Here is a 256566-nt window from a genome sequence, read left to right on the forward strand (position 1 = left end):
GCACAAAGAAAAACCAAACCTGATCCAGGTCATCACAACGCCACCGCAGAAAAACCGACCCCGATCCAGGTCTCCTACCACACACCGCCATCAAGTCTGCTCCTTGGCGCCGTCGATCAAGGAAAACTCGTCATCAGAGCTAGATCTCCTCTCCTGTTTGAACAACCACCACCACGCACCATCCCAGCCAAACCCGCCGACAAGCCCCGAGCAAACCTCATCTGATGGAACCCCATGAGCAATAGCCATCAATACCTGTCCGGCAGCAGTCTCCATGACAGCGGCGAGGCCAGAGGCCAGCCCGGCGTCCGGACGCCGCCGGACGAGAAGGATCTTGGATCGGAAAAGCCCGGCCTTTAGGGTTCTCGAGGAGAGAGGTTTTCTTGCTATAGTTTTTCTTTGAAAATATCTTCAAATAATCTATTCTTGTTTGCCTGTAAAGTTGCAATTGTGTTGCTGTAGGTGATGACGCCAAACTCTAGTTTTAAGATTGGATAAAGCAAAAATTACAACTTAGTCCCCATATTAACCAAACTCTAAATTATCAAACAAGAAAGCTTGATTTGTATTTAGGAGAGCGTTTTTGTGGATCGTGGTCCACATGCACCAAGGATACTTTCGGCGCGTGAGCAACATGCACAATCTTTTAACTGCGGCTGGTTAGGCAGAGTAATGGGTGGATAGATTAGGCCACTTGGCGACCTTAGAAGTCACATGGGAGGCATGTGATACCCCCCCCCCCCCCCCCCCCAAAAAAAAAAAATAAAACCCTAAAGAGGATCTCAAATCTCTCTCTGTCTCTCATCGTACTCTTTCTCTCCCCGCCCCTGAATTTGATTCAGCCTTATTAGAGGAGGTGATCAAGGTTACAAGTTCCGGCTGCGAGTACAAGTCACATGAGAGGCACCTAATTGATATCCTTTTCCTTCTCATCATCATCTCGCTCATTGTTATCATTGTCCCCCAATTTGATCCAGCCCCTCCAATTTGATTCAGCTCTCAGAATCCACTACTAGTAAAACGGGTAACTCACGCAGATTTTAGCCACACAAGATATTCCACAGCCACGGATATCTGTGTGAAAGACAATTACACACAGATAACCATATAAAATTAGTTGAATTGGACCCACATGAATTTCTGTCATACCAATAGCGACAAAAATCTGTGTGAAATAACAATTCACACAGATTTCAGTGTGAAAGCTAAGATACTTTCTCATCTATTCACACGGTTGTCCGTGAAAAAATCAGTTCACACAGATTTCAGTGTGAATAAAGTACTTCATTACTTAAACATATCCTTCAAAGCCCTTTCAATCTCACTTCTAGTAAAAGGACAACTAAGTCTTGTTGCATGATCACCAGGAACTCTACCCTCTACAGCGTGAAGAACCTCCATATTCAATTCAGAACTCCCAGTTGTAAACAATTGACGGAAGTAATTCACAAAGACACACCCCACATCCACCTGCCCTGACCTCCATCTATTATCCTCCCCTAGTATTCTCACAAGTTTGTTAGCACTCCCCCGCTGCCGTGCAAAGTTATGAAAGAATTTTGTATTACGATCCCCATGCTTTAACCAATTAACCCTTGACCGCTGACACCACATGATCTCCTCCTTCTCTAAAACCTTATCTGACTTTAATTCCATCTCCTTACGTTGCAAAAGGACCCCCGCCGAAGGGTATAGTCGTTGCAGATTGTCTAACTCCTCCCTTAGCTCTTTAACAACTCTTCTGACACTACCAAATTTCTCTCTTTCCCACTTCTTTAAAGCAAAGGCAACCAACTTCAATCTATCACCCATCTCTAGGTGATTACCTCTATTCCAGCTACTAGTTATGACTTGCCCACACTCCTCTTCTTTCGTCCACATCTCCTCAAACAAAAACCTTATATGCCTCCTACTAAAATCATCCCCCCCCCCCCGATTGCCGGGTCCTCATTCTCAATCAATATCGGGCAGTGATCCGAAGACATCGAAACAAGGTGATATGCTAGGAAACCACCCCATTTTTGAATTAATTCCAAGTTCCCCAATCCACGGTCAATCCTCTCCTTCACATTAGCCTCTCCTTCCCGCCGATTATCCCATGTAAATTCATACCTAGTAAAAGAAAAGTCATAGAGGCCGCAATCATCAAGTGCACTACGAAAATTATCACTTAGCCGTTGGGTTCGAACATTATCCCCCGTCTTCTCATGAATCGCGAGGATTTCATTAAAATCTCCACAGCACAACTACGGCCCTCCCCGCTCTCTAGCCAATTGTCTTAGCAGCTCCCACGATAATTGTCTTTGACTAGCCGCCGGTTCACCATAAAACCCAGCCACCCTACATTCATAACCATATATCCTCCCATTTGACTAAAGTATCAATGTAGAAAAAACTAGACGACAAAAAAGAAACAGAAACAGTACTCCTCCACATCAGACACAGACCACCCGAATAACCACCCCCATCCTCATCTCCCGGGACACAAAGGATGCCCTCCATCCCTAATTAGATTTTAATCTTCCCATTTGACAAGCCGTCATCTTCGTCTCATACAGAAAAAGTACATCAAGTTTGTGAACAGAGAGCAAGTCCTTCAAGTCTCTAAATATCCGGGATCCCCTTATCCCACAGACGTTCCAACTTAGAATCCTCATTGCTCGTGATGGGGCAGCCTCGCTGCTCCCATCACTTCCGAATCAAGCATCGCCTTTTTATTAGTTGGTACCTCACTCTCAAACAGATTCACCTCAAACTTTCTGTTTCCACCCTCGTTCTCCTGCTGAATCTCTGACCCCTCCGCTGTTAACAAAAGCTTCCTTCTAGCTGCCACTTTAACAAACTTCCTTCCCAATAGCTTTTTACTACTGCCCGGAGAAGACTTCTTAGCCCCCAACGTGAAAGTCATTGGTTGGAAGGGGAATGACAATCCTCCAGAGCCCTCCCCCACTTTCAATTCAAAACCACTCTTAAAAAGAGAGCTCAATTTTTTGATCTCCTCCTCACGTCCACTAGGAGTCTCATGAATATGTGTCAATTGCTTCAACCCCTGACTGACCATTTTCCCAGATGTGTCCATATCCTGAATTTCAAAATTAGCCTTTAAATTCGAGCTGGTATTCCCATCAACTTCTCTCATGACCTTTTGCTGCGCCATAAACCGCTCCGCTATAATCACACCCCGTGACTTTTGTTTTGGCTAGTGACTTTTGTTTTGGCTCGTCACTTTTCACATGGGATGAAGCCGTATCAGTTAACGGACCTTCGATTTGCAGAGTCTTTGACATTGAAGCTGCACCAACCCATTGTTTTCCTCCACCCTCAGACCTTTAGGATTGTGACCCACTCCCAATATCACTACTCTCACCACCGCTATATGCACCATCCATCCTAGTCCTCCCCACATGGGGATCCAGCCATCTCCCAAACAGATCTTTCTTAGCCTTTAGAGTAGTAGCAAATGGCCTCTCCGAGTCTCGCTTATTTTTAGTCCCTAGTTTTTCATCACATTCCCGTGTAGGGTGACCAATCAACCCACACTCCTGATAGAACTCCGGTAGCCGTTCATACTTAAACTCTACCAACTGATCCCCCACCCCAGGAAAATCCACCACAGTATGTCGGAGAAGTGCCAATGAAACATCCATTCGCACCTTGATACATAAGAATTTCCCTACACAACAACCCTGCTCATCAGTCTTGACTCTCTCATAGGTACCCACCATACCTCCAATAGCTTCCGCCACCTCTGGTGTACAAAACCTCCATGGGACTCCATGAGCTTGAACCCACATCACCGTAGAGGACAAAGCTACGTCCATGACAGACCCAGCCCCACCTAGCGGTGCCATCAAAATCAGAGATCTGTCAAAATCCCAAGGTTCCCGATTCAAGACTCTCTGCATATCCTCCGCACACTTAAAACGAGCCAAAAACCTATCCCCTTCAACATCACTCAAGACAACGCCCTTCGCGCCGCCCAAAGTCTCGAGAGAAAGATCCATAAAACTCCTTCGCCGAAAGGTCTTCTCCGTGAAAACCCTACAGACCACTGCAAACTCATTCTGCAGTGCCGACCTTGCAGCGATACCTCCTATCCGTAAACCCCTCGACTCCCTCTCCAAGAGAACCAGTGCCCCAGCAAAACGACGTGCAAATTCCTCCATTCTTGCTTGCAGACGCTCAGATAAACAAACCAGATCACTCTGCTCGCAAAACTAGACTCAGATCACCCAAAAAACCCTAGAATTTGATCGGTGAGACCAAACCCTAAGAATACCCTAGCAGACTCAAACCTCGTGACAAGTCAGAGGGACAGGTACCTATAATTTATTTTTATTTTTATTTTTACCTCAAATGGTACCTCAAATACATATTGATCAGAAATTTAAGATAAAACTCCAAGTATTTACCAAATCTAGTATCTATGTTAATTTTTCTGTTAAAGTTGCCTATGTGGCGTGTATTTTTTGAATAAAAACTCCAAACGGTACTGAAACTATTGCAAAATGTATTTTTTGGTACCTATAAATTTTAATTTTACCTCATATGATACCTCAAATACATATTGATCACAAATTTAAGATAAAACTCCAAATACATACTTGAGGTACCATTTGGTGTAAAAAAAAAAAATTCGTAGGTACCAAAAAATACATTTCACAATAGTCATTTAGAGTTTTTATCACATGAAATACACGCCACATATGCGACTTTAATGGGAAAGTTTAATGTATGTACTATATTTGGTAACAGCGCAACACTTAAGGTACTATTTGGGGTAAAAAGAAACTCGTAGGTACCAAAAAATACACTTCCCTATAGTTCAGGTATTATTTGGAGTTTTTACTCTATTATTTATTATTAATAGGAAAATAGGTAAAATGGTTCCAAAGCCAAAATCATCCCTTACATCAACAAGATTAAGACGTATCAATCAACTCATGTAACCATAAAGGTCCGACCTCCTTATAATACTAAAATTGTACTATCTTCAAGGCTGAGATGGATAAGTAATGACCATGAGCAACTTGATTTCCTTTCTTCCGAACATGTTTTCAACACACTAATTCAAAACTTTTCATCAACAACCTCACTTCTTCCATAACAACACCAATAGGGTTTTTTTTTTTTTTTTTTTAATCAAGCCCACAGGGCGAAATAGTATATTCAACACAAACCACAATAGGCCCTTACATATCCTTCCGCTGTCATTTAACGGGAATAGACAGACAAGAAGGTAGTGGTAATACCCACAGTGGTACGTAGAAATAGACTCACTCATTATACATTTCAAACCGTAGAGATAGCGGTTTCTTTGGTACTACGCCGGAGGCGCTAGATATCTAGGTTCCTAATAGAAGGAAATTATTGAATTTAGACACAACTAAAAATATAGGATTGGGCCACGAGTCAAAACCCTAGCCCAAATTTAGAAGCTACTGGACTAGGGTAGACCCCAGCCCAGAAACTCAAAGCCCAAATAGGACAGCCACCTAGCAAAGGTCCACCCAAGGCCTAACAGCCTGGTCCTATCCAGCCCAACAGCCTGGTTTGGTCCAGTCCACCTGCGCCAGCATCCCTATCGTACTAACCAGCCAAGCGCATCTCTGCCCCGCAGTGGTACGTAGAAATAGACTCACTCATTATACATTTCAAACCGTAGAGATAGCGGCTTCTTTGGTACTACGCCGGAGGCGCTAGATATCTAGGTTCCTAATAGAAGGAAATTATTGAATTTAGACACAACTAAAAATATAGGATTGGGCCACGAGTCAAAACCCTAGCCCAAATTTAGAAGCTACTGGACTAGGGTAGACCCCAGCCCAGAAACTCAAAGCCCAAATAGGACAGCCACCTAGCAAAGGTCCACCCAAGGCCTAACAGCCTGGTCCTATCCAGCCCAACAGCCTGGTTTGGTCCAGTCCACCTGCGCCAGCATCCCTATCGTACTAACCAGCCAAGCGCATCTCTGCCCCGCATTGATCCGGACCCCACAATCACACCGCCTGCAACCCAAAACTACACTGCACTGGTCATGCCGCCTCAACCACGCCACCCAATCTCAATCCAGACCCTCGCACCTCACACCGTTGCAGTGACGACCTGCACCACCTCGATCCGTGCTGCCATGATCACACTGTCGATGACCCAAACCGCACAGGCCACGCCGCCTCAACCCACGCCACCATAGAGAAACCCAACCCCGATCAAGGACCACGCGCCTCACTCCGCCATTGAGCCAGACCCGTAGCGTCTCCCATCAAGGTTTGATCGTCGGACCAATTAGCAAGACCACCGCCTTTCACCATCCCAACTAGAACCAACTGATAAGCCCCGAGCAACACCTCGTTCAATGGCACCCCATGAGCAATAGTTATCCAATACTCGTCCGGCAGCCGACCTCATGACGACGGCGAGGCCCAAAGGCCAGCCTGTGCTTCCGGGTGCTGCCGGACGAGGATGATTTCGTAGAGCGGAGGACCGGCCTTTAGGGTTTTCTCAAGGAGAGAGATTTAGATACAATAGTCCGTATATTGGAGGGCAAGTCTGGTGACAGCAAACACCAATAGGGTTGTTATTAACATAGAATAGTGTTTAACTGTTATAACCTCAATCCTCAAAATTAAATGCGTAATTTTAAATACACATATATTTTATCAATACACACCCTTTAATTTTTTTTTTGTCAAATTTTTCCCAATTTTTTTCATGTTTACCCTTCCTCTCTCATCCTTCTCCTCCTCTCTCTTCCCACGTCAAATCACTAGAGATGCTACTGATACGCTTTGAGCAAGCGCATAATTTAACCCTGAAATGTCATTAGTAGTATAAGTAAGTAGGGATCGTTCTATTCCGGGGATTGAGGGTACACCTGTCATTGTCAAACAATTAAACAATTAAAATTAAAACAAAGTATAATATTCACAAAGATATTCACAAGTATAAACATTATTTACGAAAATAAGGGGGGATTTTGTTTTTGGTTTTCTTTTTCCGAAAATAAATACTAAGTTAACTAAATAATTAAAATGCAAAAACATAAAAACATCAATGGGATGTGAGAACAAGGATCAAAGTCGAAACTCATGATTAAAATTGATTCAAGTTCATCATTGTTCATCATAGTCATGCAAGAGGAGTTGATCATGTGAAACGTTAAAAGCAAACAATTCCCCATATTTTACTTTCAATGCTAATTAATCTAAGTGAAAGCACATAGACTAATCCTATCAAACATGCATTCAAGCCCTAGAAAGCTAGTCAATCATACATGTTTAACGCAATAAGCACCTAGAAAGGCTATCAACTCAAATGTGCAACTTAGTATGAAAAAGTCCACCTAATTGCAATCTTCTTTGATTAAATTCGGTTTTTGTACAAAACATTTACTACTTATTGATTCAAGAACACAAAACCAAAAAGTTGATCCATGTTCTCAAATTCGTAGCAACATTCACATAAAAACCCTAAATGTTTCGAACCATTCAAGATTATCATACAAAAGATTTCTATCATGCAAATTTAATCAAACACTCACACAAAAGCAACCATAAATCGCAATATATGAATCTGAAAATTAACAATTAATCATAAAATTTCAGAAATCAACACTTGTTCAAACATATGTGTCAACTAGGGCAAAACCAACGAAAATACAAAACAAAGTTACAAGGAGAATCGGATTACACCGTGATGAAGGTGAGATGAATGAAGTGATGATGTGGTCTCTTGAATTTCGAAAGCAATCTTCAAGGTGGAGGATGGATGGTGTTCACGGCTTATCTTCTTCTTCCTTGGCCTTGCTTGCACTTCGTGGTTGCCCTAGAGGATGGGGAAGAGCACGGCTAGGCTAGAGAGTTTTCTGATTTTTTTCTCAAGTGTCTAACGTAAAGAATGGGAACCTTTGACGTTGAGAAGAGGGGAGTATATATAGGAGCATGGCAAACTTGGTCTCCAAGCCGTGCACTCCTCAAAATTCTCACGGCAATTACTTGTTAATGTTTCTGGTGGCTTTCTCCGGGTACCTCACACAGAATGCTATACCGTCTGGGGTACCGATCCAACTCCTCAATCCTGTATCAATAACACACGTTTAGAGGGATAAACCGTACCGGACGGTTTATACCTCTCCGATGCCTGAGTGAGAAGCTAATATAGATGTATAGTAAGTAAATAGTGGATAAAGGAGTTATTACCCGTAAAAGGTAGTTGTGCTAATGCCTTTATACTCGAGCATGTGAAGGAAGTCTCCCCCATCCTCGATGTGGGACACTAGTTGTTCTTCTGATGCCATCAGTCCTCCTGTTGTGTAAATAGTTGGGCTGTGCTGGCCTTGCCCAGGGCCCTGGGTGCCCGGGGTGGCATCCCAGATGAGCCCCGCCATGGTGGGTCGTAAACCCGGCCCATGGCATAGTACATGGGAGTACCGATGGGGCCCAGCCGACAGTGCCAAACTTAGTTGAGACTTCCCTAGTGTGTACAGTTAATTCTCCATAATTTTCCTCCAATGCTTGCTTGCCACATAAGCCCTATGATGTGTTCCAACCAATCACAAAATTCTCTAAAATATCTCCCTAAATATTCTTGCCGAAATTCCTTGATAATATTCTGATTTTCTCTCTTTTATTTCGGCCAAAATACCTTTAGGGAATATAGGAATGAATCTAGTCACCTTTTGGGAGCTTTTTGTGTTCAACACATATTCTCTTTCCTTTAAAATCTCCCTAAGAAATCTCTTTGCCGAATTCTCTAGGGTTCTCTTTGATTCACACGGCAATTCCTTCTCTTCCTTTTGGCTTGGACGGCAAGGAGTCTCCTAGGGTTTATCTTTCCATAAAAATTGCCCCAGAAAATCTCACCGAAATCTTCTTTTAATTTCTGATTTTCTTCACGGCAAACTCCTTGTTTCTCTCTTGATACTTCACGGCAAACTCTTCTAGGGTTTAGGTTTTGCGTCACAAACCCTAATCCCATGGGCCTTGATGGGCTTTTATCCATTTTGCCGAAAGTCCAATGCAATCCATAGAGTTCTTGGGCCTCGTTGCTTCAACTTCAAGCCTTGTCATCTTCCAACGTCAAAACACATTATTTTTCCATTTCTTTTTCATAGTAACGTTGGAAACTTGCTAGGGAAGCCTTCCTCCATTTCGCAAGGTTTCCTGGTTGGACTAGGAAAACTTCTTTTCTTCATTTCTGCTCATTTCTGGGGTCCAATGTCCTTCATTTTTGTTCCCCTAGGCGTTTGCAAGCTCCTCTTTCCATTCGTGTGTTCATTTCCACTTTTTAGCTCGGAGGTCCTGAAAATAGAAACTAGTATGAAACATAGAAACTTACCTAATTTGAAAAATAGAAACTTACTAAAAATGAAAAATAGAAAGTTACTAAAAATGAAAAATAGAAACTTTCCTAAACTAAAAATGGAAACTTGCCAGAAATGAGAAACGAAAACTACAAAAATAGAAACTTTATACAAATAGGAACTTTCCCAATCAAAGAATGGAAACTTTCCAAAACAAGGATTTTTCAAGGAAATGGCGCAGAAAAATGTAGGGAAATGCAGTTAAAACGTCGCATTAAAATGCTCCTATCAGCTACACTTTCTATAAATTCTTAAGGTCCTGTTATACTTAGAAAATTCTGCCATATTGGACCAAGATTACATAAGCACAACAAATGATGAAAAAAAAATGAAAAAATAAAAAATCAATTTCAGCAGCTATAATTGAAACATAGAAGAGAAGATCATGAAGGAATGCATTACTTACAGTAAAAGCAATTCAAGGGAGCAAAGATGGGTGTGTTTTCGGACCAAAAAAAGAGAAAGAAAGATGGGTGTGTGTGACCTCTAAATCGATCCGAAGCATAGTGCGTGGAACATATAATTTGGGAATTGAAAGTGCGGTATTTATGCTTTTTCCTTTGTCTCATGTTGATTTTGGGGTTTGAAGCAATATTAATCTCTAAGTGAGCAAAGAAAAAGAATTGATGCATCTAATCTCCTCATATGGTAGAAGTTGATTCCAACAGTGCTACTTTTAATTTCCAAACCATATCCATGATAATTTGAAATCCTAAATTTATTTTTTGTTCTTTAATCTTCAACTTTTGTTTGAAACAACCAAATTTGTAGTGGTTTTCAATTCTTACTAATTTGGATTTATCTTCTCTTAATCCAATCCATCTCTCTCTCTCTCTTTGCCTTCTCTATCTTCATTGCACGCTTGCTGTAGAATAGATCATACTTGGATGTTGGAGATGATGATAGTTGGAAGGGTGAAATAGGGATTAAATATTTTACAACAAATTAGGGTGTGTATTTTTTTTTTTTTTTTTTTTTGAGGGGGAGGGTATCAATCCATTATAATGAAACGGTAAGCAACATTACACAATGACCCACCCCAGGAGGGCTACGTCAATATTGAATCATTGCCTAGACTAGACTAGCCTAGATGAATGCCACTTTAAGAATAAGCACTAATAAAGTAACCAGACCAATAGGGTTGCAATCCGAAGGCAATGCACCCTACATTATTCTACAAGAAGAAAGTAGAAAACTTAGTTGGGGGAAGACCCCATCTCCACCCTAGCATTTAAAACAGCCTCTTGCTGTCCATCCTTTCCATCGGTATCCATAATCTCCTCAACTGGGAGATCATCATCGACCAGCTCCAAAGCTCACTTCACCTCACCCCCCAAAGGTTTGGGCACCCTCTTCTTTCGTGGTGGTTTTTCAAACCCCGAGCTAGCTTTGATCATCTTCCAAGGCTTCATGTCTTCCAAAAGGGGTTTGTTGCGACTCCCAGCCGGCCTGCATACCTTCCTCTTCTTCGGAGGCGACACCAACAAAGTTCCTTCCTTTTGGGGAAGATTCAAGAGCGGCTCAAAGTCCAGTTCAACTGGAGCCATAGTAGGAGCTAGCTGTTTGGTCCGCTTACTGTAAGTCACCATAGCCATAGAAGCAGTACGCTTCACTCCCGTAATATTGGACTCCAGGAGTTGTGAGCCAATACAGGACGCTCAACCTGACGCACCACAGCCTTAGCATTGAAGCCAGTGAGAGAACCCAGCAGAGAGGATGGCTTAAGCATGAAAGGTACTTGTCCCACACCCGAACTACTCCCCACACCAAAAACCCGACTCAGACCCGCACCATGAGAGAGAGTTCCGTAGAGTCAAAGGGCTAGGTTTAGGGTTAGCCTTACCCTCCATGAAAGCTACCGCCACAGAGACATCTAGAGGCCCAACACAACCCTCCTTTGGGTGTTCTAACAAACCACAAACCCTACAGAAACCCACCACACGTTCATACTTGAACCTGAGAGTTGCCGAAACCCCTTCATCAAAGTCGAAAACCAGTGGAGGGTAGGCTTGCTTGATGGAACCAGCGAGCATATGTGTGATCCGGACCCGAGCTTTTGTCCCACGTCGAATATCCAGCTACATAATTTTCCCCAGCATCGCACCCACCATAGCCACTGCCTTCTCAGTCATTAAGGCCGGCGGAAGTCCAAGAATCTCCACCCAGGTAGGGAACGAAGGAATGGGAACTTGGAGAGCATCCCCCAGCCCATCATAATCTAACATAGCAAACATCACTTTGCCAAAAAACCACGGGCCGCTGGAGATGATCTTGTTTTTCTCTTCCATCACAGTAAAACGCATATCAAAGCAGTTGCCATGCTCCTTGATAGACAAGCGTTGTTTGAGACCCCATATAGTGGACATGGTGGTTCCCATGAAAGCCTTTGGATCAACCCTCTTCATACCCAAAAGATGGCCAACACCATAGTGGTGGGATGATATGGCCGACTTTCCGGCCTCCCCAAATGACACCCGACCCTTATCGGAGATAGCAAGAGCAGCTGCAAGGCGTGCAGAAACGTCGTCGACCTTCGTTGGGCGGCAAGGGTGCTGAGAAAGTGTGGGGAAAAACCTAGGGTTTGCTCCTGTTTTCTCTCAATTCTAATGGGGTGTGTATTGATATTACTCAAATTAAATCTAATAACGAGTAATACAAAATGTTTGGTCACCTAATGAACGTGCCTCGTCATAAACTCTCTTAAAAAAGGCGTTCTCTCTCTGACGAACGCGGCACCCAAAACCCTAATATGGAGGTTTTAGCATGGAATTGTCGTGGATTAAACAACCCGGCGGCGGTTCAGGCATTGAAGGTTCTCATTCAATAGTAGCGTCCTTCCATTATCTTCATCTCTGAGACCAAAGTGGATGATTTCGTACATGAACAGTCTGCGACTGCAGCTAGGGTTTCGAAATTGCGTAGCGGTCTGGAGTGAGGGGCAATCAGGGGGGATTGTTATGTTCTGGGCAGATGATTTGGATGTTGTTCTTCGCTCGAAGTCTGCCCACCACATCGATGTGGAAATTAGGGCTACTGACGGTTCGGGTATAGCCTGGAGATTGACTGGTTTTTATGGACATCCGGTGACGGCTTCTCGTCATCTCACGTGGAATTTGCTTCCCTCTTTGGGTGAGGAGTCTGCCCTACTATGGGTGGTGATCGGTGACATGAATGAATTGTTACATGCATTGGAGAAGGAGGGAGGGGTGGTGTGACGTGAAAACCAGATGTAGCCTTTCCGGGACGTGTTGATTGAATGTGATCTGATTGATCTAGGGTTCACTGGTTCTCCTTTCACCTGGAAGGGGCCAGGGATGAGAAGTAGACTGGACCGTGCAGTGGCCACGACCACCTGGTCTGACATCTTCACGGCGGCGCGTGTGCGTCATCTGGCGCAGATCCATGGCGACCATGTTCCGCTCCTGTTGGGCGCTTTCCAAGTTCCACCGAGGCAGGTGGTGAGGCAGAAGTATCGATTCCGCTTTGAGAGCTGCTGGACGCAGCATCCAGTCTGCCTGGATGTCGTGCAGGAGGGGTGGATGGCTGATGTCCCTGGTTTTCCTATGTTCCAGGTCTGTAAGAAGATTATACAGACCCGGTTCTTTCTGCATGACTGGCAGAGACGGGTCTTTGGAGTTCGCAAGCGGGAAATTGGGATGTTAAGGGATAGGCTGCAATTCCTACTTTCTCAGCCTCTATCTGAGTCATATCAACAAGAGAGTATCCTGTTGAATTCAAAGTTGGATGCTTTGCTCGAAGAGGAAAATGCTTATTGGCGTCAACGCTCTAAGGTGACTTGGTTAGCGGAGGGGGATAGAAATAAGAAGTACTTTCATCGAAAAGCTTCAAACAGGAGAGCGAAGAATCGATTGCAAGGGCTTTTTGACCACAATGGTTTGTGGCAAGAGTCAGTAGAAGGGATGGAGTCTGTTGTGCTTCATTATTTCTCTACAATGTTCAAGGCAGGTGAAATTGATTATGGGCATATGCATTCTGTTATTGATCTTTTGCAACCTAGAGTTACGGCAAATATGAATGCCGACCTTTGTGCTCCTTATACGGCGGTGGAAATCAAGGCTGCATTGTTCCAGATGTACCCTACCAAAGCACCGGGTCCGGACGGTATGCCTCCTCTGTTTTTTCAGAAGTATTGGGATGTTGTTGGGGGAGACATTGATGCGGTGCAGAATTTTCTTCATTCTGGGCAGCTGCTAGGTGAGGTCAATTTCACTCATATCTGCTTGATTCCGAAGGTTAAGAATCCTCAGTCTGTTTCTGATCTTCGTCCCATTGCCTTGTGCAATGTTGTGTATAAAATATGTTCTAAAGCTATCGCTAATAGACTTAAGAAGATTTTATCTCAGATTATCAGTCCCTTTCAGAGTGCTTTCATTCCCGGGAGGCTGATTACAGATAATACTTTGGTGGCAAATGAGGTATCACACTACATTCATAATTGTCATTCTAGTACAGATGGTGTTTTTTCTCTGAAATTGGATATGAGCAAAGCATATGATCGTATGGAGTGGAGTTTTCTTGAATCTGTTTTACTCCGTTTGGGTTTTGATTAATCTTGGGTTGCTTTGATTATGCAATGTGTTACCACAGTAAGATATATGTTCTTGCTGAATGGGCAACCTAGAGGGTATCTCACTCCTACTAGGGGACTTCGTCAAGGGGATTCGCTATCACCTTACCTTTTCTTACTTTGTGCTGAAGTATTTTCTGCTTTACTAGAGCGTCAAGTATTGAATGGGGAGTTGCAAGGTATTAGTGTCTGCGAAGATGCGCCTGTTATTCATCATCTACTATTTGCAGATGATAGCTTGTTATTTGGCAGAGCTAGTATAACTGAGTGTTTTCATATTAAAAAGGTGTTGGAGGATTATGAGTTGGCATCCGGACAACAGATTAACTTTTCTAAAAGCAGCATTGTTTTCAGCAAGAAAGTTCCAGATGCAGACAAACAGGCTATGGCGGGTTTTTTGGGAGTTCCTATTAAAGCTAAACATGAGAAATATTTGGGCCTCCCTACTTATTTGGGGGCGCAACAGAACTGAACCTTTCTCATATATCAAAGAAAGTTTGAGTAAGAAGTTGGCAGGTTGGCAAGGTCAATTACTAAGCGGTTCTGGTAAGGATTTGCTGATAAGGGTTGTGGCTCAGGCTCTTCCCTCTTATGCTATGAGTTGTTTTTTGTTACCAAAGAACTTTTGTGATTCTCTTCATCAGATGTGTCACGCCCTGAATTTTGGATAAATGAATTCAAAATCCGAAACTCAAGAACAAACAATCACAAGAAGACACTTAGAAAATTTTTCATATAAATTAAGCAACTAAACAAACTGAGCTCACAATGTCAATACCGACTCGTTCTTTAGAGTCACATATTATGTTACAGATAGTTTACAAATTAAACTGAATGACAATTCTGTAATACCCTGGAAAATCCAAATTAAATTCCGTGGATTTTTAGAAATGATTTCACGATAGTAGGAGCGAGTACGAAGCTTGGAGAAGTTGTGGAATTAGTTCGAACGGTTTTATTTTCGAAAACGAACGTTTTTAGGGGGTCAACAAAGTTGACTTTTTATACGTTCAAAATTTGGGAAAACTTCCTTCATGAAAGTTGTAGAGCTCGTCGATACGAGTTCGTGGACATGTAGAACGCAATATTCGGAGTTCGTATGATTAAGTTATGAATATTTGAAAATTGGGAATTTTCTATAAATAGGAAAAATATCTGATTTTTCATTGAAGGACGAAACATTTTCATTTTTGCTGAACAGTCCCCCAGCTCTCTCCGTTCTCTCTCTTCTTTCGACCGTCAGACCCAACGGGTCTTAGCCGACCCGACCCGGATTTTCCTTCCTCCTCCGGCGTCCTCCGGCCACGACCCGGACACCATGGTGATCGCCGCTCCAAGCCCGGCCTCCCTCCGGTGTCGCCTTGCCCCGCCGCTGCCCCCAGATGGAGATCGAAGAAGCCAGCCAAGAGGAATCCGACCCGACCGGAATTCCATTTTTCCGGCGTTGCATGGGCCGATCGTTCCCATTTTCGTGATCTCCTCCTCCCCCTGATCATCCCCATATAGGCCTTGCTTGACGATTTGGAGTGTGGAGTGAAAGATCACGAGTTGAAGATTTCGACGTCCCTGATTCAATCTGGAATCTGATCAGACGCACGAGATTAATCCAACTTCAACGCTTGATCTAGGACGATCTAGGCCGAACCAGGCTTAGCTCCAGGTATGAAAGTCGACCACCCTTTCATTTTGAACCAGTTTGTAGTTGGTCACTTTGCCATCTGAGGTGGTTGACCGGCGTTGACCGCCGCGTTGACCGCCCACTGACCACCGCTTGTGGCGGCGCATCAGACCATATTTCGAGTTTTCATTATCTAGGCGATGATCTATGCATCCATACGAGCGTTTTGATATATAACATGGTCATGTTAGAAAAAGTTGATAAATAGTGGATTTACGTTTTGACGTTACTATTTAACGTTTTTACGTTTATCTTCGGTTTACGATCTGTGAAGATCTGACCATCGGTTTTGCTTCAATTTTGGATATGTTGATCGTATGACTGTCCCGGTGACCTTGTGAGGTCACGGGCGAAGATCCGACCGTTGGATCTTCGTATAATTGAGAAATAGTGATTCGGAAGGCGATTCGTGAGAATCTGACCGTCGGATTTTCATATAATTTTGTGGAGATGTTAGTAAAGGCGATTCAGGAAGATCTGACCGTTGGATCTTCGTGATAATTTTGGAGGATGATCCTAAAGGCGATCCGTGAGGATCCGACCGTTGGATCATCATTAAATTCAGATCCGACCGTTGGATCATCGTTTAATTTGAATCTGAGCGTTGGATCGTCGTTTAATTACATATTTGAGTTGTTGGCTAAGTCAAGATCATTATTGGACTAGGTGATTGACGGTTTGAGTTGGTGGACGATTGTGGATCGTATTTTGAGCTGAATTGAAGACGCAGCGGGATTATCGAGGTGAGTAAACCTCACGTGGTTCATATTACGAACCCAATATATTTAATTGCTTTATTTTGCAATCATATGAACTATTGTTGGTGTATTAGACATTCCTGTGTGAATGTCTGTATATATATTATTACGTGAAATAATATGTATTGTTGGAGTTGTGTTGAGTTTATTGTTGAGAAACAATATATTGTGAGAGGTATTGAGTTTATTGTTGAGAAACAATATATTGTGAGAGGTGTTGAGTTTTATTGTTGAGGAACAATAAATTGTTGTGATCTGTGGAGATCACTAGGTCACGAGGTGACCATGGCATCTATTAGTGAATCACGCTCTCGTACCGGGCTGGTGGTTATTAATAGTATTAAATCGTAATCACGTCTGTGGCCGGACGAGTGGTTACGTTCAGTTAGAGCTCTAGTCTGTCTGCCAAATGTGGAGTGACCTTATGAGTGAAATTGAGAGTAACTCATAAGTGTCAATATATATATGGTAACCTTATGAGGGAAATTGAGAGTAACTCATAAGGGTCTATATATATATATGAGTCTGTCTACCAAATGTTGGGAAATCTTATGAGCGAATTTGAGAGTAACTCATAAGTGTCTATATATATATATGAGAGTGAGGGATCTTATGAGCTAAATTGAGAGTAACTCATAAGTGTCTACATATATATATGAGAGTGAGTGATCTTATGAGCTAAATTGAGAGTAACTCATAAGTGTCTATATATATATATGAGAGTGAGAAAGTAACGTGGGTTTGTGGTAGTCTTGAAATCTAATAAATCAACAGTTCTTTCTTGTTTACTCATACTGGCTGTAAAAAGCTTACCGGGTTTTGTGTTGTTGCAACTCCCGGTACACTATTCAAATTGTGTAGCGGGTAATCCTACAGGACAGGAGAACCAGGACGGTGATCGTGCGGTTAGAGCAATTGTTAGAGTTTTACAACAATTGTAAGTTGTGAGGTGTGTTATGCTCATTTGAGCTTTATAATATATTGTGAGAGTGAATTGTAATAATGAACTCGAAGTTTCGAGATTTGGTTTTTTTGTAATTGTAATTATTCAGGTTTCGGATTTGAATTTATCATTCAAAATCCGGGGCGTGACAGTTTGGTATCAGAGCGTAAGGTGCATATTTGGTGATGTGTCAATACCTTCCGAGTGATGGCCCGTCTGCAGCGGATCCCCATCGTGTGCTCTTCGGTATTGGCTAAGTCATTGGGTATGCGTGAGTGTTGGGAGTTGTTTAGGCCGCTAGGTCGTTTTAGGAACGTGAATACCTTCCCTATAGTATTGACTTGGTTAATATGAATTTGTATTTGACTTATACTGTGTTTTAGGTGTTATACATGTATTAGCCAAGCATACTATACTCCTTAGGTGATGGAGATTCGAAGGGGTTGTACTTAGAACCTTACAGTTGTCTTGTAGGTTCGTATTGGAATAAGTTCAAGTGGCCGCGAGTTACAATCCTTGAGGAATAGAAACCTCTTGATTCAACTCTGTTAAGTCAACGAGGATTGTTTTATGGAAATGAGGTTCTTTTGATTGTTGAAGTGTTTGGTTGAAGGCATGGTGTGGACCTATGCTCGTCTGTAATGTGGATACGAGTATTAATCGATAGTAATTTTGCCTTTTTAAGTTGGATATACTAATGTTTTGAATAGATTCTTGACTCATGTGGAGTTGTGAGTAGTGTTGCGGTTAGGGAAGGAATTATTGTGGTTAATTCTTCCATGTGTTTGTAAGTTGTTGAGCAGAGTTTGAGGTGCGAGAACGGAGTTTGATCTTGTGTTTGAGTGATTGAGACGAACGACTATATATTTAAGTTATCTACAAGTACCTATAATCATAAGGGTTATTGAAGTGGGACTAGTAGTAATTTTAGTGATTCTAAAATTGAATCGAGTTCGAGGAACGTGTTTTATATACGTGGTTGATGTTGCGAGCATCATTTTTGATTGATATTTTGCGTTTCACAAAGACAACTGGATTGGAAATTCTCCATTTGGACACCTTGGTCTGTTGACCTGACTATGACTTGTGGACATAGTTTTATTTAAGTGAAGGAAATTGATTTTGTGAACTAGTTTTCTTAAGTTTTGGATCGTAGTATGGAGTTGGACTGAAGTGAATTTGAGGTTGTTTGTGTTTTAAGTTTAAGTAGGCGGGACACTTAAAGTTTTGAAATGGAGTTGATTTTGGTGTAATTAATTGGGAAAGTTAGAATCAGTTCTTGTGAAGGATGTTGGATGAGAGTGTGTGCCTTTGGTGATTGATCTTAGGTGATATAGTTAAACGCAATTTCGGATATTGATTTTAGTGACTTTGTTAGGTATATCCATAGTGGTTCAAGTGAATTACTATGTGATATGGAGTTTGATTCGGTTTCTAAATCGTAAATTCATAGGGTATGAATTGTGGTAAGTTTAATGGAGCAATTAATAGAGGAAATGGTTGAGATTTTATAAGATTTGTATGGGTAACTCTAAGGATGTGGGTTTTTCCTAGCTAACTCAGGATGTGTTTAGCTTTATTAAACCCTAATTCTAACGACGAAATTGTTTGTGTTTGGTTTGACTCAGAGGATACTAGCTAGACCTCGATGCGACTTATTTGATTGTTGGATTCTTTTTGAGTGATTGTTTTTATTGCATCATTATGAAAGATGTGTGCAGTAGAGTTGTTTATGGTTTTGAAAATAGTATTGGGTGACCAAGGTTCGATCCTTGGTGTTGTTGTTGGTTAAACAAAAAGAAAAGAAAACATGCACACCATCTTATTGATTTTATATTACAAAAAAAAAAAAAAAAAAAAAAAAAAACGAGGACTATGCTATACTAAGCCTAGTCAGCAGCTCCGGATGGATTTAGGCTGAGCTCAAGAGAAACGTTTGAGCCACTGTGGTAACCGCCTGAGCCACCAGAATAGTAACCAAAAGCGCTACCTTCCTCGGAAGTAGCCTTCAGGTTACCAAAGACGTCCTCGCCGTGCACGGGGAACAGAGGAAGAGTTTGAACCTCCTGGTGATCTCCTCCTCGTTGTTGCAGGGATGTTTGTCCTCCTGTTGTGCCAAAAGAGTTGTACTGGTATTAGTGTTGAAGTGTGAGGAAGAATACGAAACAAAATTTAAGTAAATAAATCCTTCATTACCAGTAGAATAGGTGGAACCAAAGTTGAGATCAATGGATCTACCATCATCAGTAGAACTAGTGGACCCAAAATTGATGTCAATGGATCCACCAGCTGGCCCAAAATTGATGTCGATGGATCCACCAGCACCAGTAGAACCAGTGGACCCAAAATTGAGATCAATGGATCTACCAGTACCAAGAGAACTAGTTCTCATGGGCACTGGAGCAGCCTGATTACACCTATTCATCTGCTTCTCTCGAGCCCTGACGTTCTGGAACCAAAAGTAAATGTTCTTACCCTCAACATACCCATACTGGTTCAGCTGGAGACAGATCTCGTGAATCTGCTCTGTAGTTGGGCACTTAAATCCCTTGACATAGTAAAGATCCTTGAGGATTCTTATTTGTTCTGGAGTAGGAATCCACCTGGTACGGCTTCGCCAGAAATCCATGTTGGCACTACTTCCAGCTGCTTGGGTGTTTCCTCCCTCCTCTGTTGGTTGCTGTTGTTGTGGTTCCATTTGTTGCGGGGTTTGGAGCTCCATTAGTTGCAGAGTTCGTGGCTCTTGGGTCATGGGGTGAGAGGATGTGGAAATCGAGGAATACATGGTTTAGTGTTTGAGGGAGATTTTGTTAGAAGGATTGGAGTTGTTGAACTGGTGATTGGAGATCTGAGATTCTCAGAGGAAAGATGAGATCGAATCTTCAAATGGAAGAAAAGATCTGAGAAAGAAGGATTGAAGATTTGGAGGAAAATATTGAAGATCTGAAAGTTCAGAGGAAAGATGGGATTGAATCAACTAGATGGGAGAGAAGATCAGAAGAGAAGGATTGAAATTGATGAAGAAAGGATTTGAGAAGAGAAAGGCTGAAGAGTTGAGAGAGAAAGACTTGAGCTCGGAAGAAAAATTTCTTTTCTTTTGGAGTGAACAGTTTTTCTCCAGAATGCACCTATTTATAGAACAAGGTGAGCAGATCTCCACCGTTGGATGAACGATCTCAGAATTTGAATCCACGCGTTGGATTAAAGTCACCCCGAAACCCGGAAAAGCTGTTGGCGCGTGTTGAGCGTGTAAGGGGACAGGCCGAACCTCGAGACGCTGTGGCAGACAGCTTTAGCCGAAAGTGATTTGCTTTCCGTAAATCACGGAAGAGACGTGTCGTGGCACGTGGAGTGTACCGACAGTTTGTTGTTATTCTATCGCTTATGATAGAATAAATAAAAGAAGTTGCATGGATAGTAACGAGAGCAGCTGGTGCTCTAGTGGTTGAAGAGCAAGGCTCATGTACAAGAGGTCAGAGGTTCGAACCTTGCCTCTCGTTTATTTTTATTATGTTCGCTTATGACATAATAAGTAAAACATTTGTACACATTATATTAAGCACAGCTTGTGCTCCAGTGGTTGGTGGGCAAAGCCCTTGTGCAGCAGGTTAAGGTTTCGAACCTTGCCTCCCCCGTTATTTTATTTATGTCGCTTATGACATAATAAATATAACACGTGAGCATATATTAATGAAGGCAGCTCTTGCTTCAGTGGTTGGGAGCAAAACCTTCGTGTTTGAGGTCGGGAGTTCGAACCTTACCTCTTACAAATATTTTTGGATCTCGTATATGCTTGATATACGACGTATATACGGTATGTACGGTATACATACGTATATACGGTCTGTACGGTATGCATACGAATATACAGTTGTACGGTATGCATACGTATATACGATCTGTACGGTATGCATACGTATATACGGTATGTACAATTTCATACCGTAGCCGAGCTGGAAGTTGGTGGGCCGATTGGTAGGCCCAAATAGTAAGCCCAAATAGTAAGCCCAAATAGTAAGCCCGAATGGTAGGCCCGAATAGTAGGCCCAAATGTTAAACCCAAAGTGGTTTGGGCCGGTTCGAAATGTGGATGGTCCGATTTCTTCAGGCCCAATTGGCCAGCCCTAGTGCTTAACCCAAGGATTGAGCAAGCCCAAGTCATCATCATTGGATGACATAATTTATTGGCGTGCTTTTGGGGATGATTTGTTTTGAGTGATGCATCTTAAGTTTTACTATGGAGATTTACCGTGATGCTAATTGAGTAGCGAAACACTTTGTGAGAGTGTTTACTGTGCTTGTATGCCAGTACAGAGTGATGATCTATGTGAAGATCTATGTGACGATCTATGTGAAGATCTATGTGAGGATCTATGAGATGATCCATGTGATGATTTTGTGTAATTGATGTGGATTGATGTTGAACAGTTGTGTTGTGCGTTTACGTTTGTGATGAAAGGATTTAGTGGCTATAGGAATGTATTTTTATACAAGGGTTGAGGCTTTGTAGATTACTACAGCTTTGGGAAAGATGGAGATTCGATGGTTAGGTCAACCTTAATTGAGAGGAATTGACTTACGCTCAAATTTCGGGACGAAATTTCTTTAAGGAGGGTAGACTGTAATACCCTGGAAAATCCAAATTAAATTCCGTGGATTTTTAGAAATGATTTCACGATAGTAGGAGCGAGTACGAAGCTTGGAGAAGTTGTGGAATTAGTTCGAACGGTTTTATTTTCGAAAACGAACGTTTTTAGGGGGTCAACAAAGTTGACTTTTTATACGTTCAAAATTTGGGAAAACTTCCTTCATGAAAGTTGTAGAGCTCGTCGATACGAGTTCGTGGACATGTAGAACGCAATATTCGGAGTTCGTATGATTAAGTTATGAATATTTGAAAATTGGGAATTTTCTATAAATAGGAAAAATATCTGATTTTTCATTGAAGGACGAAACATTTTCATTTTTGCTGAACAGTCCCCCAGCTCTCTCCGTTCTCTCTCTTCTTTCGACCGTCAGACCCAACGGGTCTTAGCCGACCCGACCCGGATTTTCCTTCCTCCTCCGGCGTCCTCCGGCCACGACCCGGACACCATGGTGATCGCCGCTCCAAGCCCGGCCTCCCTCCGGTGTCGCCTTGCCCCGCCGCTGCCCCCAGATGGAGATCGAAGAAGCCAGCCAAGAGGAATCCGACCCGACCGGAATTCCATTTTTCCGGCGTTGCATGGGCCGATCGTTCCCATTTTCGTGATCTCCTCCTCCCCCTGATCATCCCCATATAGGCCTTGCTTGACGATTTGGAGTGTGGAGTGAAAGATCACGAGTTGAAGATTTCGACGTCCCTGATTCAATCTGGAATCTGATCAGACGCACGAGATTAATCCAACTTCAACGCTTGATCTAGGACGATCTAGGCCGAACCAGGCTTAGCTCCAGGTATGAAAGTCGACCACCCTTTCATTTTGAACCAGTTTGTAGTTGGTCACTTTGCCATCTGAGGTGGTTGACCGGCGTTGACCGCCGCGTTGACCGCCCACTGACCACCGCTTGTGGCGGCGCATCAGACCATATTTCGAGTTTTCATTATCTAGGCGATGATCTATGCATCCATACGAGCGTTTTGATATATAACATGGTCATGTTAGAAAAAGTTGATAAATAGTGGATTTACGTTTTGACGTTACTATTTAACGTTTTTACGTTTATCTTCGGTTTACGATCTGTGAAGATCTGACCATCGGTTTTGCTTCAATTTTGGATATGTTGATCGTATGACTGTCCCGGTGACCTTGTGAGGTCACGGGCGAAGATCCGACCGTTGGATCTTCGTATAATTGAGAAATAGTGATTCGGAAGGCGATTCGTGAGAATCTGACCGTCGGATTTTCATATAATTTTGTGGAGATGTTAGTAAAGGCGATTCAGGAAGATCTGACCGTTGGATCTTCGTGATAATTTTGGAGGATGATCCTAAAGGCGATCCGTGAGGATCCGACCGTTGGATCATCATTAAATTCAGATCCGACCGTTGGATCATCGTTTAATTTGAATCTGAGCGTTGGATCGTCGTTTAATTACATATTTGAGTTGTTGGCTAAGTCAAGATCATTATTGGACTAGGTGATTGACGGTTTGAGTTGGTGGACGATTGTGGATCGTATTTTGAGCTGAATTGAAGACGCAGCGGGATTATCGAGGTGAGTAAACCTCACGTGGTTCATATTACGAACCCAATATATTTAATTGCTTTATTTTGCAATCATATGAACTATTGTTGGTGTATTAGACATTCCTGTGTGAATGTCTGTATATATATTATTACGTGAAATAATATGTATTGTTGGAGTTGTGTTGAGTTTATTGTTGAGAAACAATATATTGTGAGAGGTATTGAGTTTATTGTTGAGAAACAATATATTGTGAGAGGTGTTGAGTTTTATTGTTGAGGAACAATAAATTGTTGTGATCTGTGGAGATCACTAGGTCACGAGGTGACCATGGCATCTATTAGTGAATCACGCTCTCGTACCGGGCTGGTGGTTATTAATAGTATTAAATCGTAATCACGTCTGTGGCCGGACGAGTGGTTACGTTCAGTTAGAGCTCTAGTCTGTCTGCCAAATGTGGAGTGACCTTATGAGTGAAATTGAGAGTAACTCATAAGTGTCAATATATATATGGTAACCTTATGAGGGAAATTGAGAGTAACTCATAAGGGTCTATATATATATATGAGTCTGTCTACCAAATGTTGGGAAATCTTATGAGCGAATTTGAGAGTAACTCATAAGTGTCTATATATATATATGAGAGTGAGGGATCTTATGAGCTAAATTGAGAGTAACTCATAAGTGTCTACATATATATATGAGAGTGAGTGATCTTATGAGCTAAATTGAGAGTAACTCATAAGTGTCTATATATATATATGAGAGTGAGAAAGTAACGTGGGTTTGTGGTAGTCTTGAAATCTAATAAATCAACAGTTCTTTCTTGTTTACTCATACTGGCTGTAAAAAGCTTACCGGGTTTTGTGTTGTTGCAACTCCCGGTACACTATTCAAATTGTGTAGCGGGTAATCCTACAGGACAGGAGAACCAGGACGGTGATCGTGCGGTTAGAGCAATTGTTAGAGTTTTACAACAATTGTAAGTTGTGAGGTGTGTTATGCTCATTTGAGCTTTATAATATATTGTGAGAGTGAATTGTAATAATGAACTCGAAGTTTCGAGATTTGGTTTTTTTGTAATTGTAATTATTCAGGTTTCGGATTTGAATTTATCATTCAAAATCCGGGGCGTGACAAATTCAATCAGTAAACACACCCACCGCAACTCACTACACAGCGGAAGACTTAAACTAAGAGTACCCTTCCACGTCCACGCTACCGAACGTACACCTCAGCTTTGATGACGATTAATCGATATTTTAACCTGCACAATAACCCCTACACCATAGAATAGTGCACCGGGAATGTAAACAACAAACCCGGTAAGCTTTTCAGCCCGTATGAGTAAACTCAATTAAAGTGACTCACGTCACGCATGCTTATAATTTCTCAATTCGTGAGATGAATTAAAGCAACACTATTTAATTCCACAAAACACAACCAAACATCAAGTTCATATCATCACAACGACAAATCACACTCACTTCCCTTCAACATAAAGCATTTGTCAAAACGATGACCTTAAAACTCATTTCCCAATCACTACAGATCACAACTCACAACTGTACCATAATAAGAATTAAGCAAAATCAGTAATCCCTACATAGAAACTTAATTCAGGAGATCACATGAAAACAAACAAAAGAAATCATATAAATCCCTGCATAGAGTTTAGTTCAGGAATTTACATTAAAACAAACAATACAAAAAGCGGTAATCCCTGCATATAACTTAGTTCAGGAGATTACATTAAAACAAACAATTCAAAAGACAGTAATCCCTGCATATAACTTAGTTCAGGAGATTACATAAAAACAAACAATTCAAAAGGTAGTAATCCCAGCATATAACTTAGTTCTGGATATTACATTTAAAGAAAACAATAGAATTCATAGAAATCCCAATCTCACGTAAACACAAACGAAAAATCCCAAAAACCTTCTCTGAACTACGACAGACTCGAGCTCAACTGAATCGTAACCTGTCACTTCTGCCGAGGTTCAACCTTACGACCAAACTTCAGACCATTCGGTCCTCAGAATAGAAATCTAGGTTACCACTGTAACCTTCAAACTTCAGACCCATCGGTGAATAGAAATCCAGGTTACCACTGTAACCTTCAAACTTCAGACCCTTCGGTCCTCAGAATAAACCCAGGTTTACCACTGAAACCTTCTGACTCACAATTGTCACATCACAACTCCAAATAACTCTTTCAACAATATAAATCATCAAAAGTCTACATATCACATGCCACACCATCCATATATATATTCCACGTAAATATATATATACGTAGTCATTCACGCAAGAATGACCACTAATACCAACTATAGTTTTACAAATTAACTACTCGAAAATCATTTTATATCAAAACATTGTTTTAACTTAGCCATGAACCGTTGTCGATCAAGTTCATATATTTTAAAACAAATAATTTGTTTCCAAAATGATTTAACAATTAAACAAGTAATTCCGAGTAATAAATAAATCCGTTCGTAAATGAACCACGTGAGATTTACTCACCTCCAAATCCTGCTGCGTCTTCTCTAACAGCCAAGATACGATTCACAATCGTCCGCCAACTCAACCATCAATCACCTAACCAAAACAAGGCCACACTCAATACAACACAAAGCACACAATTCACAAAACACAATTATACGACGATCCAACAGTCGGATCCTCATCCAAGACCATCCAACGTCTTCAGAACACTTCTACGATCAACAAATCAAAACTACAAGTCGATCGGACGGCCAAATCCTCACGGATCGAAGACCAAAACGAATCGAAAACCCTAAAACCCTAACATGCATCAACTTTCTCCACTTTAACCTTATAATATATCAAAACGACCGTATCGATGTGTAGATGGATAAACAGAAAACAAAACCCAAAAATATGGTCTAACGTGCCGCCACAAGCGATGGGTCAGCAAGCGGTCAACGGCGGCGGTCAATGCCGAGTCAACCACCTCCGATGCAAAAGTCATCAACTAAAAACTTGTTCAAAATGAAGAGATGAGCCACCTTCATACCTAGAGCTAAGTGAGATTCGGTCTAGATCGTCCTAGATCAAGCTTGGAAGTTGGATCACTCTCGTGCGTCTGATCAAATCCTAGATCGAATCAGGGACGTCGAAAACTTCAAACCTTGATCTACCACTCTACACTCAAAATCGTGGTACAAGGAGGATATGAGGATGATCAGGAGGAGGAGGACAACCCAAAACCGAGAGGATCGGCCCGTGCAACGCCGGCACGGCGAGATCCGATCGGGTCGGTTACTCCGCCTGGATCGCTTCGATCCAGGCCTGGGGGCAGCGGCTCGGCAAAGCGACGGCAGGAGGCGGCTGGGCGTGGAGCAACGAGCACGGCGAGGGCCGGGTCGTGGCAGGAGGATGCCGGAGGAGAGAGAATTTGTCGGGTCGGGTCGGTCAGGACCCGAGGGTTCTGAAGAGAGAGAACGGAGAGAATGGGGGAGGAAAATAAGAATTTCGGAACTTTTGGGATTTATGAAAAAATCCAGAATTTTCTTATATTTATAGAATTTTCTCCAAATTTCAATCGCTCATAACTTCCTCATAGAAACTCCGATTTCTGCATTCCACATGTCCACGAACTCGTATCGACGCGCTCTACAACTTTCGTGAAGGAAGTTCTCACAGAATCTAAACGTATAAAAAGTCAAACTTCGTAACCCCCTAAAACGTGCACTTCGAATAATTATTCGTCCGAAAATAATTCCACTCCACCCTCGAACCACGAAATCGTACAAACGAACACCTTATTAATCCCAGGAAACATTTAGGAATTAATAACAAATTTCCGAGGTCTTACAAGATGTGTGCCCGGTTTTGGTGGGGGAGTAAAGCAGATGTCTTGGGAACGCTTGTGTAGGCCCAAGGATGAAGAAGGGATGGGGTTTCGCGACTTGTATGCGCATAATTTGGCTCTACTAGCCAAGCAGGGCTGGAGAATTTTGCGTAACCCTAATTCTCTGGTTGGAAGGTTGTTTAAAGCTCGTTATTTTCCTTATAGTGATTTTTTATCTGCTCCGTTAGCTCGTTCTCCTTCAGCTTGCTGGAGGGGAATTTATACTGCCCAGTCAACTCTCAGGCGTGGTGTGAGGTGGCAGGTTGGTGATGGTGCTATGATCAGGATTTGGGAGGATGCATGGCTCCCTAGACCAGCTCTATTTCGTCCTATACGGTATGGCAACTCTGCCTTGATTTTGGTTAGTGAGCTATTGCGTCATGGAAAATGGGATAGAGATTTGATTGCGGCTAATTTTGATGAGGGTGATGCTTCTCTCATTCTTTCTCTTAGCTCTAATCATGTAGCAGATTGATTGGTTTGGCATAAGTGCCTATAAACTGGCAGTCAGCTTGCTGCACCCTAATGTCGCGGCTAGCTCTAGTTCTGTGGAGTCCACTCCTATCTGGAAATCAATTTGGGCAGCTAAGATTCCAGGTAAAATTAAAGTTCACATTTGGAAAGCTTGTGCTTCAATTTTACCTACTGTTTCTCAGCTTCGAGATCGTAGAGTTTACCTCCAGGATGGCTGTTATTTCTGTAATGACGCAGAGGAGTCTGTTGCACATATTAGCAGGGAGTGCGAATTTGTGAAAGACCTGTTCGGTCTATTTCCATCTCTACAGCCAGTTATGGTGGCACCGATGAGCTCTATTATTGATTGGTTGAGCTTCTGTCTGTCTTGCTTGTTGCATGAGGACTTTGAATTCTTGCTTATGCTTATTTGGGGAGTTTGGAAGGAAAGAAATCAGAGAGTTTGGTCTGGGAAGTCTCATTCTCTAGCTCAAGTTCAATTCCAAGTGTTGTCTTTATTTCATAGCTTCAAGGCAGTTAGTGTGAAGAGCAGATACAAATTGGGTAGGCAGATCAAACCTTGGTCACCTCCTTCAGCTGGTTGGCTAAAAGTCAATGTTTATGGTGCTTTTGAAGAGAATCTGCACAGGGGAGGCGAGAATCTGCACAGGGGAGGACTAGGTGTTGTAGTTCGTGATTCCTTGGGTGCTTTTGTTGCTGGTGCTTGTTGCCGATGTGATAATGTAACTTCTCCCTATATGGTGGAGGCTTTGGCTGGTCGCTTGGCTTGCCAGATAGCCTTAGAGTTTCATTTGTCACCTGTTACTATTGAGACTGATTGCTTACAGTTGGTTCAGGCTATTCAAGCAGAGGGTAAGGATACTTCTGTGTTTGGGAGAGTTATTGATGATATCTCTCTGGCTTTGACCTCCTTGGCTGGTTCCTTCTTTTGTCATGTTTATAGGGAATCTAATAAGATTGCTCATAAGCTAGCTCATAGTGCTCTGATTTCGGGGTTGCAAGTTTCTTGGAGTGGGGATGTCCCTCCAGCACTGATGAAATCCTTTGTAACAATTAGGTTTTATCAATAAAGTTTGTCGTCCTTCCTTTAAAAAAAAAAACGTGCCTCGTCAGGAATTGTAAACAAAATATGAGACATTGCTTTTACGATTTTACCCTCTCTATCTCCACAAAATATCCTTTCCATCGTAACAATTCAACACCCGCTGGTTCTCAACGCTCCACACGACGTTCGCTCCAGATTTCGGAAAAATAACACGCTTGCTTGCTCAGTTGCTCTAGCCTCTACTCTCTCAAGTCTCATTTTCGACAAAGGACTAAGGACTAAGAGGTAAGATTTGTATTTAGCTCTCTCTCACTCTCTCTCTCTCTCTCTCTCACATATTTCTGATATCTTTCATCTCTTACACTCTCGATTCTCTCTCCCTCTTTCTATCTCAATCTTTTCATTTCCTCCTCTCCACCTCTGAGTTCGGGTACTTGCGTCTTTGTGTCTCTCTATTAAGTACTGGGTCGACGGATTAATTTCTCTGCAAAAGAAAACAATAGAGGTACCTCTCCACAAAGTCTCCAAAATTTTATGTTTAGCAACTTTTGGTTTTGCTTGAACGCGCCTCACGCGCCTTCTCCAAAACTCCTGCTGTTACCTAACTTCTACTCCGATTGGCCCTCGTCGATCTCTTTCTCTCTGAATTTTCTTGGGCTATCTGACTGTTCTGGTGGCTTCCCCGACCTTTGTCTTCTCCACCCTTCCACCGGGAAGCGGCGGAGACCGGAATACGATGTCGATTCAACGTAAGAGGGTGAAAAATGGAGGTGACATCAGCAGTGATCTGGAGGCTCTCAGAGTCGAGGATCCGGACTCCTCGGTGCAGACTCCTCCGGCTGCCTTACCTCAGATGACTTACGCTAGCACACTCAAGAATCCAGTGGATCGCTACAGGCAAACCATGACGAAGGACTTTGAGTTTACTGATGATGACTGCTCTTACTCTTTGGGTAAGCATGGATTGAATGTTTCCTTCTCTGAAAAGGTTCATAATAAGCTTGATTTTGACTGGCGCTGCGCTGTGATTGTGAAACTCATGGGAAAACCCAATTCCACCAACACTTTTGATTTTATGCTAAGAGGTTTAAGAAGAAAATGGCAAGTCAAGTGTGGCTGGCAACTCATTGATCTTCCTAATGATTTTTTCATTGTCAAATTCAACTTAGAAGAGGATATGAACTATGCTTTATGTGGTGGACCTTGGATTTTGGCTGGACAGACGTTGCTTGTGAGAAAATGGAGACCTGATTTTGATCCTATGAATGAATTTATTGGAAAAATGGCATTATGGGTCAGAATTTTTAGGCTGCCTGTTAAGTACTTTAAGGAGTTTACTGTAGCCAAAATTGGAAAAATTCTTGGGGATGTTGTGAAGGTTGACAAACTTTCTGTTGGACAATCCAGGGGAAAATTTGCTCGTGTCTGTATCGAAATTGATTTAAGCAAGCCCCTTCGTCCATATGTTGAAGTTGAATCTACTGCTTATAATGTTGTGTATGAAGGCATTTCCCTTATTTGCTTTGAGTGTGGCTGCTATGGCCATTCCAAGGATAAATGTCCCACTCTGAAAGCTCCCACAAAGGATGACATTGTCCAACATGGCTCTAACAATGACCCTGCTGTGGCCCATACTTGTGATACTGCTACTGCTGTCCCTTCTGATGTGAGCATGACAACTGTGATGAATGGACCTGGCTCTCCTCCTACATGTGATGTGATTAAGGATGATATGGGCCCTTGGATGCTTATGAGCTACAGAAACAAGAAGAAAAGTAGTGACACTGTTGTTGCTAAAAAGCATGGGAACTCTGGTTCCAGGTTTTCTGTCTTGCAAGCTGAGAGTGGCATGGAGTCTGACCTGCCGGAAAAGACCATACAAGACAACCCCTATGAGACCGTACCTCATGTTGTCAAACTTTGGAAGAATTTTCAAGAGAAAAGGAAAGTTGTCTCTGTGTCTACAAATTCCAATTCTGCCAATGACACTAATGCCACTCTGAAGAATTCTGATCTACATGGTAATCACTCCCCTGCTAAAACTGCTTCTGTATTTTCTGACAACTCTAAAATAAAGAGTAAAAGTCTGTCTAGAATCCCAATGAAAGATGTTTCTAACATTGGAAGCTGCAGTGGATCTAAAGTTGACATTCATTACCAAAGAAAAACCAAAGGAGTTAACCCTATCACCAAACATCAGACTAATGTTTTCAAAAAGCTCTCGTTTGAAAATATGGGGTCTAATGCTTTTGGTGATGGAATTTCTGCCATATTTGGTCATTGCCCACCTGAGGAGTCCACATCAATTGGGGATTTGGTATCCTCCATAAATCATGACTCTGAAAACTTTGTGGAGAAAACCTTTGCTGCTAATAGCATGCTGACAGTTAATAATGACCTGCCTTCCCATGATGGGGAGAGCATGGTTGATGTTTAATTGGGGTGTCTACCCTCTCTTTCTTTGCATCTCAATGTTAAAAGTCTTATTTTGGAATGCCAGAGGTGCTGGAAGTGAGAACTTTAGATCTGCCATTGCAGATTTAGTCAATCTACATTCTGTAGATATTTTAGCTATTTGTGAGCCTCGGGTTCAATTCAGTAGGGCTAAGGATGCTCTCAGGAAAATTGGTTTTTCTGATTATAGAATTGTGGAAGCTAATGGTTTTTCTGGTGGGATTTGGCTCCTGTGGAATAGTTTTAAAGTTCATGTTGATTTTATTGATAAAAGTGCTCAATCAGTTTCTGTCAAGATCTCTATTCCTGGTAAACCTATTTGGATGCTTACTGTGATCTATGCTAGCCCCACTAACTCTGTTAGAGCTGCACTGTGGCCTTATCTGGATAAACTTACTGAGGATGTTAATCTCCCTAGCATGTTTATTGGTGATTTTAATGAGCTGATTTCTGTTGATGACAAAAGCTGTGGTCCTTTCCATGGAAGATTTGGTGGCCTCAGAGATTGGGTTAATAGAAATGCCTTACTTGACATGGGTTTTCAAGGTTCACGTTTCACATGGAGTAATAATAGAATTAAGGAGAGATTGGATAGAGGGTTATGCAACTGCTCTTGGAGGTCTTCCTTTGCTGAGGCTTTTATTCAACATCTTCCTAAGACTAGATCGGATCACTGCCCCATTTTGATGCAACTCCATTCTAACAATTCTGTTAATAAAGATGCTACTGCCTTTAGGTTCCAGGCCATGTGGTTCTCCCATGCTAATTATGATGAGTTTGTCTCTACAACTTGGATGGGCCTAACTGGTGATTTTTCTGCTAAAATAAATGCTCTCTCTAAGGCTCTTGCTCAGTGGAACAAGGATGTTTTTGGTCATTTGTTTCACAGGAAAAGGAAGCTTTTAGCTAGGATTGGTGGTATTCAGAAGGCTAGGGATAGACATGATAACCCCTTCCTTATTAATCTGGAATCTGAGCTTATTCAGGAATATGAGACAATCAGAGAACAAGAAAATTTATTTTGGCGGCAGAAATCCAGGGACAAATGGCTGCAAGGTGGAGATAGAAATACCAGGTTCTTTCATCTAACTACTCTTGTTAGAAGGAGGAAAAATAAAATTGAGGGATTATTTGATAAGGATGGTAACTGGTTTACTGATTCTGCAAGCATGAAGAATATTTCTGTTGATTTTTTTGTGGATCTTTTTTCTCTTAAAAATTATGAGGATATTAGATTTACCATTCCCTGGCTTTTCCCTGCTATTGATCAGCTGACCTTAGACAATATATGCAAGCCTGTTACTCTTGTGGAAGTTAAAAACTCTTTATTTGATATTGGAGGACTTAAGGCTCCTGGCTGTGATGGTTTTTCCCTGCCATATTTTTTCAAAACCATTGGCAAACCTATTCTAGTGAAATCTTCAAAGTTGTTCATGAAGCTTTCATTTCCTGCAAAATTCCTCCAGGCCTTAATCACACCATCATCTCTCTCATTCCAAAAATTGATGGCCCTCAGCATATGGCCAATTTTCAACCTATCAGTTTGTGTACAACTATCTATAAAGTTATCTCCAAGATCATTGTTGCTAGAATCAGGCCTTTGATGCAGCACTTAATCAGTCCCAATCAGGTAAGTTATGTCCCTGGTAGGCACATTTCTGATAATATTATGATTGCTCAAGAATTGCTTTTTAAATTCAAAAAATCCTCAGGAAATTTGGGATTTTTTGCTTGGAAGGTGGATCTCTCTAAAGCCTATGATAGGCTGAGATGGGATTTCATTGAAATGGTTCTTTATGAAGCCCAATTTCCTCAGTCTCTGGTTAAGCTCATTATGGACTGCATAACTTCAACTAGCTTTTAGATTTGCTTCAATGGTGAATTGACTAACTCCTTTAAAGCTCAAAGAGGTATTAGACAAGGGGATCCACTCTCACCTTACATTTTTGTTCCTTGTATGGAAAAGCTTTCACATCTCATCCAATCAAATGTGGATATTGGAAGTTGGAAACCTGTTAAAGCTTCTCAATCTGGCCCTAAAATATCCCATCTTTTCTTTGCTGATGATCTAATGTTGTTTGCTGAGGCTTCCTCCATTCAGACCTGCAAGCTCAAGAGATGTCTTGATTTGTTTTGTTCTCTGTCTGGACAGGCTGTTAATTATGAAAAATCCATGATCTTTTGCTCCCCTAACACTTGCAAGAGGATTGCTGTTGATATCAGTAAAATTTGTGGATCTCCCTTAACCAATGATCTTGGGAAATATTTAGGTATGCCTCTCATTCATTCCAGAGTTAACAAGAATACTTATGCTAGCATCTTTGATAAGATTCAATGCAGACTATCTAGCTGGAAGAGTAAGGTTTTGAGTATGGCAGGTAGATTAACCTTGGTGCAATCTGTTACTTCTGCCATTCCCAATTATGCTATGCAGACTGCTAGGCTACCTGTGAGTTTGTGTGAAAAATTTGACAAATTAAACAGAGATTTCATTTGGGGTGACACTATTGAGAAAAAGATTAAAAGAAGGTCCATTTAGTCAATTGGAATACTGTTTGCCAACCAAAGCTGTTGGGTGGCCTTGGGATTAAGAAAACTGCTGATATGAATCAGGCTATGCTTGCCAAAGCCAGTTGGAGGATCTTTCAAAAGGACAGTGGTCTTTGGGCTTCAATGTATGCTGCTAAATATTTGCACAGCTCCAATATTACTGAGACAAGTTATCAACCTCCTACTGACTGCTCAAGCACTTGGAGAAGCATTTCTCATGGTGCTGAGCTGCTAAGGAAATGCCTAAAATGGCGTATGGGTGATGGTAGCTCCATTAATTTTTGGCTTGATCATTGGCTCCTTCCCTCATCCCTCATCTGTTTGGCTCTTCCTACTGCTGACATTAACATCAATGCAACCATCAATAGCTTTTGGACTGATGAGGCCTGGAACCTGGATCTTCTCTCTTCCATGGTCCCAAGTGATATCGTCAATAAAATTATCAATATCCCTACTGGTTTTGATAATTGTGGTTGTGATTCTTTGATTTGGGGAGCCACATCTAATGGTACCTTCACAGTCAAGTCTGCCTATAATTCTAGTTTTGATTTTTCCAACCCCCAAAATTCTCAATGGGCTGCTGTTTGGAAAAGTAATGTTCCTCCTAAGCTGAAAACCTTCATGTGGGCTGCTCTCCATAAGAAGTTGCTAACTAATTTTCAAAGGGCTAGAAGAGGTTTTACCTCCTCCTCCTTATGCCCTATCTGCAAGGCTGATGATGAAACCCTCATCCACTTGTTCAGGGACTGTCCTAGATCTCTTGCTATTTGGAATGCTTTTCTTAAACCTGGGGCTATCTTTAACTCTTTCTCCCTGGACTGGAATGGTTGGATTGCTGCTCAACTGCACTGTCAGACACTGATTCAGAAGAATATTAAATGGTGCAATCTTTTCATATTTATTTGTTGGTTTATCTAGAAATGGATAAATAAGGTTGTTTTTGATCCAAGGTTTATCATGCCTACTTGTCCTGATAAAGTGATCTGGAACTATGCTGCAGAATGGACTAATGCCAATGTCAAATTGAATGTTGATACTGTCTACAGGTACATCCCTCTTGCTTGGAAGAAGCCTATGGATAATTTTTACAAACTAAACATTGATGGGACTAGATCCTCTTCAACCTGCAAAATTGGTGCTGGGGGTGTCATCAGGGACCATATGGGTAACTGGATCACTGGTTTCCAAGTCAATTTGGGAACTGGAGAAATTCTTGATGCTAAAGCTTGGGGTTTATTCTACGGTCTTAAACTTGCTGTGAGCCTTCACATCTCTCATTTGGAGGTGGAGTCTGATTCTGCCATCTTGGTGCAGCTTATGCAGAAAGCTGAATTCTCCCTTCTTCCACTTGGTTCTCTTCTCAAGGGATGCTCAAATATGATGGATGTTATGGAGAATGTCCACCTGTCCCACATCTTCAGAGAATGCAATATGACTGCTGACTCTTTAGCTAAGGAAAGCATTAATCATGAACTTGGTGTCATCATTTTTGAGAATCTGCCTGTTCTAGAGCTAGGAGGAGCTCCTGCTCTAACATTTAGTTCTTTTTGTTGTTTTGTTTGGGCCTTCTAGGCCCCGCTTGTAACCGAAAAAAAAAAAAGTCTCCAAAATTTTGGGAACTTATTCTAAATGCCTATTTTATCTGTGTACATGAACCATGATACTAGTACTCATGATTTGAGAACTTGTATGTACCTAATCTTACATTCCTGTATATAGATAGTAATATTGAGACACTAGCTAGTAAGATATGCTTGTAATATCTTTGAATTAGGAAATCCTGGCTCTGCCTGTGCTTATTCGGAATCACCTCTCTCAAGGATCGGATCACCTGCACAAGCTCTCCTAGTCTACACCCAAATTCGCCGGCAAGGCATCTATAGTTGGGGTGTGCTCTGCTCCCCTTGATTCTCAAGGCTTGTGCTTCTCTTTCCTCAATAAACCATGGGAAATCGGTGCACGCAGCGCAGAGTGTATCAAGGCTGGTGTGCATTGTGATGTATTGGTTGGCACCTCATTAGTTGACATGTATGCGGCAAAATGCGGGGACGTTTTTGAGTCCCGGAAAGTGTTTGATTATATATGCCTGCTGAGAGAAATGTGGTAAGTTGGAATGCCATGATTGGTGGGTACTGGAGAAATGGGGATGCGGCAACTGCATTGGTTTTGTTTGAGAAGATGTCAGTGCGGACGTATGTGACTTGGGCTGACATGATCACCGGGACTGGAGATACTGTTAGTGCTAGGCGCTTCTTTGATCAGGTTCCAATGGAGTTGAAGAATGTGATTACGTGGACGGTGATGGTTGATGGGTATTGTAGCAATGGGCAGATGGAGATGGCGAGGCAAGTTTTCGAGGCAATGCCTATGCCCCAGCGCAATCACTTCGTTTCCGGGTATTGCAAGCTAGGTGATGTTAAGGAGGCTAAGATCGTTTTCGATAGAATCCCAGTCCGGAACTTGGTGAATTGGAATTCGATGATATCTGGATATGCGCAAAATGGGTTTTGTGAGGAAGCTGTGAAAGCGTTTGAGAACATGCAAGCCGTGTTTTATCTGCATGTGCTCAGTCTGGGCTATTAGATGTTGGCAAGGATATACATAACATGTTGAGTCATAAAAGGATAAAGCTTAATCAGATTGTTCTCAATGCACTTGTAGACATGTATGCAAAATGTGGCGACTTGATCAATGCAAGGTTGATCTTTGATGAGATGACTGAGAGGAACAGTGCTTGTTGGAATGCTATGATTTCAAGCATGGCTATTCATGGACAGTGCAAGGAGGCTCTTGAATTGTATAGCAGAATGGAGGATTCAAATGAAAAGCCTGATGAGATAACCTTTCTTTCTCTTCTGTCAGCTTGTGCGCATGGAGGTTTAGTAGATGAAGGCATGGAACTTTTCTCCAAGATGCAGAAGAAATATGGTTTGGAAGCAGGAATTAAGCATTATGGGTGCTTAGTTGACCTTTTGCGTCGGCTGGAAGGTTAAGAGAGGCTTACGCTTTAGTTAAAAGTATGCCCATGAAACCCAATGACATGGTTTGGGGGGCTATGCTTGGAGCTTGCCGGATTTATATGGATATGGAAATGACAGAACAGGTAGCAAAGGATATTAGCACCCAAAATTCAAGCATTCAGTCAGGCGATAATTCACATTATGTGCTTCTGTCAAATATTTATGCTGCTTCTGATAGATGATGGGAGAAAGCTGAAAGGACGAGAATGGACTTGGTAAACGAAGGCTTTCAAAAGACACCTGCCCACAGTGCATTTATGCCCTGTGGCGTATAGCATGGATGCCTTTTCAGGGTAAATCATGCTGTGTGTTGAGTAGACTTTAGACCAATTACTAATTCCAATCAGTGAGCTGTGGGCACAACTCTACCATAAAACTGTTAAGTGGCATGGTATAGCTAATAGCAGTAAAGCCTTTAAGCACAATGATGGCATAAGAGAAAGGCTTCCATCCTGGTTTACACACCATATAAAAGTACAATTAGATGGGATTTGGTGACGAAAGAGACGGTGTGCGGAGAATGGAATTCCGCAGAATGTCAGATTCAACGGTTGTTTAATAAAAGCAAAAGTGAAACAGGCAATTTGGGATGTATAGGCATTGAGTATAACAGGGATGGCACTACACAGACTTGCATTCTTTTCCTTGTTGTATATTAAAAGTATGAAAACAAAACAACAATATAATTTTCCTATCTCGTCTTACAAAAACTCAGTCAGACTACACGAAAGGAGTCTGCTATCTTCTTCAAATCTTTGTAATGCCTCTTCCATTGAAGACCTACAAAATCAAAGCAAGTTTAGTTACTGTCTCAAGTTATGGGTATCATTTAGTCATTTGTTTCCTAATAAAGCATGTCAAAGTAGATGGTACGCTTACCACTTCCCGTTACATTAAACAAGTACAGGCGATTCCCTGCTGCAGTTGCTGTGATGGCATGAGGTGGCTCCAACTCATACTGGTAATATGTTCTTCCAGAATCTTGAACAACATTTATGCTCATTACCTTCCCTTCCACATTCTCCCCAATAACTTCGGGTCCAAATGCATTGATCACCGTCTCTGGACGGCCAATTTTTTCAATTGTTGCATCTCCAACAAGATCTGTGAATAAGAACCAAAGTTAAGCTATCAATATCTAGAGATTGGGTTACATAGTAAAAACAGGCATGCATCACTTTGTGTCAAAACTCACTATCTGCAAATCTCAGAACAGGAGCAACAATGACCGACAGGCGTCCCTCCTTGACGCTACCAAATCTCAGGTCGATCTCTGTACCACCAAGATCAGCTATTGATACTGGAACCTGTTAAAATAGACGGCTATGTAAAATGAGGGCAGCTTCCAGACTCCAGTTTGAAAAAGATGTGTGACAAGGAAAACTCAGATCTTTTATGTGGTTTAGCACCGCAAATATTATGTACAAATATATGCTTTTGACATGGTGGATAAGATTATCACCTCTTCCCAATCTTGAGGAACAGAGAAGACATAAGGGATGATAGGGCTCCAACCCACACCGTGCCCTCCAGACTTCTCATCTGGTCTGCGGTATGTCCTCCAACCTGTCTAAGCACACACATACCCAATGAAGGAGACCATATACACTATAAAGCAAAAGGCAAATGTAATTTGAAGGGTTCCAATTCTTTCAGTGAGTTTAATACATGAAGGGATTGAAGGATACCAACCTTGTTCATCTGGTTCGGATAGACCGGGAATCCTTCCTGCTAGGAGACCCTGTTTAATCACGGCCAAACCCTCTCCTGGAAAACCCAACACTGCAGAAGAAACCAAAGAAGCTCCAGACAGCACCACTGATCTTCTCTTCAAAATCCCGGAGACTTTCTCAGCTTCTCCAATAACCAAACCGCTTTCTCTTGAACTCGCTTCGGATCTTGCGCTGCAACCTCTATGTTCTAGTGAAGAAGATTGAACAAGCAAATTGTGGGAGGGGATTGCTTTTGGCTGATAAGTCCAGGCAAAGCTGCAACTGGTAAACAAGGCTGCTCTCATTTTCCTCTACCACTTTTGGAAGTAGAATAGAAATGAGACTTGCTGTGGCGGGATTCCAAGAGCAGAAGCTGTTGTGTTAGATGTTTCTAGTAATTTAGAAACAAGAAGAACTGAACAAGTGTTTGTGAAAGAATGTTGTAGAAGTTTGAGGTTCTCAAGCTTCGGCTTCTTTGAGCATTTGTGGTGCACAATTTTGCTTTCAATATTTTCATTGCTTCAAAACTGAACACGTCGCATTTCATATCAGTTGTGGATTGTGATAGCTCCGGGGTCAACTTGACTACTATGAGGAAAGAACAAATCATTTTTCACTGAAGACCATGAAAATCATGTAATCAGCTGACTTATTTGTCGTCAAATTTTTTTGCTTCTTTTCAGTAAATTCTTGATAAGCCAGATAATTTACCCTAGGTCCAAATTCGAAAATCAAATGCAAATGACGTTTAATGAAAGAAAAAAGAATAAAATCGAGTTGTGCCTACGGAGCCCCATTAGACGAGCATGATAACAAAGTAACAAAAAGATAAAACATTGAAAATCTTCAAAAAAATTCAGTATAGTTTAAATATCATTTTCTCAGAGATGTTCTACAATTACATCTGCAATATATCATTTTCTCAGAGATGTTCTACAATTACAACATGGGAAACCCTGGAAATTATATCACTAAGAATGAAAAGAATATCAATAAACAATATACAACAAAAATTTGGACTGTTGAAAACGGAAAAGATGAGCGCAAATATGAACTTTGGAAATGGAGAAAGAAAGTATAAAGGGGGCCCTAATGTTGCATACTCAAGGCAAGGGCATTGGAGGCCTCCAATCAGAAAACTTGACCAAGTCTCTATTAACAATAGATCCGTCGTGCAGCCAGAATGTTTCAGTTGATTGGTGAAACAACCTGACTTTTCTCTGAAGTTCCCAAAGAATTGCATGCATTGCAGAACATGAAGCTGATTCTGAAGCATAGGCCCATAAACATCTTACTTGTCTACCACGGCTTATCATTCCCTCTATGATTTCATCTGTGAGAAAGAAAAGGTCAACAACCAAGACACAAAACAAAATGTTTATATGGTGAAAACTAGAACTTATTCTTTGGAAAGATGGTATAGTATACAGTAACCAAAGTAAGATGTGAATGGGATTCTGCATTTCACCTGATATTGACTCTAGGTACTGCAAAAGCTCAGGACCTATTCGAGTTGACGGCCATTTAATCGATATCTGGGTGTAATCAACAACATTCTGGAAAGGAAGTTCTACTTCATCCGATAATATCACTGGGACGCACTCCTGTAGCAGAACCAGAAAAAAATTATTTCTACAGTATTGGTATAATATATGTATATATATATACACACATGTAAAGAGAGAGAGAGAGAGAGACCACAAAGAAAGACTCGTAAAAACGAAGAGTCCAAGATGACTCCCCACGTGGAGCAAGGCAGAACTTGGCGTTGCGCAGGTGTTCAAAATAATCTATCTTTCCCAATTTATCAGGGCCACTGAACTTCAACTCAGGAGATTCCAACTGTTCAGAACATCAGTACATGAATCAAAGGTATTCCTACTTCATGAATTAACATTAAATGTGTCGAATGAGACAAAACCAAAAAGATATAACATGGTATCAGCGATTTGATAAGAAAAAGGAATCCTACTTCATAAACCAGTACATATAATTATAAATATTAGCAACAGGAAAAGGACCAGGCCGTTAACAAAATGCAAGTGCCGTAATTAAATCACAGCTTAACATCAATGCCTATAATCTGAAGTAAAAACCCAAGCACCAACAGGATAGAATAATGGTTAGAAAAGAAGTTGAAGGTCATATTTCTTTCCCTCTACAGTATCTGATATTCCAACATAACAGTTTAAAAAATCACAAAGTAAATGCTTGTACTTATAAGTTGCATCTATTGAGGTGCATCAATCATGCTCCTCCTTTGAAAATTTTCAATAAGAAGCATCTTTTATTTGTCCACAGAAAACATCCAGTGTAAGTAAAACATCAGAATAATCTTAAGCTTCATGATCAAACTGAACTCCAATTAAAGCTGGAATGTACATGAAAATGATAAATTCCACAGATGAGATAATCTCCTTCAGTACTTGCAAGGAAATAAAGTATACCTTATCTGGAAATTTCTTAGAAAGCTCTATCAACTTAAGGCGGCCAGCCTTTCCTTGTGCACGACCTAAATAGTTAGCAAGATACTTCCGCTTCGATAGTGGCAAAGGGCGGACCAGGGTGGCACCATTTGTAGTCATCCCATCATCAACATTCCCAGGAATGATGATATCTTTCCACGTATTAAAGGCACTTGTATCTTTCTTATCAGTCCGATCACCCTGCACTAACATATGAATTTACTACGTTTATGTCATTACCCCCTATAAACAATTACCTGTGCCAAACTAATTCTTATAGCAGAACAAGTTAAAATTTACATACAAAGGCCACTAACAAAGTAATTGAAATATGAAAAAACAAACTGTCCCAAAAAAATTTAAGCCATAAACAAAGAAGAAGAAGAAGAAGAGAGAATAAAATGGCAGAAGTTCAAGATTTCATTTCTTTTCATTACATCGTTCAGGCACATCCTCTCTTAATATAACCTATAAAATACATAGGGGAAGAGAGGGAAAGACTGCTTGTCTTGATAGTCTAATATGTTAATGTCATACTCAATCAGGAATCTGGACCATGATCATTCAACTCTTGTTCGAATATATGATCTAGAATCACAATCAGGTAACATAACATACAAGACATCTAAGTAGAGAACATTACCTTATCTACAAAAAAGTAAAGTGTGTGTCTATAAGCGTCAACGACCTCTATTATCTCAAGTTATTGTTTTAATTATACCATATTCTGTCAAGTTATTCTCTCAGTGTCTGAGATGGTAAAGTGCCTTGACTTGAAGTTATCTAGAGTAAACTTTTTTCATTTTAAGAACTGTAATACTCACATTATCCTAGTAACTACTATCTACAACTTTACAAAGATAGTATCTATGTAAACCATTGCACTTTCAAATTTGTAAATAACTAAAGCAGAAAATACATGCTGGAATAGGTAAATACCTCGGGGGTAAGAATAATGGAACGATTGATGAATTTTGCCCACGACCTAAATAAATGAGCACCAGCTCCACTGCATAGTAAAGCATGAAAGTGAGCATCAATAACAAAAACTTCTGGCAAAGTTAGGAGAAAGCATAATTCATGAAAAACAAAATTTACCTTGGAAATACAAAAATATGATCACGACCACCAGATCGCCTGAAATACGGCATTTGACTCAACACCTGTAAGTATTGAACTTGTGAGCATAACATAACAACCTATTGCTTTATAAGCAAATCACTGGATGCAAAGGAAGAACAACAAACACCCACCACTTATAGTCCAAACAAAACCGCAATGACTTTACCTTCACATATGTCTGGTTGATCTCTTTATCATTAAGACCACCCATCATTCGAACACATTTTGCATACGCCGGCACAAAAAACAGGTCTGCTTCCTCTTTCTTCCTCGTTCGGAATCTCGATTCTTGCAGTAGCCTGTGTATTTTCACCTAAATTTGAATAATCAAGCAAAATCAACACACATGAACAAAATTTCTCCTAATCATTTCAAGATTTAATTTCTTTTCTCCATTTAACAACTTCCTCAGCAAAAACTCAGACCTGGAAACCAATTATTCCACACAAATCTTGCTATGAAATGTAACAATTTCAAGCAAAGAGCACCAATTAATCCTCAAATGAACTAAACAGTAAAAACAAACAATGATTCCTCCATAGTTGCAAAAGTAACTGATTCAAAAATTACCGCAATTGAACTAGCAGCTAGCAAATGATTACCTGAGTGCCCCACTGGCCTTTCAAGCAAGAGGTGGAGTCAATGGAGCCATCCCTGCCGGACATCAAGGCCTTGAGGCCGTCGATCTCGCGCTCGTCGTAGACGTAAATCTTGAGGTCGACGACGGGGCCGTACCCGCGGTGGGGCCACAAGAGGTCTCTGCCATTGGTGACGTGGACGGAGCTCCGTGAAGCGGTGACGGGATCGGCGGGGGTGAAGGAGCAGGGGAGTGAGGAGCGGTCGAGGAGCTTGGTGAAGAAGACGGTGGTGGCTACCAAGAGGAGGGCTCCGATCTGGTGCTTGCGGGTGCAGAGAGGCTGTTGGTGGTGCTGCGCGCTGTATGGTCGGGCTTTGCTGTTTACGCTTCCCAGCATGACTGCCGGTGAGACGGAATCGGAATGGGATGACGTCGACTAAATATATCACTAGAAAATTCTCCCCCGCGATGCTGCGGATTAAATTTTTTTTTCCCCTCAAATCTTGATCTACATAATATAATACAATTACAGTTTTACATATTACAAAAATTGGTATTTCTTAGGAATTGAGGTAGCGAGGGGGAGAGAAGGGATCTACTTGTGCCAGAGGAAGTATATTCTTGACCTACTGACAGAGACAGGTATGTTGGATTGCAAACCTATTGACACTCCTATTGAGCAAAACCATTGTTTAGCAGATCCAGATCAAGTACCTACTGACAGAGCTCGCTATCAGAGGTTGGTTGGGCGCTTGATTTATTTGGCTCATACTAGACCAGATGTTGCATATACAGTGAGTGTGGTAAGTCAGTTCATGCATAACCCGAGTGAGAGTCACATGGATGCTGTTGTGAGAATTTTAAGGTACTTGAAGTCAGCTCCAGGGAGAGGAGTAATGTTTTCTAAACACAACAACATTCTCGAGGTTTGTGGCTTCACAGATGCTAATTGGGCTGGAAATATCACAGATAGGAAGTCAACATCAGGTTACTTTACCTTTGTGGGAGGTAATTTGGTTACATGGAAGTGTAAGAAACAGAAAGTTGTGGCGCGATCCAGTGCTGAGGCTGAGTATAGAGGTATGGCTCATGGGGTGTGTGAATTACTGTGGCTGAGAAATCTGTTACGGGATTTAGGTTTCAAACTCAAAAGTACTATGCAGTTATATTGTGACAACCGGGCAGCCATTGACATATCACAAAATCCAGTACAGCATGATCGTATTAAGCATGTGAAGGTTGATCGTCACTTTATAAAAGAGAAGCTTGATGCCAAGCTTGTTAGCTTCCCTTTTGTTCCTTCTGAAGAGCAACTCGCAGATATACTTACCAAATGAATTTCCCGGAAGGCATTTTATGACTTACTAATCAAGTTGGGCATTGTTGATGTGTATGCGCCAACTTGAGGGGGAGTGTCGTGAGTCATCAACCTGATGCAGCACTAAGATTAGAATGATTATGTCTACCACTATGAAGTGACAACTAAGTCTACAACTGAGATTAGTGGTGAAATGATTCATTGAGCATTAGTGATTAGTTATAGTGATAGATGAGTTGTAGTGAGCTATATGCTTTACTTTTGTAATCCTATTTAAACTTCAGTGTAAGATGAATAGATATACAGATTTACTCGATATCTAACTCTCTTATCAACAACTTAAAGTAGTCAATTGTTACAATACTAATTTCTGATCTAACCTGTCATAAGAGTAAACATATAGGCACTGCAAATAAAAAATGGGGGAAGATATAATATATGGTGACCACCTTGTCGCTATACTTAAAACTATTATGCTAATGTTCCTATTGCATAAAAACGCAATAATGTTCCTATTGATTTCAGATTCCAAGTTCAAGATAAGCATTCATTTTCTAGTATGAAAATGGAGTAGGGGTTTAAATTGTTCAATATAAATGCAATAGAGCTAGCTTACTTAAATTGATGAACAGCGCGAGGGGAATTAGTATTTTGTAAATATTTAGTCATAATTAATAAGAAGAAGAAGCAAATCCATTTCAATATCTCAATTTGCGAAACATAAATCAAAATAATGAAACTCATGTTAGCACAACTACTGATTCCTTACTCCTTTCGCCAATATTTAACTCCTAACATAAATAATTGAGAAGGACAGTATATACAATAGGTTAAGTTGCAAGTAAAATTAAATACTTACCTTCAGTTTCTTCTCTGACCTTGCTGTATCTAATGTTTCCAACTACAATTGGCTCCCTCTCCTTGATCTCCCTCTCCTTGATTCCAAATGCAAATCTAGAAATTCTAGATTAAAACACTGGACGTATTATATACATATATACAATCAAATAAGATTAATAGGCAGAATAAGAATAAAATAGAAGACACGATCAAATAAGAGGCAGAATTTGAGATTACTATGAAGACGCTGGAAATAGTACACACACAATTGAAACACTATATCTCAACATGTATTTTGTACATTGAAAAGACCATAAACTAAAGGTGCAAAAGCAGTAAAAGGAAGTTAGAAAGTTTCAAATTGAGACAGGGCACATAAAAATAGAGCATGATTTTCAGAAAAGGTCCTCTATCTTCTTTCACCTGTTTTGAAATTGACTTGAAGAGTTTCAAATCTTCAATAATGTGTTCATACTACAAGTTTTACTGAATCAAAATACAAAATGCTTCTAAATTGAATTTAAAGTTGTGGTGGTTACGGTTTAAGAGAGACTAAAATTTGAGTTTTGACATAAAGGTGATTGCTGAGATGATCAATGGTGGAGTTGATCGGAGTGTTGAGTGCACTGGAAGCATCCAGGCTATGATATCTGCCTTTGAATGTGTTCATGATGTAAGCATCTATCTCAGGCTTCTGTGTTCTTGTTGATCGGTTGTTCTTGAAGTTTAACATTGTAACTCATTTTCTTTTTTCCAATTTAAGGGTTGGGGAGTTGCTGTACTTGTTGGAGTGCCAAACAAAGATGATGCGTTCAAAACCCATCCAGTGAACTTCTTGAATGAGAGGACTCTTAAGGGTACTTTCTATGGTCACTACAAGCCCCGCACCGATCTACCTGGTGTTGTCGAGAAGTACATGAAGAAGGTAATCACACTTTTTTTTCGGCCCTCCATTCTAGCATCCTGATAGCTCTTTTTAAAGCTATTGATTTTCCTTATTCTCCTGAAAATATGTCGATTGTAATATAGGGAAATAAGGGTCTCCCGCAGAGGATTAAGATAAACTAAAGGCTTCAACAAAAGTCACAAAAACGTGACTGCAGCTCCTACTAAACTGCAGTCGAAAAACAAACTAAAAACCTAACTAAAACAACCCAGAAAAATACGAAAATTTACAGAGGTATACTAGACACGTAAAGAGTCTAGCACACAAAATTTGGTGAATTTTGGAGTTGATTTGTTATGAAAATAAAATACAGAAAAACAGAGAACAGAAAGAAAAATGAAATTGAAGCAGATTTGAAGTTGGTTGAGATCAAGATAATGAAACTAGCTAGGAAGGAAGTATCCACCCCCAACAATCACACACAACACACTTTGTTCAATTTATCACCAATTAACTTAGTTGAAGATGCTCAGATTGGCTCGGTACGCTTGAACACAACCTATTACTCTTTCTTACTTTGTACGCTAGGCAGGAAGTGCTCTACACCTAGACTATTCCTAAGCAATGCAACCTAAAGGTACGTTTATTAGATTAATCATGCAGAGATCATTAAGTTTGAAAAGAGTTTGAGCAATCACTAGGCATCGCAAATAACTTAGAGCCTTGCTAAACCTAGGGTTTTGTTTACTTGCTAGTGAAAACTACCAATTACTTCTCTAGATAATTTGAGGAATCCAACTATTGATCCAGGCATCAAACCATCAAAGTATTAGAACCCTAGCATGCATACTAAGTAGTCCTCCAAAGCATACAAACATAGAATTCATCAATGAGAAATCGGTAAACAAAACCTCAACTTTATTAATTGAAAACAAACCGAAAATCAAAGCATGTTATGGATCATGTCTAGGGGCTTCAACAGCTCCCTAGCTACTGGAAATTTAGTTACACATAATCGGAATCAAAAACACAAAGGAGTTCATGAAAAAGGAAGACAACAAAAATCAGAAATTGAGAAAAATACGATCAACGATCGATCTTTGAGAAACAGTGATCGATCGTTTCTGGTGTGATTTTGCAGTCTTGCTTCTTCTTCTTCTTCTTTGGTGTGTCTCTGGTTCTTTTTATGTGATCTGGTATGTATGTGGTTGGTCACACTCTAAAATGTGGAAGGAAGCCCTTTTATATAGGAGTTGCAAGTTCAAGGGCACTCTTGCAATTAGACCAAGTTTGTTTACTTGTTCTATTTGAATTTCTCTTCTTAGGCTGAATTCTTTGACTTGTAGATCCTTTACAGCTGATATAAAGCATGCTAACAGCTCATATAAAACGTATACAACTCAGCAAAGGATCCCCAAGAAGCCTCAAAACAATCTGCCAAGAGATAAGGAAGGTGACTCACTTATCTACCTCACTTCGGATTGCCTTTTTAGCCCTTCTTTTAACTCGGTTTCATTTCAGCTTTGAATGTGATTTTCAGCAAGATAACAGCCTTGATGTTGATATTTAAGAGTGTATAAAGATCTTCTAAAAATCCCCTCAACTTGCTGCCCAAAAGCAGCCTTGAAAAGCCTTCAAGATAAGGTCTGTCAGAAATTTCCAGATTTTTCTTATCTTCTGGTCAAATTTATGGGCTTGTACACAGACCTTGTATCTATCTTTCTTAACGTTTCTTAGGCCTATAATGCCCTATGGCATCATTTATTGACGTCCAAACAATAAACTTCCAAAAGACTTTCCAAGAAAGTCTCCAAAAGACAGCTCCAATATGCTTCATAGATAAGACTGAAGGTGGAAAGCTGATCAGGAGGCCTGCTTTGTGCAACGTTTCTGACTTCATCCTTGACTATTATGACCACTTGATTTGGCTTTATTGTTGTGAAATATCTGGTTTTCAAATATAGTCAAGAATTGCTGCCATGGTGCACTCAAAATATCTTCAAAATGGGGTCCAAATACAGAAGAAAATAAGGCAGATTCCAGTTTTCATTTTCTGCTTCTCAGCAACTGTTTTGCACGAATTTTTCCACAAGCTTCCCTTATTGTTTCTGACCACATAAATGGTTTTCCTTCATCTTTTGCATCATTATTATATATCTGAGCCTTAACTTGCCACAATTGAGCTCCTATTTTTCCATGGTTGATCCACAAACCTCCTAAGAAAATAACAAAGTTAGTTTGATATTTTTAACAAAATAACTAAGCAAAAGTGTAAAGGATTAAACTATAAATTCGTCGCATTTTATGCTCCTATCACATCCCACTTCATGAAGGCTCTAATGGGATCTTAGATAAATGTAGAAAACATTAATTTGACATGCAAATTATTTTGGTCTGCAGGAGGAGCTGGAATTGGACAAATTTATCACTCACTCTGTTCCTTTCTCTGAGATCAACAAGGCATTTGAGTACATGCTAGCAAGACAGGGAATCCGGTGCATCATCCGCATGGAGCACTAGAGTAGTTTTATTGTGATTGTTCTTATGTTAACTAAAGGAAGTTTATGTATATCATCTATGTCATATGGAAAAAGAATAGTTTGGTTATGGAATTTCAAGACCTGTGCAAAGATAGGAATTTGTTATGTAGTTGGAGGTTTTCCGTTTTGAATATTATATGGTTGATGAAAAGTATATTGTTCTACATATTATGTTGTTCTGCTCTCTCTACTATTTTGCTACTCATCGCGTTGACAAGGTGTTCTTCATTGATCACAGCACTCCCAACACCCTTAACTTGAAGTCCTTTTCTGTGTGAGCAAATGCACCTGGGTAATCCGCAACATATTGGTTTAAAGTAATATATATGTAGGAAACATTTTTTTTTTTTTTTATGGTTACCATTTTATTTTGGGGTATTGACCATTTACACGATTTGAGCCTAAAAATTGCCCACTTACTCCACGAAGGAGTTTTTAATCCCATTTACCCAATTTAAATGACAATGATAATATTACCCTCATGGCCTCATTTAAATTAACAAATTATTCTCCTGTTACATTCTCTCTCTCGACTCCTCTCTCTCTCTCACACACACACACACCTAAAACAATGACAGAGAGCAAGAATCTCCGGCGCGGCGTCATATTTCCAGAAGCAATGGCAAATGGAGGAGGCGCCGACCGAGTGGGTCTGCGTCGCCGGAGTCCCGGATCGAATGGATTCGATGAAGACCAAAACGCCTCCGTATGCCGAAACAACCCAGGTGTTTTCCAAGGGGTGAGACGTTGGAGGTGGAAAATGAAGACGAGGGTCATGGCCTTGTCGTCATCTTCGAGAAGCTGAAGCAGAGACTCCAGAGCCTTCTTCTTGAACTCGATGCCGCCGATTTGCAGCCAGATATTAGACGCGTTATCCACGTTGCATGAGATCCACCGGAGCAGCAACTGATCTTGACCCGAAGACGCTGCCGTCTCGGATAGTGTGGTCTCCCAGTCCTCCAACCCAGACCTCCAAACCACCACTGGGTGAGTAGACAATCTCGGAGTCAGAGCTCCAAAGCACCGGAGAAAAAACAAGCCGGTCTCATACTCCAGTTGGTGCCCAGAGCATTTTCTGGGTGGCCAATTTTTTATTTTTTATTTTTGGTAAACTGTGAGCTTCGAGAATGGGGAAAGGGAAAAAAAAAAGTGAACATATAAATTGATCAATTGTGCCTGTAGTGCATTCATTTTGGTTTTGGGAGTTTATGCAATTCACTAAAGATAAATAATATGATTATTGGAGGGTAATAATATGATTATTGGGAGGCAATAAAAAGAGTATTGGGGGGCAATAATATGTTTATTGGGGGACAATAATATGATTATTGGGTATTATTAGGAGACAATAAAATCGGACGCCGAAATCTGACCACCGGTCCGATGGCCGGATTCCGGTCACCGGAGTCCGCGTCCAAGGGAGAATTGGATGATGGGACAAAAATAGCAGTGAAAAGAATGGAGGCAGGTGTGATTAGCAACAAAGCCTTGGATGAATTCCAGTCCGAAATTGCAGTTCTTTCAAAGGTCCGACACCGTCATTTGGTATCACTGTTGGGTTATTCTGTTGCAGGAAATGAGAGAATGCTTGTGTATGAATATATGCCTCAAGGGGCTCTGAGCAGGCATCTTTTTCATTGGAAAACCTTTAAACTAGAACCTCTCTCTTGGATGAGGAGGCTAAATATTGCCTTGGACGTCGCTAGGGGGCTGGAGTATCTTCATAATCTTGCACACCAAAGCTTCATACACAGAGACCTCAAGTCATCAAACATCTTACTTGGTGATGATTTTAAAGCAAAAATATCAGATTTTGGATTGGTGAAACTAGCTCCTGATGGTGAAAAATCTGTTGTGACCAGGCTTGCTGGAACGTTTGGTTACTTAGCACCAGAGTATGCTGGTAAGCCTTCTAAGACATTTCGTTTTAGCAACGTAGTACTGATTATTAAAATTTCATGCACATAGTATATGTCCATCTTTCAGAATGAAAATGTAAGGTCACACAGCATCCAGTTAACCTGCATTTTTTAAGGAAAAGAAGAAGAAGAAATACTCTGTAGTAGCTAATGGGGTTTAAAGTTGAACTACCAACTTGCATAAGGATAGCGTGAACTACCAATCAAGTTGTGATTAATTTTTGTTTAGCAGCATACAATTTGATCCAGTATGCAACAGGAATTAATGTGACCTACTAGTGGATTAATATTGGTCCATTTTATCAAGTGCAAAACAATTTGATAAATTGATAATTTCAGGGAGGGTTTTGAAAGGTCTTTAGTTTTGTTTTAACCCCAAGATAAGAAGTTGCCTACTTGATCAGAAAGATGGCAATATGAATATAGTTTTCTATATACACATCTTTGACTTATGTTATGTTCCTTTGGAGGTTGTGTATAGTCCCACTAACTCTCAAGTTTCTCACCTGTGATTCAGTGACAGGAAAAATTACAACCAAAGTAGATGTATTCAGTTTTGGGGTTGTGCTAATGGAGCTATTAACTGGAATGATGGCGCTGGATGATGATAGGCCTGAAGAAAGCCAGTACTTGGCTGCATGGTTCTGGCACATCAAATCAAATAAGGAGAAACTGTTGGCAGCCATTGACCCAACCCTTGATATAAAAGACATGAAAGAAGAAACATTTGAGAGCATCGCCACAATTGCGGAACTAGCTGGGCACTGCACTGCAAGGGAACCCAGCCAAAGACCAGATATGGGTCATGCTGTGAATGTATTGTCGACCCCACTGGTTGAAAAATGGAAACCATTTAATGATGAGGATGATGAATATTCTGGCATAGACTACAGCCTCCCGCTTAACCAGATGGTGAAAGGTTGGCAGGAAGCAGAAGGAAAGGATTCCAGTTACATGGACCTAGAAGACAGCAAGAGCAGTATACCAGCACGGCCAACTGGGTTTGCAGACTCTTTTACTTCGGCTGATGGTCGGTAAATGAGGTACTTTGTTGCTTTCCTTCCCAGAGGTTGATTTCCTACTTTTGGTAGGTGTAGATAGTATGTGTTTTCTTTATGTCTGGGAATTAAATGTCAATATTTTTTCTGGTGTTGGTGTGTTGTGGTTGAGTTGCAGATTTCAGTAGAGATCTCAAGTGTAAGCCATGAAATTTATGCTTTAAGATGTTCTAGTAGTGATGTAGATATAGAGGAATTATGATGAGAATTCCTACTTATTTCTTACTTTGTGCTTTCAAGTCCCATATCTGAATTTCGTCAGATTTTTTTCTTTATTCTGGTCATGATAAAGTAAATCATGGGTCGACTAGTATTCATCCGTGTTTCTGTTTCTACCTAACATGCCCAGAATTAGCAAAATCATCAAGGTCTAGAGAAACACTCTTAGGCTTGAGGAATTTATTCATTGACTATACCAGAAGCTTGAACCATACACCTACTTGAGGCTACTCATACCGAACGTAACATTTTATTTGGACGTGTGTTGGCACTTGCCTGAGGATGACACATGTGATTTCAAGTGATATATGATGGCACATGTTGATCCCAGATTATGAGTTTGAATCAAGATGTAAGGTAGTACCTGGGGAAGCGCACATATAAACCAGGCAATCTAGGACAATATCAACAAGGCACTATAGTCTGATTAGTCTCCTCAAGTCTAGTTTAGGACATGAAATAAATAATACCAAGAGAAACCCAACTGCTATCTCGTTAAGTTTTAAAACAAAATTGATTACACTTGAACCATTTATGGTTGATGAAAAAGGGTATTCTTGGACCAATTAACTCACCTAAATCTACTTGGTTCAGGAGGTATTCTTATGATATAAGTTCAGTCATACAAAAGCAACTTTGGAATATTCAGATTTCAGTAGGTAAGGTTACGTAGAAGCAATGAGGACACCGAGTTGGCTAATTAAGTTTAGAAGGTAAAACCAAGTAATTAAGGTCCACCTAGCTGAGTTGGGTTTCAAGAATCAATTCGATCAATTGAATTGAGGGTCTGTAGTCAGATAATCCGTACATATAGGGGTACCCTAGCTTAAACAAAATTAATCTTTTGAGTTTGGTTTGTGGAATCTGCTTTGTAATAGAGTAATGGACACTCAATAGCTACTTATTTGATTAATGATAATAACACAAACAAATTGAACACCGCACCAACCTAGATGACAAGTGATATCGTAGTCTTCGATTTTGTTTATATCTGAACCTATCCTCTACTGTTGAACCCCATTTATCTACCACATTATTTGGCAAGTAAATATTTTATTTTTCTTCTTTTGTGCGAGTTGAGGATTGTTAACGTTTACTTGAACTATTGAGAAGATGATAAATCTAGTGTAATACCCGAAAAATTCAAATTAATGTCCGATGACATTTTGGAAATGATTTCGTAGGCGTGGGCACGAATACGAAGCTTGAAGGAGTTGTGGAATTAGTTCGAACGATTTTATTTCGAAAACGAACGTTATTTAGGGGGTCTTAAAAAGTGACTTCTTATAGGTACAGAATTTGGGAAAACTTTCTTCATGAAAGTTGTAGAGCTCGTCGATACGATCGCGTACATATGCGGAACGCAAAAATCGGAGTTCGTATGAATTAGTTATGATTATTTGAAAAAGTTTCCAATTTAGTATAAAGCTTCCATTTTTGGAAATTTCCAAAAATAATTTCAGAATTTCCAAAATTGGAAAAACTGAAACTCTCTCTCTCAAACCCGACGAAAATGGTCTCAAATCTTCCACCGGCCATATCTCCCTCCACAGACCTCCGATCGACTTGATTCCAAAATTATTTTCATTCGTCTTGAAGTCAGTTAAAACTTCCTAGAAGACATCAAAGTGAGAAAAGAACCATGGAAGGCGCTAGGAGGCCGAGAAGCTGCACAGCTCGAGCTGGAATTCGCCCGATGCTGCTCTTCCTTCACCGGCCGATATCTCTCTCATCCGACCTCAAATCGAGTTGATTCCAAAAGGGATTTTGTTGGGCTTGAGCTATATTACAACTTTGTAGAAGACATCGAGGGGAAATAACCAACGTGGTAGCCGCTACAAGTCGAAGAACACGGTGCAGTCGAGCTGGAAATCACCTCCTTTCCCCACCGTCGTTCTCCCTCCTCCGCCCACCTTTTGCCGTGATTCTTGAGGGGATTCTGCACTTCTGAGGATGTAGATCATTTTCCCTAAGGTGCATTGCATCGATTTCATCTGTGGAGATCGAATTGGAACGAATTCAAAACTAGGGTTCTTCGGGTTTCAAACCTTATGAGGTAAAATTCTACTTTTTGACTTATAATTTGACTTTGGTGTAGTTATGAAAGTTTTAATTCGAGTTAAGATGAAGAACTTTCGTGTTGGGAGTTTTGTCAAATTTTGATTTTGGATGGGCGGCGGTGCCGCCACTGTGATGGTGGTTTCCGGCGACCTCCGGCCACCCCAAGGATAGTTTCTGCCCATTTTTATGTTCTACATGTTAAGACGATCATTTCGATATATTATACGCAATTTTTGGATATCGTATGATTAAGTTATGAATTTTTACGTTTCGATCGATTTCGAATCGTTCGATTTATGATCTGTGAAGATCTGACCGTCCGATGGACTTGTAGTTTTGATATGTTGATCGTATGACTGTCCCGATGACTTTGTGTGGTCACGGGCGAGGATCCGACCGTTGGATCATCGTATAATTTCGATCCGACCGTTGGATCATCATTAAATTAGAATCCGACCGTTGGATTTCCGTATATGTGTGCTTTTGAGTTGTTGGCTAAGTTAAGATCATTATTGGATTAGGTGATCGATGGATTTATTTGGCGGACGATTTGTGAGATTGTTATTTGAGCTGTTAAGAAGACGCAGCTGGATTAGAGGTGAGTAAATCTCACATGGTTCATATTACGAACCAAAGGTCGTTAATTTCTTTATTTATATTGTGATTGAAGTGAAAATGTGTTGGAATTACATTATATCATGTAATTGTTGTTTTTTGTGAGAAAACATAAGTGAGTTGAAGTGTAACATTTGAGTCAGATAAGACATTTTTTGTAAATGTTTTGATCTACGGATTGGTCACCAGTGGTGACAGAGGCAAGGTCTTCGTAAGCGTGAACCTTGGCCAAGGTGACACATTACGTAAGATTCAGTTAGAGCTCTAGTCTGTCTGCCATAGTATGATATGAATCAGCGAGTTGGACTACTCGGGATTTCATGAATACAGTATGACATGAAAGTAGAGAGTTGGATTACTCTTGATCATGAATACATTTTTGAAAGTTAACGTATGACATGAAAGTAGAGAGTTGAATTACTCTTGATCATGAATACATTTTTGAAAATTCATAGTATGACATGAATCAGCGAGTTGGACTACTCGGGATTTCATGAATACAGTATGACATGAAAGTAGAGAGTTGGATTACTCTTGATCATGAATACATTTTTGAAAGTTAACGTATGACATGAAAGTAGAGAGTTGAATTACTCTTGATCATGAATACAGTTTTGAAAATTCATAGTATGACATGAATCAGCGAGTTGGACTACTCGGGATTCATGAATACAGTATGACATGAAAGTAGAGAGTTGAATTACTCTTGATCATGAATACATTTTTGAAAATTCATAGTATGACATGAATCAGCGAGTTGGACTACTCGGGATTCATGAATACAGTATGACATGAAAGTAGAGAGTTGAATTACTCTTGATCATGAATACACCTTTATTATTTAAAATGTGTCGAGTGGTGAGTGATGAGATTTGTTGGAAAATGGTTTGGAAATGGAGGTGGGATGATTTGTTTTGAGTTGGGTTGAGTGGTAAGGATTGAGGTTGGGGGTGTTTACTTGAGTTAAAGTATTTGTGAGATAATAAAATCAACCTTTCCTTCTTGTTTACTCATACGAGCTTTGCAAAAAGCTTACCGGGTTTTGTGTTGTTGCAATCCCGGTACACTATTCAAACGGTGTAGCGGGTAATCCTACAGGTCAGGAAAATCAGGAAGGTGATCGAGCTGCGTAGAGTAGCTGCATTTGTGTAAATCTGACTTTCTTTTGTGAGGTGTGTTATGCTCATTTGAGCTACATTTATATTTGGAGAGAGTGTGCTGTAATCAATAAACTCCTTGAGGATTTGGTTATGTAATATTGGTGGTGTGAGGTGTGTTTGTTCTGAGAAAAAAATTCAGAACGTTATTGTAATAATTATTATTCATGTTTCGGATTTGAATTTGTTATTCAAAATTCGGGGCGTGACAGTTTGGTATCAGAGCGTAAGGTACATATTTGGTGATAATCAGTACTCCCCGAGTGATGGCCCGTCTGCAGCGGATCCCCATCATATACTCTTCGGTACTGGTATAATCATTGGGTATGTCTTAGTATGGGGTCTAGACAGTGTGTAAGTCCGTAGGACGGTAGAATTGTCTTGTAGGTTCGTTTTAGAATAAGTTTTGCTTCCGTGAGTTGCAATCTTCGAGGAATGGAAACCTCCGGATTTAACTCTGATGAGTCGGTGAGGATTGTTTATGGAAATGAGTTTCTTTTGTACGTAGAAGTGTTTGGTTGAAGGCATGATGTTGACCTATGCAAGTACCTAGGTTGGATACGAGTATAAATTGATAGAGATTTTTCCTTCTTAAGTTGGATATACAGATGTTTTTGGATGGGGTGTACGTATCAAGGATTAGATATCTTGTTTTATAAAGAGACGTCTTAGTGAAGTTTTGGTAATTGACATGTGATACATGTTTAAAGTGACTCTGAGGCAATTATGCTGACCTTGTGTGAGATTGAATTCTTAGTGTAGACTAAGAAGGTTGTGTGGTGATTTTATATACACTACGTGATGAACTTTTAGAAGGAAAAGTTATGAGTAAAAGTATGGGTTTTTCCCTGATGTCTATAGCAGACTTGTGCATATGGCAACCTTTGTGGCAGTGCTTGTAGTGCTTTAGTGGTAGCTGTGTGACAAAGAATTTTTGTGGAACTTGTGAGTAGTATTGCGGTTAGGGAAGAGATTGTTGTGATTTTCGAGCTTAGTGATGTAAATTTGGAAATACTTAGGTTACCTATAAGGAGGGTAGTAGAGTTTATTATCGATGTGAGGTGAAGTATGGTACCTATAGCAATAGCATCTATGGTGTGTGCTGGAGATTCTAAGAAAAGAAAAGTTGTATGCAAAGCTTGGGAAGTGTTTAGCTTTATTAATCCTTGATTTTAGCTAGACCTTTGAGTGACTTGATTTACAGTTGCGTTTTGAGAGTGATTGTTGGGGATATATCTCTATGATAGATTTTGTGTATGGTTTGACATATGGAAAGATTTATACGACCTTGTGATAGGGTTGATTGTGAAGAGACATTGGGTTGATGTATGAGCTTAGGTAATGACGTTATTTTCAACCCTAGGAGTGCTAGTGTTGTATAATTAAATTATAGGGCCGGATATTGTTGTGAGGATAGGATTTTGAATTGTGGTGTAGTCAGGGTGAGATATTGGGTGCTTTACTAGTACCGATTGGTGAATCAAGTTATGTCTTACGTAGGGGTGGATACTAATCTAGAAAGCTTCAAGGAAACTAGAAGTACGAGTGCAGCTGAGCTGGCTAAGGTTTTGAAAGAGCATTGGGTGACCAATGTTCGACCTATGGTGTCGTTGTTGGTTTGTTTTTAAAGAAAAGACTACCACATACATTCAGTCTTATTGATTTAGACATTTAGTTACATTACAAAAAAAAAAAAGAGAGACTACATACATACAGTCTTATTGATTCAGTTATTTTACAAAAAAAAAAAAGAAAAAAAAAAAGGGGGACTACGCTATACTAAGCCAAGTCACCAGCTCCGGATGGGTTGAGGCTGAGCTCAAGAGAAACGTGAGAGCCACCGTTGTAACTTCCCGAGCCACCGGAATAGTAGCCATAGCCGCTACCTCCCTCAGAAGTAGTCTTCAGGCCACCAAGGACGTCTTCACCGTGCATGGGGAACAGAGGAAGAGTTTCAATCTCCTGGTGATCCTCCCCTCGCTGTTCCATGAAAGTTTGTCCTCCTGTTGTGCCAAAGGAGGAAGTACTAGTATTAGTGTTGAAGGGTGAGGAGGAATACCGGTCAACACTGCAGTCGACCCGTGGCCCAAAATTGATGTCAATGGATCCACCAGCTGGCCCAAAATTGATGTCGATGGATACACCAGCACCAGTAGGACTAGTGGACCCAAAGTTAATATCAATGGATCCACCAGTACCAGTAGAACTAGTTCCCACGGGCACTTGAGCAGCCTGATTGCACCTCTTCATCTGCTTCTCTCGAGCCCTGACATTCTGGAACCAAAAATAAATGTTCTTGCCCTCAACATGTCCATACTGGTTCAGCTGGAGACAGATCTCGTGAATGTGCTCTGTAGTTGGGCACTTAACTCCCTTGTCGTAGTAAAGATCCTTGAGGATTCTTATTTGATCTGGAGGAGGAATCCACCTGGTACGGCTTCGCCATAAATCCGTGTTGGCACTACTCCCGGCTGCTTGGTTGTTTCCTCCATCCTCGATTTGTTGTTGGGTTTGTAGCTCCATTAGTTGCAGAGTTCGTGGTTCCATGGTGATGGGTTGAGAGGAAGTGAAAATTGAAGAACGATGATGTTGAGAGTGGTGTTGGAGATCTGAAAGTTCAGAGGAAAGAAGAGATCGAATCTTCAAATGGAAGAAAAGATCTGAGAAAGAAGGATTGAAGATTTGGAGGAAAAGATTGAAGATCTGAGAGTGAAAAACTGGGGATTTGAGAAGAGAAAGGCTGAAGAGTTGAGAGAGAAAGGCTTGAGCTCGGAAGAAAATTTCTTTTCCTTTGGAGTGAACAGTCGCGTCTCCAGAATGCACCTATTTATAGAACAAGGTGAGCAGATCTCCACCGTTGGATGGACGATCTCTGAGATTCATTCTACGCGTTGGATTAAAGTCGCCTGAAAACACGGAAAAGCTGTTGGCGCGTGAAGAGCGTGTGAGGGGACAGAGCGAATCTCGAGACGCTGTGGCAGACAGCTTTCGCCGAAAGTGATCTGCTTTCCGTAAATCACGGAAGAGACGTGTCGTGGCACGTGGAGTGTACCGACAGTTTGTTTTTATTCTATCGCTTATGATAGAATAAATAAAAGAAGTTGCATGGATAGTAACGAGAGCAGCTGGTGCTCTAGTGGTTGAAGAGCAAAGCTCTTGTACAAGAGGTCAGAGGTTCGAACCTTGCCTCTCGTTTATTTTTATTATGTTCGCTTATGACATAATAAGTATAATATTTGTACACATTATATTAAGCACAGCTTGTGCTCCAGTGGTTGGGGACAAAGTTTTCGTGCAGCAGGTTGAGGTTTCGAACCTTGCCTCCCCCGTTATTTTATTTATGTCGCTTATGACATAATAAATATAACACGTGAGCATATATTAATGAAGGCAGCTCTTGCTTCAGTGGTTGGGAGCAAAACCTTCGTGTTCGAAGTCGGGAGTTCGAACCTTGCCTCCTACAAAGTTTTTGGTTTTGTATATGCTTCGGTATGCATACATATATACGGTGTGTACGGTATGCATACGTATATACGGTATACCTACGGTATGTACAATTTCATATCGTAGCCGAGCTGGAAATGGTAAGCCTAATTGTTCGGCCCGATTTGTAGGCCCAAATAGTAAGCCCAATTGTTCTGCCCGATTGGTAGGCCCAAATAGTAAGCCCAATTGTTCGGCCGATTGGTAGGCCCAAATAGTAAGCCCAATTGTTCGACCCGAATGGTAGGCCCAAATGTTAAACCCAAATTGGTTCGGGCCGGTTCGAAATGTGGATGGTTCAGTTTCTTCGACCCAATTGGCCAGCCTTAATGCTTAGCCCAAGGATTGAGCAAGCCCAAGTCATCATCACTGGGTGACATGTTTTATTGGCGTGCTTTTGAGAATGATTTGTTTTGAGTGATGCTAATTGAGTAGTGAAACGCTTTGTGGGAGTGTTTATTGTGCTTGTATGCCAGTACAGGATGACGATCAGTGTAGCCTTAAGCTGTTCTTCATGTTTGTGGGCTCCTGTGTGTGCTAATTATAGATTGCTCATATCGGGTGTATTATGAGGCAATGGTACATTCAATACATTTGCATATGCAATTATGCTGCACTCTGTTTTTGTTGGATCAATCAGTTTTAAAAGCTTAGGGGTTAATCAGTCCCTAACATTTGAGGAAGATGACATGTTTGAGGGTCCCTCGACTTTAACGTGCAGGCCACTGAGCCAAAGGGTGGTGAGCATTATTAGTGCATATGAGTGATATGACAATCAAATGTCAATGCAGGTGTGTGGAGGACTGGAGGTATTATGTGATATGATTTTTGCTGCACTCACGGATGGGCAAGTGTGTCTTGTTTTGTTTTGGTCATATTCTGAAACTTGAGACTGCCTTTATGTGCAATCAGATCATTGCCGGTTGATGCTAAATAATTTGAGAAGCTAGCATTGAACATAAACAGAACACACTAACAAGAGAAGTACAAGATATCTATCTGTAATTAGTTCTTCTTTTAGTTGCCTGTTTGATTGGTGAAATGGATAGGAATGAAAATGATACTTGGAATGGGATCCATTCAGATATGCTTTTGTTTGGTTGAAATTGAGGGAAATTGAGTGTGGGGAATGAAATTATTGGAATCTCTATCTCATTCCAGAGCCAAATCTCAATTTCAAGAACGGATGATTGATTTATAATTTGGTAATATTACAAAGGCACTGACTTGTCAGTAACGACCTCAATAAAAATAATTCTGTTGTATATAATATTAGACATGCATACGCCTAACCCCTTATAAAGTCTTTTTATTTTTATTTTATTATTATTATTATTATTATTTTTATATGAAGAAAAAGAAATTACAAGGAGAAGTCTCTAGGGCAGCTGAAACAAAATTGATCCCAATAAAAAGCTGAAAGAGCATTGACGGGAATGCTAACTTTATAACCGCTTAAAAAGTTATAATGTAGAAAACTTATAAATTGTAGAAAGCAATACTAAAATTAAATCAACCTTGTACACAAATGTAACTGTGTGGTCATCTTAACTCCTCAAGTTAAGTGATAGGGATCTGGCCTTTAGAGAGTCCTATAGGGTTAGAGCAACTCCAACAGCTTCCCTAAAATTTATGTATTATAGGGGAGCAAAAGTCAAAACTTTAGCCTATTTTTCTTCTCCAACTCCAACAGATTCTCTATTTTACAGCAATCTCTAAAATTTCCTTTAGGGAATTTTGTTTTATCTTTCCTCATTATCCCTAAAATGGAGATAGTTATTAGGGATGGCAATGGGGCGGGTTGGGGATGGGGATCACAATACCATCCCCATCCCCGGGGTCATTCTCTACCCCCATCCCCGCCCCAATCCCCAATAAAAATATACTGGGGATTCCCCGTCCCCATCCCCACTAGGGACTAAGCCTCCAAACCCGCCCCAAATCCCCAATAAGAATTTAATAAATAAAATAATTTTTTTTTCTCATATTGCCTTTTTTAAAATCAAAATCTACAACAAATAAAATTAAAACATGATTAAATTCATAAATCATAATTCAGTGAGTGCAAATGTCAAAACACTATTAAAGTAAAAGTGTAGTCATTAAAGTAAAGTAGTAAATGTATATATTTGTTTTTTATATAATAAAAAATAAATTAATATATATATATATATATATATATATATATATATATATATATATATATATATACGAAAATGTTCTGAAGAGAACGTCCGCAACCCAGAAAAAGTGCGGACGTCGCGCCTCCGGCCTCGATCAAGCGGCGACGGCGCGGCGTGGCTTGCCGGAGGGACGCCGAGGGTCGTGCGGAGGGGTCTGTGGTCCGGTGGAGTCGCCGGCGACGGTTCTGCGGTGCTGCACAGAACCTGCAACTGCAGGTGAGGTGACTGCCCAGAAACCGGCAAGCCCGACCTCCTCCGACCTCAAACGCTGCCCAGAATCGTCCGCCAAGCCTCCGGCCTCCGTCCGCCAAGCACCGAGCCGCCGTCGCAGCCTGCAACGCCGCCGCTGCGTTGCCGTCCGCACTTTAGCCAAGTGCGGACGTCCGCTTCAGAACCCGCCTGTGTATATATATATATATATATATATATATATATATATATATTATTTTGGGGATGGGGATCACAATACCATCCCCGCCCCATCCCCAATCTTAGATAGCGGGGATTGGGGATCCCCATCCCCATTCCCCATTTGTCCCCGAATTCTCCCCCCATTAGGGGCGGGTATCCAATGAAGCTCCGTCCCGTTGGGGATTTTTGTCATCCCTATTAGTTATAGGGAATCTGTTGGAGCAAAAGAAACTCATTTTTTTCCTAAAGTAGAGAAAAATCAAATATAGGGAAACTGTTGGAGTTGCTTCTTATAAAGTAAAAAAAACTAACATAAAATAAACTAGTGGGCTCTCAGGCCCAAGTCCTGTACCTGAACCAAACCCTAGGGCAAAAGAATAAATCATAGTGACCATAGCCATCAACCAGCAGTCGCTATCACTGTCAAAGCTACCACAATATCACTACCACCACCATTCATCTTGTAGCAATCCATGTCGTCATCTTCAACATCGCATACAGGCTCGAGATTAGAACCAAACCGATAATTGAATTTGACAAACTGATCAATCTAATGCAACGTCGCAACTGTGATCCTCCCTTGGTGAGATAACTAACACTGATCATTTGACAAACCACTAGCCATCGTTGAGCCATACTAGGGAGATTGCGATCCATACTGTGCCGTCGCTATGGTGTGAGATCCGTACTATTTCTGAAACACTTTCCCCCTTTCCCTTCTATTCTCCCTTCAAAATCACCAATCTTGCCAATTTTCTCTTTGAATCATCATGTTCATCATTTTTCCTTAAAATTAATTAGTCTTTCTTGTGAACATAGTCTCATATCTTCTATATCCATAAAATAAACAACGTAACAGAGACTGCTAAAGAGACCAAAAGAGAGATGACCCTTGTCAACCCTAAAAAATTGTTGCAGGATGAAGACTAGATTATTTTATAAGTTGATTGATGAGAATACAGGGAAAAAAAAAAGTCTTGGGAATGTGGCCTGAATTGAAATGTGGTGTGAACTTAGAACTTGGACTTTCTAAAAGTTTCATGTTTAGGTTGGCTTTGGAGAAACATTGATGTATAGATTCAATGTGACTATATATGTCTTGTGGATTGATTTTTCAGTGTTTGCTCGTGCCCAAGCTGTTATTTCATCCTTTATTAGAATTAGAACTAGGAAGGATTGGAGCATGCACTTTATGCCTCTACTGGCTGAGAAGGTCTTGCGTATGTCAGCTGTACCACGTGTCTGGTACGGCTGACAAATCAGTGCCTTAGCAGGTGGGGTATTTTGGGTATTTCACTTTTAAAAAGCAGTGGTAGTTTCAAAATAAGGATAAAGTTTGCTGAGTTTTAATTGGTCAGCGGCACCGCCACTTGGTGCGGCTGACGTACGTAACAATTTTTCCTACTGGCTAGATGATCCATCGAAAAAATTACAATATAGGTCTACTCTCGCTTAGTCTTCTCTGATCTGACAACCAACCCATATCTAGATACTATTCGACTGTCATAATCTGCTTGTCATAAAAATATTTAGTTAAAATCTCATTTCACACAATGCCAGCACCTAAACTTGATTGCAAAAAACTTATTTAGTGACACTTTTTTAGTCACTTCGGGTCTTGGGAGTTTTTCCTCTCTCATAACTTAGAAAACTTTTTTCTCTCCTTTCTATGTGAGATCATTCTCATAGCTCACCAAATTTTATTTCAAGCTTCTCAAAATATTGACCCGTTGTTGGTGACAAAAAAATTTCGATTGGACTTTGACTCACCAATAAATTCGAACTAGAGTGGGAGCTGATCAATAGAAATCGAGAAGTTTCGTTTGATTGTTGACTCCGTTCTCTTGAAGAGGGGGGGGGGGCATGTACTTGCAAAAAATCCTCTGATGCCTAACTCAGTAACTTCTCAGTCGATTGTAGTAAACAAGTTGAAATGAGATGTGTCACTGGCAGTCGAGTATTCTATTTATATGCGGATCATTACTTGGGTTCCTAGTACTGACCTTTTACATTTGCACATAGGGCTGTCAATTTCGACACGATCCGATAACACGACTCGAAACCCGCACGAAATAAAGCGGGTTGAACCCGCATGATTAAAAAGCGGGTCGGTGGTGGGTCAACCCGCCATGACCCATTTAATAAATGGGTCGGCCACGGGTTTATGAATCCCAACTTTGACCTAAGCCCATTTAATTTCCTCTTTGGATACTCGTCCTAAGAGGAAATTTCCGAATCCCAACTCTGGCCTAAGTCCGGCTCGGAGGTTCCCTAGCTCTCTTCTAACACCGCACAATCTCCTTCTCCCTCTAGCCTTGATGGTGATTGTCACCTCGAGTCTCGATGGGGTGATACTTAATGCTCTACCAATGTATACCTTTAATTATTTAAACATATCAAGTATAAAACTAACCTGGAGGTGGGGTTGTCATCTCGGCCAGTTTGTAATTTTGACGAGGTTACTGCCTCCTTGAGCACTCAACGCGGTGCCTCTTTGAGCGCTCAACGCGGTCACGTCTTTGAGTGTTCGCCTCCTCAAGTGCTGGCATCCTCGAGCACTGACCTCTTCGAGCATTCGTCTACTTGGGCGCTCACCTCCTTGAATATTCAATAAGGTCGAAAAGATCCTTTAACCACTCATTTCACTTCCCCATCCTGCCCCTTGTCTTTCTTACTGTGTGTTCACAATGCAGGAAGAAAAATAATTAATAGAATGGTAACCTCTCCTATGACTTGACTGCATGCGCTTGCCGTTTGTCGCTCTTACCAAGAGCTGGCATTTAAGAGAAGTTCATCAACAATTTAAAAAACACAAATGTATTCAAAGTCTTAGGAGTTCAAAGTCAAACTATGCACGAAAATGCTTTCTCCATCAGTCGCCTTCATTCGTCTCTGAGGGTGAAATCACGTAAGATAGGGCTGCCGCTATCTCTATGTAAGGGTAAGGTCTATCTTGTGGCTTGTATCCGGATAGAGCTGCCCCTGTCTTCCCCATGAGTCATTGTCGAGTTATAAGGTCTTCTCGAGCCTCCTTATTCGACGAGCCTCCCAATTCTGCTTTTCTTTTCTGAGTTACTCAACTTCTTGCCTTAACCTTTATATCTCATCCACCGGAGGCAAGTTTGAGCTCCCAACTAGATTCGAGCCAACTCCGTTTAGGGCTTGTATTTTGTCACTCCTAGTCCTTAGTTATAAAAATGAGATTTCCTGATGTGCAGCTCTTGGCATTACTTTTTATGAAAAAGATTTCCCACAAATAGCGCCACTTGTTGGTGACAAGAAAATTCTGATTACATTTTGACTCACAAATAAGTTCGAACTGGAGCAGGAGCTGACCAATAGAAATCGAGAAGCTCTATTTGAGTGTTGACTTTGTTCACTCGAAAGGGGAGGGGGGTACTTATAGAAAATCGTCTGATGCCTAATTCAGTAACTGTCTCAGTCGAGTGTAGTAAATAAGTTGGAATGAGATGTGTTACCTGACTGTCGAGTCTTTTATTTATAGGTGGATCATTACTTGGGCTCCAAGTAGTGACCCTTAAACTTGCACTACAAGTATCTCATGATTTGGGTTGCAAGTCTCAAACTAGTAACTTGCGCTACACATTTTGAGACTTTCCTTAAGCCTTACTCCACTCCCCTCAACCCAATAGCACGCTGCTACTTGTCACTTATTCTTGAATAATGCTGACTAAGCATTACTGCATTTATTATTGGGTCCTTTGCCATAATTGTAGGTCAAAAAATGGTCGACCACCACCACACCTGTTGTATGAGCTCAATGCCTCTCACTTATGGCTTGAGAGAGTCTTGTCTATGGCGAGTTCTTTCTTCATTTGACCATTGTGCCTTCTAGCATTTTTGCTGTTTTTCTTTTTTCTCCAAATTATTTACTCAAGTTCTTTTCTTGTACACATTCTTCTCTCTCTCTCTCTCTCTCTCTCTCTCTCTGCCTAAAAAAAAAAAGATCTGGAAGAAGGAAATTTGGTGTTAAATGCTCCAAAACAAAAATGAACGAAAGAACAAACAACAGGAAAGGGAAAAGGAGGCAAGATGCCTCATATCCGGCTCAGAACCCAGGCAAAAGCGTCTATGAAGGGCCGAGAGAAGCGTCATCGACTCTCAACTTGGGAGTGAAAACTAGAGCGTAGAGGTTTTCTCTGGAGAAGAAGGCCAGCAATCCTCCTTCACTGTTATTGCATCGTCAAACTGCTAATACACTATCGTATTATTACAAAAATCAAGTGGTGTTGGATTGATCTTTAATGTGGCTATGCATATCAAACATCTTGTTTTATTATTAGAGTCATGGGCTTAGTAGTTCATTATAAAAATAACAGGGATTGGGTTTGGTAACAATGGTGTGTATTTTGTTAAGAATAAAGCTAGCGAATCACTTTTTTGTGTACCACTTGCATCTCACTTTGTGTGGCAGCTAATGTAACAAAAAATCTAACATATCAGAGTATTTTATTAAATATCAAATTTGTACGGAGAGGATTATTTTCATCAAATTACATATAAAATATTTTAAAAAGAAATATTAAAATAAAAATCAACTTTTTGAAGAAAGTTATTAGATTTCTTTTTCAAATTTTTATACTTTTATGATAATTTCTAATAAAAAAAAAGAATTTTAAAAAAATTTCAATTTTAATTTGAAAACAAAAAAAAAAATCTGTCATTTTTTTATTTAGAAAAAAATATTTTTCAAGTTAAAAATGTATATTTTTGTGTTTCGACAAATATACCATCAACTTTAATGGTTTCTCAAAAGCTATTTAACGTCATAGAGTTAAGTGTAAGATAATAGCAAATGTGAGTGAGTTAGTGATATTTTGGAAAAGTCAATGAGTCAAATGTCGATCGAGTCATAACTCAGTGACCATTGATGATTTTTTTGCCTCATATCAAAAACTCAAATAAAATACAATATCACCACAAAAAATAAAGTAATAAAAAGAAAAAACAATCAGTTGGCTACCACAATGACTTTTATGTCCAAGAAATTCTGATACTACCTTTGTAACGGCCCCAATCCCGAATTCTATTCGGAAAACATTGAATTACCATTTGCCCAGTTTTCTTATTAAATTTAAATTAAGTTCAATTAGAAATCATGCCATTACACAATTTATGTCAAAAACATTGAATTGCCATCCGCATGCTCATATATGAATTTGGGCTGCCAAATGATCGTTGGGCTACCACAGTCACACCCAAATAGTAGTTATTACATGCTCAAATAATAGTATTATGTCGCCAAATTTTTACTCAATGAATTGTTTGGCCACCAACAACATGCCCCAAAGAAAAAAAAATCCACAAAATCAATTTACTTAACTATTAAGCACAACTCACTAACCAATGCATGAAATGATGTTATAAGTATTACACTTTGGTTTACTTTTTCATAGATTTTTTTACTTGCAATTATACAACTCCATAGACCAAAATCAGACATCATAGAATTATCATCAATTTTCCGAAGCAATGATGGAGTAGAAATTGAATACTCAATAATATCAAAGTCTCACCACCATATGATCAAAAATGAAGAACCTTTCAATCTAGTCTCATAGTTTAGACCTAATATAAATAATCCCAAACTGAAAATTAATCAACTACTCAAAACCCAAGACAATTATACAATATGAAATCACCTCAAAAGGTTACACCAACAAATTACAAATCCAATATTACAACTGTCAAGCTTAATAGCTTCAATTCGAACCATAGAAATAAAAATTCACATATGCAATTTAAAAAAGAAAAGAAAAAAGTTTAAACTATTTCTCAATTTATGCATGTGATCATTGTGCGAGGCCTATGCTAATCTTCTCTGTATCGTTCTCTTGAGAGTGAAAAGTCTTATAAACACATAATTAGCCAAATTGGACATAACCCCACAGATTCTCCGGTTCATCCTTTGGATAAAGAAAAGGGAAAACAATTTGGGGACTGCAAGTTCTAGCAGCAGTAGTGCAATGGACACAGAGGGACTACTGCAACCAAATACATGTCTTGGCAGCTATGATAACATTTCTGCCAATTATATTGAGCTGCCCCTAACAATTAATGATGGAATTAAAGTGAGCAGATGGGAATCATTTGGGGTTCAGTTTAGATATGCCTTTCCATGGTGATGATATTAATTGAGATAATATTGAAGGCAGCAATTAATGGTGGCCATAATGATGTTGGAGGGAATTGGTGCATATACCCGAGAATGGAAATGGTATGGAAAGTGATATGGAGCTGCCTCCTTGCTTCTTTGGAGATAACAATGCCGAAGTGATGAATGGTTGCCTCCTGGTTTGTTTGGAGGTATTGACATGGGCGATGATGACGGGCTTCCATATGATTTTACCGAATTGTTGCAAAGCCCTTTCACTCCTTCGATCCCCAGCAGCTATGATTGCCATTGTGGAGTTGGGGATATGGAGTGGAATTTTTATTGAGTAGAACCTGATGAAAAGTATAAGTGGTCAAAAAATATATTGACATGATAACAAAATGTTAAATGGCAAAAAAAAAAAAAAAAAAATTATATAGTTGATTGTTGAAATTCTGACAACACACATTATAAAAATGAAGTTTACATATATCTGTACCTTTGGTAAATCACTGATTCGATTATTCAGAAATGGTAGGTTTGTTTGCATCACCTTCATTTCCACTTCTTTGCTTTCTGCATACATGACTTCTCATCTCAACCATCCTAATGGAATGAAAACTACTAAACACGCTCTATGAGCTTCTGTTTCATCTCATACTATCTCAATTTTGCCTCAACTTATAAATATGGTTCAAGGGTTCTAGAAGGCAAGAATAGTGTGGTTGGTGGGTTTGATTTTTCGGTATTCTCACCTACCCAAAATTTTCCTTTTCCATTTTTCTCATTTACTTTTAAGATTATTACTATGCGATTTAATCATACTCTTGCAAAATCCAGTAAATCCAGTACTTATTAAATTAGTTGCATAAGCGATTCTGACCCATGTCACGAGTGTGTAACAATCCCCAAAGGTATTTATAATTTTTTTGTTTTAATTATTGGTGGGGATGATGGTAGGCCTGAATAGAAAAACCCAAAAGATCGTACCAAATCGACTAATTCGGTTAATTTGGAATTTTTGCCCGAAAATAACACACTTTAGGCTGGTTAGGTTTCATTATGCTAATTACCTAAGTTGGTCCCGGTCCTTACATTTGATTGAGTACAAACTCCAAATGATACCTGAATTATTGCGAAAGATATTTTTCGTACCTACAATTTTTTTTTTACCCCAAATGGTACCTCAAGTATTGCGCCGTTACCAAATATAGTATTTCCGTTAAGTCGCCTACGTGGCATGTATTTTTTTGGATAAAAACTCCAAATTGTACCTGCACTATTGCAAAATGTATTTTCCTTTCAAATTTTTTTTTTTTACCCCAAATAGTACCTCAAGTATTACATTGTAATTAACTAAATATAGTACTTTCGTTAACTTTCTTGTTAAAGTGGCTTACTAAATATATTTTGGGTTGTAAGCGTTTATGATTAATATGTATCATATGTTTTGTAATTTAGGTTTATGATCAATATATATTGGATTAGTATGTATCATATGGTTGGAGTTTTTATCTTAGATTTGAGATCAATATGTATCATATGGTTGGAGTTTTCATCTTAGATTTGTGATCAATATGTATCATATGTTATGTAGCTTATTTTAAAAAAATGATTATGAGAAAACATAACCACTTTGAATTTGAATATATGTTCTGCTAAGAGAATCATCGTTAAGATAAGCTTTTTAGTATGAACAAATTCAATAAAGAGTATTTGATATCATAGTAATGTGGGGGTATTCGTATTGATTGACATTTACTATGTTTATGAGGATCTATATCTGGTTATGTGGGGGTTATATTCTATATGATCTATATCTGGTTATATGGGGGTTATATTCTACATGTCTCATCATTATTTATTTTCACTAAATGTATCTAGAGTTATACATCTTTTTATATGGGGGAACATATACACCTATGAGAAATTGTAGTTGATGATTTACTTTAAGCTTGCCGAAACATTAAAATGGAGATTGTGCGCATCAAAGTGATATGACCAAGAATATGAGTGGAGATCCTATGAAGGAAGTTCAATGTGATAGAAACACTTCATATTGCATGACTTATTTACATAGCACAACTTTTAGGGAAACATCCAAAAAGAGGTTTTTCCGCACATTCTTAAGGCATTGTGCTATATTAATGTAAAATTAAGGAAACTATTTACCTTGAATGAGTTTCGAGGCAGGCAAACTCCCACAGAGTATTGTCACATGTACTCTTGGAGAACTCACCTAAGTGAGAATAGTTGTGAGGCCACAACTGTGAAAGATATATGGGATGCTCTCTAATAACTCTCATGACAATGAAGATTAAGCATGTGGCCATAAATAACGTTAACCTGCGCCAATTATATGTATCGATATCATGTGATTGACAATGTATAATCTGATTAAAAGGGGTCTTCTTCAAGACATATAGTTCACTATGATTCCTTAGAATGAAGGTTGTGTTTGAACCCAAAAGTATGAACGTGGGGAAGCATTCAATCTAACCATTATGATTCCATTGGTGCTCCATGATTCCATTAGTGCTCCATCATGATTTGTTTAAGGCCAACCACTTTGGCCTGACAGCCTATATATAGAGGCTACGACGAAGTAACAGTGGACAACCACAATTCATCAATTAATCTTTATGATCATCCAAGCCTTTCCTGAGCAACCCCTCTCCTTCTCTTACCGGTGACCACACTCCAGTCCCAGAATCCTCAGGAGCCGACTATCAGTGCCACCAAACCCTCTGTCAACGTGCTTCGGTCCTAGTCTCCTCGGGAGCCGACTGTAGTACCGCGACCACAACGGTTACAGAACCAGCCAAGCAAGGGTAACGCCCTCGCAAACCAGCCAAGCTAAGTCACGCTTTAGCAAGTTCTCCCCACTTCCCAGTGATTTTCGCTCTGCTCGATCTACGACATCGAGTATTGATTGTGTGATTTGGAACAAAGAGATAGCATTCTCGCCAAGCTCAAGGAGAAAGCCAGCGAAGCCTTCGCGAGGAACATTTCGCGAAGAACATTTTCATCAAGCTCAAAGGGATTTCTCCTCACTCGGATCTTCCTTGAGAAGATTTCTCCTCACTCGAATTTTCCTTAAGCCAATCGATTGTGTGATTTTGAGGCACAAAGAATCCCGCGACGAGGTTGGTGCTCTCCTCGTCTACAATCGCTCGAAAGAAGTCAGGTTAAGGGACACCCCCGACGATCGGACCCGAACGGTGCTGGCACGCCCGCGCAGAAAAGAGACAGTTGACCAGCTGCAACAAAACTGGAGCCAAACATTTTGGCACGCCCAGTGGGACCTACTGCATAGAGTTTCTTCGCGATCGCCACCATTGGGAAGTCAAGCACAAACCCTTATCAAAAGGTTTACGTCAACTGCCCGAAACACAGGACCTCCAGCTACAAGCCACACCGCCGTGTGAATTGTCGTGGTCTTTCTGAAGAGCAAGTAAGTCAAAAATTTGCTCTTAATTCCCCATCTCTCGAGATGGCAACCGACGAAGAACGAAACCCGACCGCTACCACCGATTTGGTTAGCGACGAGTGGCGAGCAATGGGTTTCATACCCATCCCCCTTCTGGAGAATGAGAGCGTGGAACAAAAGGTCGAGGTTTTTCGAAAGAATAATGATTCTTTTTATGAAAAGATGTTTAAAAACCTCGCTGAACAAGAACAGAGGCATGGGGCCCTGTCGAGCACGGTCCGGAGACTCGAACAAGAATCCCTGCAAGCAGGCGGTAGCATCGGAGATTTGATGCAACTAAGCAAGAGAAACCACGAGAAGCTCATGGACCTGATAAGTGCTCAGAGTCAAACCATCGCTTCAGAAGTCACGACGATTCGCAAAGAAGGATCCAACTTCGTGACCCAGGTGGCCGGCCATGCAGAAGGCTGACCTCGATCAGGCTAGAGAGGTTCTACATAAAACACTGGGAGATCCTAGCGCCATTCTGGGATCTCTAAGTCAGTCCCCCATATCTGGCAAGTATGTACCGCCAAATGCTCGAGACAAAGTCATCGGTAGCGGCACGACAACCCACATTCCAGCTAGGCAACTACAACCACCACGTCGGCCAGGAGTAAGGCAAATACTCTGACGATCGGTGAAAAAGTCGATAAGGTACCAACGGTCACGTAGAAAAGCGGGACTTTAAATAGCGCCAGGGGAATCGACCTTGAGCCTGTGATAGCTGCCCAATACGACAGCGATGGATACGAGTGTGTATTCGAAGAATCTCTAGGGGTTGACCAGGCTGGAAGTTCAGCGAAGGTCACCGAGACCGCGAAGAGCCAAACAGCAGCAGGACTTACGTTGCAGACGTCAGCCCAACCCAAGACGGCTCGTGTAGGCGGCATATAGTGGACTGGTCAAACATCACAGGCGCCACCCTTGATCCGGCCAGTTGGTGAAACAATATTCCACGTCCCTCCTCCGCCCCCGGATCCCGAGTACATAAGGAGAGAAGAGGTAGAGGAGATGATTAGGGCCGCGAACCAGAGGCCTAACTTGAAGGAGGCCTATCAGGGGCCTTTCCCACCGCACATTATGCACTCACCTTATCCTAGGGGATGTAAGAACATCATGTTCTCTACTTTCTCGGGAGAGGAAATCGAAAGTGTCGCAGCCCATTTGGTCAGGTTTCGAGTACAGTATAGCCAATACCAGAACGATGACAGTCTGAAATGTAAAATCTTCGCCACTTCTTTGTCGGGGGCTGCCTTCACCTGGTTCACTAAGCTGCAACCAGGATCAGTTGCGAGTTGGCCGGGGATGGAAAAGCTGTTCAAGGAAACTTTCGGGACTATCGAGCCTGAGGTAGATCTGGCTTCACTTACTCAGATAGCTCAGCAGCCAACTGAATCTACTGTCACACACCTTCAGCGCTTCCAGATACAAAAGGGGAAGTTGAACGTGATTCTACCGGAGAAAAAACTGGTGAAGTTGGCAATCAAAGGGTTAGAGCCTCGCCAACGCAAGAAGCAGCATGGAAGCATGTTCAGCTCCATGGGGGAACTAATCACAGAAGTAGGAAGTTTCGAGAACTTGCTCAGGGAGATGGACGCTATGAAAAACGCCTCGAAAGGGACATACATCCCAGGGAAACGCCGAACAGTGGCTGCGCTCAGCCATTAATCAAGTTCCTATGATCCTTACTATAGGAGTGAGGAATCCGGCCTGGCAACCGCTGAAGAGTCCGAGGAAGATGAAGTAGCAGCACTCAAGCTCACCGGAAAGAAGGCATCAGCGCTAAAGCAGCTGAAGCTGTGCAAAGAGCCGGTGAAACTCAAGTCGGTGGTCTTCACCAAACCTGAATTCGCAAGTTATACCTATGATGTGAATAAAGCTCATGAGATCTTAGATGAGATGATCGCTGCGAAGATGGTGAAGACCGACTTCGGGCCATTCCCCAAACCAGATCAGCTTAGGGGAAAGAAATACTGTAAGCTCCACAATTTGTGGAATCATAACACAGCATGACTGTGTTAGGTTGAAGGATCAGATCCAGATCTGGTTGAATAATGGTAGCTTATAGGTTGAAGCGCCAGCAACAGCAGCGGCGCTGGTAGATTTGGATCCCTTCCCAGACACTGGAGTCAACATGGTTGACGTGGTTTGGGATACAAAGGATCAACAGAGGCGGAGCCTAGATCGTACCATCGGGGGCTTAGAAAAGGTGACGGAACAGTTCGCGAAGCAGAGATCCAAGACGGCTCCACCTATTATTCTATGCTCACGGTGCAAGGAGGAATGTGATATCCAGGCGTTGCATGAAGAGGACGAACAGACTGTTCGCTTTGGCTCCTTACCGCCAATGCACATTCTAGAAGCTTCCAGCCAGGTCGCCCAAGAACGCACGCTGGGTCAGGAACTTCTTCCCCAAAGGATTCTAACTTGTTCAAGAAGCTGAAGGTTGCGAGAGAAGGAGAAAGGGCGAACGAACGACCTGATGTTACAACCAGACCTTATATTCCCCCGGCGCCGACGTCCTCCGTCAAAGAAGGAAGATGGTATACACAGAAGAAGCGCAAGGCGGTGGAGATGAGCTCTTCAAGGAAGAGAAAACTCCAGCGGAGGTTTGGAGAAGCAAAGCAAACCTTGGAAGCGCTGGATCAGGGGTTGATTAAACCATCGCAGTTCATGAGATCTCCAGAAGAATACCAGAGACAGGTGGAGGCACTGACCTCCGAAAGGTTCATCGCCCCGCGGGTTTTCCAGTGGCGTCCAAAGATGTACACAACGGGCTTCAAAAACCAGCGCTCGCCAGAAGGACAGTCAGGAGAAGTCCCTAGCTCCCGCAAGGCGAGAATCGCTGCCAGCTCGTAAAGTCAGTGTTTGGCGGAGAATATCTCACGAAGGAAGAGAAGGATCCTCATTCGCGATCAAAAGCAGTCTCCTTCGCATGGGGGGCACTCTAAAGTTCTGATCTCTTACAATCTGCCCAAGTTTCACCAATTCACTGCATACCAGACATCAGATACATGGGGGCAATAAAGTTGGCAAAGAAAGCATCAGTTCATGACAAAGGCAATTCAGATTGTGGCATTCAAGCTTTATGGCCTATTTAGAGGCCTATATGGAATCAGTCAAGAAATTTCAGTCAAGCCAATAAAAGTAGCTTTGGAGCAACGACATTATAAGAACAGCGCTGATTGAAGACCTCTTCAGTCAAGACAAAGACCTTTGACTTCGAGGTATGAGGGGCAATGTTTGAACCCAAAAGCATGAACGTGGGGAAGCATTCAATCTAACTATCATGATTCCATTAGTGCTCCATGATTCCATTAGTGCTCCATCATGATTTGTTTAAGGCCAACCACTTTGGCCTGACAGCCTATATATAGAGGCTACGACGAAGTAACAGTGGACAGCCACAATTCATCAATTAATCTCTATGATCATCCAAGCCTTTCCGGAGCAACCCCTCTCCTTCTCTTACCGGTGACCACACTCCAGTCCCAGAATCCTCAGGAGCCGACTGTCAGTGCCACCAAACCCTCTGTCAACGTGCTTCGGTCATAGTCTCCTCGGGAGCCGACTGTAGTACCGCAACCACAACGGTTATGGAACCAGCCAAGCAAGGGTAACGCCCTCGCAAACCAGCCAAGCTAAAGTCACGCTTTAGCAAGTTCTCCCCACTTCCCAGTGATTTTCGCTCTGCTCGATCTACGACGTCGAGTATCGATTGTGTGATTTGGAACAAAGAGATAGCATTCTCGCCACGCTCAAGGAGAAAGCCAGCGAAGCCTTCGTGAGGAACATTTCGCGAAGAACATTTTCATCAAGCTCAAAGGGATTTCTCCTCACTCGGATCTTCCTTGAGAAGATTTCTCCTCACTCGAATTTTCCTTAAGCCAATCGATTGTGTGATTTTGAAGAAGCTTAGCAAAAGTCCTCACCACGAGGCACAAAGAATCTCGCGACGAGGTTGGTGCTCTCCTCATCCACAATCGCTCAAAAGAAGTCAGGTCAAGGGACACCCCCGACGACCGCACCCGAACGGTGCTGGCACACCCGCGCAGAAAAGAGATTGTTGACCAGCTGCAACAAAACTGGAGCCAAACAGGTTGTTTACACTAAGTGTAGGGTCAAGTTCGGAAGACACCTACACCTATTGCATGGTATAAAAGTTGCCCAAATTTCCTTCTCTCAATCTTCCCATCTTTTTTCAATTTATGAAGTTTTGAATATTGTGGGAGGTTGTTAGTTTTTTGTTTAATTATTAAGATTCAAAACTCATATTATTATTTAAATTTTATTTATTTAAATTGAAGATTCATCTATTTTCAAAGGGTTATGAAGATTTCTATAAATACTCAACTCTTGAGACAAAGAGTTAACCTAGCTCTTTGTTATTGCTCTCATTTTCTTACTCTACATCTTCCTCCTTTCCATTCATATTTCCTATTCTTTCGGCAATCTATAAACACTTGGCACCCCCGTTACTGTTAGTCGTGCAAAGCAGATTAGACATTTTGTGAGACTTCAAGGGTTGTATCTTGGAGTTGTAGACGACCGTCATAACTTGCATGTAGAAAGGCATCGACGGCTTTAGGACAGCAAATGTTGTGCCTCTCTTGTACTCACAGACTTGACTCTTCAATTATCTTCATCTTTATATGATGTACTTAATTGATTTGATTGATTTTGTTGCTTGATTAGGTTTCTTAAAAATGAATATTTGATACAATATACCTAATAGCTCATGTCCTCAATTAGTCAACTTTGGCCTATGCATGGTGAGCTTACCTCCATGAGCCTCCAAATAGGTGTCTTCTCTATTGCTTTACCGGTCCTATCGTCAAACAACGAGTTCCATCTGAGGGCCCTTGGTATTTAATTTCGATCTGCAACAATGGTTCTCGTTGATTATTATTGTCATCTTAATGAAGTTAGATGTGACGCTCAATCGTATTCAGGTATTATGTCCAAATCAATGGCCTACCTCCGGCTTTCACTACTCCACGCTTGGCGCAGAGGGTGGGTCTTAAGTTGTTTCTTGGAAGTGGATGAGCACCGTATGCAGATGTATGATTCGGGTTGTGTCATCGTGGTGACGATGTGCAGAAACCTCTGATTCACCGCAAAAGTTTAACATTTTATATATGTGGGTTTTGCTAATGATTGAAAATTTAAATTCTTGAATGTTCGTGGAATTTGTATCGTGTGTGGTTTTTTGGAGCATGGTTCTGCTGGATGTAGGGTTCCTCCTTGGGCTGGAGGCGATGCCTCTTGTTGTTGCTTCTTCGACCCCGGGTGCATCATTCCTGCTGTAAGGCTTTGCTCCTTCATTCGGTGGTGCAATCGGATGTTGTGGTAGGGTCCCATTATTACCTCAGGCTCCCCCATCCCTTGTTGTTGGGTCTAGGTATCCCACTTGTGCAAGTAGAAAATAAGAATTCAATGTGTTTTGGAATGCTTCAATAATCATTCACCCCTAAGAATCAGGTTTATAAAGTGATACAAGAATTAATCCTAATAGGAAACGATCTCCTACAATTATACAGAGAGACGAAATCTATATGTACAAGGAAAGTAAATATTTACAGAATATTCTACACTCCCCCTCAAGTTGGTGCATAGATGTCAATCATGCTCAACTTGTCAATTGAGTTGTCAAACACTTTCCTTGACACTCCTTTCGTAAGAACATCTGCTAATTGATCTTCTGTATACACAAAAGGGAAATGGATGATCTTCCTGTCCAGGTTTTCCTTAATGAAATGCCAATCTACTTCCACATCTTAGTTCGGTCATGCTGAACAGGATTATGAGCGATTTCAATAGCAGACTTACTATCACAATGCAAAACCATAGGCTTCTTGAGCTTAAAACCCAAATCTTTCATCACATTACGAATCCACAACATCTCACAAACTCCATGTGCCATACCTCGAAACTCAGCTTCAGCACTTGACAGCAACAACCTTCTGTTTCTTGCTGCGCCAAGTCACAAGGTTTCCTCCAACAAATGCAAAATACCCAGATATGGACCGCCTGTCTGTCTTATCACCAGCCCAGTCTGCATCTGTGTACCCCACAACCTCCAACTCATCCTTTTTTCCAAACAACAAACCTCTTCCAAGTGCCATTTTAAGATATCTCGATCAAAATACGATACACTGCATCCTTATGCTCTTCACTGGGACAATGCATAAATTGACTTACCACACTCACAGCATAAGCAATATCAGGCCTAGTATGAGAAAGGTAAATAAGTCGTCCTACTAGACGTTGGTACCTTCCTTTATCTGTTGGAACCTGATCCGGATAGATGGCGAGGTTATGATTCATCTCGATCGGTGTCTCAATAGGGTTGCAGTCAAGCATTCCGGTCTCAGCTAACAAGTCAAGTACATACTTACGTTGGGACAAAGAAATCCCCTTCTTAGACCTTGCAACTTCAATTCCAAGGAAGTACTTCAATTGCCCAAGGTCCTTCATCTCAAATTCCTTAGAAAGATACTTTTGTAGAGCCTCCATCTCCTTTAAGTCATCCCCTGTGACAACCATACCATCAACATATACAATCAGAGCGGTAATCTTCCCCTGACGACGCTTGATGAACAAAGTGTGGTCGGAGTTGCTTTGTTTATATCCAAACGCCCTCATGGACTTAGAGAATCTTCCAAACCAAGCTCTCGGAGACTGCTTCAAACCGTAAAGAGACTTCTTCAACTTACAAACCTTGCCAGTATCATAAGGCAAATTTTTCACCCCTGGTGGCATGTCCATATACACTTCTTCCTCCAAGTTACCATTGAGAAACGCATTCTTCACATCAAACTGATCTAGAGGCCAATTTTTATTTGCTGCAAGTGAAATCAAGATTCGAACAGTATTGATCTTTGCTACATCTCTTCATAATCAATTCCATAGCGCTGAGTGTAACCTTTGGCAACTAATCTGGCTTTGTACCTGTCAATGCTCCCATCAGCTTTAAGTTTTACTGTAAACACCCATCGGCATCCAACAATCTTCTTTCCAGCAGGCATAGTCACAATATCCCAAGTCAATTTTTTCTGCAAAGCCTCTAGTTCTTCATTCATCGCTTGAGTCCACTTAGGATCTGCCAAAGCATCCTGTACACTACTAGGAACAGATACAGTGGATAATTGATCAACAACAAGTGCATGTGACCCAGACAACCTATGGTTAGACATGTAATTAGCTATAGGATACTTAGCTTTGGTTTTGATGTCTGGTTCATATTGTTTCTTAGGAATACCCTTGGTAGCCCTCTGTGATTTCCTAGACTCAATATTACCTACCCCATATGATTTATTCGAAATTAAAGGTACCTGAGGAGGAACACTAGCAGCGGATTCTTTAGTTGGTGATGTAGAGAAGGGAGAGGACTCTAATAGATGAGGGCCCTGAATATTCTGTTCATTGTTAGCTTGTGATGTTCCCGGATGCATTAGTGCATTGTTGTCACTCTCAAGTTGCGTGTCAGTCTTGTGTAGCTTGTCAAGTGGTCGGCTGGAGCCAAAGGAACGGCTGGAATCAAGCCGTCGGCTTGTGCTTGTGGTGTCAAAAAACTGCTCACCTGTGGACCCCACAGTTCTACCACCTTGTCTCCCTTCCACGTTCAAGTCACCATGCCCATCCGAGGGCCCCACGCTCAAGTTTTCATGCCAATCCGAGTTCAAGACTTCATGCCCATCCGGTCCATCAGTTTGTCTACCTCCCATCAGACCACCATCTTCTCCTGCGGACCCCACGGTAGAATTACCTTTTTCCTTTCCACTTTCTTTTCTCACGGTAGCCCTTTCTTGCTCTTCTTCACTTTGTTTTCCGCAGATGGAGGGCCCCACAACTGCAGAATTTTGTTCACTTTCGTTTCCTGTTTCGCTTTCAGTTGGAATTTCAGTTGGAGAAGAATTCCCAACTCCAAATCTTGATTCTAAAGCTTCTAATTCTTCAAATTCTTCAAATGCAAATAAATCTTGAGGATTTCCTTCACAACCTCTCTCCCCCTGAAGGGAAGACTCCGAAACTCCCCCTGAATAATAAGGCTCAGATTCGCGAAACGCAACATCAAGAGAAACATACATAGTACCAGTAAGAGGATCATAACATCGATAACCCTTTTTGAATTCCGCATAACCGACAAATATACACTTACGGGCACGGGGATCAAGCTTGCTACGTTGAGGCTTGGGAATATGAACATAGGCTACGCATCCAAACACGCGAGGTTCAAGATTTGGTAGCGAAGGAAGTGACAGAAGTTTATGAAGTTTCTGCTGAGGATTTTGAAATTCAATTACCCGAGAAGGAGTACGATTAATGAGGTAAGCGGCGGACTTCACAGCTTCTCCCCAATATTCACGAGGTACGTACATGCATGCCAAATAAAGAGGCACTGACAACTTCAAGCAACTGTCGATTCTTCCTTTCGGCCAATCCATTCTGTTGAGGAGTATATGAGTTAGAAGTCTGATGTCGAATTCCATGAGATTGCATAAACTCCTGCATAGGACCATTAATATATTCTCCGCCATTGTCAGATTGGAAAACTCGAATATTCTGTTGGTACTGTGTAGACACCATCTTGTGAAACTCTTTGAACATGGAACACACATCACTCTTGTTCTTCAATAAAGACACCCAAGTCATACGAGTACAATCATCAATAAAAGTCACATAATATCGAGCTCCAGAGAAAGACGGGATCTTGGCAGGACCCCAAACATCAGAATGAATCTTCATAAATGGAATGAGACTTTTATTAAGGCTAGGTGAATACGAAATTTGATGACTCTTAGCCAATTCACATACATCACAACGGAAATCTGAATCACTGACACCCAAAAACAACTAAGGTTGTAGTTTCTTAAGATAACCAAAAGATAGATGACCCAAACGACGATGCCACAGCCACACTGTTTCCTTAGCATTCTCTACTCCATTGACCTGATTCACTTGTCCTAACAACTGTTGCTCTCCACTCTTTGTCAGGTCCAAGTAATAGAGTTTCCCCCTTCTAACACCATAACCAAGAATCCGCCGAGTTAGAATGTCCTGAAATACACAGAACGAGGGATAAAAGGTCACAATACATGCTAGTGCTAAATAATTTGGCTAACAGATAAGAGATTATATGCCAATGAAGGAACAACTAACACAGACTCAAGGGTTAATGTATTAGACAGAACAACAGAACCTTCTCCGGTAACCGGAGTTGGAGTACCGTCAGCCGTAGAGACAATGTCTTGAGAGGAGGGTTTCAGCTTTTCTAAGAGACTAGGATCATTAATTATATGGTCAGATGCACCTGTATCAATTATCCAAGAACTATTCATAGAGACCTTACCCTTCATACCTGATTGTGCTACGTTAGCGGAGGCATTAGATGATTGCTCTTCCTCTGTAGCAGCCACGACAGCTTTTTCAAGGTTTTTTCGCGGTTTCTTGGTGAAATCCCACCAATCAGGGTAGCCAATTACTTCATAGCACCGTTGCTTGCTATGACCCAAATTTCCACAGACTGGACACTTTGTATTTGCATATGGATTTGTTTTACCCGAAAGGTGGCATGGTGGAGGCATGTTGTGGAGTGCAAAGGTGGCAGCGTAGTCTTCCATTGACCAAAAAATAAAAAATAAAAACGGGTACGTGACCAGAAAGAAGTGTGCAGTAAAGCAACAGAGCTTCGTCGGCTAGTTTGCAAGGTTTGTTGGCTATACTAAAATAATCAAAGGGTATGGTAATTTTGATGTGGCTGATGGACAGGTTTGATTGATGATAATTCAAGGCTTGACTAAAGCAACCAAAAAAGGTACGGCAGTTTTGACAAATAAAATGGCAATTTTGATATGGTGATGATGTGGGCTGCTTCTGATGCGGTGATGTCACTGTGGGGTAATGTTGATGTGATGATGGTTAGATTAATGATGATTCAAGAATTGTGATTCAACAATTATTCAGAATTTCGAAATTCAGGTATGTTCTTCGGAATTCGGGTTTTGGGTTTCAGAAGAATAAGGTGCAGGAAAGCATGTTCTGATACCAAGTAGAAAATAAGAATTCAATGTGTTTTGGAATGCTTCAATAATCATTCACCCCTAAGAATCGGGTTTATAAAGTGATACAAGAATTAATCCTAATAGGAAACGATCTCCTACAATTATACAGAGAGACGAAATCTATATGTACAAGGAAAGTAAATATTTACAGAATATTCGACAGTGCATACCACATGTTGTTACCCAAGCGGCTATCCCTCCCACCTGTTGCTCAAACGAGCTCAAGTACTCCTTGTGTCTCTCTCCTTATAAAAGAGGATGGTTGGGGGCTGTTAATGCCCAGCTCTCTATGGAAGAGTTAGCCCTTGGGAACGAGTTTGGTGGCAAAACTCGACTTAGCTGAGCTTTAAAGTGAAGGCTAAGCGGCTATCTATGGGAATAAATCATCCTCTATACCAGAAAGTACCTCGAGGGTGATGAATGCGGTTCTAAAAAAGGTTTTGTGAGACCATCTGTGTAAAGACCAATTCAGAAGTTTTGATGCAGATTAAGATGACAGTACATTTAAATTGAGTACAAAAGGTGTACTAATATTTTTTTTACTTACTCTCTACTCCTGCATTTTTCAGTGTTTTTGAGCTTCGTTGTATTTGTATCGTATTATGTGTGGCCTTGGATACTTTTTCTTAGAATACTCTCCTTTCATATATTTAACAATAGGCAGACGCATCGAAGTGTCTACATTATTGTTAGGATACATAATTACTTACGAATCATAAGTCATAACATTCAACAGACACACCAAAGTATCTCTCACCAGAAAAGTTTCAAGACTAGTACACATCTAAAGAGTTTTATTTCAGGACTTTCTTATACCACTACTCCACACCAAGCCTCTTTTGCATCTCAAGAAGATTCTCATAAACCTTTTTCGGGTCAGCAAGAGACTTCGAAACACTCTCCTTCTGCAAGCATCTCTTGGCCCATGAAATCAGCTTGGCGCACTCGGCCTTTATACTGAAGTTTCCAAGTGTCTCACAAGCATGAAACCAGCTGTAGAATGTGATGAGAGAAATGTCCAGGAACCCAAATCTCTCACCCATGAAATAAGGCTTGCCCCCAAGCTCTCCTTCCAACACCTTCAGGACTTCAATGAATTCCTTCTTTCCTGCTTCCTGCTCTTCTCCTTTTGCAGGCCATATCTTCCTGATTGCATCATATAACTTCTTATCAATGAAATCGGCCCAGAATCTGGCCTGGGCTCTCTGGTAAGGATCAGAGGGAAGCAGAGGAGCCTTATCCTTCCATACCTCATCAATATAATGCACAATGATGAGCGATTCACAGACTGGTTTGCCATTATGGATGAGCACCGGGATCTTCTTGTGGACCGGGTTCATCTTAAGAAGCAGTTGGCTCTTGTTCCTCAGGTCTTCTTCTCTGTAGTCATATTTGATTCCCTTCTCGGCCAGAGCTACTCTGACCCTCATCCCAAACACGCTCGCATAAGCGTCCAATAGAATAACCTCGTCCGCCATGGAAACTGTTCACAAAATTCTTCTAGCTAGCTTGTAGGTATGCTAACTAACTGGGAGACTGATGAGTAAGAATCCCAACAAAATCAAGGGGGTTTTATAGAGGTGTTTGAGGTATAGTCGTGGCTGATTTTGAGATAGGTGCCTGACGTGTTGCATGACGTTTGCTTGAGAAACTTTGAAATGTTCTAGCTTGTTTAGGACGATGTGATGGTGCAAATCGAGTGATCTGCGAATATGAGAAATTCTTAGGCGGGGGTTTTCCCACCGCGTGGTTTTAGGGCCAATTAATCAAAAGAAAGAAAATTCTCTCTTTTCTGAAACTACCCCTGCTCCACACCCCCCTGCTGGGCAGTGATTGGTCCGCCCTACCACGTAGCCGTGTGGTTGCCCCCACGCAAGATTCTCTCTGCGAATATGCCATGCATACACTATTTTCTTAAGGCCACGCAGTGGCAGTCTATTGTAATACTACACTATTTTTCAGTATAGTATTTTCTTAAGGCCATGCAGTGGCAGTCTATTGTAATACTACACTACTGTTCAATATAGTTATCGCTGAAACATAAAAGACAGGAGTAGGCCTCATCATATGGCCCTTGGGCCCTAAGCCCGCCTGGCCCGGCCCTTCCATTAGGGCGGGCCGGCCCGACCCTTTTTTATTTAGGGTAGGGTATGGGTCACACAAATAAAGCCCGGCCCTACCCTACGGCCCGGCCCGATTGAGCCCGTAAGGGCTAGGCCCGGCCCGGCCCTAACCCGGCCCTAAAATTTATATTTTATTTTTGTTATTTTCTATTACATGTGTTATATGTATAAAACTATGGAAGTGTAGAAAATTATTTCAATCTGCCATATTAGGAAATGAGTCTTTTAAATTGAGCCATATTTTGAGAAGAAAAAAATATTTTTTTTTTAAGAATTAATTCGGCAAAAACGCCGCCGTTTTAATATAATCTTATGGGTATTTTAATATTTACCAATAATTACTGTTAACTAATTAACTGTAATAATTACAAAGCTATTATTTCAAATTGGACAATATATTCATGTAATACCAATTTTGAAATAAATCAAGTAATCAACATAACTAAAAATAATCAATTAGTCGAGTTGAAACCATTTTACCAATGTAATGTTAACTTCTTAATGAGCAAAATGGGGGACGAAATGGAATTTTTTAAAATGCACCGCTGGATGTTATTTGCATATGAATATATGTTCGTGGTAGAAATTTCAGCAATTTCCGCCTTCGTTTGGACCTCGATCTACCCGGTCAACTCAATACCATAAATAGAACATAAAACAAATATGTTCTTAACCGGTCCTTGGCAATTCACTTTTTTCGATCTTTCAGCTCCCACACTCTCATGGGTAGGGGGTCTACTTATGGATGTCAAAATTCCGCAACGTTTGTCCGCGCATGGTGCCGCTCCCCTTAGGGAAGTTTGCTTGTGCAAAGCGTTGACCGCTCCGTTAGGTGCCTTATTCACGGCGGATCGGCCTAATTTCTTTACACAATACCTATCACTATTGTATAAACATATAAGAATTTTCCGATTGATCGATTTTCATTTCAAAATTTTTGGATCGCACATAATCCTTATATGCCTATTAATGTAGTATAACTAGTTTATTAGGCTTGTTACCCTCCATGAGCAAAATGGAGGACAAAATGGAATTTTTTAAAATGAACCGCTGGATGTTGTTTTCATATGAATATATGTTAGTGGTAGAAATTTCAACAATTTCCACATTCGGTTGGACCTCGATCTACCCGGTCAACTCAATACCCTAAATAGAACATAAAACAAATATGCTCTTAACCGGTCCTTGGCAATTCACTTTTTTCGATCTTTCAGCTCCCACACTCTCATGGGTAGGGGGTCTACTTATGGATGTCAAAATTCTGCAACGTTTGTCCTCGCATGGTGCCACTCCCCTTAGGGAAGTTTGCTTGTGCAAAGCGTTGACCGCTCCGTTAGGTGCCTTATTCACGGCGGATCAGCCTAATTTCTTTACACAATACCTATCAATGTTGAGAATTTTCAGATTGGTCGATTTCCATTTCAAAATTTTTGGATCGCACATAATCCTTATATGCCTATTAATGTAGTATAACTCGTTTATTAGGCTTGTTATCCTTCATGAGCAAAATGGGGGACGAAATGGAATTTTTTAAAATGCACCGTTGGATGTCGTCCGTATATGAATATATGGTAGTGGTAAAAATTTCAGTGACTTCCACCCCGTTGTGTGTATTAAATATGTTCAATAAAAAACAATGAGTCTTTTATTACCAATATATACCATTAAGCCATATTTTGAGAAGAAAAAAATAATGTTTTTTTTTTTGTTAAACAAAATAAGGCCCTTTTTTGGCCCATTTCGGCCCTATTTGGTCCTATTTGAGGGCCGGCCCGACCCGGCCCTTTCGGCCCTAACGGATCGGGCTTTTCGGGCGGGTAAGGGTTAGCATATTTAAGCCCTGGCCCGACCCTACCCGGCCCTAAATTTTGTTGACTTTGACTAGGCCCGGCCCGGCCCGACCCTAAGCCCTAAAATTTAGGGTAGGGCCGGCCCTAGCCCGGCCCATGATGACCCCTAGACAGGAGCAAACAAAAGTAGACATCATCCTCGGTTTGTAGATGTCTTTTTATAAGTCAAAGCTAGTTAAAAACAGCCAGACATGCTACATCCTCCGGCACAACCCATATGCCCGACTAAAATAATTACCTGAATCAAAGCAAAACGCTTAGTTAGCATAATGAGGTGGGAAACAAAACACATCAAACTATGTACAACAGACTAATTAAAGAGTAAAAAGGAAAAAATAAAAGAAAAAGAAGCAGAGTAATTCAAGTAAAAAAGAAAAGAGAAATGGTCAAATAAAGTATGATTTCTAACCAGTTACCACATATCTTACTTATAGTGTTCCGGATTTTCAACAACTAGAAAACAGTTTTTTTCCTTCGGACAAGTTGAAAGTTCAAAAATTGTGATAGTTGTTATCACTTGACCATCTTTACCTACCCATTTGGATAGGCACAGATTGTAAAGTGCAACACCAACAACCACCACAATTCAGATTATAGTTAAAACTGTATCCAGGAACCCAGAAAGAGAGATAAGAGCGGAGTCTCAGCATTCAGACCAATAGTAGTCTTCAAAGAGAATCCTCAACTTTCAGTAAAAGTCTATACTGACTGATTTTGTTGATCTTTTTTATAGTCGAGTAACATTCAAAATTCAGGTGGAAGCTCTTTAAATGACAAATTATCTTCTGGCTTTCCGATCCATTATGTATGATGATGATGACAATTTACCTGTCAGTAGTAGAGATCACCTTTCCTCCGTAAAACAACCTACATGGTAAGTCTCGGTAAGATTTAAACTGGAGGATATATTCGATGTGGAGAACTGCCGGTAAGGACGATTAACCGGAGGCAACAGTAAAGCTGATTGTCGGTCCATAGCTAGCAGTCGTTCGCACTTACTGCTCAATAGAAGAAATTATTAACTTCAAAACCACTAAAGAAATTCAAAGTTAAAGGAGAAGGCTGTACCTGCAAACTTTTGTAAATAGAGTTTGGTAGCTGCAGATCCAGAGCTATAGAATACATGTAGAAAGTTAGACATAATTGTGTAGATTCTGCGCCTGTGCAAATAAATTAGTTCAGTGAGTTAACATGAACATGATAGAGACTAACCAAAAGGGAATATAGAGCTGTTTCAGCTTGAACTCCAAGAAAGTACTGCAAGGCCAAACCAGCATGTTCCTGCAATAATAATTGATAAGTATTCTAACCGAGGACCAATTGCATAAGAATAAACTTCAACCGGAAAGTAAAGCTTATACCGTGATATGTTTAAACACATGATAAACTGAAAAACCTCTTGCATGAATGTAGCTGCCTCCCTGTTCAAGAATGAAACGAGGAACATGAACATCAGGGCAATGCGAATCCTCTTTAAAAAAAAAGGAAAAAAAAACTAAGAAAAAAAAAAGTGAATATCCATATCAAGTGGGACCAACAAAGTTGCATGTTATCTGAAATCTAGTGAAAATCTGAAGGCTTGTCAAAGAGTACGGAGGAAAACAATACACTATCTAAGGTAGCATACAATCTGTATTACGGCTGATCAAGTTATAATCAGCAAATTAACTGAGCTCAGTATGTTGGAGTAATTGATGTAGTTAGCTTCCTAGCATAGACAGGGTTGCTCAACTAAATCAGGATTCATTAACTGACTTCTTACACTTTCCTTGTGGTCTATATCCCATAACAGCTATACAGTACATCAAGCTAATCTCTCTACTTTCAAGTTTATATCAGATCAGAGCAGGAGATCAATATTTCGAATCCCTCCAATTGCAAAGTCTCCCAAATAAGTTGAATTCCATATGATGGGCTGAAATGATGGAGACTGATGTAGGACAAAGCAAGTATGAGGGTGAGTATGGTTATGGAAGCACCAAGAAAGATAGAAATTTAAAAAATAGAACGGTTTTGGAAGATAAACAATGTTTGTAGCTGCTGTAATCTACTAGAGCTTAGGGAAATAGAGAATGGAGGGATTTTTCTTAAAAGATGAAACCATATATTAAGGCTTCAAATACTCCTTGGGGAGCCATATGAAAGACGAGGTCCTCGAAGAACTGAAGACTTGTATGTACTCTCTGATTCAAACAGACTCTTAACAGCTCTTGACCCAAAAGATGTTCTCAATAAAGCTTAATATTCTCATAGAATGACTGTTCTTTTATCTGTTTATTCATTTTACTGACTTGGACTCTTAAAGTACCATGGAGACTTAATAGCTCTAGACTCATATACATAATCTTAGTGAAACTTAATAACTTTTACAATGAATCTTGGTTTATTATATTACTAACTTATACTGACTTGGACAAGTAAACCATGGAGACTTCTCATTGGACCAAACAGGTATCCAAAGCGGACATTTTTTTTTCTAAACAAGCTGTAGCTAGTGCATGAGAGACTCACATGTTTCTTTTCTAACCACGCGGTAGCTACTGCATTAGAGACCCACATGTAAGAGAAGGAGGAGGAGGAGAGAGGGGGAGGGAAGGGGGTGGTTTGGAGTATAAAATAAATGTTGGCTGGCCTTTAAGAGATTAAACTTTTGAAAATAATGATAAACCAACAAAATTTATTAAATTAACAAGCAGAGTTTATGAGTTTTGTCTTATTTTCTGAGAGTCACTATCAATTCTAGTACTGGATGTCAACATGTTAAGACCTATGGTTAGAACCTACATACATATGCACGTCAAGTCATGCTCATATAAATACGATCTGGAACAACTACTTAAGCATGAGACAACTACTGAAACAGATCAACCAATATGAAAAGTGAATCCTATTATTAAGGAATAATAGGCATGCAGGTAACATAGATTACCTCTTCTGGAGAAAAGAAAGCTACTGCGTCTGGGTCAATAGAACCAGCAGGATGCAATGATACTACAGCTCTGAAGACAGACGGAAACAGCAACTCGATGACAGCAACCTTATCTATCGCAACATCAGCCAGTGGAGTTGCTCGTAACTTACTCGAACTATGAAAACTATGGTCCTTCACTGTTTCCAGTGGACTCTCATTTGCTGGCAGTGAAGATGCTCTTTTTAACCAATCCAATCGTTCATAGGTGAAAATTTTCAAGTTTGGCACCTTCTTTTCCAAGCTCATTAAAACCTCTGATAGTGTCTTGCAATCTAGCAGCTCTTCTTGATTGTGTGTAGTCAATGATGGGGAAACACACGGTTTCTTTGAAACTGGTTCGTCACTCTGACTGTCCGATCCATCATCAAGGTGAGGAAAAAATCTTCTTTTCTGATCAGTGAAGGCCTTGAGAGCTAACCTAAAATATCGACATCATTCAAGAAATGGCTTCTTAGTTCAATACTTCGATTCAAAAAGTAAAAACAGAAAATAACAACCAGCTGCCAAATCAGTTGCGGCATAAAAAAATCACGATGCTGATTGATTCCTAAATAACAACTAACACTGTCTACTTATTAAAACCACACTCTTCTGCGAACCACCGAAAATTCATTATAATCAAGAACTATTCTCCTATTTCAATTGGATAAACTAGAATCCAGAACTGCTTTGTATGAGGCAAGAGTATAAAGAGGCAATGTGCATAAGGAAGAAGATGAATTCTATCAGATTTGAGACCAACCTGGTCCTGTCCACTGCGGAAGCGCCGGCCTGACCGGCGAGCTGCCGTTTCCAAGCATAGGCGACGACGGCGCCGTCGGGACAAACCAACGGCATGTGCAGTCCCCACGAATTACTTCGCGACCGGAGAGAATCATTCAGAACTCCAGACTCTTCTAGCTGCCTTCCTACCAAAAATCAACCCCGAAAACCCTCAGAATTTTTCAAACCTCGGAGCCCTAATGAGAGAGAGAGAAGGAAGGAAGAATGTACCTATGGAGCGGAGGTCTTGGAGGTGCTGGCGCATGGAGGCGTCTTCATTGAGGAACAAGTGGAGCGGCTTGGTGCTCTGGTGAGGCTGCGCCGCCACGAACAGGGCCTCCAGAAGGCGGTCGGCGCCGAGCCTAATGTCCGCGATGAGGCGACCGGCTTGGCCGAGGCGGTCCATCGCCAAAGCCACCTGCTTCGGCGGCGCCTCCGCCGCCGTGGACCCTACCGAAGCTGGCGGAGTAGTAGTAGTCGTCGTCTGCGGTGGCTGTTGTTGCATCGTCTGAAACGTAGCGACAGGGCTTCGATCCCAATCACTCTCTCTCTCTCTCTCTCTCTCTTCTAATAATAGGGGCGACCCAAATGACCCGACCCGTATCCGAAACCCGGTGCCGCGTAAGTATTACTCTAATATCGTTTAACTACAGCCGTCAGATGCATGTGGGGCCTACATACACAGAGACGGTGTAGATTTAAAGACTCATAACTTAAATTAAATTCATAACTGGAGTGGAGCGCAAGAGCTTCTTCTTCTTCTTCTGCTTACGGTGTTGTAATCTCTGTAGCAATAGCAGAGCTTCACTTCAAGGTTAGAACTTTTTACAGTTTGATAATTTTTTTTCGGTTTTTTTTTTTTTATTTTTTTTTTTTCTGTTTCGCTATTTCATACTATTAGTGTTTGGGCATTTGGCTATCTTCTCTTATGTATATATGAATTTGTGTCTACTTTTTTTTCTGGAATGTTGGGCTGTTTCGAGGGTTTTGATTAGTTTATTAGTAATTGATTCTTTGATTATAGAGGTTTGGCTAATTTTTGTTGTTGTTGTTGTGTGAGGTGTAGAGATATAAATGGCAGGCTCTAAAAATGCGTCAAAGAAGAAGCAAAAGTGCGGTATCGACTTCAAGGTAATGAACTATTTGGGATTGAGTTTACTAAGCTCTGAAAGTTCGACATATGAATCCTGTGTTTTTTCTGTTTGTTATGTGTTTTATTTTATTGTTTGTAGAAAATAAAGCGGAAGATTGGCAGAAAATTGTCACCAGCACAGAATGCTACAAATACTGAGATTAAATCTAAAGGTATTGACTTTCTCCGTTTTTGGATTATATATATATAAAGCTATTGTTTGTTGTAAATGTTCTGTTACTACATCAAAAGGTAAAATTTGTCGCCTCTTTAACATACATATTATTTATCATGGTGGAAGTGGCTGAAATTTTGGCTGTTGTTTTCTCTACTTGAAAGTTAGATAGATATTATCCACCAGAATCAATGTTGCTCCTGAATTTTTAGTTCAAGTTCTTGTGGTGAACGAGTATCTGGAATTAAGTATTAAATATGGGTGATTTATGATCAGCAATTGTTCTCCCTGAGCAGAGTGTGGCATCCGAGAAGGCAGGATTAGCAGTGAACAAGAAAGGCTTGACTTTGAAAGAGCTTCTTCAACAAACATCTCATTACAGCTCAAAAGTCCGTAAAGGTATTTCTCTATTATTTACAGATTTCATTTTGAAAACATTAACGGTACCTTGTAAAGTATGCTCCTTAATTCGAAAAGCTTCAACAGTGTCCTTATTATCTGCCATTTGGAATCAAGAAGGGAATAATAAAGTAAGGTTGAGAAACCAACAGTGGTAATGTAGAGCATAAGTTTCAATTGAGTTTTCTTTTCAGCAGCCAAAGAAAGGGTAAAACAAAATTTAATGCATATGATTAACACCCGTATATGCCTAATTCTGGTGGTTAAGATTTTCTCTACATTTGGGAGTCAATTTTTGCAATGTTTGGATATAGACCATAGACATTAATCTATGATTGCAACCTCGTTCTTTGATCATAAAGTCACCTAGATTGTTGATTATATTATTCTGCACATTCATTTTATATTTACTGTGTTCAATTTGAATAAGTTACTTTCTTTCCAATACTTGTGTCTTTAGGAAGTATATCTGCCACATTTTTCTTCTAGTGTATCTAGTTTTGATTCTGACATTCTAAGTTTTATCTCTTTCTGTAGACGCATTGTTGGGAATTAAGGATTTATTCCTTAAGCATCCAGAAGAGTTGAGGTTGCATAAGTACGCTGTTATTGAAAAACTGCGTGAACACATTGGTGATGATGATAGACTAGTTCGAGAAACGCTGTATCAGCTTTTCAAGTCAGTGATTTTCCCTGGATTTAAGGAGGTAATTTCATGGTTTTCTAGTTTTTATGAATGTTTATAAGGAGTAGGTACCAATATGTTCTACATAAAATATATAAATGTGAAAGAAAGGCAGTTATATTTGATTGTTCCCAATTGAGAAACTTTTGGGTGGTTAGTTATGCTATTTCCTCTTAGTCGTTTCAAAATATATTCATCAACTCATTGTAAGTTTCATCCAATCATTGCCATGTACAACATGTGGCTAAAATTCTACATGGTGGAGCAATAGGCATCTTGTATAATCAAAGCCAGTTCTTAGCTCGGGTGTCTTTCTTTTCTTATGAGGCTTATTCTTTTGTCTTTCTTTTCTTTTTCTTATTGTTATGAATCTTCATACTGTAAACAACAACTTAATGTTTCAAAACATATCCAGCTCCTTTTGTTGCACATATGGATTGTCTTTTTTTATTTATCATCATCATTTTATCGTTAGAATTGTTGAATTTAACCAACACTTTTTGTTCCTTGTCCAGGATAATCAAGAGCTTTTTGTTTCCTTGATGATGGCCTATATATTTAATTCAATGACACATTTAGCAATTGATGTTCGACTGATGGCTTTCAAATTTTTGGAGCTTGGTGTTGAGGTTTCGATTATTTGGATGCATTATAAACTGAACAAAAACCAATAAAACCCAACAATAAAAGCATGAACAAGAACATTCATCTCTCTTTCCGGGTTCTCTGGAATCCCAAAATCTTCGCTCATAATAAGACGGTTCTAGGTTCACCATCTTAAAACCTTCACTAAACCTCAGTTTTCTTGCTCATCCAGTCATCCCTCCATCCAATCCCAATCGCTTGCTTCTCTCATTGTCCCAAACTCACTCTCACTCTCACCTTTGCGGCCTACATCCCTCTTCAATTCTCAAAACCATACTAAACTCATCCGCTGTCCGATCTCGCGAGTATGCAAATACAATAATAAACCAAACTTACTTGATATATGGAATATAAAACTTGCGCTAACAAATTTGTACGTCGGATCATATCTTATTCTCTTCCTCATTATTACATGAATGTGGTAGGGGGTTTTAGGTCGAACCATCAACGCCATAAATTTCAACGTTGCATGTTCCTTGAGCATTCTAGGTTTGTCTGCTCTGAATACACAAGCAAGCAGAACAAGATCGAGATGAAAATTTGTTAGGAAATCACATTGAATATATATATATATATATATAGGTTTGGAAACTGGGCATGGAATCGATAGAAGTGGGTATTTTGACCTCTTTTTTCTTTCACCTTATTGTTGTGTACCTTCGCCATTCGTTTTGAACAAGTTACCAAAAGTGGGATTCAAATGTTTTGTGACCAAAATGGAATTTAAATATTTAGCAACAAAAATGTAACACTAATCAAAATTTAATAATAAAATTTGTCCAAGATTTACTTGTTCTCCAAGAATTTTCTAATGGAGTTGGGAGCTATTCACACTGTGTGTGGGGCCTACATACATAGGGACGGTGTAGATTTAAAGACCCATAACCTAAATTAAATTCATAACTGGAGTGGAGCACAAGAGCTTCTTCTTCTTCTTGTGTTTACGGTGTTGTTATCTGTAGCAATATCAGAGCTTCACTTCAAGGTTAGAACTAGGGCTGGGCATTTTAGCCCGAAAACCCGCAAACCCTAACCGGCCCGTCAAAGCCCGACCCGAACGGGCCGGGCCCAATTTTTTTTTTAACCAAACGGTTCGGGCCGGGCTTTGTCTTTAAAAACTGTCAAAGCCCGTTGAGCCCGCCATAGATTAAAGGGAACATATGTTCATGTATTATTGGTCCTTATATTAGGCTCAAAATGCTTATCATAGGATCATACACACAGGATTCTAATCTTCACTCAAATACCTAAATCTAATCTTCAGCCTTCATTTCTTTATTTTCTTCTTGGATTAAATTCAGTTTATCCTCCTGAGGTTTTGGGGTAATTTCATGTTAGTCCCTGTCCTTTCAATTTGCTCATTTTATCTCCCAAGGTTTCCAATTTCAACTATTCCGTTCAATTTGGACCGTTAAGTCTGACTTTGAGGGCTAAAATGGTCATTTCAGAACAAAAAAATATAATTTTTTTTCCTTTATTTTTTTTTTCATTAAAATTTTTTTTTTCCAAATTTTTATTTTTTTTTATTATTTTTCCTGTTTTTTTCATTTAATTTTTTTTCTATTTTTTTTTTATATAAATAATAAATTTTGTCTTCAACCTATACACAGCAAGTTATAATAGGTTTATAAAAATAAAAATATACTCTAGGTGGTTGAAAGCCGCTCGATGATCTATGATATTTATGATATATATCCGATAAAGGGAAGAATTTTAGGATATATCCCCAATAAAGTGAAGAAATGTATGTGTAAAAAATAATTTACAGATAAAGTGTAAAATAGTGAAGAAATAAATTATTTTCATTAATTTTTTTTTTTTCATTTAATTTTTTTATCTTTTTTTTTTATATATATAAATTTTATCTTCAACCTATACACCACAAGTTATAATAGGTTTATAAAAACAAAACTACCTAATAGCAAAGACTCCAAAGAGAGGCCGCCTCCTTCTTCAGTTCTCTCTCTCTCTCTCTCAGCCTGACCTGGACAGCCTAGCCGCGCCGCCTGGGTCTCCTCCATCTCCTCCTTCTTTCTCGGGCTCTCCAATTCTCCTTTTTTTTCTCCGCCGAACGACCTCCGCAAAATCCGACAGCTTCGATCTCCAAGCTCGTCGATCCGGCTCAGAGGCTTCTTACCTACATCGCCGACCACTCTGAGGCTACTCTTGTTAAGGTTTGTATTTTCTGCCCTCCTTGGAGCGGCTTTGATTGCTCTTTCTTTTCTGCCCTCCTTATTTATACTGATGTATTGTACATTTGTCAGGGTAAGGCAGATGATCAACTAAATTGGAGATTGATTCAAAATGAGAAGCTCGTGAGGTTGAGGGAAAAGCTCCGGCGTAGTAAAGAACAACTTGTGCAAGGTTCTAGTTTGATATTAGTCATTTTCTATTTTTCTTCTCTTTTTATGGATTTGTTATATTGATTGAGTGAGAGTTACAGGGAAGGCTAAGACTGAGAAGGCATCCTAGGATATAAAAGTCAAGTCTGGGGTGCTTGAATCGGCCCTCTCTATGGTACAACACAGTAAACTTGTATTTCATTCCATTATTCAATCTTTGAGATATAGGCTGACGTATAACTTTTTGTATTTGCAGCTAGAAAAAAATCGTGCTGAACAACTGGAGAATTGTATGTCTTGTTCTTGACTTCTTGTATTTGAATTTGGACTTTGTGTCGACTTGCATGTCAAATTGCAGCCTGAACTTTGGATATGGATAATTGGACAGTGTTTTGAACTTAAGATGTTGAAATGAATGAAATCTGGATTATATATATGGGCAGATAGCAAAGTATAAAGCTAGTATTTAGGCCCGAAAGCCCGGAAGCCCGGCCCGAAAGAAAACGGGCCGGTCCCTGTTGGTGCCAAAACGGGCTTTAGGCCCGAACTGTAAAAAACGGGCCGGGTCCGGGTCGAGTGAAATTTTAGTTGGACCCGGCCCGTGCCCAGCCCTAGTTAGAACTTTTTACAGTTTGATAATCTTTTTTTCAGATTGTTTTTTTTTTTAAATATTTTTTTTTTCTTCTGTTTCGCTATTTCATACTATTAGTGTTTGGGCGTTTGGCTATCTTCTCTTATGTATATATGAATTTGTGTCTACTCTTTTCTGGAATGTTGGGTTGTTTCGAGGGGTTTGATTAGTTATTAGTAATTGATACTTTGATTATAGAGGTTTGGCTAATTTTTTGTGTTGTTGTTGTTGTGTGAGGTGTAGAGATATAAATGGCAGGCTCTAAAAATGCGTCAAAGAAGAAGCAAAAGCGCGGTATCGACTTCAAGGTAATGAGCTATTTGTGAATGAGTTTACTATGCACTGCAAACTCAACATTTGAATCCTGTGTTTTTTCTATTTGTTATGTGTTTTATTTTGTTGTTTGCAGAAAATAAAGCGAAAGATTGGCAGAAAATTGCCACCGGCACAGAATGCTACAAATACTGAAATTAAATCTAAAGGTATTGACTTTATCCGTTTTTGGATTATATATATAAAGCTATTGTTTGTTGTAAATATTCTGTTACTACATCAAAGGGAACATTCTGTCGTCTTTTTAACATACATATTATTAATCATGGTGGAAGTGGCTGAAATTTTGGCCGTTGTTTTCTCTACTTGAAAGTTAGATAGATGTTATCCACCAGAATCAATGTTGCTCCTGAATTTTTAGTTCAACTTCTTGTGGTGAACCAGTATCTGGAATTAAGTATTAAATATGGGTGATTTATGATCAGCAATTGTTCTCCCCGAGCAGAGTGTGGCATCAGAGAAGGCAGGATTAGCAGTGAATAAGAAAGGCTTGACTTTGAAAGAGCTTCTTCAACAAACATCTCATTACAGCTCAAAAGTCCGTAAAGGTATTTCTCTATTAGTTAAAGATTTCATTTTGAAAACATTAACGGTACCTTGTAAAATATGCTCCTTAGTTCAAAAAGCTTCAACAGTGTCCTTATTATCTGCCATTTGGAATCAAGATGGGAATAATAAAGTAAGGTTGAGAAACCAACGGTGGTAATGTACAACATAAGTTTCAATTGAGTTTTCTTTTCAGCAGCCAAAGAAAGGGTAAAACAAATTTAATGCATATGATTAACACCTGTATATGCCTAATTTTGGTGGTTAAGATTTTCTCTGCATTTGGGAGTCAATTTTTGCAATGTTTGGATATAGACCACATACATAAATCTATGATTGCAACCTCTTTTTTTATTTTTTATCATAAAGTCACCTAGATCGTTGATTATATTATTCTGCACATTCATTTTGTATTTACTGTGTTCAATTTGAATAAGTTATTTTCTTTCCAATACTTGTGTCTTTAGGAAGTATATCTGCCACATTTTTCTTCTATTGTATCTACTTTTGATTCTAACATTATAAGTTTTATCTCTGTCTGTAGACTCATTGTTGGGAATTAAGGATTTATTCCTTAAGCATCCAGAAGAGTTGAGGTTGCATAAGTACGCTGTTATTGAAAAACTGCGTGAACGCATTGGTGATGATGATAGACTAGTTCGAGAAACGCTGTATCAACTTTTCAAGTCAGTGATTTTCCCTGGATTTAAGGAGGTAATTTTATGGTTTTCTAGTTTTTATGAATGTTTATAAGAAGTAGGTACCAATGTGTTCTACATAAAATATATAAATGTGAAAGAAAGGCAGTTATATTTGATTGTTCCCAACTGAGAAACTTTTGGGTGGTTAGTTATGCTATTTCCTCTTAGTCGTTTCAAAATTTATTCATCAACTCATTGTAAGTTTCATCCAATCACTGCCATGTACAACTTGTGGCTAAAATTCTACATGGTGGAGCAATAGGTATCTTGTATAATCAAAGCCAGTTCTTAGCTCGGATGTCTTTCTTTCTTATGAGGCTTATTCTTTTGTCTTTCTTTTCTTTTTCTGATTATTAAGAATCTTCATACTGTAAACAACAATTTAATAGTTCAAAACATATACAGCTCCTTTTGTTGCACATATGGATTGTCTTTTTTTATTTATCATCATCATCTTGTCGTTAGAATTGTTGGATTTAACTGACACTTTTTGTTCCTTTTTTTTTCTTGTCCAGGATAATCAAGAGCTTTTTGTTTCCTTGATGATGGCCTATATATTTAATTCAATGACACATTTAGCAATTGATGTTCGACTGATGGCTTTCAAATTTTTGGAGCTTGTTATCCAGTACTATCCACCTTCCTTTCTCTTGTATGCTGAAAAGGTATCTAAGATTCTGCTGTGAAATGTTTTGTGTCATTCTTTTATTAAGATTTTTGCTGGATGTGTTATTTGGAAGTATGCAATTTGAGGATTACTGTTCATGTTTTGGTTATTGACCGTAAATTGTTATATGTTTTTTTGCTCTCATGCTTATATATTTTTTTTCGTGGGATGGAATTTTGGTATATTCTCACCTGTGACAACATTTTTGTTTAGATCATCATGTTTTGAAATAGCACACCATTTCCTGCTAAATATTAATAGAAATAAACGGTGTAACTTTTGGGGCTACGATACTATATGTAAGGTGTTGCAGAATGAAGCCTTATTGTAAAACTATTCAGTTTTTTCAAGGCTCCAGTGGTATGATGTCTGTTTCTAATTCCCAGCCGTTTCTCCTTGGGTTTCATTTGCTTTCGTTTTGCTCCATAAGAGTAGGTTACTGGATTTTGGTAATAGATGTAGGTGTTTAGGTCTTTATTCGAGGTAGAAATGGTGTCGAACTTATTGAAACAAATACTTTTTGGCATTCCTCATACTCAAAAGGATCGAGTCTTTATCTTCATATGGTATCTTTATCTTTTACTTCAATGTTTCTTTCTTTATTTTCCCCTGTTTTTAGTCGCTACATGCTGTAACTCTTATGATGGCTGCTAATCCATCTACAGTTTAGATTAACTCAAATGACTATTACAGTGTCACAACTCTCTTGTGTGTTTAGGGATAACTATTGAAACTTTTTGGCTGTTTGCTTGCTTATTGACAGATTCTTCAAAACTTTGAGGATATTTTGCGAAAGAACCAGTTTTATTTAGAGGACAAGAGCAAGCTGAAGAATGCTCTTTCTGGGTTGGAGCAATGCTTGTTACTGCTTCCATGTAACAAGAAAGAAGTTGGCTCATGTGAACAGGTACTTTTTGTTCTCTCAAATTTTGAATACTACCTTCTTTGGTCAATGAATACTGCACGTTTTCTTTTATGTTTTGGTAAACTGTGTGCATCTTGCACCGCTTGTTGTCTTGTATGGTGGCATTTCTTCATTCCATGTTACTTCTGAAACTTCTGCTGCCATGCTTTGTTGTTATTAGTGTTACTGATTTGCTATCCTCACCATTGCTGATCATCATCCTACAAAATTTTCACCAATGAATTCTACATCTATTGATGCTTTACTCTCTCTTACTTTAAATCATGTCTTCCTGTTATGAGAAGTGGGGAAGCTTTATGCTTGTAACAAAAATTTCACCAATTGATCCCTTGTGCTTAACCCAAGAGGTGAGGGAGGGTGGGCTAATATGTTAGGGTTAGGATAGGTTAAGGGTTGGACCTGAGGCCCTTCCAATATAACTAGTTTTAAAAGTTATACATTTGACTCTCATGATCGCGAAAATTTACATAGCACCTAAAACATGCTCATAAATTGTTTGAGTCTTAATATGTGCTACTTTTGAATGCATTTGGTTTGCAACTAAGGCGAACCTGTAAAGAAAAGGGTCTATTGTGATAGAAACTTTTTATTGTAAAGTTAATACTTAATTGACCGAAAAAAAAATTAATACTGAAAATTGAAGGGCTGGTAGGTATGCATCCAATTTTTCAGGTAAATCATTATCTAATCATTTATTTTAAAAGGTGTTGATCATGGTCCAGACATGATACCATGAGAAATAAGATTGTTCAAACATGTCAAAAAAATTTCTTATGTCCATATGCAAATACAAAAAACAGGTGAAAGTTTTGAAATTGTCTTTTATACTCATTATGTTTATGTCATGCTTTATATTATGCTGATTTCAGATCAGACTTCTAAAGCTGGATGAACAATTTGCATTGGGAAAGGGTCTTTGAATTGTGCTTAATGAATTGAGCTTACAACTGTTTCCTTTGTCATGCAAACGGCTTTCTAGTACAGTAATACTTGACTTTTTACTTGATAGAATGATGCTGGACAAGGGATGCTGCATGCTTTTGACCCTGATGTGCCTGCAGAATCTGCTGGTATGTCAAATACTTGTGCCTTGTATCTATATAGTGTTATTGATAATGTTGTGCTGATGATTCCCTTCGTCTAGTGTATAGATCAATATGCACTTAGTAGCTGAAATGCTTGATCTTTCAGATGAAGTACTTTATATATATGATATTAGTAGTCTCATAGTCTGCGACTCTGATTTCCTTAGTTTCTGATGCCTTGCATTTGGTACTGTTTCTTACAAGATGAGAAATCACAATTCACTGTGATATTATTATCTATAGTTTGTTCCTTAGTCCTTACATTCTGTTAGTAAGTTCAATTTGTGGGACAAGGCATTCAACTTCTGAGCTCCATTTTATTTCATATGTGTTCTGTTTACCTTCTATTGGCCTATCATCCTCTCTCTTTTTTTCTGTAGGGTTTTCTCTCATCATCCCAAAACTAAAAGACCTTGTGCCAGTTCTAGTCAATTGTTTCCAAGATTTTATTCCTGCAGTACAGACTGGTGCACATCTTGATGTGCAATCATTTGATTGTATGGTGTCTATACTTCACAGTATAAATCATGCAGTCCGGTTCTTTGTTTATATGATTGATGAGGGTACGTCAGAATCACGACCTTCTCATGGGGAGCTTGATGTGGCTATGTTGGGTGGAACTATCTCCATGACGCTGATGAAGAAGTTAATTGTTCTGTTTCCCCTGAACATGAGAAATCAACTTTCTGAGAAGGTAAAACAAGAAGTACTTCTTAGATCTCATCGTTTAACTTGCCTACTTTTTGCAAGAGTCTCTTGGTTGGTTCTGTGTCACTTTCTTTTGAATCTGTTGTATAATAAGTGATGGCCTTCTTGTTTTTAGTGGTATTAAAAATCTATAATATCCTCAATATTTCTGTGCTGAGCTACAATGATTTTCTGAATTGTTTGCTATCTAATTTTCTCAAAATTGATATGTTGAGATATATTTAACAATACAGCTGTATATTCTCACCCTCAGTGTTTCCATTAACATCAACCTTTAATATTTCATATTGTAAAAGTTGGGACAACTATATTACTAGTGGTATAGCATATTCTCTGTTTGACATGTGTACGTTTTAATTCATCTGTGTTATTTCTTGTATCTCTTGCAATTTCTATGTTGCATTTTTGATTCCTACTATTCAGTTCATTTGTATCAAAAGTTCAAAACATGTTGAGGTTTTAGTTGAAGGTTGTAGCATGTTTCCAGAAGTCTTGTATTATGCCATGGGAGTATTATATTTGGCCAACACCTTGGCAACTCTCATTTTGTTGAGAGCTGTTTACAGGAAGAATTTTATAGGATTTGTGCTGTAATATTCTTCTCTGTAGCTCATCTCCCTCTTTGTGAGGAATCTCTATTTCTCTTTACTAGATATTTATTGATTGTTCTTTCTCTGTTGCAACTTTAATCAGTTCTTTTCTGTTTCTCATTGGCAGGATGATGTTAAATATTTTGTCCTGGACTGTGTGATGACAGAAATATTTCTGCACTTAAGCAAATGGATCTGCCCTCCCGGTGTTCTGTTGGAGAAATTTTTAGAATTTCTAAAGAATGCGCTGCTTGGAAAGGTTTGATCTTGCTCTGTAAAATTTGATATTAATTACAAAATTGCATGCTCTTGGAAAGTTAGGTCTGTTCATTGTACTGGAACAATTTCTTGAAGATACTGATTAATGTGCAATAATCAGATACATCTGTAGTTTAAATTACTAGCATTTTACTCTTCTTCAATCTTTACAGTAATGTGAAAGAGGGAACCCTATGGTGATACATGTAGCAATATTCATTGTGTTGTACAAGTCACAATTTGCTTGTTTTGTTGTTTCAGTACAATGAGCTCGTGCATCAGCAATGAAATCTTTTCTAATGACAATGTGACAAATTGATCTCATTTTATTAGCCACAATTATCTGTACGTGTGCAATGTATATGAATAGTGTCAAATGGAGCCCTTTAGACCTAAGGACATCTCTCTCCCCTTAAGTACAAGGATGTGTGGGTCAGGTTTGTGCATACAAATAATGGTTTGGTGCTTGTCTAATTTGCCTGACAAAAGCCAACTAAATATGCATGCTGTGTTTGATATAGTAACGCAATTGATAAATAGTTATTTTCAAGATCCAAGTTTCGACGTAAAATTATTGTTCTACAATTGCTTCAATAGTTTTATTTATAAAAGATGCATATAGTGTAATTAGTATATCTGGTAGGCAGTAAGGTAAAATGATTACACTGTTTTTGTATTGAGTTATTCTATTGTTATTATTCTAAATGGCTTTTAAATAATTGGGAATTTGTTTGCAGATTTGTAGTGATAGACGCTCTGGTAAAGCAATCCAGGAGAAGCATTTAATTTCACTTCTTCCTTTTGTACCGAAACTTGTTTCGCAAGTGGCAAATGACTGGAAGTCTCGTCTTCTTCAGGTGACCTGTCTCATTAGACTATATTATGTTAAACGGATTCCTTTTCTTCACAATTTTTTTTACTTTGATTGTGTTGTTATTTTAGTTTTTGGTCTCAGACAATTAGAGTTTCCTAAGTTGCACATACGATGGTGAAAATTTGAAGTGATGTTAATGAATCATCCTTGGTTGCAGGCTTTTACTAAGGCATTCAAGGATTGCAATCCTGTGTCATCTTTAAAATTAGCTTGTCTTTCCACAATGGAGGAGATGGTTGTTCCTGTAAGCCTTCTATACCCTTTCCTTGAATTTCTGCAAGCTTTCTTTTAGTATATCAGATAGAATTTCTAATGCACCAGAAGAAATAAATCAGTCTTTTCCTTCTTCTTCTTTTTCTCTGTCCCTCATTTCTACTTTAAAATTGATTTTGATATTTATTTTTCTTACGAACCGTAGAGACAAGGCATGCTGTACCTGGATCCAAGGGATCCCGAGATATTATACTTTCAGATTGCCTGGATAAGAGAGCTTCCCATGTTGCTAATCCTGCTGGGTGATAAGAACACGTCCCACTCCCAGGTGAGTATTTAACCTTGTGAAAGAATTACCAGTGAAGCAGTTAGGAACAAATAATTGATTTTTGACAATGTTAAATGCCTGATCTTCAAAAAAAAAAAAAAAAAAATCCTGCTCTGAATCAAATGCTTTTGCAGGTTGTGTTGCACCTTTTACTTCGCCTGGGACAGCGTGCTTTCATGAACTATTCCTTTGCATTGGAATATGACAACATGCAATTCTCACTGCAAGAATTTTTCTGCATATATCAAGATGATGGTAAATAAACCATTCAATTGATACACATTAGCTTGCTTTTATTGATTAATCATCCATTCGCTGACAATTAGGCCTCTTATGGTACTCTGTTTCTTTCTTGTAGGAAATATAATATATGGTCCTTTTGTAAGGCTGCCCAGAGAATCTCAGGAACTCTCTCTTTGTTGCCTTCGTTATATCTCTAATTTGGATTTGCATATGTTGAGGTCAATAGCTTATTGTTGCCTATGTAAGTTTTTCATCTGCCTCAGTTTGATTCTGGATGGTTTATCAGCTGTAATCAGCTTTTATTTAATGTTGCTTAAAGCTGTTTGGTATTTTCATGCATGGTGCAAATAATTGTGTCCTCTTAATATGCAAATTATTCTTTTGCCTCATTAACTTATGGAGGAACCTTTGATATTAATGGATTGACACCCAATTCTCTCAAAAACTTATGGAGGAACCTTGTGTTTCTAATTTGGATACACTTGGGTAGTACTGGTAGTAGTACCAAATACATTCCTCAGTGCATGGGATTTTTATTGGGTGATAGAGCTATCTTTTGCAGCAAGAATCAGGAAAAGCCCTATCTGCTTTAATTTCTGAATTTGAAAGACGTTCTTTTTGAAAATCTAATGTGAAAGTAAAACACCATTTCAAAAATCTTTCTTCATCACTTTTCTGGACCTTTCATGGCAGAATGAAGGTATTTCCTTTCAACTGAAAAAAGTGATGTGTCTTTCAATTCTTGATGTTACTATCAGTATATTCTGTATGATATTTGGTGAAAGTATAGTGTGTAAGATACGATTACGCATTTAAAGGGTAATTGTCTTATATGTTAAAACTATGGAGGAATTATATGTGATCTCTTTTATGCTTTCCGGCAGATATGAACACTGTTGAAGTACAGAGAGGTACTGGCAATATTGGAATACTTTTTTGTAATACTTTCTTTCTTACCTATCCATATCAGGTCCAGAACTGGAACAGTATGTAATAATTCGAGTCATAGAGATCCTGCATTCAGCTTATAAATCTGGACATATTCAAATTGCGGATCACTTTAGTTTCTTCATCACCTTGCTCTCCCGCTTCAGAGTTTTGTCAGGTATCTCTAATAGAAGTTCTTCTTTTGCCTATTTATGTTATGCATGTGATTAGCATACACCAGTCTATTTTTACAGCTTTCATCTAAACTATTTTCAATTATCTATTAGCAATATGCTTATTTGTCTATGTACCAGTTAAATTGTATATGTAAGACATTGTTAACCATTTAGAGCACTGCTTCAGAACAAGTATGTCTTGCTCCAAGATTTGGAGAAGGAATTTTGAACTTATGTGTATGGTTTTGAACTGTGTTCTTCTCATTGTCAAAATATCTTATGCCTTAATGTTAATTACTGTGCAACCTATCATTTATTTTATGCCTGATGTATGGAAAAACTAGTTGGTTTCTAAACCTATACGGGTTTTATCTTTGCAGAAAATGTTAATGCTGTTATGGAGAGAGATGTGAATATCTCAAATCGGGGGACTTTTAAATCAATCACTGGCACTGTTTGCTCGTGTTTGTCACAGATGGGCGATAGTTCTCTTGTTTTTAAAATACTAGAAAAAATGGTACTAGATCAAATGGTGAGTTGACTAAATTTATAATTAACCTCATCTGATTGTGCTTCACTAATTTGTACATCAATGTCCTTTTAATTTGTTTTTCCTCATTTGTTGACTCTGGTTGGCAGTTTGTTCAAAAGTTATGCTTTTCTTGTTGACTCTGGTTTGTATTTTTGCTTCAGTCGCAAAACCTTCCGCTAGACAATGTCTGTGCTATGCTTAGAATGCTTGTTGCACTGGACTCTGAAGATACAATAATTTCTGAACAAGCTTTTATAAGCTTAGTCAAAATCCTTCCGCGATATCTTATTGACATTGTGCATGTAAGTTTCATTTTTTTGTTAAGTGTACACTCCCCTCCCCGTAAGGGAAGAAACAAAACTTGCTTATTTGTATTAATACTTGGTTTTGTGGCATGTGTCACTTAAAGGGTTGCAAATATTATTGAATCTCTTATTATTTGCTTTCTCATTAAACGCTCCTTTATCTACATCACACTGTTCCATGAAAGGAAGTAACAAGCATGCACATAGATGACTCTTTACTTTAAAAAGAAATATGTTAATGGTATCTTTCATTTTTCCCCTTTGATCAAGTTTATGTTAGATTAAGCTAGCGTAATATTTGAGTTTAGTTTCATATCCATATCATTTATTTCTTTATTTTGATAAGAAACAAGATGCTGTTAATAAAATGGAATCGTGCAACATAGAACCAGATGTCCACTTAAGGGAGAAAAATTGTCCTAACTACCTAGAAAACAGAATCAAGGATTTATGTTGTACTTGATTCTAAAAAGATATCAAGACAAACCGTTTAGGAACCACAGCAATGTAATCTGAAAAGACAGCAGGATATGAACTCTCACTAAACTAGGACAACACTGATACCCAAAGAGGAGCTGAAAAGAACCCAAAAGATGACAGGCACAATTGTTATTAAATAGTTGTCAATTAGATGATGTATTTGTTGCAGCATGTGGTGCTGACTTATTTCTATATGTTTTTTAATGTAACGTGCTACATGTTGTGCCATCATGCATACTTCTCCTTTCTATATAATGTTAGGTCCTTTGGCTTGATTTTCTTAGGTCCTCTGGCTTGTTGAGGTCATAATACTTTCAGTTTTTTGCCTTCTGATCCAGTGCATTGCTGAAGATGATGGGAAGGCCTCTGGTTCCCTTTCCTCGAGTGCATGCTGTTATTATCTTGTTCCTTGCTTTTTCTTATTTGCTAAAAGTCACAGACTTCTGGGTCTTGTGTTGAAGACATTGGGGTCATGGATAAATGAAAGTTTGTCAATTTTACCTTGCGATCATACCCACTATGAAACAGACATTTCAAGCAGGGTAGAAACAATCGTTTCAGTTCTTCTCTTGTTGCCTAAGGATGACAAAATTTGGCAAGTTATGTCTTCATTCAAGGCAGAGATTGACTGTATTTTGCAAAGCATCATCTCTATACAGGTATTTGAGTTTCCACCCTTGACATAGCTTATATGTTCGAATAGTCTTGACAATTTCTTTTTGGCACATCTGAAAGCGGATCCTCAAATATCAAAATTTCCAAATATTATATAGAATGGAAATAAGGAGCCCTTCTAATGAGGACCACTATACTGAGGACTAGTTGAGGATGTGATGTGATGTGCTCATATTTATGTATATGTTGCACACATAGATGAAGGGATTTAATCCCTAATTGTTGTGTGTCTATCATGTTGAGATCTTTAATATCTGTTTGTGCAGTCCTCAGAGGAAATCAGCATGACCCTTCAAGAAAAGCACAAATTGAAATGTGCACATGATAGACTAAAGAACGCCACAAGTGCATTGCATGCTGAGATGCAGTCAGTCTAGAAGGATGTCCCTACCCCTAGGTACCTGACTGAGTCTTCTATTTCATGACCATCTTCAATTTTCTCATGCTTGTTGAAATTCGTTTTGTTATTTAATTAGTTCATTTTGGAATTTAATGATTAGGAAATTGGAAGAGAACAGATGGTAAATATCCTCCTGAGTAGTTGGGAAGTGGCTATGGTCATTTCAATCTGCGTCAATGATTCAGCTTAGCTACTTACTTGAAGCCACGGAACGGGTGCATGTCTCCGGGATGCACTTGTCTTCCTCACTAGTGGAAGAACAGCATACACACCTAGCAAAGTTTTGGGGTTGAGAGTACAAGGCTAAATCAGAGCCTCAAATCTCATTGTACAGTTATGGTGGGTGTCAAATTTTGTTGTAGAACAGCTTGAAACAGACTTATAGTTGGTTTAGTACGTAATACCTCTCTAAAAACTCTCTCCTTGGGAGGTTTTGGTCGGAACATTTTGTATCAGTTTTGTTTTAATTAGCTCTAATTTGAATCCAAAGATAACAAATAACAAAATCAATGTATCAGAAATACTAATCTGTCAATAGATATCAGCTTACCGACTGGTATTTGGGTCTAGTAGTAATGCATTCCTCTTCAACAATGTTGGTGGAGGTCCCAAGCTTGACTCCCTCCCCCTCTGATGTGTGGTTTGCCATGAAAGTGCGAACAAATGGAGATGGTTCAACTGGTAACAAACGCAGAGTGACTTGGGAAACTTTAATGTTTCTATCTACTATGCAAAGTATGAGTAGATGTAGGATTTTGGGTAAACAAAGTTGAGTTTTGGGTTAATCACCTGAAATAACTGTCTTTAGACAAATTAACCAAAAGTTTTGGGTTACCGAAGAAGAAAAGATCACCCAATTTTTTTGATCAAATAACAACTTGAGTCTATTGTGAGTAGAATTCACGATCTCCCACTTACCGAATAAAAAAAGACCACCCAATGTGATACAGTGAAGTGCTCTAAAATTTCCTCGTTTATGAACTAAAGATACATTAAAGTATGGTTGGTAACGAAATGGGGCTTTGATGAAGAAAATACCCAGGACCATGACCCGACCCGACCCGATAAAAATTGAAAGGCTAGGCGGGAAAGTTAATTAAATTGTCTGCCCAAAAAAATTTGGGCGCCAATTCAAAGTAAGCGACTAATAATGCGTATAACCCAAAATAACCACAATCAAATTCCTCTCGTTCATTCATTGATGCGATGCAATCAAAGATCAGTGCCTTCTTCAAACCCTCTTCTTCTTCTGTTTCACCCAAACCAGCAGACCCACCTCCCATTTTCGACGACGACGACGACGACCAGGAATTGAGCATCTGGGAAAAGAAGCAACACCAACAATTCTCCACCTACAAGCGAAGAGCTCCAAACCCACCAAGGTATCTTCTTCACCCACTTTTCACTTCATCTTAAATCGTTGTTTCTGTACGTGTTATTTTGAATTCGGGTATTTAGGATATTGGGTTTAATGTAGTTTCTTAGATTTCCCTTTTGTATTCGTAATCAGAAGTGAAAATTTTACTGACCCTTTTTGTTATTTTGTGTATGAAAGGGGTGGGAGTGAGTGTAGTTGGGATAACCAGTTGGCAAAGACACCCATTTCGGATGTCGACTCTCCCAAGCCTGAATCGACAGTATTGGGAAAGACAGTGACCAAGAACAAGAAGAGAAGCTATGCTCAGTACCATTTAGACTTGGGTCAGTCTGACTTTCTTCTGCACACGTGTTCAGCGTGCGGCGTCATGTATGTGACTGGAGATGAAGAGGATGAGAAGGCTCACAAGGGATTTCACAATGACTATACCCGCGGAATACAATTCAAGGTGCAAATGATATGACTTGGGTGTTTGCATTAGATTGTTTAGGTTCATTTTGGGTGCTTGTTATGTCAAGTTGCTGATTGAGTTTTGCAGGGTTGGTGCAATGAGAGGGTTGTTCATTCGCTTAAAGTTGGAGGAGGTCGGATTCTTTTGGTGTTGGATGGTGATCCTCCTGCTCAGAGGAACAAGGTTCAAATTCTTGTTGTTGATCTAATGTGGAGGATGATTTACAATTGTTAGTACCTTAGATAAGTGGGATAGCACAAAGGAAGCTCAACAATTAGCTTAATAGGACTAGTATTTTATTGTGGCAGGTTGAGAAAGTTGTGACAATGATGGAGACTGAGCTTGGGAGTGGGTGGATTCTGCCCAAGTTGTTTAAGGTGACTATCAATCACTCTTACTTGGTCCTATTAGAAACATGCTAGCAGGGTTTTTGTTACACCAAATGGCTAAGAATTCTTGAAGTACTATTCATTTCTGTGTGTGTTGTTGAAATTTGAATATCTTCAAGACTCGTTCTTGAACTATTACAAAAGCAGTGATGACCTGTGATTCTAAAACAATGCAAATTGATGTGTTTCCTATATACTTGTGCTTTCCTCAGCACGTATATGAGTCTTTGGGTTTTTTTTTTTTTTTTGGCGTATCATGCATTTATATTCTTGCAATTTATAGTTGGTAACCATCTCTTCTGACAGTTTTAGTGAATAAAGAATGGTTTTGTATCTCTTTTTCTCTGTATGGCATGATTTCGTAGATATCATCTCCATTACAATTTTATCTCAACCTTTTGTTTGCAGGTGTATCTGTTTGTTTTGTCCGCAAGAATTGTAGGCTGTCTGATTGCCGAACCTATAACAAAAGCACACAAAGTCCTATCTTGTGCAGTTGATGGAAGTTCAAGTTCTGCTAGTACGAAAACAAATAAAACAAAGTTAACTACGCTCCAGTTTGGGGAAATCAAATTTCACAGGGAAGTCATTAGAAAAGCCCCTTCTGTTCCTGAACCATTGAATGAGTGTTTCACTGGTGCTATCATTTGTGAAAAGGAAGCAGTACCCGCTGTCTGTGGCATTAGAGCCATTTGGGTCACTCCAGCTAACAGAAGAAAACACATAGCCACCCACTTACTGGATGCCCTGAGGTAACTTAAACACTCCAAGTCCTTGATTTTAATTCTCTTATGTGCTCTTTTGGAGGGACTTTTTTATTTATTTTCTTTTCTGATTCCCATCAATTGTATGATATCTCAAACTCCCAAGGAACAAGGTCCTTGGGAACTAGGATATGTTATATTTTTCTCTTCTGCAAGACTGCAATACTGGTGGTATATGAGTCCATCTCTGCCCTTTACAACACTAAACTAAAAGATTGATTTACTCTCTTGATGCATTTTTCATTAGTATTTGGTTGCTTTCTTATTCTTTTTCCATCACAGGAAAAGTTTCTGCATGGGATTTGTCCTTGAGCACTCTCAGTTGGCATTCTCTCCACTAACATCGGCTGGAAACGCATTGGTATCAAATTATATTGGCAATGGACATTTCTTGGTGTACAACACAAACAATGTCGTCTCATAACACAGATAAATGGTTGTAGTTGTTCTGTAGGCTGAGTTTTTTTTTTTTTTTTTCCTTCTTTTCGAGGAAGATCTACCCACACTCCAGATCCTAATTATTTTATAACTCAAAATTTTTCAGACACTAGAGACAGACTATAGTACCCCCCAGTATGGGATACCTTTTTATTTTTTTTTTTTTAAATATATAACAAGTTAATATGATGGTAACCTGATGAATAGGACATCAGGTTACCCGTTCAAATTTTGACACATGGCAATTTAAAAAAATTAAAATTACATTTTTAAGCACACATTTGTCATCAATTTGTAATATTGTCCATATACTTGTAAATATTGTCCTAAATTGAGTAATTACTAAAAGGTTTACCCCAATTACAAAATGGAGAACTATATTACGTGAATGAGAACACATGCTCTATTTGGTATGAATATGAAGATGTACCACTTGTACAACACATTTGTTGTCAATTTTGTAAAATGGTTCATAAACTGGTAGATGTTGTCTTAGAACTTGTAATTACTACAAACAGAACATTTTTTACAATATTTTTCATCATTTGTCCTTATATTAGTAATAATCGTTGTTAGTGATGTAATTATTTTTTCAATGAGGAACATTACACAAGTTATCACCCAATTACACAATCGAGAACTCTATTACGTAGATGAGGGCACATGCGTTATTTAGTATGAAATATGAAGATTTACCATCCGGACAACACATTCGTATTCAATTTTGTAAAATGGTTCATAAACCTGTAAATGTGGTCGTAGACCTTGTAATTACCAGAAACAGAACAATTTTTACGATATTTTTCATCATCTGTCCTTATATTCATAATAATCGTTGTCAGTGATGTAATTATTAATTTTCTTTATGGGGAACATTACACAAGTTACTACCCAATTACACAATCAAGAACTCTATTACGTGAATGAGGACACATGTTCTATTTAGTGTGAAATATGAAGATTTACCACCCGGACAACACATTCGTATTCAATTTTGTAAAATGGTTTATAAACCTGTAAATGTGGTCGTAGACCTTGTAATTACCACAAAGATGACATTTTTTACAACATTTTTCATCATTTGTCCTTGTATATCGTAATAAGCAGGTCAGAGAGATAATTATTTTCTCAATGACGAACATTACACAAGGTACCACCCAATTACACAATCAAGATCTCTATTACGTGAGTTAGGACACATGCTCTATTCAGTCTAAACAACATATTCATCTTCAATTTTGTAAAGTGGTTCATAAACCAGTAAATTTGGTCCTAGACTTTGTAATTACCACAAAGAGGACCTTTTTTACAATATTTTTCATCATTTTCTCTTATCTCATTTTCAGCTCCTCTCGGCCTCTCTCGCTCTCTCAGAGTCTCTCCCTGTCTCTCATAGTCTCATCCACACACTCTCTCGGTCGCTTCACCAAAGATTGGGTAAGGTTCGAAACTTAGGCCTAGCTAGTTCAATGTCTGATTGAAATTTGGGTTTTTGGATTGCATTTTCTGGGTTTCATAGTTTGGGGTTTCAAGTTCATATCAGTTTGCATCTGGGTTTTCATAAGAACCATTTTTGTGACATGGACTCATCTCAATGATTCAAACTTCACCGATTTTCATGAAGATTTGATTTTGATTTAGAATTAGAGTTTTGATTTGGGTTTTAGGGTTGACAATTCTGATTTTCTTGTTTTGGGTTTTGATTTGGGTAGTTGCCCTTCCGGCTCTGGATTCCCAAGTCTCTGAGCACGCTAGCTGGTGCTGTTCCCGGATCGTCGTCTCCGGTGACGCAATTGAAGAGGAAGCGGTCGGCGAAGCTTTGCATTCCGATTGAATCGACGGGATTTGGGGCTGCTCCGGGGACGCCGTCTACGGCGGCGTGGAGAGAGGTGGTAGAAGATTGAGAAGGTTGCTTCTCCGTATATTGTAAGAAAGGGGGGAGAGAAGCTTTGGAGGATCGGTATTCAGCCACTCTTAATCTTCAAGGTGATCCCAAAGCAGGTAAAATTTTTCCCTTTTTTCTTACTGTTTCTATTAGTAATTACACCCGGGACTGTGGTGATTATACTGGCTGGAAGGTTTAAGGGGAAGAGAGTTGTTTTCCTTAAGCAGCTTTCATCTGGGTTGCTTCTTGTTACTGGTGAGCTTCGGTTTCTCTTAGAAAAGTATTATTTGTTTTGTTCTTTCGTTTTCTGTGTGTTAATGTGAAGATTATGACCTCCTATGCACACTGCAATTGTTTGTAGGGTGGTTGGTTAGTTGAGTACTAGTTATTTATTGGGTAATAGGCACTCTAAGCTAGTTGCTGTTTAGTTGTGTAAAGATTGAAAATGTATTGAAAGGATTGTTTTTTTTTTTTGGGAATAGCGATTGGAATAACTTCATGTAACAGCGTAGTGAGAAATGAATGCATCAATCTGCAAAAGTATCACCATGTCTTACATACATTGTTACCTTATCTAAGTCTTTTAGATGAATTTCTGGTTGGGATTATGATCTTACGTATAAATAAAATGTATGATGAAGTAAAATTCTTTGGTTATTTTTGTAGACAGAGTTTTGGAATTGGTTTAGCCAATGATTTTCTGATTGTTTGACTTGTCTCCCTTCTGCTCCTTGCAACGAACTTATTCAAGTGTATATCTAACTTGAGTGCTATTGCAGAGCCATTCAAGATTAATGGTGTTCCTTTGAGACGTGTGAATCAGTCCTACGTGATTGGCCTTCCACCAAGGTCGATATTTCTGGGGTTAATGTGGAAAAATTTGATGACAAGTATTTCGGAAAGGCCGTGGAAAAGAAGAAGAAGAAGGGGGAGGGAGAGTTTTTTGAGGCAGAGAAAGAGGTTAGCAGCCTTATCAACTCGTCATTTATAATTTCCTGATGAAGTTTCATATTCTCCTGTATTTAAATTGTAAAACTTAGGTGTCATCATTGCCTTTTTTTGGTTATGTAAATAGGCTTTTTATAAGATACATGTATATCCTGTGTTGAGATTCTAAAAGTAAATCCGTTTGTACAGATGTTCTGTAACTGTTAGGTTACAATTATATAGAGTCCTCGTGCTATTGACACTTAATTTATGTAATTGGTTTCCAACGCCAGTTTCATCTGGTTTTCATTTTTGTAAAGACATGATACACCCATCTGTTTTGCAACAGATTTTGTTCAAGTTTGCTATTGGAAAATCATAAATACCCTACCAGCTTATTTCATTTTTTCTTTCCATTATTAATATTTTCCCAACAACAAATTGCAGGACAAGAAAGTGTTCCCACAAGAGAGGAAAGATGATCAGAAGAGTGTGGATGCTTCGTTGATAAAGTCCATTGACGCTGTCCCAGACTTGAAGACATACTGAGCTACAAGATTCTCTCTGAGGTCTGGCATGTCTTTTAGACACTCAGCTCGTTTCTTACTTAGGATACTTGTTCCCGTTCTTGTTTGTTTCTTTATTGTGATTGTATGTTCTGTTCACATTGAGATCCGAGATTTTGTACTGATCGGCATTGCCTTGCAAGGGATGTTATGATTTTCATTTTGAAAAAAAAAAAAAAAAAAAAAAAAAAACTTAGGAAGAAACATTTTAGATGAAGTTGTGAGGAGGAATGACGAAATGAAACTTAGAGATTTGCACTCATGATTGTGAAAAGAAACAAACATTTGACAATCTCATAAAGATTCTATTAAAACAAATTGTTCATGTTTTGATTTATTTTCGAGAGTTTTTATTCTTTGCACCACGAGGGCGACCACGACCCCTTGCTTAATTTATTTTCGAGAGTTTTTACTCGTGCTATAGACTCTTGCAAATTAGTGTCTGAAATCTCAGGTTGAGGTTCATCTAATGCATCCTGACTTGACATCTGAAACATATAACATGAAAATGAATATAACCACTAGCAAATTGAAATTCATAACAAAACAAAATATCAGCAAATTAAATCAAAATCTCAAATGAATAAATAAAACTCCAAAATCAATGCAAAAAAAACAAATCCAAGTAAAAATAAAGCATAAACAGAGATGAATCTCACTTTTCTCCAAAACTCTGTTCTAAAAGTGTTCGCTCAAAAATCGTCTCGGCCGCGTGTCACTAGGCCGAGGGCTTCTTTGGCTTACACGTGTCCTTCTGGAGTGGTGACGTGTGAGCGGGCGTGCCTACTCGCGGCCGGTAGGCCAAGCGAGGTTTTGTTCTGTTTACAGATCTTGCGTCGATCTGACTTCTGATCAGTTGATTGTGGGCCGAGGAAGGATCAATCTCGGCCGCGGGGTTCTCTTTGCCTTGAATGCAAGGACTTTAGCACGGATCGGCCTTAACTAGCCGCAGTCTTCGTGCTGTGTAACTCGGTGATTGAGGTGAAAGTGAAGTGATGATGATTCTTTTTGTGATTTCGTACTTTGTATAAAGTAAATAACGTAAAGTAAACAACAGAAAATAAAAGTGCAAGTAGAGACAAAGTAAAGTGCAGGAATGTAAAGGTGCAGCAAATAAAGTGCAGGAAGATAAACTGCTTGAATGTAAAGAGCAACAAAGTAAAGTGCAGGAAAGATAAATACCGGTAAAGAAAGCAATAAGATAAACACGTGAAGATTGATAAGTGTTGCTGAAATATTGAAATGTACTGAGATAAAATTTGTGTAATCGCGTAGAGCGTTTGGTCGAGGACCTTTAACAAAGATGTCTACGGCCCATTTTATAGTACAGAATAAAGATAACAAAACTAATACGTACAATTTCAGTCTTAATTGTTGAGACTGGATTGATTACAAATTGAATTCTAAGAATAAAATTCCTTTGATGTGCATAACTGACAATCAGCCATCATGACTCTTCAATGATTATTTTGTAACAGCCACACTTAGTGCTGTAACGTAGAAGTTGGCATTTATCTGCTCATAATGTCATGCTATCAGTGTCTCTGACGGGTTTTGGATAGGACTTTCTCAGCCACAAGTAAACCAGAAATCGACTCATGTGAGCCGGACCTCGGCTGAGGTGAAGCGAGTCGGACTCGGCTGAAGTGAGCCGGGCCTCGGCTGAGGTGAAGTGAGCCTGAAGTGAGCCGAGCCTCAGCTGAGGTGAACTGAGCCGAACCTCGGCTGAAGTGAGCCGGGCCTCGGCTGAGGTGAAGGGAGCCGGACCTCGGCTGAGGTGAAGTGAGCCGGACCTCAGCTGAAGTGAGTCGGGCCTCGGCTAAATATTTATTATATCACGGCTCACTATGACCCCGGCCCTGCTTCATGTGCGACCTGGCTTAATGTCACATAGGCCTTGCCAAATTTAGGTTCAAACAGAGCCCCCCAGTCCCTTGAGCTTCGGCTTCAATGCCGAGTGGTTAAGGGATTGTAGGATTACCGATGTACTTTGGTTTGGCAAGGGCCTACTTTTTCTAACTCATCTGCTCCAACCTACACCATGCCATGTCTGGTACACTTCCATTCTTTGTAAGCAACTCAACTGGGCTGCCACCTGATTGCGGCCTTACTTGGCCGTATTTTTTTTTGAACCTCGGCTTCAAAAATAGCTAGCCGAGTTAAAATAAATTATAGATCTCGGCTTCATGAATCTATCTAAAGGTAAATACTTCTATGAACTTTGGCTTCATAAAAGCTAGCTGAGTCAAAACACAAATAATTTATGGAGCTCGGCTTCATGAAGTCTAGTCGAGGTAAAAACTTTTTGGAACTTCAGCTTCATGAAAGCTAGCCGAACTCTCCTTTCTTTCTATAACTCGGCTTCAAATCAAGCCGTGGCTTTCCCTTTAAGGTAACTAGGCCTCAAGGTACTAGCATAATAAATATTGGTATAGCTCAGCATCATGAACAATAATTCTAGTCGAGTCTCTCTCTCTCTCTCTCTTGTTTTTTTTTTTTTTATAGCTCGGCATAAGCTGATGAGTTGTGAAATTTTTTTTATAAATCTTGGCCTCAGAGTTTGCCGAGCATTCCATAACGCTGCTCTTGTCTTCCAAGGAAACGTGCATGCATATACTTTCCTTCCCTTCAATTAATTGGATTAATTCAAGCCCATGTCAAGCAATATCGTAGACTTCCCTCCCTAATTCCTTGAGCCTCGGCTCGAGCCGAGTGGTGAAGGAACTAATAAACAAAGTCGTCCTCATTGTCGAATGACGTTCAAATTTTTTCCAGCCGTGATCATAGAAATATTTCGGCCTTACAGTCTCGAGCCTACCGAGCAATTGAACGGCTCCCAGAAACACAACTTTTCATTTATTTTATTTTATTTTATTTTATTTTATTTATTTTTTTTTTTTGCGGAAACTAAAGCAAGAAAATAAAATGTAAAAATCTTATGTGCCGTTATGGAGGTGGCCAACAATGTTTCACCCCAAGTTTTGAACATCTTGTATTCTCGGCATGAATTACAAAATTTTCGAGGTTGATCTTTTTTGACCAAAGGGAATGATTGAGATTTGTTTTCTTTTCAGCTTTCATGTGAGCCGAAATTATATGCTCTTCAAATGTACTCGGTTCCACTTTATCTAACAGTGGCTTCTCCAAGTCAGCTTTGTTTCCAATAATCATGTCAACATGCATGACATCTTGAATTAGCTGATCACCACCATTGACCACATTATGCTCAGCGAGTCGACATTCCTTGGCTACAAGATTAAGATCTTCATCAAGCCGCGAATTGTTGAGGTTGACTTTCTTTTCGAGAAACCTATCCATATGAATAGTCTCGTTAATTGTACACTCAACCATGCGATGGTCATTCTCCTTGACATTTTGCAAATTTTGGCCTACCATGTTTGCCTCCAAATTTGAAGGAAGAACAACAGGTGGCCGAGTTTCTATCTGATCATCAATGGATACTTCTTTTTTGAGGTCATGGTCGTGGTTATAGTGGCGTGCTTCCTTCAGTATTTTTTGATGTCTCAGCATCTTCATCTTATTCAGGTGTGACTTCATCTCTTTTCTGAAAATAGAAAAGTGTGCAGCTATTTCTGCCACCCCTTTTTGAATGATCTTGTTGACATTTATGGCTTTTTCAAAAGATTTTACAACACCTCCCCAAGAGCTTACATTTTCTTCAACCATTTGATTGTGACCAACTTGTTGATCGTACAGGGGCTGTAGCGCGGCTAGTCGAGTTTTCCATACAGGCTGGCTACTCAAGCCATCAAAATTGTTGTAGGATCCTATTTGGTTGTAGCCATCTTGGTTGTTATGATTATAATTTGAATCATAACTATTGTATGGTGCATTAACTGTTTGGCCACAATTATCATACGGCTCGTTGGCCGACCCATAACCATGCTGGCTACCATAGCCATTTTGGTGATCAAAGCCATATTGAGGTAGTATTGTGGGATTTTCTTGATCCCAAGATCCATGGCAGTTTAAATCAACAAAACTTTGATACGCATGATAGCTATATCTTCCATCATAACCATAAAATTGATCTCGGCCATAGTTCTTGCTAAGAATTCTGGATCCCTCTGACCATGTCTTTGAGGGCTGCTTGCTTACTGATAACATGTTATATTATCTTATGTGTTTCCATCGACAAAAGCTTAATTCAAATTTCTTCCTGACGTATAATTGTCACCTATATTTTGTGCAGACAACCTCCAAAAGGTGTGTCAGGGGTTATTGATCAAACAAGGGGACTCCTGTATTATGTTGAAAAGAATTGCTCAAAAGCTGTTTACACTCCTGAACTGAAATATGTATGTATAGATGGGAGGTAAAACTCAAATTGTTCCTATTTGGTGCTCTCAGATTTGCTTGTGTTCTTATATGAATGGATATACTTTATGAAACCATCTCTACTTTTGGGTTAATTAATTGGCTACTGCTGTAGTATACATTGTAGTAGTCTGTATTCATTGCTACTGCTCCATTAGAAGATCTTGCAGCATTATATAAGCTAGATGAGGTACCTAGATATGTTGAACAGTACACCACACCTATGAATGGCACTAACAAAATACACACACACACGCACATATATATATATATATATATATATATATATATATATATATATATATCAGATTTTATCCAGAGCGGAGCTCCGCTTTGAAATTAACGTGTGAAGTTCGAGTTTTGGGTCACTTTTCGGTCGCATATCCACATCTCGACAGTTCAGTTTTTAGGTACTAGTGTATAGATCATCTCTGCAAATTTTCAGCAAAATTGATGATCGTTAAGGTATCTAACTCGCTTAAACCAATGGACGGACTGAACCGTACTAGCTTTAAGGCAGTTATCAATGCCTTAACGATCATCATTTTGGCTGAAAATTTGCAGAGATGATCTATACACTAGTACCTAAAAACTAAACGGTCGAGATGTGGATATGCAATCGAAAAGTGACCAAAAACTAGAACTTCACACGTTAATTTTCAAAGCGGAGCTCCGCTCTGGATAGGATCTGTATATATATATATATATATATATATATATATATATATATATATATATATATATATATATATATATATTTTGTATTGGTAAGAATCAATAAGCAACACTCTTGAGATCTTGACTGTGGTAGACCTCACAGCTAATGTAAGACACCATCAAAGATTATGAATGCACTTACTTTTTTGGGACCAGCCAACTAAGTGTGGGCGTTCTGGTGATGTATTTGAGCAAGAAAATGGTTACTTTAATCCAACAAATGCTAGCGGCTCTACTGTATCATCAAGAAGTGATTCAAATACAAGTCTCAGTACCAGGACTAATAAACACTACAAAGCTATCTCCCAGAAATGATGGTAAGTCTACTTAACCACAAAGCATAATGATGCATAATAGTTACTCTATGCAGATGCGCCGCATAAGTGGATATGGATTGGTATTAATTGCACTAGTCGCTGTTCTTCTGGCAATGGTGCTTTGTAGCATGTGCTACCTACTACGAAGAAGAAAACTTAACAGAACAATCTGACCTTAACAGAACAATCTGACCTTAAGTCCTTTCGAGAACAATCTGACCAAGCCAACAACATAAACAAGAACGCCCAAATATCCAGAATTCCAGCTTCACCAAATTTCCAACTTTTCAACATTACGCCTTTACCAAATTCCCAGTTGATATCAATAAGACAGAAATAAATTGAACAATACCAATTCAAAATTTCAAATTTCAATTTTCCAATTCAACCTCAGTTCAATAATTCCCATAATCCCAGATTCTCAATTTATCAGAACAAGAACATTGGAAGAAGTAAAAAACAAGAACTTACGTGGAGAACCCGTGGGCTGGAAGACTGGAGGAGCAGTGGAGTGGAGGAGCGCCGCGCACGGAGGCCCGACGCCGGAGGCACGGTGACGAACTGAGACCGACGGCGAAGTGAGGCTGTGAGGGTGAGATTGAGATTGAGAGAGCGAACCGTACGTTCGTGTTTTTTTTTTTTTTTTAACAGGTTACCTGCTGAATAGGTTAATTATTTGTTGAATATCCATGACCATTAGATATATTACTGATCCAATGGTCACAAATATTCACAAAACCCCCAGTATGGGATACCCCCCCAGTACTGTAGAATTTCCCGTGAAACTAAGAGAAACGGCAGTCTCGGCAATCGTGAATCTAGCCGAAGAGGCTAAGTTAGCGACTAGCGAGAGAGGGCGTTGTCAAGCACCCAGCCTCGCTGTTCTCAACGTCTGCAAGTCTCTCATCATCGACGATGTTGCCAGTGGAGTGTGAATTCTCAGCGATTCTCATCGACCACCGAAATTGCCTTCCACCTCGACTCCAAGACCAAAATCGCCTTCCACCTCCCTCGCTGCTCAACCCTCATCTTCCGCAGTTCCGCTCGAAATGATGCCGCATCACTGCTCGTCCGACTGGGGCAGGCATTCAAAGACAGTGTCTATTTGGTACCGTTCCCCTTCTCTTTTTTTCTTTTTTTTTTTCGGTTGATATTTTTACAAAACGAAAGTTGTGTTCCAATGATTATGACGTTTATTTTAAATTTGATCATCGTCTTCCTCACAGATGATGTGCACCATCTTCTGGTAATTTCAATCTTCTTAACCATTATTCTCCAGTTTTGGTTCCCTTACTATTCTTGTTAATTTAATTAATCGATTCTAATTTTTTGTTTCAAGGATCAATTAAAAGAAGCATGGAAGAAGGGGAAGCGCAATACAGACTCCACTATCCTCCCCAAACGGAGAGCTCAGCCCAAGAGAGTACAACACGGCGTATTGTTTTATTGTATTAGGGAGGAGAGGTTGATTTGGATGTGTTTCGATCTCTAGTATTGATATTTGAGACAAGCTAGGGTACTTGTGGGTATCTCATACACTCATTTACAACTATTTGAACAAAAAATTACAATTATTTGAACCAATATTACAACATTGAGAACAAAAGTTACCATATTCATTTACACTATTTACATATAGTTAAACAAAAATTACAACATTGAGAACAAAAGTTATCATATTCATTTACACTATCTACATATAGTTAAAAAAAAATTACAACATTGATAACGAATTTGTTCAAAAGCTTGCAACAATGTCGTAAGAGGTGTAATTACTATTAATAGAACTAAGATTACACAAAATAGGACTCAACATTACCACTCTGACAACAAATTTGTTGTCACTTTTGTAAATGTGGGTATGAGATACCCACAAGTACACTAGAATTTCCCTTGATATTTTTGGTGCTTTTGGTTAGCCCTTTATTCTGCCTTGTGTATGAGCATGAACTACAATTCATTGATCTTGTTTAAAATGTGATCTTAATGGAAGGTCCCAAAGCAGCAGCAGAACTAACTTTCTTCTCATCTCTATCTCAAACTAGTAGCAGAGCTAACCTTCATCTCAAAGCAGTTGTAGCTAACCTCGATCTTCAAGTAATAGTAAAAACTTGTCATTTCTTATCCAAGTCTAAAGACATTAGTAGAGATAATCTTCATCTCATCTCAATCTCAAAGCAGTAGCAGTCTTCATCTCATCTCCATTTTCTGTTCAATGCTTGGCATTTGGACCAGAGACTCTGCTTCACAATCTCGCCACAAGCTAGAAGCTGTATCCGACAGTGCTGGAGCCGCCGCGCTCCATCCACGCCTCGTGGCAGTCCCACGGCTTCCGCATGCCATCATCGAGCCTAAGAATCAGCCACACACTGCGAGCTGGGAGAGGCCACTAACAATGTCACCATCCATCTGAGGATGAGTTTATTCATGTTCTAAGCTAAACCTTCATGTTCTGATTCGATCCTATCAATTGTTGTGTTGGATTTGGGGGAATGGGTGTTCCTTGTGTAAATTACTCCTAATCGAAGTAATTAATTAAATATGTTCATCGGAAGCTAACCATTTTCATATATGTGAATTACTCAGCATAGTGTTCTTATATATGATTATGTAGTTTTTGATGATATATATGATTATGTAGTTACTAGGCATCAATGAGTTTGAGGTCTTGATGATTCAAATTAGGAGGAAGAAGAAGGATAAAAGAAAATAACTTTTAAGGGTAAATCAATTTTTTTGCTCTCATTTAGTGCCTCATGTGCGTTACACGTGGTCAAGTTAACAACTTTGTGACGAAAATTGGCCACAGGTATGAGTTCAGGTATCATATTGATAATATTGTATGTTAAAGTTATAATTGAAAGTCCTCTAAGTGTCCAGAAACTGTTGGTATCACATTAATAACATTGTAAGTTGAGGTATCATATTGAAAGTCCGCTAAGTGTCCAGACACTGTTAGTGAAAAAAACCAAAAAAATAATAAATATTTAGTTATTCATGTTTGAAAGTTACAATTATAAATATGTTATTAACCGTTTGAAACATGACAACAAAATAACAGTTTGTCTTTGTGTGTAGAAGTTTGTCATTATAAGCATGATTTGAAATTTTTGTGGATGTAGTAGCAAAATAATCATTTGTCAAGGGTTTCTTTGTAGTTTACTAAACTCTTATTACAACCCTGACTTCGTCGCTATTTTTCCTTTTTATTTTTTTATTTTATTTTATTTCCCCTTTAATTGAGATGCTTATTACACCAGGAAAAGTGAAAAAACAATTTTCTGGGCCATTTATTTTTTTGAAGGATTGGACATTGGAGGATCAAATTATTCTGGCAAAGAGATTGAGATGGACACTGGGCAAAAGAATGAGAGATCAATGGGAAATGAAAGAAAAAGAAGTAAGATGTCATGGTGGTGTTGAGGTTTCGATTATTTGGATGCATTACAAACTGAACAAAAACCAATAAAACCCAACAATAAAAGCATGAACAAGAACATTCATCTCTCTTTCCGGGTTCTCTGGAATCCCAAAATCTTCGCTCATAATAATAAGACGGTTCTAGGTTCACCATCTTAAAACCTTCACTAAACCTCAGTTTTCTTACTCATCCAGTCATCCCTCCATCCAATCCCAATCGCTTGCTTCTCTCATTGTCCCAAACTCACTCTCACTCTCACCTTTGCGGCCTCCATCCCTCTTCAATTCTCAAAACCATACTAAACTCATCCGCTGTCCGATCTCGCGAGTATGCAAATACAATAATAAACCAAATTAACTTACTTGATATATGGAATATAAAACTTACGCTAACAAATTTGTACGTCGGATCATATCTTATTCTCTTCCTCATTATTACATGAATGTGGTAGGGGGTTTTAGGTCGAACCATCAACGCCATAAATTTCAACGTTGCATGTTCCTTGAGCATTCTAGGCTTGTCTGCTCTGAATACACAAGCAAGCAGAACAAGATCGAGATGAAAATTTGTTAGGAAATCACATTGAATATATATATATATATATATATATATATATATATATATATATATATATATATATATAGGTTTGGAAACTGGGCATGGAATCGATAGGAGTGGGTATTTTGACCTCTTTTTTCTTTCACCTTATTGTTGTGTACCTTCGCCATTCGTTTTGAACAAGTTACCAAAAGTGGGATTCAAATGTTTTGTGACCAAAATGGAATTTAAATAATTAGCAACAAAAATGTAACACTAATCAAAATTTAATAATAAAATTTGTCCAAGATTTACTTGTTCTCCAAGAATTTTCTAATGGAGTTGGGAGCTATTCACACTGTGTGTGGGGCCTACATACACAGGGACGGTGTAGATTTAAAGACCCATAACCTAAATTAAATTCATAACTGGAGTGGAGCGCAAGAGCTTCTTCTTCTTCTTGTGTTTACGGTGTTGTTCTCTGTAGCAATATCAGAGCTTCACTTCAAGGTTAGAACTTTTTACAGTTTGATAATTTTTTTATCAGATTGTTTTTTTCTTAAATATTTTTTTTTCTTCTGTTTCGCTATTTCATACTATTAGTGTTTGGGCGTTTGGCTATCTTCTCTTATGTATATATGAATTTGTGTCTACTCTTTTCTGGAAATGTTGGGTTGTTTCGAGGGGTTTGATTAGTTATTAGTAATTGATTCTTTGATTATAGAGGTTTGGCTAATTTTTTGTGTTGTTTTTGTTGTTGTGTGAGGTGTAGAGATATAAATGGCAGGCTCTAAAAATGCGTCAAAGAAGATGCAAAAGCGTGGTATCGACTTCAAGGTAATGAGCTATTTGTGAATGAGTTTACTATGCACTGAAAACTCAACATTTGAATCCTGTGTTTTTTCTGTTTGTTATGTGTTTTATTTTGTTGTTTGCAGAAAATAAAGCAAAAGATTGGCAGAAAATTGCCACCGGCACAAAATGCTACAAATACTGAAATTAAATCTAAAGGTATTGACTTTATCCGTTTTTGGATTATATATATAAAGCTATTGTTTGTTGTAAATGTTCTGTTACTACATCAAAGGGAACATTCTGTCGTCTTTTTAACATACATATTATTAATCATTGGTTCTTGCTAGAGATGGTGCATGGGTAGTTGGCTGTCAGTTTTTAGAACTTTCTGGAGTGTTCTTTTCATTGTGTGTAGTGTTTCTTTCTTTGTTTGTAGTGCTGGGAGAGGGTTTGCTCTCTGACCCACTTGTATTCTTCTTTCTATTAATAATATTTGGAGGGAGGCCACTTTGGTCCTTACCATAAAAAAAAAAAAAAATAATAATCATGGTGGAAGTGGCTGAAATTTTGGCCGTTGTTTTCTCTACTTGAAAGTAAGATAGATGTTATCCACCAGAATCAATGTTGCTCCTGAATTTTTAGTTCAACTTCTTGTGGTGAACCAGTATCTGGAATTAAGTATTAAATATGGGTGATTTATGATCAGCAATTGTTCTCCCCGAGCAGAGTGTGGCATCAGAGAAGGCAGGATTAGCAGTGAATAAGAAAGGCTTGACTTTGAAAGAGCTTCTTCAACAAACATCTCATTACAGCTCAAAAGTCCGTAAAGGTATTTCTCTATTATTTAAAGATTTCATTTTGAAAACATTAACGGTACCTTGTAAAATATGCTCCTTAGTTCAAAAAGCTTCAACAGTGTCCTTATTATCTGTCATTTAGAATCAAGAAGGGAATAATAAAGTAAGGTTGAGAAACCAACGGTGGTAATGTACAACATAAGTTTCAATTGAGTTTTCTTTTCAGCAGCCAAAGAAAGGGTAAAACAAATTTAATGCATATGATTAACACCTGTATATGCCTAATTTTGGTGGTTAAGATTTTCTCTGCATTTGGGAGTCAATTTTTGCAATGTTTGGATATAGACCACAGACATAAATCTATGATTGCAACCTCTTTTTTTTTTTTTTTATCATAAAGTCACCTAGATCGTTGATTATATTATTCTGCACATTCATTTTGTATTTACTGTGTTCAATTTGAATAAGTTATTTTCTTTCCAATACTTGTGTCTTTAGGAAGTATATCTGCCACATTTTTCTTCTATTGTATCTACTTTTGATTCTAACATTCTAAGTTTTATCTCTTTCTGTAGACTCATTGTTGGGAATTAAGGATTTATTCCTTAAGCATCCAGAAGAGTTGAGGTTGCATAAGTACACTGTTATTGAAAAACTGCGTGAACGCATTGGTGATGATGATAGACTAGTTCGAGAAACGCTGTATCAATTTTTCAAGTCAGTGATTTTCCCTGGATTTAAGGAGTTAATTTTATGGTTTTCTAGTTTTTATGAATGTTTATAAGAAGTAGGTACCAATGTGTTCTACATAAAATATATAAATGTGAAAGAAATGCAGTTATATTTGATTGTTCCCAACTGAGAAACTTTTGGCTGGTTAGTTATGCTATTTCCTCTTAGTCGTTTCAAAATATATTCATCAACTCCTTGTAAGTTTCATCCAATCATTGCCATGTACAACATGTGGCTAAAATTCTACATGGTGGAGCAATAGGTATCTTGTATAATCAAAGCCAGTTCTTAGCTCGGGTGACTTTCTTTCTTATGAGGCTTATTCTTTTGTCTTTCTTTTCTTTTTCTGATTATTATGAATCTTCATACTGTAAACAACAACTTAATAGTTCAAAACATATACAGCTCCTTTTGTTGCACATATGGATTGTCTTTTTTTATTTATCATCATCATTTTATCGTTAGAATTGTTGGATTTAACTGACACTTTTTGTTCCTTTTTTTTTCTTGTCCAGGATAATCAAGAGCTTTTTGTTTCCTTGATGATGGCCTATAGAGAGCTGTGGAAGAAGAAGAGAGAAAAAGAAAAAATAAAAAATTAATTAAACAAAGAAAAGAGTGAGGGTAAGAGAGTTGGGTGCCCAGAAGAAGAGAGGAGATATAGCTGTGTGCTCAAAGTAAAAAAAGTTGAAGAGACCATTTTATCCCTTGAAATACGACAGTTGGTACGAAACCAACGGCGTCATTGATGTCGTGTATGTTTATTGGGTCGGTTTTGAAATCTCATGTACCAAAGTTTATGTTTTAGAAATTGATGTACTGAAATTCGTAGGGGGCCTTACTTCGGGTACTATTCATGAATTTTTCCCTAAATTATATGCTCGAAATATAACGTGATAATTAAATAAAGCATTAATGCAAGAAATAAACGCATGCATCATCATTTAAAACAAAAGTCCACTCACAGATTCCGGTTACGACGACCGTCAAATTATTTCTTCTTCAATTGGCATTATCCGTTGTCCTGAACAGTCAATGTAATAAATAATTGTTTTTCAAGAACCGAGACTTAATTTATGATAATTAGAAATCGAAATTCTAAACATCTCCTTTGAACTCAACTCCTTCAATCCACATTGCAAATTCTAAGGCAAATTCGAGAGAAATCCGATGGTTGGATTCTCGTAAATCGATAACCGAAATTCTAAATTTTCAAAAATTCATAATCGATTCAAAACTTTTCCAATCTTCACCAAATTCATATACTCAAACTCTAAAATAATTGTAGGATTTAATAGGCCAAAAACAGGGACCAAAACCCTGCCCTACGCGCTTCCACACGGCACCTACTGTGGCGGCATGTGCCGCCCACCACCACCAATGGCTACCAAATTTCATGTACAACATTGTCTCAACATTTCCCAAAACTTTCTCAACTATGGAAAAGTCTAGAAAATACCTCTAAGTGGTCCAACAATTAAGCAACCCGAAATACAATGAAAATTTTCAATTATGATTTCTTCCTCCACGCTGCAAATTGCTCAAGAGGTTTGGAGAGCATGAAGAGTGGCTCAAAGCGCTTCTAATGAACGTGGTTTGGTCGTCTGTGGTGGCCAAAAATGAGAGAAACCGGCGATGACTCCGAAATAGCTACAGTCGGGTTTTTGAGATTATAGGGCTGTTTTCCGGCCAAACCGCCACAATTCACCGCCATAGGCTTCAAGGGGAGGAGGAGGCGAAGCCAACGACGCCGTTGGCACGTCGTGAGGTTGCCTGGAGGTGAAGATATGCTAGAGAGAGAGAGAGAGAGAGAGAGAGAGAGAGAGAGAGTTATAGAACATAGAGGGGGGGGGGAGTTACCGAGTGGGTAGGTTTCTGGAAATGAAAACCTACTTCAGTAACTTTTCATTTATATAGAAACTTATCATGAATAACTTTACAATTTTATCCATAACTTTCGCATACGAACTCCGATTTTTACGTACCACATATAACAGACTCAGTTTAACGTCCTTTACGATTTTCCAGATGAAAAATTTCTCAAATTTTGACCCGAACAAAAAGTCAACTTTTAGGGTCACTAAAAGTATCGAAACAAAGTAAAAAGTGAAAGTAATTGCCGTTTACTGTCCAAATGACTAGTAAACCGGTAAATTTGAGATACGGGACGTAACACATAGGGAGAATCAAGAGAGGAAGTCCTTAAACTCTTAAAGTGAAGATGTTTTTATTTTTAGCATGTATTTTAATAATCACATCATTCATTCTCTAGTAATCCCCACACATATGAATCATACAAAAAATTAGCCAAATTGGAAAACATTTAACCATTTGATTAGCACAATGGTCGTTTTAATTTTATGTAACGGACTACATTTGTTTACACACTTTTGAGTGACCTTTGATTATGGATTTGGTTGATTTTTTGTAGACACAATAGTTGCATAAGAATCTAAAAGATCAACGGTTGAAATCATTGAATTAGGTCATATACTAATGTAAAATAGTAAAAATCCTGAAATACTTAAAGTAAACGAGAGAGAACCCTATATATATATACTAGACCCCAAACACACCCTATGGGTGTGGATAATTACTTGAGAAGTTATTCCACAGAATGTGGAGAAAATTGCTGCACATATTCATATTTTGTTTTTGATTTTTGATTTTTTTTTTTGTTAAATTTCTTTTGTTTTTCTTTTATTTGTGAATTAACCATTTTGTCTTTCTCAAATATTTTAGTTCAAATGTTTTTTAATATTTAAGGGATATTTTGGTAAAAATTTTATGTTTTGGTTGACAAACTCTCTTCTCTTAATAATAGTATAGATATATATATATATATATATATATATATATATATATTGCTCACATAAGAGACAATTTTAAGGAACTATGAGGGACAATTGCATTTCAACCACATGTATTAAATACAAAAACAGAAACTATAACAACTTAAAATAGTACATTTATTTTCAGCCCTCAGATTCAGGGATTGCTTTTAATGAGAGATCACTTTTTTTTAGTCATTCTAAGGGGTCGCTTATTAGATTCACTTTTCGATCACATATTGAGATCTCGACCGTTCAGATCTTAGGTTTATATAAGTAGATCACTTATGTAAATTTTAGCCAAATTGATGATCGTTAAGACATTTATAATTGCAATTTACAATTATAAGTATGAACGGTTTAGGTTAGACAGATTCAGTTCGTCCATTGATTTAATCTAATTCGATACCTTAACGATCTTCAATTTGGTTGAAAATTTACAAAAGTGATCTATAAATTAGGATCTAAAAACCGAACGGTCTAGATGCCGAAATACAATTAAAAAATGGACCCCACAAAAAGTTCCCTTAAAATGACAAAAAAAAAAATCCCTCAGTGGAAGGATCCACACATACACACACACACATATTAAAGGGATGACTCATTAGACCAACTCTTTTTTGATCACAAATCGATATTTCGACCGTTCAGTTTTTAGGTCCTTATGAGTAGATCATTTATGAAAATTTTCAGCTATATTTTCTCTCAAAATGGGGTTATGGTACCCTGTAAATAACTATCTTGCAGTCACTAAAAAAAAAAAAGGCATTTTGGTTACAAATCGGCATTTCGACCGTTCAGTTTTTAGGTTCGTAGATCATTTCTGTAAATTTTTAGCTATATTTTCTCTAAAAATGGGGTTACGGTTCAAGAACCTTGTAAATAACTATGTTGCAGTCACTAAAAACAAAAAAATAAAAACTTTTTGTCTGGCCTTTGTTTTCTTGGGTGATAAATTTCTGAAGCTTCGTTTTTGGGCATTTGGCCTATCTTGTGGGCATTTACCCTCACCCCTTTGTTACGTAGAGAGAGAGAGAGAAAATGGAAGAGAGAAAAATCATAGGAGACTTACCCTCACCCCGGTCACTGGATTCCGGCCAACTTTTGCCGGAATCCGGTCACCGGCTACCGCCCACCGGAATTTGCTGAAAATCTCACCGGAAATGTTTTTTTGCCCCCAATAGACATCTATTGCCTCCTAATAGAGGGGCAATAGACCTCTATTGCCCCCCAATAGACGTCTATTGCCCCAATAGTCTATGGCTCCCTAATAGACGTCTATTGGGGGATTGCTCCCTAATAGACGTCTATTGCCCCCCAATAGAAGTCTATTGCCCTCCAATAGAATTTTCGATAGCCGGAATGAGAACTAATTTTCCTAAAATTAGACAAAAAAAACTTTGATTAAAAAAAACGAAGAGATTATATCAATTTAAAAACATCTATTGCCCTCCAATAGATGTCTATTGGGACATTAAAAACTTTTTTTCCTTTCCTTCTGTCCCGTTACTTAAAAAAAAAAAAAATATCTGATTTGGGCACCCAGAAAATGATCTGGGCACCCATGTCCTCTTCTCCCATCTTTCTGGCTGCAGACCCTGGACCGGAAGTAGTTTTCCGGCGAGGCAGGGGTCGTGGATGATGTCGCTGACGTCCTCCGGGAGCTCGAGCCCTGGGCCTCCTCGAAACCCGATCTGATTGCGTGTCACGCCCCGAATTTTGAATAACAAATTCAAATCCGAAACATGAATTAAACAACTATGTCAAATAACGTTCTGAATTTTTTTCATAAACAACTACACCACACGCCACTCAAATTCCAAAACTCGAAAACCTCGAGTTAATTATTACAACTCATTCTTACAAAGTAAAATTGTAAAGCTCTAATTGAGCATAACAAACCTCACAATAGAAGGAAATAAAGTAAATGCTGCAACCCTTAACCAGCTCGGTCTCCTCCCTGATTATCCTGACCTGCAGGATTATCCGCTACACCGTTTGAATAGTGTACCGGGATTGCAACAACACAAAATCCGGTAAGCTTTCTGAAAGCCCGTATGAGTAAACAAGAATGAAAGGTTGATTTATTAAATCACAATTCTTTTAACTCAAGTAAACAATCAACAATCTTAACAATCGATCACCAAAATCATCAACTCCAAATCACCAAGAATTAATACGGGATCAAAACTCACATCTTTCTTCCCAAAACCCCGCAAGCGTATTTATACAAATACGGTGACTGACAGACTAGAGCTCTAACTGTATCGTAGCCCATCACCTGGCCTAGGTTATGGCATCCGACATGATTGTCAATATTGTAGTCCATCATCATAGTTTCGAACATCCGATACGCATACTCAACTTAGCCCGTCACCCGATAAGGGTCGTGGCATCTATTATACTCAACCAATCGTAGCCCGTCATCCATCTAGGATTAGAGCATCCGATTCCCTCATACCGGTCACTACGTCGACCCTAAATACAAAATCGGACTTATAGAATAGCTTTCACACCACATGATCAACATTTCATTATTCAACAATTAAATGCGAGAATAATAGCTTGAATAATAACCAATCCATTCTCAATCATGTCATCACACCAATCACACGTTAACCAATATACATATCCCACGTAAATATATATATACGTAATCATTCACTCAGGAATGATCACTAATACCAACTATAAACCACACATAGTGAAAACCGAGAAATTCACTTTTATAGTTTAAATACATTTTACTTACCTATGGACCGTAGAAGATCAAGCCCATGTATTTTAAAACAAATATTCATTTCCGTAAAACATTTTCAATCCATTACGATATAAGTAAAGTAATTTTGGTTCGTAATATGAACCATGTGAGGTTTACTCACCTCTAAATTCCCGCTGCGTCTTCTTAACAGCTCAAACAACGATTTCACTAATCGTCCGCCAAATCAATCCGTCGATCACCTAATCCAATATGATCTTAACTTAGCCAACAACTCAGAAACATAATTAAACGACGATCCAACGGTCGGATCGAAATTAAACGATGATCCAACGGTCGGATCCTCACAGATCGCTCTTAGGATCACTATTTCATAATTATACGAAGATTCAACGGTCGGATCTTCACCCATGACCACAAAAAGTCATCGGGACAGTCATACGATCAACATATCAAAACTACAAGTCCATCGGACGGTCCGATCTCCACAGATCACAAATCGAACGATTGAAATCGATCGAAACGTAAAAATTCATAACTTAATCATACGATATCCAAAAATTGCTTATAATATATCGAAATGATCGTATTGAAATATAGAATCTAAAAATGCACAGAAACTGTTCTTGTGACCCTCGGAGTTGGCCGGAAAGGGCCGCCGGAGTTAATGACAGAGCCGCCGCCAACCACCACCAATGGTGTTGGGGTCGGGCTGCTATTCTTCGTCTCATCAAGATTAACAACTTTCCTAACTATCATGTCAGCTAGAAATGACTGGAAGGGGTCGAAATTACCTAGAACCAGTCGAGGTGGCCGGAAAATTTGCAGAAATCGGCGAGCTCCAGTTCGACGTAAAAACTTCCACCACTCGCCTCGATCCCTTCTGGAGACTTGTTCAGAAACTCAAGATGAGTTTACCAGGCCAAGAATCACAAGGAATGGTGTTCTGTAACTCGAGATATCCGGATTGAAAGGTTGTTTTTCGATCTAAACGGGTTGAGCTCCGACGAACGTGAAATCGATCTACCCAGGTCCGGTCCTTCTTGGTGCTTGTTCGGAAAGTTGAGGCGAGTCTAATGAGCCAAAGATCAAGAGAATTGGTGGCCTGTAGCGTGAGATATCGAGCTTGGAACCAAATCGGGTTTAAACCGGTCTCGTGCTCCACCTCCGTGTACGGCTCACACGACGGCGAGAGGCTGCTACCGGCAGCTGCGCAAGGAAGAGGTGAAGGCGTGGAACGTGGTCTGGGGTCGATCGATGGCCTGTGGAGCGAGAACAAGCTTGGAGAATAATTGCTCTGTTTCTTGGATGGTTTCGGACGAGAGAGAGAGAGAGAGACTTTTCTGTGCTTGCCTACCACAATCCACTAATTCGCATACAATATAAAAGAAGCAAAGCAGAAGCACTGCTTTCCCTTTGTTGCTCAAAACACGGACATGCCGCACCATTTTTATTAAAAGAAATCTCCACTACCATAGTGCCAAATTAGAAAAATGAGGTTATTACATTGCGCGACCTTGACCTCCTCCTCGACGACACCATCTCCGCCGGTTGGAAGCTCTGGCGACTGGATCATGCTGGGGACAGCTTTGTGTGCCTCGTGCGCTACTCGGAAACACCAGAACAACCATGGCCGGACGTTTGGATCGGAGATGGCTTCGTGCGCTACTCGGAAACACCGGAACAGCCATGGCCGGAAGTTCTTGCAAGTCGCAGCCATGGCTGGACGTTTGGATTGAAGATGGCCGGACTCCGCTTCCTGCTGCCGCCGGTCTGCAGAGAGAGAGAGAGATATCGTCGGATCGGAGAGGGATGAGAGCGCTGGCTGCGAGAGAGAGAGAGAGAGAGCTGTCACCGGTCTGCACAGAGAGAGAGAGAGGGAGAGGGAGAAGAGAGAGAGAGAGAAGGATGATGAGTGGCAGATGGTATTTTTTAATTGGGTTGAGGGTAATATTGTCATTTTATTTTAAAACGGGTTGGTGGGAATAAAAATCTCTTACTGGGGCAAGTGAGATGGTTTTTGCTAATTTTGGTGCTTTGGGTCAATGACCCTTCTAAATCTAAATATACTAAAGACATGTTACCTGTTCACACCTGTTCATTGTGGAAAGGTCGGTTTTGCCCTTTCTTTGCACTCACAATCTCAGGCTGCCATTGCTTTTTCGTTTTTCCCGCCTGTTCGGTGTGTGATGCGCGCGCATAAACAGATGGATCTGGAACTCATCTGCAGTCTTACAGTAATGCTCTTTTGACTCTGCAATTTTGATCGCCGATCTTCGACAGCCCGTCAGCCTTTTCTCCCTCGCTGTGACTCCTCTCTCTCTCTGTAACAGATCATGCATACAGATTAAGTTTCATCTCGAACTGATTGCAAAGTTTTCACTCATATTCAGCTTGAAGATCTGAGGTTCCTGTTTGCGTCTTTGGCGGCGAATTATCGTTCGGTTTTTCAGGTCATTTGCTTTACTTCCTTCCCTTTTTTTCCGGGTATCGGTTTGTTCGATGTCTGAGTTGAATTGACAAAGAGTGGGGCCGGGTTGATTGGTTTGATTAGGTTTTGGGTGTCCGCTATTTGATTCGAAAGTTTGGTTTTTCTAAGGATTTGTATTTGATTGATTGCTTCAAAATGTAAATATAGAGGTTTATTGAGGAATTTGTTTCTGACGAAAGTTTGGTTTTTGAGCCCAAAGTCACCCATGATTGATTGATTAAGTGCTTTGTTTCTTGAGGGTTTCATTTCATGAGTCATTTTATGCTTTGTTGAAATTGGATCTGCATTTTGTTTGTCACAATTTCTGGGATCAATGAGTTGAGAAAATTGGGTTTTACCAATTTAGTGTTTCGTTGGGTTTGTACATATAGTGCTTAGAAGAAGAGACTTGCAGAAAGTAGAGTTTCACTCATTTTTCTTTTTATACATTGCGATTCACGGCTTGACTTTGTGTTCTCTTTATTTGCTTAATGAGATTTAGATATATTTTAATGCCTGTATTCATGTATTAAAGTAGTGCTAGCAGTCATGTGGCAGTTACGATTACTTTATTAATTTTATTTCCTGTTCTTGGTAGGCATTTTTGTTTTTTATTTTTTGACTTTGGCTTTCTCCTTTGGCTTTTGTTTCTGATTAGATTCAGTTTGTTTTCAAGTTAGATTTTATGTGCAAGGGTATCTGATTGATTGCAGATACAGGTTTTACTCTTCTTCTTTTCTGTGTTAGAAGGTGAGTTGTTTATTTGAGAGGTTTGGATGATACTGGTATTGCTTTGCGTTTCTTTTTGGATTTGGAGCTTATTGTGAAATTGTCTGATAGATAGTCTAGCACACCCATTTCGATCAGCTTCTTACTTCTCAATTTGAGAGAGAAACATTGCGGGGTAGAGAGAGAGAGAGAGAGAGAGAGCTTAGAGCTTAGAGCTTAAAGGAAGAGACTTGCAGAAAGTAGAACCTCACTCATTCTCCTTTTTACACATTGCGCCTCACTCATCTTGATTCGAAACTTTGGTTTTTCTGAGGAATTTGTATTTGATTGATTGCAGATAGAGGTTTTTCTCTTCTTCTTTTCTGTGTTGGAAGTGTAGTGCCTGCCTCTGTCTTTCTCCGTCTGGAAGGTGAGTTGTTTATTTGAGAGGTTTGGATGAAAATTCCTCATAACAGTCTTAATGTACTTAGATTGCAGGGTTTATTATGATTTGAAGTGAATCTAAAATTCCTCTTCGTGTTTTGGGTCCCTCCTTTGCTTTTACACTTTAAATCCCTTGTTGCCTAAATTCAACAACACATAAATAGTCTGCTTATGTCTACAGATGGTCTCAATACTCAAAGTAAAGGAAGATACTGTTTGTTTTGGTAGAAGTCAAATTTGGTATTCAAATCGATGTTATATTTATCATGTTTATTATGATCATCATTGTTGTAAATGTTTATAAAATGATAAATCCTTGGTTTAACAGACAACTTTGTTTGATGCCACGGATATAGACGTCATCCAGGATTCACTTGGTTGGAAATGAAATTTGTTAATATGATTGTGGAAATAAATCCAAAAATGGTAATTGAAAGGAAGTTTTGTAATATGGTAGTCTCCTTTCTTTTTCTTTCTCTTTTGGATTATAATATGGTAAGAAATCTGGGATTGTTCTCTGTTATTTAGGCAATTTAGGGATACTTTCTTCCAAGGTTTTGGGATGAGTTGAGTTTTCGTTCTTCCAAGGTTTGATTTGTGTCTTTGTTTTATAATTTCTTCTAATTGATTGCCATTTAAAGTCTGTATTCAGTTGTTAGTATTTAAAAACACTGTTGATTTTTCTGGCCTAAGAAATATAGAAGAAATGTATAGATTGTTTACAGAGGACTAATATCCGGTTCGAAATGACATGCTGCATTGTCAGTTTATCCTCATATGAAAGCACTTGCACATTTTCTGTTCAGTTTAACCTCCTTTTTTATCCTTTTTTTTTTTTGGTCTGAAAGTCTAACCTCTTTTGGTGATGACAAATTTTTTCCTCTTTTGAAGCTGTGGTAGAAAAGAGAAGAAGAGAGATTGAAATCGGTAAGGTTCTAAAGTTTGATTGAAATCAGTAAGGTTCGAAAGTTTGAAGCTGTGGTAGAAAGGAGAAGAAGAGGGATTGAAATCGGTAAGGTTCTAAAGTTTGAAGCTTTCATTTGGTTAGATTTTGGGGGTTGCGTTTTTGTTGTTTTTTGCTGGAATTGGGTTTTGGGTTTGATTTGTTGTTTGGTTGTCTTTCGCAGTTCTAAATATTGTTCACTGGAATATCTAGGAAAGAAGAATAGGGACTGAAATCGGTAAGATTCCAGAATTTGAAGCTTTGATTTGATAATTTTGTCGCGCGATTGTCACGGTCGATTGTACTTGGATCTCAGTATTGTGTTATTATGGGTTTTCGGTTTGATCTGTTGTTTGGTTGTCTTCCGCAGTTCTAAATATTGTTCATTGGAATATTTGGGTGTTTTTGCTCTGTTGAATCACCTTTCGTTCTTATAATGTCATATTTTTGGTATGCTGGGTTTTGAGAAATAAGATAGCTACAAAGAAAGTATGCAATTTATTGATCATATTTGGTATGCTGCGTTTTGATCCTCAAGGATTAGACTTTGCAATTAGAAGTGGAGATTATTGTTTTTACTGTTTTTTTCTTTCTTTATTTGTTTTTAGGTATTAAAAATGTAATTTGTTGTTTTTATGTAGTTTAGACTGGAAAGTTGTATATGGTGGGATATTGAGCTTATGTATCATTGTTGCTGTATTTATTTGATGTGAAATTTGGGATTTTGTGATCAAAAGATTAGTTATTATATCAATGCTTTATGATACTACTTGCATTAAGTGGAGGTTTTTTCGGCCAGATCACCTTAGTGACTTAGTCATGCTCAATTTTGTGGTGTACTGATGAAACTACCGTCATTGTTTGGTGGCAGATGAACGGATGAATTAGCTAGATTTTGACCGGAAACCTCACTGTGAGTGACTAAGTACTTCAGCTTCAGCTTTCTTTGTCCATATAATATATGTCTGGGATTTAAAGCCAATTAACTTGAAACAGACCATGTTGGCAGTAGATTGCCACGTTGGATTCCACGCAAATTTGATATCCGGAACCAGTTTCTATATAAACGGTGCTTTAAGATGAACACCTACTGTCTCTAATCCATTTTCTGTCTAATATACAATATTCATAAACATCCCTAGGCTAATTAAAAGCTCTATACATGTATGAATGCATCTTCAGTTTAATTAAAAAGTCCCCGGGATTCTTCCTTAATGATCAGCTAATTTCTTACCATTAGACTGTTAATTATTGTGCTTCAACGTCTAACTAATGTAAAAATGGAGGCATAGTGTTCAATTGCAGCAAAGTAGTATACTCCCCTCATTTGCCAGTAACTGATGTTCTGTTGTGTTTTATCATTGCACTGTTTCTAATTACCAATCGCACAAATGTCCAAGGATGTGGTGCTTATCCGACTATAATCTCTGATCCTTTTCTTTTTTCAATCAAATTACTTTTCCTTGATACAGAAGCATCTGCAGAACTGTGGTTAATTGAACTTTAGTTGTTTATCTGCATTTGCTTTTCAATCCACATATAATCGTGTCATTCCATTCATGTTCCCCTTACCTTCTCTAAACTATTTTACTTCTATGAATAAGAAAAATTAACCTCAAATATAATAATGATATTCTTACTAATTCTTCAAATATTTTGCAGGACTGTAGTCACTGTACACACAACTCCATCCATTCAAGACAAAACTCCATCAACAGCTATTTCAGGAGCATACTTCAATTCAATTTATGCATTGTAATACAAAATTTTGGCCAAAATGTACCTCACTTCAGAACATAATTTCAATAAAAACAATTCCTCTGGAATTTTTCCCTGCGTGCCTTACATAAAAATTTCTGGTATCTAATTCTATAATATTAACAACATTACCATCCATTCAAGCAATTACTCTCTTCCACATTTTCCGCAGCAAAGCGCGGGCATATTTTCTAGTTTAATTAAAAGACTTGGCAGACACGTATGATGAAGAAGCCACGTTCCCTTCCCTACCGAAAAGCCGAAGTAACAAGCACAAAAAAAGAGGCCCCGTGGCAGTGGCTGAGAAACAACGGCGCCGCTGGAAGAAGTAAGAACCAAAACCTTGTCCGGTTTAACAAAGTGCTCCTAATTGTAATACCAAAACTGGCTTCCACAGAATCACAAAATTTCATTGACATTCGTATTTTCCAAGGTTGTAATATGGTATTCTCGTACATACATACGGCTTATGCGGTTTTGTTGTCACAGTCACACGTACTATAAAAACCGCCACTCACACGTTCCATTTCACATCCAAAACACTCTCTGAACTCTACTCTCACAAACATTTCAACCATGTCCAACACTGCTGGCAAGGTGATCAAGTGCAAAGGTAAAACATGTTAAGACACTTTGATCGTTGTTTCTTGCTAAACCCTTCTGTTTGATTCTCCTGTTTGTGCTTTTGGTTTCTGATAATGGAAATTGGTTCGTCTGATCATGTTTGGTCTATCAGAAATCTGATCATGTTGTTTTCGGAGGCACACACCGCACCCTTTATTGGGTTCTCAGTTTCTGAGTTCTGATAACGATCAGAGTTCTCTTTTTTTTTTTTATCCTCTTTTCTTGTGACCCCCTATTTACTTGATAAACCCTTCTGTTAGATTCCCTAATCTGAGATCCACTGTGGTATTTTCACCCTATTCATCTGTTGATGGTCTTTCCCATTAGTGATTTTTTGCTTATGATCATGACTCCACCTTTTTTCTGTTCTTTTTTTTCTTCAAAGATATTATTGGGTTTTCCGTATCTCATAAGGGGGTGTCATTCATTCTGTTCTTTAGTAATGTTAGTGGGAATCGTAATGATCACTCTGTCTTTTGGTCTAAGATTTGTACCATCTTGCGATAAGCAGCTTCATTTTAGTAAATTGAACATCTAGTGGCTTGGGCTTTCTCTGGTTTTGTAACTTTTGCTTGATTAGATTTTAGGAGAATAGTAATGCGGGGAGATCTCAAAAGTTGGTTAAAAACACTACTTTTATTATCTGGCAATGCAGTGAAACATCTGATAAAGAAATTTGTTTGTTTTCTTTTCTACAATTTGTTACCACACTCAAATGTCTTGGTCTTGTGGTTAATTCCTTTTGTGAGAAGTGAGAACACTGATTTTGACTATATAATTGTTGCTAATTGGTGATGGCATATGTGGATTGTAGCTGCGGTAGCCTGGGAAGCTGGGAAGCCGCTGGTTATTGAGGAAGTGGAGGTGGCACCACCCCAGAAACATGAAGTACGCTTGAAGATCCTCTTTACGGCTCTATGCCACACTGATGTATACTTCTGGGAAGCAAAGGTAAATATTTAAACTTATTAAAGCTATGTCCATCAATGTTTGAACTAGGTACAGTGAACTGATTTCTCAGTATGAGTTTCAGCATAATGTTTAGTTTCATATCTGGGAATCCATCAGTGAAGTTGTTCCGTTTTTTAATTTATAATATGTCACTATTTATCTAATATTGTTGATGAATTTAAATATGTGATTCTAGCCTTGAAGATTATAGACGTCATATGTTGGAACTGAAACAATTCTGTTGTGTCACAGGGACAAAATCCACTGTTCCCTCGGATTTTTGGTCATGAAGCTGGAGGGTATGTGTATCTTTGAATCTTAAAGCTATTTTTTAACAGGAAAATTAATACTATGCTTTTAATTCCCTTTCATATGGTATATTTACTTTTGCTTGCGATTTTTTGTTTAGAATCGTGGAAAGCGTAGGTGAGGGTGTAACTGAACTCCAACCGGGAGACCATGTCCTCCCGGTGTTCACCGGAGAATGCAAGGAGTGCGCACATTGTAAGTCAGAGGAAAGCAACATGTGTGATCTCCTAAGGATTAATACCGACAGGGGTACTATGCTCAATGACGGCCAGACCCGGTTTTCCAAGGATGGAAAGCCAATTTATCACTTTGTTGGTACCTCTACATTCAGTGAATACACTGTTTCACATGTTGGTTCCGTTGCGAAGATCAACCCTGCAGCGCCTCTTGACAAAGTTTGTGTTCTTAGTTGCGGAATTTGTACAGGTTCGGCTGAACAAACTTATCACATTTAATCGTTACCGTGGAACATATATCACTGGTTTCTTTACTTGTATATCTTAGTAATGAATCGTTCTATATGTGCTCAAAAGGTTTTGGTGCTACTGTAAATGTTGCAAAGCCAAAAAAGGGTTCATCTGTTGCCATTTTCGGATTGGGTGCTGTTGGTCTTGCTGTAAGTTATTCTTATTTCTTCTCTATTCCATTTCTTCAGCTATTTAGAACTACTCTGATGATCTTTTTTATGCAATTTAGGCTGCGGAAGGTGCAAGGGTTTCTGGGGCTTCAAGGATCATTGGGGTTGATCTGAACTCCAACCGATTTGAGGAAGGTATAGACAATGCCTACTCATGTTCAGGAAATACTCTGCTTCATAGAATGTTAAAAGTTTGTTGAAGTACTGATTTGTCACTTTTTGACAGCCAAGAAGTTTGGGGTGAATGAATTTGTGAATCCAAAAGATCATAACAAACCTGTTCAGGAGGTGACTACAGACGATTTTCTTTGTTTGTATTTCTTGCTAGTTGATTAGCCCAGCATTTGCATTTGTCTCATTTCTCAGTTAGCACTACTCAGTTGTCCTTTTGCACTTCAGAATGAGTATTTTCTTATTTCATTGCACTGCACACTGTAAAAGATCACTCCACCCTATAAGATCTGTTGAGGACTTGACTTGAAAATTTCAATTCTGCATCGATGTATTTATACTACTGGTTTACTGAATCAAATACATAATGACTCCTCAATTGGGCTTAAAGTCGGTGGTGATTACTGTATAACAGAGACTAACAGTTGAGTTTTGCAATAAAGGTGATAGCTGAGATGACCAATGGTGGAGTTGATAGGAGTGTTGAGTGCACTGGAAGCATCCAGGCTATGATCTCTGCCTTTGAATGTGTTCATGATGTAAGCATCTACTTAATGCTTCCATGTTCTTGTTGATTGGTTGCTCTTGACGTTTAACATTGTAACTTATTTTCTTTTGTCCAAATTTAGGGTTGGGGAGTTGCTGTACTTGTTGGAGTGCCAAGCAAAGATGATGCGTTCAAAACCCATCCGATGAACTTCTTGAATGAGAGGACTCTAAAGGGTACTTTCTATGGTAACTACAAGCCCCGCACCGATCTACCTTGTGTTGTGGAGAAGTACATGAACAAGGTAATCGCACTTTCTTTCAGCCGTCCATTCTACAACTGGCTTCATGTTAGCTTTGATGGGTTCTTAGATACGAGTAGAAAACATTAATTTGACATGGGAATTAATTTGGTCTGCAGGAGATGGAATTGGACAAATTTATCACTCACTCTGTTCCTTTCTCTGAGATCAACAAGGCATTTGAGTACATGCTGGCAGGACAGGGAATCCGGTGCATCATCCGCATGGAGCATTAGAGCAGTTCTACTCTACTTGCTTTTATGTTAATCGAAAGAGTGTGCGTGTGTGTGTGTGTGTGGGGGAAAAGGAATAATTTGGTTATGGGAATTTCAAGACTTGTGCAAAGAGACGAATTTGCAATCTGAATTTGCAATAGTTTGGATGTCTTTCCTTTAAATAATGAAAAGTTGTATAATGTTCTACATGTTATTCTGTTCCGTTCTCTCTACGATTGCGCTACATATCGTATTGTCATGGTACTCTTCATTAATCACAGCGCTCCCACTATCATTCTATGTTAATCAAATTTCGAACTTTTTTGTTCCTATTCGACCATACATTTCTTCCATCTTTCTCATACCATTTCTACTCCCAATTATCCTAAGGTCCGCCATCATCATCACTTTAAAATCTATCATGTTTTAGGTTTAATCTCTATCTCTCACTCATCATTACCTACTCTAATCTACACCATCACTCCCATACCCTTTTCCCTTGGTTTTGGGATCTAATACTACTCTCATGCTTCACATCCGTGCTTCTTATAAGGTTATAGCTGCTCCCTTTTGATTTTGATAATGATTTCACACATCTCTCTCCATCTATTTAAGCATCTCATCTCCCTACAGGTAAGATGATCACCCATACTTAGCCATTACATCTTTTTCTCTCTTTATTCTATACACAATCCACTAGTATCTCCTCCACAAACCTCCATCACCACCACCTTCAATCCATAACCTCCATTATCACCACCACCTTCAGTCCATAATTTTCATTACCACCACTACCAAATTCATCATTTTTTCCATCTACCCATTCCATTTCATATACATTAAGTATCATTCAATCATCTACATCATACTCTACAATCAAGCAAGGAGACTGAAGAAGAGTCTAGAATCACTTGAGGAATCATCATCACCATCACCATTAGCACCATGTCAATGTCTTCATGAGCTCATCTACACCATCCTCAACTTGATCATCACTAATTATTTCTCTATCCCTACTTTTTAGTTTGATGTTCATAAACATGTTGGAACTTATGTATTTGATTATGAGTGAGTAGTTAGTTTGTTGGGGTTAGGGTTGAATGCCCTAACCAATTTTGTATGACATTGCCCTAAATAGGGCTAAATACGAATTACTACCCTGTGGTATAGGTTCAAAATCAATTCAGTCCCTGAACATTCAATTTCATCAAAAAGACCCCTGCATTATGATTTATCATCCAATAGGTCCTTCCGTCTGGCTTCCGTCAAATGGAGCCGTTAAACAGCTGACTGTTTGTGATTTGTACATTTGCATATTCATCTAGCATCCGTTAGGTTTCCCTAGCTAGAATGAGTTTTCCAATCCCTTGACTATGATATCCCCTACAGTAGAACTTGTCCCTTATATTTGAGGGTGACTATTTGGCTAACGACACTAAGATTGATCATTCTACTTTCTTAAATAAAAGTAGTGAATTTTAACGATGTACTTTTTTTTCTTTTTAAATTATTTTGAGTTTTAATATTTTTTAGTAATTGGACCAAAATATTCTTAGTTTCAACGGTGTGTAATGGAGTATTTACATGCAGTGACTAAAGTGAAAAATAAATGTAAAATTGATTGGCTAAAGTGATATATTTAAAAATATAATGATCAAAATGTCAATTGAGTCATAGTTTAGGGGACCTGGTGACGCTAGGAGATGCTGTGTCTTAAAGATGACTCAAGATAGTTCAAGAATGTTCTAGATATTGAAGGAATTTCGGCAATAATGAATATGGATTTCAAATTGGCCCAATTTGGCAGAGTCTGGCCCGAAGTTTGAAGCATGTGACTTGCACATGAGTCTCTAGATCCTTCTTGACGTCTTAGATGAATTCTTGGCCCATTAGGATTGCTTTTTGCCGTGAGAATTACAAGGAATATCAAAGATTTCGGCAAAGGTATATTATGGGATATTTTCGGATTTCTAGGGAATTTTGGAGAAGAAAATAGAGGAATAAATATTGACTTATGATTCCTAATTCCATTCTACATGCAAGGAGGCCGAAATTAGGTCTAGATACAAGGAAGAATTCGGCAAATCCAAGGTTACTTGCTCTCCAATTCTTATGAAATTTTCTTATTGGCCGAGGTGATGCAACTCAAGAGAAATTCAAGGGAACCCTAGCCCTTGCCATTCACTATATAAAAGAGGTTTGTGAAGCTCTTCAACACACCACAAAATTCAGAATCAAAAGCCACAAACACTCCCCCTTTTCTTCCAAGTTTCGGCAACTTCAAAGAAATCCAAGTTCAAGGCCCTGAAGCATCATCCTCTCCATTCAAGCATCCTTACCATGATCCTCATCCATTCCACCACTTTTTTAAGCTTCTTGCGTCCTTGAAGATAAAAAAGTGTAACCATGAAACTCTATTTTTGTTTTCGGTTTTTGGATTGTAAACTATTTCGGGTTTTTAATAAATTGCGATTTGGTTTTCTTTCTTGGTTTTATGAATTGTGATTTCTATGGTTGATGAAGTGTTGATTTTAGTATGTTATTTTCGAATACTATGAACCATGTTTTAGGTTTTAGGTTTTCAAGTTGAAAAATTGCGATTTCATATATGTCTTGCATAATTATTAATTTCGAGCTTCAATCCCATCTTTTATGTGATAATTGATTTTTGGATGCATACTTAGGTTGATAAACATATAATTGAATCCATATTAAGGTGCTAGCGTTCTAGGCTTTGATAAATTCGGTGGAAAACCTAAAATTACTTAGGTAAATTAACAATGAGTCTTGCATGCTTGATTAGCGTTCTAACTTGTGTTCTTAGCTTGAATTGATCAAACTTCCATGATTCTTAATGCATTGAAAGTGTTTTTGTTAGTGATTAGCTACCACTAGTGATTGCATGATTAATAGGGTTAACTATGGTGCGTTCATCTAGTTAATTTAATTAAGGGAAGTAAAAAGAACTTTGTATGCGTTCATCCTTGTTCTTGATTGATTTTATGCTATAACATATTTTGATTCGTGATTTGATGTTTGAAACCTTGCCAACGTGTTAATAGTGGTTAATCCTATATAATTTCGTTCCATCCTTAAATTCTACTTGATTCGTGATTTGATGTTTGAAACCTTGCCAACGTGTTAATAGTGGTTAATCCTATCTAATTTCGTTTCATCCATAAATTCTACTTGATTATGTGTTTTGATGTGTCATGTGTATATAATTACTTAGTTGTTAAATTAAATAAATCATAAATCTCCTTCTTGTATTTTCGTAAATAATGTAAAGATATTCTTTAATTTGTTTTGCTAACGTTTTATTTTTCAAGAATTAATTAGACCCTAATCTCCGGTTAAGAACGATCCCTACTTATTCTTACTACATTGGTAGGGTTTTAAATTGAGCACTAACTTTTGTGCAGGTCATTACTCCCCCAACCTAAATATCAAATCTTGTAGCTAGAAATATGTTTTGCATACAAACACTAATCTCTACGAGCTAAAGTTTTACAGCCAAGTGTTAGGAGCAGAGGATGTAGAAGATCTTCAGACAATGTTGAGGTGCTATCAACACCTGAATCAGACATACATAGACATGAACATCAAAACCCTTTGATATCTAGACTGGTAAGCCCCCCCCCCCCTCTCTCTCTCACTCTCACCACCACCCACCGACCGATACATCTAAGATCTACCACCCTCCCCCGGCCAACGACCATGGTAAGCCATTTTTTTAACTCTTTTTGGTTCCTTTTTTTACAGCAATTCATGTAGTTGTGTGACTTGTGTCTATTATTTTCCCTATTGGACTTTTTTGAAGTAGAAACCAGATCTGTGAGAAGACTTCAGATCCAATTTTTTTTTTTTTTTTAAGCAAACCTTCAGATCCAATTTTTTAAGCAAACTTTTTTAGGTGTAACAATCTATTATCTATTGATGACACTACAACAAAAATAGTCATTTCCAAGGGTGCGATTTGGTTGGAAAAGCCACTTTTCCCGTTGGAAAAAGCTATTTCCGACGGCACCTAGCCGTCGGTGGTCCTCGGAAAAAATATCATCGGAAATAGTCTTTTTCCGACCAACCCTCGGAAAAAGATATATTTTTGACGACTAGACGTGGTCGTAAATAACTTGTCGGTGGTCGGAATTCTCACTCCTCAACGACGACAAATATTATTTCCGACAAAAGATGTTTGTTGGAAATAATTCATTGCTTGTAGGAAAAAATTAGTTGCTAGCCAATCCATTTTTTTCCAAGGACTTATTTCCGACAAATAGTAGTGGTCGGAAAAAACTATTTTCGATAAGAATATTTAATTCCGACGACTATTTGGCATCGAAAATGAATAAGTTACAAGGGTCATATTTTCCTCGAAAATTGATATTTCCTGTCGAAAAAAAATTATAATCTAGTGGTCGGAAATGTTTTTCCATGAGATTTATTCGTTTTTCCTCCCATTCAATTTAATTGTCAATTAACCTAATTGTAAGAGGTAGATGAATCAAGATAATTTTTTTATTAAATATACAAGCAGACAATTAAATGTTCATAAAAAACAATGGCATTAGAAGAAACATAGTTAATCATTCATACATGTTCAGAAAAAGATAAATATTCAAAATTTGGTCTTTATAGCACAATCATTCTTAAGCAAGGAAGCTAACAATATATCTAATAGAAGTCCTCATTAGAGTTTGCATCATCTTCATCAGCAACATCTTCAGCACCATCTTCATCAATACCATCTTCATCATGGTGTGCACTTGAATCTGTTGCAATATTGTCCTATTGTAAAGTATGAACATACCTAATTTAAATTAAAGAAGACACTCCCATATCAACAATGTACCAGGAGGAAAAAACAAAAAAAGATACTTCATTAGATTAAACAATAAGGTATTTCCTTAATTGCATTTCATTAGATTAAATTTGAATGGAGTTTCAAAGTAATACAACAAAATAACATCTTCCTAGAAGATACTTCTGCAGATTTTCAAGCAAGAACAGAACATGGATTTCAATTGCATCTAGATATTAAGAAGAAATTGAGCACTAACCACTATCTTCTCAGCAGCTTTACAAATCTTATTGACTTTGGCCTCAGATAAACATCTATTTCCAGTCAAGTTCTGCCAAACAACAATCAAATTAAGGAAATCCAACTAGAACATTTACAGCTTCAAAAATTCAGAGGTGAAGTTGGCTTTACCTTCTTGGTGAAGTTGCCAGGTGTAGATCCCTGCGTCCCAAAGCTTCAACATCTCCTGCATTGATTCCCCGAGCAATCGATTTAGTCACAAGGATCCCTACTACTCTCACAATCCGTGACTAGGCCACTCATTCAAAAATGTGGCACACTTTAGTTCTAGTTATACTAGTTTTGGAAATCCTGAAACAGCTAGCCTTCTATCTTATCTGTTTATCAATTTAAAAAATGTGATAAACCAGAACTTAATGATTCAAATAGAAGTTCAAATCTCAACAGAAAATCAGAGAACTTTAATAAATTCTGAAACTTTCTCAATTACAGACCAAACTTGGAAAATTCACAGAACGTTCACTTTATGTCGAAATGCCATGAAACTTTCCAGATCCTTTACTAACTAACATAAGTAAAACATATCAAAAATTCAGGTCATTTGGAGGTCAATAAGTCAGGAAAAAGAAATACCAAAGAAGGCTGTACTGCAGGACAGTTGCCGCAGATATCCAGCAAATCCACTCATCTTACTTGGTTCATATTCATATAACTACGCAAGATTAGAATAATAGTAAGAATTGCAATTAAGCTAACTGCTAAACATGTTCATTGTAATTGCCAATCTGCCATTGAAATTCAACACCACGAAAAAACAGAATTTGCCACAACCCTTACCCAATTTGATTCTAATAGAAATCGACCCAGCAATCTCCGTCTTCTCCACATTTCAAACCTGCAGATTCGAGTCCTCCAAAACACAGATTTCATCTATGGTGTTCGTGCAGCTCGGATATGGCTGGTGTAGAGATGTTGCCGGTGTAGTGAGATGGCAGCCGGAATTCGAAGGGGAAGGAGGAACAGTGGCGGCCGGGAATGGCATTTCCCGGTGGTTGCACAGGGAAGAGAGAATGAGAGAGGTCGGGGAAAAGAGAGAGAGGGAGAAGAAAGGGTCGTGCGGCCCAGAGAAAGAAGATAGAAAAAATGAGGGGCTGCTAGGGTTAATTTGTCTAAATACGTAATATTAGGAAAAGTCGATTTTTCCCATAACAAATTCCCGAAATCTTCAACGAGAAATAAACTTCCATACACCGTAACTTATTCATATATAATTCGATGTAAGTATTCACAAATTCGGTATAATGTGCTCTACGACTTCTCTCAAAAAAATTTTCTCAAAATCGAAGCCGAACAAAAAGTAACATCCTTAATGTCTACTGTATACGAATGCATATATGTGTGGAGGGATAGTCGTACTATATATGTAGTATGTATGTGATCGATAATGAATAGTACTATGTAACAGTACTTTTCGATTATATGTATGGACATCTCCACTATTCAATTTTAGGTCTTCATGAGTATATTACTTATACAAGTTTTCAGCACAATTGACGATTGTTAAGATAGTCATAATCAAGATTTACTGTTAGGGTTTATGGTGGAATCTCCTAGTTAGCATGGTCTCTTATCTATATAGGGCGGAATTTATAGTTAGCACCCCGGTTAGCGCGGAATCTACCAATTAGCATTATCGTGATTTACCATAGATGATCTCTTATCTACTTCCGCAACTAATAATATTGGGTTAGGGCGGAACCTCCCAATTAGCATGATCGATCGATCAAGTCTTATATAAATCCAATACACAAATATGTATCATGAATATATAACTATGAGACTCATATATAACATATATATATATAATATGTACTTGTATATGATATGTATATGTATATGTATATATATTATGAGATTTATTCGATCTTACCTTGTAACCAATATATAATAAAATCGTTTTGTCTTTAACATATAATGCATCAAATCTAATAAACTAATAATATAATCATCAAGTAACCTGTGAAAAAATGGTAAAATTAATTTTGAAAAGTTAGAGATCTTATGCTCAATTCTCCTCTCTGACATAATATGTTTATAAAAATTAAATAATACAATTTAGAGAAATATTTCCAAGAGTCACTAGCCGTCGGAAATAATTTGTTCATTAGCGAGGGTACTTTGTTGCCCTCGAAATTAAGAAATCATTTCCGACAAAGCCAACTGCCTCTCGGAAATAGGTCTACCATTACCGACGATACAAAATGTCATCGAAAATAATACTAGCGCCAAAAGGTCCCGCCATTTTTTTTGTTTTTCCGACGAAATTGGAACTCTTTTCCTACAGCATATTATCCGTCGGAAATAAAATATATTTTGATAGAACATTTCCGACGACCATTTTTGGTGGTCGGAAAAAGAGTTCTTTTGCGAGGGCAATTCTGTGCTGTCAGAAATTTTCGTCGGAAATGAGGACTTTTGTTGTAGTGTGAGCTCAAAGTGAGTTATCATAATTAACCATGTTGACAATTGTTAGTATATAGCAAGTAAGGATCGTTCTATCCAGGGATTGAGGGTGCTCATGTCATTTAAACGTCAAAGAAAAAATATTAATCACAAGTATACAATATACGAAAATTACAAAAGAAATTAAGGGGATTTCGAAATTGTATTATTTCCTAAACTAATTATCTAACTAACTAATTACATTGACCAATCAACCAAGAATCAAAGATATAATGGACGGATGAGATGCATTGACGAAGTTAACAACCTTTAACACGAATCCAAGACTACAAATCATAGTTTACGAATCAAAATACATACTTGAACGAAATCAATCAAGAACAAACCATGAACGCATGCATAAGTTCTTTTTACTTTCCTTAGTTAAATTAACTAGATGAACGCACCATAGTTAACCCTATTAAACATGTTATGCTAGTGAGTGATCAATCCAATAACACACATATTCAATGCATTAGGCACTTAGAAAGTTTGATTGATTTAAGAAAAACACACAAGTTAAAACGCTAATCAAGCATGCAATTCTCTTTGTTGATTTACCTAAGTAATTATAGGTTTTCCACTTTAATTAACAAGACCTAGAACGCTAGCATCTTATTATGGATTCAATCATGCAATTCGAAACCTAAGTTAGCCATCAAAGAAATCGAAAACATGATAGGTGGGATTGAAGAACAAAGCCAACAAACATTCAAGAACATATAAAGAAATCGAAAACTATAAATCTGAAAATCCTAAAACGAATTCATACTAGAAGGTTATTGGAAACTAAACATCAAAACATGTACTTTAATCTCATAAGAAATCGCAACATCCAATCAAACCAAAAATAGAGAACGCTACACAATCTGATTTTTAAGTCACAAAATAATAAAACCAAAAATAACAAGTTAAGGTTCATGGTTACACTTTTAAAGAGGCTTTAAGAACGCAAGAAGATCTTCAAATGTGGTGGAGGATGATGAGGCTCACGGCAAGGATGGATGAATGGAGGATGAACTTGCTTCACGGGTTCAAGTCTTGAACAATTTGGAGAGGCCGAAACTTTGAGAGTAAAGGGGAGAGGAATTGCGATTTTGATTCAGGGTTTCATGATGATTCTCGCAGCAAAACATCCCTCCTTTATATAGTGCATGGCCTAGGGTTTAATTCCCTAAGAGTTCTCCTTGTTTGCATCATCCGACCAATGAGAAAATTCCATTTGAATTAGAGAACAAGTAAACTTCTCTTGGCCGAAATTCTTCAATATATCTAGCCATAATTCGGCCACCATGCATGTAGAATACAACCAGGAAACCTCAAGTGATTTTTATTTTCTTTTATTTTCTTTTCCTGATTGCATACGAAGTAGATTTTCTCCCAAACTCTCCATAATTGCTCTTGCCGAATTCTTCTTGAATTTTCTATGTATTTTCGGCAAAAATCAATAATAATTGATTTAGGATTTCTCCAAGACATCAAGAAGGGTCTAGAAACTCATGTGCAAGTCACATGCTTCAATCTTTGGGCCAGACTTCTCAATTGGACAATTTCAAAGCCCATTCTTCTTCTGCCAAAATTTCTTATGCATTCTAGAACATTCTTGAACTATCTTGAGTCATCTTGAAGCCACAATATCTCCTAACACCACCAGGACTCCTAATGTCATCAGGTTTCCTAGTCCAACTAGGACTCTGTCATTTCTTCATTCATGCCATTTTTCTGAGCTCACTCCTAGTTGACTTAGGATTCCTACTTCAACTGAGATTCATTTTCCTGGTAGAACTGGGAAAACTACATTTCTCCATTTCTGATCATTTCTGCGCCTCATTTCCTCCTTAATTGCCTTCATTTCTAGCTCTTCTTAGCTCATTTCTTGCGTTTGGAGCTCAAATGTACCTAATTACAACAAATTAGTAAGTTAGAAATGATATTGTTAAGAGAATAATTAAGTAAAATGTAGGGAAAATGACATTAAAAACATAGAAAATATTAGTCTGATCATCTATACTAGTGAATTATTTGGTTCATGGAACTACCATATTTATTAGACATTAACAATTTGGTCATTCAGATGATGAAATTAAAAGAAAAAATCTCTGCATCATAATCATTATTTTTTAGGCAAATAATCTTGCTTAGTATATATGTGCCTTCCTTTTTTTTTTCTTTTTTTTTTTAGAAAAGAATAGATCACACATTTGAAAAATTAGAGTTGGCCCAGGAGAAATAAAACTTGTGCTACGGTTTCGCTCTTGGCTAGCGACGACGGTGGTTTTTCCTCCGCCTCTGGTATCAAGGAGTGCGGCTGGAAGGGGCTTGGTACCACGGTGGTTGGGCTGTCTTTAATTGTTTCCGCTGATCTGTCGAAACCTTTCTTCTCGTCAGCAGTCCTCTCTGCCGCGCCAGCGTCGGGTGGTTCGGAGCATGGGCTAGTGGTGGGGTTCAGCTGCCGGAGCTCAGGTGGTTGCGTTGATCTGGCCGCAGGGGGATAGTGTGGTTATGGGCTTGCTCCATGTTGCCTCAATCCTTCTTGTGGCCCAGTCCAACTTTCCCTTTCAGTTTTAGGGCTGCATTAGTGTTTTTGGGCCTTTGGTCTCCAACCTTATTTATTTCTATAATTGGGTCTGGCGGATTGATTTTGCTCTTGTCTGGTCTAGTAAATAACTAGTTGGACATGTATTTCACATAAATGAATAACCATATCGTGGCTTCCTTGACAAAATATGACCCCTTCACAATATATTTCCTTCTCAACCTCGACAATATAAGGCATAATCAATGTTATATTTCATTCTTGATATAATATGTCCTCTTTGACAAGATATTTTTGCATGGATAATATATGGCGTCCCTGACTATATATTTTTTCATCGACGTTATATTTCTTCCTCAACAACCTATGGCTTTCTTGATAAGATATTCCTCCTATACATGAAATGGCCTCCTCGACTATATATTTCCTCCTCCACAACATTGGTGGACATGGATGAGAGCAATTGTTAGACCCTTACAAAAAAAAAAAAAAAAAGTGGACAGGATAGCAACAAATAATTGCTGATCAAACCCCAATAAGTTTCTATTTGTAATGCGAGTTTATTTCACAAAAAAATTGTCATTTGAATCAAATATATATGAAAATTGCTGCATTTAGATAGATGCGAATTTATCCTAATTTTTGAAAAAAAGAAAGAAAGTGTAACGCCTGTTTTTTTTTTTTTCAAAAAAGCTTTAGTTAGCGAATAATTTGAAAATTAACTACCTACGCATTTGCTTTAATGATGTATACAAATGGCTAGGGGTCTTGCTTTAATTGGATTTGGTTTCGCTCTATAGTCAATTAAATTGCTAACTATAATTAATTTTACCATTATATTAAAATTCAATTTCCCATATGTGAAATGATTTTACAAACAAGGAGCCTGATTATAATTTAGTTGCCTGTAAAACACTGGTGAATGGATGTATTTGAGAGTTTCATCAGTTATTTCATTTATGAAAGAGTTTTTCTATTGGAACCTCCAAATTTACTCACTTGACCTTTATGCTTTTTACACCTCTTATCAAATTTTTAAATACTAAATTTACTCACTAAACCTCACTAAAGTTCCTCAAATAACCTCACTCATAAACAAATTATTATCTTTAAAATAAAAAACTTAGTCATTTCAATGATTTAATTACTCTATAAATCTTAACTACATATACATACCTTAATCAAACAACATGCATAAATCGCTTTTCCAATAAAATAAAATAAATCAAACACAAGGTATTGATTTTCAAAATTAATTTCTAATCAATAAGAAAATAACATGAACTATTCTGTGGTTTTTATTTTATTTTTTATTTTTCTATTTCAGCTGTTAAAGACAATGAAGAAATCATTTTTTCTTAATGTTTATTTATTTTCTCTACTTTTTGTACCTCATGATTAATTATTAAATATATATATATATATATATATATATATATATATATATATATTTTTTTTTTTTTTATAACTGCTACTTTTTTTTTTTTTTGCAAATATAATGGATAGACTTAGATTCAAGTCATAAATTATAATACGATTTATTTTGTTTTCCCTCACCAATATGTGTTCAACATATATATCAATATATCATACATTTTTATGTAACATTATCTTAATCATATTTTTAATTCTTATTAAATATATATGAATGCTTTAATGAGTATGTAGTGAATTGGAAAATGAAAATAGATAAGGGAAATAATAAAGAATACAATCTAATATTATTGAATTGGAAAATCTACATAAAATAAATATAATATTTTTTTGGTATAATTATTGTCCTTAATAGTCATTTTATAGTAGGTTATATATGTCATTTAATAATTCATAAAAGAGTGAGGTCAAGTGAGCAGATTTGGAGGTCCAAATAGAAACACTCTTTATGAAAATAAGGGTAAATGGATGGATGTATTGATGGGCATGAATATGTGTCATGATATATTGATGGGCATAAAGACCAATGGGACACACAATTAGTTGGTATATATATGTAATCTCACCAAACCATTTGCCACAAATATTCAAACTGAGAAATCCTCTATTTCACAAACGCTAACAACCACTGTTACATTCAAGAATGCCAATGAAGTATTTCCTTCCTTAATCCCAAGTCAAATAGGTGAGATCATATGTTTATAAACTGAAGCTAATGTCATTGTTTCTTTACACAATCGCTGCAGTACGTGGAGTCCTATGGAAATGTTGTGATTAGAAATATGGATTTTTATTTTTAATATTATGATGATTTTGTGATTATGAATGTGGTACTTGTATATCGTAAATGGTCAGTGGATAAATGACATTTTTTAAAACTGAACTCCTAATCTCATTAACAATATCGTGATTTGTGTGAAGGAAATTTCTCCGAAATTCAACAAGAAGTATTTGAGTGAAGACAACATAGCAATCACAAGATTGAGTATTAAGGGACTGCATAATCATGTTTGGCATGCTCATATTGTGAACCTTAGAAACCAAAAGTACTTTAGAGCAGAATGGAAAAAATTTGTGCAAGACGTTCGCAATGGACAACATTCATTGGACTTAGTAGTTCTGTATGAGGGAAATATGTTATTCATAGTCATGCACTTTAAACCCAATTGGCATCTTGCAGTATCTGTTGAACATCTTGAAGATTTGGAAGCAGCTTCCTTATACCGCATGGTAGAAGAACCAGAGGAACTAGAGGAGGAAGTGGTGCGTAAGAATGCATAGAGTAATAAACTCCGAAGCATAGATTTAAAGTTAAAATTTTCTAAAATTTCATAACGTTGTGCATGGTTTGTGACTATAATTTCATAACACACAAACTATTTATAACTTTTATTAATAAAGTTTACCTTTTAAATTGGAAATAACTTGATTGACCACATTATACTATATACTAAAAGTGATTGTCGGCTTAGTAACAGTACCGGCTTGAGCCGAGCCGTGGATGAAAAAGACGATTTTGCCATATTTTTTCGTTTTAATTATAGGGTTGTCATTCATCCTATATATGTATTAAAGCCATCATTAGGTTGCGCCCCATTTTTTCCCTTTTTCTCGCTTTCAATGCTTCATCCTATGTTCATATTTGAGATTTCCACTTTTGTAATATGTAACTATGCAAATCTTGTGAAAGCAACGACATTTGAAATATGTGAATGTAAAGTAAATGTATAAAGCTTAATGTCATCGCGCGGGAGGAATTACTAGCATATATCGTTATTTATCAAACATAGGGGATTTCTAGAGGCAATATGTATGACACTTTGAGAAATCATTTGTCAGCTGTGAATTATATATTAGTGCTCACAAACAATCCTGAAATGGTATGTCCTTTCGCATGAGGTGCCACGAAATCTTGTCCGACGGATGGGATGACTTCATTGACGCAGTCGGGAATAGACCGTTCGCATACAATTCTGTTCACATTCGGACAAGACGATCAAATGATTGCCCTTGCATTCAACAAAAAAAAAATTTAAATAATTGAGAAAATAGCAGATGGAGATGATGATCATCCGGTATAATGCATTTAAAGGTGATAGTTTAAATAATTAATAATGTTTATAGTAAAATTCACGTTCGTTTTTAATGTACATCTTTTCGGGTTCAACAAGAGGCATGGTGCTGAAGCTACTAAGTATATAATGTCTTAATCATATTAAGATTTGGGGTTGTCCAGCTTATGTCAAAAGACTAGAAGCAGGCAAGCTTGAAGCTAGATCAAGCAAATGTTTATTTGTGGGATATCCTAAAAATAGTTTTAAGATATTATTTCTATCAACCTGAAGAACAAAAAGTGTTTGTTAGCAGAAATGCCACTTTCCTTGAAAGAGACTGTGTCCTTGATAGAAATGTTGTGCAAATGATAGAACTCAAGGAAGTGTCCAACAAGCCACAAACAAACACTTCATCTCCCGATGAACAACTTCCTGAACCAACTATAACACAAACTCCAAGAAGATCTAGTAGGATCCGGATACCTCCTAAGAGGTATGGTTTACGTCATGAAAGCCTTGGGAGTTAAATCTCCTTGGTGACAATGAAAACCAGCAAGATCCTTCTAGTTATAATGAGGCAATGTCAGATATTGACTCAAAGAAATGGCAAGAAGCCATGGAATCTGAGATTGACTCTATGTATACCAATCAAGTCTGGACTCTCATTGACCCTCCACCTGGTATTAGACCAATTGGAAACAAATGGGTCGTCAAGAAAAAGATAGGCTCAGATGGTAGAATAGAAACCTACAAAGCTAGGTTGGTGGCAAAGGGCTATAAGCAAAGAGAGGGCATTGACTATGAAGATACGTTCTCTCCTGTTGCTATGGTTAAATCCATTCGGATATTATTTGTTATAGTTGCTCACTATGATTATGAGATATGGCAAATGGACGTAAAGACTGCCTTTCTGAATGGCAGCCTTGAGGAAGAGCTTTTTATGGATCAACCTGAAGGCTTTGCGTCTAAAGATGACATTCATAAAGTGTGTAAGCTTCATAGGTCCATCTATGGACTCAAGCAAGCTTTAAGGAGTTGGAACATCCATTTTGATGATGCAGTCAAATCTTTTGGTTTCACACAAAACATGGGTGAACCTTGTGTTTACAAGAAGGTCAGTGGGAGTGCTGTTGTGTTCCTTGTACTTTATGTAGATGACATCCTACTCTTTGGGAATGATGTAGGAATGTTATCTTCAATTAAAGTTGGTTGTCCAAGACCTTCCTTATGAAGGATCTTGGAGAAGCTGCCTATGTACTAGGAATAAAGATCTATAGAGACAGATCAAAAAGATTAATTGGATTATCTCAATCCTTGTACATAGACAAATTGATGAATAGATTTCACATGGAACAATTTAGGAAGGGTTTTCTGCCTATCAGACATGGGATTCACATTTCTAAGAAAATGTGCCCACAAACGATTGAGGAAGTGCAAAAGATGAGCAAAATCCCATAGCGTCTGCAATAGGGAGCCTCATGTATGCGATGCTATGCACTAGACCTGATATTAGTTATGGCGTCGATATCAGTCCAATCCAGGTTTAGAACACTGGAATGCTGTTAAGAATATCCTCAAATACTTGAGAAGGACTAAAGATTTATTCCTCGTTTATGGAGGTTGTGATTTGCAATTAGAGTTGCAAATGGAAGCATACACAGACTCAGATTTTCAATCTGATGTGAATGACAGAAAATCCACATTAGGATTTGTCTTCACCTTGAATGGAGGTGCAGTAAATTGGAGAAGATGCAAACAAAGCATTACTGCAGATTCCACTACTGAGGCAGAATACATTGCAGCTGCAGAGGCTGCAAAGGAAGCAGTTTGGATGAAAAAGTTCATCACTGAACTTGATGTTGTTCCTACCATTGAGTCACCGATTCCACTTTACTGTGACAACAATGGGGCAATTGCTCAAGCCAAGGAACCAATGTCTCATCAAAAATCCAAACACATCGAAAAACGTTTCCATATCATAAGGGAGATTGTTAATCGTGGAGACGTTAACATTCTCAAAGTAGCATCTGTTGATAACATATCGGATCCATTCACTAAGCCTTTATCACAAGTAAAGTTAGAACGACATCTTGAGAAGATGGGTGTACGTTTCATGCCTGATTGGGTTTAGTACAAGTGGGAGATTGAATGAGTTGTGTCCTAAAACAATCATTTTGATATAATTATTATTGTAATTATTATTAATCAAAAGGGCAAGTTTATTATTCATTGCTTATATTTGATATTTGATTGAACAAGGTCCAAGGAATATGAGTTAAAGAGAAAATAATCTAAAGAGTTAGATGTGTGAGACATTTACTCTTTTACACTCTTATCCTAAAAGGTTCCTAGTCATAGGATTATCACTTGGACATTGATGATCCGGAAAGACTGGCACATACTGTGTATGCTCAATATGGAGGATGATATGTCTCTTATCATTTGTGTAGAGACACTAATACAAGTATGTGGGTGCTCTTATCTTAAAGAGTACACTGAACGCGATCATTAGAGTTCTTGTATGGAGTTTTACTTACATGTCAAACTTGAACTCTAAATTGTAATAATACAAATTAATGATTTGACCTGAGACACCATAGTTGTCTTATGAGTGAATGGATTATCTCTTGATGATGCAATAATATTGTGTTTCTTAATAGATATAATAGATGCATTCATTGGTATAATCAATTCGGTCATGGAGACATGTGAGTGTACAACAAGGAATCTCTATCCTTAAGTAAATAAGGTGTATGTTCAAAGATGTGATTCAATGAGTCTTTGGCCAAAGAAATGAATGAGATTAAAAAGGAGTTTCTAATCACATATTCTAAGAATCACATAAGAATGGAAATCACATTAGGGGGTTGACATATCAATTCCATACCCCAATGATGTGATTTAGAACATCCTGTTAGAGAAGGACCGTATTGTATTGTAATTCCAATTGAATAGGTTATTTGTAATTCTATATTAACTAGGGTAGTCATGATATGTTGCAAGACGTCACTCATGACTTGTGAAGTCCCTGAGGGTTGATAAACATTTATGATCCTAATAACAAGAGAGAATCAAAAATGGAGTTTTTGATTCGTAAACAACATAGAATGGTTTCTATAAACTTCACTGCCTTGTTAATTAGAACCTAAGAGATCGCACACCATATAAGTGGATCCTTGAGATAGTATATGGAGAAGGTTAAACAAGAGTTGGTTATGACCAAAGAAGATTTATTATTTGGACATAATTAGGATTTTTGGGTAAAACCGAACCTATTGGGCCTAAACGATTGTTGGGTTTTTTGTGTGGACTTGGGCTTCACTAAATGAGACTTAAATGAAAGCCCAAGACACAATTTTAGTGCCCAATAACATGTATGGACTAGCCAATATATTGGCTTTATGAAAGTCAATATTTTTCTTTTAGTAATTGGATTCATTTCTTATTATATAAAGTAAAAGCATGGACAAAAGTGTGTGTGGATCTCCACACTATTATTTTCGGATTTGAGAGAGAGAGAGTTCTCCCTTGGTCCATTACAAAAATTAAAGGAAAGAAGAACACTTGCATACTTCTTCTTTTCTTTCATCTTTCTTCATCTCTTGATTCACTTGGTGAAGATCCTTAGAGGCCATATCCTTTTGTGGCTTTACTTGTTACATCAAAGAGAAGATTAGCACAAGAAGGAGTACAAGAAGGAGTTCTTAATCCAAGGTGCTTCAAGGTGGAGGAGACGCACACAAGGAGAGATCAAGGAGCGGAACTTTTGTGGTTCACTTGGATCGGATTGAGATCACGCTCCAAGGTGGAGTAGAACATAAACTCCCTATTTGTTCTTCCTTACTAAGCATGCTATGTTTATAGACATATCATAATAAGCCAAGATCATGGGTTAAAGGAATGAGTTTTATGTTTAGTTAGTAGTTTAATGGTTAAACTAATTCCGCACTAATTAAAAAAGTTTTGAAATCTATCCATTCCTTCAATGCGATGGTGACTTTTAGGTATGAAAAAGTGGTGGGCTTTTGTCGCGTTTGTGGATTGTTGGAGCACCGATGGCAGGGTTATTCTATGCCGTTGGATCTGTATGGAACTCGATCTCGTGGTGGCTGGTACTCAACAGTGGGTGTCGGTGCTAGGGGCCGGAGCTGTAAACCCTAACCCTAACATTTCTTTAAATGGGATTAAGGGTTCCGGGTCGGGCTTAGGCTTGGGCCTGGGTTTAATAAATCACTCACTGGTGGGTAGCAGTAGTGCAGTGGCACCGACGGTCACTCCCATTTGCTCTAATTGGTTTCATCATGTCTCTGCTTGGGATATCCGTTGCGGAGTCGACTCAAATTTGGCACAGTTCCGTCTGACGATGCAGTTGGTTGTGCCTCCTCCTGTGAAGCGTCCGGTGGTGGAGCATGCAACGATTAGTGGAGTCAAACATAGCTGATTCCATGGCTATGATCACTTATAGCAAAAAATCTAAGGCTATGGTCCCCTGTACGGCTACTTCCCTAGTGGAGTTAGGGTTTTACGTCAGAGCTGGTTATCCCAAATCAGGCTGACAAGCTTCTTGTTTCACCTCCAAAGAAATGCAAAGTTAGGAGGCCTTTGGGGGCCAAGAATAAACCCACGATGGAATATAAGTGAATCCGTGGAAGCTTGTAGCTACTGCCTTGGGTTCAAAGAAAGAGAAGAAACATATATTTAGGTCGGCAAAGCATGCTTTGGAGATGGATGAAGATCCGGATATTTAGCCTAACATGGACCCTTACAGGTAAGTAGTTCCCTCCTATTGGTTCTAATGTTCCATAAAAAGCTTGACACAATCTTTTAAAAACTATCCTCAGGTAACTAAGGTTGAAAATAATTATATTATATTCATAAGATATGATATCTAAAAAAATCAGCTTAATGACAGCCCTGCCCTCGGGTGGTCTTTTGTTCTTCTTCTTCTTCTTCTTAGTGTATTCTACTTGTTCTGATTTCCCAGTTGACAGCTGGCGCTATTGAGATGAAGCATGGGTGTGGAGAAAATTAGTTGAATTGCAGAGAGCTGATTGATTGGGAGAGGGAAGGAGGGAGGTATGGGGAACAAGATCGCGCGCACGACCCAGGCGTCGGCGTCGGAGTATTACCTGCACGACCTGCCGTCGTCCTACAACCTCGTGCTGAAAGAGGTTTTAGGTCGCGGACGCTTCTTCAAGTCGATTCAGTGCAAGCACGACGAGGGTTTGGTCCTCGTCAAGGTCTATTTCAAGCGCGGCGACTCCATCGATCTCCGCGAGTACGAGCGCCGTCTCTTCCATATCAAGGAGACCTTTCGCGCCCTCGATCACCCTCACCTCTGGCCCTTCCAGGTTCAATTCCTCCTTTCCTACTTTTCCCTAATTCAACACCTCAAATTCTTCTAATTCAGTAGTTTTGAGTTTTCCTCCAGTTTTGGCAAGAGACGGATAAAGCAGCTTATCTTGTGAGACAATACTTCTTCAATAATCTACATGATCGATTGAGCACGCGCCCCTTTCTCAGTCTCATCGAAAAGAAATGGTTGGCTTTTCAGGTATACCCCTCTCTCTCTCAATTCCCAGTAAGTTCGATTTGTTTTACCGTTCCTCTTGGCAATTATATTCTCCTCTGGTGGTTGTGCAGTTACTTCTTGCTGTGAAACAGTGCCATGACAAAGGAATATGTCACGGTGAGTGAGTTCATCATCTGAGTTTCACCAATGCCCTTCTGTCAATATCTTTTGTGTCTAATTTGTGCCACTTTTTAGGTGATATTAAGTGCGAGAATGTCCTGGTGACTTCTTGGAATTGGCTCTATCTTGCTGACTTTGCTTCCTTCAAGCCCACTTACATTCCGTATGATGACCCTTCTGATTTCTCGTTTTTCTACGACACCGGTGGAAGAAGGCTTTGTTATCTTGCTCCCGAGGTTCAGCTTTGTTCCTTTACTTTCTTTGCTTTCTTCAATTTTATAAGATACATATCTATCTCGATTTTCCCTTTTGTTTGGAAAGCCGTAAGAATTTCTGATTCATATACGTAGGTTTGGAAGGGTTGGGGTATGGTTGCACTCATAATATATATCTTAATTGGAGTATGTTTGTGGAATTCATACGATCCTGGAATGCTGGAACAAAAACCTAAGCAGTTTTATAAGCTACAAGACTTTAGCATATTCTTGTTTACAATGTATACAAAACTTCTGGCCTTCTATACAATTTTGCTTATGTATTTGGTCCTCTTATTTAGAAGTTAGCTAATGAATCTTTCACCAATCACCATTAAAGTTATGATTTATTTTATTTTATTTTTTTATGCTTCTGATACTTGTCACCATATCTACTTTTAAGATGGTTACATAATTAATCTCTTCACAACCTTCAACTTTTCAGAGATTTTATGAGCATGGAGGTGAGATGCAAGTTGCACAAGATGCACCATTAAGACCATCTATGGATATCTTTGCTGTAGGGTGAGCTTTCGAGGCAATAGCATCTCTTTTTTCAAAAGCATTACCATTTCATTTTTATGTCAATTTTGAAATTGAAATCTCAGATATAAAACTAGATGGTCGAAACGGCTTTTGACATTTCTTAGAAGAAAGTTAGTTGCATGTCAGTTTGTTAACATATAAACCTTTTAAATATTCATACTTCATATTTTCATGTGGCACTGCAAAGTATATCTCAAAAACCAGTAGATGTATCAAGTTGTTCCTTGGAATTTTTATCATTTATTCTTGACACTTTTTTAGGTGTGTGATTGCTGAGCTTTTTCTTGAGGGTCAGCCACTATTTGAACTCTCTCAACTTCTCGCTTATCGTAGAGGGCAATACGATCCTAGTCAACTTCTTGAAAAGGTTCTCTCTCTCTCTCTCTCTCTCTACATTGCCCTCTTGATCATGTTGCCTCTTAATCTTGAGCATTATATTACACATGACTTTTGTTCTATATAACTGTTTACTGGTTTTGCATGATTATGTTATGACTACCATGTTTAATAGTGGTTATCTTTTACATTCTTCTTGCTTATTGTCGTACCTTGTTCTATTGTATGCTCTGTACGCAGATACCAGATTGTGGAATCCGCAAAATGATACTTCATATGATTCAGTTGGAACCAGAGTTGCGACTTTCTGCTGATAGCTACCTGCAGGAGTATACAACTATTGTGTTTCCGAGTTACTTCTCTCCGTTTCTGCATAATTTTCATTGTTTCTGGAATCCGCTTCATTCTGATATGAGGGTAGACAATCTTGTTACGTATATGAAATGCCATTTTTTTTTTTTTTTTTTTGATTCACGTAGTTATGTTATAGTAATTCACCATGTAATTACTGTGTGCAGGTTGCACTTTGCCAGAGTGTTTTTCCTGAGATACTGAAACAAATGATGAGCAATAGGTCAACTCAGGACGCTAGCACTGGACATGGAACTCCTTCAAACATCCATGCTGCTAGCGGTAAATCTTCTCAGGACATGATTGCAATGCAGAACATGAATTTGACAAAGGGCTCACTGGGAAAGAAAGTAGATATGGATAAAGGTTTCAAGCGCGATCAATTTGAACTTCTCGGTGATATCAATACCCTTCTTAGGGATGTTAAACAAAGTAATCATTATTCTAATATGAAGCCAATGGTGGAGGACAACACTAATTCTGCATTTTCCCAGAATCTTGGAAACTATGGCATGCAATCTCCTGGTGAATTACTTCAGAATATCTCCCATGCATTTAGGAGAAATGATCATCCTTTTCTAAAAAAGATTACAATGAATGATTTGAATTCATTGATGTCCAAGTATGACAGCCAGTCAGATACCTTTGGTATGCCTTTTTTACCATTACCTGAAGACAGTTTGAGATGTGAGGGCATGGTTCTGATTACCTCTTTGCTATGTTCCTGCATACGCAATGTCAAATTGCCTCATTTAAGGAGGAGGGCGATTCTTTTGCTGAAGTCATCTGCGTTGTATATTGATGATGAAAACAGGTTGCAGCGTGTAATTCCATATGTTGTTGCAATGCTTTCAGATCAAGCTGCAATTGTGCGTTGTGCAGCCTTGGAGACGTTATGTGACATTCTCCCTTTAGTTCGAGATTTTCCTCCTAGTGATGCAAAAATTTTTCCGGAGTATATTCTGCCAATGCTTTCCATGCTTCCTGATGATACAGAGGAAAGTGTGAGGATATGTTATGCCAGTAATATAGCTAAGCTGGCACTAACTGCTTATGGTTTTTTAGTTCACTCAATAACCTTGAGTGAGGCTGGTGTGCTTGATGAATTAAGTTCTCCAAAGAAGCTACTGGCATCATCTAGTGAGACATCTGGTCAGCTCCACAAGGTAAATAATGATGCACAGCTTGCCCAGTTGAGGAAGTCCATAGCTGAAGTCATTCAAGAGCTTGTTATGGGTCCCAAGCAAACTCCCAATATCAGGAGAGCACTCCTTCAGGATATCAGCAATCTATGCTGCTTCTTTGGTCAGAGACAGAGTAATGACTTTTTGTTACCCATTCTCCCTGCTTTTCTGAATGATCGAGATGAGCAGCTAAGAGCAGTATTCTACGGGCAAATTGTGTATGTATGCTTCTTTGTGGGTCAAAGAAGTGTGGAAGAATATCTTTTACCTTATATTGAGCAAGCTGTAAGTGATGCTACAGAGGCTGTTATTGTCAATGCATTGGACTGTTTGGCCATTTTGTGCAAAAGTGGTTACCTGCGCAAGAGGATACTCCTGGAAATGATTGAGCGTTCATTTCCATTGTTATGCTATCCTAGTCAATGGGTAAGAAGGTCGGCTGTGAGTTTTATTGCAGCCAGCAGTGATTGCTTGGGTGCAGTAGATTCCTATGTATTCCTTGCTCCTGTTATTCGTCCGCTTCTTCGTAGACAGCCAGCATCTCTAGCTTCTGAGAAGGCTCTCCTTTCCTGTTTGAAGCCTCCTGTCTCAAGACAGGTATTTTACCAAGTTCTAGAAAATGCAAGGAGTTCAGACATGTTGGAAAGACAGAGAAAGATATGGTACAATTCTTGGCCTCAATCTAAACAATGGGAAAGTGTGGATTTACTTCATAAAGGGGTTGTCGAATTGAATTCGATGAGGAGCTGGACAGACGACCAAGAAAGTCCCGAGGGTCAAAAACATTCTGGAAATGAATTGCAACAGGGCAAGCTAACTGAATGTGATGATGGTGAGGCCAAGTTTGGATGTATGGGAAGCTTTACGCGCAATGCTTCGAGCACAGTTGACATTCATGATCCTTTATCCTCTGAAAAGTTGCAGTATTCGGGCTTTATGTGGCCACAGGGAAGTACCGTGAATAGCTTCATGTGTGATAAATCATCAGTAGGGATACCTTTGTACTCATTTAGCATGGACAGGCGAGCAGTGGGAGTTCCTCCTGCTCCATCTGACTCTTCATTACAAGTGAATTCTGTGGGAGTTGGTGCATCATCTATGCCATGGATGGATCCAGTAAATAAATCTTTTAGTTTAGCTAGTTCTGTTCCAGCACCCAAGCTCGTGTCAGGATCATTCAACATCAGCAGTGGTTCTAAACAATTCTACAGAGTAGTACATGAACCAGATGGTAGGGATAACGACCAAACAACCTTTGTCAATAGTAAGTTTCAAGATATGGGGTTATCTAGTGCTACAAAAGCAAGTTCTATTACTGTGGAAGATGCATCCTCCACAAGTGATCTAACAGGATTGCCCTCTTCTACAAGAGCTTCATCAATTCCAGATTCTGGTTGGAGGCCTCGTGGGGTTTTGGTTGCACACTTGCAAGAGCACCGGTCTGCTGTGAATGACATAGCCGTATCAACTGATCATAGCTTCTTTGTGAGTGCATCTGATGATTCCACTGTCAAGGTATGGGATTCGAGAAAGTTGGAAAAGGACATCTCATTTAGGTCAAGATTGACTTATCATCTGGAGGGAAGCCGTGCACTATGTTCTGTAATGCTCCGGGGCTGCGCTCAAGTTGTAGTTGGAGCATGTGATGGCATGATACATATGTTTTCTGTTGATTACATTTCCAGAGGTCTCGGTAATGTAGTTGAGAAGTATTCAGGTGTTGCTGATATCAAGAAGAAGGACACTAAAGAAGGGGCAATACTTAGCCTTTTGAATTTCTCTGCTGACAACTATGCAAATCAGATGGTTATGTACAGCACCCAAAATTGTGGGATCCATCTTTGGGATATAAGAACGAATTCAGATTCTTGGACATTGAAAGCAACTCCGGAGGAGGGCTATGTATCTTCCCTAGTAACAGGCCCTTGTGAAAATTGGTTTGTGTCAGGATCTTCACGGGGTGTGCTCACTCTTTGGGATATGAGGTTCCTTATTCCTGTGAATACATGGCAGTATTCTGCTGTTTGCCCCATAGAGAAAATGTGTCTTTTCCTTCCTCCTCCAAATGCTTCTGTTTCTGCTTCTGCAAGGCCCCTTGTTTATGTTGCTGCAGGTTGCAATGAAGTTTCTCTTTGGAATGCAGAAAATGGCACCTGCCACCAGGTATAATGGAATATTTTATTAGTTTGTGTACTGAGAAATTACCACCTATACAGCTTTGAAGATATATGCGTAGATTAAACTTTCCTGCTTGCCCAGAAAACTGAAAGCAAAGATCAGATTTTGTTATAATGGCAGAATGACTTTTGGTAAAAAATTATGAATTGAAAGGTCAAAAGGCAGTGTGTGTGTGTGTTTGATTATATATATTTTTTCCCACGCATTTTATTGTTGATGGAATTGGCCTTCAGTTTAATTCTGTGAAAAACCATTATCTTGTTGAACTTTTCATCTTCAGACTAGCTGAATAGTTCATATAGGACGTCAAATTTCTAATAATTCAGATTTTGCTGACCCATGATGAGTACCAGAATGACACCCATGCTACTTCGATTATTTGTTACAGCTATGTCACTTTTTCTTATATATTAAAGTGATATACAAGGAGATGGTTACATTTGATTGTAGAAAATTCCTTTTCCTGATCAACAGTCAAGTTGTACTGATATACTATCACCACCACCTTGGGCTTATGTAGTGGTCTTATTTAGTTTCATATTTGGTTTTCAGTTCTGTAGTGTTTTTGTGTTTCTAGTATAGTCTTATCCTAATCCGTAGGGTTTTGTCTACTGGAGGGTTTACTGTACTGTATATTATTTGTTACTTTGGGCTTCTGCTATTTTTAGGCAAAGCCACCTCTTTCTTCTCTCAGTATTTGGTTTACCATAATGTAACAGGCCTGTAGATTGTCTGTTAATGTTTCATTATAGGAGTTCATGTATTTGTGGGATGGAGCCTCTTGGTTTATCTTTTTGTATTCTTACATCTCTGCATGAATTCAATTGTTGATGCTGTGATATTTGACTTTATCCAATTCATTTTGAACATTCAACTTTTGGTTTTTCAGGTGTTGAGGGTTGCGAGTTATGAAAGTGATGCTGAAATGTCTGAGGTGCCTTGGGCCTTGGCGAGATCATCGACTAAAAATTCCAAAGCGGATATGAGACGGAATGTCAATCCTCATTACAGAGTTGATGAACTGAATGAACCACCTCCTCGCATTCCTGGCATCCGTTCATTGCTTCCCTTACCTGGGGGTGATTTGTTAACTGGGGGAACCGACTTGAAGATACGTCGATGGGATCATTACAGGTTTGTTGCATATTCATTATTATTTCCTTGGTTTACTAAAGACAGTGATTTAATTGTCTCTATTCATGTATTGCAGCCCTGATCGAAGTTACTGTATTTGTGGGCCAAACTTGAAGGGTGTTGGAAATGATGATTTCTATGGAACACGGTCTAGCTTTGGTGTGCAAATTGTGCAGGTATCATTTCTAGAAACTTTAAAGTTAGGCGGGTTAGTACCTTCCTTGGAGGGTATGGTCATGTCCACATCTAGTGTATACATGCAGAGGATTTGGTTTGGGTGGAAAATTTCTGTTCTATTTGTTGTTTTGCTCCTGAAAACCAGAGATCAATCACTTGGTAGTTTCAAGTAATATGTGTGTAGTGGGGCAGAAGATTTATGTTGGCTTTTGTTGTATTTCATTTAAGCTGGTCAAAGTTTAATCACAGGTCTTCCCCTCATTGTTCCTTTTCCTACAAGTATATTTCATTTTTTACAGACCACTTAGTGTTGAAAGTTATTACTTTGTTCTAACAAGGCTTTTTGGGAAGAAGGATTTTATGGGGATGCTTGGTGCTTTGCTCTTATCAAGTTCATGTGGATTGAAAGAAATCAGAGAATTGTTAAAAAAAGTTGGGCATGGTGATAGTTGATATGGGACAGTTAATTTTGGACTTTCCTTTAGGCTTTGGTAACTTCTGTTGTCAGGGGTTTCTCTTTCTAGGCTTTATTATGGACTAGAAAGGCAGCACACTAATATCAGTAACATGTCTAGCAGACTAATATCAGTAACATGTCTAGGACTCTAGGATTTAAGCTATTCTTGCTCTACTTGGTCTGTTATTTTTTTAATTTTTTTATGTTTGAAGCTTTGTGTACTCACTCTTTTTTGTTAGCAATGAAGTCTTGTTTCTATCTTTTTTTTAAAAAAGAAAAAAGATAAAAAAGAAAAGAAGAAGAAGAATTATTGTTTCTATTAAAAAGATATATAGTTTATCGGTACTCTTGCACATAGAATTCTTAAACTTGCTGGTGCTTTTAACGTAGGAGACAAAGAGACGGCCTCTAACAACAAAGTTGACAGCCAAGGCAGTTCTTGCAGCTGCTGCCACTGATACTGCTGGCTGCCATCGTGATTCAATCCTTTCATTGGCCTCTGTTAAGTTGAATCAAAGACACCTAATATCAAGCAGTAGAGATGGGGCAATCAAGGTCTGGAAGTGATCTGACATTATCATAGACCCTTGTTATTATCTAATGTACATACTTAGCATCAATGCTAGTCAAGTTTGTATATTGTAGTTAACACATAACAAAGCTTCAACAGTCAATCAAGTATTGCCTAAGGTAGATATATTATGGCTCATTACCCGTACTTGGATTTAGAGTTTGTAACGTGTAGGAATAGACTTGTATCACCCGCTGTACATATCTCACTTGATACCGTCTCAATTGATAAATGTAGATTTATAAAAATTGTTGAGTACGGCATATTTTGTGCTTCCAGTCTGATGGAACCTGTTCTTGGTCTGTTGGTGCCTCTTGCATGCAAGATAACAAATTTGAGACGATTTTTTTTTTTTTTTCGTTTCAGTGATATTTCAAAATAATAATAAATGGGTCTTGACCCTCACCCTCACTTTTTAAATAACCAGTCTCCCCCTATCGGTCCCTGCAAGTTTCCACCGTCTTTCTCACTCTCTCTGCGTCACTCTCTATGTATTGCCTCGCTTCCAAAGCTTTGGTACTTTCCCCCCACCCTTCTTCAATATCTTCTCTTTTAGGTTATTTTCGTTTTTTTTTTTTTTTTTTTCCAATTGTACTCGGTTATCAAAAATTGTGATGTACAATTCTTCAATCGAGGGATCCAATACTTTCCTCTGAGAAGTTCATCTCATTGTGCTATTTGTTTTGATAGAATGAATCGAACATGTTTATGCGATGCCAGCTCCCCCATCTAACTTGCTGAATTAACCGATCCTTGTTGTTTGCTGAATTGAGACCTGAGTGTTGCCAGTCTTGGAGAATCGCAGCAATGGTCAATTGATAAATCAAGACCTATAAACGAGAGCCAGTGTTAGATCATCTGGTCATTTGTGCTATTTGTTATGGCTGTTGATCATCTTCATGTTGTTTTAATATTTTATTAATATTTTATGAGGTATCATGATATAAATTTAATGGGGGCGGATCCGTGGCATCACAAATTATAGTTAAAATTATACTTTAAATCCTATCCATTAAACTTAATAACAATTAACAGTTGAGATCAATCGTAAGAAAAAATCATTATCTATTATTTTTCTTTTCTTTTCTTTTCTTTTTAACTAATTAATCAAATCTATTTATTATGACATAATAAAAATCAATAATTGCTATTCTGATTTGGAATACAATTAAGGAATCAAATCTTTCAATTGTTTTCCTATTGAAAGATTTGATTCCTTAATTGTTACATGCTTTAAACTGAAAAAGGACAAAAAAAAAAAAAAAACTATCCATGAATTAATAGATTCATGTGAATGTTATGTTAGCAAAACAATTAAGTATACTTTATAGACTTAAATTGTGTTAGAGACAACATGGTATACTTTGTTGAGGACAAACACGGTTTAATGTTCTTGTAGGGATGGTTAAGATCTTTGGAAGTGACCAAAGTTGCTTGGAGAGTCTAGTGATTGATTTTGGAGCTGCATCACTATTTAACTTTTGATGTTGAAGATCAAGTGGTTTTGAAATTGTTAGCTTGAACTAGGTTTTTTTTTCCCCTCTCTATCTCTCTCTCTATGACTTTGTATGACTTGGTGAGCAATTTCAATTGATTTTGACTTTGCATGACCTGAGTATGATGATACGACCAATATGTGCACATAATGCTTTCTTTATGGGTTTACAAAGGAAACAGGGTGAAAAAGTTGGTAATTGAAGTATAATTGGTGTATTTTGTTCAATTGGATTATACCATGGAGAGAGACAATGTTGAAGAAGAGGAAAGAATTCCTCTGAAGATTGTCTTTCCTTATTTTTCTTTAATTAATGAGTTTTAGTTAGGATTAAATTAATTCAATGAGAGAGAAAAAAAATGAAAAATGAAAAATTCAAATTTAATATCATCCATTGATAGTCTTTTAATCTAATGGTTGATAATTGAAGTATAATTTTGATTATAATTTGTGATGCCACGGATCCGCCCCCAAATTTAATATTACTATTTAAAATTTTAAAATATCTAAAATTATAAATAGGTCAGATTAGCGGATCGGGTATTCGTTAATCCGGCGGATACGGATTTGGATCGAACTATCAATGATCCGACCGGTTAACGGAGCGGGTTTGGATCGAATTTTTTTTTTAAGTAAACAGATTTGGATTTAGGTCAATCCGATCCAAATCCGGTCCATTTATAGGTCTAATTGCTAGGAACAGTGCCCAGCAGGTTCGCTTGATTGGTCTCATTGGAGGATGTATTGATTGAAGCAATACAAGGCTTCTTTGTTCAATGTGTGGTATCTGCTTCTTTTCATGATATGGTGCAAACGATGCTGCTTAAATTTAGATTTTGGTGCATAGTAAATCAAAACCCATTAACCGTAATTGATCATTTGATTTCTGTGTGATGTGTGACACTGACATCTATAAAACCAAAGATGATAAAGTGACAGTCTTTCAATACTAGATATTAGTTTGATGGAGTAGGCTGCAATGAACCAACACATTTGTAGACCAAGAGATGGCGTCAGAGTTTTCCGTTAGGTTGACCACGTCAACTCGCATACGACAGGTAAGATGAAACTGTAAAATATGAAGTAACCACAGGGGCTTTTAGGGGAGAAGGAGAGAGGCGGGTGCACCGAGAAGGAGATAAGGTTGGAAGACTAAATAGTGGTCTCGATCGTCCTCCATGTGTACAAAACATCAAAATTCCCTGTGAAGAAAACACCAAACTGCAAACGATTTATCATTGTGGAAGGGGCGTTCTTATGTGAAGGAGTAGTAATTGCGATTTGGAAAAGAAGGCACAGTAATATCGATACCGAGTATCCGATACAGAGAAATAGGACGGAGTAAGGCAAATACTCTCAAGTATTCGCTGCCGGAAGGAATACAATCTGGTTTCATCGACAGTTTCAGGTAATATATGGGGTCCCGAATGTTGTTGTTATTTGATTTATATGTAGAGGTTATATGAAATTGTAGGGAATAAGAAATTGAATCTATAGATTTTGGGATTGAGCACGGAGTCCCCAGATGTATGAGCAGGGAATCTGATATAGAACTTGCAGTGCATTAATTATGAAATTAGTGTAGATTTTATGGTTAGTGAGTGTAGACTTGATGGTTAGTGATGATGTTATTGTTTGATATGGATGTTTACTGTGAATTTAGTAGTTGATTGATTGATATCATAGTTTGATATAATGGGCTGTCTATTTAATTATACAGAATAATATTATAAGTATGACATGTAAGGACTTGATATAAGCCGTTGAAAACAAGTTGATGACCAAAACATTATCGCCTCTCCCGGACTCCGAAATTGGGAAACTACTGGGGTATAATTTGCATAGGTTCATATTTTTTGTTCTTGTTTAGTTGTGGACCAGATGTCCATATAAAAGTGTTATTTAATGTGAATCAAGTGAGGCCAGGTAAGAGGATGAAATTGACGTATTTAGTTATAAAGTTAGTCAAAAGAGCGTACATAAACTACTACGAGTGTGCGTGAGTCAATCCGAAAAACTTGTGAAATATGTAGAACATTGATTTGAAGTTATTTTATGTTTAATTGTGTTTTGGTCATTGTTGAATATGCAAACGATTATTTTGGAAAGGCTATTATTCATACTCGTTGGTTAAACTCAACGGTTGGTTGTTTGTGTTTGTATAGAGATTATGTGGAAATGAATTTGAGGTTGGACATGTGTGTGGTGTGATGTTATATTGTTACAAGTGGAAGAAGTAGATAATTTGCAATGAAAAACTCATAAGAAGAGTATTGACGGCTGAAATGATTGCTGCTCATTTATGTAGAGGCGGTTGTTATGGGATTATCAGATTTGGACGTGTGTTCCCATCTAACAATGGCCATACCATTGTGTGAATTATATTTGCTGTTGACATGGTGGTAGATAAGTTATGTAAGTGAGGTTTGTTAGTTTTGAGAAATGTGGTACTTCAATATTGCATACCCGATCATGCAGTGTTGGTGGAGTATGTTGTGGGATCAGATTAAATCTGTTTTGTATTGTAAAATATGATATGATAATTACATATAGATAATGGTGCGGTGTTAATGATGGGCTTGAAACGTTGGTAAACAAAGATTAGTAACTCAATATGGTTGTCGTAACAGATCTATAAATAAGCTGATTATGATTAAACATGAGTAAATTTTGAAGCCACTTTATTTGTATACATGTAGTGATTGCTGGAACAGTATGGAATAAATTGTGAACCGACATACATTGTACAGAAATATGGAGTGTGCCAATATTATAGTATATAACAATGATATATTGAAATCTGTGCAGCATATGAGGCCGAAGACACCTGAAGGACCGAAAAGAATGATTTCTCTGACTGAGAACGGAGTCACGGAGCCAATAAGTAGTGAGTGCGGCATGCAATTTGACCGGAGTGAAGTGTATGAAATAGTGAAATCAATTATTTGTTGTGATAAATTTGGAAAATCAGTAAAATTGCATGTTAACAGTAACATTTTGTATATGTAGGGTGGTTGTCGCAAATAATTCGATGCTTACATCAAAATCATCATCGGGCTGTACAAAGGTAGATGACAAACTTAGGTAATGTTAACTGAATTAGTAGTAAGAGTTTATAAATTGTGAAAACAAGTTGCAATTATATTTCAGGAGACAGGTTGTTCCCTTGAAGACTCCATTGGACATGATGTTGGGCAGACTTATTTGGATAAGTGTGATGTCATACCTGGAGATTGTCCGGTGAGTGCCATAGTAGGTCGACGCATGAGGGAATTTAGATCAATATGTACTGCATTGTCAGAAGAGAAGAAAATAGCTATAGATGCAACGAGTTTTGGGGCTATATTCACGTTCAGGTGAAGCGAACTTAACATCCTTCTATGCCACATGATGTGCAACAACTTTGATGTCGAAAACTCAACGATCAAGATTCATGGGAGACATTTAACGGTGACCCCTGAAGACTTCCGACATGTCATGAGTGTAAGGGATGGTGGGGCTGACATAGATTTGACAGGAAGCTTGGCTGAACCTGACATTGTTAAGTTGAAGTCTAAATTCTGTGGTGTTGAGGACGAAATAAGCTTGGAAGTTGTGGGGAAGATGGTGGCTCAATCAGAAACTGCCGATGAAACATTTGTAATAAGTTTATATCTTTATGCCCTGTCAACTATTATTTTGCCAATTGAAAGTGATGCAGTGGATCCCAGGCTGCTTCTCGCCCTAAAGGATCCAAAAACAATTAGCAAAAAAAACTAGGCGTCCTTTGCATTAAGAAATCTTGTTGAAGGAGTTGCAAGGTATAAGAATGGGGTGTCATCAACTGTGAATGGGTGTATTGCATTTCTGCAGCTTTTCTATTTGGATACAATGCTAATGAAGTTCCTAGTTGTTCCGACATACACATCTCCGGTACTATGTTGGAATAACAAGCAGGCAAGAATTATGTATGATCAAGCAGAAGCTAATGGTGGGTATTACTCGACTGGTATAATAGCGACCAAGCGTTGGTCCACCACTCGATTCCTAGATAATGCCGGATCTGTTGATGCAAGTACATGACTGAAAACAACTATTGTTGAAGATCTAGACAAGGTTAGGAATGATGTTGATGCTTTCAAATGCGAATTTGAGGAGGTTAGATCCTGCATATCTCATATAGAACCGGATATGGTGGGCCTCCGCAATGCTATTATGACACTGCAAACATCTATTTCTGAAATGAGGGAGAGAGGGATTAGTAACATGGTTGTAGAAGTGATGAAGGAAGTTCTTGATGAGGAGGGTCTGAGTGACCAAAAAGAGGGGGATGAATTTGATATGTATGAAGATGACATAGTTCCTCGTCAGCCGGGATCGCCAAGTGTCGGTGGGCGTCATCAACCTAATATGGTAATTTATGTTGTGAGTACATGCATATGAAAAAAATAGTAACTGAACATTACTTTGTTTAAATGGAGGGGCTAATAATGACTACAGTAATATATGACCAATTGGTAACGTTGTTAGTTGCACCATTATATTTGAGAATTTGGTCTACTGCACACTAAACAGTTATGTGAGATTGTAGGTTGATATGGAGGACAAAAGGTTCTCATTGAAGCGAAAATCATATAAAAGTGTGGAACATGATGATATGGTGAAAGTCTGTGAAGTTGCTGATATATCGAACAACGAATCGTTTTTGACTTACTTGTTCAGCAAGGTGATGACTGAGTCTGACAGTCTTGGAATGTAACTACCTATTAACATTTAGGATTAATTCCAGTTTACCTACCTGAACTTTCACTCAATCTTCATGTTAGTCCCTGAACTTCCAATTTCATCAAGATTACCCCTGAACTCCCAATTTTCATCAGCCGTGTCCTGTTCTTCAACCTCCATCCAAAATTTCCGTCAATTTGTGACGTGGCAGAAGACAGAAGGGCAAAATTCCGATAATACCCTTGTGAATGTTTTTCCATTTTTTTTAACCAAAACAATATTAATTATATTATACATAAATGAATATATATATCTACTCTCTTCAACTGTTCTCTGCCCACTACCAACAAGCTCGAAAGAATAAAAATTTCGGCAATGGTGGGACAGCGGCCGCGGAGCGGAGTTGGGCAAAGAAGTCGATATTGGCGACGGAGACGAAATGTGTTTGGAAACGGAGCTGAAATTGGGGCAAGTCCTGCGCTTTAGGTGCTCCGACGCCGTGCGCAACGGGTTTGATGCCAAGAAAACGGCCTCGCAGAGAGTGCACCAGAGCTTCACGGCCTTGGGTAGCCTGGTGTCGGTGTTATGAACCAGAATGGGCTCTAGGTGGGCCCAGTACCAAGCCCCTCCACCGCGTCGTCCGGCCATGTGGCCACCGTCTGCGTAGTGGTGTTAGTAACCGCCATTCTCGGAGCAAAAAAAGAAGCGGTCACATAGGCGAAATTGTGGAGCTTTCCGGGGATTTCAATAAGTCAATACGACGGCATATTGGTGGCATTCGAGATTCGACCAGAGAAAATCGCAGGTTTGGGCCGGTCTCCCTCCACACTCTTTCTCAGGGCACCCTCCTCATCCTCTCTCTCCACCCCTCCTTCAAATCAACTCCTCCAACCACTTCCCCCCAATCTATCCCTGAAATCACTGTCGATCTCCGCCAACACCCACATCCCCGTCATCGATCTCTTCACCTCGCGAATCCTAACCTTCCAGATTGTCGGCCTCGCCATCCCCGTCACAAGCGGTGACTCTACCAAACTCAAGGGCTGCTCTCTGTCGCCGGCCATGTCAGCGGAGGAGGAGCTTGGTCGCAGCAAACCTATCGCAGAGAGTTTCAAAGATCCAATTCATAAATCTCAGAAATCAAAATCAGAAATCCACTCAATGTCCAAAGGCCCCTTACTTATCGAGGTTCACTGTCTGAGTCGCCTGAAAATACCCAGAACCCGTCGGACCTCGGAAGACTTCTTTCCTTCGATTCTCTCCAATCAAAGCTCGTCTTGGATAACTAACAGCCCAGAAACCTCGGGAATGTCGAGAGGTAGACTCTCCCATATGTGCAACACCAAGATGTGGCCAAAATCGAAAGAAGAAAAAAAAAGACGAAGAAAAAAAAAAGAAGAAGAATGAAGAGAGGACGCCGCCGCCATAAAGATAGATAGGAAGCAGATCGAAGGGAGGACCTTCTTGTCTTACTCGAGCCCTAAGGTTTCGAAGATCTGATGGAGGCGATTCACGGGGCGATAGAGAACCCTAATCTGGAGATCCTTAGTGCCGGAAATGGAGAAGAAGATGTGGAGAAAAAAGGATCTGCGGTTTTTTCAAAAAAGAAAAAGAAAATGATCCCCTTCCCAAAAAAAAAAAAACAAAAAGGCAAAAGAAATGCAAATTGACAATTTTAGCCCTTCTGTCTCCTGCCACGTCACAAATTGACGGAAATTTTGGATGGAGGTTGAAGAACCGGACACGGCTGATGAAAATTGAGAGTTCAGGGGTATAATCTTGATGAAATTGGAAGTTCAGGGACTAACATGAAGATTGAGTGAAAGTTCAAGTAGGTAAACTGCAATTAATCCTAACATTTAATTCCACTTCTATTTCCTCGTTTCTCAATTTATATGACGCACCACTGGAAAAGTCAAATGTATGTAAGGAAGGCAGTAGTATGCGACTTAACAAAGCTTAGGTGATTTGGATAATGGGACAAACAACTTATGGGTTCTCGTATTTCATTTTCAACAGTTGGGAGGTTGCAAGGTATGGAGATCATAGTATCTCTAGATGGGACCTAGGTTGCCTTTCACCGATGCAGTGTATCACAAGTCAGGTGAATGCAATTTTGCAATTCCTTTCTTGTAACATTAGTTACTAACTATAACTGTGTAATCCTTACGTGCACTATTTCAGATTGTAGACATATCAGTTTCGTACCTGTTTCACAAACAAAGCGACATATGGTTCATGCCCACTTATTTCTCAGTAAGTTAAGTTAAGAGGTAAGAACCCATGGTTATGTTATTGGGGCACAACTAAGTGAGCATATATTTTATGTCAGGAACGTGCTAAGGATTATGCAAGTGGTAGTATTGTGGACGGTCTGGTATCGTCTGTGATGACTATATGTTGGCTTCGTAGATATAGTGGCCGATTGGGTTGGTGCAAATAGGTCAGATTAGGTTCTATTAGTAATTTCTCAAAGTACACACATTTTTAGGGCTTCTTCACATGAACATATCTATACATTGTAAACAATACATATAGATTTTCTTCCCCCTGCACGACGATGTTGTGGATAACTGGTTTTTGGTTGTTTTCAACCCGGATGTGGGAGAATGTGAGCTTTGGGACAGCTGCCCTGACAATGATGCTAGAGAGCGTCATGAGGCTTATGTAAATGGTGTGGTAAGTTAATATTTTAAATCCCATGGTCGTCGAATGTAGATATTGCATTTGCCATAATTGAAATTAGTAATGTTTCGTTGGACATGAATTTAGTATTCCAATATGGTTCATGTGTGGTCCTTTATGTTGGTGACAGATGGAGCTTTTTCAGAAGGTTTTCTGTAATCAAATCAGACTACTTCTTGCATTGTATGCAAGACTAGCTTCTGTGTGCACAGTTTATCCTAAAGAAGCCCCAATCAACGGAAAGGCCGAGGATTTTGGTATATTTTCAATCAGGAACATGCAGTATTACCGGAAACGTTGGTTTGAAGGGGTGAGTTTGTAATGTCCATTTGTATGAATTAGTTTGCGAACCTTATTATATGAATGATTATGAGGATATATGCATAACCGTTTGGTATACAAATATCAAATTTTTTGTACACAGTTCAACTCCACCGACCAGAGGATCCGGCTTGCTCTTGACATAGTCAATCATCCAATGAATGCAGTACGTGTTTCTGTATGGGCAGCAGCAGCTCAAGAAACTCCAATTGACGCAAAATCACTTGGACGTGCAGCGTACAACGAGAACTTCATCCGTAATCGCCATATCCCACTTGATATTTCAGGAATCAAATTTAAGGCCCGTCGTACTGCGAGGCACTAACTACAGTTTCTGAACCTCTCCAAGCACGCATTGTTCCTTCTTTAACATAATTAGGAGAAGACTGCCTGCCTTGTGTGTAATAAACTAATGTCGTAAATGGATTCCGCATAATGTCCCTGCAACTATGGCCGTATGTTGTCAGTTTGGTTGAATGATTTTATTTTGTGTTTTTTTTTGTGTGTAAGGTTGAATGATTTTATTTGGTGATAGTCTGTTTACAATTTGGTTACATTTTTTATTTTACTTTTTATTTAGGTGAAGGAATTGTGGAGACATTTTTATTTTGTTTTTTATGGAAAAACGTTTTCGTCCATCCATTTCATCTTGCTGTATGTAATGGATTGACGTTTTAAACATCCCACATAAAATAGCTTTTGTATGCAAATGGTTCGTAAACTTGGTTGTTTATTAATGTTTTTTTTTTTTTTTTTTTTTTTTTTTTTTTTGACAAGGGAAATCCAAATGCTTCATAGGGTGAAGATAAATCCATTCGGCGCTTTTGAAAAGGTCCAATAGTGCTTCTCAGCACAGTGTCTGCCTACTATGACAGCTTTCGGGTTCGAACGTAGGTTGGGGAACACACCCAAGTACGGAAGAACCACTAGGTCACTTGTAATTCTATATATACTAATTGAGTGTTCGTCTACTGTAGCTTAGGAACAGTGACGGCTTAGTAACAGTAGTAGCTCGAACCGAGCCGATGCTGGAAATTACAGTTTTGTCCTTAAAAAAAATAATCTACAGCCTTGCCATTCGACACGCGTCGCACCGAGTGGTGTTGAACTGTTGATTTACTTCTGCGTGTTTGCTTTGGAGAAGGACAGGTACTCCTTTGATCTGCACGAAGAGAGAGTGAGAAAGAGGACGAAAGGGATATGCTGCTGATCCTTTTGTTTCTTTTCTCTGTGCAAGTCGAGACCGATAGAGAGAGCGTGCTGAACTTCGTAGACTCCAAGTGGAAATTGTTTGGTGATAGAGGTCTTCTGCGAGAGACATGCACAGAAAGAAGAAGAGGGAAATTCACATCACGAGACTGATCGGAGAGAGAAGGAGAAGCATCTTTTTGATAGTACAAATATAAGAGAAGAAGAAGAAGAAGAAGAAGAAGAAGAAGAAGAAGAGGGAGACGGGAAGGAAAGCAGAGGCAGGTAGAGAAAGGAAAAGACAAATGAAAATAATGAAGAGGAAGAGCCTTTGGGATTTCGATCCACTCTGATCAAAATTCCAAGTTGTGCGACAGAGGTCAGCTCCGGAGTTTCCAAGAGAAAGGTACAATTTTACATTCAACCTTCTTTCTATTCAATTCAACTGCCCTTTTGTTTTCACGTATTAATTAGCGTCTGGAAATTTCGCTTGCTCACGCAAGTGAATGAATCTTTCACTCTTTTCGCACATACCCAGATCCTTTTTTTTTTTTTCGCGTTTAATTGCTTAAAGCTGAATTCTTTGATGCTTTTGAGCCAGTTTGATGTTTTCAATTGGAGGTCTCAATTGGGTTTTGGTGATTGTTTTCCTCGGTTTTTTGGTACTTGATGTGGGTTTGGATGTTGGTAATGGAAAGTAGCCTCCTTTTGATCATCTGTGAGCTACTATAGTTCTATTTCTAACGGAAAGTTGTTCATTGTGTGATTTATGATTCTGGGGTTTGGTTAGTATTGATTGAAGAGTTGGTTCAAACTTGAAACTCACTGTCGTTGCTAAGAATGATTGGTGTTCGATTAATCGGTTGCATATTTTGCTGTAATTTGGTTATGATCGAGAGGGTTTTGACAATTATCAGTTTTAGTATGTGATCTGAAAATAATGCCGTTAGATTTCGTCAGGTTTCATTAGTAACTTCGTGTTCCGAATAAGTGGAGGTTGCGTTTGTTGGATTTGATTTTAATTTTCAGTAAGTTGTAGAAATTTAGTTTTTGGAATGAGATTCTCTTCCGTCACCGCCATGGATGTCGTCTATGCTTTGAAGAGGCAGGGAAGAAACCTCTATGGATTTGGGGGTTAAATGTTTGTTTAGGATATGGGTTTAGATCTGGGCGTGATGAAAATTTTGTTGTTAATGTAATAATCAAGTAATACAAGTTTGATTTCTCAGTAGATCTTGCAGTTTTGTTTTGTTTTGTTTTGGCATTTTCAGCTCTGTTGTGAAATTGTTTGGAGCAATGGTCAAGTGTTTTCTGACTATATGGTTGGTTTTCATGGTTTTTGTTAGATTAGAACGAGGCTACTAGCTTTACAATAAATTCCAGAACTACGTGATTAGTAAATGGTATTTGGTTTTGCAAATTAGGTGTTTAATTGACAAATTGGGGGTGCATTTGGGCATGCATTAGACTTCTTTCATGTCATTTCCTGACGCTGAAAATTTATTCTAAACTTTTCTTCCAAATTTAAAGCATGTGTGCAATCTTTGAAATGTTTTTCATGGCAGAAATTTATGTTCACTTTCACCTCTGTAGCTAAATGAACCTCTGAACATAAACAGATTTAAATTCCTAGAAATAGATTGAGAGCAAGTTTTGAAGTGTGGCAAGAGAAAATGTTTTCAGCAATGCTGAGTGATATAAGTAGGATTGATCCTTTGGATTTTGGCGTATAATGCTGCACCCAAGGCAAGAGTTTTCTGCAGATTATTATTTGGTGCCAATGCCAAGCTACCGCTGGATTTGCATAGCTGCAGTAGTATTTGAGAAATTGAATCGCATGCAACCTAATTGGATTTGAGCCTTTTGATCCAACTATATGAACAGTTGATCTGTCTAGGTTTGTTGAGAAATTGAATAATGGTCGGAGTTCGTTCTTCTTTCGAATGCTGAAATGTTATCTTAAATTTTAATTGCTGTTGTTTGGTGATTATTGATCTTAATTTTCTTATATTGACAAGTTTTTTGTTTTTCAGGTGCTCTGTGCAAAATTTCTTACTGCTTTTCCATTGGGGTTTGCTTTGAGTGAATCAAGATGGTATGTTTCTGTTGTTTAGATTCTCGATTTCTATTTAATGTTCAAGTGACCTTAGTGGGAACAATTACAATAGTTGATTTGAGTTCTATACATGTATTCGTACATGTTAACAAAACATGAGAAAGTATTTTGAATTCAAGTTCCATTATAGGGGCAAACAAAATACTTAGCTCAGGTAATCCTTCTAATTCTTGCTCTGTATGCTTTTGAATCTGGGTATTGTTTGTGTTTTCTATCAGTAAAGTAATTCACTCCCTGCTTCTTTAATTTCTGCATTTCGCATAAATTGTGCTCCTCTTTTTCAGCTGAAACTGATGAATTTGACAATGAAGTTCTTTTTTTTTTGGGGGTTGCGTCTATTATTCTGGAATTTAATCTCAGTTTCCTTGAATGTTCTTCGTCTTCTCAGTTTCTGGGTTTACTTCCTATGCAATAATATCTGTGTATTTTGTGAACTTCACAATTGAAATTTAGATAGAGTAATAGAGTCAAAGATGTAGATGCAAGTTTCTTTCCTACCTTGATGTTACACCTCCCCCACCCCTTCACCCAAAAAAAAAAAAAAAATACAGAATGAATGTCACTCATATTCTGCTTCAATAAGGTACAAAACATCACTCATTTGTTTCTTCATTGTTCTATAGGATGAGTATTTCAAAGCTTATTACGCCGCTTTAATAAAAAGACAAGAAGAAGAAGCAGCAAAGAGTCTTCAGGTTGGCATGAAGTCAAAACTTCGAAGATGAAGGACAAGATAATGTTGACTGGGAAGAGGCTCCAGTTGCAGGTACATATCATTATTTGACAATCTGTGCTCAATTCCACTCGATGTTTGATTTGAATTCTCAACCTCCTTGGGTCGAAGAACAATGAAAATGGCATGTTGATATATACCTTCTTATATCAAATGTCAAATGTGATGGATTCTTCTTTAATGTACTTGAATATTGATGTGTTGCACAATGGTCTTATTGGCATCATTTTTTTTTTTTTTTTGGGATTTTTCCCCTACTCATTTGACAAGGCCTCCTTTGTAATACACACCCCAGAGACATTCGTATCTTGCTGGTTAGATGAGTTCAATTGAGGGAATATTGTAGGGCATGAAATGGAGAAGGGTAGATAATCCATAGATACATATCTGCCACTATAAAAGATCGCAGCTGGACTTCATATCCTATCCTATTACTAAGCATATAAACATGATTTAGTATTTCCATAAATAATTGCACAATTAGGTAGGTGTACATGTATAATGTATGTATGTATATAAATATATGTCACACAAAAGTTCACATGGTTAGTTTTAACTAATTCTGTATCAATATATGCAATCTCAGATGCATGAGAGCTTTCCAACTATTGAAGAAAGAACATACAATTCTAAAAAAGAGGCTCAAGGCTTATTTGCAAGTGATGATCGATGCCGCTCAACTGTAGTTTTTTATTTTGGTGTATATATTGAAAGTTAATTGTACTATATGGAAGTTCAGAGTTGATCAATAAAATAGAGGCAGAGCTTGAACCTGAGCTTCAGAGGTTGGGGCTAAACATGAATACTTCCTACTTTGGATGGAAGATTAACTTATCTTGATGAGGTACAAAGTCTATGCTTATCATTGCAATTTTAAGTTTAAGCAGCACAAGTTTATCTTTTAATTTAACATTAGATCTTCGTTTATTGGGTTCAACCTAGCTGTGAAAAAAACATTTGGCGTTTTTCCTACTACTGAAGTAATTTTTTGTACTGAAAATTTGTGGGCGATTCCAGTTCACTTGAAACATGGAAGTAGTGGAGAAAACCCTGATTTTCGTTTTGTTTTTCTTGGTATGACTGTTGCTCAGTATACATTATTAAGTTTTTATGTGCCTTCCTTTTTTCCTCAATTCCAATACCTATTTTTTTTTTTTGCAGAACATGAGTTGTAGGACTGCTACATGTTTTCTACAATGTACTGTATGTGCTTGATTGAGATGGCAAGGCAAGTTGGGCCAACTCAGACTGGAAGTTGTCCCAAGTAAGAGGAAACTAATCAACATGCAAAAAGTTGCGAAGAAGTTATGTGGCAGAATTGTAGTTGGTGGATTTTGTACTACACATGTATTCCCACCTAGCCTTGAATTAAGGAAGGTCTAGAGGATCTGGGTGCTTTTGGATACCAATAATTCAGTTTTCCATGTAAGCTTCGTTGGTTTCTTGCGCTCAAATGGCAAGGCAAGCTACAATGAAATCAGTGCTTGAAATCATTATAGACCATAAACTATGTATACTATTATACTCTTAACAAATGTATAAAGCCTAAGCAATCAAACCCGCGGCATCGCGCGGGAGGTATTACCTAGTGATTTTCTAATTTGTTGTTAGTATGGAGTGAGTTACATTGTTCGGTATTATGGATGTAATAATGAAGTATGAATGTACTGCAATGTTTTCCTCCATTATCTCCCTGTTATGTTGCCTACTTTTGCACGACACCCCGATATTGTCAATGTTGGTGATTGGAAAGCATACCTTGACCATTTAGGATTTGTAACTGAACATTTGTAATTTTCGATCAAATATAGGTTTCGCCCCAAATTGCTGACATGACTTTGTACATACTTGTTCTGTCTTGGTGCGGAAACATTTCACGTAAAGTCTCCTCACTTACTTCTTCTGACTGGAGCGGGAGTGCGGCTTTGTGTTCCCAGAACTGAGTGACGTTCCTTGCGGTTGGGCTTCGACCCTGACACTCTATGCTTTTGAACAGGAATGGGTTGGGGTACCTGCAAAAGGTACTCTGATGCTTAAGTTAGTAAGGCCTCAAGGTGTCATGGGTGTAGTTTGGAAGTGACTGCTTACAGTGAAAGTTCAATTCTCCTTGTATTTATAGATGAGACCGACCAGATATTTCGAATTGTGCCCGTAGTGGCAAGCTTGATCCGCAATTCATGCACAAGTGGATCCACGAAGCCAGTCCTTTGGCATCGAGGGGAAGTACTTCCAAGTACTTGGGACTTTTGATAAGTTGAATAGATATGTTGATCAATTCCGCTGTACCCATATCCAATTGGCGGAGGGAATTGTACACGGACTCACCTAAATCCACCTCCAGGGGATCTCATCCTCCTTGAGGGGATTGCATTTCATGTCAACTTAACCTAGCTCGAGGGGATACCATCCTCCTTGAGAGGATCGCAACACACCTTAACTAGACCTACCTTGAGGGGATCCCATCCTCCTTTAGCGGATCGCATCTCACCTAAACTACACCCAGCTTGAGAGAATATTCTCCTCTTTGCGGGGATTGCATCTGACCTCAACTGAATCCACCTCGAGGGGATGTCAGCCTCCTTGAGGAGATTGTGTCTCACCCCAACTAAATCATCCATGATGGAATTTATTGTGTTTCGCCCAACTTGATATTCCTTCCTTAGCGGGATTCACCCTCAGTCTGCACAATAATCATTTTCGAAAACTTTTGCTCCCACATTCTGTCAATTGATTGATGAAGGTCTTTAAACAAAAATTTTTAAATTAAAAATTTGAAACGAATTTCATACTTGTAGATGAAAAAACCCAAGTTGAAGTGCAATTACGTAAACACGGGATGAAATATTACATATGGACATAAATTACTTGCGGAGCTGCAAATCCCATAATTGATATTACTTTGTTACATGCTAACTTCATTACATTGTAAATAAGACCCATTACTGGACTGGCATCAACATAGGTTACTACAACTACATAACCAAACAACAAGTATTTCCAAACCTAGTACAATTGCAGATACCCGTAGGTTCACATAATGATACTTCTCATTTTTGGACGTCTTCTTGCTGGGCCATTTCAACATCAATTTTCCCCCATACATGATTAGGCATTTTCTTCTGCGCGTATGACCTAAAAAGTTCAAATCCATCTTCAAAACCTTGTTTATATTTGTGTTTCAACTCCGTCTCTACCGAATCTTCACTTGTGAATCCATTCCCCCCTCCTAAACAGCCCTCCGATTCTACCTTCACGTCCATGTGTCCATCAGCTCTATTCCTAGTATCGTTTTGGCCTGATTTAGTTAAAGGCGGTACCTTTTTTGACCTCCAAGCTGTTGAACGGGGTTCCCTCCCTCCTGCTTTTACCTTTGACAGTCCTCTTGATCTATCCTCATTAATCTTCACCCATTTGCGGTAATGCTCGATTGATTCAGTTGTGAAGTCGTCATCATCAGCTTCGTCGTTCAATTTCAACCACTTGTGTTTCTGACCACCTACCATGTTATCTGATGCCATGGATCTCAAACTTGGACTATTGGACATAATTGTATTTGAACTTGGGCATTCTGAAACCATATATAGTCATCTACAGTTTACTTGTTGGAATTAAAACGCGGGGTGCAGACCACTTAAAGTATGAGTGTTGTTGGTAGTGGGTTGGTCCCATATGAATGCTTCCGACATATTTTGTTATTTTTTTTAATGGACTGGTTCCTACTTTGGAAGACTATTAAATGGTACGAAATTAATGCTTTACTGGTCGAAGTTCATTCAGAATTAATGGCAAGTTACTAACTCAAACGTCTTCTCTCTCTATGTCCCCCACCTGATTTCCTTCCATTGTAGGTGGACGATGAAATGGTGATGACATTTGTTTCCCATTTGCCGAAAACCAACATCCTAGGTTTTTATTAACTTCATTCCATTACCCATGTAGGCTATGCGAAATTTTCATTGACATTTCTCCACTAAGGCTCGGAATGCCAGTTGAGGACAACATATGTGGACCGAGGCATGTCTTACGTTTCGGGTATGTGTTTTATTCGTTTCATTGCACTATTGACCCTGTTTTTGAGTTAGGACAGTTGCCCTTAAATTGATTGAACCTCCTCCTCCTATACTATAGTTCCCATTTTGATAGGTTTCTGTTTCCCCTGGACGACATAACAAGCACACCCCATGTCTCTATGAATTTCAAACTGCTGTCAAGAGTGGTTGAACATTTCGTTAACCTTCCTGCTTACATTGATTCGGACAGTAGATGAAGTTTCACAGGTTTTGGATGACGCTGGAAAACTGAAACGTCCATGCGTGAAGAATCTAGTAATGGACCTCTCCTAATTCAGTAACCAACTATTTAAATTTTGGGCCCATAACCATTTTTTCCTTTCAATAAATTTAACATGCTCCAAATTAACGTTCTATTTCACAACTTTTAATAAGCCAAATGATATTTTATACAAATTATCCTCTTCCTTATTGGGCAAGTTCGTATTTATACTCACCCACAGTTGCCTTCATATCAATTGTCTTCACCAATATAGATCATGTTTTTTCTTCTACCACATACTCCCCTTTATAGGAATACTCCTCAACCATATATGATACGGAGTAGTTAATTATGTTACGTACTTATTTACTTAGGGGGATTATTATGTACAAAAACATATTAGGAATAACATATCTGCTCTCACCCACTTCTTTGCCTTTTCTCTATTATAGGTCCCCTAGGTGGTTCGAAATTAATTTACTTAACCCACTTATTATCGGTCAGCTACATAATCCTCACCAGTAATTGCTATAACTGGATTGCCTATATTAGTTGTCCTCAGTAGCGTTACTGCTCACAATTTTTTCCCTTCATAATATTTGTCGTCCCATATTAACTCAAAGTCAACATAATAATCCTCCTACATACTTTGTAGTATTAGATTGTTGGTACCACTTGTCTTCCAAAGATTACTTCGGACCAACATTTGGTTTGATTTTGTTAACTATTCATAGGGATGGCAATAATCCCCATCGGGTATTCTACCCTAAATGGGACAATTGGGGGGAAATCCGGTAACGGCGATGGGCCGGGGATGGTATTTTAATCCCCATCCCCATACCCATTCAATAATAATAATTTGAATTAAATAAAATTATATATATATATATATATATATATATATACAGATCATATCCAGAGCGATGCCTCGCTCTGAAATTTCAGAGTGAGGTTAGGGTTTAGGGTCACTTTTCGGTCTCATATCCACATCTCGACCTTTCAGTTTTTAGGTACTAATGTATAAATCATCTCTGCAAAATTTCAGCCAAGTTGATGATCTATAAGGTATCTAACTCGTTCAAACCAATAGACGAACTAAATCTGTCCAACCTGGACCGTACTAGCTTTAAGGCAGTTATCAATGCCTTAACGACCATCAATTTAATTGAAATTTTGCAGAGATGATCTATACATTAGTACCTAAAAACTGAACGGTCGAGATGTGGATATGAGACCGAAAAGTGACCCTAAACCCTAACCTCACTCTGAAATTTCAGAGCGAGGCATCGCTCTGGATATATATATATATATATACTAGCCCCTTAACATATGCTCCACACATGTCAATTGACTTTTTTTTTATTTTTATTTTTAAATTAAAAAAAGTTACAGCAGTTTCTCTCCTGATTTTGAGGAAGTTTCTCCTTTTTTCATGGGAGGTATTGCAATATTTTGAAATATGATATAGTCAATTGACTATCTTATCCTCATATAGAAATAATTTATTTATTAATATTTATATTATGTGAAGGCATATATGGTAGTTCAAAATTTTAACCATTCCCTCAAAAATTGGCTTAATTATATAAGATATATATATATGTTTTGTTATTATAAATTTTTTTAATATTATTTTTAAATAAATAGTTGTGTGAACTTCCTATTTTTGTCAATATTTCAATTATGTTAATAAATATGTTAAAAAAAAGGAAGATTCTTTTAATAAAAGATCTTTACCAACATGTCAATTTTCCTTAAGTTAAATAACATCATTTTTCTTTTCAAAAAAAAAAAATAATAACATCATTTTTTTTATTTTCATGTTTGATTTTATCTTCATATTTTCAAATCCAAAATGTTTTGTAAGAATATTTATACAGTAAATTAGTAATATTGTTAACGGACATTGGGACAGGTACTTCGACCTAATCCCCATTGCGGAAGAGGACGGGGAATCCCCATTATGTTATTACAGGGATTGGGGCGGGTAAGGAAATGGGGAATGAAGTCGGGTATGGGGATGGTCATTCATTTAATCCGCTTACCCTACTCTACCCTCCCCTTTCCCATCCCTAACTATTTAGCTCACATATAATCACTCCTCACGCAGCTTAGGTTTGCTCATATTCGTCATCACCTACTTATTCGCCGTGACGTTATTATTCTTCACACATATTCCCTGTATTGAAGTTGTTACCCACTTATTGGCGTTCATGTGATTTGTCCTCATGCATAAGTGACCTTGGTGCGATTTCTCGTTAAACCCTTATTTTTCCTTGTACCTATTCCTTCTTCAACATATTGACTTCGCTAATATTATCCATCCCCTACTTACTGGACTACATGTGATTAATCGTCATCTACATTCACCAATAATCATATTTGCTGTGATTTATGTTCACCCTCTTATTTACCTTCTTCTCATTACTACTTACCCGCAATAGGTTTCCACGCGCTTTGTAAATCTTATGCCCTTTATTTGACTTCCTGTGATTAACCCCCTTAAATGTTACTAATTAATAGAAAATGTCAACAGTATTAATTTAGCACTTTTTCTTACTTACAGTACTATTATACTAAAGCCGTTAGAGCAAGCACTGTTCATAGCACTGTTTACGTGACAAGATGGTTTTGCCCCTCTTTGTCCCCGTGATTTACAGCCTGCAATTGCAGATCTGTTTTTTTCCGCGATAGAAGGGTGGTGGTCAGACCAAAAACTATTTGCGCTTATTAGTTGGGTTTTTTAAAACTACAATTGCTGCTGAATACACCGAGTCACTGACAATAATATTGTGTGTGTGTGTGTGAGGATAACTTTTGAATTATGGAGAGATAGCGAGAGAGAAATAGAGAGAGCGAGATAGACAGCTTCTGTTTCAGAGAGAAATAGCGCGAGAGAAAGAGAGAGAGCGAGACAGAGAGCTTTAGCCTGCGTTCTATCTATCTAGGGATAGAGAGAGAGGTTGAGACTGAAGAAGAGGGAGACGGGAAGAAGTTGATGGCCGATTCGAACAACAATTGAGTGAACTGATCATCCCTAGTATTCAAATTTGTTAGAGATTTTCTTTTTTTTCGGTCTCACAGCTTTTCCATCATCATACATCAACGTTTTGGGTTTTTCTTGTTCAAGAATCAATCTAACTAGGTTTCAATTAACCCGGGTTTGATTAATTATGTAGCAGTTTTTGATTAAGTAGTTCTTACAAATAAATGTCCCAGTTTTTTATTAATTTTGTGTTTTGTGTTTCACAGCAATTTAGGGACCAATGAGAACGAACATCTTACTGCCGGTACGCAAGCCATGGAGGCTTGTTAATGAACTCTGTCCATTAGTGTTGTTTTTGCTAAATACGGCTAATTAGTTTTGTTGTCATATGTTGTGCCCCTTTTACTTTGTTTGTTTATTTCTTTTGTGATCCTTTAAGGCTTCTCTCATGTATAAGATCCAGAAATCAAAACGAAGGTTGAGCATATATATAACCACCACCATTGCTGCTGTTCATTATCTAGCATGCTAGGTTAGTTTCTATATTAAGTTTTTTAAATTTATAATGAGTTTCACTTACTCTTGCAACAGTTTGGACTGTATTGACATTTCATACCTAAAGTTCATTTAATTTGGAGATATATATATATATATCACTACTAGAATTATGCCATCAGACATCACCACTATTAAATCGGTCGAAATTGCACGCGATGTAAAAAATACATCCTAACATCAGTTTATGAAATATCGATTTCTATTGTGATTATAAACATCGGTCGTTAAATTAACCGATGTGTAAAGTCTCGTTCCAAAATTTTGAAAAAACGCGGAGGGACTAAGCTGAAAGTTTCAGAAACGCGGGGGGACCAAAATATTCATTCCCCCCAACACTTAGACTTTTTTTCACTTGTCTGAAACTTTTGAACCCTAATTACTAACTCTCACTTCAACTCCAACGCGCCTCCTTCTTCGCGTCGACCTCATTCTCCAACCTTCCCCTCCTTCCCCTCCATCTCCACCTCCGACCATCACCTTTCTCTCTTATCCTTCTCTCTTGCTCCCTTTTCTTTCCAAACCCTACTCTCTCTCTCTCTCTCTCTCTCTCTCTCTCCCCCTCCCTCCCTAGCTCACACAAATCTAGCCATGGCTACTCCCAGGCTTCTCGGTCCTCCTGAGCTCCAAAAACCCTCACGCACCACCACCGCTCCGCCGCCACCCCAACCCGAATCCAAACCCGGCTCCAAACCCGCCACCGGCAAACCCTTCGTGGACCTGATGGTGGTGATCTCTTGGTCAGATGTCTCTCTCGTTTTCTCTCTCTCCATCGTCGGTCGCTAGGGGGTGGATCCGTGGGTTGGCTTCCCCTTTCGTCTAGTCCCACTGAGGTTGGATCATTCAGCTGCAAAATGTCGTCTGACTCGTCACAACCGTTAACTTACTCCATTACTCTATCCTATCAACCCGTCCAGATCGTCGTTGCCCCCCATATCTCCGATTCCGATTTCAGGCGAGTCACAGTTGCACTTTGTTTTTACTTTTTAGAATGTTGTGGTTTTTGGTATTGTTAAGACCCAGTTATAAATAGAGTCATAGAGATGTTGAATTAAGTAGTTTATAGTCTATGGCATCTTGCAGGAGTGCTATCGATTCTTCTTTGTTTAAGCAGTGGCTGAAGAACACCCAGAGTGAAAATGGGATTTTACACGACGGTTCCATGTCTCTTACACGAGTTCTAATTCAGGTAGTTCATTCCATTCAAGTGGGTTAATTGGTTATTATGATTTCCTCATCAGTTGACAGAGTTGTCAGTAATAGGCTTATATATCATATCACTTTAGTCGTTTCTAATTCTTTGATTGATATTTTGGGTAAGGAGTGGATATGTTCGGGAAGCACATCGGTTTTCTGAAATTCTGATGCTTATCGGAGGCTTATATATATATAATTTTGATACCCTTCACCTTTATGTAGAGATGGACTGCCACATAATTATTGTCCTCACCTTGTAAGAGGTGCTATGCCAATATAACAAGTTTTCTTCATTTGATTTATAACTGTTGTTGAAGTGTTTTCTAGACTAATTTTCAGACTTCTTATGCCTAATCTTCTGGCTGAAGATTATTTTTATAATTTCCTGTTTGTGTTTCTTGCACATGTTAAGTTAAATCACCGAAAGTTGTTGGATGGAATGTTGGAAATATGCAGAGTGCCGCCTGAAAAATTCAGAACTATTTATTCTAGTATCAACAAGTTAGACAAGCAGTCTTTCGAGCAAATAAAAAAAGAAATGGTAAAGTCTCAATATCATATGTCTTCCACATCATGTGCTTTGCTTACATGTTTATGTCTTGGTTTCTGTGGTTCTTTGTTTACATGAGAAGTAATGGCTGTCTTTAGTGAGAAGTATTCACAGAGCAGAGTAGTTTTTAGTGTCCCACCATTATTATATTGTAATTTTTGCCTAACGGTTCCTATTACTTTGCAGTTTCATTTAAGCTCTATGACTTGGATAACACGGGCTTTATTGAGCACCAAGAGGTATTTCGTGTTCAGAGGGATATTACCACCACATTTCCAAGTTTTGTATTTAATTCAAAGGTTGATGAATTTGGAGGTAACCATCTCTCTCTGTCTTCAAAATTTGGGGTAAATCATAACATAGATTAAACAGCCGAATCGGAAAAATTTGGGATTCCATGATTATACAAGGATCGATATAATCATGGATGCTCTATGTTTTGCTCTATCTTGTTGTTGTTTGTATCAGTTTTGATGTGTGAATCTTAATATGCAGAGATGAGTTTCGGCACAGAAAAAGACTGAATTTATGGGGAAGATCGTCTTGGCTACGGAAAATCCTAGTGGGTTCATAAATGGCAAGTGGAAGGCAACTGGCCCAGTTATCTCTACAAGAGCCTGAGTGAATTTATTGGCTTTGAATATAGACCCAAGAGAGAAAATGGCCAGAAGCAAATGTTCACTGTTAGATCAGTGAGGATCACCCAGCAGAGCAGTGAAGGCAATCCTAGCTCACCCAATGGTCCTATATATGGGTGGTGTTGTAAGTTTCCTTTATCTCAATATGGGTTGTTGATTTTATGTGTGTGCTTCTTGAATTTGTTATGTATTGTTTGCTTGCTTAGACTGTTGAAAGTTTGAAACTTTCGAAATGTGAGATCATGGGTTTTTATTTGGTTAGCAGAAAGTGTATCTCTTACTTGAAGCAGGCTCGAACCACCTCTGTTCTTAGTGTCTTATGATCTTGCTCTGAGAAAGTTTAGGCTAAATGAAGAAACTTGGATACTAATTTGTCAAATATATGCAGGTCTTTGGATTAGTTGAATTGTCGACTGGCCTAGCTTTTGTATATGGTGTGTGGTGAGGCAAGGTGTGCCATGAGAGTGAATTGAAGGGTATCAGTTGTGAGTGTGTTGAAGTCGTAATCCTGAAATGTTGTTGCTTTGTTTCAGGGGGTGAACTCGACTTATGAAATTCAGTCTGATGATGATTACGAAGTGGGTCAGGGAAGGGCATTTGCAAGTGGTCGAAGAAAAACTAAGATTGTCTGTACAATTGGTCCTTCCACAAGCTGACGTGAAATGATATGGAAACTTGCAGAAACTGGGATGAATGTAGTGCGTTTGAATATGTCTCATGGGGACCATACGTCACACCAAAAAACTATTGATCTTGTCAAAGAATACAGCTCTCAATTCAAAGACAAGGTTATAGCCATAATGCTGGACACCAAGGTACATTCACATTACATTTTTCTCTCGTTGTGTATTCTTACTGAATTCTGGAGCAGGTTCCAAGCTCACTATGAGTTGCAGTGGCATCCCATTATTATTCGTTGTTATGTTTGTGAAGGTTCTTTTAATTACTCATTGAGCTGCAATTGCTCATTGTTTCCTAAATCTTCTTTTGCAGATCCTAAGGGTGCAGGGTAGGGAATGAGTGGAGAGCGCATGCATAGAGACTTGTTTTTTTTTTTTTTTTTTTTTTTTTTTGAGTAACCATCTTGTTTACCTTTGGGTCTGGCTTCTGCTTGTAAGATCTTGTTATTATGCTCTTCTGAAAACTCAACTTTGTATATTTGCAAATGTAGAAAAGTACTGGAACTTGAAATGGAGCAATGTTTTATATTCAAATATGAAGTGCTTTCACTTCCTTTTCGTTTCTTTCCTTCTGTTAGTTTTTTTCATTTAATTGTCAAAGTTCTTAATTCCATATATATTGGGATTGAGAGAAATACATTGAGAGAAATACATCAGTCTCAAAATAAAAATCGATGTCCCATTAACCATAGGAGATCAAATTATTATGTTGGAACCGATGTGCCACAAACTAGTGCACATCGTGTTTTAGATAGAGATCGATGTCCAGTATAAGTATTGTCATCGATGAAGACCAGAAAACCGATGTGTGAAACAGTATCAGTCATCGTCTTTAAATGAATAACGATGTTAAAATTCATAATTGTGCTGTAGGATCTATATTTCTTTAAGCATTAAAGGCAATAAAATGAAGGTTTAACAATAGTTAAACATACAAGTTTGTTATCAATTAAACGTATTTACATCGATTTATAATAGATAACCGATGTGTATATTGATACTAGACATCGGCTACAAAACCGATGTCTACATTTTTCGGACCTTTCTCATCACCCACTAAGACATCGGTCGGGATTTTTTTTCTCATCGATTTTTGGCCGATTTCTGAGGGCATAATTCTAGTAGTGTATATATATATATATACAGGCGGGTTCCAAACAGGACGTCCGCACTTTCACTAAAGTGGGGACGGCGCTGCTGTTCCAGCTTTCAGGCGGCGGCGGGGCTTGCCGGACGGAGGCCGGAGGCATCCAAGACAGCTTCTGGGCAGCGATCGAGGTCGGAGGAGGTCGAGGTTGCAGGTTTATTGTAAGACCCCGAAAATTTATTATTAATTCCTAGATGTTTCCTAGGATTAATAAAGTGTTCGTTTGTATGAGTTCGTGGTTCAAGGGTGGAGCGGAAGTGTTTCAGACAAATTTTTTGTCACGCCCCTGATTTTTAACACAAATAAAAATCGATATATAACCCCATAATTATATATGCGTGATCGTTCAACTATCAATACCAAGTACATACTGATGCCCTGAACCCTCAAAGTTAATATACACTCACTCCACAGAGTTATATATTACACAAGCTTACGAATTAAATTGTCAACAACAAAATAAAACGTAAATGCTTCTCAGAGCTTACTACAATGGAAGTCTTTATAACGGTAAAGTCACAAAATTGACTTCCTACGGTAATGCTACCAGCACGCCACCTCAGGTTCAGCCACGATTACCATGACCTGCAGGATTAACCCCTACACCGTTTGAATGGTGCACCGGGTTGTCACACAACAAACCCGGTAAGCTTTTGCAAGCCCGTATGAGTAACTCAAAACAACTCACACAAAATCACGGGATAAAAGCCCGCACAACTCACGCCAAACACGAGGAAAACCTTTCGACTTGAGAATAAGGAAAACATACCATGCTTCCCAAAACAATACTCTTTTCCCAAAAGGAAATCACAAAAGTCACAACGTGGTAAAATCATATAAATCATTAACCTAACAATTCAAATATGATTAATCGATCCAACTTGGATAAAACACATCAAATCGGTCCAACCTGGACAAAACACATCAAATCAGTCCAACCTGGACAAAACACATACGCACATCAAATCGGTCCAACCTGGACAAAACACATACGCACATCAAATCATACCTATCGTTAACCTAACAAATAGCATATGATTCTTTTAGTCCAACCTGGACAAAATACGTACCCAGTAATCATAAGTAACCTACTTAGATCCATGAGGTACCATGGCAGACACACTAGAGCTCTAACTGAATATATCGTAACTTGTCACCTAGGCCAAGGTTCAACCTTACGATATACATTGCCTGAGGATGCAACCTGCAACCCCGGATCCTTAGGCCAACCTGACCCTCAGATCAAAACATTAAACGAGTCGCACCGGACCCCAAATGTCAAATCAAATCAAACGGAGAAATCACAACCTATGACTCTCACATCCTCAGACCACCGGTCGTCGGATCAAAACGTTAAATCAAATCAAAAGGAGAAATCACAACCTGTGACTCTCACATCCTCAGACCACCAGTCGTCGGATCAAAACATTAAATTAAATCAAAAGGAGAAATCACAACCTGTGACTCTCAATTTCTCAAACACTTTTCAAAACAATAGAAATACCATTTCCTACCATTTGTTTTCCGAAAAGCCACAACCCAAAACAATAAAACGCAACAATTCATGCATATTGTTTTCATCAATCCACAACCCACCAAAACATATATATTTCACGTAAATATATATATATACGTAGTCATTCACTCAGGAATACCACTAATACCAACTATAGTTCATTTCGAAAGCTAATCAAAATCAACCAATTAAATCCGTTCATAATTGAACCTTGTGAGATTACTCACCTCGAAACTCCCGCTGCGTCTTCAATACAGAACTAAGTAGCCAAACCACAAAACAACCGTCCAAGAATACTTCCTAAGTACCTAATTACATACGGTTTCAACTTAGTAACGATTCACAAACGATTTAAGTTCGAAACCCCTGTTTTGAACTAAAATCCCCAAAGTGGCGCCAATCGAGTCGAAACCACATCCGAGACCTCCCAAAGTCTCCGGAATACATCCACGATCGATAAGTCCCAACCACAAGTCGATCGGACGCTCGGATCCTCACGGATCGAATAAATCAACCGGTATGAAACCGTAAAAATCATAACAATTTCATACGAATTCCAAAATATGCGTATTATATATCAAAACGCTCGTATCGACGAGTAGAAGACATATAATACCAGAAATAATCCCATACATGGCTGGAACACCTCCGGAACGCCGCCACAGGCTGTGGCGCACCGCCGCCGGCCAAAACTAAATATTTCCCAAAACTCCAAACATCAAAAAGCTTCATCAAAGCATGCTTGTGAATTATCATAACTAGCTCGAAGTCAGAAAACAAGCATAAAGGGTCGAAAACTACCTCACAAGCTTTGGATTTTTTTTGCTCAATCTGAGTTGAACCGATTTCCACGTAAATCGATCCAAACAAACACCATAGATCGGCTCAGATGACCCCCACGAAGCCAAGTAAGGAAACTTGAAGCCGTGCCGTCGCCGGAGCTACGATTTCCGGTCGGGTCGAAAAACCTCAAACTGCACCGCCTTGCTGCGCCGCACACGGTGGATATCGCCGCTAGAGGACACCACAGGGACCACCAGACGGAGGAGGCGAACCAGCTGTCCAAATTTCACGGCCAGAGGTCGCCGGAGTTGCGAGTTCCGGCCGGGTCGGATCGCCGGGTTCGGGTCGGGTCAGCCGGATATTTTCGATTCTGAAGGTGCAGCCGAGAGAGAAGAGAGAGAAAAGAGATATTTCCGGAAATGGAAATATGGAATTATGAAAGAATTTCTGATTTTTCTCTATTTTTACTAAAACAGAAACTTCTTCCGCTAGCCATAACTTCTTCATACAAACTCCGATTTCCGCGTTCCGCATGTCCACGAACTCGTATCGACGCGTTCTACAACTTTTGTGAATGAAGTTTTTGGAGAATCCCAACGTATCAAAAGTCAACCTTTGCGCCCCTCCTCCCCCCCCCCCCCCCAAATCCACACTTTTCGAATAAAAATTCGTGTGAAACACTTCCGCTCCGTCCACGAGCCATGAAATCGTCCAATAATCAAAAATTAGATTCCGAAAAATCCTCAGAAAATAATAACGAATTTCCGGGGCATCACATTTTTATTCGGAAAATATGACTTTAGGGGGCGGCGCAAAGGTTAACTTTTTATACGTTGGGTTTCTCCGAAAAATTCATTCACAAAAGTTGTAGAGCGCGTCGATACAAGTTCGTGGACATGCGGAACGCGAAAATCGGAGTTCGTATGAAGGAGTTATGACTTTTACAAGATTTTTCCATTTCGGGTATATAAAGGAAAAAAGCCTAGCATTTTTTGGAAACTTACCATTTTAGTCCGGCCTCTTTTTTTTTTGGGAAACTGCTGTTCATCCTCTCTCCTCTTTCTCTCGGCCGAACCCAGCAAAAACAGAGCAAAGATTCTCCAGCCGATCTGTTCCTCCTCCGGCCACCTCACGACGTAAAACCACCTCCCACAGCTTTGCCTCGACCTTGCTCAGCTGCCAGTGGCAGCCTTGCGCTGTGGCAGTGCTTGTAGCAGCCGCGGGAAGCTTGTTTCCATTTCCAGCCGTTTTGAGTGCAAAGTGAATATCTCGAGCTACCGGCCACCAAAACTCGAGGTTCTTGGCTTGTTGAACTCACCTTGAGTTTCTGGACAGGCACCAAGAAGGTGATGCGGCTAAAATAGCCTCACAATTTAACCCTGCAAAATGTAGTTGTCAGTATAGGATAAGCAGGGATCGTTCAGTCCGGGGATTGTAGGGTACACCTACACAAAAAGGTCAATTAACAAATAAAAGAATAAAATGGGGGTTTTGAAATTTGGTTCCTAATCTACTTAAAATAAAAACAAAACAAATAAAACTATATACAATGATCGACTTCCCTAACCTAGACCAATACCACTCAGAAATTCATTTCAACATGCTACAAAACTGTGCCCATCTTGAATGCATAGATAAGAGCCCAAATGAAAAGCCTCAGCGGATCAATCCATTTATCTGATTCGTTCTAATGTAGGCTTGGATCGGAAAAGTCCTTACCAAGCCTAATACTACTAATTTTCGAAAACACTCAGCGTAATTCTCTTAACTAGTAGTATTATCTAACCCTCGAATCAACTCACACGTGCAAATTAACCATTACACATAGAATTTAACACGTAATTTCCAGAATCGTTTAATTATTAAAGCATGATTTTTACCACTTTTTAGAACTAATTGCTACTTGTTTAACTCAGCACCTTAACAAATAAAAATTACCCTTGGCAAATTAAGCAAACACACAAGAATACTCAGCGTGATTCTAGCATGCAAACTTATTAACCTAACTCTGAAAATTACCTAAACACGTAAAAGGACACAAGATTGTGACATGCATCATCAAAGAATTCTCGAAATTAACTCAATAATAAACTGAAAATCTCAAAAATATTAATAAAAATATTCTGAAAATCTCATGTCTCCAATTACACAACTCGCAAATCCAAACACACAAAACCGAAACAAAAATTGTAAGTAGAGTCATAGTTACACTTTGAAGCTTTCCTCAGCGGCTTGGCAACAAGGTGATGAACTCGTCTCTGCTATGGTGGTGGAGTATCCTTGACTCAGCGCCTAAGAACTTCGTAGAATGATGGATGGATGGTGGTCACGGTCTTTTTGATGGAAGTTTAAGGAGTGAATTGGGCAGAGTCTTGGAATAGCTTTTGGCCAGGAAGTGATGGGTCGGGAAGTGATAGGCCGGGAAGTGATGCCAATTCTATTCTGGACGTTGCCTATTTATAGGGGAGCATTGGTTGGCTTTTGTCGATCATACCCTTCATCATTGGACGGATGGGATTGCATCATAATTCCTTTAATTTCCCAACTGAAACGTCTCCTTTATGGCCTTAATTCCTCTCATAATGGGGTCTTTTAACAAGCTTAAACGTCTTTCTCTTATTTATTTTCCAGTTGAAACATCTTTTTTTCTTTATTCCCCAACTGAAAAACGTCTTTCTCCTTTATTTCCCTTCTTCATTGCTTGGTCAAATGTCTTGAATGCTTTATTTTATGACACCATCATTGCTGATTCCAAGAGTTCCACCAGCCAAGGTTTCCTACAACAAGCAGGAGAATATCAGAATTTTCTAGAGAAAATAAAGGGAATTAAAATGTAAAGACCGCAAAAATAGTCGACAGTGAGGAATCCTGATCCAGCTAGGATTTTTCATGAATTTATCTTTTTCCGCTTATTTTACGCCAAACACTCTACAATACTCTTAAAATGACTCGATGACTCAAAACACGAAACTTAAGGGAGAAACAAGGCTAAAATGGGGCATATACTCAATAATATCGTCGCACTTTATGCTCCTATCAGAAGGACAGCACCTGAAGTGATCGATTTCACGCTTATCGGAGGCCTTGCGTTTTCTGCAGATTTTCCGGCCAAACCGGACTGTTTTGGTAATTTTTGATCACTTCCACTCGTTTTCTCACTTCGTGCTAGTTATGAAAGTTGCTCAAAATGATGAAAGAAAAGGGAGAAGCCCGGCGCCGACGTCGTTGGCGGTGGTCGGCGACGGCTCTGTCCCTAACTCCGGCGACCTTTTCCGGCCAACTCCGGGGGTCCCAAGGGCAGTTTCTGCCCATTTTTAGGTTCTACATGTTCATACAATCATTTCGATATATAGCATGTGAATTTTGGATATTGTATGATTTAGTTATGAATTTTACGATTTCGATCGTTTGAATTGTGATCTGTGAAGATCGGACCATCCGTTAGACTTCTAGTTTGATATGTTGATCGTAGGACTGTCCCGATGACTTTTTGTGGTCACGGGTGAAGATCCGACCGCTGGATCTTCGTATAAGTGGGTTTTATGAATTGTGTGCTAAGTTGAGACCGTATTTGAATAGGTGATTGACGGTTTGAGTTGGCGGACGATTGTGAATCGTATTTTGAGCTGTTAAGAAGACGCATTAGGATTAGAGGTGAGTAAATCTCACACGGTTCATTTATGAACGGAATTTCATTAATTACATTTAATTGTTATGTTTGAAAAATGATTTTAAGAAAATGGGTTTTTTTTTTTAAGTATATAAAAATGAATTTCTCAGTGTTTACTGCGTGTGAACTATAGTTGGTATTAGTAGTCATTCATGTGTGGGTGACTACGTACGTATATATATATATATATATATATATATATATATATATATATATATATATATATATATATACGTGGAATATATATATTGGATGATATGGCATTGGGTGAAGTATTGATTTGATTGATTGATTTATCATTCCGAGCATTTCTCTTGAAGATATAAATTATCATATATTGTTGAGTTGATGTTGATGAAGAGTAATTGAGTAAAGTGTGATCCTTTCATTTATTGTCCATGAGAGACTTGAATCATTATTGATTGTGGTGTCGATTTGTATGACTTGATTGATTCATGATTTAGGGAAATTATTAAGCATGTGGGATTCGATTTTGATGATGGCTTGGAGACGAGAACATATTATTTGGAATTGGTTTTGCTATTTGTTGAGATTGTGGGAGATGAGGAAACAATATTATGTGACGATCTGTGTGAGTACATGTGCGGTGATCTGTGTGAATACCTATGTGGTGACTAGTGTGAGGGTATGGGATCGGACGCCATAATCCTAGGTGGATGACGGGCTACGATTGAGTAAGTGAGTCGGACGCCATAATCCTGAGTGGATGACGGGCTACAATTGAGGTGTTTATATTGGATGCTATAACCCTGGGCGGTGACGGGCTACAATTGAAACGGGTTATTTTGTGAGATTGTGTATGCGGAGTTGAAGGGTGAATTCTTGATTTTCGCGTGAGTTGGTTGATTTATTTATATATATACATATATTTCTTTTTCATTTCTATCTTGTGATTTCTTTATCCACTTTCTTTTTCATTTCAATTGTTTGATTTTAATGTAATCTCCTGAACTAAACTATATGCAGGCATTACTATGATTTCTTTTGTTTGTTTAATGTGATCTCCTGAACTAAGTTTCTATGCAGGGATTACTATGATTTCTTTTGTTTGTTTAATGTGATCTCCTGAACTAAGTCTTATGTAGGGATTACTGATTTTGTTTAATTCTTATTGTGTGTACGGTTGTGGGTTGTGATCCGTAGCGATCGTGAAATGAGTTGAGATGTCATGATTTTGGCAAACGCTTTATGTTGAGGGGAGTGATTGTGATTTTGTGGTTGTTCTGTTGAGGAAAATGATTGGTGATCTGATAGATTGTGGGGACGTAGAGTGTTTAACATATTTGGAGTTTATTGTGTAATTGGAGTTTGTGGAAAAAGAGATAAAATGAATTGAGAGACAGAGCATGTGAGTTTTAGTTGGGTTGAAATTATTGAGCATGATATTGATTGATATGAACTCGACGTTTTTGTTGTGATAATTGCATATTGATTTTGTTAGATTGAGATAGTGAAAGAATGTTTTGTGGAATTAAATGTTAATGCTTTAATTGTCTCACGAATTGAGGAATTATAAGCATGCGTGACGTGAGTAACTTTATTTGAGTTTACTCATACGGGCTGAAAAGTTTACCGGGTTTGTTGTTTACATTCCCGGTGCACTATTCTATGGTGTAGGGGTTATTGTGCAGGTTAGAATATCGGGTGATCGTTATCGAAGCTGAGGTGGACTTTCCGTCACGTGGTGTAGAAGGGCGATTATACTTGTAGTCTTCCGCTGTGTAGTGAGTTGGTGAGAGTGGTTACACGTTGAATTGATATTCAGTTTAATTTGTAAACTATTGTAATGTAATATGTGACTCTAAAGAACGAGTCAGTATTGACATTGTGAGTTTAGTTTGTTTGTTGCTTAGTTTAAATGAAAAATTTTCTATGTGTGTTTTCTTGTGTTTGTTCTCGCGTTTCGGATTTGAATTTACTTATTCAAAATTCGGGGCGTGACATTTATGGGCAACGACCTCACCTGCAACTGCAGTTTTCTGGGCAGCGCTGCAACCACGTCGCCGGCGACTCCACCAACTGCAGGCCGGTCCATCCGACCCCTGCCCTCCTTCCCGCAAGCCCTGCCGCTGTGTCACGGTCCAAGCCGAGCTGCAGCACCGCCGTCCGCACTTTATCGAAAGTGCGGACGTCCTCTTTGGAACGGCTCCGTATATATATATATATATATATATATATATATATATATATATATATATTTGGGGAAATGCTCATTTACCCAATTTTAGCTTAAAATTTGCCCACTTGCTCCACTAATAGTTTTTTAACCCCATTTACCCAAAACACTCTAAGAGATTATTTTCCCTTTACCCAATTAATTCTTTTTATTTATTTTTGGGACTTTTTTGCTCTCTCCTTCTTTCTCACTTAGAAAGAAAAGTCATCCTCCACCTTACTGTGCTCCGGTGACCAGTGGCCGGCCGCGGACTCCGGCCACCGGACTGTTAACCGGATTCCAGCGTCTGAATTTATTGCCCCTCCAGCCACTGGTCACCGGAATCCGGCCACCGGACTGTTAACCGGATTCTAGCGTCTGAATTTATTGCCCCTTAATAATACCGAGTAACCATATTATTACCCCCCAGTAATCATATTATTACCCCCCAGTAACCATATTACTGCCCCCCAATACTCATATTATTGCCTCAAATAATCATATATTATTCCCCTCCAGTGAATTGCATAAACTGCCAAAACCAAAATGAATACACTACAGACACAATTGATCAATTTATATGCATATTATTGCCCCCCAATACTCATATTATTGCCTCCCAATAATCTTATTATTGCTCCGCAATAGACATGTATAACTACTCAATAAATTTTTTTTTTCATTCTTTTGCCAAATTTACCAAAAAAAAAACAAAAAACAAAAAAAACAAAATCAAGCCGGACAGTACCCGGACCCTGCGGCGACGACACCGACTGTATATCTCAAACCCCAGAACCTGGACAACATCCCGCACATAATCGAAACCCGAGAACCCGGACGACGCCGACGGAATCAAAACGAAATCAAGCCGGACGCAGATCCCAACCCTGCGGCGACGACACCGACTGCAGATCCCAAACCCCAGAACCCGGACGACATCCCGCTCATAATCGAAACCCGAGAACTCGGCGGTGACGACGTTGCGGTTGCTGTAAGGGTTAATTGACTTCTCCGGCGGGTCAGTTTTGGTCTTGCTTGACTGTGAGTGAAGGAACGGCGAAGAGAGAGAGAGAGAGAGAGAGAGAGAGAGAGAGAGTCTGATAGGAGGTGAGAGAGAGAGAATTTTGTAATTTATTAATTAGTTTGGGAGTAAAAATGTCACTTGCATTTAAATTGGGTAAATGAGAGTAAAAAACTCTTAGTGGAGCAAGTGGGCAATTTTTTTGTTAAAATTGGGTAAGTGGTCACAGCCCCTATATTTTTTTTTTTTTTATTTTTTGAGAAATTACAAGTTTCAGCTCTCTACTTCTTCACTTTAACCAAAATTGTAAAGTTCTTTATCTCATTATTGTGTGCAGTAAAATTACAAACATATTGACAGCTTCAAAATCTGTAATAATTTGGTTGGCAACATGGTAAAACTTCTCTGTATTCAATTCTTTTTATTATTATTATTATTATTATTATTTTTTTGTTTTTTTTTGTTTTTTTTTTTTCTGGCTAAAAGTAGAGTTTCTTATTATTATTTTTTTATGTGATTTTATTTGGTTTTCAATTGATTGGATGTGCTCTATGTGTGAGTGAATAATTTGGGCATCTGTATGTGCAGTTTAGGGAGGGAGAACATGTTGCAGCTGCGGCTCAGAATCTCATTGCGAGGTTACGTGCAGGTTATTTTCTGATGCATTATCGACAAATAAGTATAATATAAGTTCATATCATGATGCACGTGAGGTATGATTAGGGTTGCTGTAATCTATTAGTAGTAGTCACTTCTAGAATATTGATATATGGTTTACTGCATCGCTGTATAGTGTATGATATATTGTAAAATTTTGCAACTCATTGCCCAGTTATTGAAGTTCACTTGGTGCTTTCGATTCCTGCAATGAATTCCGAGTCTTGCTTTGAACAAAACCAATTTTAGTAAGAAATTCAAGCTTTTTACTTTGTATACTAAAGCATTGTTTTCATTAAAACTTATGATCTTAAAGTTATCCAATGTTCTTTCTGAACTATTCAGCTTCGGTAATTGTTAAGACATTTGCTTTAATTGGTTATGCATTCGTTTGCTTTGCTTAAACTTCAATTTTATATTTGCTTCAATTGGTTAAGTATACAGGTTTTGAACTTGCTTTTTTTGCTGTCATATTTATTTTGATGAGTCCATCGTTTATCACAAGGTCACTCTCAGTAAATTTTACTAAGAACTATATTCAAAATGTTAAATGACTTATTTCTTCACCCACTATAGTTCTATTTTAGTAGTCTCTCTAACATTGCGTAGATTTGTCCTTGCAGCAGTTCTATTTTAATAGTCTCTAACATTGTGTAAGTTGACTGCAGGTTAAGTCTTTCTAAGGCGTCAGATTCTTGAAGTATGAAATGATGAAGAGGTGTTTTTTTTTTCATTTTTTTCAAGAGGGTCAACAAATGATGAAGAGGTTGCCTTACTCTCAGAGATGTTTAGATCAAAAGCCAAAAGCAAGCACTAAGGAATTGTTTTCGCGTTAGCATTAATAGGATTTCCTCCTTTTGCTTAACACCTTTTGTGCATATATACCTAGAGCAACTAGAACAACTATTTTTTAGAAGATGGTCTACCAGCTACTGTAACTAAGCTAAGCTAAAGTTGCCCAATTTGTTGGCAGCTGCCATAGATATTGAAAAGTGTTCATATTGTACTGTTTTGTTGTTTATATTTTGTTTTTTATGTTTAGTTTTATACTAACAATTCAAGATAATGAACAAGAGGGAGTAGACAAAGGCACAATGGATTAAAGGGAAGCCTTCAGTTTAGAAACAAAGTTGCTTAAACTTAGTACATTTGATGATCCCAATTTACATCCCGCAGCAAAGCGCGGATACTATTGCTAGTATATATCTAAAGGCATATCTAAATCATGGTCCCATATTTTCTTACTTACAGTACTATATATATCTAAAGCATGGTCCCATTTGTACGGTTCATATTTTTAATATCCAATACAATGCAGACTATATATATAGAGTGTCACACATCGCATTTGCGAAAAACCCCGTCGCCAACAAACGACACATGCCAATGCCATCAAACATATGACCTCCTCATTTTCAAATATCCTAGGTTACCCTCATATTGTATGCAAAGTAATTAACTTTGCTTATCATAAGAAACCAAAATTTCTAAGCACCACTTAAACAGGTAATTTGCAAACCAACTTTAAATTGTTCAGCAATTGTTCCATGACATCTGCAATTACTAAAACACAAGAAACTTCTTACATAGGAAACTTACAGCACCTGCTCAAGTCCTACAACCACCAAAAGTGAACATGATCATGTCTCCTTGACCATCGCCATTGCCCAATCTCATCTTTACTGCCACCAAGGTTACAGACTCTCCATGAAGAAGACCCAGCCTCTCAGGTAAGACACCTTGCATTTGTTTCCCACTGTAAGGCAATATCCTCTCCTGAGTTCGACGAAACGGCCGCTGAACCTATAGATGTCATTTGACTTCTGAAATGAAACATCTCATGATTGTCCATCTCCAATCCTCACTACACACTGACGACTTCGGACACCGTTGAAATATTTCTTTGCATATCCTGTGGGAAGTTGCTATAATATATTGACAAAACAGGTGATTGTTAGAATCGGCGCAGAGTAATTAGTGTCTACACCAAATTCAACAATACATCTCATAGGTAATTACAATGCATTTAGTTTTTTCAACTGTGCATACCTCTTGTGTTAAATTACATCATATTATTTCCAGTTGTCCAGAAACATAATTTATCTATGTCTGTCAACTGTTGCAATGTGTATGTACCCTCCCCGTTTGGTTGAATTCATACATTAATTATATAACAAATATATATGATTTTTATCTAAATTGGGAAATAATTTACCAAACTATTACAGTACAATATAGAAGTCTTCGCAAATGTTTCAACTTTCGGTCTTCTTTCCCTATCTGTCGTCCATCATTTAAGGGGATTACCAAATATTTGATTAATCAATGATTTTACCGTTGTTATTTACTAGTATTGTTTATAAAAATGCATTTCATAAACCGGAGATTATGAGTTTTAAACATTTACATATCATAATATGTAATTTGCTTAATAATATATATATATATATATATATATATTTATCCGTGTCAGTACCATGTCTCTTATTTTCATCACACTGCAAATTTATGTATTATAAAACACATGTTAACTACAGGTACTGAAGACAAATGCAATTGTTATTAAAACTGCACTACCGTTTTCCGTTTATTTGTATACACTCATATACACATGTACAACAATTAATATTTCGGTTATACTTATTTATATATGTCTATATAGATATCTAAATATTATTGTTTACAAATATATATATTTGGTTTTATTTTTCCCAACTATATGACTGTACGATAGGGTACCAGAAATAATGTATACATACATTACTCACCTTAAAACGTTAGTTATCATAAACGTTAGTCATGGCTTGAAGACATAAGTATAACTCGTGTTGTAATATACTTACCGCATATTTCTCTCTCACTCTTACCACAACACTTGGGATTGGATTTTGTTGCAAGTCAACATCTTGTTTGTCATTCGAGGAATCATCAGATATGACATAAATACAGTCATCTTCCTCATCATTGTCAATAGCGTCGGGGTATTCTTCCTCAGCACTATCAACGTACAGTCTATCAGTTATTGTTTGGGCATTCATCATTGCCCTAGCCGCCATCACCCCTCCCCCTCCCTCCCGCATTGCACAAATGTCATCACTCTTACCTCCTCCTTGAAACGATCGTAATCCACAATGCACTACTTGGATGCCCTGCTAATGTTTGCCCTCACAAACATATTCCAACCTCATTTTATTACTCCTCTTTCCTCGGTTAGCTTGATACGTGCATTGCACGACATTCTCCAGTTCAAATTGTTCACCCAGATTTTACTGTCAATCGTCTTCCGATCTGCCGTTCCACGTAATATCCCCGCGGGTATCTCCTATTTCAAGAAACAAATCAACATTATTTCCATATCGACATAGCAACATATACCGTTATTCACATCGTCGTATTGCCATGCAACCTAAACCCTAACCACCTATTGTTTACCACATAATACTGACAACATAGTTGAGGACTGTAATTAAAGTTTGAATTACCAATTCCTAACTGTTCACTCCATCAGGAATCACCAACTGTGCAAATGAAGGAAAAACGCCCCCACCTGAAGCAGCTGTTTTCTTCCCAATTGTCCCAATTGGAGTCCCCACCATTAGCGCTCCTGAACGGCCATACCTCATTGCAGAAAATATCATTGCCCTCTCGTACCTTAACATCACTAGCATCCACCATTCGGTCATATTGTCGGCAACAAATTGCGCCCACCCATCGCCCAATTCCACTCCAGTACCATCCGTATTTATTTCAAGCACCCACTGACGTATGGGGCATCCGTCCAGTTTAATTTTCCCCTTGCGGCATCTGTCGCCATTCATGAATTCTTCTACAAATGGAGCAGGGATGACCTATAACACATGAAATTTCATAAATTCAGTCATTCCACTAACACATTCAACTTTCCAAACTTGCGGTTTCTGCAACACATTGTTGCACATTTACTAATTGAACATTAATATACTCTGTTCCATTGTATTGCATGTAATATAATTTCACAACACAGAAACCTTCTTCCCACCTGCACGTGAATGCTGACCAAATGAAGACAATGACCAACTTCTTCCACGGTTCCCAACATCTCCACTTTCATGGTCAACTTGGTCATGGATTGAGATGACTCGAAGTTAAAGTGTTATTAATTATTATGATGTTGATTTTTTAATTTATTTACATCGCGGAATATTATTATTGCATTGTGGTTGTAATACGAGTGGATGGTGAACATCACTTTTTAAATTCATTTCATCATTTTTCGACACATTCCACTGTAGATGTCGTCAGAAAAACTAAGAGTCAGATAAAGTGAAAGTAAAGTCAACATGTGAATGAACAGTGTGACTCTGTCTTTTGCCTGATGAACGTTAGCATCGGTTTTACAATTATGAGAGCAACATCCCATTTATAGACAAAATAGCCCAACTGATAACCCAGCTCCCATTTGATAAGACAAGTAAAAAAAAAAAAATTTCCACACCATGCCATGTTTTCCCTTTGTGATTGAAGACAATCTAGTGGACCACAACATTTCATCTTAAGTTAGCGCCACGTATTGAAGATCTCAAATGGAACGTGCCAATCTATTTAGAACCACCACACCCCATCGAGATATAAAACAACAAAGCAATTGAAGTCTCATCCTCCTAAACATTCATGTGGAAATAAGTAGTCGGTTTAATGCACTTCTAATCTACACTCTGTAGTGTAGATACAAATAATGTATTGTCAACATATTTTCCTAATTTAATATTAACTTTGTTAATGACAAGTTATGCGCCCTTTTCAAATCCAATAATAATGTAATACAATATTTCATCATTTATGTCATCATTTTGTAATACTTCCCAAACTACCAACATGACCATATTATTAAATTGTCCCATTTAATCCCTGCATCAAATACCCCTCGTACCCCCCCCCCCCCCACCCCCCCTCCTGTCATATTTGCATCAAACTTTGCGCACACCAAGTGTTTTATTTGAAGATATTACATGCCCGGCCATTGATGATGCAAATAAGAAGGGACTGTTTAACATAATTACATATTTAGTAACATTCTCATCCAATATTGTTCCCTTACAAATGACATGTTTTTTTATTCAGTTTTCCCTTCCTTTTCATTTATACCTCCTCATGTGTAACCCTTAACAAATTCAAAATGTTTTTAAGAGACTTGTCATTTGTCTCGTCCTTCCATCAGCAGTACACCCCTCTACCTATATCCCTATACACCCTACCCCAACTTTCCATGGCCAATTCCCAACACTTTGCGGTTTCCATGACCTTTTCTGTAATATGGGCCCCCCCTCCCCACAAAAAAAAAAGGTTTGTGTCAGTTCTTTATATTATTATTACAACAGAACATTGATTACCATCAACGTCTCCCTATGCATTTCATACATTACACGTTCACCTATGACCCCTATACAGCAAACCCTCCCAAAAGAAAATTACTTAGGTTGGCCTTTTCCGTTATGGCCTTACGGCCACCCAATGAGAACTGAGAATAAAGGAAATTTTTCTTTTTTTTCTAAACTGTCCCTGTTTCTTAAAGTGGAACACTGAAAACACTCCTGCTGGACAGTGATTGGTCCTCCCCACCACATCTTCCGTGCGGGTGGCCTACGCTAGATTCTGTCCTCCCAAAATTAGGTTCCTATTTGGTTTTTATTTTTTTTTGTTTACGACTTTAGGAAACAATGCACAAAGGCACGAAAGGCAATAAAAACCAGAAAACAGCAACAAACCAAACCAACAAACAGAAAAAAAAAAAAAAAAAAAAAAAAAAAAAAAAAAACAACAACAACAACAACAACCTGGGAATCTTAGTAGAAGGTAGGGAGGTGGGGCCAACTGCGTCGCCCTTTATCAGAAGGGATACTGAGGTCAGTGCAAAAATAACTTCCTTACTCATTTACTCCTCCACATTATGACATTACATCCATACTTACTGTATGAACACAAGTTTTATTTACTTCATACTTGTTTCTAACCTTGTGTAACTGTTAAATTGTTCCATTTTAATACATGTTTAACATACATCATAACAAGTCTAATGAAGTAATTTGTTCGCAGTACAGCTTTTGGGTTGTAACCCACTTGTTAATCATCATGGGTAATGATGGTCATTGAACCCCAAATAACGAATTGAATATGCATTTATATAATCCGTCACCCGTTCAACACGAATTTGGAGGTCTAAATTGTGCCATATCCGGTCATTTATTGAAGGTCATGCAGTTTCTTTTCTTTCCCACCAACTTCATTTATTACGCTTTACTTCCTTCTAAGCCTTCTGCATACCTACAGTCCGTCTGACCTTTTATTCCACGTGTTGTCCATCCGACAAACTATTTTTCAGTCAACTCTCCATTTTTCTTCTTCGTAATAGGCGCCCCTCAGACATTGGCAGTGCACCCTATTTTAGCTAAATCATTGCACATTACCGTCCACTTCATTCAAACTAATATTCCACACTTGTACTAATTTCTTCTTTCACTCCTGCTCGCCCAATACTTCTGCGATCTTCACTTACGGTCAGTTTATATTTTCCAAGGTTGTTGTTAACGTTATTGGGGGAGATGTAATTAGTCTTATATTTAATTTTTAGTTGCGCTTGCTATGTTTATATGGTTGGGGGTTGAATTTGTTGTTGTACTTATCTTACATAATTGTTCTTTTGCCTAATCCTCACAATGCTTTGAAATGAAGATGGAGACCAACCTCAGGCAGCCCTTGGTTACATATGATCTCCCGCTGTTCTTTGCCGAAATCACCTGGGATAAGCACAGGACTTTTCTAGTAAGTTCATTCGGCCTTCGTCTGAGTCATTTTAGTCCCAAGTCTATTTTTTCCCCCTTAAGATTGTTGCCCACTTCCCCTTTCCCACCTTTTCCTACAACACTTTTATGCTAATCCCACTTCCCATACAATACTGTTTATGCATCTTTCTCATTGCAATCGCGGTTCAAATTTTGTAGACAATTCCACCCCAATTCCAGATGAATCACTTGTTGAGCAATGGTGTGGCGACCCGGAGACCGGATTACCACAGCGCCGCCTCCCCAAGGAACCCTACTCCCGCGACACTTGGAGTAAGTGTTTTGGGCCTAGAATTCCTCAAAGAGACAAGGCCTTTAGGTTGGAAAGCAAGAAATCTATAAGCCCGAAATTCTTGGGCTTGTATAGTGGGCTTGGCTCGTAATCACAAGATTACGAACTAGGCGAATAAGAAGAAAGGAAGGTGGTGTTGTGTTGAGTTTTAGAACCTATGTCAATTTTTAGTTCTTAGCCCAAGTTTGCATTAAGTTCATTAAATGGTAATTTACGTGAGTCTTCTAGGTCTAGCCCACTAGGACCTAAACTCAAATGGAGGTTCTAACCCTAGGGTTCCACTTTGGTGGTAAGCAATCACACACATCATCAACCATACATAACGTTACAAAAATTTAACGAAATCAAACAAGCCAGATAAAATAAACTTTAAACAAAACAAATTTTGGCCTCCAAGGATTATCCTCCGTACCCAAGCTTCGACAACAACAGCCTGCAAAACAAACTAAAGTAGGGGTTAGGCTCCTACATCCAGTCATTGCCAATGCCCGCCCCCATATCTAAGTTTAAAAATATGATTTATCGTTTTGAGAAAAAGTAATAGATAAAAACCGGTTTGCGCTTCCACGTGATCGTCACCACGTAATTACAATCCCACGGCAATTGATCATCTTTCACACTTTCATCACAACCGTCCATCTAGCCAATCACTTTCCGGAATTCAATAATCACAAGGCTAGAGACAAAGGGGAGATAACAAGGGCATGGTGCACACTGCCCACCACCGGTGGCTCAAGGAGGAACTGACCTCTCCTTACATCCCCATCAATTGCCAACACATCAATCCAATCCACGCAAACCATTTCAAGTTGTAAAAACAGATAATTTCCAAAACATGCAAGAGGCCTCATATAAAACATAGTATATGCAAGAAAAGCATAGATAGAGTTAAAGGCATCCCCTACCTGGAACTCGAGCTTTCTCTTGCAGCACTTGGCCTCAATGCAACCTTGTAGCAACCACCACTTCACAAGATCCTACCAAGATATCAAGCCTAGACCAAATAAGTGACAGTAATCACGATAAACTAGGCTAGCTATTCACTCACATAACTCTCCGAATAAAATATTTCCTTTAACCTAATTACTAACTAATAACCAAACCATTTGGGTTCCAATAAGGGGTTTGTTGTTAGGAAGAGGGGGTAAGAACACTTTTTAAAAGACAGGTTGCTGAAAACCGAAAACAGAGTTTTAAAGGAGCTGTCAAGGGTCACGGAATTGTTCAAAATACTTGAGGTAAATTCTTGAGAAATTTTGAAAGAAGGATGGCTTGTCAACCAACTCAGTACGATTGAAATGGCTATTGAATTTCAAGTGAAACCAAACAAAGAGTAAAGGTTTCAAAGGCTGAAGTAAAACAATGTGCAGATTCTTTCCAGAAATACAAGCTTCTGTCCCCCTATTTCAAAATTGCATAACTAATTCTAGAAAAATGCTTTTGGGGTGATTCAAATTCTGGAACGTTCATATATTTGTCTAATATATTTCTCTAGAAGAAACTGACCCCAAATTCTCAACGGTTTAGCTCCAGTTTTGAAATGAATGCAACTGGGTCAGATTTTACTGAAAACTGAAAATCTGCAGAAACTGGTTCTTTTGTGTAAAGCTCTTTTGGTACCCAAAATGGCTGGTTAAGTAGACTCTAAGACACCTATAGAAAGTATCTAAAGCTTCTAAAAGCTTAAAGTCTCAGTCACCCTTCAATACTATAAGGGGAAGGTCTTGTAGCTCACTAACATGATGTTTTGAAGACATGGTGTTTGGACAACAATAACACAAATAAACTCTATGATCAAGCATGATTTCAATGTTCTAAATAACCATGTTCTAGCACAAATCTAACACACTTAAGAGGCATGTCTAATGCTCCTAATGATCTATAGCTCAGGTTGCTTTCTAATACTATATGGGCAGGTGTTGTAGCTCGATGACAAAATGCATTGAAACATGATATTTGGACAGCTACAAACAACAAATAACCTTTGAACCAAATACGATTCTAATACTCAAGGTGTAGCCATGACCTAGCAGAATCGCTAGACATTAGAATGTATGAGAAATCAAAATTAAGGCAGCAAGATACCAACAACAGCAGTGACAAGTTCATGCTCTTCAAGAATTCGTAATAACAACCAAAAATACATAGAGTTTTATGGAAAAGACGATACTCACCAAAGACTAATCCAAAAAGGTGAGTTTCTCTTGAGGATTTCAACAGGAAAGAGAGCTGGGGAAGCTGAATGGATCAAGTCCAGCCGCTGGCCAAGAAGTTCGCTCAACTCGAACATGCAAAGTGAAACAGAGACTGCTCAATATGTAGATGGGTTGTTTTGAGCGTATTGAGCCTAAAAATTGAGGAATGAATTAGGAACTTGATAGTTTAAGAATCTTACCAACTGTTGGTATCAGTCTCAAGCAAGGTGTTGGGGATTCGGGTAGAGCAAGAGAGGGAATTCAAGCAGAAATCCGGAACAGGCTCGTTTCAGAACAGCTTCCGCTTCGAGCGGTGTACAGGACTCAAATCGACTCCGACGGAGCTGAAATTTTGAGGCTAAATAGAGGAGACATAGACGAACAACTTTGGTGAAGAAAGTTTTTTCATCGGAGGTCTCTAACTAGGTGTTTTTGGGCTCGTAAACAGACTGATGTGTCCAGGGACGAGAGGAAAGGTGAGGAGAGAAGGGTGAGTGACGATTTATGGCCTGGGTTCTCTCTTTTGAAGGTCTGAGGAGATGTTCTTGGAGGAGTTGCCCTTTGCATGATGGAAACGTGGAGGGGAAGAGCTGAACGAGGCTCCCTTTCTCTCTGTCCAACTCTGACGTGAACAAGGAAAGAGGAAAAGCTGAGTTTTGCGTGTGAAGGAGAAGGCTCAGCTTTGGGCAGATAAATTTGGGGTAAAAGAATAAGGTGGTAAAAACCTAAAATGATGGGGAAAATAAAAGTAAAATAAGTAAATACAAGAAAACTCAAATTAAAGTGTTGACAATGCCAAATAAGGATCGGGTCTCACAAAACTTATTTTTAGATAGAGAAATGGCAAGCAAGTTTTTGTCGGAGTTTTGCTCGAGTTTGAAAAACATAAGGAGTAAATAAATTGTGCTTTTGAAAGTCGGTGAGATGCTTGACGAGTAAGTTTCAGGTAAGGCGAGCAGAAATTTCTCCAATTACTAAGAAAGGTAAAATAAGAAAATCGTAAACGCACGCACGAGTATATTTCAAAATTATGCAAAGATGTCATTATGAGCTACAACCATGTTGGATCAAGGAAGAGGTTTGGGTCAAAGGTTGATTAACTTATTGGGCTAGGTTCACTAGCATACCCGTCGGTTGGGTGTCCAGAGTAAATTTTGGACTCTAACCTTACGCTATTCTCGGGCCCAAGGCCCAAGCCCAAACTATTTCCAAAAGTATTTAGCCAAACAAAGGTCGCGAAAAATTTTCCCGTCAAAAAGTGACGTTTGGAATTTCACGGGGTCTACAAATGGCTTGCCACGGGAGCATGGATCTCTCCTGCTGGATTACCGGCCAAGATATGGCCTTGTTCCCTTATACCTCTTGTCGATGATTATATTGTTGTGGGAGGTTGGCCTAAATTCTTGCGACATATTAGTGCAGGAAAATCCCACCTCCGACTTATTTTCCAATTCCATTCCACTACAATGACGTTCGTTGTTACTAGGTTTGATTCTTTCGGTCATCTACTACGCTCCCCACCCGATCTATGCGACTGCAGCGTTACACCGTCCATAGCTGGCTTGGATCAACTTAAAGAAGAGTATGTACACAATATTGGAACACACAACTAGTACCCGGTTGATGAACGGTTGGTAAGCATTGCAGTCCTTTTATCACGAGGTACCCAACATTGTTATTGACGGTGTATGAGTCTATGATAATTATAAGCAGTCGTGACCAAATTTTGCAACCATAATTCCTATTAATTACATCATATCATTTGGCTTACCCCCTACTAAGGTAATAACGTATTTATATTATTCGTTGCAGATAATCATTGACGGTCCTTTCCTTCATCGTCTTCGTGAAGCAGGAATTCCATCGTCATACAACTTTCAGCTTGATACCCATCGTGATATATTTTGGACAATCCAAGTGGAGAATTATGGTCTTCAAGCATTGCAGTTTCACGTCGGCTGGCCGAAGTTTGCACACCAAACGGGGTTGAATTATTCCCACTGTATCAAATTAAGGCTGGTGGAAGGTCAGTTCATTACGGCCGTCATATTCCATCGTAGAAAGGGTCATTTGGTCACCCCTGTATTGAGTAATCTCAACCACTCCAGCAGCCTCGCATGGGTTGGTTCTTATGAATCTACTTCCACTGCTGGTTCTTCCAATGCGGGAGCCTCCATTTCGCATGCACCTTCCTCCCCAATAGGCACCATCTTAGCTGAAGTAGGTGCAGTTGATGTACCCGACTGTCCGGAACCATATGTAATTGGACGCGTTTGGCAAATACAGGTGCATGACCTTATATTCCAGCAACTCCTATCGTTTCCGACGTGTACCATGATTGTATACGATACTTTCGCTGTAAGAAATCTGTCAGGACCCACCCCGGAATTTCCCTCCTAACTCCAGGATGGACCTGCGGGGCCCACTTTTCGGGAAAATTCGACAGAACTTCCCCTAAAAGTGGACAACCCTAACCCTGCTGAAAACACTTCTAAGTATAATAAATTTTTATGCTTGAAGCCACCCTGCTTCCTAGCAACAATCCGCAAATTTCCAAATATAAACATCGTACTACACCAACATAATCACTGATGTAAATTACAACCCAGCAATTCAAATCTTTCAACTTCCTCCAATATTATACAACTCCCATACACTCATAATTATACAAATGTATAAATCCAACCTTTTAAGGTACTCAGAGCAATCTATAGAACACACTCGAAATATGATACATAAGGTAGGTTAATAAATAACCTACTGAGGATAGATAGCAAAGGTGGTGCTAGCCTCCACTCCTAAGCCGGTCAGCAACGCTGCGATCTGGGCAATTGAAACCAAAGGGCCCAGGGGAAAGTACATAAAAACGTTAGCGTGAGTGGACAAAATAAATAAGCACAACAAAAAAAAAAGTTTATACTTTCCCGCATTTAATCACTTAAAAACCGATGCATGCAACGATTAGAAAACACATTTAGCTTTAAATCTAAGAATCTCAAAACGGTAAACCGACTAGCCTCGCTAGCCACAAGATTCGAAAAACAAATATATTGTAAAATCGAAATATCGTTTCTCAAGAAGATAAGACCAGCCCTGCTGGCTATAATGAAAATCAGACTAGCCCCGCTAGTCAAGCAACGATAAAATATGGGGAAGAAATTTCACCATACGAAAGAAGGGAGCCTCCCAGGCTCGGGTCAGAGTGTCCCACACTCTGGAGCATCCCATGCTCTGCTCTTACTCACCCACAAACACATAGTAAGCAGGGAGGAGTACTAATAGGCTAGCTAGCAATAAATATGACGACCCAGGTATGGCGGGTAAAAATCATACGAAAAATGGAAAATCAGTAATGCTTCCCTATAAGTCCCGCGAATAAAGAAAACACGGGTACGATTCCCAACCGTACCCAGTAATTCTCGTAAAAGTCGTATAAATCAACAGCGTGTCCCACACGCTAAGAGAATAATTAGATTATCAATAAGGCATTCCCAATGCCAAAACCGAAAGTCGATAAATAAATATGAAGATTTACTCCATCGAAAACTCATTTCGAAAATAAAATCTCAAATCGACGAATTTAAATATAATATAAATAGTATAAATCCGAAAATCACATCGGAAATAATAATTCGTCGAATAGGATCATAAATCATAACCAACTTCGGAAACAAATCACTATCGAAAGCAATTATATGGGGTAAAGTGAAATCAATCTCCGAAAATAGATCATATGCTCGAAATGTAATATGTCAATTAAATAGAGCATACTTTAATAAATAAATGCATGCATCATTTATTTGAAAACAAAAGTCCACTCACAGTGTACGGCTAAGCCTGCCGTCGATCCGAAGCCTCCTCAGGTCCTGTACAATATAACGTTCGTAAACCCATAATTACTGGATGGAAAACTATATTACGATAAATAAAACCAAATCCTAACATTATCTTTATTTGCCCAAAACCTCCCAATCTTCTTCACTAATGTCATTCCCTTAATGTATGGGCTTTAGGGCCGAATCAAGGAAATCCGATGGATAGATTCCTCGTAATTCAATTAACAATTTCCACCCTTGAATAAACATCGAAATCCATACTCCCTCTTCTCTAATTCTATCCCAAAGCTGCCATTATGAAACTAAATGTATAATTGACTAATTATCTCAACAACAGAAGTTAAAGACCGGCCAAACACTGTGTCACGCGCCACCAACAGTGGCGGCGCGTGGAACCCACGCGCCGGTCCCAACCTCCACCACCGGCTACCAAATTCCATGTATAGCAACAACTACAACACATCCAAATTTTACCTGGAAATGGTCGAATCCGGCCGGTGAAGATAACCCAGAAATTCAAGAACCCTAGGTTGTTGATTCGGCCTCTACACAGCAAATTGGAAAGCAAGACCTTAGGGGAAATGATCTCCGTCGAAAACCGAGCCTTCGACGCCGGATTGGTGACCGGAGATGGCCGGAATCGCCGGAAATTGGCAAAAATCGCATGTTCAATCCGACCATGTGTTACCACCATGCCGTCCAACCCGTTTGACTTGTACGAGGTCTATCTTTCTACATGAACTTCGGCACAATTGAAGCCAAAAAATGTCGTACCAATTTAATTTCAATGAAATCTTCCTTTTACGGTGAAGTCAAAGTTCAATATATGCATAACATGTTATGGTTCCACACTTCTACAAAAAAAACATTAAAACATATCACAATTTCATTATGAACACAGAGTGGGGAATGAGTATGACCTCATTATCAGTCATCTTCCAACCGTTTATGTATATGGAGGTTCACATTACCCCGAAAATGAATCCCCAACAATGTCATCTCGTTGTTCTATCCTATATGTTTATACAACAATAATAGGTTTTGCCTGCAAATATCACGCCGGTCGACCTTCAATATGGCATTCGACTGCGCAATCAACTATTTCGACACCTAAACTTCGCTAAGGCCAGCGGCAATAGTCAATATCGCACCATATTTACCAGTTCTTATTAGTTAGAGCAAATGCAGTGGTATTTTGCTTCGCTCACTAGTTGACCCAAAAATCTGAATTTCTGCAATCCAGCCCTGGTTAGTCATGGAAACCAATTATGTGGAAGCAAATCATAGTAATTCACTGACCGAAAATTGGTCCCCCATTTAACACAACTGATTCAATGGGCCCCACAACATGTCCTACATGCCAATAGCAACAGCCCCTTCATCTCCACCAGTCATTTAATTGCAACCATTGCATGTTCAATCCGACCGCTGCATGTAACTGTCAACGGTCACATTTTTTCACTATTACAGTTTCATTAACACCTCAATATTGACCCTAAAATAATTTAGAAGCTTTTACTGTCATTCTCTATTAATACTCAATCCCTCTCATTAGTTTCTGACACCATATTATTTGAAATTTATAGCATCTCTTCATCTTGTTCCTCCATCATTCAGACCTTCCTTTCATTCAATTGCCATGGCAATTTGATGACAACATTCAATTATGCGATTCGTGGCCACGTCAAACGGTTTCTCCCATGATCGTGAAATCTATCATTGGCACTGGGTTATTGGAAATAATTAATCGCACTTACATGGATATTTGGCAAGGTGGACAAAGCAGGCAATTACATGGAAAAATTTGCTAGGTCCACAAATAATTCCATTATCGGAACTGATATCACATTGACAGCGAGAGAGAGAGAGAGAGAGAGACGAGGGCAATTTTGAAAATTGTCAACACATCATCAATCAAAAATTTTTATCAAAATGAAGGGGAGTATAGTTTACAATTTCAGGCCTGCAAATTTCACTGTCGTTGGACAATTGTGTTATAACAAATAATTCAGACAATTGTAAAGAGAAGGATATATAAATTCGGCAATATGTAAATGAAGATTGCTCGTTCACCTTATCAACTTTACTAGATTTTTTTCTTTTCAGGATAACGAAATGTATAGTTGATGTACAATTTAATTTGGTACACTCAATTATTGTTGATTTTTTCATTTATTAATCTGATTATTAATTAATTCAAGAACTCAAATTATAAGGTTATCATAATTTTGAAATAATTAATTATTAAAAATAAAGTTTGAATAGTCAATTGCCGGGGAAATTGCCATTTATTTGAGCAATGTGTAAAGTTGAGGCTACTCCAGAATGAAGATGAATAATGTATTGCTAGTAACAAATTTATTCCCATATCATCAATTTTCCTTTGTTGATGGGTGCATTTGCTATTACGTTCATATTATTATAAAAAAGTCTTCTTGACCAAAAGCCCCAAAATGACCCAAAGTTATTCCACTTAAAGTTGTATTGGGAGGCAATATACGTATATTGGGGAGCAATATATGCCTATTAGGCCAAGAGACGTCTAATGAGGAGGGGGGGGGGGAGGGCAATACCAAAGATTTTTTTGGGAGGCAATAGACGTCTATTAGGGGGAAATAGATTGCTATTGGGGGCAATAGAGGTTTTCGAAAACATATGGTGCGCAACGGCCGGTGAGCGGAATCCCGCGACCGCTGACCAGAATCCTGCAAAAGTTGGCCTCAATCCGGCTAACGGTGGTTGGACGCCGGTGAGCCGAATCCGGCCCCGGGTTCACCAAAATCCGGCCAAGTCCTCTATGGTTTCTCTCTCTTCCATTTTCTCTCTCTCTCTCTCTCTCTCTAAGTAACAAATGTGAGGGTAAAATGAAAAAAAAAACAATAAAAATACCAAAACAAAATCTTAATGGGGTATTAGGAAAGACCTCCTTAGACTGTTTTGGGTAAGAGGGAATTAAAAAAACTAAATGGGGTAAGTGTGAAAAAAATCTCTACAAATGGGGAAATATATCTACCGTTACCCATATTGTATAACGTTGTTGTCGTGCGAATATATACATGTTCATAGATTTTTGTTCTGTTGGTGTTTAAATTGGGAAATGTCGTTGCTTAATTTTTTGTATTTTGATGATGTTGCAACTGATGCAAATTACGACGTCAATGTAGAGCAACAACTATAGAATCCAATAGAAGTGCAGTTAGGACCCAATATGAGTTGCCATTTTTCGACCCCCACATCAGCCGAACTCAGAATTGTTAAAGCAACGTATGTTAAACTGGCATCAAATGATGTTGAAGGGTGTCGTAGTCAATTTGTTACTTTATATATCGGTAAAACAAATTTGTCATATTCATATTACATGGTGGGAAACCGTTATTCTTTATACTACTTGTCCCATATTTTTCCATATATTTAGGTCACAGTGACTGCAGGAAGTTAGTCAAAGGTTTAGTCTCCAAGAGTTGAGAAATGACCTAACTCCTTCTCCCGATTTTAGTCTAAATGGAGCACGTGAAGTCATATGGACTTCCGGAATTTGGCGCGAGGGGACTAAGCTGCATTTCGAGGCAGGTAAGGTTCAATTAATGGTTCCCATTAATGATGTGTGTGTGGCTATTTGTATATATATATATATATATATATATATGTATGTATGTGTGTGTGTATATATATATACCCACACATAGTTCTATACTCAATACTCAATAGACGAATATGATGTACCGGAAATTGAACTTCATCTAATATACAATAGTTACCATTTTGATACAAGCACATATCCGACTTATGTCCGGCTACATAACATTAAGTAGGTTACTTCTTCCCTTAGTCAACAAACGCGCTTGCAGTGACCAGTCAGAAGGGGAGAAACTTCATGGATGTTGTAACTGCACAAGTAGGGCCAACAAAGTTAACAACCAACATTGCACAATTACTGTCTACCAACGGAGGTGGTAAATATGTAACAGCTCCTTTCAAGGCATGCGCGATTGGCCAGTGAACAAAAAATGTCACCCAGTTCCCTCATTAGTTGAACTCCAATGTGCCTTCACCTAGCAGAAATACGCGGACCAAGTCCCCGGTCTTGAAGTTGTTGTCTTTTTTTAATTTTGCATAACCCGTGCTTACATATAGAGTTCCATTTGTGGCAGCTGTAGTTACCGGCCATTGTCCACCTGTGGCCTTCTGTATAGTCAGACATGAAGGTCTTCCACCAAGATGAAACCTCGCAAAAGATGTTGGAAATGCCTAATAGCAATGACTCACATCAAAATGGTTTATTAAACGACATAAAACATATTGGAGTTAAAAAAGATAAACAATTGATTACATATATTCGACCCTATATATCCCTATATATCGTAAGACCATATTTCCCCTTAACCAGAAATAATGTCCGGCAAATGCACTACATTAGATTCCAAACCTAACTTGTATATCCAATAAATATTGTACTTACCCCATGACCCTTTTGGATCGTCAATAAGCAGGACGGTAACGCGCTCACGTTTTCCTGAAATTGCATTACTTCCCCTACTTCATTATGTATGTCTCCAACCAGGTTTTCCTAGTTAGACATAGCTTCCCCTACATGATTATGTATGTCTTCTACCCCCGCTTCAATTGAAATCGGATCAATCACCCATTCCTCCGAACCCCCAATTCTTGGATCATGCATATTAGCCAACACCACTGTTCCAAATTCCAAGTCAAAAACAATGACACTGAATGTCAAATTCCCAAGATATTTGAAGACTGCACATTTATTCCTGTCTAGTGCAATGGCGTCGACGAAATGTTGCCATCCATGACCGAAATTTTTTTATCGTTACTGAAGATAGCTTCTGTCATCCAGTATGGTCATTCGTTGCGATACATCTCAAAAGATATCTTCCCCATAAGGGCCCCATCACCTACTAATCGCATGTAGAGCGAACCATATCCTATTGAGGGCTGGGGATCAAAAACAATTTCACCATTTAAGAAATCCGGTCACCTATGAAATTTACTCGTATCACTAAATTTATTTATTACACCCACACATATTTAATACGGACAACGAAATAATATCAACATGATAACTTATTCGGTAAGGTAAATATGAAATCATTTGTAAAAAACCATCCATGCTTACAGGGCTGTATCGTGGTCCCCATGCGGTAACGGCGAACCCTTGAAAAGTTTCATTTATTTGCTTCAGATTGTTCCAAGGATTGGTTGCAGTCAACCAAGGAAGAAAGTACAGGACTTGACCGTTATCTCCGAACTGTATGACACTAAAGGTCATACATCTGTGGTACCTGAGCACAAGTACCACCCTTGCTTGTACTCCGCAAGTGAGCCGTACAAACCACTCTCATCCTACTCCCAAGAACTTTTCATTGTCTGCCTCAACCACATCCACTTTCCATGCATTATCAGGTAATCCGACTAACATCAGAACTGCTTCCTTCCTATCATCCGTTGCCATATGAAGCTCTCGAAAAACAGCTGGTATTTTCTATATGTACAAAAATGAACGTCAGACGACAATTTTATTTGAACTGGTAATCTTGACAAACAAGATAAGGTGTAGTATATTCCGATGCTCACCATATAACAATCATGGAGTGAAAATGAAGATAGTAATACCGGGTTCTTATTATTTGGACATTAAAATAAATCCCATACAATATTATAACGGCTATAATACATGAGACAATCAATAAACCGTTAGGTTTGAACCCAACTAGGTACTTCTGACTTTCCAAAGACTTCATTGTGGCCCCGGTAGTATCCACCGTCGTCACAAAGTAGGGGATATCAGCTTGGTGTGGAAGTTGTAATGACAGGGTAGCCATTTCAAACCTCCAGTTCTGCACTGGAAAAAAATTCCCAGAACCATTGAATATTAATTTTTACAGATGCAGATTAACAACAGGTTCATTATAAAAAGAAACTAACTCCATTTCCAGAATGAAAAGATTCGCATAACATAACATCAATACATTAGTAGCAGTCTCCAGGACAACGTACATGTAAGTTACGGGGAGCAGCTTTAGAACTATCCTGCGAAAGCCTTCGGACAAAGAACGTAACGGGGTTCGCCAACTTTCAAACTGAATCCTTAATTTATGGGTGTTATTGTTGGAAGTGGTCCGTGGTGGGTCTTATGGATTGAGTTTAAATAATGAACAATAGTGTTCAGAAACATAGGGAACGACATGGTGAATAGCCTGTGGCAACCGCTTGTCATTACTAAATCTACAACCCCCCTGCCCCACATCCATATATATTTGTATTGACTTATAATCTTCCTCATTTAGTTTATGGACTGTCGCCACATCCTCTATTAACATCACCTAACCGCCAGTTAAAAAATATTGTCATCTTTTAATAGCTACTCAGTACTTGATATGACGACTGACCTAACAAGGCATGGTTGTACATGTCCGACCCGAAGAGTTATTAAATATCTGTCACCGACGATTACAAACACAGTTACTTCAGTTACTCCAGTTTGGATGTTCCGTAGCGGCCAGTTCTGTTCATATCATTCAAATACCCAATCGGAAAACGATAACAGATAATAATTTATTAATTTATTTTATTGGACATACGGTTGATGAGAAAAATATGTGTTATTTTATAGTTAATGACTTAATGTCGTGGAACAGTTTGGGGCCGTTCGTTAAATAACATTTTTTTTTTTTACGTTAAATATCATTTGGATGAAGGAGTTAAATTCGGATTTGGTTCATATTTGTTGTAATACACCGACAACATAATTTTTTACATAATCAACATAATGATATTTGAAATTGTTAAATGAATTCATACATAAACAATAATAATGTACTTCACCGTATTTAGTGCTGACTGATCAGTAACGACGTTACAACTTAGGTGATTGCAAACATAAGTCGGGATACATCCATTACCAAGACTAAATAGCTTCCAGCTGTGTCATGGCACATTATGGCGGAAATGTCTGCGTAAATATTGCATTTATGTCATTCGGTAATAGACAGTATCCTAGTTAGTCATTTTTCATATTATACGGGAATAAAACACGTACTTACGTTTTATTCAATAATACTGATGTACTTCCTATTTTTAAAACAGACTCGTTAAATTTCTTGTACTTTTGAAGGCGAAAGTATTATACACGTAGTATGCACGGTTTATAAGTTTTTTTGTCAGTATTAAACACATATTATTGAAAGAAAAAAAATGAATATAATTGAATATTTGTAATGAAAATTTTTAATTAATTACAACTATTTTGCAGAAATTTTTAACCAACTAGTTGCTAAAATGTCCGATGAATATAAGTACGTATTTGTCGGGTACTATACACGTCCCATTTTTTACTAATTATGGACAGTATAAGTAGAAGCTATGGAAAATTTTGGTGAGGACAAAAGGTTAACGCATATTATCAATGCATATTTCAACAGTCGGGAACTTTGAGATGAATCTCAAATTATAGTAATGGTCCGTAGTCCCTCTAAAGCTCTTAATTTAAGCTAAGCAAACTAATCGACCAAGGCAATTCCGACCGTTTCATTTACTATGTGGTTACTAGGGGGTAGATAGTGCATGGACGGACTGCAAAGTACTATTATAATTTATACATCCACCAAATACATGCACCTATGTTGTTTGAAGATTGTCTATATTAATAAATAATTTGGTAGTCACCCCATCACCATTGTAAAGAATGCAAAGGCATGATGGATTTCCTCTATATGCATCATTGACGGGATTGACATCTTGACCGGCAGGGTTTCCCCATGATGCTGCCGCAGCATGATGACTCTTGTCCAGCACATCCAGTTCAAGTCTATAAACAGTAAACACATTGTCAGGACACTGGATATAAACCAAATTTCGTCGTTCTCATTTTTAACGTTTGGCCGTCAACCTAATGGATGAATGATTTGTTGCTCAGTAAATTGGAAATTATGTGTTTTCTCAGGTTGGCAGTGACATAAACGTTACCAACCAAACTCACGGTATTGGAACTCATGAAAGGGAGGAAGTAAAATATTTCCGAATCACAGAACTGCGGTGGTGACAAGATGTAAAGTTGGAAGTGGATGTTGTTTTAAATTGTAATATGTGAAAAAGTAGGAATTGCAGTACATAACAGACCTTTTTAATTAAATTACCGGAAGCTGTAGAAGCCGTAGGAGTGCATGGACTGAATATTAGAAACGCGATCTTCCATCTGAACAACAGAAGGTACTTTTATATACTACGAAAGTCCAGGAAATGTCAAATTCGCCCCTAACATCAAATGCTAAACTGTCAACTTGAAAAATTTGTTTTCATACCAATTTTCTCTCTAACAAGATGAATGATTTATAAACATTAATTTTATATGTCTCCCACGTCAACCCTGGCCCCATCAAATTTATGTGTCCATACTCAAAACCATTAAAAGAACAGACCATCTATTAACAAAACTATCCATGACAAACTGAAACTACGATTTGACAACTTCAATGGAGGGCTTTTATGGATATGATTCATAATTTGTTATTACGTATCGTTATTACATAATACTGTGTCACCATGGTTATGTTACCTATTCATATTAAGTATGGTAATACAATGACTAAGTAAGGTATGGCCGTAATAATGTGTGCTTCACGCATTGTCCAAAACAGGGTTCCTTGTAGGAATGGTGGAACACCCACAGCTTCAATGATCTTTCAATGTCGTGAACGAGTTGATGAAAGAATGTTAATTTCAGAATTGCAGAAACCTACACCTGAAGTTGTAGTGCTTATCCCGGAATTAATGATTTCGTCGTAAAAATCTAAAATAAACTGCATTAATGGACGTCACAGATAACGTTGTCTACAGTGTACATCCTACCCACAATTGTTCATCCCAACTATAAAGTATGCATAAGGAATGATGCTTCATTGGTGCCAATGCAAATTCAAACATATCCATGACCAGAAATTTCACAGTTCCAACACTTCAAACAGACAAGTTGTAGTGTCAGGTTATCAATAATAGAGGCCAAGTCAAAAGCTACCGTCCAAATATGTATGTTCCCAATGATAAGTTGAAATGACTTGTTGTAAATAATAGAAGCCATGTCAGGGGTAAACGTCCAATTTGTTATGTTCCCAAGGGCAGGTTGAAATGACTTCTTCTTACTCGCGTGGCCACAACAACGGAGTTATTGGTATTTCCAATTTAATTAATGACGAGTATATATACTTAATTAAGGGCATGGTGGATTGTCATTACGATGGTATGAAGCTTTGCTTAAGGAGTAGGATTATATAAGTCCGTCAGGCAACCCACCGCCGGCCCGAATACTTCCAAACAAATAGTTAAATTAACACACACCTCCGACAACTGATATTTGGTAAAGCATAAGTAGTAGTGATGATGAAGAACTCGGACCTTAATTTCGGAATGCAAGCAGAGGTGTTTGAGGTTTAAAAATTTTTGTTTAAACAAAATTTAGTTACAACGACTAAGTTTGCAAATCCGACTCCTTCGATCACTTTATTTGGGTTTTAAAATGACCTGTCTGGGGGATTCTAACAAATAACGTCAAAAGTTGATGTTCGTATTAAACTCCGTCAAATTTGGCTCTGCATTGTGCTCAACTTGTTTTGAACCGCTGTGAGGGCCATAACATTGTTGTAGGTCACAAACTTTATTATTGGCTTCTCATAGTCGTAATAAAATCGGGGTGGGCGAAATATATAAGCCCGCTCCGACATAAATGAACCAACCTAATGTAATGAGTTAGAACAGTAGCCAATGTTCAGGGCGGCACCGTTATAGGAATAACGATTACCGCAAAAACATGGAGGTACACTACAGACAAACGTAACAATAGTTACAGTAGGGTTAAGATAAGCCATACGGTGGCAGATACTACAATTTACGAACACATGTGGAAACAACGAATAGGGGGAACTAAGTCGTAATGAGATAGCCGTCATGGGAAGCACCGTAATGATGTAAAGCGCCAGCCGGACCAACCGGCCTGTTGAAGTAGCAGAAACATGGAAATGGTGTATTGGTTACGAAACTTGATAAACGAACATGAACCACAGCACATAATGACATATATAGAACCCTAATTCATTCTGACTTGGGGAGTATAATTGTAACGGGATTCTTCCGAAAGCATCTGATGTAGTGCCCTACATTTATTTCGTCGTCGGAGTCCGAAACAACGCTAGGGTCCAACGAAGTGTAATCACTTGCATCCATAATACCGCGCACCTGTGGATTACAAATGTCGGGTGACTTTACGTTGACCGGACCGATGGTTGTTGAAACCGGTAGGTGGATGACTGGTTTGGGAGGATCGGCGGATGGGGAACTCTTGCAAATAGCCTTATTCATTCTATCAACCCCTGCATCGGAAGGCTTCATTGTGTATTCGGTGGGGGTGGGGTAGTTTAACTGAGAACATGTCTTCTAACGGTGATGTTATGTAATCGGCAATGGGGAATTGGAGATGTTGTCGGCTGCACACAACATGTGGAGGAGGATATCGATTACTTAGAAAATGATGTTTTCAATTTCTGGTTACACTATCTTTCTGATTTATGTGCAACAAGGGATTGGGGTCTTATGATCGGATGATGTCCTAAAGCTCCACTCTGCCCAAAGCTCCACTCCACTGGCCGGATAGCTTCACATCCGAGCAACTTCACCCCGAGCTTTACCGCTGAGAAACTCCACTCCGGTAGTCACCATTCCGCTAGCCGGACCTCACTCCGCCAGGCACCTCCGCTGAACATCGCCTCCGCTGAGAAATTACTCTGCTAGCCACCAGAAGCTCATCCGCTGGGCTTGGAGCGAAGTGATACTGCTCTAAGCGCCAAGCCCCACCGCCAAGCATTATATATATATATATATATTTGCAGCAGCTCATCACCGCTGGTCCTTGGAGCACCGCCAGATTCTAGCCTTGCTTGTGGCACCGCCATGTCCTTCGATCAAAGCTCCGCTGAAGGCCAAGGCTCCAAAGCCGCCATCCGCCAAGCTTTCTCCGCTCAGCGATCAGCTCCTTCAGCGGAAATTTCTTCCGCTAGCCACCTTGTTGACTGCCCAGATCATCTTCTACGCTGGGTACCCATGTTCAAACCATCTTCTCTGGGCACCCCTCAGAGGGTCTATACCTAAAATCTCTGAATCACGAAAAGCTAAGTCCTTGCTCTAAATTATACATATATGCCTGTGTTAGCGGTGCGGTATGGCATTCATACATGTCTCTGGACATTTTTATATATACATACATGCAGCTATGTGGTCGGACCCATGCATGCAGCCTCATCTGAATAGCATAATCGGATTGTCACCTGCAGCATATATACGTATACATATATTATCTATGTCCAGGCTATCAGAAGGGAGTACTCACCATGCCTTTGGACATTCATGCATGTGTCTGCATGCATCATTGACAAAAAGCATAATTGACTTGTCATGCACACTCTCTTGGTCTCTCAAGTCTTTTCATCCCATGTGCTCACTGACAGAATACTCTTTACTAAAAGACATCAGCTACTTTCTCTCAGTAACTATTATAGGCATACACCCGTGTAGGGGTCATCATGGGCCGGGCTAGGGCCGGCCCTACCCTAAATTTTAGGGCTTAGGGTCGGGCCGGGCCGGGCCTAGTCAAAGTCAACAAAGTTTAGGGCCGGGTAGGGTTGGGCCAGGGCTTAAATATGCTAACCCTTACCCGCCCGAAAAGCCTGATCCGTTAGGGCCGAAAGGGCCGGGTCGGGCTGGCCCTCAAATAGGGTCAAATAGGGCCGAAATGGGCCAAAAAAGGGCCTTATTTTGTTTAACAAAAAAAAAACATTATTTTTTTCTTCTCAAAATATGGCCTACTGGTATATATTGGTAATAAAAGACTCATTGTTTTTTATGGAACATATTTAATACACACACCGAAGGTGGAAGTCACTGAAATTTTTACCACTACCATATATTCATATACGGACGACATCGAACGGTGCATTTTAAAAAATTCCATTTCGTCCCCCATTTTGCTCATGGAGGATAACAAGCCTAATAAACGAGTTATACTACATTAATAGGCATATAAGGATTATGTGGGATCCAAAAATTTTGAAATGGAAATCGACCAATCTGAAAATTCTCATATGTTTATACAACATTGATAGGTATTGTGTAAAAAAATTAGGCCGATCTGCCATGAATAAGGCGCCCAACGTAGCGGTCAACGCTTTGCACAAGCAAACTTCCCTAAAGGGAGCGGCACCATGCACGGACAAACGTTGCGGAATTTTGACATCCGTAAGTAGACCCCCTACTCATGAGAGTGTGGGAGCTGAAAGATCGAAAAAAGTGAATTGCCAAGGACCGGTTAAGAGCATATTTGTTTTATGTTCTATTTAGGGTATTGAGTTGACCGGGTAGATCGAGGTCCAACCGAATGCGGAAATTGTTGAAATTTCTACCACTAACATATATTCATATGCAAACAACATCCAGCGGTTCATTTTAAAAAATTCCATTTCGTCCCCCATTTTGCTCATGGAGGTAACAAGCCTAATAAACTAGTTATACTACATTACAAGACATATATAAGGATTATGTGCGATCCAAAAATTTTGAAATGAAAATCGATCAATTGGAAAATTCTCATATGTTTATACAATAGTGATAGGTATTGTGTAAAGAAATTAGGCCGATCCGCCGTGAATAAGGCACCTAACGGAGCGGTCAACGCTTTGCACAAGCAAACTTCCCTAAGGGGAGCGGCACCATGCGCGGACAAACGTTGCGGAATTTTGACATCCGTAAGTAGACCCCCTACCCATGAGAGTGTGTGATATGAAAGATCGACAAAAGTGAATTGCCAAGGACCGGTTAAGAGCATATTTGTTTTATGTTCTATTTAGGGTATTGAGTTGACCGGGTAGATCGAGGTCCAACCGAATGTGGAAATTGTTGAAATTTCTACCACTAACATATATTCATATGAAAACAACATCCAGCGGTTCATTTTAAAAAATTCAATTTCGTCCCCCATTTTGCTCATGGAGGGTAACAAGCTTAATAAACTAGTTATACTACATTAATAGGCATATAAGGATTATGTGCGATCCAAAAATTTTGAAATGAAAATCGATCAATCGGAAAATTCTTATATGTTTATACAATAGTGATAGGTATTGTGTAAAGAAATTAGGCCGATCCGCCGTGAATAAGGCACCTAACGGAGCGGTCAACGCTTTGCACAAGCAAACTTCCCTAAGGGGAGCGGCACCATGCGCGGACAAACGTTGCGGAATTTTGACATCCATAAGTAGACCCCCTACCCATGAGAGTGTGGGAGCTAAAAGATCGAAAAAAGTGAATTGCCAAGGACCGGTTAAGAGCATATTTGTTTTATGTTCTATTTAGGGTATTGAGTTGACCCGGTAGATCGAGGTCCAAACGAAGGCTGAAATTGCTGAAATTTCTACCACTAACATATATTCATATGCAAATAACATCCAGCGGTGCATTTTAAAAAATTCCATTTCGTCCCCCATTTTGCTCATGAAGAAGTTAACATTACATGGGTAAAATGGTTTCAACTCGACCAATTGATTATTTTTAGTTATGTTGATTACTTGATTTATTTCAAAATTGGTATTACATGAATATATTGTCCAATTTGAAATAATAGCTTTGTAATTATTACAGTTAATTAGTTAACAGTAATTATTGGTAAATATTAAAATACCCATAAGATTATATTAACGGCGGCGTTTTTGCCGAATTAACTGTTAATTCTTTAAAAAAAATTATTTTTTTCTTCTCAAAATATGGCTCAATTTAAAAGACTCATTTCCTAATATGGCAGATTGAAATAATTTTCTACACTTCCATAGTTTTATACATATAACACATGTAATAGAAAATAACAAAAATAAAATATAAATTTTAGGGCCGGGTTAGGGCCGGGCCGTAGGGTAGGGCCGGGCTTTATTTGTGTGACCCATACCCTACCCTAAATAAAAAAGGGTTGGGCCGGCTCGCCCTAATGGAAGGGCCGGGCCGGGCTTAGGGCCCAAGGGCTATATGATGAGGCCTACACCCGTGCACATTGCAGATCACGCCATATATTTATCTTTTGCTTTCAAATTAAGCACAACATCAGTGGCCACTCTTTTGTCCTCTAGCTTCTAGAGAATAGCTGCTGTGTATGACAAAGACTAGCTCATGATCCATGCTTAAATTATCATTATATATGCATTTCAGCTATACATCCGTGCCTTCAATTTTTACAATTGAATTCCAATGTATTTCTTATTCTCCCAGCAAGAACAACTGATAGATCTCCCACAAGGAACCTCACATGCCTAAACGGTCTCGTCATATCTATCAATTTCACATTCAAAATAGATGCACATATACATTTGTCATCAACTAGCTATAAACATGGCTCGTACACTCCGCTCAATTGATGCATATAATCAAATAACTTGTCTATTTTTTGCAAGTTATACCAATGGTGATTTTACAAATCCACATATTAATCATCTATTTTTGTGTCAAGGAAATTCAACTATTTCTATCGAGCATGCAACCTCAACTGCGAGTTGACAGACATTATCGGAGTACTTTATCCGCCACAAGCAATGGACCGTCACACTCGGATAACTCCGCTAGCCTCTAAATCGGCACAAGATAAGTCACTATATCTTATTTTTTACGCTCTCGCAAATAGAGCCGTTACATGCTTTTACTGCTAAGCATGACTACAATATATCACACTTGATATGCGTTTACATGCTTCCATAAACTTTTGAGCATGCCAACAACATTGCGTAGATTTGGCAACACTTTCTAGACCTCACATGCTAGATATGCCATGCTTCACATACCGATCTCAGTGATCCTTTAGCATATCTACAAAAATGAAAAAATGATATTAGCATCCACATTACAAGTACATGCTATACACATATGCCATGCTTCTATTTAATTGCAACTCAATTAAATAAACATGAGACACTTAAACAAAATATTATTACTTGCTCTATGTGTTTATCATTTTTCATACAGATACAAATTTTACGAGTCTATGGTCTACGACCAACTGCCAAGCGGTAAGGCAACGCCTCATAATGACAATGACCGCTACGCGGCATTGCAGTCAAGTTTCTCCTCTGAGAAATAGTAAAGGGACTAGTTAACATAGCCTACGACAGCCATTGATCCGGCAGTTAACCCCGACGCTTGGGTACCAAAGATTGGGCTCGCTACCCAACACCCTCTGCTCCGCGCAGCTCCCCTCATCAAACAATTTTCCGACCATCCGGAGGTCTATAGCCAGGAGTGGGGGACTCCTCGCAGGGCCTGGCAGGGGCCCACCCGAAAGGGCAAAAGCGTTCGCTCCAACCAATTCTAGATAGACGACGCACTCGCACTAATTATGCTTGATATACGGCACAAAGCTACGCTTTGGTATCAACCCGCAAGAACACCCTCCTTGACTGGGGACTTCGGGGACTTATACATACAGCCCAGCATAATTAGCAACGGCCACGCTCATGCCTCAGGGCGTCACCATCGAGCTACTCGTTAAAGCCTCATGGCAACACCGAGCTCCGGGCTCGTGCCTCAGCGGCACCGCCGAACCTTTTACGCTCGTGCCTCAGCGGCACCGCCAGGCTTTCGCGCTCGTGCCTCAGCGGCACCGCCGAACCTTTTGCGCTCGTGCCTCAGCGGCACCGCCGAGCTTTTCGCGCTTGTGCCTCAGCGGCACCATCGAACTTTTCACGCTCGTGCCTCAGCGGCACCGCCGAACCTTTTCCGCTCGTGCCTCAGCGGCACCGCCAGGCTTTCGCGCTCGTGACTCAGCGGCACCGCTGAACCTTTTGCGCTCGTGCCTCAGCGGCACCGCCAGGCTTTCGCGCTTGTGCCTCAGCGGCACCGCCGAACCTTTTGCGCTCGTGCCTCAGCGGCACCGCCGCGCTTTTCGCGCTCGTGCCTCAGCGGCACCGCCGAACTTTTCGCGCTCGTGCCTCAGCGGCACCGCCGAACCTTTCGCGCTCGTGCCTCAGCGACACCGCCTAGCTTTTTGCGCTCGTGCCTCAGCGGCACCGCCGAGCTTTTCGCGCTGGTGCCTCAGCGGCACCGCCGAACTTTTCGCGCACGTGCCTCAGCGGCACCGCCGAACCTTTTGCGCTTGTCCCTCAGCGGCACTGGCCGAACTTTTTGCGCTCGTGCCTCAGCGGCACCGCCAGGCTTTCGCGCTCGTTCCTCAGCGGCACCGCCAAACCTTTTGCGCTCGTGCCTCAGCGGCACCGCCCCGCTTTTCGCGCTTGTGCCTCAGCGGCACCGCCGAACTTTTCGCGCTCGTGCCTCAGCGGCACCGCCTAACCTTTTGCGTTTGTCCCTCAGCGGCACCGCCGAGCTTTTCGCGCTCGTGCCTTAGCGGCACCGCCGAACCTTTCGCGCTCTTGCCTCAGCGGTACCGCCGAACCTTTCGCGCTCGTGCCTCAGTGGCACCGCCGAGTTCCGGGTTCGTGCCTCAGCGGCACCGCCAGGCTTTCGCGCTCGTGCCTCAGCGGCACCGCCGCGCTTTCGCGCTCGTGCCTTAGCGACACTGCAACGCTTTCGCGCTCGTGCCTCAGCCGCACCGCCGAGCTTCCCGCTCATGCCTTCCCGGCACCGCCGAGCTTCCCGCTCATGCCTTCGCGGCACCCCGAGCTTTCTGCTCATGCCTTCCCGGCACCACGAGCTTACCGCTCATGCCTTCGCGGCACCCCGAGCTTTCCGCTCATGCCTTCCCGGCACCACGAGCTTCCGCTCACTAGCTTACCGCTCATGCCTTCGCGGCACCCCGAGCTTCCCGCTCATGCCTTCCCGGCACCACGAGCTTCCGCTCACTAGCTTACCGCTCATGCCTTCGCGGCACCCCGAGCTTCCCGCTCATGCCTTCCCAGCACCCCGAGCTTCCCACTCATGCCTTCCCGGCACCCCGAGCTTCCGCTCATGCCTTCCCGGCACCCCGAGCTTCCCGCTCATGCCTTCCCGGCACCCCGAGCTTCCCGCTCATGCCTTCCCGGCACCCCGAGCTTCCGCTCATGCCTTCCCGGCAACCCTTGAGCTTCCGCTCACGAGCTTCCCGCTCATGCCTTCCCGGCACCCCGAGCTTCCGCTCATGCTTTCCCGGCACCCACGAGCTTCCCGCTCATGCCTTCCCAGGAAACCCTTGAGCTTTCGCTCATGCCTTCCCGGCAACCCACGAGCTCCCCGCTCATGCCTTCCCGGCACCCCGAGCTTCCCGCTCATGCCTTCCCGGCACCCCGAGCTTCCGCTCATGCCTTCCCGGCACCCCGAGCTTCCCGCTCATGCCTTCCCGGCACCCCGAGCTTCCCGCTCATGCCTTCCCGGCACCCCGAGCTTCCCGCTCATGCCTTCCCGGCACCCCGAGCTTCCCGCTCATGCCTTCCCGGCACCCCGAGCTTCCGCTCATGCCTTCCCGGCAACCCTTGAGCTTCCGCTCACGAGCTTCCCGCTCATGCCTTCCCGGCACCCCGAGCTTCCGCTCATGCTTTCCCGGCACCCACGAGCTTCCCGCTTATGCCTTCCCAGGAAACCCTTGAGCTTTCGCTCATGCCTTCCCGGCAACCCACGAGCTCCCCGCTCATGCCTTCCCGGCACCCCGAGCTTCCCACTCATGCCTTCCCGGCACCTCGAGCTTCCGCTCATGCCTTCCCGGCACCCCGAGCTTCCCGCTCATGCCTTCCCGGCACCCCGAGCTTCCCGCTCATGCCTTCCCGGCACCCCGAGCTTCCCTCTCATGCCTTCCCGGCACCCACGAGCTTCCGCTCACGAGCTTCCCGCTCATGCCTCCCCGGCAACCCTTGAGCTTCCCGCTCATGCCTTCCCGGCAACCCACGAGCTCCCCGCTCATGCATTCCCGGCAACCCCGAGTTTCCCGCTCACGAGCTTTCCGCTCATGCCTTCCCCGCAATCCTCGAGCTTTGCGCTCATGTCTACTCGACACACCACACATTAATGGAACATTGAATTTTTCTACCATTTGTTGTTTACCGACCGCGACAAATCAAATTCTTTTCGGGTTCCATTAATACGAGCGAAAACCAAACAGACACAACCGTACGCGCGGTCATCGTTCATGAGTTACAAATGCATACCTTCGTGGCACTCATGCAACTTACATCTCACGAGCGTAACCCCGTCAAACTCGACCTCGTTCGTCTCCTTGCGCGCGTCACACATTTATCATATGCAATCCATATGCTCACACGACCATGTATCACGCACCCCATACGTTTATATATGCCAACGCATACCCATACAACTCAGATTTGTTGCCCAATGCAACGAGCATTCTACGTATGCCTGTTTTTTGTCTTTGTTGTGCAGGTTAACGAGTCCCTTCTTGCTTATGGAGTTCGGGGACTTGTAGGGGCTCCGTACCGCCCGGTTACTTATGCTTGGTGACATCATGTGTATAACTCACCAACCAAGAAGCTCCTCTTACTTGGGGACTTCGGGGACTTGTAGATACCTACTAGCATCACTAGTTTGCTATCTCACCAAGCATAATTAACACCCTCTTTGGGACACCCACAAGCCATGGTGAGGCCCAACCGCTACTTGCATCTTGTAGCCCTATGTTCAAGCTACGCTACGGTATTCGGAAGTCGCAAATCCGTCGCCGGGAAGCCACCTTTCCGGCCTTGCAAAGTTGCCCTCACAAACTAGGCTTTCTACACTAGAATAGTTATCTTTGCTTGTCCCACATCGAAAACCATGTAAAGGAAGAGCACTCCTTCACCTATAAAAGGAATGCCTCCTCTCACTTAAACACCATTCCATTACAACACTCCATTACATCTTTTGTAATCTCGTTGGGCCGCAAGGCTCGACACACTAGTACACATTCAAGTGGTCGTAGTCTCCCGCTAAGGCGGGAGGTGAACCACTATACATCTCGTGTCAATCTCTCTCTCTCTCTCACTTAAGCTAACTAGAGACCCCACTCGGTCACTAACGTTAACAAATAGAAAACAAAATGACTACCCTTTCCAAGATATAGCAAACTATTAAAGATTCTGATGCGCTGCCAAATGTGCAAGCCTATATATAAATTATCAAACCTCGCCTTTAACGGAAAACAACATCCGTGCCACCCGAATAAACCTTAGCCCGAACTCCTGCATTCATTGTGGTAGTTGAAGTGGACCATGAAGTCGAGATAAGGTGTCCATCAATCTGCCTCTCCTGTGCAGCCGAGTTACTCGCGTGTGACGCACCCAGGACCTTGCGTTCTGACTCAGCATGCTCCTCGAACGGAGGCCATTCAATATCAGTGACGCCATCATAGAAAGTTAGGGCAATTGGAGCATGATTATAACCCCATGGACCTCCTTTCAGGATCCGATCCTGATCTTTAACACCAGACAGAGTGAAGAGAACTCTATGATCATCCAATTCCTCCACACGCAAAGATCCGTATACCCTACATGCGTTCCGAAACAATCCCTGAAAAAATGGAGCAGTATATGCTCGAAACTTTCCCAACAAAAACACGTCTGCCTGCCGCAGACCCTTCCCCTCCTTTGGTCGCAGTTGAACCAGCTTTCTCCCAGCAGCAATGGCCAGAGAAGAAGCCAGTCGAGCAGCCATGGCAGCAACAGTAGTCATTGTTCATAAGTGCACATAAACACCGCAGAAACCCTAACCATAGGACAAAGGAGGGGGCTCTGTTTGTTTCAAGAAAAAAATTTATGAACTCGATGCGCGTTACCTTCCACAAGTTTTTATATTGGTGATTTCTATGCCTTGCAATGTGATTAATTTGTATATGGAAACTGCGCAGGCTTGTTAAAGTACGGAATAAATTTTGTGAAACAATTATATGTCAATTACTTATTATTCACCTGTATACCCCTTCCATATATGAATGTAATTTTTAGACTTCCATATATTTATTTAATGACGCATGAAGACATTGTGTGAGACCGTTAAATAACAATATCGTCAAAGCTCCGGATATACATGCAAGGCCCCTATTAAATGTGATTACCCGAACGTTGAAATTCCCATTTGCCTCGGCCAAGCAAAGCCCAAAACAAGGACCCAGGTGGGAACTGTAGTGATGAAAATAGTGAAATAAATTGGCGGCAAAGTGTGGGGGGAATTAGAGATGGAATCCTCTAAATTTTCTCTAATTTGAGACAGCCATGTCAGGGGAACAGTTGGTTCACCAAACGTGGAAGGATCATGACGGTAAAGATAAGAAGTGAAGCTTTGAACGTAAGCTTTGCAAAACAAATTGTACATGTGGCTGAACCCCATATGAGGCATCGGGATACATTAACGATATGTAGGTATTGTGGACAAAATTGTAAGAGCCAATGAACAAACTAACGAGTTGGAGGAATATGAAATGTACAGAACCACGGAACCATCTCCTACTTGAATAAGCAACCCCAACATTTCCGCTGCTAAATTGTATTGGTGAGGAGATCAGCTGACAACGGAAGAAGGTAAGCGACTGAAGTTGGGAGGACAAGGAATCGCAATAACTCCGTGCATATGGAGCTATCACAAAGTAAGTGGGTTGTTTGGTGGGGAGGCATGGGAGGGGAATGGGCAATCGTAACAAGTTGCCCTGTCAATATAGTATTTACTGGGTTTTTGGCTTATGTTGTGTGATTTTTGGAATATACGTGTCTAGAATTATCAAGGAACCATGCGATATGGCTATAGTGTTAATCGAAATATATGTTTTCTCACATGGTGTGTACCCTTTGAGAGATGCCCCTTTTTTTGGGTCAGAGTCCAAAATGGAAGTGGTTGTTTCAATGTCAGTTAATAGGTTGATATATGTGTGCAGATGGTTGGTTGGGAGGGTATTTAGTAAGCAAGTAGTAGGGATGAATTAATTAGGGACTTGGTGTAGACACCAAAAATTTAATGAAAATAAAATTCATTAAATAATTCGGTCACCACTTGAAATTATGACCGAACAAATTTAGTCAGCATGTGGGTCCCACAAATTGTCCACGTGGCTTGTGAATCAGCAAAATCACGCAGACTCAAAGAATGACACTTGGCGATACATGAAAGGCTCGACGGCAATAAATGAATTTGCTCCGGCTAAATCAATTGATATTAAAGCGGATCAATCAAATCAATTGATTCAGAATAAAATCAAGCATTAAATCTCGTCTACTAATTAGATATCAATTTATTTAAATTGATAATCAAGACGAAAATCAGCCATCATATTAATTGGCTAATTCCTTAATAGTTGTGATTAAATCAGTTAATTAAAGCTGATTGATTTGATTATACTATTAATGAAATAAAATTAAAATCAGTCATCCAATTGATTGGCTAAATTCCTTAATAGTCGTGATTAAATCGATCAATTAAAGCTGATTGATTTGATTATGCTATTAATGAAAATGCAATTAATTACGTGTCATCAAGGCATTCCAAATTGAGAGAGACGCCGACACGTACTATAAATACCCCTTCTCAAATCAAGAGAAGGACTTCAGCGGAAGGAGAGAAAAATCACTCCCAAAGTTCATAAGTCTTCAAGCGCGTGAAGAGCCTTCAAGCTGCCAAATAGCCGGTTCATCACCAACCTCAAGCCAAAGCACTCGTCACGTGTCAACCCTCGTGGCCAACATACGACTCAAGATCAAGCGTCAATCGCCCTTGAGTCAAGTACACCATCGAGGACGACGACAGACAGAGGGACGCAAGCAGACGAAAGAAACCTCTCCAAAGCTCAGAAGTCTCCCAAGCTCGTGAAGAACCATCAAGCTGCCAAATAGTCGGTCTCTTCACCTCGGCGACTTCAGACAAGCAGGGGAAATCACCTACAAGCTCGGAAGTCGTCAAACACGCGGAGGATCAACAAGCACCAAACACATGTGCTGATTCATCCACCATCAAAAGCCATACTCGCCACGTGACACCGCTCGTGATCTGATCAAGTTCAAGCCTCTACAGCCTTTGATCATCTGTCGTCTTCAAGTCGTCAAGAAAGCAAAACTTCTGCCAAGTTCTTCATTAAGCTCGTGGAGAATCAACAACCACCAAACACACGTGCTGGTTCATCCCCTACCAAAGCCGAAGAACACTCATCACGTGACACAACTCGTGGCCTAAATCCGATCAAGATCAAGCTTCTACAGCCCTTGGTCAGTCGTCTTCCTCAAATCGTCAACATAGCAAGAAGCTCACACTACAACTGTTCGATTCAAGATCAAGTGCTCGCCACCCTTGGATCAAATCAACGTCAGAGATCGAATCAGAGGAGAATTTTGTGAAAGAGCATCTACAGAGATTGTAACCCGCAAATTCATTAATAAAAATATATTATTTTGTACACTTGTCCTTCTTTCATTCGTTGCAGGATTTTTGTGTTTACACTTGGGTAGGTGAGGTTATTGTAAATAAGGAGGGGATAACAATACGGCGGTTGAAAACGCGATCGGCGCTCTCATTTAGAAAGACGGTATAGCTATGAATTGATAGAATGGGTAGCGATAAGAACTGAAGAAGACAACAATTAGTGAAAATTAGTAACCAACCTCATTAATGACCAAATGCCAATAATGAAATGAACAAATATAAATAGTTTGCATGTCAATACTGATGTCCATGGTGTCCAAAACGGTATCATATTTTGTTGCAGTTGAACCGCCTCGTGTCCCCAAACAAAGGAATTCGTACGACTGTGGGGTGTACGTTATGAAGAACATGCAGCACTATAGGCTGGATTGGGCAAATGGGGTAAGTACTATCTATGATTCAATTACATTCATACATTTGCATGATGTGTTAGACAACGTTGCAAATATGTGGGGGTAATGTGACGAAGTTTTTGAGTTTACGGTATATGACGAAATAAATTGCAGTATGACTCTCACCAAATACGAGCATCCATAATACTGGACTGTCTTAAAGCACCGAACAACGAGATGGCAAGAGAAATAGAAGATGTCATTCAAGGGAGCTACTTTGCTGGGGAAGCTGGAATGAAGCAAGTTACGGTGGAGCAGACCCCAGCAATACCTCATCCTTTTGAAGAATGGGGGTCTGGCGAGTTTCAGCTATTTGATAATGCGGCAGATTGGATTGGAGATGGCCTTCATTGGGGGAACAAAGACCCTAAAGTGATGAAAATGTCAGAGAAGCAGAGTGGGAAAGATGGAAGTCTGGGTTAGGGGGTTGACAATGGAAAGCAGGAGATGGAAACGGCAAAAAGGGAATATTAATAAGTAGGTGGGAACGATCTGATGCTGGGTTGACGGGTGGGGGTGTTTTACTTTTGGGTTTATCAGTGATGGGAAAAAAATTGTTGGAGATGTTTTCCAACAATGTTAATCTTGGTGTGAAGGTGAACAATGACACTTATGAATATGAAGTTATTGGGCACGTTCAGACCAAAACTATGTTGTACGGGATCGTTGAATCTTATGATGCTGTAATAATACAATATGTAAACTATGGACTGTATCGCATCTTCAATTTCTTTATGTTAACAAGACTAGGAAACATATAACAAGGGTGATCGTCGTTTACTCTCCTCTGTATGCTATAGATTGGAATTGGAAAACCATAGGTATTAGGCACGGAGGGTTTCTAGCACACTGCAAACGTAACAGGTAACAAATATAAGGGCAGAATGATTAGAGATTATTAATGCATAGTGTTATGGAAAGGTAAATATAAACAAATAAAGGACAAATGAAGACATCAAAAGTGAAAGTGAAAACGTAGAAGTCAATTTAGAAGTTCATAAACTGCAGACTTACCATTTTCATAACGTTATTCGGCCAATTAATAGGGGCAACAACAAAAGCGATGGGGGGATGTAGGTGAAATTTTGGAGGGAAATATAGATGAGAAAATGCGGGATATTATCAAGGGTGACAGATGGTAGGATGTCGGTGAAGGTGGACAATGCACTGTGGGTAGAAAGTATGTGGGATGATTTGAGATTGTTAGAGAGAAAAGAGGAACGTGTCATTCCCAAATGTGGTTGATGTGGAATGCTGCATACATATTTAGAGAGAATATTTAGAGACGGTAGCTGTGGGAGGGAAAAAATATGTATATCTATTTCCACTTGTGGGAGATACCAGCACTAGAGTAAAAGGAGGAAGCGGTGGATCAGAGGTCAGATTTCAGTAAAATATGCCGGTCTAGATAGAGAGGTTGGCACAAGGGAAATGCAACACCAAGTGAGGGAAACAAGGGACAGAGGAAGAAGGAGAGCGAAACAAGTGAGGATCTGGGGTTGGTGTCTGTAAGTGCGGAAGGAATATTAACAATATGCGGTCGTAACGTGCGGTTGGGAAGGACGAAGGGCCAAAGTTTTCATCTCATCGTATCCGGAAAAGGTTGGTTTCTAACTTGTGCGGAAAATATATTTATAACAACACTATTGTTGTAGGTTAAAGAAGAAGAAATTACAATAATACTATTTCCCAGTACAGCATGTCATAACTATGAAGTACGATAACCAGTCATTCCGTAATTCCCGGGTAAGCCTGTGTTAACATTGAACTATCAATCCAAACTGTTTCAAAATATGCAGACAAAAACTTCAGAGCCAGTTCATGTGTGGAGAACGTAGGTAGATATTGGATGAACATGTTGACGGGGCTTAAATAAATAGTTATGAAAATATATATGTCAACTTGTTTAATTATACAAACATATTTGTTGGGTTCAACGTGAAAGTTGGGTGACGAGGTATGTATTAAAAGTAGCCCGTATGGGACGGTTTACAGTTAAAGAGATACGAATGAATGGGAAAAACTTGAATGTTAGTTGAAATGGACGATGGTAGTATAATGGAAATTCTGTGTGTCATGTTTAAGTGGATGAAAAATAGTCATACTGAAATGTGCGAGTATATATATATATATATATATATATATATACAGATCCTATCCAAAGCGATGCCTCGCTTTGAAATTTCAGAGCGAGGTTTGGGTTTAGGGTCACTTTTCGGTCGCATTTCCACATCTCGACCGTTCAGTTTTTAGCTACTAATGTATAGATCATCTCTGCAAAATTTCAACCAAATTGATGGTCGTTAAGGCATTGATAACTGCCTTCAAGCTAGTACGGTTTAGGTTGGACAGATTCAGTTCGTCCACTGGTTTAAGTGAGTTAGATACCTTAAAGATCATCAATTTGGCTGAAATTTTGCATAGATGATCTATACATTAGTACCTAAGAACTGAACGGTCGAGATGTGGATATGAGACCGAAAAGTGACCCTAAACCCAAACCTCGCTCTGAAATTTCAAAGCGAGGCCTCGCTCTGGATAAAATCTGTATATATATATATATATATATATATATATATATATATATATATATATATATAGCACAAAACATGCGTAACAGGGTTGCTAGGAATGGTATGTGTGAATAAGTAACCACTAAATATGAATTCGAAATACTGAGAATGATAGTTAATCGGTTGCATAATTGACATGATAATTTGAAATAAATGACCAACTAATGACATTGTACACAGTCCATAGTTATAAATTGGTGACTAACATTAAATGTTACATTTGGCGCTGTAATTGCAGGTTACAGTGTTGTTGTTGGAAGCAAGTGATGAATGGACAAGGGTTTTCCACACCGACAAAGGATGTGACAAGTAGTGTTCGGGGGGAAAACGTGAGGATCATATCGAATTCAAAACTATGGGAATTTAATGCAACTATGATGTACATTTCAGTTGAAAAATTGGATGTTGTGCGGGCCATAGGCCTAGGGTATACTTTACACCTAGGATGCACTGAGTTGGTACAACCGATCATTGAAGAGACTGTTAAATATGTTGATCCGTTGAATTACAATATTTTGATTCACGGGATCGTATGCTACATAAACGGGGATGAGTTTGGACGTGTAATGGGCATACACGATGGTGGAGAACAAATTGTTTTGGGGAATGGCAAAGGAGGAGAGGAGTATGGAACTGCGGTTGGGCCAATGTGTGATGGGGAAGGAAGAATCATAGTTGAACAGTTGATTGAGATAGTAAGTAAACGAAGAGAGGTGGATGATACTTTCAAGATAGTTTTTGCAATGTTGGCACTGACTTGTGTGATTTGCCCAGGAATAGACGATGCGGTAGATGTGGGAATGTTGTTGCCACTGATGGATACAACACGAATAGTTCGTAAAAATTGGGCCTCATTTGCCGTTAATCGGTTAATGGAGGGTGTCAAACGGCACAAGGAGGAAGGAACACCCGTGGTGGGGGGAGTACGGTCATACCAAAGCAAGAAGATTGAGTCTGCTCAGAGATGCGTCAAGCTGAAGATTGGATTCAATGGCTCAAGCATTTGGAGCTGTCCACCAACTCAATGAAGAAATGCGCGTGTAGAACTCAAATATTAAATATCTACCGAGAGCATCACTCCGCACAATCTTTGGAAGTTCGCCCCTTCTTTGGCTATCGACGAATACGCAAACCCTAACTGCTTGAAGCAGATTCTCCCATGTCCAAGAGATGGAGGAATCCAAGCATTTAGGACGTTCACGTTCTTCCTTCGGTAGTTGATAAATACGCAAAGCCTAACTGCTTGAAGCGGATTCTCCCATGCCCAAAAGATAGAGGAATCCAAGCATTTAGGACGTTCATATTCTTCCTTCGGTAGCTGGTGAGGTGCCACATGAGTCCACTGGAGGATGTGAGCTGAAGGGTCATAAGGAGGAATATCGATTGCTTGAGGCCCAGTCAACGATGGATACACTTGCAGAGTAGTGCCATCACTTTGAGTGTCCTCCGGATCGTCGAGGATGGTGACTGTCCCTTTCTTGAAGCACTTGAAGAAAGCCATGGCCACAAAAGGACAGGAAGCGCGATCGCGAGTGCCTGACGACGTACGCGAAGCCTAACCGCTTTTAGTGGACTCTACCACGCACAAAGGTGGAGGAATCCAAGCACTTAGGTCGTCCACGTTCTTCTCTCCGTGAGTCACCAAATACGCGAAACCTAACCACTTTTAGTGGACCCTACCACGAGCAAAGGTGGAGGAATCCAAGCGTTTAGGACGTTCACGTTCTTCTCTTTGACGTCGACAAACACGCAAAGCCTAACTGCTTTGAGAGGATTTTCCCACAATCAAAAAGTGGAAAAATCCAAGCATTTAGGTCATCTGCGTTCTTCAATTGTCGCCAAAACCCTGCAAAAAAAAAAGAAGCAATATATATATTGACATACATATGAAATTGTGTGACATTAAAAAAGAAGGGGGGTGACGTCACAAAAAGAGAAGAAAAAAATGTATATATAAATATATATTTTCAGATCCGTGCAACATCTGAAGAAAAAAGAATAAAAAAGCAATTACGTCGTGGCATATGAAAAAGAATGATAAAAGGATGAGTCATGGAATTAATAGATCATGCTTGATTAGGTCTACATGTGCATGCATATCCATGGTCAGAAGATGGATGATTGAACAAAGCTTTATTACAAAAGTAAAAAAGATGACAGAAAGCCATACCTCAGCTTGAAGATTTGCGGAGCCCAAGGGAAGAAATTAGCTGCAACAGGCAGTAAATAAAGAAAGCAGAGCAGGGGTTTTTCAATTGTCACCACAATTCTGAACAAAAAAAAATATTTAAAGCAATTGTCAGAGCACACATATACTGTGCGATGTGAAAAAAAAGAAAGAAAAAAAATCATTCTGTTAATATGAATGAGTAATTAATCATGCCTTTGCAAGCTTGCATGTACGATGTGAAGAGAAAAGTTCTAGGGGCTGAAGTGCTGCACATGCATGTATATGAGTCTGTGATTAAGTGCAGAAATGAATCATGCTTTCATTTTGGATATGTACGTGCATATATATATATATATATATATATATATTGTCAGTGCAGAAAGGAGAGTGATTTGACTGCGGGGTCTACGTGATACAAAACATGCAGCATTATCGGACCGATTGGGCAAAAGAGGTACATCAATGGTTACACTAAATCCTCACTAGAGTGATAAAGTCATAATTTACGATTTGACGCTCATAATGCTGTCGTTTATGTGTATAGTAAAATAACTAATGTCATTGATGAACATTTATTTCAGTACGACTCAGACACGCATAGATCGACCATATTACTGTTTTGTTTAATAGCCCCTAATAACGAGTTGGATGCAAACTTACGAAGGAGTATCATAAATAATCAAAATGGGTGTGAGAATGAAGCGACGCCACCTGAAGGTTCCCAGAACAAGCGACAACATCAATTGAGGGAAGAATGGGAAGAAATAGAGGAAGGGCAGTATTGGCGCCTACCTGGAGGAATGCGACCACATCTCGATAATAAGGATGGGAACTAAAATAAAATAATTATAATGGGAAACGGCTCGTCACTGAGGTGCAGGTGGGGAATGCAAAGTAAAGAGACCAAGTAGGATTGGAAATGGTAAGACACAAATGGTATGACAAGGAGGAGTGAAGCAAGTGCGGGTAACTTTTAACTTTCGACTTGCGTATAAAATACGTCGGCAACTGATCGTAGTAATATTTTCTATGTTTTTAATATCATTTTCCCTACAATTTACTTAGTTGTTCTCTTAACAATATCATTTCTAACTTACTTTGTTGTATTTAGGTAGAAATGAGCTTCATATGGAAGAAATGAGCTAAGGAGAGCTGGAAATGAAAGAAATTAAGGCAAGGAGGAAATGAAGCGCAGAAATGGAAAAGAGATGGAGAAATGAAAACTTTCCTAATCCAAAACAGGAAATCCTAATTGAAGTAGGAATCCTAATGCAACTAGGAGTGAGCTCGGAAAAATGGTATTCGGAAATGAGAAATGACAGAGTCCAAGTTGGACTAGGAAACCTGATGACACTAGGAGTCCTGGTGATGCTAGGAGATGTTGTGGCTTCAAGATGACTCAAGATAGTTCAAGAATGTTCTAGAATGCACAAGGAATTTCGGCAACAAAGGAATGGGCTTTGAATTTGTCCAATTGAGAAGTCTGGCCCAAAGATTGAAGCATGTGACTTGCACATGAGTTTCTAGATCCTTCTTGACGTTTTGGGAGAACCCTAAATCAATTATTATTGGTTTTTGCCGAAAATTAATAGAAGATTCATGAAGATTTCGGCGAGAGTCCAATTAGGGATTATTTCGGATTACTTTGGAATTCTTGGAGAGAAAATAGAGGAAGAAGAATTGAATTATGATTCTACATACAAGGAAGCCGAAATAGAGACTAGATACATGGAGAATTCATCCAAAGAGAAGGTGACTTGTTCTCTAATTCAAATTGAATTTTCTCATTGGTTGAATGATGTCACACAAGAGAGATTTCTTAGGGAAGTAAACCTTAGGCCGTGCACTATATAAAGGAGGGGATAAATTGCCATGAAGATCATCATGAAACCCTGAATCAAAATCGCAATACCTCCCTTTACTCTCTCAAAGTTTCGGCCTCTCCAAGTGTTCAAGGTTTTGAAGCCGTGAAGCAAGTTCTTCCTCCATCCTCCATCCTTGCCGTGATCATCCTTGCCGTCCACCACTTTTGAAAATCTTCTTGCGTTCTTGAAACTCCTTTAAAAGTGTAACCATGAACCTTATAACTTTGTTTTCGGTTTTATTATTTTGTAACTTAAAAATCAGATTCTTAAGCGTTCTTTGTTTTTGGTTTTCTTGGATGATGTGATTTCATGTTAGATTAAAGTATATGTTTTGATGATTAATTTCCAATAGCCTTGAAGCATGATTTCGTCTTAGGATTTTCAGATTTATAGTTTTCAAAATCTTTATATGTTCTTGAATGTTTGTTGGTTTTGTTCTTCAATCCCATCTTTCATGTTTCGATTTCTTTGTTGACCAACTTAGGCTTCGAGTTGCATAATTGAATTCATAATGAGATGCTAGCGTCCTAGGTCTTGTTAATTAAAGTGGAAAACCTATAATTAGTTAGGTAAATCAACAAAGAGAATTGTATGCTCGATTAGCGTTCTAACTTGTGTGTTTTTCTTAATTCAATCAAACTTTTTAAGTGTTTAATGCGTTGAATGTGTTTATTATTGGATTGGTCACTCATTAGCATAACATGTTTAATAGGGTTAACTATGGTGCGTTCATCTAGTTAATTTAACTAAGGAAAGTAAAAAGGACTTATGCATGCGTTCATTGTTTGTTCTTGATTGATTTTGTTCAAGTATGTATTTGATTCGAAAGTTATGATTTGTGTCCTTGGATTCGTGTTAAAGGTTGTTAATTACATCATACATTCTCATCCGTCCATCTTATCTTGATTCTTGGTTGATTGGTCATTGTAATTAGTTAGTTAGATTAGTTTAGAAAACAAACAAATTTTGAAACCCCCCTATCCCTTGTATATTTTCGTAAATATTGTGTAAATATATTAATATTATTTCTTTGATGTTTAAATGACAGGAGCACTCTCAATCCCGGGACAGAACGATCCATATTTGCTATATACTAACAATTGACAACAGGGTTAATTTTGAGAACTCATTTAGAGTTCATCAGCAACAATAACTAGTTTATTGTTCGGTACACAGTAAGATTGATCAACAGGTTAACAATGACTTGTGAGTAGAAGTCATCGGCGCCTTGGTATCAACTTTGCCTGGTAGGGGATGAATGACCGTAGATGGTCTAATAAAACGTGGTCAACACTTTGATATTACTTAATTCTGTAAGTTGGACTGTGTTAAATGTTTGGGGGACATATCCCTGCCTTATGGAGGACCCTGCGTGCTGATAAGTGAATTAATGATATATGTTGTGTTTTCAATAGCCATACAACTGCCTTACTACTTGGTAATCAAGTAATTAAGACACAAGGTGTTGAGCAACCGCAATTCGGAACCAACACAAGAAAAACCTCATCAGTTTTTCATGTTTGAATAAAGTATGAGGTAACCGAATAAAAATGTTAGTGCAAATGGTAGCTTCATTATATTGTATATTTGTATAGGGTTCATCTACTGCTAAAGGTACGTGTATCAAGACAGATCTAACATTGTATTGGAGTGAATTTCAGTTTACACAAAACCCTAGTACACTGTCAAATATGCAGGTCAAAACAAACTAAGAAATGGGCAGTACCAACTTCAGATTACATGAGGTAGGAGGTTTACGACCTGTATCCAGCTTGATGGGCAGTAACTATAACGGTGAAAAATTCGACATAATTTGTGTTTGTAATGCAATAAAAGCATATATAAAAATCTATTTATATATTCATGTTTGGAAAGGATGAAATTGTAAAGCAAAACAACAGCAAGATCTATTTATATATTCATGTTTGTGTTTGTCATGCAATAATATATATATTTGTTGCCGAACCTCTTAAAGGATAAATAATTAAAAAGTAAATGTAAACCACCGGGGGGGGAGGGAGTTTTTCACATTACAATACAACAAACGAAAACCTAGTGCCAATTTAGGAAAAGAACTCCATACTTCAGGGAAAACACCATATTACAAATAATTTAAAGTCAAGATGGCAGTCCTAGTTTCCTGTGAGATGTCGTAATAGTTAACTACATAGTAACAAAACAACGACACAAGTAGGATAACATGTTGCGGCATTGCATATAATTAACAACAGTTTACCACGTTCATAGGGAATGGCACACAGTATACCACCACATACCGTTTCCACAGCAGCGACTGTTACATGTTGGAGTTTATTGCCTAATTTGATGACCTCACACCAGGGGGAACTCCATATCAGGCCACATGCAATCATTCACCTGAATTGATATGGACGGTTTTGGTTGCACAACGCCTGGCTGCGAAATGTTTGTAGGTAAACATGGGCTGGAAGGAGTTGAAATGTGATCACTCCCCGCAGGAGAAAAGTCTGGAATTGATGGTTCCCATTCTTGACCAACGGCTGCAGCAGTATCTACGACTGGTGATTGTCCGTCTCCTGTACCATTTATCTCGAACCGATCTTCATGTGCTTTGCATGTGCGCCTGTTGTGACCAATCTGATGACATTGTCCGCAAGTAATGACACTTTAATTCCTTGTGTATTGCACGACATTCCCTTCGTTCTTGACATCAACGGGTCCCTCACAACAATTGGAGTGTCTGTAGGGTTAGGAATGTTTTTTTCCCCAACTTCATGGTATTGCAGAGATTTAGATTTGAAGGTTTGAAGTTCAATCATTGCAGCATTGAAGCTTTCACTGGAGTTGGAGTAATTTAAACAGTCTTCTGCAGCTTCAATTAGGAGGGCAGCATACCTTGCACATTGGGCATACTTATCATTTGACATGGGAAAGCAAAGGGGCTATAGTAGTTTCACCAACTGAACGTGTCCATCGCTTCAAAATCAGACAATTTGGAAATTCTGAAACCAACTCCGCTTTCATAACACTGAACAGATGTGCACAAGGAATGTCGTCAGATTCATACATCTTGCACGAGCATAACCACTCAGGATTACCATTGTTCCCTCGATACTCAACGCACCAAAGACGTTCTACTCTGTCATACTGGCCCAGATAAAAAACAATTGCATCAACATTAGGAAACTTGAACCTTTTATGAACGACAAACCTCCCTTCAAACCTTATTTGAGACTTAATCATGATAAATATGTCATGCGTGAAAATTTTGCACGCCTGTTCCTCTAAGCCTCTCATGTGAGTATCAAACACAGGGGTGGTATTTTTAACGTTGAAGTTGTCACGCATAACGCGATCCCTTAACCGATTCAGTTTCCACTCCAATCGTGGCATAACATCCGACAACTTTGTGTACCTGGAGATCTGTTTTTTAAACTGACAATTCATACCCTCGCATCTCTGTGTGCTGCACATACCCCCGAAAAAGTGGCCTCGAAAATATGCCTCTGCCCAGCGATCCCGCTTTTTATACAAAGAACACACCCAAGCATTATTTTGAAGGCCAAACTTCAAAATAACAGATTGCCACGCGGACTCCCACTCTGCTACGGTCAAAGATGCAAACATCAATTGCCCAATAGCTTTCTTAACTTCTTCCGAGTTTAGGTTCTGGCCAATGTTTCTGCCGATGTGCCAAGCACATAGTCTCTGACGGGTTTGGGGCATCACCCGTTCCATAGCATTCTTCATAGCTTCGTCCCCGTCAGTAAGGACTGATAAAGGCCTTTTTTGTTGCATTGATTCGATGAACTGGTTAAAGAGCCAATCGTAAATTTCCTCTTTCTCATCCACAACAAGTGCAACCCCAAACACAACGGTGCCTCGGTGATTGTTACACCTGACAAATAACACCATAGGCTTACGTGCTATACCTGTTCGTCTTGTATTTACTGTCTACAATCAACACATCCCCGTAAGAGTGTAGTCCAAAAGTGATTGATGGTCCCGCCAAAATATGTTTGCAAGCCTTCCGTCTATATCAACTGTGTGCTTGAACCAGAATTCTTTATCAGCCGATCATTTTGCTTTCATCCGTCTTACAGCCATTTCTGCATCACCCTCGTCACCATTTTTCAATATCTTTGGACGAAGCTTGTTGTAAAGACCCTTAAACAGGAATCGCATGTTATGATATGCACCGGCCTGGTACGCAAGAAATTCATACGCTCGGCTAATGGAGACCTGTGCTTGAAGGAGTCAACCTGTGCAATGTCATGTCCCTCAACCTTACGATGGGACCTAAGGAAATGAACTTCAGGGACGATAACAAGATCGTGATTGTGCTGCGTAATATACTTTGAAACATAGAACAAATTTTGCGGAGTAGACCACATAATCATCAACTAGGCAGGGCAGCCACATCTAGTTATCATTCTTCCCCGAAGCAATTTGTTCCTCGACACCTTTTTCTTATCACCATCGGGGCCTTCATTGATTCCACCACTTCCAAACTCTGCGCTCTTTTGTACCGAAACATGTCGTCCAGCTTTAGAACACACCCACTGCCTTCGATATACTGTTTTTTTTTGTTTTGTGTAGGTCCTTCTTAGCTTTCCTTGTGCTGAAGCCGACCATATGGGAGTAATACTTGTAGAACTTCTCTGCTTCATCTATGGTTCGAAACCATAAATGTTTAACGTCCTCAAATGTGATATCTTTAAAATTTCTCCCATTCAATTCCACATTTCCAAATTCAGCCGCTAAATCAGGAACTACTTTCTTGAACTGACTACATCCATTCATCTCCATTTCTGCTTCCGATGCTATTGGTCTGTTGGGGGGCATGGTTTCTCGGAACGGAACCTCTCCAAAACGATCAGCGAAGCTTTCGAACCCCAGCGGTGCATCTTTATCTTCATCTGAAAACACTTGTTTATGATACTTGTAGTCACTGAAACGAAGCCCTTCTTCATCCATGCTATCCATATTCTTTCTAGCTCAAAGTTGAATTTCACTTGTATGGAAATTTTTGTTTTGGGGGGGGGGGGGGGGGGGCGGGGAAGGAAGGGAATGGAATATCAGATATATAAGGGATATGACGGAAGTTACGCCATACTTCACAGATTACCTGCATGAATGATTTTGAATTAATGAGATACAATTTCAATCTATTACACCCACACGACCACAACAAATATGAATCTACGAAACAAATCAACAATTAAACATTCCATTGTTCATGGATAATTTACTTTTTCCCCCCTATTCCATTTCTAACCTACGGACTACATCACATATACATGATTATCATTAACATCATTCCTTTACCCACACATCATACCTTTATTCATTAACATCATACCTTTAGTATAGATTAAAACATACATCTCCATATTCACATTCATAAGTCATTACAATATAATATTTTTGTACACTAACTATATATTCAATGACTTCTAAATCACTTGCAATTCAATAAATTCATTGCCTCACTTTTATAGTTCCTCAAACATACCAATTTGTATAAATTTTTTTCATATAGTCACATACGATGTATATATTATCAATTACAACAGAATTGACATCTCATGTAAACTGTTACACACAATCATACACCTACACCGTATAGTTTTACATGTATTCTTGCCTACAAATTTATTTTCTGACATATAGATTAACTACGGTCAGATAAATGCCAGATCGAACATACTTTAATTGTCCACTCAAATATTACCCTCACACATGTACAACAACACTGGATTCCCATTCTCCCCTAAATTATTCAACCACTTTATATTTTAACATTTTGCAAAATTTCCATTTTCATATCAGTTCAACACATGCATCATATTTCGACTACTGATCTACGGTCAATTCGCCCAGGCTGATCCATGTTCAGGGATAGCAAGAGCGCCCCCTCGGTTAAATAAAATATGGACTCTCAATATCTCAGCTACACACCTACTCTGTCCTTAGTTCTTACCACATGATGGTTCCCCCTCTAATTTATGCCTTCCTATATTTACTCCAAACAACATTCCATGTGGTTCCCACAAAAAAATTACCACTTCACCTATTTACTTTTGCATTCTAATAATCTGATCACATTCTTCATATGATAGCTTACAACTTCATGACGCTTCTACAACGCAGCAAGGTTAACAGGTGTATCTGCAATGTTTTCTTTTACAGTACGTCTAATTTGTCTTCCAAACGATCCCCTGCATAATTACAAAAAAGCGTTATTACACAGACTAAAATAAACCATAGGTTAATGTCAATAAAAATGCTGGTTTCACTCATCTTCCTAGTACACAGTAACGAAATGCAATCTGGGTACCTCCCTACAACTTCATAAACTAAAGAATACACGTCTATAATACATGATGCATCATTTTATGAAATTAATCATACATTCCAGCTCATAATTAAATATTGCTATTCACCTCTACAAACAACATTTCTATCATCTATTTGCATCTCCACGATACCCATTGTCATCATTTGTTCAATGTCCACAACCCCTAATTTACCTACACGTTCACTATAGCTCAAACTAACTGTAATCACTCCTAACAATACGGATTTGGATGACTTTACATCTAACGTTTAACTGTGCCCAGTTATGAGTCGAATATCAAATTCCAACCGTAATAACCCTTATACAATTCGGCTGTGCTATATGGAAATAACATACAGCACACGCGTAGACACACATCTTCAAATTATTTGAACCTTCAATACTCAATCTAAAAGGTTTTTTTCAACATGACCCTGCTTCCAAATGCCTATTTGCTTTATTTTGTTGTTCTCCAACCAACAACAAATACCGGTTAAGATATCTATAATCAACTTTCATAAACAAACAAGTATAACAAACAATTACCTCCTCCTGCCCAGTCCCCACCTCTGAAATGCACCCAAACCAACAATTGGCAGAACAGATAAATCCCAACATCTGGATGTCACAAAACCACTATTTCATTACTTTGACAATACCACAAGGGGACTATATTCAACACAATTACACTACCTGTAAGACCTCAGAAATTTGTTATTAATTCCTAAATGTTTCCTGGGATTAATAAGGTGTTTGTTTGTACGATTTCGTGGTTCGAGGGTGGAGTGGAATTATTTTCGGACGAATAATTATTCGGAGTGCACGTTTTAGGGGGTTACGAAGTTTGACTTTTTATACGTTAGGATTTTGTTGAAACTTCCTTCACGGAAATCGTAGAGCGCATCGATACGAGTTCGTGGACATGCGGAACGCGGAAATCGGAGTTCGTATGAAGAAGTTATGGCCTTCGGAAAAAGTTTCCATTTTGGGATATATCGGAAAAATCCGAAAAAAAAATATCAGAAAATCAGAATTTCCGAAAAGGGAAACTTTTTCTCTCTCCTCTCTCCCGAGTCATTCCCGAGCAGCCGACTTCGACTGGCGATTTCTCTCTCGTCCGGCCACTAATCGACGAGCTGTTTGTTCCTATCTCTTCGTCTCACTCCCATCTTGCACCCTATGAAGTTTCACTGTGTGGGTAGACCTGTGCACGACGCTACAAGACCGAGAAGTTGCACGGTGGAACTGCAAATCGCCTCAAATCGCCGGCCTTGGTTCTCCCAGCTCCGGCCACTATAGCTCGAGTTCTTTGAGGGCTTTTCTAGCCCAGAGGAAGTAGAAGCTACACCCAAGAAGGCTTGCAGCGATTTGATCTGTGGTGATCGAATTTTGGAGTTTTTGAAACTAGGGTTTTTCGAATCCTTCGGCTTGCGAGGTAAAATTCTACTTTTTGGCTCATAATCTGATTATGGTGTAGTTATGAAAGTTTCAATTGGAGTTGAGATGAAGAACTTTTATGTTGGAAGTTTTGCCAAATTTTGACTTTGGGTGGGCACCGCCGCCACTGTGGTGGTGTTTTCCGGCGGCTTCCGGCCACCCCAGGGACAGTTTCTGTTCCTGATTTCGATCTACTGGTCGATACAAGCATTTCGATATATAGTTTGTAATTTTTGGAAATCGTATGAGCATGTTTTGAATTTTCAAAGTTTTAGGGTTTTCGGTTCGATCGATGTTCGATCCGTGAGGATTCGGCTGTCAGATCGACTTGTAGTTTTGATATAGTGATCGTAGATGTGTTCCGAAGACGTTGGATGGTCTCGAATGAGGATCCGACTGTGGATCGTCATATAATTGTGCTTTGTGAATTGTGTGTTTTGTGTGGTATTGAGTGTGACCTTGATGTGATTAAGTGATTGACGGAATTGTGTGAGCGGAGTATGGATGATTTTGTGCTTGTCTTGGTTTTGTGTGAAGACGCAGCAGGATATGGAGGTGAGTAAATCTCACGTGGTTCATTTACGAACGGATTTATTTATTACTCGGAATTACTTGTTTAATTGTTAAATCATTTTCGAAACAAATTATTTGTTTTAAAATATATGAACTCGATCGACAACGGTTCATGGGTAAGTTAAAACAATGTTTTGATATAAAATGATTTTCGAGTAGTTAATTTATAAAACTATAGTTGGTATTAGTGGTCATTCCTGCGTGAATGACTACGTATATATATATTTACGTGAAATATATATATGGATGGCGTGACATTGTGATGTGCGTGTGAACTGTGAATTATTCAGAATGTGGTTTTGTGCGTTTACTCTTTGTGGAAATACGTTATATCATGGGATTGTTGATTTGTCGTGTTGAATGAGAAAACTAATTGGGGTAACATTTTGAGTCATGTGGGATTCTTTGTAAATGTTTTCTGATCTTCGGATCTGGTGTTTATTGGGAGTTGATGGGTGATCATCTACTCTAGTCGAAGTTGATGGGTGATCATCGACTATCGACTTTAGTTTGGTGTTGATGGGTGATCATCGACTCTAGTGTGAGTTGATGACCTGTGTGGTGATCTGTGTGATGACTTGTGTGGTGACCTGTGTGATGAGCTGTGTGGTGGTTGGCGTTATTAAGGGATGTTTTTAGTAAATGTTTCTATTTGTTTCTATTATTGAATTGTTTGTTTTCTTGGTAATCTCCTAAACTAAATTCTATGCAGGGATTACTGTTTCTGAATTGATTGTTTTCATGTAATCTCCTTAACTAAGTTATATTCAGGGATTACTATGATTTTTATTATTTGTTTTCATGTAATCTCCTGAACTAAACTATATGCAGGGATTACTATGAATTCTTTTGTTTGTTTTCATGTGATCTCCTGAACTAAATTTTATGCAGGGATTACTGATTTTGCTTAATTCTTATTGTGGGTATAGTTGTGGGTTGTGATATGTAGTGATTGAAAAATGAGTTGGGATGGCATGAGTTGGGATGAAATGAGTATGATTTCCTGGTTGTGCCGTTGAGGCAAAGGAATCGTGATCTGATAGATTGTGGGGACGTAAAATGTTTAAAATATAGGAAGTTATTTGTATAGTTGGGGATTGTGGGAAGTGAGATAAAATGAATTGAGAGTCAGAGCATGTGGGTTTTAGTTGGGTCGAAATTATTGAGCATGATATTGATTAATTTGAACTTGATGTTTTTGTTGTGATAATTAAATATTGTTGCTTTAATTCATGTCACAAATTGAGAGATTATAAGCATGCGTGACGTGAGTCACTTTATTTGAGTTTACTCATACGGGCTGAAAGGCTTACTGGGTTTGTTTTGTTCAATCCCGGTACACTATTCTATGGTGTAGGGTTTATTGTGCAGGTTTAAATATCGAGTGATCATTATCGAAGCTGAGGTGTACGTTCGGTAGCGTGGACGTCGAATGGTACTCTTAGTTTTAAGTCTTCCGCTGTGTAGTGAGTTGTGGTGGGTGTGTTTACTTATTGAATTGTCATTCAGTTTAATTTGTAAAATATCTGTAATGTAATATGTGACTCTAAATAACGAGTCGGTATGTACATTGTGAGCTCAGTTGTTTAGTTGCTTATTTTAATTGAAAAATTTTCTATGTGTGTTTTCTTGTGTTTGTTCTCGCGTTTCGGATTTGAATTTTCTTTATTCAAAATTCGGGGCGTGACACTACCCAAATGGAAATATAGAGACTACCAAATCATTGACGTCCAATCTGATTGCCCTAACAATTCTTTGCACAACTGCGTTCAACTTGTGATCTTGTTTACTATTACTTACAACAAGGGGCAGTATTACTGCGCCTACCGATACAGTTGCCTCGACGATGACGACTTCTCCAATTTAGGGGTTCAAATCAAAGTATTAAATCGATCAAATCCTGAATTACATGTGCACATAACCACAAGGTTATATCGACTTCCTTCTATTGCTACACACATTTCACTTTACTACCTCCGAATCGTATTCGTTTTCGCAATCCCAATAATACAACATTTCAGATCAATACTAACATCAAAAAGTAAAATACTACAGAGAATTTTGGGACGAACCCATACCGACGAAATTTATCTCTGTTAGTCAGGTTAGGCTTTCGGGATCGACGTGTCCATTGCCGCCATCACCTTGCCGATACAACTGCCAAACCTTATATCTTGTCTTCTCCAACCTAAATCCAACTCAATAACACAAATCAAGATTAATCTGGATAACAAGGATGCGATTCAAGGAGTCGGCGGTACTGACCCACAATGATGGCTGTCCGAATACGAGATAGCTTTGCTCTCTCTGCTTCTAATCAGCTGTAAGGGGAAAGACAGATTCGATAAAAGGCAGATACCAGATATTTGTGAGGCGTGAGAGGCAGATGACTAGCTGGGTATGAAGATATTTTGTTGCGGAAAATACCATTACACCTAGCTTGTTTCACCTAAACGCCATAAAATTTACAGTTAACGTTCAATTGACAGTCAACCTTAAGTAAGCATTTCCTGAGGATGTGAAACCGCCACGTCAGTGGACCCCCCTTGGTCTACAATTTTGTTGGTTCATTGCAGACTCCTCCTTAGTTTGATTGGATTTTGAGGTACCCATTTATGCATATCTATTTGGTAATTTTGCATTTGTTATTTACTCTTTATAAACTGATTACGACTCAAACTTTTCATTGGGATCAATAAAACCTTTTATTATCTAGATTTTGTATTGTAGTTTCAAGATCTAAACTGTTCTATCTTTCAAATTAATATTTAGAAATCATTTGTGTAAAAAAAAAAAAAATCTTTTATTAACTCCCGATAAACTTTTATTACCCTCTAATAAAACTTTTATTAAGGGTAAGTAATCATTAACTTAGGTTTCATCTTTATTGAAATGATTCTTGGTTTTATTACCTAAATTTCATGTTGTAGTTTCAAGATCTAAATCAATCTGTCTTCAAATAAATATTTAGAAATCATTTGTGTAAAAAAAGAAAATCTTTTATTGCTACCTAATAAAACCCAATAAACTTTTATTGCCCCTAATAAAAGATTTTAAATTTATGTGATCTCCTTATCTTCTTTTTTTTTTTGAAAGGCTCCTTATCTTCTTTCTCAACCAAAGTTTTATTGTCTAACTTTAGGGAGATCAGTCTCGTTTAACCCTAATAAACTTTAATTGCCCCCCAATAAAACCCAATAAATTTGAATGCTGCACAATAAAAGGTTTTATTTGTCTAATTTTTAGAAAATTAGTCTCCCTTCCCCAAAAAAACTTTTTATTTGGAGATGATAAAAATTTATTGTTTTTTATTGGGGAGCAATAACATATATTGAGGCTAATAAAAGTCTCTGACGACCTCTTTAGTGACTTATGAGATCTTTAGCGAGCTCTTTGGGGACTTCCGGTGAACGGTGACTGAAGTCTGGCGACTGGTGACCGGTGTTGGGCAAATTCCAGTGAATTTCGATGACCTCTGGTGAAGTCTCTGTTGACTTCTCTCTCTCTCTCTCTCTCTCTCTCTATGTGACAAAGGGAGAGAACAAAACTGTCCAAAAAAAAAAAAAAAAAACTAATTGGATATTAGGGGAAAAAATGTGTAATCATATGGGTAAAGGTGCAAATTTATAATTTGTTGGGGTAAGTGCAGATAGTATTGCTCAAATTAGGGTAAACGGACATTTTCTCAATAATAAATCTCCCTTTAAAGTTGGAGTAGACCTTCTTCACTGACAACCAATAATTAAATAATTATATGGAGGGAAACCAATTTCTTAGCAGACAATATTGCTCACTTGGGACATACTATCAATACAGCAGCACAGTTTCAAAAAATACCTCACCAGGCTAGGAATGCATTCTACTTGGATATTTCTGGAGTCGGTTGTATGAGAGGGGCCACCACACGTGCCGCCTCTTCTGGCTTTCAAATTTTGCCCAATAGGTAGAGCTTAACATATGGAACTTGTGGATGTGATTTTGGTTGAATTTGTAAAGGTTTGATATCGATCAAAGAATTCTGAAGTTTAGAGTTTCGAGTGTTGATTTATGAAAGATTTCCTTCGTGTCCATTCTAGAGCGCTAGAATCGATCAAAAGATAATGTTGTTGAAGTTTGGTTTGATTTGGAGGAGTTTTGGAATTTTTAGGTTAAGGAGGGTCGAAGATATCGAGTTTTTACTTTATTTATTATGAATTGATTTTGGACCTTTCATTTGGCTATTAAGATGTATTGTTGTGCACGAGATGACGTATCGAGCCATTACTCAACGAGGAAATAATTACGCATGACTGCCTATGTCATACTGTGAGTGG

At 39.1% G+C, this 256566-nt stretch overlaps 16 protein-coding genes, 6 long non-coding RNA genes, 1 other non-coding gene and 2 pseudogenes across 33 annotated transcripts; 15 read left to right on the plus strand and 10 right to left on the minus strand.

The window, feature by feature from the left end:
• Nucleotides 1-1287: 1287 nt before the first annotated feature.
• On the minus strand, nt 1288-1812 carry LOC133716287 (uncharacterized). Its single transcript, XM_062142993.1, has one exon. It carries the CDS (start codon nt 1810-1812, stop codon nt 1288-1290), a length of 525 nt encoding a protein of 174 aa, XP_061998977.1.
• Nucleotides 1813-3329: 1517 nt separating this feature from the next.
• LOC133716288 (uncharacterized) lies at nt 3330-4166 on the minus strand. The gene has a single exon (XM_062142994.1). The coding sequence runs from the start codon at nt 4164-4166 to the stop codon at nt 3330-3332; it is 837 nt and encodes a 278-aa protein (XP_061998978.1).
• Nucleotides 4167-31365: 27199 nt separating this feature from the next.
• LOC133716290 (uncharacterized) lies at nt 31366-35470 on the plus strand. The gene is made up of 6 exons (XM_062142995.1): nt 31366-32713; nt 32815-32978; nt 33087-33170; nt 33315-33797; nt 33917-34779; nt 34849-35470. Exons 1-6 carry the CDS (start codon nt 31366-31368, stop codon nt 35468-35470), a joined length of 3564 nt encoding a protein of 1187 aa, XP_061998979.1.
• A 228-nt stretch (nt 35471-35698) lies between these two features.
• LOC133714265 (pentatricopeptide repeat-containing protein At3g21470-like) lies at nt 35699-37346 on the plus strand (annotated as a pseudogene).
• A 143-nt stretch (nt 37347-37489) lies between these two features.
• LOC133714266 (psbP domain-containing protein 4, chloroplastic) lies at nt 37490-39120 on the minus strand. Its single transcript, XM_062140351.1, has 5 exons — nt 38611-39120; nt 38381-38484; nt 38114-38225; nt 37798-38022; nt 37490-37698 (listed from the first exon to the last, which is right to left on the minus strand). The coding sequence occupies exons 1-5, from the start codon at nt 38933-38935 to the stop codon at nt 37634-37636; spliced, it is 831 nt and encodes a 276-aa protein (XP_061996335.1). The 5' UTR covers nt 38936-39120; the 3' UTR covers nt 37490-37633.
• A 372-nt stretch (nt 39121-39492) lies between these two features.
• Nucleotides 39493-43431, minus strand: LOC133714264 (probable beta-1,4-xylosyltransferase IRX10). The gene is made up of 8 exons (XM_062140350.1): nt 42820-43431; nt 42384-42530; nt 42194-42258; nt 42035-42104; nt 41078-41296; nt 40329-40472; nt 40099-40234; nt 39493-39963 (listed from the first exon to the last, which is right to left on the minus strand). The coding sequence occupies exons 1-8, from the start codon at nt 43189-43191 to the stop codon at nt 39734-39736; spliced, it is 1383 nt and encodes a 460-aa protein (XP_061996334.1). The 5' UTR covers nt 43192-43431; the 3' UTR covers nt 39493-39733.
• A 6369-nt stretch (nt 43432-49800) lies between these two features.
• On the plus strand, nt 49801-51630 carry LOC133715720 (receptor-like kinase TMK3). Its single transcript, XM_062142333.1, has 2 exons — nt 49801-50281; nt 50815-51630. The coding sequence occupies exons 1-2, from the start codon at nt 49837-49839 to the stop codon at nt 51333-51335; spliced, it is 966 nt and encodes a 321-aa protein (XP_061998317.1). The 5' UTR covers nt 49801-49836; the 3' UTR covers nt 51336-51630.
• Nucleotides 51631-52959: 1329 nt separating this feature from the next.
• On the plus strand, nt 52960-55613 carry LOC133718914 (uncharacterized). The gene is made up of 3 exons (XR_009850656.1): nt 52960-53630; nt 54157-54233; nt 55334-55613. It is a non-coding gene; the product is annotated as an uncharacterized LOC133718914 (long non-coding RNA).
• An 11649-nt stretch (nt 55614-67262) lies between these two features.
• On the minus strand, nt 67263-67366 carry LOC133719080 (U6 spliceosomal RNA). Its single transcript, XR_009850809.1, has one exon. It is a non-coding gene; the product is annotated as a U6 spliceosomal RNA (small nuclear RNA).
• A 4716-nt stretch (nt 67367-72082) lies between these two features.
• LOC133716291 (uncharacterized) lies at nt 72083-73084 on the plus strand. Its single transcript, XM_062142996.1, has 2 exons — nt 72083-72600; nt 72766-73084. Exons 1-2 carry the CDS (start codon nt 72083-72085, stop codon nt 73082-73084), a joined length of 837 nt encoding a protein of 278 aa, XP_061998980.1.
• An 8273-nt stretch (nt 73085-81357) lies between these two features.
• Nucleotides 81358-82701, minus strand: LOC133717670 (probable glutathione S-transferase). Its single transcript, XM_062144381.1, has one exon. It carries the CDS (start codon nt 82611-82613, stop codon nt 81954-81956), a length of 660 nt encoding a protein of 219 aa, XP_062000365.1. The 5' UTR covers nt 82614-82701; the 3' UTR covers nt 81358-81953.
• A 2218-nt stretch (nt 82702-84919) lies between these two features.
• On the minus strand, nt 84920-89401 carry LOC133718193 (mediator of RNA polymerase II transcription subunit 27-like). Its single transcript, XM_062145002.1, has 8 exons — nt 89073-89401; nt 88822-88987; nt 88038-88497; nt 86470-86529; nt 86321-86389; nt 86177-86220; nt 85937-86106; nt 84920-85346 (listed from the first exon to the last, which is right to left on the minus strand). Exons 1-7 carry the CDS (start codon nt 89344-89346, stop codon nt 85953-85955), a joined length of 1227 nt encoding a protein of 408 aa, XP_062000986.1. The 5' UTR covers nt 89347-89401; the 3' UTR covers nt 84920-85346; nt 85937-85952.
• Nucleotides 89402-89587: 186 nt separating this feature from the next.
• On the plus strand, nt 89588-92341 carry LOC133713379 (uncharacterized). The gene is made up of 6 exons (XM_062139383.1): nt 89588-89655; nt 89908-89972; nt 90074-90146; nt 90425-90547; nt 91085-91254; nt 91748-92341. Exons 2-6 carry the CDS (start codon nt 89916-89918, stop codon nt 91904-91906), a joined length of 582 nt encoding a protein of 193 aa, XP_061995367.1. The 5' UTR covers nt 89588-89655; nt 89908-89915; the 3' UTR covers nt 91907-92341.
• Nucleotides 92342-93791: 1450 nt separating this feature from the next.
• On the plus strand, nt 93792-106385 carry LOC133714738 (uncharacterized). Of its 7 annotated transcripts, none has more exons than XM_062140986.1 (24): nt 93792-94051; nt 94142-94241; nt 94321-94394; nt 94476-94509; nt 95094-95158; nt 95260-95332; nt 95609-95731; nt 96274-96443; nt 96946-97095; nt 97861-98004; nt 99032-99092; nt 99488-99801; nt 100533-100664; nt 101401-101520; nt 101695-101781; nt 101956-102078; nt 102213-102333; nt 102437-102562; nt 103292-103426; nt 103805-103956; nt 104118-104258; nt 105026-105400; nt 105683-105813; nt 105917-106385. In XM_062140986.1, exons 5-23 carry the CDS (start codon nt 95102-95104, stop codon nt 105791-105793), a joined length of 2715 nt encoding a protein of 904 aa, XP_061996970.1. In that variant the 5' UTR covers nt 93792-94051; nt 94142-94241; nt 94321-94394; nt 94476-94509; nt 95094-95101; the 3' UTR covers nt 105794-105813; nt 105917-106385. The 7 variants fall into 7 exon arrangements, with proteins under 7 accessions (XP_061996970.1, XP_061996975.1, XP_061996971.1 ...); XM_062140991.1 differs by having other exon boundaries at nt 95629-95731; XM_062140987.1 differs by having other exon boundaries at nt 93792-94045.
• A 588-nt stretch (nt 106386-106973) lies between these two features.
• LOC133718555 (protein CHROMOSOME TRANSMISSION FIDELITY 7-like) lies at nt 106974-109327 on the plus strand. 2 transcript variants are annotated; one of them, XM_062145418.1, is made up of 6 exons: nt 106974-107198; nt 107390-107642; nt 107733-107828; nt 107954-108022; nt 108443-108786; nt 109081-109327. In XM_062145418.1, the coding sequence occupies exons 1-6, from the start codon at nt 107023-107025 to the stop codon at nt 109220-109222; spliced, it is 1080 nt and encodes a 359-aa protein (XP_062001402.1). In that variant the 5' UTR covers nt 106974-107022; the 3' UTR covers nt 109223-109327. The 2 variants fall into 2 exon arrangements, with proteins under 2 accessions (XP_062001402.1, XP_062001401.1); XM_062145417.1 differs by having other exon boundaries at nt 106976-107198; nt 107372-107642.
• Nucleotides 109328-110159: 832 nt separating this feature from the next.
• Nucleotides 110160-112768, plus strand: LOC133716292 (large ribosomal subunit protein eL6z-like; annotated as a pseudogene).
• A 9956-nt stretch (nt 112769-122724) lies between these two features.
• On the plus strand, nt 122725-124320 carry LOC133716293 (uncharacterized). Its single transcript, XM_062142998.1, has 4 exons — nt 122725-122781; nt 122883-122955; nt 123446-123568; nt 124112-124320. The coding sequence occupies exons 1-4, from the start codon at nt 122725-122727 to the stop codon at nt 124318-124320; spliced, it is 462 nt and encodes a 153-aa protein (XP_061998982.1).
• A 7793-nt stretch (nt 124321-132113) lies between these two features.
• Nucleotides 132114-136027, plus strand: LOC133715873 (uncharacterized). Its single transcript, XR_009849254.1, has 4 exons — nt 132114-132271; nt 133355-133426; nt 134332-134367; nt 134568-136027. It is a non-coding gene; the product is annotated as an uncharacterized LOC133715873 (long non-coding RNA).
• A 566-nt stretch (nt 136028-136593) lies between these two features.
• LOC133715872 (alcohol dehydrogenase-like) lies at nt 136594-140050 on the plus strand. The gene is made up of 10 exons (XM_062142562.1): nt 136594-136754; nt 137580-137716; nt 137969-138015; nt 138126-138451; nt 138559-138641; nt 138722-138797; nt 138889-138950; nt 139277-139372; nt 139463-139624; nt 139741-140050. The coding sequence occupies exons 1-10, from the start codon at nt 136718-136720 to the stop codon at nt 139855-139857; spliced, it is 1143 nt and encodes a 380-aa protein (XP_061998546.1). The 5' UTR covers nt 136594-136717; the 3' UTR covers nt 139858-140050.
• Nucleotides 140051-144429: 4379 nt separating this feature from the next.
• LOC133714232 (uncharacterized) lies at nt 144430-145796 on the minus strand. 2 transcript variants are annotated; one of them, XR_009848504.1, is made up of 5 exons: nt 145715-145796; nt 145511-145589; nt 145049-145103; nt 144897-144968; nt 144430-144608 (listed from the first exon to the last, which is right to left on the minus strand). It is a non-coding gene; the product is annotated as an uncharacterized LOC133714232 (long non-coding RNA). The 2 variants fall into 2 exon arrangements; XR_009848503.1 differs by having other exon boundaries at nt 144430-144646.
• Nucleotides 145797-158330: 12534 nt separating this feature from the next.
• Nucleotides 158331-166561, plus strand: LOC133717488 (serine/threonine-protein kinase VPS15). Its single transcript, XM_062144210.1, has 11 exons — nt 158331-158754; nt 158835-158957; nt 159047-159092; nt 159171-159331; nt 159795-159874; nt 160157-160262; nt 160472-160648; nt 160750-163929; nt 164834-165078; nt 165155-165254; nt 166103-166561. Exons 1-11 carry the CDS (start codon nt 158482-158484, stop codon nt 166277-166279), a joined length of 4668 nt encoding a protein of 1555 aa, XP_062000194.1. The 5' UTR covers nt 158331-158481; the 3' UTR covers nt 166280-166561.
• Nucleotides 166562-176634: 10073 nt separating this feature from the next.
• LOC133716003 (uncharacterized) lies at nt 176635-181098 on the plus strand. Its single transcript, XR_009849300.1, has 5 exons — nt 176635-177082; nt 178710-178771; nt 179416-179558; nt 180112-180369; nt 180687-181098. It is a non-coding gene; the product is annotated as an uncharacterized LOC133716003 (long non-coding RNA).
• A 6591-nt stretch (nt 181099-187689) lies between these two features.
• LOC133717531 (uncharacterized) lies at nt 187690-190921 on the plus strand. 2 transcript variants are annotated; one of them, XR_009849702.1, is made up of 5 exons: nt 187690-188527; nt 189272-189400; nt 189581-190174; nt 190257-190538; nt 190717-190921. It is a non-coding gene; the product is annotated as an uncharacterized LOC133717531 (long non-coding RNA). The 2 variants fall into 2 exon arrangements; XR_009849701.1 differs by having other exon boundaries at nt 189581-190538.
• Nucleotides 190922-208544: 17623 nt separating this feature from the next.
• On the minus strand, nt 208545-211384 carry LOC133717895 (uncharacterized). Of its 2 annotated transcripts, XR_009850016.1 has the most exons (4): nt 210879-211384; nt 210658-210790; nt 209036-209460; nt 208545-208928 (listed from the first exon to the last, which is right to left on the minus strand). It is a non-coding gene; the product is annotated as an uncharacterized LOC133717895 (long non-coding RNA). The 2 variants fall into 2 exon arrangements; XR_009850015.1 differs by lacking the exon at nt 208545-208928 and having other exon boundaries at nt 208948-209460.
• A 35435-nt stretch (nt 211385-246819) lies between these two features.
• LOC133716294 (protein FAR1-RELATED SEQUENCE 7-like) lies at nt 246820-248889 on the minus strand. Its single transcript, XM_062142999.1, has 4 exons — nt 248536-248889; nt 248166-248246; nt 248005-248070; nt 246820-247857 (listed from the first exon to the last, which is right to left on the minus strand). Exons 1-4 carry the CDS (start codon nt 248887-248889, stop codon nt 246820-246822), a joined length of 1539 nt encoding a protein of 512 aa, XP_061998983.1.
• Between the last annotated feature and the right edge of the window lie 7677 nt (nt 248890-256566).

Source organism: Rosa rugosa, chromosome 6, assembly GCF_958449725.1.
Source record: "Rosa rugosa chromosome 6, drRosRugo1.1, whole genome shotgun sequence".
Taxonomy (NCBI): domain Eukaryota; kingdom Viridiplantae; phylum Streptophyta; class Magnoliopsida; order Rosales; family Rosaceae; genus Rosa; species Rosa rugosa.

Coding starts and splice junctions, on each gene's coding strand:
- LOC133716290 (XM_062142995.1), top strand. CDS start 31,366: ATGTTAAAAGTCTTATTTTGGAATGCCAGAGGTGCTGGAAGTGAGAAC. Junction 32,714..32,814: donor TAAGGCTCCTGGCTGTGATG/GTTTTTCCCTGC, acceptor AAATTCCTCCAG/GCCTTAATCACACCATCATC. Junction 32,979..33,086: donor ACTTAATCAGTCCCAATCAG/GTAAGTTATGTC, acceptor TTTGCTTGGAAG/GTGGATCTCTCTAAAGCCTA.
- LOC133714266 (XM_062140351.1), bottom strand. CDS start 38,935: ATGAGAGCAGCCTTGTTTACCAGTTGCAGCTTTGCCTGGACTTATCAG. Junction 38,226..38,380: donor TTCCTCAAGATTGGGAAGAG/GTGATAATCTTA, acceptor CTATTTTAACAG/GTTCCAGTATCAATAGCTGA. Junction 37,699..37,797: donor GTTTAATGTAACGGGAAGTG/GTAAGCGTACCA, acceptor TTGATTTTGTAG/GTCTTCAATGGAAGAGGCAT.
- LOC133716291 (XM_062142996.1), top strand. CDS start 72,083: ATGATTAGGGCCGCGAACCAGAGGCCTAACTTGAAGGAGGCCTATCAG. Junction 72,601..72,765: donor AAGAAGCAGCATGGAAGCAT/GTTCAGCTCCAT, acceptor TCCTTACTATAG/GAGTGAGGAATCCGGCCTGG.
- LOC133715872 (XM_062142562.1), top strand. CDS start 136,718: ATGTCCAACACTGCTGGCAAGGTGATCAAGTGCAAAG. Junction 138,642..138,721: donor TGGGTGCTGTTGGTCTTGCT/GTAAGTTATTCT, acceptor TATGCAATTTAG/GCTGCGGAAGGTGCAAGGGT. Junction 138,798..138,888: donor CTCCAACCGATTTGAGGAAG/GTATAGACAATG, acceptor ACTTTTTGACAG/CCAAGAAGTTTGGGGTGAAT.
- LOC133714738 (XM_062140986.1), top strand. CDS start 95,102: ATGGCAGGCTCTAAAAATGCGTCAAAGAAGAAGCAAAAGCGCGGTATC. Junction 97,096..97,860: donor TTCTCTTGTATGCTGAAAAG/GTATCTAAGATT, acceptor GCTTATTGACAG/ATTCTTCAAAACTTTGAGGA. Junction 101,521..101,694: donor GGAAGTCTCGTCTTCTTCAG/GTGACCTGTCTC, acceptor CCTTGGTTGCAG/GCTTTTACTAAGGCATTCAA.
- LOC133717488 (XM_062144210.1), top strand. CDS start 158,482: ATGGGGAACAAGATCGCGCGCACGACCCAGGCGTCGGCGTCGGAGTAT. Junction 163,930..164,833: donor AAAATGGCACCTGCCACCAG/GTATAATGGAAT, acceptor TTGGTTTTTCAG/GTGTTGAGGGTTGCGAGTTA. Junction 165,079..165,154: donor CGTCGATGGGATCATTACAG/GTTTGTTGCATA, acceptor CATGTATTGCAG/CCCTGATCGAAGTTACTGTA.
- LOC133717670 (XM_062144381.1), bottom strand. CDS start 82,613: ATGGCGGACGAGGTTATTCTATTGGACGCTTATGCGAGCGTGTTTGGG.
- LOC133715720 (XM_062142333.1), top strand. CDS start 49,837: ATGGAGGCAGGTGTGATTAGCAACAAAGCCTTGGATGAATTCCAGTCC. Junction 50,282..50,814: donor CTTAGCACCAGAGTATGCTG/GTAAGCCTTCTA, acceptor CCTGTGATTCAG/TGACAGGAAAAATTACAACC.
- LOC133716288 (XM_062142994.1), bottom strand. CDS start 4,166: ATGGAGGAATTTGCACGTCGTTTTGCTGGGGCACTGGTTCTCTTGGAG.
- LOC133716294 (XM_062142999.1), bottom strand. CDS start 248,889: ATGGATAGCATGGATGAAGAAGGGCTTCGTTTCAGTGACTACAAGTAT. Junction 248,247..248,535: donor ACAAGTATTACTCCCATATG/GTCGGCTTCAGC, acceptor TATATTACGCAG/CACAATCACGATCTTGTTAT. Junction 248,071..248,165: donor AGGGACATGACATTGCACAG/GTTGACTCCTTC, acceptor TTCCTGTTTAAG/GGTCTTTACAACAAGCTTCG.
- LOC133718193 (XM_062145002.1), bottom strand. CDS start 89,346: ATGCAACAACAGCCACCGCAGACGACGACTACTACTACTCCGCCAGCT. Junction 88,988..89,072: donor CCAAGACCTCCGCTCCATAG/GTACATTCTTCC, acceptor GATTTTTGGTAG/GAAGGCAGCTAGAAGAGTCT. Junction 88,498..88,821: donor TCCGCAGTGGACAGGACCAG/GTTGGTCTCAAA, acceptor TCGATATTTTAG/GTTAGCTCTCAAGGCCTTCA.
- LOC133714264 (XM_062140350.1), bottom strand. CDS start 43,191: ATGCTGGGAAGCGTAAACAGCAAAGCCCGACCATACAGCGCGCAGCAC. Junction 42,105..42,193: donor CATATTTTTGTATTTCCAAG/GTAAATTTTGTT, acceptor TTTACTATGCAG/TGGAGCTGGTGCTCATTTAT. Junction 41,297..42,034: donor CCATTATTCTTACCCCCGAG/GTATTTACCTAT, acceptor ATGTTAGTGCAG/GGTGATCGGACTGATAAGAA.
- LOC133716293 (XM_062142998.1), top strand. CDS start 122,725: ATGGCAGGCTCTAAAAATGCGTCAAAGAAGATGCAAAAGCGTGGTATC. Junction 122,782..122,882: donor AGCGTGGTATCGACTTCAAG/GTAATGAGCTAT, acceptor TGTTGTTTGCAG/AAAATAAAGCAAAAGATTGG. Junction 122,956..123,445: donor TACTGAAATTAAATCTAAAG/GTATTGACTTTA, acceptor ATTTATGATCAG/CAATTGTTCTCCCCGAGCAG.
- LOC133716287 (XM_062142993.1), bottom strand. CDS start 1,812: ATGGGTGATAGATTGAAGTTGGTTGCCTTTGCTTTAAAGAAGTGGGAA.
- LOC133713379 (XM_062139383.1), top strand. CDS start 89,916: ATGGCAGGCTCTAAAAATGCGTCAAAGAAGAAGCAAAAGTGCGGTATC. Junction 89,973..90,073: donor AGTGCGGTATCGACTTCAAG/GTAATGAACTAT, acceptor TATTGTTTGTAG/AAAATAAAGCGGAAGATTGG. Junction 90,147..90,424: donor TACTGAGATTAAATCTAAAG/GTATTGACTTTC, acceptor ATTTATGATCAG/CAATTGTTCTCCCTGAGCAG.
- LOC133718555 (XM_062145417.1), top strand. CDS start 107,023: ATGCAATCAAAGATCAGTGCCTTCTTCAAACCCTCTTCTTCTTCTGTT. Junction 107,643..107,732: donor CCCGCGGAATACAATTCAAG/GTGCAAATGATA, acceptor TGAGTTTTGCAG/GGTTGGTGCAATGAGAGGGT. Junction 108,023..108,442: donor TTCTGCCCAAGTTGTTTAAG/GTGACTATCAAT, acceptor TTTTGTTTGCAG/GTGTATCTGTTTGTTTTGTC.